This window comes from Mesoplodon mirus (genome assembly GCF_964341445.2).
Source record: "Mesoplodon mirus genome assembly, chromosome: 12".
NCBI lineage: Eukaryota > Metazoa > Chordata > Mammalia > Artiodactyla > Ziphiidae > Mesoplodon > Mesoplodon mirus.
In genome coordinates, this window is record NC_138988.1 from 92,919,062 (window position 1) to 93,207,419 (window position 288,358).

The following is a 288,358-nucleotide window of genomic DNA, read 5'->3' on the forward strand; positions in this document are numbered from 1 at the left end:
AGCCTTTACTTTCTCTCTGTGTTCCTACTCTTGAGAAGGAGTGAGCTTTCTAGGGGTGAAAAGTTGTGGGTCAATAAATGGAGCCTGGACCAGTTAAGTGGCAGGGAAGTCGCTGAAAGAACAAGACAACAACAGCGGGAAAGAACATTAACAGAGTCAAATAGGAAGAGAAGATTCAAAAAAAGGAAAACGTTTAAAATATAGCAGAAAAGTCAAGGAAAAGGAAGATGGAGAAAAGACCACGACATTGTCGAGGACATTGCTGACTTTGAGAGGATAGTTCCATGGTGCAGTGGCAGCCCAGTCATTTTGTTACAGTGGTTTTCAAAGTCTGGTTCCTGGACCAGCAAACAATAGCAACACCACCTGGGAACTTGTTAGAAATGCAAACTCTTGGGTCCCACATCAGACCTTCTGAATCAGAGACTCTGGGCCTGGACCCCACCAAGCTGTGTTTTAATAAGACCTCCAGTTGCACGCTAAAGTTTGTTGGTGGTGTGAATTGGTAAAATCTCGATATAGGAGAATTTAACAATATTGGTCATAATTAGAAATGCATATACCCTTTAACTCAGGATTTTCACTTATAGCAATGTACCCTACAGTTATTTGCATGCAGACAAAATGACATATACAAGGTTGTAGCATTATTGATTGGAAACTAAATGTCCATCCATGGGGACTGGTAAAATCTACAGTGATGCAGCTATTCTATACAATGCTATGTAGCTATAATAAAAATGAGGAAACTCTTCATGCACTGATGTCCCCCAGATAAATTATACCCATCTCTCCAGATTACGTTGCAAAAACGAGGTGCAAAATAGCATGTGTGGTGTGCTGTCATTTGTGTAAAATAAGAAAGGAACAACGTTATATATATATATATTGCAATGACTTTATGTATGTTGACAAAACCTGGAAGGACAAATAGGAAATAATATGGTTATCTACTGAGGGGGATGGAAACTAGGTTATAAGGAAAAGGGTGAGAGGGTGCTTGAACTGTGGGACTTTATCACTTAATCAAAAAACATTTATTTTGAAATTCTCCAATGAATTCATCTCTGTATTACTCTAAAGCAGGGTATCATCAATTTTATTTTTTTTGGCTGAGCCTCATAGAGTGTGGTGGGGTCTTAGTCCCCCCACCAGGGATAGAACCTGGCCCAGGCAGTGAAAGCACCGAGTCCTAACCACTGGACCGCCAGGGAATTCCCATCATCAATTTTAGTGTAGACGGTACAACACTGCCTACAATGGCCTCCCGGCCTCCAGGGTTCTCTAGTCTTGACCTGCTCCAATTCATTTCCTACACAGTTATAGGCAATGTTGTATCTGCCTCTAAATCCAGATAATCAGTCAAGAGAAAGACAGAATCTTTGATACCTTACCGGAGTCCAGCAAATCCTCTTCCCGAGGTGATCAATGCTGGAAAAGATGAATCCCCATCCAAGGTGACCAGGTCTCTGTATAGATCACACATGTGGAAACCTCAACAATATAACTGCAATAGAAGGCAGCACAGAGTTATACACATAAAGTATCAAGGGGGCCATTTTATTTCTTCTTCTGTAATTGTTATTAAATATTTTGAATTTCAGATCCAAACTAGAAAATTTTACTTTAAACACATTTGATATTTTTAGTTAATATGTAACAAGATCACAGAAAATAGGCTTTATATCTTTACCTAACCCTTCTTACTCTGACATCTGAGGTTTGGGAGCAGAGGGAGAGGAGAACAGCTAGTGTTTGGTTGTGTAGTGACAGCTTGTGTGTGTGTGCGTGTGTGTGTGTGTGTGAAGAACACTTAACGTGAGATCTACCCTCTGAACATCGTAAGTGTACAATACAATATTGTTAACTATAAGCCCGATGTTGTACAGCAAATCTCTAGAACTCTAGTCTTGCACAACTGTCTGTTCTACCTGCAAGAAGTGTGGATCCAGAGGGCTTTAAATAGGAGGTGATTTTGAGCTGAGTTGAGTCATAAAGTTATTTATTATAAGGACATCGTAGGGAAGGTTACTCCAGGGAGAGGGAGGAACAAGACTAAAATCGTGCAGAGAGCTAAGCTGATACTATGGTCTGGAGTAAGGGTAAATCTGGAAAAGTAGGGACGGGCTGGATTATGAAGGGTTTTTATCCCTTAGGAGGGAGTTTGGACTTTACCCTGTAGACAACAGAAGCTGTTGAAGACTTTTTTTTTTTTTTTTTTACAGTGAAATATGCAGGTCTTTATTATACGGTGCAGTGAGTTTGGGCAACTGTGTACACCAAAGTAATTACCACCCCAGTCAAAGTACAAAGCATGTCAACCCAGAAAAGTCTCCTGGGTCCAGTGGTGTGCAGGAGATAGCTCCCACACAGGCAATTCCAGACATCTCATCCCCATATCCTGCTGTTATGTTAAAGAGGGCCATGATGGGAAATCAGCAAATACTACAAACCAGAGATTCCCCCCTGTCCCCCGGCCCCCGAGAGCCAGTTTTCCAGCAAACTGCTGCTCATGCCCCTTCTCAGTCAATCCTCCATGCCCAGAGAGGCAAGTCAACATAGGTTTACTTTTGCTTGTTCTTGAACTTCACGCAAATGGAATTACATCTTGTATCTTGTTTTCTTCCATCAACATGATGTCTGTGAGATTCATCAGTGTTGTGATTTATTAGTAATTTGTTCCCTTTCTGTTGCTAAGCACCATTCCAATGTACAAATAAACTGTATTTTTTCTAATTTCTTGTTGAAGGACATTCATTTGTTTCCAATTTGGAACTATTAATTTTTATTTATTTTTTTCACCTTTATGGAGGAGTAATTGACAAATAAAATTTTTATACTTAAAGTGTATAACTTGATGATTTGATGTACATATGCATTATGAAATGATTACCAAATTCAAGTCAATTAACAGCCATCAGCTCACATAGTTAACTCTTTTTCATGTGTGTGCTGAGAACACATACAGTCTACTCTCAGCAAATTTCAAGTGCACAATTCCACATTATTAACTATAGTTACCATGCTGTACATTAGATCCTCAGAATGTATTTATCTTATAACTGAAAGTTTGTACCCAATTTTTAAAAAGCTCCTGTAGGGCTTCCCTGGTGGTGCAGTGGTTGAGAGTCCGCCTGCCGATGCAGGGAACACGGGTTCGTGCCCCGGTCCGGGAAGATCCCACATGCCACGGAGTGGCTGGGCCCGTGAGCTATGGCTGCTGAGCCTGCGCATCCGGAGCCTGTGCTCCGCAATGGGAGAGGCCACAAGAGTAAGAGGCCCGCGTACTGCAAAAAACAAACAAACAAAAAAAGCTCCTGTAGACATTCTTGTGCAAGTATTTTCATGATCATATGTTTTCATTTATCTTGGGCAAATATCCAGAAGTGGAATTTATGGGTCATAGAATAGGTTTATTTTTAACCTTGTAAGAAAGTGCCAGAAAATTTTCCAAAGGGGTAGTAGTGCACAAGCAATGTATGAAAGTTCTGGTGGCTCCAGATACTTGCCAGCATTTGATGTCACAATGTCTTTTTACATTTAACCATTCCAATGTGTATGAAGTAATATCACTTCATGGGATTTTGATCTGCATTTCCCTGAAGACTAATTATATCACAGATATTTTTGTGGGCTTGTTAGCTATTCCTTTATCTTCTTTGGTATTGTGTCTGATAGAATTTTGCAGAGTATTTGATAGAATTCATCAGCAAAATGATCTGGGCTTGGAGCGGTCTTTGGGGAAGGTTTTTGATAATGAATTAATATCTTCAGTAGATATTCAAGTTTTCTAATTCATTTTATTAGTTTTAGTAAGTTGTGTTTTTCAAGGAATTTGTCAATTTTTTTCTAAGTTGTTTAATTTATTAGCCTAATGCTTTACTTTTCATAATATTCCCTTATTATCCTTTTTTTAATTTTTGAATTTTATTTTATTTACTTTTTTATACAGTAGCTTCTTATTAGTCATCAATTTTATACACATCAGTGTATACAAGTCAATCCCAATCGCCCAATTCATCACACCACCATCCCCACCCCCCCACAGCTTTCCCCCCTTGGTGTCCACACGTTTATTCTCTACATCTGTGTCTCAACTTCTGCCCTGCAAACCGGTTCATCTGTACCATTTTTCTGGGTTCCATATAAATGCGTTAATATACGATATTTGTTTTTCTCTTTCTGACTTACTTCACTCTGTATGACAGTCTCTAGATCCATCCACATCTCAACAAATGACCCAATTTCATTCCTTTCTATGGCTGAGTAATATTCCATTGTATATATGTACCACAACTTCTTTATCGATTCATCTGTCTATGGGCATTTAGGTTGCTTCCATGACCTGGCTATTGTAAATAGTGCTGCAATGAACATTGGGGTACATGTGTTTTTTTGAATTATGGTTTTCTCTGGGTATATGCCCAGTAGTGGGATTGCTGGATCATATGGTAATTCTATTTTTAGTTTTTTAAGGAACCTCCATACTGTCCTCCATAGTGGCTGTATCAATTTACATTCCCACCAACAGTACAAGAGGGTTCCCTTTTCTCCACACCCTCTCCAGCATTTGTTGTTTGTAGATTTTCTGATGATGCCCATTCTAACCGGTGTGAGGTGATACCTCATTGTAGTTTTGATTTGCATTTCTCTAATAATTAGTGATGTTGAGCAGCTTTTCATTTGCTTCTTGGCCATCTATATGTCTTCTTTGGAGAAATGTCTATTTAGGTCTTCTGCCCGTTTTTGGATTGGGTTGTTTGTTTCTTTAATATTGAGCTGCATGAGCTGTTTATATATTTTGGAGATTAATCCTTTGTCAGTTGCTTCATTAGCAAATATTTTCTCCCATTCTGAGGGTTGTCTTTTCGTCTTGTTTATGGTTTCCTTTGCTGTGCAAAAGCTTTTAGGTTTTATCAGGTCCCATTTGTTTATTTTTGTTTTTATTTCCATTACTCTAGGAGGTGGATCAAAAAAGATCTTCCTGTGATTTATGTCAGAGTGTTCTTCCTATGTTTTCCTCTAAGAGTTTTATAGTGTCTGGTCTTACATTTAGGTCTCTAATCCATTTTGAGTTTATTTTTGTGAATGGTGTTAGGGAGTGTTCTAATTTCATTCTTTTACATGTAGCTGTCCAGTTTTCCCAGCACCACTTATTGAAGAGACAGTCTTTTCTCCATTGTATATCCTTGCCTCCTTTGTCATAGATTAGTTGACCATAGGTGTGTGGGTTTATCTCTGGGCTTTCTATCTTGTTCCATTGATCTATGTTTCTGTTTTTGTGCCAGTACCATATTGTCTTGATTACTGTAGCTTTGTAGTATAGTCTGAAGTCAGGGAGCCTGATTCCTCCAGCTCCGTTTTTTTCCCTCAAGACTGCTTTGGTTATTCGGGGTCTTTCGTGTCTCCATACAAATTTTAAGATTTTTGTTCTAGTTCCATAAAAACTGCCATTGGTAATTTGATAGGGATTGCATTGAATCTGTAGATTGCTTTGGGTAGTATAGTCATTTTCACAATATTGATTCTTCCAATCCAAGAACATGGAATAGCTCTCCATCTGTTGGTATCATCTTTAATTTCTTCCATCAGTGTCTTATACTTTTCTGCATACAGGTCTTTTGTCTCCCTAGGTATTCTATTCTTTTTGTTGCAGTGGTACATGGGAGTGTTTCCTTAATTTCTCTTTCAGATTTTTCATCATTAGTTTATAGGAAGGCAAGAGATTTCTGTGCATTAATTTTGTATCCTGCAACATTACCAAATTCATTGATTAGCTCTAGTAGTTTTCTGGTGGCATTTTTAGGATTCTCTATGTATAGTATCTTGTCATCTGCAAACAGTGACAGTTTTACTTCTTCTTTTCCAATTTGTATTCTTTTATTTCTTTTTCTTCTCTGATTGCTGTGGCTAGGACTTCCAAAACTATGTTGAATAATAGTGGTGAGAGTGGACATCCCTGTGTTGTTCCTGATCTTAGATGAAATGCTTTCAGTTTTTCACCATTGAGAATGATGTTTGCTGTGGGTTTGTCATATGTGGCCTTTATTATGTTGAGGTAGGCTCCCTCTATGCCCACTTTCTGGAGAGTTTTTATCATAAATGGGTGTTGAATTTTGTCAAAAGCTTTTTCTGCATCTAGTGAGATGATCATATGTTTTTATTCTTCAGTTTGTTAATATGGTGTATCACATTGATTGATTTGCATATATTGAAGAATCCTTATATCCCTGGGACAAATCCCACTTGATCATGGTGTATGATCCTTTTAATGTGTTGTTGGATTCTGTTTGCTAGTATTTTGTTGAGGATTTTTGCATCTATATTCATCAGTGATATTGGTCTGTAATTTTGTTTTTTTGTAGTATCTTTGTCTGGTTTTGGTATCAGGGTGATGGTGGCCTCATAGAATGAGTTTGGGAGTGTTTCTGCCTCTGCAATTTTTTGGAAGAGTTTGAGAAGGATGGGTGTTAGCTCTTCTCTAAATGTTTGGTGAAGCCATCTGGTCCTGGACTTTTGTCTGTTGGAAGATTTTTAATCACAGTTTCAATTTCATTACTTGTGATTGGTCTGTTCATATTTTCTATTTCTTCCTGGTTCAGTCTTGGAAGGTTATACCTTTCTAAGAATTTGTCCATTTCTTCCAGGTTGTCCATTTTATTGGCATAGAGTTGCTTGTAGTAGTCTCTTAGGATGCTTTGTATTTCTGCAGTGTCTGTTGTAACTTCTCCTTTTTCATTTCTAATATTATTGATTTGAGTCCTCTCCCTCTTTTTCTTGTTGAGTCTGGCTAACGGTTTACCAATTTTGTTTATCTTCTCAAAGAACCAGCTTTTAGTTTTATTGATCTTTGCTATTGTTGTCTTCATTTCTATTTCATTTATTTCTGCTCTGATCTTGATGATTTCTTTCCTTCTGCTAACTTTGGGTTTTGTTCTTCTTAGCTCCTTTAGGTGTAAGGTTAGGTTGTTTGAGATTTTTCTTGTTTCTTGAGGTAGGCTTGTATAGATATAAACTTCCCTCTTAGAACTGCTTTTGTTGCATCCCATAGGTTTTGGATCGTCGTGTTTTCATTGTCATTTATCTCTAGGTATTTTTTGATTTCCTCTTTGATTTCTTCAGTGATATCTTGGTTATTTCATAACGTATTGTTTAGCCTCCATGTGTTTGTATTTTTTATGTTTTTTTCCCTGTAATTCATTTCTAATCTCATAGTGTTGTGGTCAGAAAAGATGCTTGATATGATGTCAATTTTCTTAAATTTACTGAGGCTTGATTTGTGACCCTAGATGTGATCTCTCCTGGAGAATGTTCTGTGCGCACTTGAGAAGACAGTGTAATCTGCTATTTCTGGATGAAATGTCCTATAAACATCAATTAAATCTATCTGGTCTATTGTGTAATTTAAAGCTTCTGTTTCCTTATTTATTTTCATTTTGGATGATCTCTCCATTGGTGTAAGTGAGGTGTTAAAGTCCCCTACTATTATTGTGTTACTGTTGATTTCTTCTTTTATAGCTGTTAGCAGTCGCCTTATGTATTGAGGTGCTCCTATGTTGGGTGCATATATATTTATAATTGTCACATTTTCTTTCTGGATTGATCCCTTGATCATTATGTAGTGTCCTTCTTTGTCTCTTCTAACATTCTTTATTTTAATGTCTATTTTATCTGATACGAGTATTGCTACTCCAGCTTTCTTTTGATTTCCATTTGCTTGGAATATCTTTTTCCATCTCCTCACTTTCAGTCTGTATGTGTCCCTAGGTCTGAAGTGGGTCTCTTGTAGACAGCATATATATTAGTCTTGTTTTTGTATCCATTCAGCAAGCCTGTGTCTTTTGGTTGGAGCATTTAATCCATTCACGTTTAAGGTAATTATCGATATGTATGTTCCTATGACCATTTTCTTAACTGTTTTGGATTTGTTTTTGTAGGTCCTTTTCTTCTCTTGTGTTTCCCACTTAGAGAAGTTCCTTTAGCATTTTTTGTAGAGCTGGTTTGGTGGTGCTGAATTCTCCTAGCTTTTGCTTGTCTGTAAAGCTTTTGATTTCTCCATTGAATCTGAATGAGATCCTTTCCGGGTAGAGTAATCTTGGTTGTAGGTTCTTCCCTTTCATCACTTTAAGTGTATCATGCCACTCCCTTCTGGCTTGTAGAGTTTCTGCTGAGAAATCAGCTGTTAACCTTATGGGAGTTCCCTTGTATGGTATTTGTCGTTCTTCCCTTGATGCTTTCAATAATTTTTCTTTGTCTTTAATTTTTGCCAATTTGGTTACTATGTGTCTTGGCATTGTTTCTCCTTGGGTTTATCCTGTATGGGACTCGCTGTGCTTCCTGGACTTGGGTGGCGATTTCCTTTCCCATGTTAGGGAAGTTTTTGACTATAATCTCTTCAAATATTTTCTCTGGTCCTTTCTCTCTCTTTTCTCCTTCTGGGACCCCTATAATGCGAATGTTGTTGCGTTTAATGTTGTCCCAGAGGTCTCTTAGGCTGTCTTCATTTCTTTTCATTCTTTTTTCTTTATTCTGTTCCACAGCAGTGAATTCCACCATTCTGTCTTCCAGGTCACTTATCCGTTCTTCTGCCTCAGTTATTCTGCTATTGATTCCTTCTAGTGTAGTTTTCATTTCAGTTATTGTATTGTTCATCTCTGTTTGTTTGTTAATTCTTCTAGGTCTTTGTTAAACATTTCTTGCATTTTCTCGATCTTTGCCTCCATTCTTTTTCCAAGGTCCTGGATCATCTTCACTATCATTATTCTGAATTCTTTTTCTGGAAGGTTGCCTATCTCCACTTCATTTAGTTGTTTTTCTCGGGTTTTATCTTGTTCCTTCATCTGGTACATAGCCCTCTGCCTTTTCATGTTGTCTATCTTTCTGTGAATGTGGTTTTTGTTCCACAGGCTGCAGGATTGTAGTTCTTGCTTCTGCTGTCTGCCCTCTGGTGGATGAGGCTATCTAAGAGGCTTGTGTAAGTTTCCTGATGGGAGGGACTGGTGGTGGGTAGAGCTGACTGTTGCTCTGGTGTGCAGAGCTCAGTAAAACTTTAATCCTCTTGACTGCTGATGGGTGGGGCTGGGTTTCCTCCCTGTTGGTTGTTTGGCCTGAGGCAATGCAACACTGGAGCCTACCTGGGCTCTTTGGTGGGGCCAATGACAGACTGTGGGAGGGCTCACGCCAAGGAGCATCCCCAGAACCTCTGCTGCCAGTGTCCTCGTCCCCACGGTGAGCCACAGCCACCCCCTGCCTCTGCAGGTGACCCTCCAACACTAGCAGGTAGGTCTGGCTCAGTCTCCCCTGGGGTCACTGCTCCTTCCCCTGGGTCCCGATGCACACACTACTTTGTGTGTGCCCTCCAAGAGTGGAGTCTCTGTTTCCCCCAGTCCTGTGGAAGTCCTGCAATCAAATCCCACTAGCCTTCAAAGTCTGATTCTCTAGTAATTCCTCCTCCCATTGCTGGACCCCCGGTTTGGGAGGCCTGACATGGGACTTAGAACCTTCACTCCAGTGGGTGGACTTCTGTGGTATAAGTGTTCTCCTGTCTGTGAGTCACCCACCCAGCAGTTATGGGATTTGATTTTACTGTGATTGCGCCCCTCATACCGTCTCATTGTGGCTTCTCCTTTGCCTTTGGATGTGGGGTACCCTTTCTGGTGAGCTCCAGTGTCCACCTGTCGATGATTGTCCAGCAGCTAGCCGTGACTCTGGCGTTCTCACAAGAGGGAGTGAGAGCACGTCCTTCTACTCCGCCATCTTGGTTCTATGTGAGCTGTTGAAGACTTTTAATTAGGAAGATAAACCTGGTCATATTTGTGTTTTATAAATATCTCTCTGGTAGTCGTGTGGAAGATGGGGTGGAGAGGTGCCAAATTGGAGACTGGGACTCCAGTTGGGAGGCCATAGTCTAGATAAGATGAAGAGAACCTTGAACCAAGTCACTAGTGATGGGGCTGTAAAGGAAGGGGGGCATTGGAGTGAAATTAAGGAAGCCCAATTTGCTAAATTTGATGACTGAATGGATCTGGGGAGATAGAGAGAGAAGCATCACATAGTTTCTGACTTGGATGCCTGAGTGAATGGACTGTGATGCCCTTCATGGAAATGAGAGATGGCAGAAGGAAGTGCAAGGTGGAGGAAGAGAGGAGCAGTAAGGTGCCTGTGAGATAGCCAAGGGGTACTGGCTGTTGAATATATTGTCTGTAAAGATACAGATTTAGGAGTCATAACCATTTACAGGTGGTCCTTGGAATGACGACTAGATGGAAAACTCTATGAAATGACAAGAAAACCAAGGACAAAGACCAGGGAAATATTGAAGAAGAAGACAAAAAGACTGAGAAGAATAGCTAGTGAGGTGGAAAGGAAACTAGGATTGAATGCCAGGAAAGATTTTCCATAAAAAAGGACTCTACCGGGCTTCTCTGCTGGCGCAGTGGTTGAGAGTCCGCCTGCTGATGCAGGGGACATGGGTTCGTGCCCCGGTCCGGGAAGATCCCACATGCCGTGGAGCGGCTGGGCCTGTGAGCCATGGCCACTGAGCCTGCGCGTCCGGAGCCTGTGCTCCGCAACGGGAGAAGCTGCAACAGTGAGAGGCCCGCGTACTGCAAAAAAAAAAAAAAAGGACTCTACCTGGTGTCAAAACCATAAATAAATTAAGGAGGGTGAAAACTGTGGTGGGCATTTTTATTGACCGTCCTACCTCATTTTCCCTCTTTTGATAAGAGCACCCCAACTTCCTCTTACTGAATAACCCTTCTCTCAACATGTGCAGCTGTGGTAGAACTTTCAGGGCATTCTGCTCTGTCATTCTAAGCCATGGGATTGGTGTGTGACCCAAGCTCATCAAATTGGATGTGCTGACCTGGGACTTGGAAACTTGAACCAAGTGATCCAGGAGAGATCCCTGATAAGATGGTTGATTAGCTCTTCCTACCTACACATTTTTCTTTAATTTCAGAGACTGTGATATCCTTCCAGTAAGTTCCTCTGACGTGTAAGTTAGCAAGTGCTGGTTTATGATCCTTCTAACTAAAGAGCCTTAATAGGATTCAGCCATTAAGAGGTCACTGATGGCTTTACCTGAGTAGTTTCTTGAGGTGAAGGGTGAAAGCCTGATTGAAGAGGGAATGGAAGGTGAGGAAGTAGACATAGTAATTGTATACTAAACTTCTGGGAGTTTATTTTGGAAGAGAGGTGTTAGGGAAATAGCTAATAATTTTAAGCCATGTTTGAAGCTGCGTTTTGCTAAGATAACTGAAAAGAGAGTTCCTAAAAATCAGGCAGCTATGAATCTGTGGTTTTAGTGTTGATTTCTCTAATTTTTAGTGATATTTAACTTATCAACATATTTCAACTCTTCTTATTAGTAATACTGACAAACCCACACCTGATGGCAAATTGCTTTTTAAAGTGTACTTTAGAATAAAGGTTTGTCTGATCTGATACATTGATAGAAAACAATTTGAAAAAAAAAGTATAACCACTGCCATAGGTTTCATCTGAAAAGATGTCCAATGCACCAAATACAAGATTAAATTTTAAGATAATTTGATTTCTAACTTTTAGAAATACACATAAAATAAGGCATCTTTTCCATCTCTAGTCAAACTTGGAGTGAGTCGCTATGTTTTTCTGCCCGCCAGTGGTTGTCAAAGAGCATTAAGAAATTTATCATCTGTTTTAAAATATTGTATATCATAAGAATACATTTTCTTCAAAACAGACTTTTTTATTTTAGGAATTCAAAGTGACATATAAATGTGTCAGCATTCACTAGAGGCACATGCTATTCTTGAAAATGGGCGGACTCATAAAGCAACATCAATCTCAGCGTAAACTGACTTCAGACAACCAGTAGGTGGAGGAATTTCCAAAGCTAAGAACCACCGCACTCCCCAAACCCGCCTTCAGAATCTGAGAATCTTAAAAGTCATCCATCCAGTCTTCTCCGTTTTATCCTAACAGAAACCAAGGACTATTGACTAGCTTCACGTTATGTATGTTGACTAGCTTTGAGTTACATATACATATACATATACATATAGAGCCCAGGAAATTCCAGTAAAAGGAAAGACTATTTTAGGTTAGGATCAGATCTTACTTGTGAAATATGAGCATTGGGGGTGAGATGAAAGCTTTTTAGGTAGGTATAGCATGAGATAAAAAGCTGAAAAAAAGTAGGGTGTATGAAGAAAATGACTATGACATAAGGGAGGAAAGAGGCCAGAAAGAGAGAGCCCTGGTGAGATGTTGGAAAGTGTCAGGATTTGCAGAAAGGTCAAGGAAGGAGGCTGAGTTTGGCTTTGGTCCAGTCAGCAATGGAAAACTGTTAAGAAAGACAAAGAACAAATATTTTAAGCTATCGAGTGTTGGTACATCATAATGAATGTGAAAAAAGGATTGATTTGCCTCTGTCGGCTGCTCCTTTATTTAACAATACCGGAAGCAACCAATCCAGGGGGAAAAGCCACGGAACCTTTTGAGCACCCAGGTCAATCTAGTCCTCATCTTCCTAACTCAGATTCTCCCCTTGGAATTTCCTCCTTGACCTTGGCACATCCTACCACGCTTCTTCCTGAGCTCCTTCCAAGACCCCATTATTATTTATTTACATGATTTTTTCTTATTATTATGATAACGCAGGGTCCCCTGCCAGGCCAGTCTGGAGTTGTAACATGTAGGACATTAACTGAAACTTCAAATCAACTTCATCCAGTGCCCACTCTGTTCTTGGTCCCCCTCACTCTTGCAGTCAAAAGAATGAAAAATTCCACAATTCTGCTGGTTTCTTCTCCATTTTCTCTTATCATAGAGTTTTGTTGACCTGTATACTCTTTTCTAAATTTAATACCCTGGCTCAATTTATTCTCACTAGCTAACCATGATAACGTACCTGCTTTTTATACACTAGCCTGCCCCACTCCCACCCCATCAGTTCCGTGCATAAATAGGCCATATCATGTTTTAGCCTATTGGACTAGAAACATTAATAAGACTGATGGTACCCAGTGTTGATGAGGTATGGAGAAACAGGTTCACTCACAGTTTGTGGAAATGTAAGTCTGCACAACTTTTTAAAAGGACAATTTGGCAGCATCCATCAACATTAAAAAATATCAGACTTGTGACTCTTTAATCCCCCTTTTAGGAATCTACCTTATAGACATAAGAGCACTAGGGTAAAAAGATGCAAGTCAAGCATATTTCCTGTAGGATTATTTATAAGAGTAAAACAATAAAAAGAAATGAGCTAGTCATCAAAAATTAAAAGATTAGAAAGTAGAATGATAGTATAACTTGTCAACAAATCCAATAACTAGTTCTTTGAAGAAAAAACAATACATAACATTCTGGCAATGTTAATTAAGAAAAAAGAAGAAATTATAGCTATAGGACATTAAGAATGGGAAAGAACATATAATTTATAATACTGAAACAATTAAAAAAATAAACAGAATATGATGTTCAATTTCATTCCAACAAATTTGAAAACCCAGAAGAAATGGATTATTTCCTAGGAAAGATAGATTGCCAAAATTAACTCAAGAAGACAATATCCAGTAAGAGAACCTCAGTCTTACAACCTCAAGGAATTGAATTCTACTAATAACCTGAATGAACTTGGAAGAGGACCCCAAGCCTTAGATGAACACTAGATGAGAACAGACTGACTGGCATCTTGATTTGATTTCGGTCTGTGAGACCCTGACCAGAGCACTCAAATACATCATGCTCAGACTTCAGACTGCATAAACTAGAGATAGTAATGGCCATTAAGTTTGTAGTAATGTGTTATGCAGCAATAAAAACTAAAACATACACAGTTTTTCTGAGAGTTATATTTTCAGTGTTAATTACATCCTTCATTATAAAATAAACTTTATTGTTCTGTTTAATATATTTACTTTGAATTTTATTGTATTATATATATTATTAGTATTGTGACTCCTGCTTTCTTGTTTGCATTTAGTTAATAGCCCTTTGCCTATCCTTTTAGCTGTAATATTTTGAGATGCTTTGTTTTAGATCTGACTTTTAAAAACAGTGTAATTGTTGAATCAAGTTTTTCTATTCTCATGATATAATTTATCACATTTATACCTATTTTTATACTATCTTTGGTCTATTTTTTCTCTTGCTCTATCTTTACTATTTCATTCTTCCTTTTATTTTCTGTACTTTGTATATAATTATTTTTTTTGCTGCTCTGAGATGGCATTTATTGTCTCCCTATATAATTATTTTTTGTTTTCTCTTTTCTAGTGTTTTAGAAAGTATGCATTTATCTTTAAAATAATTTTTTAAATTTAAAATAATTAAATAATTAAATTTTAAAAAATTTAAAAATTTTTTAAGAAATTGAAAACATAAGTTTCTCTAAAGAATTCTTCAAACTATAATTTTGCTCAAAGCAGGGACCATGACTCTTGCCCCTTGTATCCTTAGTACCAATTACATAGAAGTACTTAAAAAATGTTTAATTTGCTGAATTGAAATCACTAGGTTCTAAACACTTCTGCTGTTAGATTTTACCACTCTTTCTGTAAAATAAACATTTAAAAATATCATTTGATTTTGCCATTCAGACTATGTTTTTCAAGTTGATTATAAAACATTTTCTTCATGTATACTCTTTTGAAATGAAAATCTATATCTGAATCAGATAAAATAAATTGATGAAAAGGTAATTCTCTTCTTTTGAATATATTTTTAAAATTATTGGATGTTTAGTAATCAGTAAGAATTATGAGAAATTTAATAACCAAATGCTCATGTTTACTCTGACAAATTCAAACAATAAGAAGAATCGAAAGTGGAAAGATTCTTTCCTCCAACCCCATACTCTGAATATAGCCTTTGTTGCCATTTTAGTGTGTATCTTTCTATATTTTTCTCTATGCTATAATGATGATGATATTAATAGTAACTAAAGCTTCTATGACCTGTACTGTGTGCTACGAGTATATTTATTTACTCCTTAAAACAACCCAACAGCTAAGTACTATTATTATCATAGCTATATTAAAGGTGAACAAACCAAAGTGTAAAGAAGTTAACTGATTTTTTTCCTCCCAAATCATACAGCCAGTAAGTGATAAAACTAGGATCCACGCTCTCAACCACTATACTAAACTGTCTCTCATCAAATATATATTTACATCTTTATATACAAATATAGTTCTTTTAATTACACTTTAATAAAAAATGTTTACAATGTTTTTCTGATACATGCTCATTTTACTTAATGTACTCTGCACATCTTTCAAATTTAAAAGTATTTCTAATGACTGAATCAGTAAATCAGGGGTTTCTGGATAGCATATTAGTTTTGGTAGACTAGCCTTCTCTGATAACTAAATCCAAATATGTAACAGTTTAATCACAAGGTAATTTTATTTCCCATGTAACTACCTAAAGCAGGTCAGGTCAGTGAGTGGCTGTCTTCCATATTGTAACTCAGGGACCCAGGCTCCTTCTAACTTGTTATTCTTGCATAACAAGAGCATATTGTCATCTGCATGATTGAGGCTGGTTGCCACATCCAGGATCTGGCTGGTGGAAGGGAAAGGGAACATGAGAAAATATGCTCTCTTAAAAGACTAAGTCCTGAAGTGGGATTTATGTTACTTAATACTTACATTCCCTCAAGGAGCATCTAGTCACATGGCCAACAGACTGCAGTGGAGACTGGGAAATGCAGCCTAGTAAGGAAAGAAGAATAGATCTTGGTGGACAACTAGTGACTCTGCCACAGGCAGTTTTGTTGTATATTTGTTTAATCATATTTGAAAAACATTTTAACACACTGATCTCATTTTAAAAGAATTACATGTCTTTAAAGGTGTCACAGGCATTTGTCAAATGGGCACATCTCTGGTTTGTGGCTGATCCAGAATGAAAACCATATCTTCTGATTCCCCACCAAAGTTCTTTCTGATTAATGCAAGACTTATTTTACTTTTTTGAAGAGTTAATGAAGTGTGAACTTTTTTCCCCTGGAGATAAATTCTACTGGAAATATGTCTGTCTGGTAGATGAAGAGAGACTTATTTCTGTAAACTAAAGAGTATGGAATTAATTTAACTTGAGAAAATAGTTGTCTAGCCAGTTGGTAGAAACAGCCTGCAGAATGTAGATGATATTGTTGGTGTAATTATTTTAGATGCTAACAAAGGAGAGAACATTTTGATAACTCTCTAGAGAACCAGATTTTAGTTGTTAATGATGGGACATCACTCCCTCAATTCCACATCCACTGAATGGGCTTATATTAAAATATTCTTTTTATTCAGACAATTACACATGACCTGTGAATGAGCATATAGTAAAACATTGACCACTTAATCAGGTAATTTGGATACCTTAGGTTTTCAAATACTATTTTTTTCAATAGGCATATACAATTAATGTCTTTTTGCCTAAGTTAGTTAGATAAATATAAAAATCTGTTTTGATTTGCCATTACAGTCAGAGCTAAAGAAGTGAGATTCATAATGGTGGAGGAAACTCCTGTTTTTTTTTTATCCAACTTTTCTCTATCCCTGGATATGGAGAATATATACAACTTACAACTCCTTTAAATATCTTATTGCCATAAACTTATATCATTTTCCTGAAGACACATACGACACATGGTTCTTGTACAATATTTCTCTGGACCTCTAAACAACTTTTAGTAATGCTACAGGATGATGTCTTTAAATATACATAAAGGATCACAGATTTTATCATGTTTGATTGCAGAAGACAATTGCTCCCCCGGAACTGACTGTCTGCATCTTCCTAACTCTGATATTTTCTCTATAGCTTTTAAGCTGAAGAGGAATACCTGAAGCACGGGGTGTCATAACATCAGCTGCACGCAGGGAAGGCTGCTGGGGAACATGTGTCATTAGCTCATCCCTGCTAGGAACGTGTACCATTCATTATATGTGGGCATGATTATGCCCTATAAGGACCATGAGCAGGAAAGTACAGCCTTCCCAAACAGATCTCATCTTACCAAACAAATCTACAGAACTGTTACGTTCATGGGAAGACTTCCTATTATAAGCTTATGAGTTGAAATGAGGCCATAGTTATTAAAAATAACAAAAAATTTTTAAACGTGTACCTTCTGATTAGTTTCTAAGATGAATTACTGACACCATGGAAAATTACTAATTGAATTTTAATGAAACAACCCTTGTGATATTGGTGAATGAAATTTAATAATTAGTATCATGGTTTACTAAGTGTGGTCAATGATGTATTTCTTTCATCTGGATCTTCATTTCAGCATGAAGTATCATTTCTTAACTATGATGATCCTAAAAAGCAAGATAATAAAATAAAAGTTGACTTAGAACTCAAATATTCAAATTTGTAGTTTTAAGCAAAAATTATCTTTAAATATAAGTACCTTGTACTGGAGGGAAACCTGAAAAAAATTCTCTACCAACAGGCAAACATTATCTTTCATTAGTTACATGTTCTTTGCCACGTTACTAGACAGTACAGGAACAAAAAAACATTTGGAGAAATATGGATGAATTACCAAAGGCTAATCTGAGTTGGTTTATTTTTCGCTTGTAGCAGAGATATAAGCTTCATCATATACAGAAACATTAAAATGGTTAAACTTGCAAAAGAAATCTGTGAAAGACTATAAAATCAGCTTTTCTCAGCTGAGGCAATTAAAGTCTTTAAAATTATATCTGTATCTCAAGTGATGCAGAAAGTGCCAATGGTTTAAAATAATTTTGAAATGAACATGTTTAATGAAAGTCATTTAAAAAATTTATACTTTTGAAATCATTCTTAAGGATTTGGTATCAGAAACAATGAAAAGACTCCAGACCCATATCCAACCACCTATTCTCCATTTCCAATTAAGTGTCACAAAGATGCCCTGAGCTAAACATGTTCAAGACATGGTTCCCTCCAGATCCTGGTTCTATTTCACTGTTTCCTATCACAGGAAAGAGTTGATTTTACATCTATGATGAAAGGTATGAGGAGGCTATGACTGAAACTAGAAATGTAGATGAGGAAAATATGGTATGTGTGGGCAATGTGCATTAATTTTAGCCACGTTGAATGAAGTTGGGACAGGCAGGTTGAAATACTCTGTGGACACTTGGAGTTAAGAATCTGGGAAGGGACTTCCCTGGTGGCGCAGTGGTTAAGAATCCACCTGCCAATGCAGGGGACACAGGTTTGAGCCCTGGTCCTGGAAGATTCCACATGCCACAGAGCGACTAAGCCCATGCACAACTACTGAGCCGCGTGCCACAACTACTGAAGCCCACGCACCTACAGTCCATGCTCCGCTAGAAGCCACTGCAACGAACAGTAGACCCTGCTCACCGAAACTAGAGAAAGCCCATGCGCAGCAACGAAGACCCAATGCAGCCCAAAATTAAAAAAAAAAAAAAAAGATTCCTGGGAGATGGATTTGAATTGGAGAGTCATCTACATAGAGGTGATACATGAAGTTAAAGGAGAGGAATGAGCATTTGAGACAGGGGGGAAGGTAGAAGGGACAAGAGTCAGAGAAGTCTATTGTGTATCACAAAATCAAAGGAAGTTTAATGAGAAACAAGAAGCATCAAGAATCTCAATGGATGAGGAATGAGATAAAGCCACTGGATTTAATGACCTTTGAGAGTTTCTGAAACTTGGTGAGACTAGAAGCCGCATTACAAGAGTGATAAAAAGGTGTGTGTGTGTGTGTGTGTGTGTGTGCATGCTCACGCACTCCACTCCTTGCTCTCTCTAACCAGCTGCTTGTCTTTACACAAGTTAATGTCACTGGACCTCAGCTTTTTATCTTTAAAATGAGGGGATTCCCTTGATAAACACGTCTAGATTCTAGGAAGTTGAGGTAGATATTTTCAATGAATGAAAGAGTAAATAAAACTAAGTGTATTTCCTACCAGTTCTAGAAATAATTTTCATAGATAAGGAGAAGTGGTTAGTACTGACTACTCACTTCAAGACATCTTGCTGTGAAAGCAAGTCTATCAGTAATAGATTAGCTAATGGAGACAGTATTATCAAGGAAAAGATTTTCAAGGCAGCAAGGACTCTTTTAGATTATTTCATCATTTTGATCATATAAAATGATACTTTGTATTATTACAAAGTAAAGAGAGATAGGAGACCCTTGGCATTTAATTTTTCTGACATATTTTTGTTTTGACTTTTTGTGAATGTGTACAACATGCAATTCTGCAAAGTATGTATTTCTTACTCCTTTGACAATATTTATTAGGTCATAGCATTGGTAACACTGGAATTCAACAAAGTACAAGAAAAAACATATTGGAAATGCAGTGTTGTCTTTGGTAATTGTTTTCCTATACATTGCCAAAGGTTTTGTTTTTTTTCCTCTTTTTCTTTTTCAATAAATCCAACCTACTCAAAAAGCCAGTAGGTGATTTAAAGCATCAAGGCTGGCAAAATAATTCTGTGAACCTCAAATGCAGATTTTCAATATCTTCAATGAAGTATTTTGAAAGGCTGATGCCAAGTCCAAAGCTGGTTCAGAGATTCCAAGAATTTTGAGTGAACTTATTTCTCATTATAAAATTATTACTACATAATAGGTATATAGCAGTTTTTAAAAGTCTTTTCTTGCCACTTAAATTTTTTTCCTCCAGAAATTTATAAATTTATTCTAAAAGTTATTTATATTATATATTTAATTATATAGTATATATAATACTCTATTACATTTATAAACATTTATTTTCTGGGATGTTTACATTAACAAAGATCAGTGAAGGGGATTTTCTCAGTGAAGAGGCCTTGAATTATAAAATTGGATTCTAACTGTCACTGTTTGCAGATGACATGATATTCTATGTAGAGAACCCTAAAGCCTCCACAAAAAAACTACTAGAATAAGTGAATTCAGCAAGGTAGTAGTATAGAAGATTAATAAGAAATCTGTTGCATTTCTTTACACTAATAATGAAATATCAGAAAGAGAAGGTTAAAAAAAAAATCCTGTCTAAAATCATGTAAAAAAAAAAGTACCTAGGAATAAACTTAACCAAGGAGGTGAAAGACCTATATGCTGAAAACTATAAAATACTGACAAAAGAAACTGAAGAAGATTCAAAGAAATGGAAAGATAATTTGTGCTTTTGGATTAAAAGAATTAATATTGTTAAAATGACAATACTACGCAAAGCAATCTACAGATTTAATGCAATCCCTATCAAAATACCCACAACATTTTCCACAAAACTAGAACAAATAATCTTAAAATTTATATGGAAGCCCCAAAGACCCAGAATTGCCAAAGCAATCCTGGGAAAAAAGAACAGAGTGGGAGGTATAACCTTTCCAGACTTCAGATTATACTACAAAGCTACAGTAATAAAAACAGCATGGTAGAAGAAATCTAATCATTAAATTTTCCATTTGTATTTTATTTTCTTTAATTTTTTTTTTTTTTTTTTTTTTTTTTTTTTGCCATACATGGGCCTCTCACTGTTGTGGCCTCTCCCATTGTGGAGCACAGGCTCCGGACATGCAGGGTCAGCGGCCATGGCTCACTGGCCCAGCCGCTCTGCGGCATGTGGGATCTTCCCGGACCGGGGCATGAACTCGTGTCCCCTGCATCAGCAGGCGGACTCTCAACCACTGCGCCACCAGGGAAGCCCTTGAATACTTTTTTTTCATAGCTGTCTAAGAAGATTTAAAACTCATTGCACTTTGGTCAAAAAAATAATAAATTTACCTTATAAAAAAACAGCATGGTATTGGCATAAAAACAGACATATAGGTCAACGGGATGGAACAGAGAGCCCAGAAATAAAAACCCATACACCTACCATCAATTAATCTATGACAAAGGAGACAGTCTCTATAACAAGTGGTGTTGGGAAAGCTGGACAGCTACATGTAAATCAATGAAATTAGAACATTCCCTCACATCATACACAAAAATAAACTCAAAATGGTTTAAAGACCTAAATATAAGACATGACACCATTAAACTCTTAGAAGAAAACATAGGCAAAACATTCTTTGACATAATTATGTAACAATATTTTCTTAGATCTCCCAAGGCAAAAGAAATAAAAGCAAAAATAAACATGTGGAACCTAATCAAACTTAAAAGCTTCTGCACAGCAAAGAAACCATCAACAAACAAAAAGACCTATGGAATGGCAGAAAATATTTGCAAATGATGCAAACTACAAGGAGTTAATATCCAAAATATACAAACAGCTCATACAACTCAATATCAAAAAAAAACCTCCAAACAACCCAATCAAAAAACGGGCAGAAGACCTAAATAGACATTTCTCCAAAGAAGACATACATATGGCCAGCAGAGATGTGAAAAAATGCTCAACATTTCTAACTATTAGAGAAATGCAAATCAAAACCAAAATGTGGTATCACCTCACACCAGTCAGAATGGCTATCATCAAAAAGTCTACAAACAGTAAATGCTGGAGAGGGTGAGGAGAAAAGGGAATCCTCCTACACTGTCGGTGGGAATGTAAATTGATGCAGCCACTATGGAGAACAGTATGGAGGTTCCTTAAAAAACTAAAAATAGAACTATCATATGATCCAGCAATCCCACTCCTGAGTATATAACTGGAAAAAAACAAAAACTCTAATTTGTAAAGATACATGCACCCCAATGTTCATAGCAGCACTATTTACAATAGCCAAGACATGGAAACAAACCAAGTGCCCATCAATAGATGATTGGCTTAAGAAGATGTGGTATATATATACAATGGAACACTACTCAGCCATAAAGAAATGAAATATTGCCATTTGCAGCAACATGGATAGACCTAGAGAATATTATGCTTAGTGAAATAAGTCAGAGAAAGACAAATACTATATATCACTTATATGTATACAAATAAAATGAATAAAACTTAAAATAAAAAATAATACAAATGAATCTAGTGATATATGCAAACCACAGATTCACAGACATAGAAAACTTACGGTTACCAAAGGCGAGAGTGCAGGGGAGGGATAAATTAGAAGTATGGGATTAACAGATACAAACTACTATATATAAAATAGATAAGCAACAAGGATTTATTGTATAGCACAGGGAATTATATTCAATATCTTGTAATAACCTATAATGGAATACAATCTGCAAAAAATATAACTGAATCACTATGCTGTACACCTCAAACTAATGCAATATTAAAAAAAACTTGATTCTAGACTTTTCTGACAGTTCTTCCAACTGAAAATGGCTTTATCTGATATTTATCTAGAAGAAGCTATTCTTCAGGGAAGCTGATGGCATGCTGGATAAATTCTCTAATTCAACTAGAAAAGCTCAGCTGAATTTCCTAAAGCTGACATACGAGCAAGGAGCAAATCAAAGAGGAAAAAAATTTTAACACCCTGAATTCATCACAGTATTTAAACAATTAGAATTTTACTTTATTTCAGAGTAAGTTTACAGTTGAAAAAAAGGTATTTACTAAAGCCACAACATTCTTCATATGGACAAAAACTTTTCTAGCAAAACTGTGGTACACAAGCATTAGTAATTTGAATACTATACGGTTATAGAAGATATTTAAAAAATGGAAATGATGTATTCCAAAGGCTGTACTAGGCACAATATATATGCTTGTATTGGGTCTGCAAGCATTATACTAGAATTCATTACATGTAATCCAAGAAGTTGCAGGTTTTCAGCACTATGTACTAAAAAGATAGAAAGGAATATCAGAGTTATACTCTTCCGTTGAAAAAGCATGTACTACCAACACTGCAAAACAGGAGCAGCAAGCCAAGCCAACGAACAATTCCTTAGGTTTTAGAAGTTGTAATATAACTATGGCTTTTTCATTTTCATTTTGGAGACTGGTTAGCGAGTCTGGCAAGTGGAAAAGAAGAAAGTCTATAATAAAACATTAAAGACATCACTTACAAGGCATCTGATATTTCACAGGTTCAAAATTGGAAAATAACAACTGAGCTTGTTCCTAGAGCAAAATTGTGAGGTATTATAGAGCAAAAAACACCCTGCTTTTTCCTATCAACCTTTTGGCATAAAAATCTCAGAAAAGTAAAAGTTTTCCAAGTGACATGGCAGAAAAGTATTTAAGATAAATCATTAGTTTACTTTTGGTTTTTGGTAACTGCAAGGAATAAAGATCTTTTCAAGGACCAAGAAACTGGATGTGGTTCTTAGTACGGAACTTATGTTTTTTTAAAAACATGTGTTGAAATATGTATTCAGGCTGACAGTGTATTCATGCTGATAAAGGTGGTAAAAAGAAGAAAACAAAAATCGTACACTTTTTAGAGCATACTACTACCAAATATATGGAAATTGTCTAAAAGATAAAAATGTACATCTTAGATTCTCAAAGGTTTTATTTTTCAACTAGCAATTAAACATAAGTGTAAAAGTGAGTCATGCAGTATTTTTACCTCTTAACTACTGTGATAATGATATGAGGGGAACAGAATTCTCTTTTTCTTCCTTCAAATGTATAATGCTCACAAGTCATCATGTGGAACTCAAATCACACACAAAGGCAAATCATGAAGAAACGTTAAATATTCCAAAATGCCCACGAAGGCGTGCCAGAAATTATGCTGTTTCTATAGCACAGAATTGTTGGAGGCCAAAGCTAAAGCAGTAGGTGCTACTGCAACTTCTAGGTCTTTAATGCTGCTTTTATTTGTTTGTTTTTTTGATGGGGGGGATTCAGGTCAGGGGGTTCGGTGGTCTCTCAGAAACCATAATTTCTGCAGGTTCAGTGACCAACTTGGATCCATCCCATGCTGTCTTGAACTGTTCAGGAACGGGAAATTCTCTCTGGAAAAAGGCCAGAAGAACAAAGTTATTTAAACCAAGGCTTTGCAAACAGATGGAAGGCTGATTAGTGTCATGTGATGGACAAAGACATTTTATGGAACCCAAACCTGCATCAGGGAGCGATGCATGGTCATGTGTCAGCTCTGTGACTGCCTGCCAGCATCCTCAATGATGCCAGCACTTACTAAGAACCAGGCATTCTGCTAAGCACCAGATATACGTGAACTTAGTTAATCTCTGCAAGAACTTTACGAGCTAGATATTATTGAGATGCCATCTACAGGAAACAGAGGCCTGAGAGGTCAAGCCTCTGAGCAGCCAAAGTTCAAACCTTAGACTTTTTACCCTTGACTCTGCACCAAACTCAAACATGCACTGGGGATCTTGCTGAAAGGCAGACTCTGATTCAGTAGATCTGGGAAAGAGGGTGACAATTTGCATTTCCCACAAGTTCCAAGGGGATGCCAAGGCTGCTGGCCCCCAGTCTGAATAAGGGCTTTATCCCGGCGTTATGTCTACCCTCTGATGAAATAAAAAAATGTGCTGCAAGTTATATATAAACTTGTTGCCCTTCATCCTGCTTTCCTACTCTTCCCATTGGGGAATACATGCCCCCCTTCCACCCACACCCCTACACACACACACACAAACACACACACACACACAAACACAAAGAAAAATGCAGAAGAGTCCAAATAAAATTAGTTTGGGCTCTCTCCTTTCCCCGGAGAGTGATTCCTCAGTCATTGCAGGAGAGGGCAGGAAAGGAAGCTGAGGAGTGGTCCCCTGAGCCCTGGACTTCTTGTACCACAGTGTGACAAGCTGGTGCCTGTGCTCATCTCTCGATGAGATGTGATGTTTCACATCTGCTGGAATACACACACTAACACGTTATCTTCCTAGATGTTGGGTCCAGCTGTTTCTTTTGGAAGAAGCTGTTTATTTAACTACTTTAAAGGGAAGGGCCTTTCTATCGTGAGTGGTGAATTCTCCTTGAGTGAAATCTGCAATAGTCTTAAGAGAAAGCAAGGAAGCCACAGTCTGAGAAACCTAGTGTGTGTGTGTGTGTGTGTGTGTGTGTGTGTGTGTGTGTGTGTCTAACATCCTTTCTGGGGCTCTTCTTGATGAATAAACCAGGCTTGATGTTCACTCTTAAGTACCAAGCCAGGTGGAGAATGCTCCAGAGTGGAGGCACCTCTTTGATGGTAACTGCACTACAGTTGTTCCCAGTCTTTCTTGGGAGTGACATGATAGTAATGTGATGACAGACCTTCTCTGGGAGACTGATTCCCTTCAGGATGAATCATCCCCACCATCTACTTCGAGATTACAATGCCCGTGGCAGGACCTCTGTATTGCTCCCTACTACCCCCAGTTGGAAAATGCATGAAGTGGGCCATGGACTGAAGGCACAAGATAATTCACCTATAGAGGGGAGACTTTACGTTTTCAGCATAAAAGCTCAGGTTCTGAGCTATACTCATCCTTTAGGTCAGTGGATCCCCATCTTGGCTCCACACTGGAATCACCCGGGAAGTTTTAACCAATATAGATGTCTGGATACCACATCCAGGGATTCTAGTTTAATTAGTCTGGAGTGCTTGTCCAAACCCCCATTGCTTTTCTTAGCAGTTCCAGCCAGTTTCCATGAAGCTGAGCCTTCTGCTTAAACAGCTGCAAAGGCCAGGAATCATCCTAATTTTTAGCTTTCCTCTTCTGAAGCTGTTCTGTATTGGTTTTAGCTCTTCAGTATTTTTTTTTTAGGTGGAGAGCCCAAGAGGAGATACTCCTCTAGCTCAGGGTTAGGCTGTCCAGATACCTAGTGAAGCATGGCCCAATGCTTGTGGAGTTTTGTTTTTTTAGACTTAAACAATGAATTCTGAACTGAAATATGTGGTGTGTGCCTGGGTAGTGCTCACTGGCAGGTGGGGAAAGAACATGGCAGCAATCTAGTTGTCTGCCTAAGGAGATTAACCTGAGTGCTGACTGCAGTGTAGACAGCTGGTGATTGACCCATAGGCTAATGGGGGGTCCTCTTTCATAGCTGTGCCTAAGTTACGTTTTCTCCCATCCTTCCCAGTTCACTGCTTCCTTGCAGTTAGAACCAGAGGGAATGATCTCTGGATTTACTTCTCTACTTTCAAGAAGCAACAACTAGGGACTTCCCTGGAGGTCCAGGCGTTAAGACTTCGCCTTCCAATGCAGGGGGTGTGGGTTTGATTCCTGGTTGGGGAGCTAAGATCCCATATGCCTCTCGGTGAAAAATCCAGAAGGTAAAACAGAAGCACTATTGTAACAAATTCAATAAAGACCTTAAAAAGGGTCCACATCAAAAAAAAAAAAAAAAAAAAGCAACAACTAATAGGAAGCAATAACTTGCTTTCAAATGGAAACAACCAGCAAGTCCATCACACTGCATGATGCAGAAAATGTATTTATTTATATTTCCTTTTCAATGTGTGAGAATATCTGCTTGCTTCTTTTAGAAACTGCTTTGCTGGGGAGAGGAGACAAAGAAAATACATGGTGGCTTAGGCTACCGTTTCTTAGAAGGGTCACTGGATGGACTGATAATACCAGAATCACCTGGGTATATTAAAACTACAGATTTCTGGGCCCCCTCCAAGCCTGCTGAATCTAACCTCTGGGTGTGAAGTTTGGGAGCTGGTATTTTCATCAAGCTTCCCAGCTGATTCTTACGCTGGGTTTGAGAACCACCGACATAAGAATACCTATACAAATAGGTCCACTTATTATTACCTCCTTTCCCTCCTTTTTTTCCCCCAAAGCATTTCTCCCTCTTTTCTGTTTGCCTCCACCACAGCAAAGGAAAATATTTAGTCCTAAATAATATGAACTCAGATGCCTGGTGTACTATTTGATAAGAGCTAGCCCATTAAGGTAATTATTAGGAAAATGCTTTGAGAATCACAAATCCAGGACGGGGCATAGTCAAGAAACTAACAGGGGAGCAGATAGGTGAAAAGCCACTCTCTGAATTCCTCTCCTGCCTGTGAATTATTCTACAAAGGAAACTCAAAGGTTGGGAGGTGATTAATCAGTCTCTAAGAATGTTAATAATGAAAAATTCTTTACAGTCTTTTAAAAGGTACTTACATAATCACCATCCCGAGGGATAAGTATATTCATTTCAGATGACTTGGCACTCACAATCTCACAGTCTAATGCATCTTCACTGAGGTATATGTGGCAGCCTTCTGTCTTATTAATGGAAATTGTTGGCACTTTCCCCATCACCTGAAATAGAAGAAAAAAAAATCTAGGGCCAAAGCAAATAAACAGAAATTCCAATGTCCCCAAATAAGTACAGTCCACAGGCCTAACCAAGCGTTAGGAATAGCTGGGTTAGGGCTGGAGAGGCCAGCTGAATGACAAAGTCTCCAGGGTGAATTAGTAGGTGTCATTTGGGGACAGAATGAAAGGACCACACAAGGGGATTCTCAAACCTCAGGGTCTCTTTCCTGACACAAAATAAAGGGACTAATTTGAAAACAGCAACTAAATGTTCAGAAAAAGTTTCACAACCCCGTTAGTGGATTTGAAACATATATTTGATTTCATGATAAAAGAAACAAGATGCATTTGCTTTCATGTGCTTAAAATTTTAGTTTTGACAAATCTCTAGGAAACTTGGATTGAAACACACACTAATACTGTCATCTAAGAGTAAATAAATTATCCTGTAATTGAGAAGATTTTTCCTGAATCTAAGTAAGAATAAATAAGAAACACTACAATTCTTTTCACATAAGTCCTTTGCTAGATAAAAATGTCACTGGCTGAATGTGAAGCTTAAATGAGATAATGAGTGTCTAGGTATTCTGAAATGTATTCATTTCAGGAGCCAAAACTGGAGACTTGGTTCAGGCTACTCACTGTATAGGTAAATAGTACCATACACAAGAGGAGGTGGTTCTTGATATTTACAAATATCAAGTGCTATAAACATTATGATCAGTTTTAAATTTCTTTTTTAAACAGTCAGTTTTCAGACATCCCCCCCACCCCAAATCTCTACAGGCACAGACTATTCCCCCAACGACCATATTACAACTACATAATTTTCCTTCTTGTAATGGTAATTGAAGTGATAACAACATCTCCTCTTTCACCCTGAAGAAAAGGCTGGGTTGCAAATTAAAGGAGCAACTCCTGTGATGGTGAAGGTGATGTAAAGAATTCCTTAGGGGAATCTAGCCAGGTCACCACACTTCTCTGTTTTCTCCTCTCCCCACAGAAACTGGACACCAAGTTGGAATTGAGCCCCAGTGCCAAAAGAAAAAAAAAAAAAAGGCAGAGGTAGTTTAAGGTCAGGTAAGCACAGGGCTTTGCCATAAATAAAATAAAATAATACTTATATGTATATATCAAGAATGTGTCAGCAGTAATGTTTTGGCAATTTCTAGGTTTATTTTATAATGATGAAGAGCATTTCCATAGCGACCAGAACTGTATGAATACCAGGCAAGCAAAGGGAAAGAAGTAAATTGTCAGTGTGTCTTAGGAGATCCACTTATGACAGAGTGGGGTCACATGAGGATAGCACATTTAGCACATAAAATGCTAAAATATCTATGTATCTGAAAATCTAAAAAGCAGTAGACTTTTTTTTTTTTTTTTCTTTTTGCGGTGTGCGGGCCTCTCACTGTTGTGGCCTCTCCCGTTGCGGAGCACAGGCTCCGGATGCGCAGGCCCAGCGGCCATGGCTCACGGGCCCAGCCGCTCCGCGGCATATGGGATCCTCCCAGACCGGGGCACGAACCCGTATCCCCTGCATCGGCAGGCGGACTCTCAACCACTGCGTCACCAGGGAGGCCCAGCAGTAGACTTTTTAAATAGCCCTGAGAGGATAAGAGTCGTCATTTCCACATCAATTTTAGTCAATGTTTCCTTAGAGTAAATTATATACAGTACATGCCTTTTTTCCCTGGTAGTCTGTAAACATTTTGAGAACAGAGATTGTTTCTTATCAGGAGAACTGGACTAAAAAGTAGCTCCTCTGTTGAGTGACAGGTGATATGTGACCTTGCCCAGGCCAATGCTCTAGCATTTAATACATGTACCTGTATTCTTTGTTTTTCTTAAATTTTTTCTCTATACGTTTAAAAAAATTTCCACATAATATCTTAGTCTCCTCTCTCTCATAATTTGTACTATTTTTCTAGCATAGTTTGCCAAAAAACAGAATTACTGAACTAAATCATATGAACTTTTCTCTGTGCCCTTTTCGTCCTTTCAATCTTTTTAACAGCATTATTGAAGTAAAATGTGAAAACATAAAATTCACCTGCCTTAAGTGTACAATTTAATGATATTTAGTGAATTTGTGCAATCATCACTTCAATTCAGTTTTAGAATATTTCCATCATCCCCCAAATATCCCTCACACCCACTTACAGCCAATCTCTGTCCTCATCCCCAGGCAGCCTGCACTAACCTGTGTTCTGTCTTTATTGTGTCCAGGCCCTTTTAAAATAGTTTATTAAATGTTTTAAATAGGTAATGACATTCACTTGGTTTGAACATCCAGAAGTTTGAAGTGTTCAGTAAAATGTCTCTCCCTTGTTTCTGAACCACGCTGCCAAGTTTCTATCCCTCTTGGACAGATAACCATGATTTATCCTTCCAGATTATTTTAAGGCCCATAGCCTTAAAAATGTATATTTCAAACACAGAAGCATACAAATAATAATATAACAAAAATGTAAATATATGTATGTCTGTTAAACAGCTTTATCAGAGTTTAACATTGTGGCTCATTTGCCTTTTTTTAGGACGATCATCCTACAATACAGTTGAAGCCCCCTCTCTACCATCCACCATCTCACTGTCCTCCTTCCTTCCCTCCACAGATGTAACTGCTCTTCTGAATTTTGTATTTACAATTCACAGCAGGTTTGTCTCTTGAGCAAGGTGAACTTGAGCCCTCGTAAGTATATTTAAAATGTGCGTATTGTTTTGCATGTTTTTGATCTTTATATAAAGGGACACATTATACAGTGCCTATTGTTCTATAATATGCCTTTGTCACTCAAGGCTGCTTTTGAGATTTTCCCATTTTTATACGTGTAAGTGTAGTTCATTCATTTATTTAACCTCTGTACAGTATTCTATTAGGTGGATTTATTTATTCATTTACCAGCTGGTGGACATTTAAATTGTTTTTGTTTTTACTGCCATTATGGATAATACTGCAATAAACATTTTTCCATGTCTCAACAACATTTGTACTAGAGCTTCTTTAGTGCACACACCCAAGAGTGAAATGGCTTGGTTACAGGCTATGACTGCCTTTAACTTTATTAGATGGTGCCAATTTGCTCTGCACAGTGAGTGTAACAGTTTACTCTCCCAACACTGACGCATCAGGGTTCTCATAACAACGCTTGTACCGTGAGGCTTTTTAATATACAGGCAGTCCTCAAGTTGCACAGTTCCGATATGCATGCGTTTCAGCTAACATGCCCCTTGCAAAGTAAGGACAGCCTGAATTCAAAACTGATGAGTGGAAGAAGATATAGTTAATTAATCTGCATTTCTTTTTCTATTAGGCAGGCTGTGCATATGTTCATATATTTATCAAATACTTCAGTTTTTCTTCTCTGAATTGCCCTGATATTCTTTGCCCATTTTTCTACTGAGTTGTTAGTCTTCCTCTTGATTTGTGTTAAGTTCTTTATAAATTCTGGTTATAAATCCTTTTTGATTATCTGCATTGCAAGTATCTTTCTTCAATCCATGCCTCATCTTTCAGCTTTGTATGTGATGTCTTCTGTTGAACACATAAGTTTTAATGTGGTTAGATTCACCTGTCCTTTTCTTTATAGTTTGTGCTTTTTGACCCTAATTGCTTTCCTACTCTGATTTTCTTTTGTATTTTATTCTCAAAGTTTAAAAGTATTTCTTTTTACAATTAAGACTTTACTTTTAAATATGGCATGTGGTAGAGATTAGATATTTTTTTCCCACACAGAGGGTCCTAAAATACATCTCCATGTATGTGCCAACTATTGAATGTACTACTAGTTAAAAGGGGCAGTGGTGAAAAGCCTAGTAAAACCAAAGAGAACAGTCTATAAAACTAGAAGCCAATTTTAACAAACATTATCAGGAAACATCAGATAATAAGGGGTGATTAACAATATGAAAACGGTGTAATCAAAGATAGTAGTTATAGCTGGCCAAAGTAAGAAGTCATTTAGCTTTTGGCATATTATAAAATCCCATTTGGCTAAATAAATATTGCTAAACAGTGCAGATTTTCTTCTGTTTTGCAGATTCAATTGCAATCCTGCTTTCCAAGTTGTTTTTCTGATAATCTCATTGACTCTTCAGAAAAAACTTTACCCAGAATCAATTTTTCCTGAGGGAAATAAATTCTCTTCGGCATGGTACTATTATGCTAGGAGAATCTCTTAATATTTTGGTTCACTCATTAGTTGATTCATTCCTATCACCCATTCATCAAACATTTACTGGACACCTACTATGTTCAGGTACTGTGCAAATTTCTGGAGCTGTACAGATTAATTGGCTGTTCTTGAAATAGAAATGGTAAACTAGTAATTGCTGTGCAAGATAGGATGTGTTATAAGAGGCTGAAAAGGGGGAATTAACACTGTCCAAGAAGTAAGAGAGGGCTTCAGAGAGGAGGTGAAGACAGAGCTGTGTCTAGAGGGAAAGAGAATAAGAGTTTTACAGGTGGACATGGAGGGCCCCTTGTAAACAGAGGGGACGTCTAGGCAAAGCCATAGGTAGTGGGGTCCAGGAATGGCTGAAAGGGTCAATTACCTGCATCTGAATGTCCTTGGAGTTGATCACTTCCACAATGCCCACCACATTGTCAAACACAAGGCCAAACTTCTTACAGTTGTCTAGGGAAAAAAAAAAAAACCAATCTACTAAATTCATACAGAATATTTATACAAAGAAGCTTATCATAGTAGGTACAGACCCATAATTCTGCCCTACCAATTGTAATGGAATTTATTTTCCCTTTTATCTGTAGAGTAGACTTGCTGCATTTGAAAATGTAAGCCACCTGTCTCAGTTCAGTCTCTGAAATCACAAGGTCATTCCTGTCCTCTTGGTATTCCTAAAATTAAAACATATGCAAATATTAAATATAAGGATGCATAAATTAAGTCCACCACATGCTGAAATTACTGTGGAGCATTCACCAGTTACAGCTTCTCAATATGTTCTTCCTTTAGGAACCATTTTCTTAACAGACCAAACCGCAGGTCTGACTTTGTCACCGTAATGTTGGGAATGAGAGGAACGGCTGCTTGGAAGGGGGGTCGGTGTCAATTTGTGAACAGTCAGGCATCAGGCACGCTGGCTAGTGGGCGGGGGCTGCAGCAGGGATGTGAGGGCTTTTGGTTGAGTCTGGCCGCTGAGTCTAGACTTGATGCTGCAGCGCTATCTGCAAGTAGGAGTCGGACAAATAGACTAGCAAGGGTCACAACAGTGGTCTAAGTCCCAGTGTACTTTCAGACCATGACAACCTTTCTGGGGACTCTGTTCCTCCATCTTTAGGGAAGGCCCCTGAACTGGCAGGGGGCACCAGCTTCCATCCACATTCAAAGCGTCTTTGTCCTGCTCCGACAACAGTGAAAGTGGTGGGTGACGCAGTAGGTTATATCAGCACCTCGGTCAGTGGAATAGGATGAAACATCCTACAGTAGATCAGAATGGGGCACAGATTAAAAGCTTCCAGAAAGAGGAGTCAAATTCATAGAGACAGAAAGTAGAAAGGTGGTTGCCCGGGGGTGACGTGAGGGGGGATGGGAATTACTGTTTAAGCGGTACAGTTTCAATTTTACCAGACGGAAAGAGTCCTGTGGATGGAAGGTGGGGATGGCTGCACGACACTGTGAATGTACCTAATGCCACTGAACTGTGCACTTAAATGTTAAGATGGTAAATTTCGTGTTATGTGTACTTTACCACAATTAAAAAAATAATTTTTAAAAAGTTGAAGAGGGCCTCCCTGGTGGCGCAGTGGTTGAGAGTCCGCCTGCCGATGCAGGGGATACGGGTTCGTGCCCCGGTCTGGGAGGATCCCATGTGCCGCGGAGCGGCTGGGCCCGTGGGCCATGGCCGCTGGGCCTGCGCGTCCGGAGCCTGTGCTCCGCGGCGGGAGAGGCCACAACAGTGAGAGGCCCGCGTACCGCAAAAAGAAAAAAAAAAAAAAAAAAAAAAAGTTGAAGAAAAAATGCATGAGAATAATGAAGACCAAGAAACATTTATGGAAGCATTCAGAAAGGCCCTGGTTTCTAGTCTAGCTAGTGACTTTTGCCTCTGTCATTGCATTGGGAAATCCTTAAGACACTGGCAAACAGTTTAGCCATTGTTCCTTTCATCGGAGTATGTCAGAAATAAAGTCAAAGGGCTTCACTCACCACTCTCCATTTCTTCCCTTCCAACTCTAACACAGGAGCATGTTTCTTAGGAGGATGAGACTGGGGAGACTTGGGGCCTGGAGTGTGGCTTTTGGTAGGAGATGGAGTTTGTCCTCCGTGAGCCCGGAGGCTGGGATTCTTGTATGTCTTCTGGTCATCTGTAACATGCCGGAGCCCTGGGAAGGTAACACAGACACATTTCCTACATTTTATGCAAAGGGAAATGTCCCTAACTTCTTGTATCAACATGAGGTAAACAGCACAGGTAACGCCATTTTCGTAACAGTAGGGTGTTTTCTCAAGGTCAGCATGCAGAGGCTGAGACCTACATAAGTTTAGAGTTAACAGAAGCCCTGTAAGTATTTTTTAATTTGAGGAACCTCTTTTTTTTTCTTCGTTTGGCTCCACCACACGGGCTGCAGGACTTTAGTTCCCTGACCAGGGATTGAACCCTTGCCCCCTGCAGTGGAAGCCTGGAGTCCTAACCACTGGACTGTCAGGAAGTTCCCCTTGAGGAACCTCTTCTTGAAGGAGACAAGCTAATAGATAAAAATTATGCAAAATGGAAACCCCCTCGCCAGAAAGGATTCCATGATTTACTTCTGTCATAGCTAAATCATTTCCTAGATACAGTCTAAAACGTTAGGGCATTTCAGTAAGCATAGGTCAGAGTATGGAATCGACTTAAGGGTTATGAGTCCATTCCCTTCCTTTGCGGATGAGGGGACAATGCAGCCAGTTGCAGCCAGAGAAGTAGTTAGAAATTTTGGTTCTTAGCTCCCAGCATGGCACACAAGGACACTAATACCATAATTCCTATTACCCATGCAAAGCAAAAATACATCTGCATAAAGTTTTTGGCAACATGAATTTATTAAGTATATGATTAAAAAAATTAACCATTCACAAAGGTAGTTCAATGATATAATTCTCTGACAAGCCCGTACACCTCTGAGGACAGAGGTTCTATTATTTCATTTTTATTTCACTTGTTCTTGATGCCTTGATTGTAGCTGGTGCTGAAGCATCAAGGGCTGAAGTGGTGATACAGTGCAGTGGTCCATTTAGAACCTAGAATCTCTGAGTTCTTTCTGATCCACCCAACAGCCCACTGAGCCCATCTACCTTGAGATGAAGAACACACAGATCTCCATGTAGTAGGGACTGGGATGGAATGATGTATCCATTACCGTGGGCTCTGAGGGATCTGTGTGCCTGAAGCCAGAGGGAGACAGCCTCAAGGTCTGGTTTTCTCACCTTTTGTAATTGCTTCCCCTTGGTTAAGTTGTGCAAATAAAGCTGAGCGTGAAGGAGAGGACTCCTCTCTTCTGCCCTCACTCTCAAAAAGTGGAGGTGGCCCTGGAGGAGGTGGTGGTGGAGGAAGGCCAGGCCCAAGGGAGAGGACAGACAACGCTGATGCAGTTGATGCTACTGGACCCTGTGGGAGAGAGAAGACGGAAAGCACTCTATTGAGATGATATCCTTGCTGAGAGCTGGGATTCTGCCAACATCACTTAGAACCTGTTGTCAATGAGGGAGTGGGGTTCGAGATTCACAAAGGGCACCCAGGGGTATACCTGTGCATCATGGGTCTGTTTGGGAAGACCTGGGACCAAGTGGGGGTTTGCCTTGGGAACACGGAGCATCACATAGCTGTACAGCCCTGTCAGTAGAAACTGCATGTGCCAGATTCACACTACCAATTCAGAGGCAAACAAAGCCATATTCACAGGTTCATGTCCAAAGCTCAGGATATGAATGAAACTGGGCTTTGGCCAATTGATAATCATAAGAAAAAAGAGGTCCAACTAGTAAGAGGATTCTTCTGGGGACACTGGGAATTACAACCACCAATGAGAGAGAGAGAGAGAGAGGAAAAATATTCAGTGGTTAGCTTTATGAGCAGCTAAAGAAAGAGATACTGAAACTCTCTGCAACTCATTTTTCAAGTATGCATGCCTCAAACCGAACGCCAAGTGAGGACCACATGTGACCTGGATGCTTGGCAAACATGAAGGTGATCAGGGTCCAGGATGCTTCTGATGGTTTGGTTCATCTAATGCTGACTGTTAGGAAACTAGAGAAAATTGTATTTTGCCTGAGCAAGACCTATGCTTATTCTCTCCTCTGCTATGTGAAGTGCGATCTTTGTTTTCAATATGACGTTCTAACACATTCAAATGTCAGTAAAAGGTGACAGACAATAGAGGGATTTGTTTCAATGTTTTGAGAGGACCCCATAGACGAAGCTGTCACAGAGCTTAAAACTAGTAGGATAGAAGCACATGTATACAATAACCTTGTGTTATGTACCATTTTACTTTTAAACCCTGAAGTAGAACTGTATGACTATGATAAAGAATGAGAAGTTAATTCAAGTAAAAAAATGGAAACTATAAAAATTGAGAGTGATGAAAATGTGCCTGAGGCTTATATATTTTCAATACCAAATACGATATGTAAAACATAAGTGCTAAATATTAACAAAGACAGCAGATCCTTATTTTCATAAACAACGCAGTATTACAAAGTGTCAATATCAGGAAGTTTTAATCTGTGGTAGTTTTGTTGAAAATAAAAAATCCACACTATTTTCAAAGTACTTATACAATCCCTATTAAGTGTACAATTACCCAGAAAATAAAAGGCTCTTCTCTTACTGAGAATGCACATCTTAAAAACTGAGTAGGCTGGAGGTCTCATCTCCTTGAAATGATCATTTGTGCAATTTTTTTTTGCTTATAAGGAAAAACAGCCTGACCCCATCAGGATTCTTGGGTCAAGTAGAAAATGACTACACAGTTCTTGAGACTGACCAATTTTTTTTTTTTAGCATTTTAAATACTTCCTATTATGTTACTGGGGTGAAATTTGAACATTTGCTCTGAGTCATAAAGTGTAAAATATAAGCTTTGCACATCAAACAATATTCCAGTTCCAGACACTCAGAGCCACGACATATTACTTTTACTCACAAGCACATAATAACTCAAATAGTCAGCGAAGGGCCAGGCTCCTCTCCCACATCTGAAACACTGCAGCTTTAAAGTTCTCCTATTTTGTGGAAAGGGGAGACGACACCGGTTCCCTAGCTCTCAGCACTCATTCTTTATTTATTTATTTATTTTTTTTCTTTTTGCGGTATGCGGGCCTCTCACTGTTGTGGCCTCTCCCGTTGCGGAGCACAGGCTCCGGATGCGCAGGCCCAGCGGCCATGGCTCACGGGCCCAGCCGCTCCGCGGCATATAGGATCCTCCCAGACCGGGGCACGAACCCGTATCCCCTGCATCAGCAGGCGGACTCTCAACCACTGCGCCACCAGGGAGGCCCATCAGCACTCATTCTTTAATGGCTCTCTCCAAGACAGAAACCAATAAGACACATTCAACTTCTTGGAACTCTGATACATTCAGATGGCTGACCCAGGAACACCGAACAAAGGATTTACTGCAACAAGTGTTGACTCTAAAAGCCAAAAAAAAAAGGAGAACTCAGGACCAGCTGAAACTCTGCCATTGGCTTATCCGTTGTGCGTTCTGGCTCATTCCTGCATCGGCCCCAGTGAGAGCACACGCCTGGGCTCTAGTTTCTGGGTGACTTGACAAGCAGTGCTCAGGGGCTTTACTGTACACAGTGTCCTTGAGAGCAAACTCAGAGAGTCCCTTACCAGGCGCTCATGGGCTGCGCCTTATGATGAACTTATCTTCGCCCCCTCTTCTCCTCCTGCAGGCAGGTGGGACCAGAGCTTTCTGCGTTCTCACGTGCCTGGTATGAGCGGCAGCCGCGTCGACTGGAATCACAGCCCGACACTGTCTTCACGTACTCCGGTGAAACAGAGGGGAGAGGGGAAGGGAAGGGAAGGGAGCCAAGAATTCTGGAGAAGCTCGTACACGCCAGGCACTGGTTGTTTCCACTCATCTAACAGATACTTAATGCTCGGTGTAGGACAGGCTCTATGCCAAGGGGTTCCCAAAGTTGTCCGAACATCAGAATCATCTGGGGATCTGTTAGAAGTTCCCAAGCCTAGGCCACATGGCAGGAACACCCGGGGGAGGCGGCACATGGGCATTTTCTGAAGCTCCCTATAGGTGATTCCAATGTGCACACAAGTTTGGGAACAACCACTGCACGCTCTGTGCTGAGATTCATCTTAGTCGTCACAACCACATTACTAGGATTGAAATCCCCCCTCACAGAAAAAAAAGCAGGAAGTCAGGAAGTATGACCCAATATTAAATGGCCAGTAAATGGCAGGGACATAATTCAAGCACATATCTGCTTGATTCTAAAGTCTTCTTCAGGGAAATCCTTTATGCTGTATTCAGACGTAAAAAAAAAAAAAAAAGTCACTAGTCAAATTAACCAGAGGTATGGGCGACCCTACACATACGTAGTGTTGCTCTTGGGCCTCTGGCTTAAATATACATGGAGTGTTGGGAGGCGGTGTAATAATTTAATTTTTATCTCCACTACTCCTTGCCCCCTCCCTCTAATGCCTTAGCAGCTGACTGGGCTCCTATGGCCAACTCTGGAGCCAGGCTCGATCCCATGGGGATATAAGTCTTGAGTACTGACATGCCATCTCAGCATCAAGTCACCCTCGATGCTAGTTTGTTCTGACTCTGTGCCCGTGTTCTAGCAACTGGACTCTTGCCTTATTCACTTTTCCTGAGTACCCACTGGTGCCAGTTATGGGGTACTTACACCCAAATCTCAGTTTCCTGCCTAGTGTCCAACTTGTTCTGGAATGGGGACTTGCCCCCCCCCCCTCCGGGGGGACTGGAGATTTAAGGGCATTGTCTCTGGGTGTGATTTATTCTTAGATAAAAATCTCATGGCAGAGGTAATGCACCAGGTTGTCTAGACTGAATGAGAAGTAGTGGGTCAGATCAAGCCTACAACCTCGGCTGCCTGTTGAGGGATCTGCTGCTTCTTATTCTCAATGGGATATGGGCCCTGTGGGAAGACTAGCTAAGAGGGGAAAGGAGCACTGGCAAGGGGGCAGATCTGGCCCAGCTCACACTGTGAGTTAAGGCCGTGTAGGGATACAGATGGAAACTTCCAGTGGGCAACTTTGTCTCTGAGCCTGCACCAGGAACCTGAGAGGGTCCTGGGAGAGTCACAGGGGATAACCTTTAATTAGGTTACAGGCTGCATTCATTTCCTGGAATACAGGCTATGGGGTCAGAACTACACATACAGAATAAAAGACACTTAATAAAAGACGCCGTTCCCTTACAAATTATCTGAGTATTTCCGGTCCTTCTAAAAGAACCCTTAATAAAACAATCTTTTTTTTTTTTTGGCGGTACGCGGGCCTTTCACTGTTGTGGCCTCTCCCGTTGCGGAGCACAGGCTCCGGACGCGCAGGCTCAGCGGCCATGGCTCATGGGCCCAGCTGCTCCGCGGCATGTGGGATCTTCCCGGACTGGGGCACGAATCCATGTCCCCTGCATCGGTAGGCAGACTCTCAACCACTGCGCCACCAGGGAAGCCCAATAAAACAATCTTTTATGGTGTGTTTTACCGTAACAATTTTACTTCTACAGTGTAGAATTACACTTCTAAAAACTCAGGACCTACAGAATTATGATATCCTGTGACTTGCACAAGGTCACACAGACTGGAAAGTAAAGGTGAGGTGAGGGCCGAAATGAAGGAAGTCGAAGGGGGAAAGGCTTAACCTGAGTGAAGGAGCAGCGATCCCCACACAGCTGCTTTTTAAAGACGCTACCTTATCCTGACGAAATGAGTCTGAAGTATCTTAGACCCCAAACTGGAAACAACTGAAAAACACATTTTATTAAAGCCACTGTAACAATGGTTTCCAACTTAAAAAAAAAAGAAGGCCATTTATGATTTTAAGTGGCCATATTTAGGGTGCAAGCGTTCACTTATGTTGTAAGAACACAGCACAAAACCTAAAAATGCTGCTTTTGAAAGCTCTATTAAGATTAATTTTGAGAGCAGATGTTTGATTATTTACTTTTTTTTTTTTTTGGAGTCGGGGTAGAGGCGGCACAAAGACTTTTTAAAACGTCTGCAAATCCCTTTCTCTAAATTAATTTCAACTGTCCTGGGAACAGCCGCTTCCTCTGCCTTTAAATATATGAACTGTAACTATGAAATAATGAAACCATTGTATGTGGCATGTGGAAAGCTCATAATGTTTTGGTTATATATACTATATATATAAAATTCTATAACTGTGTTACATGGAATATATTTATGTACTAATGTGCATCAGAATTTTTTCCATTAAATGTCACTTGAAATAATTACCTATCATTTTATAACTTTGGAATTTAGGTTTTATTCTGAAAGGGAAACTATTTCTAGTTCTTAAACAAATCTCCACATTGTTTTGACACATGTAATTAACAACCACTTCTATCTCCCACAGCCCATACCACTGTCTTAGTTATCCAGTTAATTCAGCTACAGTCTAGCTTTGGATCTAAATAATCTGCAAAAGGGACTCCAATTCTCCATTTTGTTGGGTCTGTTGAAAGTAAGACTAATAGACTACTTTTAGATGGAGGTTTTATGTCTTTGTGACAAAATTAAGCAAAAAAGTGAAACACAGCTGTTTAGGCAAAAAAAAAAAAAAAAATCAGCTACAAAGAAAAGTTTTCCATCTAAGATTTTCTGTTTAAGAGTTACATTTTTTGGGAATTTTCAACTTTCACCTTTTAAAGTCTAAGATTTTTCAAATTCAGCAATAGGGGTAGCAGATGATTTGGTCTAAATAGAACCTCTTTAATAGACTGAAAGTCAATTAGAATAAGTAGGCTCGTTTGTCCATTCCACATTTGCCTAGAGCTACCTTGCAAGGAACTGGGTATATGATGAATAAGTAGGCATATGTCTTGTTTGTTAAGAAACTCATAATCTAGTGGGAGTGTCGAGTGCACAAAATAGTAGTTGCAGATGCAGTTTGATATGTGTCGTGTGTCACGTGAACAGGAACGCTGGGAGCACAGAGGGTGTGGCCAGCTCTCCTCAGGACAGTGGGGTCGGGAGAGCCAGAGAATGACTTAGGCTGGGGCCACACCATCGAATGCTCTGTAGAGGACACAGGTCTTATAAGGAGAGACTGAGGGAGAAATGTATATACACATAACATTAATCTCCAACTTTAAGAACAGGCCTGGCAACCTGCGTCTTGGTGTGTGTTTTTCCCAATTTCTTAAAAGGCAGAGACCAAGAAAATCAAAATCACCCTTGTGACAGTCTCTTGGAACAGATGGATTCTGTCCCTCACAGCAGAGCTTTTGTTATGATGTTTCTTCTATAAAACTAGTTTAGTGATAGTAATATTTTGAGCCACCGTCTTTAAGTATTTGTGGAGATCATAGATAAAGCTACAAAATGAAACAGCTGACATGCAGTGGCACTGTTCATGGGTTTCCTGCCCACCCCCCATCCTTTCCCTATGGCCACCTCCTCAATTCCCCTTCACGCACACACACAGATGGCTGTCTTCAGTTTCTTGGTCAGGTTCTCTCTTTTGCTGTCCATCTCAGGGACACCCTGGTCCATTAAACACCTGGCTTACACTTAATGCTTTCTAGGTACATTACATGTGCCCAATTACACACTTTATAAGTGTTTAGGGACTTCCCTGGTGGGACAGTGGTTAAGAATCTGCCTGCCAATGCAGGGGACACGGGTTTGATCCCTAGTCCAGGAAGATCCCACATGCCGTGGAGCAACTAAGCCCGTGCACCGCAACTACTGAGCCTGCGCTCTAGAGCCTGCGAGCCACAACTACTGAAGCCCACACGCCTAGAGTCCATGCTCCGCAACAAGAGAAGCCACTGCACCGCAACAAAGAGTAGTCTCTGCTTGCCACAACTACAGAAAGCTTGCATGCAGCAAAAAAGACCCAACGCAGCCGAAGATAAATGAATGAATGAATGAATGAATGAATGAATGAATAAATAAATAAACAAATAAAGCGTTTAAAAATCACGAAGCCATTTCAGTCACAAATACACTTAGACTTATTACTTTAACCTGCTAAAACTATAGGACTTCACAGTGTTTTACAACTGAGCCTTTTGCCAATGCTGTTTATTAGTTTTTCTAAAGATGAAGAATCTCAAATGATCTTAATGTAACACGGCATATAAATAGGATAATGATAAACCTCTCACATACCACAAAAGAAGGGAGGGATTAAAAGGAACTACAGTTTCAGAACTAAAGACTAACTTTCTACATACATAAACTAGTTTTCATAGCAGTAAAAATACTTCACAAATTCATGGTTTAGGCTTTGTTTACATTTTAGATATCAAAACTAGTTTCTATTTTCTGAAAGGTGTACTTAGATCAAGAACTTGGTGAAATTGATACATTTCCAAATTTGTCAATTTCTGTAAGTACATACAAATTTTACATTCATATTTATATCACACTTTTATTGGCAGACAACCATTTTCAAGAAAAAAGATTGCACATAAACGAACAGATAATCATCCTGTACAACATGAGTATAAACCAAAGTGAATTTGTGACTTTAATCTCTGTTCTCTTATTTTTATCACTTCTTATAATTTTTAGATTTCTGCCAATGAAAACAAAGTTTCTGGGGGCCTTTCCAAGAAAACAGAATTGTTAAAAAATATTACAATGAAGAGCTATATAATATTTTAAGCATATGTTTATTAATAATTTTTAAAAAGTCAATTTAGGGAATATTTCCTATTTCATCTATGGTAACAGAATACTACTCAAATTTCAAGTTTCCATAAAAATACCAAGGGTACTTATATACCGTCAAAATAAAAAGATGGTCCCACAATTATGAAGGAAATGTAAGGCCCATTTTTTTTTGTTTGTTTGTTTGTTTTTGTAAGGCCCATTTTGATCACTTTTCTTCAGAGGCAAGACACCAAACTCCCTTAGCCCAAGATAGAGGTACAACAGGAAAGGTAATGAAAAACCCAAATCTCATGGTCTCGCCAATAACTTCTGATGGTTTCCTCATCCCCATTCTCCCCACCCTCCTGGGGTCTCTGTATGTTATTCCTTTGATAATCTGGAGATGTGAAATATGGCGGTAGATGAAGAAAGAACAAGAAACAAAGTCCCTTCAGAGAAGGAAAAACAGCTTTAAATTGGAAAACAGCCTGAGAATACTTTACACAGTCTATATCAGTTTGTGGAAACCAGTAACTTAGTGTTTTTATGCTTATTGTTTCCTAATTTATAGATCTGGATGTGGCCCTTCAAAAAACATAGGTGGTGATTCCTGTTTTACATGCCCAAAGCAGAGATGTCTGATAAAAGCAGACCAAGCCCTCAGAGCAGATTCCAGAGAATATGTTGAACACAATCTAATTTGCTCAAGTGACCCAGCTATTTTGCATAAATTGTCTTCATAAGTAGCTTTAATGATTGGTTTGGCCATTTTTTTGCTATTGCTCTGTGGACCAAACCTGGGATTCCCAGATTGTTTTTTCTTCTTGTCTGCCAGCATTGGCAGCTTGAAAATGTAATTTCTCATAAAAAAGGAAAGATAAAATTAAATTTTCCATGGGAAAAATTTCCAGAGTTAAAGATAGCAGAATATACCCATCAAAGGGACAAACTATAGATAGCCAACAGTTGTAAGACCAAGAGTGATGTGTGGCTTGAATTATCTGGACTGTGACTTCATTTGACCAGCAAAGCCTAGATCTGAACTATCACTGAATTAAAGTTTCTGTTTTGCTTTTGGATTTTAGGATCATAGAGAAAGAACTGTATTTCTTAAATTATCCATACTTGGTAAACGGCAGAGGTGGGGAGTGAGGCAAAATGATAGCTGTTATAAAGATGATTTACATTTGGCTCTGTATTATTTACATTATTTACTTAGGAAAAAATAAAAAAATAGAAGCATCAGCATCTCCTGAGGTTTATAGCTGAGGTGCACTAAAGACAAAGTAACTTTTGCCTCAATTTCAGTTCCAAATTTTGCAGGAAAGGTCTGGGAAAGCGTCTGTGATGAGCTCAGCGTGTATCAAGGGTGCAACCTGGACCAATGAATCTGGACGTAGCTCTATGTTATATTCTATGAAGGGTTTGTTTGACCTTTAGAAGACAATCTGCACCTTCTCTTCTTAAGAAAACCTTTTTACTTAATCTAATATTAGCTTGTATTTCCTGCGTTTATACCAAATGGGAATTAGGGGCATGCAGATGGCAAGGGACAAGTGCAGGGAAGGCATTTGCCATTGCCTGTAAGAAAATGCACTGTACATTTCCATTACCATCATTTGATATAAGAAATAAAGGAACAGTATTTACGTGGCTCTTAAACAATGAACACAATCTGTAGTTAGTGGAATAAGCCTCTGGAAATTCCACTGTGAAGAAACGCAATTACCAATTACTGTGTTCAATTTAGCAAAAGTGTTTGGACATTGTCTTTACTTAAGGCCCTGTACCAGTCACTGCTACAGATCCCATGCAGAATGAGAGAGAACCCTGCTTTCAACGAGCTCACAGCCTCAGAGGAGAGAAAAGACACTTCCATTCTCCCTGACAGCAGGCAACTGGCTCTTAGCCTTCATGTTTCTGCTCAGGTTGTGCCTTTGTTTTTGGAAGGCTCTTCCCCAATTTACTATCTGGAAAACTCTTACATACCCTTCAAGGCTCAACTCAAAGTCCTCTTCTTTTTGTAGGTTTTCTGGAACTCTCCTGAGAGGAAATTAGGAAATTTTCTGTTTCTCTATTGCAAGGGCTCATTAGGAACAACCTTATTATGATACTTCACATTATATCGTAATTATTTGTCTGTGAATTTGGGTTTGGTCACGTCTTGAGCCCGAGCTCTGAAGAGCCACTCATTCATCTTAATGTCACCAGTAATGCACCCAGTGCCTGAAACGTGGTAGGTGCTTCATAAATAGTTACCGAAATGAATAAGTAACTGCTTTATAAGCTAGAAAGTGCTAAGCATCATAAAAGAAGTACAGATTCTAAGAAGTACTACAGAGGTTCTGTGGAGGAAAAGGATAACTTCCAGCTTGGAAGGGCATGGTAATAAGCAAGGGAGGTCAGAGAGGCTTCTGGGAGAGAAGACCATTTGAAATAGACCTTGAAGGATGGATGAGTCAGATTTGACACAGGGAAGCAAGAGGAAGGGGATTCCAGGAGGAGGGTACATGAACATTGTCATTACAACAAATAAATGCAACTGAATTGTTAGCAATCACACAAGAACTTACAGATCCACGTAAGTACTGTCTTTCAAAGCATTAGCTTCTGATGCGACACACTTGTTTAATAAAAAAAACTACCAGTATTCAAAACTTTCTTTGAGGACTGCCTTCAGACCTGTTTACAAAAACACACATAGCAAGAAATCACTCATGCCTTTGTATTCTGCTCTTTTTGACTGAAAAGAGTATTACTTGAATTAATCCTTCTCCAAAGAGGGTCTCAATGGCTTTTGGCCATTTGAAAAGATAAAATTCACTTGTAAAGAAGGAAGACTTGCTATCATTTAGTATCCTAAAAAGGATGGGCCCAAAATTTCAATTGCCATTGCCTTGCTCACTGGAGGTGGGGAGGGACAAGGAGGTGGATAAAGCCATACAGCCCTGGCAGCAATTACTGGGAGGTCCAGCCTCAGGCAGTGGAGGCTTTGAGGCATTCCCCAGGGAGTTAAGAGGTTGGACCCAGAGGCGTGGCACCTCAGGGATGAATGAAAACTCGGGGTGGAGGGGTGGCGGTGGGGCATTGTGGCTCCCTCTGGGCTGGGACTGACCGCCGAGTTCAAAGTCTCCTCCTATCCAGGCACCCCAGCTCTGCTCTGGGGAGCACCTCTGCCTGCACCTTTAAACCACAGCCTCCTGACTTTCCTAAGAGGGGTTGGAAGAGAGAGTAGTTAACAGGACACCCCCAATTACACCACTGCCTTCAACACTACGCCTTAAAGAATTTTAAATGAACACACCTTAATTAAAATATTCTCAAGGTGATGGTTTAAATAAATTAGGAACATTTATTAACTTGCTGGCCTCCAGGTTTAGGGAGTTTGAGTTCTTTGTTATAAAAAAGTCCTAGTAAATAAAATAATCTTCATCATTAAATTAGGCAGTTTTAAAAGCCACTACTGTGTGATTTACAGAGAGAATACTCTAAAAACATTTATGTATTCTTATCAACTAGCAATAAAACTCAAAGCTATTTATGAGATAATAAAAATAGTCCTAAATAGGGCCTCCCTGGTGGCGCAGTGGTTGAGAGTCCGCCTGCCGGTGCAGGGGATGCGGGTTCGTGCCCCGGTCTGGGAGGATCCCACATGCTGCGGAGCGGCTGGGCCTGTGAGCCATGGCCGCTGAGCCTGCGCGTCCGGAGCCTGTGCTCCGCAACGGGAGAGGCCACAACAGTGGGAGGCCCGCGTACCGCAAAAAAAAAAAAAAAAAAAAAAAAAAAAAAAAAAAAAATAGTCCTAAATATAGAAAGCTTGCTTACAGCTTCATAGTACACCTAACTCTAAACTACTGTGTATGAAATTGTAGATATTTATTTCTGACCTACACTTACTCTACTGAAGATGTAGCAAAGGTAAAAATAAAACCCACAAATAACCCCCAAACTTCAAAAGGCAGAAATTGAAGCTATAAGCAATAATCCATCAAGTCAGACACCTGGTCCGTAAGTAATGAAGAGATCATTACACAAAATCTTTTTGTTCCATAATTCTGTAAAACTGCATCTACCTCCAGCCCTTCAGAAATTGCATTCTAAAGGTCAATAAGATAGATGTTGGCAGCCCTTTTCTAACCTCACCCTCCCCAGATCGTCACAGCTGATCAGCCAACCCAGTGTTTCTAGAGCTGTGAGACCCTCGGCTCTTACGTCCCCTCCTCTTTCTTGTCTTTGTCTCTTTGATTGATTTATTCCATTCTTAAGTAACAGTGTCCCCCCAGGTTTTAGCCTTCATCATATTCTCTTTTTTCTATCTTCTCTTCTGTTTAACTATCATCTCTAGGTCTCCCCCTTCAGTGAACTTCAGACCTGCATTTCACCTGCCTGCTCCACCGCCCCATCTAGATGGATATCTCACCTGTGCCTCACATGCAACATGGTGAAAACTCAGGTGAATATTTTTCTTGCTTCTCTACCAGCTCCTCCTGTTGATATCCCTATTTTTATTGATGTTACTATTATTCTCCCAGACTTCCAGATTGGAAACTTTGTTTAGATTTGATTTCTCTCTCTCTTTTTGTCCTCCAACTCAGTGTCCATTTCATCTCTTGCATTCCATTGCCATTGCCACACTCAAGGTCACATACTCATTATCTCATCCTTGGCATCCACTAAAGTCTCCTAACATGTATTAGGGCCTCTAGTCTCTTCCCTTTTCCATTTATCCTCAACAATTACTAGATCATTATTTATAGTGAGTAACTTTCTGCTTAAAAACCTATGGTGTACCCCTATGTTCAATGCACCATTATTTACAATAGCCAAGATATGGAAGCAACCTAAGTGTCCATCAACAGGTGAATGGGTAAAGAAGATGTGGTAAGAAGAAGATATCAAGTATATACGATGGAATATTACTTAGCCATAAAAAATGAAATCTTGGGACTTCCCTGGTGGTCCGGTGGGTAAGACTCCACACTCCCAAGGCAGGGGGTCCAGGTTCGATCCCTGGTCGGGGAACTAGATCCCACATGCATGCCACAACTAAGACCTGGCACAGCCAAAATAAATAATAAATAAATAAATATTTAAAAAATGAAATCTTGCCATTTGTGACAACATGGATGGATCTAGAGGGTATTATGCTAAGTGAAATAAGTTAGAGTAAGAAAAATACCATATGATCTCACTTATATGTGGAATCTAAAAAACCAACCAAACGAACATACAAAACAAAATGAAACAGACTTATAGATACAGAGAAAAAAACGGGTAGTTGCCAGAGGGGAGGGGGATAGTGGTAGGCAAAATAAGTGAAGAGGGTTAAGAGGTACAAACTTACTTATAAAATAAATAAGCCACAGGGATGTGATATGCAGCACAAGAAATATGGTTAATAATATTGTAATAACTTTAGGAAATGATAGTTACTAGACTTATTGTGGTGAACATTTCATAATGTATGCAAAGGTCAAATCACTATGTAATACACCTGAAATTACCATAATATTGTACATCAACTTTATTTCAATTAAAAAAAAAAAGCCTGTGGGGAAGGAAAAAACCCTGCACACCACATATGGACCCATCTTCTTAGGATAACACATAAGGATTCCACCATATGGCCCCAATTTGCCTTTCTGGCCTCATCTCTTGCCATGTTCAGCTCTGCAAAACTAACAGCTTTTCTCTCGAAGTACTTAGTTCATGTCCTTTGTGCCCAATTCTCTGCTGAATTCTCTGCTAAGAACTGCCCTTTCCTTTACTGTCTGCCTAGGGAACTCCTACTGTCCTTCAAGACCCAAATCAGTACACCTGAAACTAATATAATATTATAAATCGACCACACTTCAATAAAAACAAAACAAAACCAAAAACCATAACAAAACAAAACAAGACTCATATCAAGTGTAGCCCTTTGTTGCCCTTCCTGCCCACCCAGAAGTCTAATTAGCAAGGTTTATTTTCCAACATGGCCTTGTATTGTTATTTATTTTTTTTGCATTGTAATTAAAACCTGCTGCTTGATGGCAGAAACTGTAGCATTAATACAATGTCTGGTGTGTGCTTTGTACAAGGTGGGTATCCAATAAATGGTTATTAAGTAAATGAATTACTAAACAAATGAATGAGTAAAAACTAATGGTCTTCCTTGAGTCTCCCACAAATTGGACTCCTTTGGTCCTGCATGACTATACTAGAGCAGTGCTTTTCAAATTTTAATATGCATATAAATCACCTGGGGAAATCTTGTTAAAATGCAGGTTCTGATTCAGGAGGTCTGGGGTGATGTTTGAGATTCTGCGTTTCTAACAAGTTTCCAGATTGCTGCTGGCCCAAGAACCACACTCTACTACAGGATCGGGTATTCCTTCCATGTCTTCCTGGTCTATGTAAGCATCGTGCTTTTGCTTACCTCTAGCATGCTATTCACCCTATTCTATCACGTTGTATCCTTTTCATGTTCTTCAGCTAGAATGTAAGTTTCTGTGGACAGGAATTGTGTCTACTGTGTCACGTACCCATCTTTGTATTCTCAGCACCTTGCTGAGAAGCTGGTGCATAGAAGGTGGGCGCCTAAGCAACGTTTGTTTAATTTCTGTAGTCTCTTTCAGGCTGAACTCAGAGCTGTTTCCAACCTAACTTCATTATCTGTGTGTTTAGAGCTCCTTTGTTAGTCAACGACACCCCTAACTCCCTCTGAGCAGTCTGGATCTCTTCCAGAGGAGAACGAAAGGAACTGGCTACCCAAAGCCCCCAAAGGGAGCTAAAAACCCAGGAGTGATGACTAGACTGACCACCGATATGGCCAGGTAGACTGGAGAGACCCACTCTCCGTAGACCCATAGAGGTATTCAGTGAGCTTGTGGTCTAGACAAACAACACACCAGCTGAGGTTTCACCTATTCACCTTGATTAATAAACTTAAGGCACAGGTTTGGTACAAGTTCTAAATGAAAATTTTGATATAAAAGATTGAGGACAGTTTTTGCTTGTAAAAATCAAGAGGAAACCAGAGAGGCCAGAAGACTTGAAAACTTACGAGACATACATATTTAATCATGTGCTACAGAGTCTACATTATTTATGAGTCAGGATACCCTCTGGCTGTGTTTTAATTTGATCACCAGCAAACTGTTAAACTTTTGCTTTGTTAATGGACATTCGGCCTTTACATTGAGAAACAGGCTGAAAAGAAATATCTACCTGGAGGAAAAGGAGTGATCATAGTGTCCTGCTTTGAGAAAAATCAAACCCCGCCTTGTCTATAATTGTGACCACTCCCAGTGATTTCATTTACTGGAGGTTCAGGGGAGGTTAGGATGGATGACAACTGGTGTATATATTTTAAAAGTCCACATTATCAGTAGAAAGAATTACATCACCACAACATAAGACTTCATACACATCCATGTGTAGTTTTATTCTATTCTACAAATAATTATACCCTGGCTGTTCTCAAAAGTAATTTGGAAAGACACATAAAAGGACAAAAATATGTGAACAAATTTCACACCAGAAAGTTAAGAAAACAACCACACTGTATCCTATTCATAGAACTATCTTCATGACCTTTTCCTGGCCAGATCTACAGAGAACAGAATAAAAGTTGGAATGCTGATCTGGACAATTCATAAAAAGGATCAGTTATTGCGGTCATTGTAAGCGTAAAGATCAGGCCTCTGTCTTTCAGCTTAAGTTATCTGATTTGCAGGAACTGCCAACGAATATTACAAATCTGACCAACTGCGAGGGATGATAAATAATAGTGTCTCTATTGGGTTCCTGCCAAGAGATCAATTTATTCAACAAAGTGCACTTGAAACCCAGGGCTGAGGAAACTATGTAAATTAATATGGAAAAGGGTTCCGAATAATTAAACTAACTGAAAACTGCAAGTCATTTCTGGTACAGAGTCTTTCCAGTCCATGGTCATGTGAAAAAAAAGCTGACAGAATGAGAAGATTCCATTTACCACAGTAAATGTAACAAGAAATTCCAGATAGATTACTCCACAGCTGCTTCCTCCCCAAAAACGAACCCACCCCGACGCCAGCACACTTGTGCACACACACGGACCCTCTCTCCAATCACTGTCCTGAAAAATTGCTGGCCTCAAAGATGTACATTTTGTGGAACAACTGAAGGGCACAACAGTTGCCTGGCGCAGCTGCAGTCTGAACACAAAGGCTAGGAGGTGGGAACAGCAAGTTCAGTTCCAACAGTTAACTCAAGGGAAAGAGCATTGCTCAGAGCAACGCGAGCTTGGAAACTCAGTCTAGAGCGGCATGCTGTTGGTCACTAACACCCCATAGAGCTCAAATCTCAAAATCCAATTTGAAAATAGAAGAAAACAACAGTTACTCAAAATACTTGAGATGTTAAGTCGCCATAAGCTTTTTGACTTTGTCCATTGAGATGGAATGCATTTCTTAAAACTTCTGAATATTGTAGTGACAATGAATGCCAACACCCCGCCTTTCTGCATACGTTTTGCAGACTTGTGATAAGTGGGCAAATAAATGAAATGATTTTTATTTATTTTTTCCTCCCTAAAGCTATTTGATCAGATAATTCTAATAGCCTTTTCCGTCTTCTTTGCAGTAACGCTGTGATACTGGCTGTAATTGTTTATGAGTTGTTTTGCTGGTATGTCAACAGGCCATAGTAAATGAGAAGAAATCAGTTTGATTTATTCTGGGGATTATGTTTTGGAATCTTTCATATAGTTTTTACTAACTTAGATTTAAAATGAAAAACTAAAATTTTTATAATATACTTTGTAATAGTTTTTTTTAATCCCAGACTTTAGAAGATGATAAAAATATTAGGAAATATATTTCTATGCATATATCTTAAAGTTTGTCAAAAGATTTTGTATATATGATGTTATCACTGAGCCAACATTTTCTTACATAATCATTCCTCACTTTTAATATCTGGCCAAAACTTGATCATACTACTTTTCCATGAAAGAAGTGAAGTAGATGCTCTGCTGTATAACGATTACCATTTTAAATAGAATTTGCCCATATCCTAACATGTGCTCAATAAATAATAGCTGTCATTATTATCATGGCAATCCATACCTCCTAATGTATGCTGTGAGGATTATATTTTATATAAATAAATAAATATTTATATTTATATACATTTATGTTTTATAACATGTTTTTCAAAATGTGGGATGTGACCCATTAGTGGATCATGAAATCCATTTAGCAGGTCTCAGCCAGGATTTTATTAAAAAATGAAGTAAAACACAAAAGAAAATATCTGAATGCATTCCAGGTGGTGAAAGAAAGTATTGTTTTGTGAAACTTGTTTTAGTATTGTGAGAAGGGTGTGTGTGTGTGTAAAATATATTTCTTACTATGGGTTGCCTTTAGAAGTTTCAAACTCATTGTGACAAAGCATATATTTCTAACGAACGTGATGAAAAGACAGGTGTTAGAGCAAAGGAAAACAACTACATTTATCTGTAATAATCAATCCTTCTTTTTTATATTCAAAACATAATTACTCAGCTTTGTACATTGCATTAAAGGTATTCAAACCATTTAAAAAGTAATTTTCTATTCATTTTCCATGGGCACTATTGGAGACTTAATAGGCCAATGTCTGTTGACATGATTATTTTCCATAAATGGGTTCTCATTCCTTTTCCATTTATCTACCATGAAATAATAAGACATCCAAGGACTCTTGATGTTTAGTTTTTTTTTTTTTTTTTTTTTTTTTGCGGTGCGTGGGCCTCTCACTGTTGTGGCCTTTCCCGTTGTGGAGCACGGCTCCGGACGCACAGGCTCAGCAGCCATGGCTCACGGGCCCAGCCACTCCGCGGCATGTGGGATCTTCCCCGGACGGGGGCACGAACCCGTGTCCCCTGCATCGGCAGGCAGGTGGACTCTCAACCACTGCGCCACCAGGGAAGCCCCGATGTTTAGTTTTGTTTTCTCATGATGTCCTATCTCCATGGCAAACATGTGACAATTCTCCTTTATGACAAATTGATCTATAACAAAACAGCATCTCATTTGAAATGTATGAAAAATAATTCCAATTAGTCTACACAAAGACCCACCTACCTCCACACATACCCTTCCATATTAAAACCCTTCAAATGTTTATGAACTCTCTTTACAGAATCATAATGTTGTGGGCAGAAGAAAAATAATCAACTTACTGTATCTTGCATTTCTTATGGAGAAAACAGACAAAGTAGAAAATAAAAAGAAGCATCAGTCTTTAGAGGTCAGGGTTAACATATGTACCACAAGCGTTGGGGAACAAGTGTAGAAGTCCTACACTGCTTTGAAAAATCACAAACTCTGCCTTGGTATTAAGCCTATGCTACTGAAAGCAACGTTCTGCGTGAAGGTTAGCTGCTGGTTATGACTGTGGGGAGAGTGAGGGCTCTACCTTTAAACTGAGTTCACAAACATGCCACTTCATCTTCTCAACATTTACTCTGGTTAGACCATCCACTGTGATAACTGAAAGGTAACATTCATTTCTAATGGACTGAAGTTTCCACGGGAAGCCTTTTTATAGCAAGTGCAGAGATTTTAAAGAGCAGGGACGATCCTAAGAGTACCTTAATTCACGATTTAGTTCAAACTATTTACTGAGTACTTACTCCATGCCAGGCACTACACGAGGGGCTGGAGACAGAGATGAGTTTCCAATCCAGTGGGAGAGCTCCAAAAACACACAAAAAATTACAATTCTATATGTAAAGGGATATGACTAAGGTATACTGAAGATACGAAGGAGGCATAGAGGAGAGCCATCAAACCAGATGGGGCTCCAACGGAGATCAATGGAAGTTTCTTTCTTTTTTTTTCTTTTTTGGGCCAAGCTGTGTAGCTTGCAGGATCTTAGTTCCCTGACCAGGCATTGAACCCAAGCCCACGGCAGTGAAAGCACCAAGTCCTAACCAGTGGACCATCAGAGAACTGCCCTCAGTGGAAGTTTCTTAAAGAGGTGATGTTGGAACTGAGTCTTGGGGAAGAGGGTTCCCCAGGGAACTCAGGTCATACAGCACGATATATGTTCAGGACATCACAATAAAGGTTAAACAATATGAGACTTGCAAATTTTGAAACAATGACATTTTGGTTTGGTTCAGTCTAAGCACTGCATGTGTTCAGAATTCCACAAGTAGTTTGGTAGTGCTGGGCCAGTGAGACGGGGAAGACAGGAGAGACAAGGTGAAGAAGAGGGCAAGAGTCGTATTAGAATCTCATGTGGGAATTCAAGTCGGAACAGACACAGGTGGGATTTTATCCTAGGACTAGGATACCATTCAAAGCACTAGGATTACTGAAGTATTGAAACATATGACTTCGTAAATTTTAAAATGCCAAAAGGGAAATTTAAAACATTTAAAAAACATTCTATTCATAATTCTATCTTCTTAAAATTATAACTATTTTCAAATCTTCTTGTTTCCTTTGATTTTAGTCACACAGTTTCTTAATACATATGCCGTCTTAGTGCTCATAACATTTGCATTCTACTTTATCACACTGACTGGTAAATCATTTCCCATGTAACCACCGTATGTGATATTGCAATGACCCCAGAGTATTTCACTGGGTTCTTCTGACAACTCAACCATTTTCTTCTTCTGTGTCATATAGGCAGTTTCCAGACTTTCCTATGACAATGGCATTTTCATAAGCAGCTTCTGCATGTATATTTTATCTTATGCTTTCCTTGAGGTAAATTCTAAAATTGCCAGGCTACCAAGAATGAATAGTTTTATGACCTTTTGTTACTCAGGTGGAAGAGGGCTGGGTACTTACTGTTTTGCTCCAAGTAAGGCCTGTAGTGTGGTGTTCCTTGATGTAGGCTTGAAGCTCACTCCATATGTTCAAATACGACTTTACCCAATCCACATGGCGTAAATCACTTTGTCATAAAAGAGAGTGGAAGAGAGTGGATTTAGGATCTATTTAAAAACATTGGGGAGCACATGGCAATCCAGTAACTAAGGCTCCAGATGACTCTGGAACAACTGTCTTTCTAGACCAGTCAGTGTGGACTGATTCTGAAAAGAACCTTGAAAGGATGGTGGTCCTGGTCTCCCCTGAGAGGAGCTGAGTGCCCTGAGCTCCAGTGCGGAGCAGAGAAGCCCACAGAGAGAGCATCCACCAAACTCAGTCAGTTCATCCTCGTGTCATCTCTCACGGGGAGATGAACATGGAGGGGAGACCATTTCTCTCTGTACTGCTTCTGATGCAAAATGAAAAACAATGCACTTTCAGGCAGGAGAATGGTACAGAAAAGAAAACGTCTTTGGTTTGTTTTCTAATAATTTGTGGAATTATTTGGTTGAAAGTGTAACCAAATTGGAGAATTTTGGGCTGACAAGGGAAGTTGCTATAGTAAGAAAAATGACTTCCTACAAATGGGTAACACTCAATACTTCTAAAGGGACAGTCATTTAAATTACTTCAATTTGATACTCATAAGGACAAATGCAAGTCAGGCAGGGCATGACTGGTATTTTTATTCCAATTTTACTGAACCAAGAAGTGGTAAAATGTTAATCCAACTTTTAAAGCTGGATTAATATACAGGATTGGGAGAACTGTTAGAAATATTAAATTTATAGGTAGGCAAAAATAGTTGCATTTCCTTTGGATTATTTCCACTCACCCATTTTTTTCCTACTTTGAATAAAGTAGTGGTAAATGAGAAAATGATGAAATATCAGTTAACAAAAATTTAATCACAAACCTGGGCCATTAATCTGAAGACAATCATGGAAGGAAATCTCTATTATTCAAGCTCTTGTCAGTAATGACTTGTCTCTGGACATATTTTGTTTTCCTTGAAAAGCTCTAAGTACCACGAGCATGTTTAGAATCCCACTGTATTAAGTCATGCCATTTAAGAAAAGGGAAATGGGGAACTGAAGTCATAATTATCTGCCCCTCAAAGAGGAAAAACATGAGTGTGATTTTGTTCTACATCTTTAGATTTACTGACTATAATGATCAAATCTATGAAATATTTCATTGTCACTTTTTCACTCTTACAATCAAAGCCCAAACCCATATATTTATATATATGGTCATTTAATACATACATGTGCATATGTATGTACATACAACACACATGTCTGTAGGCATTCTAGAAAAAGCAGGCTGCACGTTCAGTACACTTCCATTAAAAAGTTTAACAAAGGATGAAGTCCAAACCTGCATAAGCAAATTCATTTTTAACTATTACAGTATGATTTTAACTTGAAGAAAGTTCTAGCAAAACTTGTAATAAGGCATAATAATATGGTGCCTTTTAACCTGAAGTCAGTTTCTAAGAGACAACAGATTGAGAAGGACTCAACTATACCTCCAGAGCTGCAAACCCAGCCTCAGTTCCACTTCCCTTGTAAGAAGCTATGGGAAGGATGTGTGACTCTTAATGATTATGACTCAGAGAGGTCTTACCTCTAGAAAGTCAAAATAATTCTGCTCTATTCATTTATTGAAAAAGAGCCAAGCAACCAGTCGAGCCAGTTGAAAAGGTTGCACAGATGCAGAGTCCACTGGCCACAGCCCTTCTGTGTAAACCACAAGGAAGCCTGCCTTTCACCTCCTCCACCCACGTGCCTGTCTGTCAGGTAGGCAGCAATAAGTCTGCCTCACTGGCGATGCCTCATCCATGAGTCTGCAACACCCCACAGCCCTCACTGAGTTCACACAGAAGGGAGACACAGCCAGCTTGGGTGCGCCCATAAATGGGTGTTGAGTGAGTGGTTGTGGAGTACTGTGCTTGCTTTGGGTTATCGGTCCTGGAAGCTCACCAGTGACTTGGGACTGGTCTGGCTACTTGTGGAAGTGAGCTGAATAAATCCACACCCGTGGCTGCATTTCCCCAGCATATTACACACTCTTCAGGTGGTCCATTAAGTTTAAGTGAATTGTCCTTGATGTTGTCAGAAGTACATTTTCTACTTAATAGCCGACATTGAGGAGCAAATACTATCTCTCTTTGTATATGTACAAAAAAGTGGAACTCCTAACCCTCTTGGCTATACTACCACCTGGGGAGAATCACTCACACCCATGGGCCCAAGATACACTCAAGTAGGGACTGGGAGGAGGACAGGAGCTGATGAACTGAGATAAAAACAAAAATGGCCTCCAAGGGTGATATGCAAAAAGGCAGAGACTTAGGTATCTTGAATAGGCACCTCTGTATATTCCAAGAAAAGACTAGGTAAAGAGGTCTTTTATGATGTTGAAGTCGTCATGGGCTGTTCATGCTGACATATTTTTGCAACTTAAGCTTGTTCTTTCCTGAACTGCTATTTTTATGTGAGCAGAGCAGATTGTCTTTCATTTCTTTTTCTTTTTAAAATTTTTTAATAGATCTTTATTGGAGTATAATTGCTTCACAATTCTGTGTTAGTTTCTGTTGTACAACAAAGTGAATCAGCCATGTGCATACATATATCCCCATATCCCCTCCCTCTTGCGTCTCCCTCCCACCCTCCCTAACCCAACTCTCTAGGTCATGGCAAAGCACCGAGCTGATCTCCCTGTGCTATGCTTCTGCTTCCCACTAGCTATCTATTTTACATTTGGTAGTGTGTATATATGTCAATGCTACTCTCACTTCACCCCAGCTTCCCCCTCCCCTGCCGTGTCCTCAAGTCCATTCTCTACGACTATGTTTTTATTCCTGCCCTGCCACTAGGTTCATCAGTATCGTTTTTTATGTTTTTATTTTTTATTTTTGATTCCATATATACATGCCAGCATACAGTGTTTGTTTTTCTCTTTCTGACTTACTTCACTCTGTATGACAGACTCTGGGTCCATCCATCTCACTACAAATAATTCCATTTCATTTCTTTTTATGGCTGAGTAATATTCCATTGTATATATGTGCCACATCTTCTTTATCCATGCATCTGTCCATGGACACTTAGGTTGCTTCCATGTCCTGGCTATTGTAAACAGTACTGCAATGAACACTGTTGTACATGTCTCTTTTTGAATTATGGTTTTCTCAGGGTATATACCCAGTAGTGGGATCACTGGGTCATATGGTAGTTCTAGTTTTAGTTTTTTAAGGAACCTCTATACTGTTCTCCATAGTGGTTGTATCAATTCACATTCCCACCAACAGTACAGGAGGGTTCTCTTTTCACCACACCCTTTCTAGCATTTATTCCTTCTAGATTTTTTGATAATGGCCATTCTGACTGGTGTGAAGTGATACCTCATTGTAGGTTTGATTTGAATTTCTCTAATAATTAGTGATGTTGAGCACCTTTTCATGTGCCTCTTGGCCATCTGTATGTCTTCTTTGGTGAAATGTCTATTTAGGTCTTCTGCCCATTTTTAAATTGAATTGTTTGTTTTTTTGACATTGAACTCCATGAGCTGGTTGTATTTTTGGAGATTAATCCTTTGTCTGTTGTCTCATTTGCAAATATTTTCTCCCATTCTGAGGGTTGTCTTTTTGTCTTGTTTACGGTTTCCTTTGCTGTGAAAAGCTTTTAAGTTTCATTAGGTCCCATTTGTTTATTTTTGTTTTCATTTTCATTACTCTAGGAGGTGGGTCAAAAAAGATCTTCCTGTGGTTTATGTCAAAGAGTGTTTTTCCTATGTTTTCTCCTAAGAGTTTTATAGTGTCTCTGGTCTTACATTTAGGTCTTTAATCCATTTTGAGTTTATTTTTGTGTATGGTGTTAGGGAGTGTTCTAATTTCATTCTTTTACATGTAGCTGTTCAGTTTTCCCAGCACCACTTATTGAAGGGGCTGTCTTTTCCCCACTGTATGTTCTTGCCTCCTTTGTCATAAATTAGGTGACCATAGGTGCGTGGGTTTATCTCTGGGCTTTCTATCCTGTACCATTGTTCTACATTTCTGTTTTTGTGCCAGTACCAGACTGTCTTGATTACTGTAGCTTTGCAGTATAATTTGAAGTCAGGGAGCCTGATTCCTCCAGCTCCATTTTTCTTTCTCAAGATTGCTTTGGCTATTTTGTGTCTTTTGTGTTTCCATACAAATTGTAAAATTTTTTGTTCTAATTCTGTGAAGAATGTCATTGGTAGTTTGATAGGGATTGCATTGAATCTGTAGATTGCTTTGGGTAGTATAGTCATTTTCACAATACTGATTCTTCAAATCCAAGAACATGGTATATTTCTCCATCTGTTTTTTTCATCTTTGATTTCTTTCATCAGTGTTTTATAGTTTTCTGAGTACAAGTCTTTCGTCTCCTTAGGTAGGTTTATTCCTAGGTATTTTATTCTTTTTGTTGCGATGGCAAATGGGACTGTTTCTTTAATTTCTCTTTCTGATTTTTCGTTGTTAGTGTATAGGAATGCCAGAGATTTCTGTGCATTAATTTTGTATCCTGCAACCTTACCAAATTCATTGATGAGTCCTAGTAGTTTTCTGGTGGCATCTTTAGGATTCTCTATGTATAGTATCATGTCATCTGCAAACAGTGACAGTTTTACTTCTTCTTTTCCAATTTGTATTCCTTTTTTCTTTTTCTTCCCTGACTGCTGTGGCTAAGACTTTCAAAACTATGCTGAATAAGAGTGGCAAGAGTGGACATCCTTGTCTTGTTCCTGATCTTAGTGGAAATGCTTTCAGTTTTTCACAATTTAGTATGATGTTTGCTGTGGGTTTGTCATATATGGCCTTTACTATGTTGAGGTAGGTTCCCTCTATGCCCATTTTGCCTCTTCTCATTCATACTGCACAGTTCTATAGTCTCCAACACAAAGTGGCAACATTTGGAGTTATATCATTGGGCACAGTTGCCTCAAACACGGTTCTCTGGGTGCAGGGAGTCTGTTACTGAGTATCAGTAATTTAACCAAAGTTTCCTTAGGGTGGGAGAGACCTCAGGAGGAAAAGAGGTGGAAGGAAGTCTGTCTCGAAAGCTGCGCTTCCTAAAAGCTCTAAGACCTGTTTTGCTAACATAGAATGACTAAACTCTATGAGGGGAGGGGAACACTGCGGCTGGTTTTTGTCTTATTTTGTTTAGTATAATTGCTCTATTGCAATATAATTCACATCCCAGGCAATTCATCCATTTAAGGTGTACAATTCAATAGTTTAGTTCAAATTGTGCAGTCATTAACACAGTGGTTTTAGAACATTTTCATCACCCCCAAAAGAAATCCTACACCCATTAGCAGTTACTCCACATTTCCACCCAACTTCCCCAGCCCTAGACAACTGCTAACCTATTTTCTGTCTCTATGGATTTGCCTATTTTGGAATTTCATATAAATGGAATCATACAATATGTGTTTTTTTGTGTCTGACTTCTTTCACTCAGCACAATGTTTTCAAGGCTCATCCATACTGCTACTTGTATATTTCATTTTTTTAAAAATGGCTGAATAATATACCATTGTATGGATATACAGTTTGTCTATTCATCAGTCGATGGACAAATACACTTCATTTGTCTATCCATCAGTAGCACATTTTGGCTACTATAAATAATGCTGCTATGAACATTCATGTACAAGCTTTTGTGTGGACATGTTTTCATTTCTTTTGGAAATACACCTAGGAGTGGGTTGCTGAGTGTGACTGTTATTTTTTAGTAAAAAAAAGAAAGTATTGGTACATATTTCTTAAAATGATTGTTGGATGTATGGGTATTTTTTGTATTGTAATTTTTATATCTTACATATATTTATAAATATTCTCCTGTATCTACTCAATGTTTATTAAAACCAAAAATAACCTATAGAAGAAATAGTTATGCAAGTTTTGAATATGTAATATTGGTCAATGACCTGGGACTACAGGAGGTATTTATTTACACATTCTGTGCAAGTTTTCTATATTCCATACAAAATTTGTCTTATAATGTTGTTTTCTTCTTTTCCTACTTAAAACCTGTTCTTCTGGCTGATATTTTTAGATCTATGTTAGTAATAGAAAGAAGTGAATTGAAGCAATTATCCAGACTATTCAGGTCCTCAAGTTTCCTTTCATCTGGACAGTCTGGGTCTGTGAGTGAAATGCAGGAACCCCTGCATTTGCTGACTGATGATCATTTCTATTCCCGTCACCTAAGGGCTCAGAGGGGGATTCACTCTGAGCTCAGTGCCCAGGGGGTGGAACTTTGTTGCTCTTATTTTCACCTCATTCCTTTCCTGCATGATGAAGCATCAGCCACATCACATCTTGCCAGCTATTGACAAGGCAGGCCATGACATCATCAGAGGTGAGGGATCTCATGACACCCCTTCAGCAGTTCAGAGATATCTTCCTGTCTATTCAGCTCTGGCCTCTCCCCATTTAGTCCCATTTCCAATTCTAGCCCCAGTTTGCGGCTCTCTAGGATCTATTATTTGTGCTGGAGAATGCAATGTCCTTTTAAGCTGGCTCTCCAGGCAAAACCTGTTGGTTCAGTCTCATCTGTACTTTCAGCAGCACTTTGAATGGCGGCTGTTCTTACAGATGTCTCTCTGTCCACCCAACTGTATTTCATCTTAACGCAATCTCTGGTTTCCCTCTCATTGGCCTGGTTTATTGTCTCATCTCATCTCTGTTCCTCATTTATACTTCATTTCCTAAGCCCCGTTTATTTTCTCTCCTCACCCACCAATTCTTTTTTTTTTTTTTAATTTTATTTATTTTTTGGCTGCCTTGGGTCTTCGTTGCTGCGCATGGGCTTTCTCTAGTTGCAGAGAGCAGGGGCTACTCTTCTTTGCTGTGCATGGGCTTCTCATTACGGTGGCTTCTCTTGCTGCAGAGCACAGGCTCTAGGGCACGTGGGCTTCAGTAGTTGTGATGCATGGGCTTAGTTGATCCGTGGCATGTGGGATCTTCCCAGACCAGGGATCAAACCCATGTCCCCTGTACTGGCAGGTGGACTCCTAACCACTGTGCCACCAGGGAACTCTCACCAATTCTATTTTGATCAGTGTAAAAGGTTTGTCTATTTAGGGCTGGTCCATCACAAACCATCACGGATCTCTCTCATTATTGTGGGGATACATAACAGAGTGACATGCATTCACATGGGGAGAGTTTATTCATTACCAGAGAACTGAGGCAGACTTTCTAAAACACACATATTATCTGGATCATTGATTTCACTTTCCACTTTGCTCTACCTGGGAAGATGGGATTTTTCCTTAATGTTTGTAGTAAACTAGACTTTGAAAGGAATCAGTAATGAACTACATTAAGCTTGGGGACAAATGTCTAACAAACAATCAATTGAAAATTTGGTCAATAAAAGAAGGTACGTACCTGTGTTTGTAGTCCTTTAAGACCCTGTTAGTGTAAAAGGTGGCTGCATCATTCATCTCCTTGACATAAGGACCGGGTTTGGGGGACTGAGAGAACAGGACCATCACCAAAGCATAGAAAGAAAAAAAAACAGGGTAAGAAAGAAAATGCCTTGAAGAAGAAGAGAAGCAGTGCAGATGTTGACTTGAAAGTTGGAGGCAAATCTTGCTCTGTAAAATCAGTGAAGCACTTTCCACATGTCAGAACACAAAGCCCTGAACTTCAAAAGGGTAAGAAAGGGCTGATGTATTCAGCCTGAAAGGAATCTTCCTTTCATGTAACAGGCGGAGGATGAAGGAGCCTGAAGGCAGCCATGAGTTCTCCCAAATACTCCACAAACCTGACAAGGTGCAGGGGCAACATTCCAGCCAGACTCACCACAGCTATCCACCCAAGGGCAGGGATGCTTTCGCTGACAGCCGAGAGATGATTAAACATTTTACTCCCCCGGTTTCTCTCTCTGAAAGTTTGGATCTCCTGAATCTTTTCCGATATTGGTTTCAGAAGTGCAGCCACATCGTTCTGGAAGCAAACATTGAGCACTGTTACTGAGGACAGAATGGAAGCACAGCACCTCCACCCACGCTGGCCTAAGCAGGGCTACTCAGCACTTGTCATTTGTCAGGGGCTTTCAGAATCCAGCAGACTTTTTTCTTATGGTCATACTGTATTTTCATTTTCTGAAGTATGAAAATTGTGCAGATTTCTTACATTATTAATGCTGTCTCCTGAGACATGGAAAAAATGCAGCAGTACAATACAGTCCCCGTTTTGGAGACCGCTGCATGGAACACAGTGAAACTGAGTGTAGATCAAGTTATATTTTCTAATGGAATGCACAGATCACAGCCTAGAATAACACGTGTCTAAAATCAGGAAAGGTAGAAGTTAGTAAAAGGATATCTTCCTATTCCTGTGGGAAAATGACGTGAGGAAGGGTCCTGGGTTTTTACCTTAATTACTAATCCATGTGAAAAAGTGGAAATCTTTCACTGAGGCTCTCTGTACGAAAATGTAACAGCTTATAATATTTATAGTAACCTTAGTCTGGTTTGGTTTTCAGCATTGTCCTCAGACAACTTGGCTGATGGCTACTCACCCCTCTCACTTCTTTTTTATTATTTAATTTTTATTTATTTATTTATTTATTTTTGGCTGCATTGGGTCTTAGTTGCTGTGCGCGGGCTTTCTCTAGTTGCGGTGAGCGGGGGCTACTCTTTGTTGCGGTGCATGGGCTTCTCATTGTGGTGACTTTTCTTGTTGCAGAGCGTGGGCTCTAGGTGTATGGGCTTCAGTAGCTGTGGCACACGGGCTCAGTAGCACAGGCTCAGTAGTTCTGGCACATGGTCTTAGTTGCTTCGTGGCACGTGGGATCTTCCCGGACCAGGGCTCGAACCCATGTCCCCTGCATTGGCAGGCATATTCTTAACCACTGTGCCACCAGGGAAGTCCCACCCCTCTCACTTCTGATTAATTGATTCAACAACTGACTTTTCTAGTCACATAAAAACACTTCTAAAATTATGTGAGCTGAGTTATGAAGTATCACAGAGATTGGTGCTTGTAGCATCTCCCCATAGCATTCTTGACTTTCTTTGGTTTGGAAGAGCAGATACAAGTTATCTGATTTTTTTTTTTTTCTCCAAAGAAATAGCAACAGTTTGTACTTCAGCTTTGTAAAAGCAGTTGAAGAGGTTTTGGCAGTATTTTACATAGTCTTTTAAAATAGAAAAGCCCCTTAAAGCTCCTTAATTTCTTTAACCAAGACTTCAGAGGTTCTTAACCGAACTTCAAGGTTCTCAACTTGGGCTACACATTGAAATCACCTGGGAGCTTTCAAAAACAGGCCTGGGGGGCTTCCCTGTGGCACAGTGGTTAAGAATCTGCCTGTTAATGCAGGGGACACGGGCTCGAGCCCTGGTCTGGGAAGATCCTACATGCCGCAGAGCAGCTAAGCCTGTGCGCCACAACTACTGAAGCCCGCGTGCCTAGAGCCCATGCTCTGCAACAAGAGAAGCCACTGCAAGGAGAGGCCCACAAACCGCAACAAAGAGTAGCCCTCGCTCGACGCAATTGAAGAAAGCCAGTGTGCATCAACGAAGACCCAACGCAGCAATAAATAAATTAAAAATAAAAACAAAAAACACACAAACCAGGCCTGGGCCCCACCCCCAGAGACTCTGATTTAACTGGTCTGGGGGTGGCCTGGGTTTCGGGGGCAATTGGAAAAGCTCCCAGGTGCAGATTTTAATCACTGCTACAATGGTAGTTTAACATCCTTTAGGACAGTGTTTCTGCCAGGGACAGCAAACCATTAGGGAAGAAATAATGCTCAGCTGCAGTAGCTTCCAGCCCTCACTTCTCCTTCTTGACCCTGTATATGCCCTCCCCTAAAAGAAATGTATAAAGGCTTTGGAATTATAATGACCTTGGTTCAAATCTTTGCTCTGACACTTTATGAGGCCTTGAGCAAACTACTTAACCAAAGCCTTGGTCTTCTCATCTGTAAATCAGAGATAATAATACTTACAGCTTATAGGCTACAGGAGAGGTGACGTCTTAAACCTCTGGCACATGGGATGGACACAATAAACGTTAATTGACTATCATTATTACTATTACTCAGTTAGCTCAGACTGGGGGTAAAAAATATGTTCTCTGTTAATACATAATATTCATTTGCCTCAAACAAACAGTCTGTGTATTTAAGATAAGAGAGGCTCCAAATAAACATCCATGTAGGCTAACAGGATTTTAGGGTTACAGGTGTCTAAATTAGGTCTTCTAGTTCAGGTTTTTGACAGACTCAGCTAAGTGGGTCACAATCAGTATTTTAAAAAAGTAACTGAAAAAGAATAGAAAATATCAGAGGGCATTTACATGTATACGGTTGGGTATTTTTTTTTTGTGGCCACACCGTGCCGCATGTGGGATCTTAGTTCCCCAGCAAGGGAGAGTAAAGGCTCAGGTCTGGATGAGACTGCTTGGGTTCAAGTCCTTGCAAGTCAGTGTACTAAGCTCTAGAACTTTAAACAACTGGCCAAACTTGTCTATGATTCCATGATCACATCTCCAAAATACTGTCGATAATGGCACTCACTTCACATGGCTGTTAGAAGGAGTAAATGAGAGAACATGTCTGTGCTTGGTAAGGAGTCAGGTACATTGTGAGTGCTGGACAAATAGCAGGAGACCTCAAAGATATCTGCCAGTTTAAAAATCTCTGATTGACAAGATTCACTGGCCAGCTCTTTCCTATCACTGACATGCAAAATCAGGAAAAACATTTTCTAACTGAGATCTGCAGATGGAGAAGGCATGTTTTTGTTTGGGAGAAACAAAAAGAAATACAGGGAAAGAAAGCAAAGCGTTCTTAAAGTTCTCAGTGGACTTTTTTTTCCTGTTTTATTGAGAAATAATTGACATACATCACTGTATAAGTTTAAGGTGTAAATATATACAAATCAAACCAGAATGATGGTTTGATTTACATATACTGTGAAATGATTACTACAATAGGTTTAGTTAATTAATATCCATCATCTGATATAGATACAATAAAAAGAAAAGGAAAAAAGAGTTTCCCCCTGTGATGAGAACTCTTAGGATCTACTCTTTTAACAACCTTCCTACATATCATATAGCAGTGTTAGCTATGGTCGTTACGCTGCACAGTACATCCCTAGTACTTATCTGTAACTGAAAGTTTATACCTTATGACCAGCTTCCTCTGATTCCCCCTTCCCCCCAGCCCCCAGTTCTGGTAACCACAAATCTCTTTTTCTGAGTTTGGTGGGGTTTTGTTTGTTTGTCTGTCTAGATTCCACATATAAGTGAGATCATACAGTATTTGTCTTTCTCTGACTTACTTCACTTAGCATAATGCCTTCAAAGTTAGTGGACTTTTAAAATTCTTCCATACTGAAGGCGGTGAAGAACAAAGAAAGGTTGCTGCAGAAGCTAGCCAGGTCTTGTGGAAAATTCATGAATACCTTCCCACCTTCTCATTTTCCCTCTGGCCATTACAAAGGAAAGGTCTCATAGGTGTGACAGGAAGACCCTAAATCAGGGTTGTTATGGGCTGAATGTGTCCTTCCCAAATTCAAATATTGAAGCCCTAACCCCCAGGACCTCAGAATGTGAGTGTACTTGGAGGCAGGGTCTTTAAAGAGGTGCTTCAGTTAAAATGACATCATGAGGGTGGACCCTAAACCAATATGACAGGTGTCCTTATAAGAGAGGAGGATGCACACACTCACAAGGGAAGACCATGTGAGGACACAGGGTGAAGACAGCCGTCTACAAGCCAAGGAGAGAGGCTTCAGAAGCAACCAACCCTACTGACACCTTGATCTCGGACTACCAATCTCCAGAATTGTGAGAATATACATTTCTGTTGTTTAAGCCACCCAGCCTGTGGTACTTTGTTCTGGCAACATTGGCAAACTAATATGAGGGTGTAATGACAGTACAGGAAAAGCAAACACCCCCAAACTCTCAACAAAGAAACAAAACCCCTCTAAACAGTCCCTGCCCCAAACACAGCTCTTCCATTTTCTTGGTGAATGACTGCTAAAGTCAGGTTTAAATGCCCTCCCTGGAATTTCACTCTTTAGAAGGGAAACACTTCCCTCTTCAAGGGATCCTTTTTAGCCCAAATTCAACATCCAATCAAAGGTGCGTTATATAGGTTTTCCCAGAAGGCAGCTGATAGCTGATTTTAATTATGGCAACACTAGTAAAAAGCATCCTAATTTTCTGCAGTGATTTGCTCAGCCATGATATTCTTTTCTTTTCTTTACATCTTTATTGGAGTATAATTGCTTTACAATGTTGTGTCAGTTTCTGCTGTATAACAAAGTGAATCAGCTATACATATACATGTATCCCCATATCCCCTCCCTCTTGCGCCTCCCTCCCTCCTCCCTATCCCACCCCTCTAGGTGGTCACAAAGCACTGAGGTGATCTCCCTGTGCTATGCGGCTGCTTCCCACTAGCTATCTATTTTACATTTGGTAGTGTATATATGTCCATGCCACTCTCTCACTTTGTCCCAGCTTCCCCTTCCCCCCTCTCCATGTCTTCAAGTCCATTCTCTACATCTGCGTCTTTATTCCTGTCCTTCCCCTAGGTTCATCAGAACCATTTTTTTTTAGATTTCATATATATGGTTAGCATATGGTATTTGTTTTCTCTTTCTGACTTACTTCATTCTGTAAGAGAGACTCTAGGTCCATCCACCTCACTACAAATAACTCAATTTCATTTCTTTTTAAGCCATGATATTCTTGATGTAATGACATTTTTGAGAAAGGCCAGAATATCTGAATTGTTAGTGATATCTGGCCTATTGCCCCAAGGGGAAAAAGAACCAGAAACTGTATATTTACAATGTTAGATAGATTTATTAAGGCCATCTTTGTTTATCTCTAACTTCCCAAGAACAAACTCTAAAGTCTGAGGAGACAGAGTATTCTGGAAGATATTTTATATTGGTTATCTGATGAAAGCACCAAAAAGATTGAGAAAGTTTCCTTCTGCCTTAGTTTGGCAATTGCGTGAAGAACTGTCCTCATTAAAAAAAAAAAAAAAGTAATGTTGAGAGGACTAAGTACAACAGCTTTTATTCTGTGCCAATAGATTTCTTGTGTACTTTAAAGGAGGCTTACATCCTCCAGCTCATCCTGAACTTTCACAGCTGCAATCAAAAACACAGAGAGAACATTCGAGTTGTGGTGTGATTTCCATCAAGGCTGGCCGTGTGGGATATCAGAGGAAAAGCGAATTGTGGGGTGGTGGGGGGCTATTAGAGGAACTTCCACCTGTTTAAGTATTAAGCATGTATTAAGCATACTCAATAAATACAGGTTGAATTGCACTGATGTCAATTAACGCTACAAAAGGGCTTTCCACTGATGGGAGATAAATTTCAGAGGCATCCTGGGTTTTTTTCAATGGTATGCATCGGTGGTAGCTTTTCAGACACAGCTAAAAGCTAGTGTGCTTTGGAATGACTTTAAATTGGCCAATTTTACATAGGCCTCACCCAGATTTATTTTTTAACTTATCACTCAGGTTTCTTTTATTCCGAGAGACTTTTCCCTGAAAGAAAATCATTTTTTAAGACTCATGTGAAGGTTAGCTGAAAAATCTCCCTTGCCCTTCCCCAGGTTTCTGTGGCTTTAACAGAAGGTCAAAATGGCCAAACTGGAGAAGATGCATGTGCAAACTGCACGTTTCCGCAAGTGTTTCCAAGCACTATCTTAGCTCAATGGGACTGTACTTTGGAGAGTATTTCAGGACTCCATGTCTTTATGACCCTGGTTTCTGCTTTAAAGCTGAAGAGTTGAGACCCATTATCAGCTTCATCTCAGTTTATCAGCAAGCTCTGTAGAAACTTTACCCAAAAAGGAAAACCAAGTTCCCACTCATGCTGTTTTGTAAGGGATGGAACAAATTCTGGGAGTTTGACCTCAAAGATGTGTCACTGAGTAAATTGAAATAAGCTTGTTATTTCTGGAATCCATGGTTCTTGTGTAGTTTCTACATCAGGTAGAAAATGGATCAATCTGATATTATTTCTTTTAAAATAATTTCTTTTTCTGATTACATGCTCTTTGTGAAACATTGGAAAATAAAGATGGAAAAACATAAGTAAACAATAAACGTCCTTAATTCTACCACACGGAGAAAACCACTGCTAAATGGCGATTTTTTTCTTGTAGATGTAATTATCAGAGATATCTTCAAAAATAACAATTACTTTAAAAATAATGGCTGTTAAGACCATAAGGAATAATCGTAAGAGTTGAATTTAAGCAGTTCAGTTAAAACAAGCAAGCACAAAAACAAATAAAAACCCATCAGTATACTGGCAAGTTCGCTGAAACTATCATTTTTAGAAAGGATGTTTTAAGTACAAATACTACAAAGACATTATTGTTACAACTCAGGCAAACTTAATAGCATTAAAGTAAAAACTGGACTTTTTAATATTTGACTCCCACCTTCATTAAAAAATTCTAAGAAAGCTTATGTCAAGCAGTACATCTTAGCTAACCATACTACCAAATATCAACCACTATTACTTTGGCTTAGTTGTTTTTGTACAAAGTTTTACCAGTTGATTCCATGTGAGTGCATATGAGTATATAGCACAGAAAACATATGGAAAGATACTCATCAAAGTTTTTATTTAACTGTATTGCCTTATCCACATATTTTAAATTTTCTAATATGTATATGCATTTCTTTTGTAATGAAGGGAAAAGTTTTAAAACATACTAACCAGTTTTGTACCTTCAATGGTAGAAAAAATTTCATATACGTGTTATTAAATTTATAGATATCAAATAATATTAAGACTTTCTCAGCATTAGGGAAGTAGCTCTAGGAAAACATGTTCAGAAATTATCAGAATAAATTATTCAGATGAAGAAGAATAGTTGACATTTTTTCAGGCAAAGGTTATCCACATCAGGAACAGTGTTTGCTTCTAAAAATATATCATTTGGGCACATTCTAATAAATGAAGCAATTATTTTCATCATTTTAAGTCAAAAGCAAACTTTTTTTTATCAGAAATGCTAATTTGCATTAACTTGCTTTGGTGCAATTGTAGATATTTCTCTAATTTCCCTTCATTGTTCCTCTAATATAAAAATTTTCCACTGTCCAGAAACATTTTGGAGGTTTCAGAATATCCTCACGATAACACTTTCAGAAACATCTGTACACTTAAGACAACTTGAAAATTTAAAACATTTGCAAAACTGTCACAGAAAATCAATCTAAATAAATAAAACTAACTGAGCTCCATGAATGTACGTGATGCTATGGTAGCTGCCATTGTACTGCATTATGACAAATCCCTTGGAAAGTATTTTTATATGTTCTTAAGGCTTTACATTCCACATATATGTCTTATTTTATGATTGTTAAACTCTCTTAAAAGTACACTCAAGGTGGGCTTCCCTGGTGGCGCAGTGGTTGAGAGTCCGCCTGTCGATGCAGGGGACGCGGGTTCGTGCCCCAGTCCGGGAAGATCCCACGTGCCGCGGAGCGGCTGGGCCCGTGAGCCATGGCTGCTGAGCCTGCGCGTCCGGAGCCTGTGCCCCGCAACGGGAGAGGCCACAACAGTGAGAGGCCCGCGTACCGCAAAAAAAAAAAAAAAAAAAGGACACTCAAGGGACTTCCTGGGCAGTCAAGTGGTTAAGACCCCACGTTCCCAATGCAGGGGTCACGGGTTTGATCCTTGGTCAGTGAACTAAGATCCCACATGCGGCACGGTGCAACCAAACAAACAAACCAGAAATACACTCAAGAATCCCAAAGGCTTTTTTTGCTTTTATTCCTTAAAAATCATTCTTAAAGAATTAAATTCTGCCATTTGCAACAACATGGATGGACCTGGAGATTATTATGCTTAAAGAAATAATTCAGACAGAGAAAGACAAATACTATATGTTTTCACTTATATATGGAATCTAAAAAATTTAAAAATGAATGAATATAATGAAACAGAAACAGACTCATAGATACAGAGAACAAACTAGTTACCAGAGGGGAGAAAGGGAGGAGGAGCAAGATGGGGAAGGGAATTACGAGGTAGAAACTATTACGTATAAAATAAATAAGATACAAGCATGTAATGTACAGTGCAGGGAATACAGCCAGTATTTTATAATAACTTTAAATGTAATATAATCTATAAAAACATCTAATCACTATATTGTACACTGAAAATAATATAACGTAAATCAACTAAACGTCAATTTAAAAAAAATCATTCTTGGGACTTCCCTGGTAGTGCAGTGGTTAAAAATCTGCCTGCCAATGCAGGGGACATGGGTTCAAGCCCTGGTCCAGGAGGATTCCCCATGCCGCGGAGCAACTAAGCCCATGCGCCACAACTACTGAGCCGCGCTCCAGAGCCCGCGAGCCACAACTACTGAAGCCCACGAGCCACAACTACTGAAGCCCGCATGCCTAGAACCCATGCTCCACAACAAGAGAAGCCACTGCAATGAGAAGCCCGTGCACAGCAACGAAGAGTAGCCCCCACTCACCACAGCTAGAGAAAGCCCACGCTCAGCAATGAAGACCCAACGCATCCAAAAATAAATAAAAAAATAAATCTTAAAAAAAAATCATTCTTAAAGAGTAAAAGGAATGAATTGCTTTCCATTATGAACTGCATTGTCTTGATACTTATGAGAGAACCTTCCAACATGCATAAACTCCTACTTAAATTTTTAATACAAATCTATCAACAACCCATTATACTCATCAGCACATTTTTTTCCCAGTAATAATATTTGAAAGACAAACTATTTCAGACATAACAGAAAAGCATACAAAGTAATGACAAGCACCCATATACGTGAAACATAATTTAATATTGCACTGGGGCCCAGGATCATCCCTATGATATCTCTTTACTGACATCTGCCAAAAAAACAGCTGGAAATGCAGAGGTCTGGAGCCTGGGACACAGAACTATTCAGATAGAACCTCAGGGGTAGCACTGAAGCTTGATGTCAAATTGTTGTATTTTTCTCATAAAGGTAGAACAGTTGCAAATTGGGCATTTTTAGTGTAGTCTTTTCTGCCAAAGGATTCAGCAAACCACAGGCTAAAGAGCCTTCTCCAAAGTCATTTTTAAAAACTATTCAGATAACAATTTACACTATTGCTTATCAATATATTTAAACCTCTCAGAATCATGCAAAGCCTTATTTAGGATTTTGGGGCCATTGACCCAATGAACAATGGACACTTCCTTGTCAGTTCCCACTTCCTGTTTTTTGTCTTTGCCACTGTTCACAAGTGTGAGCCCCACCTGTCATCATTTTTAGTTTTTGTGCGCAGTATCTGGGGAAGCCCTCACTCTAAAACCTAAAATTTATTCATCAGAACAAGAACACAGTTCTGCTGATGTGATACGTGGGCCACAATTTTCTCTAAGCTCTCAATGTTTGACTTGTCTCAGAATGGTAGGTATGTGATATAAAAAGTCAAGTTCAATGGATATCTACATGTATACACAGTAACCCAAATAGTTTGTATCCTTACAATATCTCATCTCCTGAATCTTACTGCAACAACAGGGGTCAGAAGACGATAGAAACGAACAAACTTAACATCAACTGCTCCTCAGAATGAGAGTTATAGTTTTCATTATAGTTGTTCTGATAGGAAGAGAATTTCACTGATAGTACAGGAAGATAATAGTCCAATCAGAGAAAATACATCTTTTCCACTCATTCACGTATTGGCTAACGACTGTATGTGGGACACATACAAAGCTGTAGTGTCTCTCTCCTGTATGACTGGACTGGACAAAATGGGTTCCTAGAAAATGCTGGGTTCATGGCAGGGACATGGGATTAGCTAGATTATTTGAGATCCGGGAAGGAAGCAGTGCGTCAATAATGGGCAATGACAAATAAAGACATACGAAATCATGGCAGAGAGAAACCAGAAGGGGAAATTAAGTTGAAAATCAAAAACTTAACCTGGTTATCCACAGTCAGCATAAGAGAATAGACTGGATGGTTGAGAAGAATCTCATCTTGTACTTTGTCATTGTTTCAACTTATTTTATGGACACAGCTGAAAAGACATCAACTTTCCCTCTCTTTGGGTAGGTACTATCTGGCTTCTGACAGTGATACATTTTATAATCACCTATAATTTTACTTTATGGGATTCTGAACATTAAAGCTGAACAGTAGATCTCACTGTGCTTTTACTTAAACGCACAGGGACTTCACTAACAATTTCTAAAGTTGGAGAGAATTGCCAAAACCATTCAAATTTACCAGCTTTATAAAATCTAATACAATATACTGTGATCAGAAATTAGTCCTCTGAGATAGAAAAGAAATCTGAACTGCTGTTAAGTTTTTAAAAATTGAAGTATAATTGATTTACAATGTTGTGTTGGTTCCTGGTGTACAGCAGTGATTCAGTTATACATATATTGATATATTATTTTTCATTTCTTGTCCATTGTTATTATAAGATATTGAATATAGTTCCCTGTACTATAGAGCAAGAACTTGTTGTTTACCTATTTTATATACAGTAGTTTATATCTGCTGATCCCAAACTCCTAATTTCTCTCTCCCCCTCCCCGAAGTGCTATACATTTTTGTCTACCAACGTTTGAGCATTAACTGCATGCCATTCACCATGTTGACTGGTTTTCCCCAGTTCTGTCCACTTTCTAATGATAAATCTCAGTTTAAACTACCAAAGTCATCACTTGAAGTATCCCTGTGCAGTCAACTGCATTTACGGGGTCATTGTCTTTCCCCTAGATAAGTGGCCCATGGTAGAGAGATGGCCAGATCTTCTCTTCGAGATTCATTTATGCAGAATATTGCTGAGATGACGTAAATCTACAGTTTCCAGTTCAACCTCAGAAGGTGCAAAAAATTTCAACAACTGCTCTGTAAGTCTTAAGACATCCCACAGGGCGGATTTGCCATTATTGTACCAAGCTACTGATACAGAGCTCCAATCGTCCTTAATCAGAAGTGAGCTTTCTCTTTTAAGGTTACCACAACCTTTTTCAGCTTCTACTGTCCGCTGTTCTCAAGAGCCCTGCTTCCCACAGTGCATCCGACAGAGCCCCGGCCCTGGTTTGGAGAACAGCTCAAGACAAACAGTGCTTCCTGATCCATGGAGTTTGAAGGAATTCTGCATATGACATCTCCCTTTTGGCAAGTCATGATCCACCTCAGAATACTAAAGGAGTTACTAAAGAAGTCCATTTATCTTGTTTACCCTGATGTCTCTAGGTTTCTTTGCCCACAGAACCTTTTATTCACACCTCCCTCCCGTCCCCCCACTGGTTTTCTGTGGAACAGACTCTGGGAAAGGTTGCCAGCCGAAGCCTGTGAAGTGGCTTCAGGAAGTCACAGGGGTCTGCTGGGCTGCTTACCGTGTGTTCATTTGTCCTCTTGCTCTCCAGTTATCCTTGCTCATTACCATGGAAACACTTTCAAGGGCATTTAATGGAGGCAAAGAAGTCTCTTCTCTCTCATTTCCAAAACACACACACACACACACACACACACACACACACACACGCAGAGCTGCTGTGTTCAGGAGCTATAATCATCTCTGACAGGATGGCTGGCACAACCCTCCCCCTCTGCACTGAGGTTCTATCTTCTGTTGGTGCCTCACAGTCAGTCTTTTTTTTGGCCAGCCCTGCCCCAACTCCTAATCACCACTGGCAAGTAGAATCTCCTTCCTCTCCTTTGTCCTTATCTTCTCTGTTTTCTCTTTCTCCTTGCACACATCTAACCTTGTGTTTGGAAAGGCAGACCATTTAGAAACAATGCCACAGTATTCCTTCTGCAGAGCAAACTGATGGCTAATGACATTTATTTGCCTTTAGTCTTCAAGTCTTGAGCTATCTTTTCTCTTTGTGCTGCCCCATGGCCATGGGATGCTTCTTTACTACCCAAGAGGGATTTCTGACTACTTCCAAGTCCAGAAGAGTCCCACAGCTTTTCCTGATGTAAGGCTCCCTTGTACCATAGATCACATGCACTCAAAGTCCGATCAGTGCCAGTAGGCTGCTGTGCTTGGTTTTTCACATTGACCCCAAAGGGAAAGCATGGCTAATAGCATGTGTGAAGCTAGCAAAAAACGTGATGTACATCCAGATTTCCTTTCTATGAGGCAGGTGCAGGAAGACCGTTCTTTGATCTTTGGCTCAGTCATTAGCTATGAAGCCTATAGCGCTTGACTATGTAATAAAATGGAGATGACTGTGTCACCATATCTCTAAAGATATATCTAAAGATTGCTACCTGTTGGTCCACTTGTTTCTTCATTTATTCAACAAATATATACTGAGTACCATCTACGCGCCAGGGCTGGTCAGAAGAGGTGGAGGAGAGCAGTGAACAATACAGGCAATTCCCAGCAGTGAACAACATAAGGACTCCTATGTCCCCACCCTCTTTTGTCCAAGTAGGGTGGGGAGTGTATTAGTCAGGGTTTTCCATAGAAACAGCACCAACAGGATGTGACTACATATATAGTTTTATAAGGAATTGGCTCATGTGATTATGGGGGCTGACAAGTCCCCAAGATTTGCAGAGTGGGTCAGCAAGCTGGAGACCCGGGAAACCTGAGAGTTTAAGTTTTCCCATCTGAAAGCCAGCAGGCTTGAGACCCAGAAAACTGATGTTCAGTTTGAGTCCAAACGCAGGAAAAAGCTGATGTCCCAGTTTGAAGGCAGTCAGGCAGGAGGAATTCTCCCTTACTCAGGGGAGGGTCAGCTTTTTTGTTCTATTCAGGCCTTCAACCCATCGGATGGGGCCCACACACGAGGGTGCTTTATCCAGTCTACTGATTTAAATGTTAATCTCATCCAAAAACATGCTCACAGAAACACCCAGAATAACGTTTGACCAAATATCTGGGCATCCCATGGCCCGGGCAAGTTGACATATAAGATGAATGATCACAGGAGGAGACAGACAGTAAACATAATGAATAACTAAATTAAATGGTATGTTAGTTGTTAAAAGCCATAAGGGGAAAAAAAAAAAAAGTCAAGTGAAGGGAATCAGAAATATATGTGGGGGATGAGTTTCAATTTAAAATAGGGCCAGACCAGACACTATAAAACTCTTAGAGGAAAACATAGGCAGAGTACTCTATGACATAAATCACAGCAAGAGCCTTTTTGACCCACTTCCTAGAGTAATGGAAATAAAAACAAAAATAAACAAATGGGACCTAATGAAACTTAAAAGTTTTTGCACAGCAAAGGAAAACATAAACAAGATGAAAAGACAACCCTCAGAATGGGAGAAAATATTTGCAAATGAAGCAACTGACAAAGGATTAATCTCCAAAATTTACAAGCAGCTCATGCAGCTCAGTATCAAAAAAACAAACAACCCAATCCAAAAATGGGCAGAAGACCTAAATAGGCATTTCTCCAAAGAAGATATACAGATTGCCAACAAACACGTGAAAGGATGCTCAACATCACTAATCGTTAGAGAAATACAAATCAAAACTACAATGAGGTATCACCTCACACCAGTCAGAATGGTCATCATCAAAACATCTACAAACAATAAATGCTGGAGAGGGTATGGAGAAAAGGGAACCCTCTTGCACTTTTGGTGGGAATGTAAATTGATACAGCCACTATGGAGAACAGTATGTAGGTTCCTTAAAAAACTAAAAATAGAACTACCATACAACCCAGCAATCCCACCACTGGGCATATACCCTGAGAAAATCGTAATTCAAAAAGAGTCATGTACCAAAATGTTCGTTACAGCTCTATTTACAATAGCCAGGACATGGAAGCAACCTAAGTGTCCATCGACAGATGATTGGATAAAGAAGGTGTGGCACATATATACAATGGAATATTACTCAGCCATAAAAAGAAACGAAATTGAGTTATTTGTAGTGAGGTGGATGGACCCAGAGTCTGTCATACAGAGTGAAGTAAGTCAGAAAGAAAAAAACAAATACGATATGCTAACACATATATATGGAATCTAAAAAAAAAGGTTCTGAAGAACCTAGGGGCAGGACAGGAATAAAGACGCAGATGTAGAGAATGGACTTGAGGACACGGGGACGTGGAAGGGTGAGCTGGGATGAAGTGAGAGAGTGGCATGGACATATATACACTACCAAATGTAACATAGATAGCTAGTAGGAAGCAGCCACATAGCACAGGGAGATCAGCTCAGTGCTTTGTGACCACCTAGAGGGGTGGGATAGGGAGGGTGGGAGGGAGACGCAAGAGAGAAGGGATATGGGGATATATGTATACGTATAGCTGATTCACTCTGTTAGACAGCAGAAACTGACACACCATTGTAAAGTAATTATACTCCAATAAAGATGTTTTTTTAAAAAATTAAAATAAAATAAAATAAAATAGGGCCAGAGTCAGTCTCATTGAGAAGGTGATATTTGAATAAATAGTTGGAGGAGGCATTAGCCATGTGGATATCTGGGGGAGGCAGATACAACCACTGCAAGAGGAAACAACTGTTGCAAAGGTCCTAAGGCTGGAATGTGTCTCCGGTGTTCAAGGACTGGCAAGCAGACCAGTGGAGCTGGATGAGTGAGGGGGAAGGTGGTGGGGTACGAGGTGGGAGAGGAAGCAGCAGGGAGCAGGGGCACAGACCATGAAGGCTGTTGAGAGGACTCTGGCTTTTGTCCTGAATGAAATGATAATCACCAGAGGGTTTTGAGCAGAAGAACGACATGATGTGATTTTCTTTTATGAGAATCACTCTGGCTGTAGTACTGAGACTAGATTGTCAGGGGGGCAAGGGGTAAGGTGGAAGCAGGGAGATCATATTTGAGACTTTGCAATGATTTGGATGAGAGATGAAGGTAGCTGCGACCAGAGTGACTGCAGTGGAGATTGTGAGAAGTAGATTATGGACTGGAGGTGGGCTACCGAGCAAAGGAGGAGTCCAGAACGACTCTTTGGTTTTTGACCTGAGAGAATAGAAGGATGGAGTTGCCATCACTTGAGAAGGAGACATTGCAGAAGGAACAGGATTTAGCAGGAAGGCTAGGAGCTCAGATTCAGACACACTGTTTAATCTATCCTTAAGCAACCTTTCCCAGGGGCCACAATTCACTACTGTATTACCTGCAATGTGGCTGTTGTCCTTAACATTTTCCCCCCAGCTGAGTCTTTTTCTGGTTTCCACTCTACAGTTTGCCTCTGCTTGGGAGCATCTTCTCACATTCTCAATTCAGTGCAACACAATGGATAAATGTACAATGGATAAATGTGCTGTTCCTCAGATACGAGGATGGTGCTTTTGGCCCCCAGTCAGCAAGGAGTGAGCTCTCTGCTGTTTCTCTCCTGGTGATGGTGTGTGCTGAGTCATCCACTCTGGCAAGCAGCAAACATTTGTGAAGACAGCTAGCATGGATTATGAGTTTATTCTGTGGTTGGTGGTAATTATTTTTGTTAACTTGCCAGGCTGATTGCTCATTCTATCCTGAAACTAGCTGGCCCACGGAGATATCAAATCTTTGGACCTGGCTTCATCTGTACCATATATTTTTTGTTTGTTTGTTTTTTGTTTTTTTTTTCCTGTACGTGGGCCTCTCACTGTTGTGGCCTCTCCCGTTGTGGAGCACAGGCTCCAGACATGCAGGCTCAGCGGCCATGGCTCACAGGCCCAGCCACTCTGCAGCATGTGGGATCTTCTCAGACCGGGGCACGAACCCGTGTCCCCTGCATCGGCAGGCGGACTCTCAACCACTGTACCACCAGGGAAGCCCTGTACCATATTTTAACTAATTGAGGTAATGGATGGAGACACACTGTTTAAGACAGTTGATTTGGAGTAGACCCAATCATCTTATATGACTGTATGTTGGTGATCTAGCTTGCATTTTGATGCCAAATACAATGCTTGTCACATAACAGGTGAGTGAATGAATAAACGAATTAATGTTGAAGTGATAAATAAAAATGAACCTTCTGAGAAATCAGATGTGATCTGTGTAGCAGAAATGAACTTATCTACCTAAGATGGCAATATTTTATCCTGTTTTGATGTGTATTTTTTTATTCATAAGTGAACAAAATTATGAGACATTTTCTTTTACATCCTCCTCTTCTGTTTTCCTTCATAAACTTTTTTTTTGGCTCGGTGTCCACTTACCCCGACCTCATCATGCTTTTTTTTTGTTCCTATAATCGGTTAAAATGTTTATTGAACACCTATTATATGCCAGGTATAATCCTAGGTATATGGAACATATCAGTGAGAAAAGAAAGACCTCTCCTGTAGGGTTTACAAGCAGGGAACAGAGAGCAAACAAATACACATAATCAATACATCATACTTGGAAAAAAGGAGCAGAACAGGAAAAAGGGATCAGGGTGCTGGGCAGTTTTTAATTAATGTAAAAAGGCTTAAGTAGAATTTTTGGCTGGCTGAAATATTTGACGGATTATTTGGTTCATTCTGTTTGATCCAGCCCATCTGTCACATGCTAGCAGCTGATCAGAGTGGAATATGGAGCATCCATGAGGGCAAAACAGGAACTAGAAGGGGATAAAAGTTGCTTTCCCCCCAGCTGTCTCACCTGAATTCAGCCACTCACAGGCTATATAGTTCACTTTCAATTCCAGATACTCTTGACCTTGGCACATGATAGAGGAAAATATGCTTGCTGCTGATTAGAATTACAGAATAAAAGCCACCAGCTGCAGTTTCAAGTCCCCATTTGATCACGTGATGTCTTACCAATCTTAGTTTTTTATTTTAGGCATCTTTTGTCAGCTCTGGGTCCTTCTGTTATCCAGCCCATAGAGTTACTTTATGAAATATCACCAGTTCCTTGTTTTTATATGGTGACCCCAAAACAAAAAAATTAAAATATGAATACACTGGCCAACATCTTAAGAGAAGTTGGTAAGTTTCAGAGAGGTAAAATATATAAACATTTTCCATAGTTTGGTTTTAGAAGATTTCTCTGAATATCTAAGCTGTACCTTTGAAGCATCACACATTAGCGTTGCAAAGTACAAAATATAATTCTGCAAAGGAGAGGCCAAAAGGCCAAACTCTCTCCTTCCTCCTGGTACACTGAACGTTCCTCCCAGAGGAAACATAGAGACAGGCTGGAGCTAAGCCAATGGGATTTGGTCCTCATCAGCAGGCCATGTTAGGAACCCCACAAAAGTCTGCATGAGCCCTTTGGGGTGAGTATCATCTGAGAATCAGTTTCAAGGGGAGGGAGGAAATGAATTACTGATTGGCTACTATATTATCAGACACTGTACTTTGTAGTCTATATGTTATTTAAACATCACAAAACCTTGGAAAGATTGGCATTGTTATTCCTGTTTTATGAATGAAGGAACAACGTCAAAAAATACTTAGTGACTTGATTAAGATCATCTGGCCAGAACTGGGATTTCCACCTAGGTATGTCTGACTCTCAAAGCTGATATTCTTGGGCATAATGAAAATATAGGCATAATTGACTTTGGAGTAGAACACACCTGGGTTTAAACCACATCTTTCATGTGCGTTGGGGCTAACGCCCCTCTCTGAGCCCCAGAGAGGATGCCTATGAAAGTGTCACCGGCAAAACCCATTAATAATTCCTGGGTAATAAAAATAGAATCTGGGTAATAAAGTCTAACCTTCTTTTTTTCCCTTTGTGCTTAGTCTAGCTTCACTTGCTCACAGGGTGCTGTGTGTAGACCTGAGTTCTTGGTGCCAGACGGTTGTGCAGACACCTCATCTCAGGGCCGCAAGCTGAGATGTTGCATCCGCATTGGGATCTGGAGCCACGAGCAGGGCGAACTCTATCCCCTTCCCACCGAGAACCCTAACACGTGTGTGCACCTCTCCACTCTTTGATCAAAGAGTAAAGCTTTCCTGGGCTTCCCTGGTGGCGCAGTGGTTGAGAGTCCACCTGCCGATGCAGGGGACACGGGTTCGTGCCCCGGTCCGGGAAGATCCCACATGCCGCGGAGCGGCTGGGCCCGTGAGCCATGGCCGCTGAGCCTGCACGTCCGGAGCCTGTGCTCCGCAACGGGAGAGGCCACAACAGTGAGAGGCCCGTGTACCGCCAAAAAAAAAAAAAAAGAGTAAAGCTTTCCTTTGCTTGTGAACCACACTCGGCCTCATTCTATTGGCATCAGTGACACCAGGCAGGAGGACCCTTGTTGGGGACTGGAGAGGGTTGGAGAAAAAAGGAGTAATACTCATCTGTGAGGTTATGATGACGGCCAAATAAAATCACATGTGCATAACATCTGACACAACAGAAGCCTAGAAATGGGAGCTTCTAATTATCTGAACATTTTACTGACCACAGATACCGAAGAAACGATATGCCGTTGATAGCCAACAAAATGGAATTACTGCTCAAACATCAAAATGGATAAAAGAACTGAGAGCAGAGTGCCCATGATACACAGTCAAAAGTGCGAGCCTACAATGGAAACTTTGGTCTCCTCTTCTTGAGAATCCCAGGCCATTTACCCACATGCTCCTGGTGTATACTAGATTAGCTGGAGCACAGAGGGGGAGCTCTGACAATCTCTGGGGCACCGAGGGACAGTCCTTGGGAGAGGCTGCCCCAAATCAACGTCAGGCACACCCGCATCACCTCTGAGGTGTGGACACCATGCTGGACTCCAAGAACTTTCACACTGTTGCCGGATGGCACCGGTACTGAATAGTAGATATTGTGTTGCTGATTTGTTTAAAGGCAGTTTCTCTTGTGGCTCATAGCGGCCATCAGTTTCATAAATTCTGGAATTATTATCAGTTTCTAGACTTTCTCTCTGTTTGTACGAGTGGGCCACAAGCAAAAGACGAGTCACCCTGTAGTAACAGAATGTCTTGATGGTGGGGGCACACCTGGGCACAGGGTCATTCCTGGGTTCTAGTCTTGATTCTGCTCCTTATTAACCGAGTGAATAATATCCACCTCACAGGTGTCAAGCAACAGGTGCTCCATAATCACTAATCCCCTTCCTCCCTACACTTCTGGAGGGTATAATTTGAGGTCAACTGTGGTAACTCAAAGTGCACACTTGAGTGACTCACACAAATTACTCTTCAGGGAGATGCCACGATATGACTGATACTATGGTTTCTACCACGATGGATGCTAATTCTTGCAATGACTTTGAAATGAAGTATTACTGTCTCCATTTTTCAGCAGAGGAAACTGAGGTTTAGGCGGGCTTAACAGTTTCTCTCCGGAATTAATGTTGGCTTGTAACATGAATTTTTTTAAATAACAGGGTGTAAAATTCATTGAACAATCACTATTACTTATCACAGTGACTACATTCCTGGCCCTGTGCTGCTCAAGATGTAGGAGACAGGCATGTGAACACATGGTTAGTGGCCAGCAGTGCTGTGTGACCGAGTCTCAGGAGGGTTGGGGGAGGGGCTGGTCTGAGGGGGCTGGGCATCAGGTGGGACAATCCAGAGGGGCCATGTTTGCTCATCTTTAAGGATGAGAAGAAATGTGAGGGGAACGGGCATTCTAGGCTGACAGAACGGCAGACAAAAATCTCTCCCCTCCCCCAAAAAGCACAGAGGCATAAAAAGTCAGGGTGTGCAGAAAACAACCAATTTTCTTGGATGCCGTGGAATACAGATCCTGTGCTGGTGTTCTGGGTGGGGAGGCTGTCAAGACAGACAGGAAAGGGCTCTTGGGGCCGCACCTGCAATGCTGAGGAATGTGGATTTCAGTAAAGAGCCCTGGCAGGACTGTAAGCAGAGGAGGTAAGACTAACTAGTCTGGGAGGAGAGGAGAGAGTCAGAGTGAGGTGCAGAGGGAAGCACCAAGCAGAGGCAGTAAGGCCAGTTAGGTAGGGGGCACTGATAGGGTGTGATGAGGGGCTGAGGCGGGCAGTGGCAAGGGCTACCGGGAGACAGGGATGCATCTAGAGGAACGCAGGACAAGCACGGACCTGTTTCTCCTCTGCTTCATCTCGAGCACCTGACACTTAGTAGGCACTCATCAACCAAGTGCTGAGCTGATGAAGGAGGGGAGTATGAAAAGTGCTGGCAGAGGGACACACGGAGGATGATTCCAAGGCTCCTTGTTTGGAGGATGCTATTTAAAATGGCAGCTGCCTTCTGCTAATGGAGTCAAGGAAAACCACGGGATTCCACAAGTAGAACAGAGATGGCCATGCCATCCACAGAGGCTCATCCTGGAAACCAGAGGCGACCATGAGAACACGCTACACAAGGACTTCCAGGTGTCCCGGCATTTATTTCCACAGGATGCAGAATGAGAATGCACGCACATCTTACCTGAACCTTCAGGGGAAGAGTGACTTCAGCTGGCCTTTGGGCTATGGTCACAGTCAGTAAGAGCAAATGTTTTCCAATCCCTAGGCTATAATGATCCCATGTGATGGTATTTGGGGCTCTTTTATAAGAAGCAATCCTATAGTCTTTTTATGATACCCTGGGCATGCTTAAATATTATAAGTTATGTATCTCGGTATTTTTCTCTTGAAAAATTTAAATTATCAACACTCACAAATTCCTGGAGTTTTACTTCCCATCATTTTGTAGGATTTTTCTATGATATTGGTTCTTAGAATATATTTGGCCACAAACATAGGAGTTTGCCAGATATAAGGGATGTTCAGGTTTTCAAGCGTTCACAGCATGCTGGCTCTGTGGATGGTGGGAACATACACGTCCTCCCTCCTCACCCTCAGAAGCCCCTGCACCGTGTGGAGGCCTGGCAGAGCCTGCATAGAAGTGTAGTTTCAAGGCAACTTCAAACAGCATTTGAAACAGGGAAAACGTGGTAAGGCTGGGAAGACCTGGCTGCCATTCAGATTTTCCTTTCAAAATGCATATACTTTTTGGAAAACTGTGACCTTATTAATAATTAACAACCCCTTTAGTTATCATTTGACCCTCTTCCAGAGTCAGTGGAAGTCAACCAAGAGCAATAAGGCACTGAACAAGGAAGAAGGAGGAGTGGATGGGAGGTAGGAGCTTGCCCTGCAGGAAGAGGGTGCTGAGAGGGTGAGGGCCAAACCCAGCATTCCCATGGTATCCCAGGGCTAGCCCTAGACCTGATTCTTAGAACCTGCACACTTGCTCTGTTGGGTCAGAGTATCATTGGTTACTGAGTCTGGCTGGGGAAAGCTGGGTGGCACTGGGAACCAGAGGCTTGTGCTCTGGGCTGGAAAGAGCCTAGCTGATCACTGCAGGTCTCTGGCAAGTTCTGTAACTGAACATCTGCGAGCTTTGATCTCTCCTTCTGTAGATGGAGTATAACATTATTACCCATGCGCTCTAGCGTGACATTGTGAAAATTAATAGGTGATCAAAGAATTCTGTGATCCTTAAATTAAAAGGTCCCTCATAAATATTCACACAGAATGTCATCAGTACTTGTGCCATTTATATTAGGATTGGGGGGGAAAACCCAGAACTGGGAAATCTATTTAATTATTTCTATATGCCAGTCTACTTATCTCAAATGATTTCCCCATTGAACGCCCCCAACTTCACAAAACAAGTACTGTCCCTTCTCTATTGGCACTATTATTGTGAGTAGAGAAATCGGAACCAGCATTTGTGCCTTGCATTTTGGATTCATTCAGAAGAATCTTCACAGTAGAAAATCATAAAGAATGATTTTTCAAAGCAGTGAAAGAAAACCACCTTTGGTTAAGAATAGCAACGGGATGTGGATCCCAAGACAATGACACACTCCATCCTTCATCTGTAACAGGGACAACTCCAGCTGTCCATAGGCAGCTGCTGAGTGGTCTCAAAACCATACTTCCTATGGGGTTTTCTTGCTCTAGACAATTCTATGGTGCCGCCACACCCACACCTCCCGGTCAGATGCATATGTGTTGCTTGCACGGGACCCAGTTCCATATAAAGTTACCCCCACACTTGACAAACACAACACACATGCTCAGTCCCATATGGCTCCAACTTGATTTTTCTATCTGTAAAACACCAGGGAAACATGTTAGATTGAGATGAAAAGCAAGGTGTTTACAAACTGGTAAAGAAATACGATATTTATCCTGTCAGCTGAAATGAACCCGGCAGATGTATTTTTGGTTAAAATTAAAATTGTGAGCCCTATCAGGTTACCCCCGGCGATGCCGCCAGATGCACAGCGTGTGTTTGACAAAGAGGCACCCCTTGGTCATTTGAGCCAGGCTGTGGGTACCAACAATTCACGACAGGGGAGCTCATTCCAAGGGCTTGCCTGAGGGGAGGAACATCCAAGTATTGAACACACAGAAGCAGACTCATGAAAGTGGTATAGAAATGATTCATTTCTACCTTTCTCTACCCATAAACATCCTCACTGTCAGGGAAGAGTTCTGGAAAGAAAACGAATGGAATCAATCATCTTTGATTTTGGTCTGCAAAAATGGTTCTCATCTCAGACTAGCAGACGACACACTCCCAAGGACACAGGCAAGGGAATGGATTCGTTTTTCCCACCATGCTTGCTGGGACCCCTCTTCCCATTGGACTTACATAACTCCAAACAGAAGTGACCTGCATGTGTCCAGAAGATATATAGGAGAGACACAACAGAGAACCTACAGGGCTATTTTCTAAGGCACGCTCCTCTGTTTTCTTTTCAGGGTCCTCTTGTACCTAGTTTATGAGGATGGTCTACTTTTCTTATCACTGAACAAGGGGCTGGTGGTTCTTGATGTGAAAATGACACTGCTGGCAATACCAGGGAAAGATCTCTCAACTGCCTTTAAGGCCAGCCTTCCTACGGGCTCTGTGGTCCCGTGGTGGGAGCTGGACATGTGAGAATGCTATTTTGAGGGGTCCTGGGGCTCCATGCAGGTTTGAATGTCCATCCTTTCACCCCTTCCCTTTATGGGCTAGTATTTGGTTCTCTGGCACATGTGCCTAAGCCCATCTCCATCCCACTGTAATAATGAATCCCAGTCAAACTGGATCCTTTGCCAGCACCTTATCCTCTCAGCACCCTGTAGGGCTAGTCAACTGCTGGTTATGTCTCCTTGGAGTGTGGCCACCTGCACACCAACAATGTCCTTCACATTGACATGTGTACACATGACATCTTAGGAAGTCACAAAGATTCTCACAGAACTGTCTATAAGAATTAGAAAAGAAATAATGGAGGGAAAGAAAGAATTAAAGAAAAGAGCTGTATGTTATGTACCTTGGACTCCTGAGAAGGAATTTGGGGGATGGTAACCCCCTTGCCAATAAAATGACCTGAAAAAGAGAAACAACGAGATACAACAAACACATATGATAAACTCCATAAACAATAAATAAGTCAAGCAAATAAAATCCCCAGTTAACAGCATGAGTCCTATGTAACGGTTTTGCAACTTAAAAGGGAATGAGCAAAGCCATGTGAACCTGGGACTATCCACGCAAACACATCTGAATGAGCTAATAACAACAGCTTCCAAAGAGAGACAGAAGAAATAGTTATGGCTACAGAGGAATATGGAGTGATATGAAGCTGAGCAAAACTTGCAAATATTATAAAGGAAGAAAAACCCAAAGAGGAGACTTGGTGAAGCACAGATGGTTAGTGTTACCATGATATGCTCAAACAACTGGCCCAAATTATGGCTGCATTACACAGATAATAACATTGGAAGAGTACTTGACACACCTAGTATTAACCACTGAATTATGTCTCCCCCAAATCCGTATGTTGAAAGTCCTAAGACCAAGCACCTCAGAATGTAACCTTATATGGAAAGAGGGGTGTTATAGATGTCATTAGGTAAGATTAGGTCATACTGGAGTAAGGTGGGTCCCTAATCCATTATGACTGGTGTCCTTATGAAAAGGGGATATTTGGACTCAGAGACACACACACCAGAAGAATGCCATGTGAACACAAAGACAGCAGTCAGGGTGATGTGTCGACAAGGGTACAGGAGATTGCGAGCAAATCACCAGAAGCTAGGAGAGAGGCCTGGAAAAGATCCTTCCATGGAGACTTCAGAAGGAGCGTGGACCTGTCAACACTTCAATTTTGGATTCCTAGCCTTTAAGACTGTGAGACGATACATTTCTGTTATTTAAGTCACTCAGTCTATGGTATTTTGTTACGGCAGCCCTAGCAAACAAATACACCTAGGAAATAGGATAAAGAATCTCAGGCTTTGAAGAGTAGGAATCCAATGGAGTCAGGAAAGGATTGTGATGAGCACAAAGTTAGGAACAGAGATAGCAGAAAATTTACTGAATAGAAATAGAACTTTGGCACAGACATCATGAGAACCCAGATAAATCTACTCAGTGGTGGATGATTTCCCATGTCTGAATTTCCCTTCACATTCTTTTCTACCACTTAAAAAAAAAAGACAAAGGCAAAGATTTAAAGCTATCACAAATAAGGGAAGTTGGAATTTAATGATGTAAGGATAATAATGCAATTAGATTTCCCTTAGACTTTGGAGAAGTGGGCTGGGTGGAGAAACTATGACAAAGCCAAGAGAAAGTACTTGACCAGGGTCACCTTACTCTTTGAAGGCAGAGGAGAATGTTCTAAGACTTAGAGGACTTGGAACTTCCCTGGTGGCGCAGTGGTTAAGAATCTGCCTGCCAATGCAGGGGACATGGGTTCGAGCCCTGGTCCGGGAAGATCCCACATGTAGTGGAGCAACTGAGCCCATGTCCCACAACTACTGAGCCTGCACTCCAGAGCCCGCGAGCCACAACTACCGAGCCCGCGTCTCAACTACTGAAGTCCACGAACCTAGAGCCTGTTCTCCGCAGCAAGAGAAGCCACCGCAATGAGAAGCCCGCGCACCGCAACGAAGAGTAGCCCCTGCTCACTGCAGCTAGAGAAAGGCCGTGCGCAGCACCAAAGACCCAATACAGCCAAAAAACCCAAAATAAATAAATAAATTTATTTTAAAAAATTAAAAAAAGGCTTAGGGGACTTAAAATAATCGGCCAATTAAAAATACAAACAGTGGGTCACAAAATCTCATACCCATTATGTCACTGTAGGAGATTTAAAGACCTCTTTGAGAAATGAATTAGAATATTAAGCAAGGATTAATTAATAATCCTTTCATTAATAATGAAAACAGTTGGCAAATTAGCAAATAAATTCTTATAACTATTGGGTATTAACAGAACCTCAAAAGGATCTCAGATAATAACTACACACAATGAATAGTAGAAGGGGAACAAAAGACTGCTTTTGTTTCCTGAAAGGGAATCGAACTTTATTTAGTTAATAATAGAAATAAATAGAAGCAATTAAAAATTTTTCTGAAATACATTAATGTTAAAATGTTAAGAAATAGGACACTTAAGGTTATCTTTTGGCCTAGTTCAAAAAGAAATAAAGAGTGTAAAATCCACCACAGAAAACACAGAAATGAAAAGAGAAATCAGTAAATGACTACACTAAAGATAAGTTTACTTGGGCTTAAGGACAAATAACGAATCAAAGAGTAAGTGTATACAGCCTAAACTTGCTTATTATTAAAACCAAAAAGTAACTGACTGAATTAAAAATTAAAATTCAATAATCTGTTGTTTAAAAAAATAAATATAGCACCACATCATTTTGATAGATAGGATAGGAGAGAACTGTCCAAGATTTAACCCACTTACATACAACAGCAGAGATACCTGGGCTTTTCCATTTGTTAGATGAAATTTCACACACTTGAATCTTACTTATCTTGCTAGACTTGGTTCAAGGGGTCCCTTCTCTGTGACTCTGTCTCCAACTTCTCCAACCTGCAGGCAGTGTTCAAGACTGCTACCTAGGAGCCCCCATCAGCTCAGCATTTATTACAATGTACCCCATTTAGATTTATCTTTGGCCCTCATTAGACCTTGAGCTCTTGAAGAAAGCAGCTCTTGGTGTTTCCAAGCATAGCTAATCAAATTATGGAATATGATATAACTATTAGAATGACAAAAGTATGGAGTAGGAAGAGAAGGATGGACATTTCAGGCCCATCATTCCTTTGCTCATGCATAGGCATGAAAGCATACATGTTCCCAGAACTTTGGTCCTCCAGCGTGACGGGGATACTGGATTTGTTGTCAGGGTGGAGTTCTGGGGAGAGGATTCAGATGCAGAAACAATACATTGCAAAGGGCCTTGAATGTAATCCTATGGAGTCTATAGAATTGATTGCACAGGCCATGGGAAACAATGGCAGGATTCCAGATTAATTTTGTTTTCTGTTCGTTCACTTTGTTTTGTAACAGTACCTATGATGAGGGAATGGGGAACAGATCGGAGGAGAGAGAGCTTTGAGGCAGAGAGACCAGTTGTAAGAGGCTAAACCTATAGTGTCTGTCAGTGAGTGGTGGGATTTTTCCTTCTTCTTATGTCTTTTCTTTATTTGTTTTTTTAAAAAGCATGCTTGTAATACCTTTACTTAAAAAATTTAAAAAGCAGGTGATCTTTGTCCATCTTCTCCCTTTCTTTCTCTCTTCTCTTCTTTCTGTCTCTCTCCTTCCTTCTTTTTCCCACCTTCTCTTTCATCCCTTCCTTCATTCTCCTCTCCTCCTTCCTCCCCTCTTCCTTCTTTCTTTTTTCCTTCCTTCCTTCCTTCTTCCTTTCTTCTCTCACCCTTTCCTTTTTTCTGCATTAGGGCCCTGGGAATGAAGCAAAGGTTTTAGATCCCATAGATTCCTGTGGTCAGGGTGCTGTCAGGACTCAGAGATTGGTTAGACGTGAGGGGTGAAGGACAAGGAGAAGTCAGAAAGACTTAAGAGTTTCTAGCTTAGGTGACGGGGTGGTTCGGGGTTCCAACAATTGAGAGAAAGAACCAGGAAGGAGAACAGAGTTTGGGTGAGATGTCTGTGTGTCTCCAAATAAAGTCCATTTGAGGCTCACTCAGGGTTAATCCAGACCCAGGGCTAAGGAGTAAGGCCTGGAATCTAGAGATGGACAGTTGGCACCATTAGCATAGGGGTGACTGATACCACCAGGGACACTGATGAAATGGACCAGGGAGAGACTATGTTTGAGAAAGTCCTCTTCGGCTGATAAAGAGTGAAATATTGAAGGAATATATACATTTAAACGGTAGAGGAAGGAAGAGAAGTCAGAGAAAGAAATTAAATGAAACAGAGAACTTAGAAAGAATAAAGTTCATTCCCAAGGGAAGGATAAACTTTGAGGAGAGTGACGGTCATTGATAAAAATTCTTCAAGGAAGCTGAATGGAATGAGGTCAATTAGGAAGATACCATGGCAATGGGAAAGTCTTTTCTGGTAAAACGATAAGGAGCGAAGACAGATGACAGGAGACTGAACAGTGACAGGGAAGTGACAGAGAGAGAGGACAGAGTCTTCTTAAGATGTGTGGCAGTAAAGGGGAGGAAAGAGATGGTGTAGGTGGTCAAGGAAGCCATTCTTGTTTGTTTGTTTTTTTAAAGGAGAGAGAAACTTGATTTGGTTTGCAGATTATTTTATTTTTTTTTTTATTTTATTTTTTTTTTGCGGTATGCGGGCCTCTCACTGTCGTGGCCTCTCCCGTTGCGGAGCACAGGCTCCGGACGCGCAGGCCCAGCGGCCATGGCTCACGGGCCCAGCCGCTCCGCGGCATATGGGATCCTCCCAGACCGGGGCACGAACCCGCATCCCCTGCATCGGCAGGCGGACTCCCAACCACTGCGCCACCAGGGAGGCCCCTGGTTTGCAGATTAAACAGAAGGGGTCAGTAGGGAGAAAGAAGGGAATGATTGATTAGATAAGTTTCCAAAGAAATTAGAAGGAGGTCAAACAAACAAGGATACTTATAATGCTATCAGATTAAAAAAAAGGCTCCTGAATAAAATGCAGTGAGGGATTGCAACTATCACAATTGCAACAGACACAATCGGATTGCTACAGACACACTCTATCTAAAACAGTAACTGTTTATGTCCCAAGCGACATAAAAAAATACATATGAGAAAAGTGAGGAAATTGCAAGAAGAAATAAAACTAGTAATTGCATAACAAACACTGTTCAAGACATGCCTGAACAAAGCGTAGAAATAAAGCTGAACAAAGAACAGAGACAAAAATGGAAATTGCAGTAGTTAAGGAGAAACTAACAGGTATATGAGAGAACCTAAATGGCAGAGTTGAAAATATTTTCTTTTCAATAAAAACAGGTCTTGCACCAAAATCTATCACATAAGGGAGACAGTCACATTGAATAAACATACACATATAATACAATATTCACAAATATTAGAAAAACAGTATTAACTGAATTCTATTTAAGCAATATCATACAGGTAAAAACTTTTTTTCTTATAAATAATATCAATAAAAGAGGCAAGCCATGGCCCAATCCCTGTACCTTAAATTTCTTTTAGAATTTCACCTCTTGAAACTATCCTTCCACCCCAGCTCTTCAGGATTTCTCCCTAAGCTTAGCCGAGGACATTGGAGGGTGGTTTGTTCTTTATAAAGACTGATTATTGTTTGATGCAACTCTCTACTCATTCTGCTTTATTAAGACAAATAATGTTTTACATGTACGGGTTAAAATATTTTGTAGAATAGAAAAATTAAGATATGGATCATAAGAATTTATGATTAACTAAAAGTAACTCAGAAATAGATGAATGCCCAATCAAATCATGTCATACATAATTATGGAATACAGTATGTCTATTAAAATTACAAATATATGGATTTTGTCGATATGAAAAAATGTGAATATTTAATTATGTTCTATGTTAAAAACAGAAAAAAATACTTTGACATAGAACTGAGGAGGGTGTGAAATAATATGTCATTCGAGCATAATGTTCCTTACGTTATTTCCTTTAGAATTTCTTAAACTCATTTTTTTAAAAACAAAACAAAAAAAAACCAGGGACAAAATGGAACAATGTTCATCCTCTTTGAAGAGTCAAGAAAATGAGCAAGTCATAGAAATTTCAGCAAAAGTACTCTTTTTAAATGAGCTAAATCCATCTTGAAGACCCATCATTAGTAAAGTAAGTGTTCCACACAGAAAAAACCAAACAAGATTAAAACTACACAAAACACTTCAGAGCAATAAAAAGCTCAGTGGTGAAATCTGTGGTGACACCCACAAATTGGGAGATCTTATAAGCCAGTTATCTTGATGTTCAGGTAGGAAGAACACAGTTTAATTAGCATTTTAAGAAAATAAAAAGGAACCAAAAAGCCAAATGAAAGAGAGATTGAGGTGATATATTCATAATCAGATTGGAAAACCTTGGCTTTCAATCTCTTTTGCTCTTATTAAGGGATACCAAATGAGTAATCTTTCTGTGCTTTATTCCTTATCTATGTGGGAATAATAATATATGTTTTTATAACCAACCCATAGGCCAGGAGGTAGTTATGCTAAGGTCTTCCTATGGTCTTGTTGAGTATGAATCTCCTTTCTGCCAGAGAACATTTATCCCATAAGTACGGAGAGAAGACTCTGCTCTTCCAGACTCCCTGAGATTCTCTCACTGTAAAAAGTGATTGGGGGTGACTTTCCATGTACTGTCTGTTTCCACAAACACAAAGGCAAGAGAAGGTTCCCAGATCTTCATTTAATAAGTGATCTGGGGAGAAGGGCTTAACCATCCTGCATGTCTGGGGTTCTGTCGGTTTTAGATGGTTAATTCACTCCGTCTCTTATTGAGCACCTACAATGGGCACTGGACACAGGGCTGGGTGTTCATCGCTCAGAAGTACTGAATAATCACATTCTATTATATTAATCCCTCCCTGGTACTGACTGGCAGTAATTGAAGGGATTACTCACAACCTAAGTCAACAAGCAAATTAATGCAGTGCCAGGGACAACCGAAGAGCTTAAGGAGTCCATCGATCCAGGGAAAACAACGAAGTTTAGGGTAACCTGACTCGAAATAAAGATATTAATAACAAGTCAAAGGAAATGAAAGCGGTTTGATGACGTGTTGTAACAGCACGGGCAGCCCTGTATTTCACAGCTTCACTCCTTTATTGCTGCCTTCTTACGAATTAACACCTACTTTCTAACGCTTTCCAGGCCTTGGGGGCTGCAAATGATGGACAAAGACTCGAAGAAGAAAACAAGAGCAGAGTGGATTTGAGAGGTCATGTGCTAGAAAGCCCCCAGGTGCACAGCCACATGCCTGGCTTAAAACCTCCTCCCTCCCTTCTAACTGATAAAAAAGGGGATATGGTTATCCTTCTTCGCCCTCCTTCCTCCCATTGCTCCTCTCTGACTCAGCAAAGGGGGATACCTCAATCCGTACCAAATATATCTTCAAATATCAACAAAGAAAAGTTGACTGGGACGATCAGAACAAAAAGTCCCATCCCAAACACACTCCTTGATAAGATCTCTGAATGCTGTGATTCTTTGGTTGCTATTTTTGAAAAGGATGATTCAATCTCAGGTACAGTATTAGAGAATTACAGAATGATTCTGAATGTCTCTGTCTAGACCAGAGAAATCTTGTCAAAAGAGGAAAAGAGGCAAGTGTTCTCATTTTCCCACAAAAAATATTTCAAAGATAATGGATCATCCAGTACACCTCTGCAAAAAGATCCTTCAAATTCTAAAAAAGACAAGTAAAATTACTATTGATGAATATTTACTAGAGCCATCGTCAGTTTCAGATTGGTCAGTTATAATATAGATTTTTTATGTGTGGCATATGCAGTTAAAATTCATTAGCGACTCATGATTAAAGTGAAGAGCATATTTATAACCACTTTACAGGACGTGGAGCCACATTTCCCCGTTTTAAATAATTATAATGTTTTAGTTGTATCTTGGTTTTTATGATGTGTAGTTTGCCCTGTCTGTGCTTCATTTGCTGTCGGGTTGGTAAAACATGAAGTTTCAAATTATATCCCTATTCCTGTGGGAAAACAGAATCCAATTTATGACTTTCCAGGAGGAATCCTGAACACATTCAACCACAGGATATCCAGCCAAAGAAAATGATGGTACTCCTGTTGTTTGAATCACTGAAATCTGATTTGGGTGATGTGCTGCCCATTATCCTGTATAGAGAACCCAAGTGGACAAAGGCGGAAGAAAGCCTGAAGTTCTTCTGCACCGCAGTCGCTGTGGCTCTAACTGTGAAATTACCAGCTTCAGAGGGCTGGTGTTGGACACTCACGACAATTTCACCACCCGAAGAAAGTACCATTCTTCACAATTTACATGAAAACTCCATATAGGGAAGAAACCATCTAATTGGAACATTTTTCAACAGCATTTAAATATCAGGCCAGCTGGATCTCCACAGCCCATGTGAATTTAGTCAGCACACTCTTCCCAGAACCTATATTCTAACATCATTGAATGCTTGAGCTACATCTGTCACCCAAATCTGGCTGTGATCATCTCTTGTCATTCGCTCCACACATTCAAAAATGAAACATTCTGTGGTAGCCTCAGAGGCACTCGTTTTGTGAAAGTGTGCATAAGAGAAACGGCATCCTTGAAATGAAATGCCTTACTAACCCCACACCACTTGTTCTTCCTCTGACCTTCCCTTTTCCAAATTTCCCCGTAAGGAATACATTTTCAAGACTAATTCTATGTGGCTGATCCGTGACTTACATTTTAGCAGTTATAACCTGAATTGATATCTCAATCTGTATCAAACATACCTCCAAATATCAAGTTCCTTTTTTTTTTTTTGTAAAAGATAACAGTATCACTAAATAAAAATGTCATTTCACCCTGTTCCTCTGTTCCCTTCCTGTGCCACTGGAATCTATTAACCCAGCTTTTATCCCTCAAACCAACCAAAAGTGTCAGGAGTCAGAGCTTGTCTTTTTATCAAACTTGACATCAAATAAAATATAGTTAAGACCACAGTGAAAAGCAAAGACACATCAACTATAAAGCTCCTGGAAGCTCTTAGAATCTTGTTGAGGGGATGGAAAACATGCACAAAAAATAACAGTGGAATGTTTCTAAAATAACACATAAACAAGTTACTTTTGTTTTGACAGAAACTACCATAAAGGTGCTGAGGACGTTCAAAGCTATAAAGAGACCATCAGAAGGCATACTGCATATGTTCCTTAAGAGAGGAGAGTGGGTGGGAAAGTTCAAATGGTGGTCGTGGTGGTAGCGTGAGGGCAGTAACAACGAAGATAAGTGCAGGAATATATGAATCATGACAAGTAACAACACCCAGACCCTATTTTTCCAAAGTATGTTCTCATACAAATGAGGTAATGATAGATGTAGAAATGCCAAATGCTGTGACTGCTATACAGGAGGGATCCAATAAATGTTTGGTTAAAAAAAAAAAAAAAGCCCCGAGAAATAAATTAATAGAGTTGAGGAAATTAAAGAAGGCTGGAGTATGTAAGGTGAACAGGGTTTAACAAAGATCTGAAGTCACTACTTAACAGGGAAATTTATCTAATAAGTGATTCCAGATATAGAAACACTAACGCTCACAGCAGTTAATCCACCAAAACCTGACATTCTTTTTTCCTGTTTAGTTTATGAAAAGAAGTAATCGTCCATTCTCTAGGTGTTTGCTGCTAGAAACCTAAATTTTCAGCTGCAGTGGGAAAAGCAATGTGGAAGGCAGAGGGGGGAAAAGGCACGCATGTGTTTTCTTCTCTCAATTAGTTTGGGAAATGTATCTTCATTAAAAGAAACTGCCATCAGTAGTAAGACACTCTCTTGTTCTACTTAGAGGAGGGGCTGGATGATGTAAAGTGGTGAGTATGGGTCTTTATTATTCTGGCGATGTTGACTTGTTCATGTTCAAAATTTACGTTTTAAAATCTCTGGAAGGCATAGTGCATTTCAATTAGTTAGGATATGCAGTAGTTTGTCTTCTCCTAAAAACAGTTATGTAAAATTTATTCTGGATTATTTGTAATTTTAGTACTTAGGGGAGTGTCTGCATTTTCAATTAAGAGCTAAGTATACAAATTAAAAGTGCTGCACAGTGAAGCTTAAATCCAGCCCTCACTAGTTGGTGCACATAAACACTAATATCAAATGATGCTTCTGTCATGTGATCTGACCCACAGCACATACAAATATAGAACATGACCATAAAAAGTAACGGACCATGCCCTCTGCTAAGTAATTTATGACAGCGGATCCAGACTGGAATGTCAGCTGGAATTACCTTCTCCCTGTCTGCTATTTTCACATATACAGCTTTGTACAGATGATAGAAGCTATGTCTTGCAAAGAGGACTCAGATTAAGGCTACTGAAATGATGAACAAGTACCAAATCCAAAGGCCAAAATATGTATGGCTTTTAAAAAGATTTGTTGAACGACGTCAATGACCACTATTAAAATTAATTTTTGAATCAGGCCACAAGACCAATTTTGAAATATCAGATTTATAGTGTCTAGCAAGCAAATATGAAGCTTCACAGTGGAGAATGAGAAAGAGTTGAAAGTCATTTTATTAAAAATACAAAGTGATCCCAACACTTGACTAAATGGAGTATGAAAAATTCCCTAGACATATACGTAGTTCTAACCTTTATGTAGAATTTGCCATCAAGGCAGTCTGGAATTATAACAAACTTAGTATGAAATAGTTGATAAAACAATGGATATTATCCTTCTTTATTAACCTTTACCCCCTCAGATAATCCCCCAAATCCCCTGTGTGTGATAACCACCTCGCTTCCTTTGGGAAGCCATTCATTATCTAATTCATGTCTTACACAAAGAGAAATGAGCTAATGTGCCTTATCAGATTAAAAAAAAAGTCACCATGAGTGATGTCCAACAGGACAGGGTCTTAACAAATCCATTCTGCCTCCACAGTCCTGGGTTTCTAAATACCTACAAAGCTACTAACCCATGGTCACAGCTCACGGGCTCATTCACAGCTTTATGTTGCTAAAGCAAACAGTCTGGCAGAAGAATGACAGAATTACCCTCTTTTCTGATTATCCTCCTCTCTGCATTCTGATAAACTAATGATTAGCTTTCCTGTTGGGATTCAGCTACCCTGACTGGGTAGCTTCAGGCTGTCAACTCAAGCAGACCCTGATGATATCATACAAACCTCTTCCTCTCCTTCCTTCCTGGGTGCTTTATTCTTCATTAACCAGCATCTACACCAGCCTTCACAAGGAGCCAGCGTGTAATTACCAAGGTAATGTTCTGGCCCTGGAAAGGCTCATATGAAAAGCAAAGGCTTCTTTTTGCCTCACTTCTCCAACTATAACATGAAATGCTACTCAGGAAGCTGCTGGTTACAAAAAATTCAATCCTGTAGGTTACCTGTATGTAACCAGCTTTTACCTGCTCTTCATAGATTGTATTTGAGCAGATGTTTCAGTTGGGTTTAAGCCTATCTCTTCTCTAGAAATTAAAAGCGTATATTGCCTTTGAGTGCTTTTGGGTTGGTAATGAAGAGAACCACCCATTTAGCAATATTAATGAGTCAAAACTTATACATATTTATGAAGTGAAAATATAGAGTTAATTTGGAAAAGGCCATAAAGTGAGTCACTGGTTAGATTGTAAAGTGCTACTCCTTTTTGAAATTCTGTCCACTGGGAAATACCACTGTTAAATGAAAACATAACTGAGCATGACACAAAAGATGAAAACCTGTTAATTTTTATTTTTCTTGCAGTTTTATTTTCCTGTTTTCCAGATAAATGTAGAATTACATATTTAAAAATCCATTAAAAATACTCGCTCAGCACATATAATTAATAGCAGTTACTCAAAAGAATATTTTCTTGATAGCGTATGAAGACAAAAAGCTTTAAGGCAATCTTTTAAAGTAGGTGTTTCATTTTACATTAGGGCCAGAGTTATTTTATTGCATTATGGTACCTGTCATATGTCCCCTAACAAGAGAACTTGGCAGCACTAATCACGGCCAAATCTTTCAAGAAGATTCAGCAATCCTGACTGAGCTACGCTGTGACATTTTCTGGGCACGGACTTAAGGAACACTTAGGAGTTTGGCTTTGTTCGTTCGTTTGCTATCCTTTACAATTTCCAGACGTGCCGCTAGCACAACCTAATTTACTCAAGGCATGCTCTGAGATCAAAGTCACATGACTACTTTGCTTGGCATTTTAAAATATGGGACAATAATTTTTCACCTTACGGTAAAACATTACAGAGGCAAAAAAGGATGAACTCATTCTAATTAAAAGAAACTCTGAGATACCTATATACATGCATCTATATCTCTATCTCTCTCTATATATCCCAAAACAATAAAAATAAATTCAACAGCTAGATTTGAAAGTTTTCTTGTCTTTCTCTGGATGGGAATTTGGGGATTAGCCTGGAAAACCCACTTGAGTGTTTAGAAAGGTATTTCCACTGAGAAAGACTTCATTTTAGTCAAGCCAAATTACCCACTCTGGCGGATTGGTGACATGCTCAACAAATCTGTGAATTCCTCCTTCCCAGCGTACAGGTTGATTAAATTTGCCACCTCCCTTGCAGCTAGGAATGTCCAAGAGACTGAATGAAAGTAGAGGTGACACATGCCACTTCCAGGTCTGACCCATAAAACCTTCCCAGGAATGATCCTGTGTTCTCTTTCCCAATTCAATAGCTGAGGACTTAGAGCCAGGTAGGGGCTGAAAGATAGAGGAAGCCTGGTTCCCTGAATGACCATATGGAAGACTGTCAACCAAAAACACCAGAGAAGACCTTAGGTGAGCAAGAAGATAAATGTCTACAATGTTCAGTCATTAAGAATTAGGGACTTTTTCCTAAAGCAGCTGGACCGCCCTAACACTGAATTCTCCTACTCAGTCACCTGACCCTTGCATGCTTTTTCTCATTCAATCCTCACAATAACTCTGTGAGAGAGGAACTATTATCCCTATTTAAAAATAAGGAGGGGGCTTCCCTGGTGGCGCAGTGGGTGAGAGTCCGCCTGCCGATGCAGGGGACACGGGTTCGTGCCCCGGTCCGGGAAGATCCCACATGCCGAGGGGCAGCTGGGCCCGTGAGCCATGGCTGCTGAGTCTGCGCGTCCGGAGCCTGTGCTCCACAACGGGAGAGGCCACCGCAGTGAGAGGCCCTCGTACCACAAAAAAAAAAAAAAAAAAAAAAAAAGGAGGGACTTCCCTGGCAGTTCAGTGGTTAAGGCTCTGTGCTTCCACTGCAGGGGGCATGGGTTCAACCCCTGGTTGGGGAACTAAGATCCTGCATGCTGAAGGAAGGAACGAAGGAAGGAAGGAAGGAAGGAAGGAAGGAAACATGGGCAAAGAGTGTTCAACTGCCTTCTCCTAAGTGAGTAACTTGACAAGCTGGTTAGGTTAGAGTGGCTCAGTGGGAATGTCTTGTGGACTTTACCAGATTAGTTTGTCAGTGGTCACCCAGAAAAAGAGAAAAGATTCTCAAATGTAGGAGACACCAATGAATTTGTTTTTCTTGCATTTGGATTAGCAGAGCTAATGAGCAGAAGATCTGGGACTCAGATCCAGGTAGGCCCAAGTCCAGAGTCTCTCCTCTTAACCACCCCCGCAAATTAATACGTTTTATGAAAATCTCAAACATATGGGCATAAACCCATGAGTAATCTGGATCTACCAGTGTACCGACGTAATTAGCTCAAGTCCTAAGGTTAACGGTACTAGGCTTTTTTTTTTTTTTAACTAGGCTTTCTTGCTTAGTTTAAGATCAATAAATTATCGACAAATTGGATGACGGCCCCACGCCTTAGAAAACCCTTACTGAGTGCTCTGAACAGAGCACCGTGTTGGGGCATGCGTATCACTAGATGGAGGAATGGACGGAAGGGGCCTCTCATCTTCCTTTCCCTTCTAATTTCTCCGACTGTTTAGACAATGAAAGGACAAAAAATGTTTTAGATTCTTGCTCCATGCACAGGAAGGCACTATTTCCTTTTAAAATGCAAGCCCAAATAAAGACAGAAAAGGAGAGGGAGGGGTAGTAGAAACTCTTTCTGTCACTTCTGGAGGAATAAAAAACTCAGACTTCCAGTTTGTTTTAATAGAATAAAATCTACAGACCAGTCAATGACCATAAATTATCTTCCCTTTAGTCGGAAACCAAACTTCCTTTTAGTCAGAAACCGGTACACATTAATTCCATGCAAACACACATACACACACACAATTTCATTGTCCGGTCTTAGCAGCGTAAGGCATGTTGGAGAAAATATGGAAAGTGTGCATAGGAAGGAACGCAATGCCTTCTGACTTACGGCACAACAGACATGGTTCTCCACCACACCGGTGCTTCCTACCTGTCCAAAATTAACCAGGGCTAGAGGTGGTGGGGCCCAGGTGGAAGACCTCCCAAAACCCCTGGCGATAGCCTTCCTTGGGGGTGATGCCCATCCAGGGCTTCAGAAGCACTGGTCCAGTAGAAGTTACATTTTCATCTCAGGCTAAACTTTGGGGGCCACTCATGGTAGAGATGATTAAAGATTATCTTTCACATCTCTCCCTGGTGATATGAGATGTCTCAATGCCAAGAGAAGTCATTTCCCCTCTCCCAATTAACTAAACACTTTCTACAGTTTTATTTGGCCATGTAACTCCTATAAATGACTGTGCAGTGCAGTTCTTTTTATGTGTAGTGTGAAAAGAACTTTGGATGGTGAGTAAAGTAATGGGTCCAGGTCTAGATCCCATGGCCAGGTCATTAATGTGTCACTGAACTTGACTTTACATGCTTGTGAATTAGAAATATCCTATTTTCCCTAGATCCAACTGGTATAAAAGTAAATGAAGAGTTGAGTGCGCCCGGGTCCCTTGAAAAATTCTGCACGTATACAAGAGGGATTTCTTGGCCATTTGCCATGTGAGACTCCTTCTATCAACTGGGAAAAGACAGGCTCTTGAAATTGTTGCTAAAATTCTTAACAACGATACTGTAAGGACTAGAACAATCTTTTGCCCAAAGATCATTTTTATAAATTACAACAGGGGGAGAGAAGAAAAGCATGTTCTGCACATGTTTTATAAGTTGATCTATATCATGAGTATTGTAATATGTCTGTAATATGAGAGGGGTGCTTTCAAAGTGCAAGATGTGATGACCCATTAGTACATCATGAAATCAATTCAGCGGGTCATGAACTGTCTTTAAAAAAAGAAGAAAAGAACAGAGCAATAGAATGGACTAGATGAAATATATCATAATGAACTGTACATGATAAGGATAACTGTTGTTTTGAGAAACTGGGTGATGAAATAAAATACATTTTTTCCTACGGGTCAAGGTTGAAAAATTTGAAACCCTTCATAATAGAGAATGTAAGAAACGTGCTTCTTAGTCCAAAATGAGAAAGGAAGTTTGAAATTGGATTGTCATCATTGTCAACCAGGGCTGCAGGCGAATCTCTTATCTTACTTCTTCCAGGATAAATGGAGGAGTGAAGGTGGAGGAATGGGGGTGGGGGACAGCGAAGGAGAAGCAAATGGTAGGGTGGCTTCACATTTTGGTCTGTGGCTCACGGCCTTATTTAAAAAACCAATTAACTGTTTTAGAGTCTGGCAAGGAGGAGGGAATCAAGGCAATCTGGATGAGTTCTCTATTGGTGCAAAATGAATTACCACAAACTTAGTGGCTTAAAACAATATACATTTACCATCTCACAGCTTCTGGGCAAGGTGAAGCTATATTCTCTGCTCAGAGTCTCACAGGGCTGAAATCAAGGTGTCGGCAAGGCTACATTTCTATCTGGAGCTTTGGGTCCCCTTCAAAGTGCACCCTGTCATTGGCAGAATTTGATTTCGTACACTTGTGGGACTGAAGTCTCTGTTTTACTGCTGGCTGTCAGCAGAGGGTCCCTCTCAGCTTCTAGAGGCTGCCCTCTTACAATGTGGTAGCTCATGTGTTCAAGGCCAGCAGGAGAATCTCTCTACAGCCACCATGACAGTCTTACGTGACATTCCATAATCACTGGAGTGACTATCCCATCACCTTGATCATAAACCTAATCAAAGGATCGATATCCCATAAATTCACAGCTCATTCTCTACACTCAAGGGGAGAGGATTATACTTGGCGTGTATGTACGTTAGGCTGTGGGGCTCTTGGAGGTGGTCTTAGAATCCCTGCTCATAGTTAGAATCTACTAAAAGCAACGACCATCAAGCATTTAGAACAACTTAAAAGAAATGTACACCAGCCTCCCACAGGACACGAACAGATGTCCCTCTACAAAAAGCCTCCATGGTCAAATAAGTCTGGGAAAATGTAGGTTTAAATAATATTTTACATGCTTCTTCAGTGAACAGAGTATGGGATTTTCCCAAACATATTTAATCCAGGAAACTATTTTTTTGAGTTTGTGCTAAGTAAATTCACCACTTTATTAATATTAGTGTAATTACATCAGAAGAACTTGCATTACTGCTCTTGGACTATCATTTTATCTCCTCCATGATGCCTTTCCTGATCACCCTTGTCTGCAAGATCCCTACTTCCCCGAATTTCGGTAGTACTAATGGTTTACCTTGCTTGATTGGCTGTTTGCTTATAATTGGTAAATATAAAATACTTTTACATTTTGATGGTGACCCTCTACAAAATTTAATCTCTTTGAAGGCTGACACTCTGGCTTAAAGCAACAGTGAAGAGCACTGGAGACAGCTGTGTAGTGGTGAAGCATGCTGGCTGAGAGTTCTGGGGGGCAATTCACCAGCTTTGGGACTAGTGAGCAAACCAGTTACCCTCTCTCTGAACCTCTTCTGATTCATCTTCAAATTGAGATTGCTGCAAGAGATGCCTTCTAAGGTCTCTTCCCATCTGATACTCTCTATGTGTTTTCCCAAGCCCTGCCCCATCTCCTAGAGGGCCTGGCCCATAATACGCACTTGATAAATATTTGTTGACTGATTAATTGCATGCTTGCATCACTGTGGATTCCAAGATGTTCTAGGAAGTTGTTAGCTTCCAGCTGGACAGGTGCTCAGGCCCAGTCTGGGCATCTAACACACACAACCCTCAGACCACAGGTGACTAATGTTGGTTTGGCCTTGCCTTATGCTTCCGCAGCATAAGTGGTCACCTTCATTAGCATGATGGGAGGTACCCCTTGGGAAGTCCTCTTACTTTAAAATATCTTCCCTTCCCAATGCCTGATATTCCTTTTAAAGATTCATTTTCTACCATTTTCTCTCAGAGTCCTATTATAACTCTAAGTAAATAACTGTATGAGTAATTGTTTAATAACATCCTCTAGAAAGTAAGTCACCTTACTTTCATACATAGGAATGTAGGGTGAGCAAGAGATAAACCTCTGCTCTTATAAGTCACTAAAATTTTGGAAACGTTTGTTAACGTAGCGTAACACAGTCTGCTTTGATATAGACATGCTAGGAGAAAAGAACATGAGTTTGCTATTTGACTATGAAGGGATTTTGTGCTGGTGGGGATTTCAGGTGGGGACGCCTGTCTCGCTGCTCAAAATGTAGCAACAGACCAGTAGCATCAGCATCACCCAGAGCTTGTTAAAACTGTAGACTCTTGGGCCCCATCCTAGATGTACTGACCCAGACGCTGCACTTTAACAAGATCTCCAGGTGATTCAGATGAAGATCAGAGTTTGAGAAGTAGTCATCTAGAGGCGGCTAGAGGCGTAACTTTGAGAGCCATCCACACACCAGAGGCTCTTAGGGTGTAGTCCCTGGCCTAGCAGCATCACCATCACATGGGAACTTTTCAGAAATGTAGATTCTTGGGCCTCACCCAGGACCTACTGAATCAGAGACTCTGTACGTGGGGCCCAGCAATCTGTGTCTTAACAACCCTGCAGGCGATTCTCATACACGCTAAAGTTTGGGGACCACTGTCATATATCAATGAGAGTTAAAATTACAGGAGTTAGTATTCTCCTGAAAGAAGAGGGGAAGGCATGGACAATTATAACATTGTTCCTATGAGAAGATACAATCTGCTTTATGATAATCTTCCTGATGTATCTTCTAGAATGCACACTGGGAATGTCTAGGCCTGGTGGACTGCTTTTCCATTGAGTGGAAGCAACTAGGACAGTGCTCTGGGTTAAGAGGGAGGGCACAGAAAGGGAGGTGGGCATCAAAACACTGCCTTCTATTTTGCCTACTGATCTTCTGGGGCTTATTACTCTTGCAGTACCGTGGTAAGTGCTAGAGGGAACATTTCCAACGAATGCCTTTCCTGGATAGGAGTCCCCGGAAACACCCATTCCTCTCCCTTTCATCAAGAATGCAGTAGAGTAAGAAGGGGCAACTCCAGATATTACACCCAAGAATCTGCATAGCCACATGCTAAGTCACACAGTATCCCTGACTATGGCTTATTTGGGGATGCCACAGTCCCAGGATATTCATTCATTTGTTCAGTCACTCACTTTATCATCCAATATTTAATGAGTGACTTTTATGTGCACGGCCAATGGCGAGGCCTCTTGTTCTGTGCTTAGAAAAGGGATTGAGTGGAGCACCGGCCAGGAAAGTAATGGTTCCTTCCTCCAACTGAGACTCAATGATGCAATGAAGCCACCTCTCCTCTCACTTCAATCACAGAAAAGGTAGGCTAAGGCTGTATCACATTGTGATTTCCTAGTTTCACTGTTCTCTTTTGCAAAGAGAAAGAAGTCAGGGATTGAGTCTCCAAGGAGGAGACTGCATCCACGATGGAAAACAGAGCATCTCCATCCCTACAAAGCTGCCTGCCTGGACTGTGTGCTAACTCCTCATTTCCCACGAGGGACAAGGTACATCCATCCAGGGTGGGGGTTGGCAGCTCTGGCTGCAAGTTATCTGGTTTTTGTTTTTTTGGCCGCACTGCACGGCATGTGGGATCTTAGTTCCCTAACCAGGGATGGAACCCGTGCCCCCTGCAATGGAAGTACGGAGTCTTAGCCATTGGACCGCCAGGGAAGTCCCTGGCTGCAAGTTAGAACCACCTGTGGAATCCATAAACCTCTTAAGGCCAAGACCACTCCTCAGACCAATTAAACCAGAACCTCTTGGAGCGAGATCTAGGCACTGGTATTTAGAAAAACTTTTCCAGGTGACTGCATTGCACAGGAGGGCCTGGGACCTACTGCTCCAGGGAGGGTAAGGTCCCAGGTCTTGGTTCTTTATGAAGCCGAGCTTCACCCTCTGAAAGTCAAATCCTAGCTTCCTAGGATTCTCAGCCCAACTTTTTCAACTTTAGGAGTTTGTTTTAGAATTTAAAGTGAGCTATTAAATTTAAGCTATTGTGTTCTATTTCAATTATCTTTTATATTTATATGGTTGTTACCAAACTTCAGATGCAGAATATTTAGTCAAAACAACAATTCTTATTTTTTCTTATTTAACAAGGTATGCTGGTAGTAGATCTACTGTTTAATGAATAATTTCATTCATTACACACTGAGCCTAACAATGCTATTTGTTAAATAGGAACTGATCAAATTCATACATAGAATTTACAGGTGAGGATAGATGTGAACAGTTTTTGAAAACAAAGCAGCGCAAAGTATGAACTAAAAATTAGTAGCAAATACTTCCTTGATTATAAAATGGCTGTGAGACTAGTAAAAAGAACAGGATACAGATGACATATTGACCTTTTAAACTGGTGATGTTGATTGTTGCAGTATGAATTTGGCCATAATAAGGTTATAAAGACATTAGAAAAGTTTCATACTACGATCTGGATTAGGGACAGAACTTGCAATGCTATACATCTCATTTTCGGGATGTCTCTCACAGTAACTGGTTCTGCTGCTTCCCTGTTTTCTACCTTGCACTGCCCATTCCCCAGGCAGCCCTGGCTCTCAGGATACACTCTTACCTCGTGGGGTTGCTGGTACTGAGAGGCCATCAGAAGGAAAGCTCGCTGGGCCTGGAAAGCACTATGCACCATCTCTGCCTGGGAACAAAAAGGAACAGGAAAGCTTAATTGTTTGAGCTCCTAAATGGAGCATTACCACATGATCCAGCAGTTCCCTCTCTAGGTATAGACCCAAGAGAAATGAAAACGCATGTCCACACAAAAACGTGTAAATAAGTGCTCATAGCAGCACTATTCATAATAGCCAGGAAGTAGAAAGAACCAGAATGTCCATCAACTGATGAATGGATAAACAAAATGTGGTATATCCATACAATGGAATATTATTCTGCATTCAAAAGAAATGAAGTGCTGATCCATGCTACAACATGGGGAACTTTAAAAACATTATGCTGAGTGAATGGAGCCAGTCACAAAAGACCACATTTGTACGATTCTGCTTACATGAAATGTCCAGAATAAGCTAATCTACAGAGACAGAAAGTAGAGTAGTGACTGCCAGGGGCTGGTGGGAGGCAGGAATGGGCAGTGACTGCTAGTGAGTATGGAGCTTCTTTTGGGGGTGATGAAAATGTTTCGGAATTAGACAGTGGTGATGGTTTCACAACTTGGTGAATATACTAAAGATCTCTGAATCATATACTTTAAAAGAGTGAATGTTATGATATGTGAATTATATCTCAACAAAGCTGTTAAAGAAAAGTTTGAGCCCCAAAGTGCAATTGTTTTCCAAAGGGTGTCTCTCCTGTCCTCTTTCATGCCCCAATCTGTTCCATACCTTCTAGTGGAAAGAAAATTGTCCCTTAAGCCATCCCCATAAAAGATATGCTCACCAAGGATATATGTATAAGTATAACTGATTCACTTTGCTGTACACCTGAAACTAACACAACATTGTAAATCAAATATACTCCAAAAAAATTTTAAAAATACAAAATTTTAAAAAGAAGGAAAAAAAAAAAAGACATGCTCACCGAGAGCTAGTGATTTCTACCACTGTTCAGTAAGACTGATCTGAAGGAGATTTCAGTGCTACCTGGACTCAACCCCGCCCCAGAAAGGACTTGAGCAGATAGGAATGTCTTTAAACACATGGTACCATATTCCCTCATCCTTACCCTCTACCCACGCTTAACTAATTAATTAATTCTTTAATTTTTTAAATTTAAAAAGTTACAGAAGAGTACCAAGAAGAAAATAATTCCAAATATTCATATCACACAATCAGTCAGTTTTGGCCTTTTTTCTAGTTTTTAGGAAAATTCACACAGTTGTTCTCATAAGACAAAGCATAATGATTTAGAATAATTTTTTAGTGCCATAAGGTACAAAGATTAAAGTTTTTAAAAAAACGCCTCACAACCTAGAAATAATCATTATTAATGAGAGATGAACATCATGGCAGCACCATTAAAGATCTATATGCAGAGGGACTTTGGTAAAATGGGACCACACCCTAGGTGCCATTTTTTAAAATAAAAAGTATAAATTTTAATTATAATTGAATACTAAAAATGAAAGAAAGAATTGATAAGCTTCAAGTGAAAGTTTCTGCACTGTAATAATTATTATGTCCTAAATGATGATTCTAAGTTAAAAAAATATAAAATATTAAGAAATTGGAATAATTATGTGTTTATACTATAAACTAATGCATGATATAATTTTAGACAATACTGATTGACTCCTTATTGGGAAAGATGAGAACATAAGGACTTCCCCACTTCTTTCTATCTCTGGTCCCCATTTTTCATATTTTTTAGTTATTATTTTTACTGTAACATTAATTCCCATAGCTATTGAGAATTAGTTCTACATTTAAACCTACCTAGTGGTTCTCACCAGTTGTTTTACCATGACTTCTCCATTTCTGAGTTATTTTGATTTTTTTTAACTGGCTGGACTCCCATTATCAAGTATGTTCTTCAAAAAGGTCTTAAAGTTGCTTAAGTTCTTCAGTCTCAAGCATGTCTCCCTGTCATCTATATATTTTAACAACATCTTGGTTCGATATAACATCCCTGGGTCTCTCTCTCTTTTACCGTATGCAGACAGCATAGCAGTGAATGTGGCAATGCAGAAATCTAAGCCACCTTGATTTTGTTTCTCCCTTGTGGGAAACTGACTTTTCTATTTTGACATCTGAAGAATTATTTCTTTATCCTTGGATTTTAATGGCTTTACTGAGTTATGTTTGCATTCTGAGCATTCTGTGTTATATTTCTTGGAATAGATTTGGTCCTTTCTTCATTTATGGGAAATTTTCTTATATTACTATATCTTTCAAAATATCTTTTGTTCCATTTGTTAGATTCTCTACTCAGGGACTCCAATTATTATCCTCATATTGTATAATATTTGAATGTTTTCATATCATTTAGATTCTCTCTCCCTCTCTCTGCCTTTAATCTCCTTGTCTGTCATCTGTATTTACTGTGACTGTATCAATAGTTTTCTCTATTGTTGGTAAACAGATTTTCAATAGGGTCTCATATACATGAACATTTCTAATTTATATTTCATTTCTGTATTAATGTTGTTTTTGGTTTTTATTTGTTAGACTTCAATTTCCCTTTGCACTTCATTCTTATTGTTCTATCACCTTACGCTATTTAAAAAATATGCTTATACTCTTATTAAGTTTTAAGTTACTTATTAGCCTAAGAGTCTAATAAGATTAAGCCATAGTGAGGAATCTGTTTCTGTTCATTGTTTTATTTTCTTTGAGGGCAAGCCCATGTCTTTCCTTTGCATGCTCTGTTCCTCTCTGACACACTATTTCTAGCCACCATGTGGGTGATTCCTTGAGTCTTTTGCCACCATATGAGAGATTGGTTTATTTTCCATTTCAAGCAAGAGTGTTCTTCCTAACCTTCTAAGGCCTGATGGAACAGGGGACAGGGAAAGGAAGTGCTCAACTTTTCTCATTATTTTTCATCCAAGGGTTTTTTTTCCTACTGACAAGAAAATGCTTGAAAGCAGACCAAGGTTTCTAGATCATTTACATTTAAAATCACAAATTCATCACCATCAACATAACAGATTAAGTCTTATGAATATTCAAATGAGGGTATATTTTCCATTTTGGAGTATACCATCTCCTCTTTGTCCTGGTAGCCTGATTGCTGGGATTATATTGCTCAAAATCTCAAATTCTGAATATTCCTTAGGGAGATAGTGGATTTTCACATTTTACTGTCCTGGAGGCTACAATGACCTTATGAACGTGAAGCTCTGAGCTACATGAATGTTTATCCATACATCAAAATGTGTATTTTCAGTGGATCAGAAGGACTTTTGTCAGTCTCTAATGACCACATTTCCAAAAGAAGATTATGAAATAAAACTCTCCACTGCTTGGATATAAATAAAAGAACTGCACTTCTCCCAACAACAATAATACAGAAGTATGGTCCTCGTCTACAACAAGCCTTGTGGAGTCAGCTGAATTATAGTTGCTGCGGGAACAGTAATTTGGGATTGCCTGACTTCTACAGTTAAAACTGCAGCTCAGAGGTGCATTAACAATAATTTTGTAGTTATCCCAAGATGAACACTATCATTGGCCTTTTTTACTTTCCCTAGAAACAACATTTAGCCTGTTGCTGACAGAACAATTTTCCAGCGGGTCTGATTAGCCAAGATGGCCAATTTCATTAATTAGTCTCTCCCCCCACATGGCCTTTCACTCAACAACAGGGATGGAGGTTGGAGCACAGAATGGTTGAATATCTAGCTATCTGCTTCAACTCTCCCTACCGCTTTGCTTATGTAGACAAATCTTTCTGAGGATTCAGCTGTGCACCTCTTTCAGCTCCCTAGAACTCTGGGCACGATTAGCAGACACTAAACCATGTTCATTTTTAACTTCATCAGTCCATGTTTCAAAGGATTTTCATTCCACCTTTGACATACTCTGACCTACCTGCTTCTTACTTCTGGAAAGTTCCATGAGTCCCCTCAACTGGGCAGCATCCTATTTAGGAGCAATTTCACTGAACCTGCTGAGTTCTGATAACTTGAAAGGGAGAATTTGGCTCACTCAGGCAGTTCAAAACATTGTGAAAGAAAAAGCCAAACGTAGGGATTTTCAGTAACAACAAATAATTGAGGGTTTTTGCTGAGTTTATCACACATGTGCCAGGCTCAGAGAGCCTCAGTGACCTTTGTGTGTATACATGCACATCTATCTGCTTGTGAGCACGTGTGTGCAGAGAGGAAGGGGACAGTTCGGGTAAGAGGCAAGGCTGTGCATTTTGTTTGAACTCTAGCAATTATCACTTAGGCAACTGGGGTTTTTAGATAGATAGATTGGTGGACCATCTTGTTCTGTGGTCCTAGACAGTAGGAGAATGAATTTCAGTAATCAGTTTAAAGCAAGCCTCTGGACAAGCAGACACCAGTTAGTATGACTTATTTCCATCTAATCCCCTTGGGAGAGAGCTGACTCACTGGGGAAGCTCAATTGATCTCTGAATATTCATCAAAGCTTTCCATTGTTTCATTGGGAAGCTACAGGCCACAAAGTACCATGTGGATGACAAAATGAACAGGTGCAACTGGGAGAAAGGGTACAGGAAATACTTAGAGGAAATGCAAAAAGCATCCAGCCAGGGTGCCTGTGCTGAAGGCATTTCCAGATCTTCTGAAACTGCATCAGCCCTCTTCTTGACAGCCAGACAGCCAAGGGAAGGGGATCCTCTTCCTCTGACTGAAGGTCAGGGGAATGGGCATCTGCTCATCAGGTGCAATTTTGGGACCCTGGGAAGGTCACTGTCAATGCCATCTTCACATTCCTCCCCAGTGAGTCTGCCAATGTCCCACATTTTACAATTAGAGATATTGTATTTTTAGATCTTATTCCTTAGGGCCCTCTAATCTACCCTAAAGGAGAAGTCCCTTGAGTTTCAGCCAATGAAGAGGTAAAAGGGGACCTGATAGATGAAAGCAAGACAGGAAAATGGGCTAAGAAAAAGAGGTGATAGGATGCCAAAGACAAGTTTCACCTACTTCACGATTTTGCTTAAAGCAAGATTGAAGATGCTTAATTTTGCAGACATAAACATAAGCACTGACCCTACAAAGTTGGATTATGAAGTCATCTGTGTTGACATATAAAGGGCCATGAAGAAGACTTACACCAGCAATTCTCAACCTTGAGTTTTCATTATAGTCACCTGGAGGGTTTGTTAAAAGATTGTCATGTCTCACCCCCAGGGTTTCAAATTCGGCAGGTTTGGGTGGGCCCAAGTATTTACATTTCTAACGAATTATCTAACAAATGCTGCTTGCTATAATCACTTAATCAGTTCCAGGAGTTTTTTCTCAATTCTTTTGAATTTTCTACATAGACAAAGATCATGTCATCTGTGATAAAAGACAGTTTTATATCTCCTTTCTTATCTATGTGCATTTTAATTCCTTTTCTTGCCTAACTGCATTAGCAAAGATTTCTAGGATTGGTGAGAGGGGACGTCCTTGCCTTGTACCTGATCCTAGTGGGAAAGCTTCAAGTTTCTCACAATTAAGTATGATATTAGCTGTCGATTTCTTGCAGATAGTCTTTATAAGTTGAGAAAGTTCCTCTCTAGTCCTAGTTTACTGAGTTTTTATCATGAATGGGTGTTGGATTTTTTTTTTAAGTTATACTTTCTTTCTTTTTTTCATTCATTCATTTATTGATTGATTGATTGGCTGTGTTGGGTCCTTGTTGCTGTGCGCGGGCTTCTTCTACTTGCTGCGAGCAGGGGCCACTCCTCTCCGCAGTGCAAGGGCCTCTCACTGCTGTGGCCCCTCCCACTGCAGAGCTCGGGCTCCAGGGCATGCGTGAGCAGTTGTGGCTCACGGGCTCCAGAGCGCAGGCTCAGCAGCCGCTGCATACGGACCTAGCTGCTCCATGGCATGTGGGATCTTCCTGGACCAGGGCTCGAACCCGTGTGCCCTGCACTGGCAGGCAGATTCTCAACCACTGCGCCCCCAGGGAAGCCCCTGGGTGTTGGATTTTGTCAAATATTTTTTCTGCATCTATTGATGCGCTCACATGACTTTTCTTTTTTAGTCTGCTGATGTGATAGATTACATTAACTGATTTTTGAATATTGAACTAATCTTGCATACCTGGGATAAACTCAATTTGATCATGGTGTATAATTCTTTTTATACGTTTTTGGATTTAATTAACTAATATTTTGTTGAAGATTTTTGCATCTATGTTCATGAGAGATACAGGTCTGTAGTTTTTTTTTAATGTATTTATTTTATTTTATTTATTTTTGGCTGCATTTGGTCCTCGTTGCTGCATGCGGGCTTTCTCTAGTTGTGGCAAATGTGGGCTACTCTTCATTGCGGTGCACAGGCTTCTCATTGCAGTGGCTTCTCTTGTTGCGGAGCATGGGCTTTAGGCATGAGGGCTTCAGTAGTTGTGGCACACAGGCTCAGTAGTTGTGGCTCATGGGCTCTAGAGTGCAGGCTCAGTAGTTGTGGCACACAGGCTTAGTTGCTCCCCAGCATGTGCCATCTTCCCGGACCAAGGCTCGAACCCGTGTCCCCTGCATTGGCAGGCAGATTCTTAACCACTGCGCCATCAGGGAAGTCCCAGGTCTGTAGTTTTCTTATGTCTTTGTTTTATTTTGGTATTAGGGTAATGCTAGCCTCACAGAATGACTTAGAAAGTATTCCCTCTGCTTCTATCCTCTGAAAGAGATTATAGAGAATTGGTATAATTTCTTCCCTAAATGTTTGATAAAAGTCACCAGTGAACAAATCTGGGCCTAGTGTTTTCTATTTTTGAAGGTTATTCATTATTAATCCAATTTTTTAAATAGATACAGGCCTATTCAGGTTGTTTGTTTCTTCTCGTATGAGTTTTGGCAGATTCGCCTTTCAAGGAATTAGTCTATTTCATCTAGCTTATCAAATTTGTGGGCATAGAATTGTTTATAGTATTCTTTTATTATCCTTTTAGTTTCCATGGTATCTGTAGTGATGTCGCCCTCTCCTTTTTTTGTTATTAGCCTGGCTAGAGGCTTATCAATTTTATTGATCTTTTCAAAGAACAAGCTTTTGATTTTGTTGATTTTTCTCTACTGATTTCCTGTTTTCAATTTCATTGATTTTTGCTCTAATTCTTCTTCTTTTCTTCTTTTTCTAGTTCCCTAAGGTGAGAACTTAGATTATTGATTTTAGATCTTTGTTTCTAATATATTCATTCAATACTATAAATTTCCCTTTCAACACCACTTTCACTGCATCCCCTAAATTTTCCCTTTTATTTAGTTCAAAATATATTTTTAATTGAGGTATAACTGACATGTAACACTGTATTAGTTTCAGATGTATGACATAATAATTCAATATTTGTATATAGTGTGAAATTATCACCACAATAAGTCTAATTAATACCTAAGTTCAAAATATTTTTAAAATTTCTTCTTTGACCTATGAGTCCTTTAGAAGTGTGTTGCTTAATCTCCACATATCTGGGGATTTTCCAGTTACCTTTCTGTTATTGATATTCAGTTTATTCCACTGTGGTCTGAGGGCAGATATTATATGATTTCTATTCTTTTAAATTTGTTAAGGTGTGTTTTATGTCACAGAATGTGATTTATCTTGGTGAATGTTGCATGTGAGCTTGAGAAAAATGTGATTTACTGTAATTTGAAAGTGATATGCTGAGGTATAGTTTGGCATTTATGCTGCTTGGTGTTCTCTAAGCTTCCTGGATCTGTGGTTTGGTGTCTGACAGTAATTTGGGGGAAAATTCTCAGTTATTGTTTCAGTATCTTCTGTTCCTCTCTCCCTTTCTTTTCCTCTAGTATTCCCATTATACAGATGTTACACCCTTTGTAGTTGTCCCCCAGTCCTTCCCCAGTCTTTGTTCTCTTTGTTTTTTGGTTTATGAAGATCCTATTAATATATCCTCTAATTCAGAGGTTCTTTCCTCAGCTGTGTCCAGTCTACTAATAAGCCTATCCAAGCCATCCTTCATTTCTGTTACAGTGTTGTTGTTGTTTCATTTTGGCCAGTGTAATTTTATTTTATTTATTTATTTTTATTTTTAACATCTTCATTGGAGTATAATTGCTTTACAATGGTTAGTTTCTGCTTTATAACAAAGTGAATCAGCTATACAGTAAAAAAGCATGCATGAACAGATGAGCAATATAAGCAGAGGGATACAAATTCTAAGAAAGTACCAGAGAAATGCTAGCGATAAAAAACACTGTCCAGGGCTTCCCTGGTGGCGCAGTGGTTGAGAGTCCGCCTGCCAATGCAGGAGACACGGGTTCGTGCCCCGGTCTGGGAAGATCCCACATGCCGCGGAGCGGCTGGGCCCGTGAGCCATGGCCGCTGAGACTGCGCGTCTGGAGCCTGTGCTCCGCAACGGGAGAGGCCACAGCAGTGAGAGGCCCGCGTACCACAAAAAAAAAAAACCACACTGTCCAAAGCTCTTGTTCTGTCCGGGTCACCTTTTAGAGAAGTCCATCTCTGTTTGCCAGAGAACTCTGATTGCCATGTGTGATGTGGCATTCGTAATCGTGCAGTCAAACATGCAATCCTGGATGGGTGTCCCTGACGGCACAGTCCAACTCAAAATACATGGATTTCCTTTGCCACAGTGGTACTCAAATGGTGCCCTGAGAAGGTCCCCTCACAAGGACTTGAGTGGGGACAGAAAAGGAAGATGGGCACAGGCCACCTGCTGTCTGCACCCAGCCCCCAGTCCTCTCTCTACCATCCCCCCTTCAATCAGAGCTTGTTACAGTGTTTTTTATCTCTAGCATTTCTCTAGTTCTTTCTTAGAATTTGCATCTCTCTGCTTATATTGTTCATCTGTTCATGCATGCTTTTTACTTTATCCATTATTGCCCTTAGAATATAAATCATAGTTGTTTCAAATTTCCAGTCTGATAATTCTAACATCCCTGCCAGTTCTGGTTCTGATGTTTGCTTTGTGTCTCCAAATTGTGTCTTTTTCCTTTTGGTACTTTTCTTGATAGCTGGACATGATGTACTGGGTAAAAGAAACTGCTGTAAATAGGACTTTCGTAATGTGGTGTTGAGGTATGAGGGGAGGGAAAGCATACTTTAATCCTATGACTGGGTCTCAGTATTTCAGTAAGTCTATGTCTCTGGAGTGTGAACTTTACAAGTGTTACTCACTTTCTTTCTTCCCCCTTTTATGGGACAGGATGGCTAAAGTGGGCCAGACATGGGTATTTCCCTTTCCCATGTGAAAGACTGGAGCCAGGTGGGACTGAGCATTTCCCTTTTCCAGGTCAGTTAGGCCCTGACAATAACCTGCGAGGTTAGGCTCTGGTTAGTCAGTTTCCCCTGGGGTCAGGCCTTACTAAGAGCACAGTACTCTGGCTTATTTCAAAATGCTTCCTTTCACCTTCCCCCTGCCAGAAGCCCAAGGAGATTTTTCTCCAGTATTTACTGTGGGAACCTGGTTGAGTTTCTAGACGTAAATCTCACAGTATGGTGGTGGTGGGGGGGCCCTGTGACTGGGTCCCCCTGGAGTTCTTAACTCTTAAGAGTTGTCTGCACTGAACTTCCAATAATTTGTCAACTAGAGTTCAGGTTTCCCTACCCCAGCACTGGTTCCCTTGACAGTTTCACTCATGAGTCTCTGCTCCGTTAAGCCAAAACTCCGTGTATTCACCTGTTTCTCTGATCTTGGGGGACAGCAGTTGTCCCCGTGTCCTCCCTTATGTACCCAAGAACAGTTGCTTTCTCAGAGTTCAGCTTTTTCCTTGTTGTTAGGATGGAGTGGTGACTTCCAGGCTCCGTACATGCAGAACCAGAAACTGGAAGCCCTTTCTCCATTTTTTTTTTTTAAATGAGAAAAAACTTATTCTGTTTCCATTTTCAGACATTTTGGAACTTCCATCCCAGCTTCATCCTTTTGGTAACAGAGCAGTTCCCCATTACCTGCCTTTTGATATGTGTATGTAGGATTGTGGATAAGGTGTGTGGCGGGGAGGTGTTATGAACACCTATGTGAGAGGGTCTTAAGGGCTTATCTGGTGGAAAGGATGCTGGGACTGTGATGACAGGGGGTCACTAAGAGACTCTATGAGAAACATTCTATTTTTACTTGGATTGTTTCTGTTTGTTAAAAATAGCAAAGTTCTCTAAAGGTGCTTTTATCTTCAGTGCATGAGACTTTATTCTCTGTTCTTATTACTGTTATTTTTATCATATTTATCTGGAGATGCTTGGAGGGGACTAAAACAACACCCAAACTGGCCCATCACTGCCAAGAATAAAACATACAAGTACACAATGTCTCTTCACTATGACATCTTTAGTTCCCATGGACTTTTGCCTATTTTGCATAAGTTTGGGAAACGGCTCTCTCTTCCCTATATGCCAATAGGAAAAGGCACAAAGAAGCAAGCCAGGATTACCATCAACAAAGAAAATTGTACATCTGCTTGTGCTAAAACTTGTTCTGAGGGCAAAATCTGTTTTGTCAGTAATGTAGTCTAAAGATAGAAGTTAAGAAATGAGAAATCAGATTGACTGCTACTTGTTGTTGACCCTGGAATTGCCACAGTGACACTGGAAAAGGGCCAAGTTTTGCTTGGACTACAACTGTCCCCTTAATTTCAATTAGCATCTTAATATCTCCCTTGGACTACCTGTACCCTTCTTGGCATGTGTCACTTGTCCTTATACATATGACCTGCACAGATCAGTGTTGATTCTATCTTATCAAGGAGGAAACAGGACTTTGAACAATGTCCTGATGAAATAAATATGTCATGATATCAATGGTGGTTAACTCTGAGTAGTGGGATTATGAGTGGTTTCTATTTTCTTCTTCAAACATTCATTTGTCAAATATTCTACATCAAATATTTAAATTTTATTATCAGAAAAAAATTATTTAAAAGATATGACTGATATGACTGAATACAATAGAAGATTATTATTTAATTTCATAAACAGAAAGTAATTTCTGAGTACCTACTATGTTGCTAGGTGCTACGAGGTATAAATCAGGGGAAACAAGTCATGAACCCAGAGAACGACTAGTGACTGTGAGCAACAAGGTACCCGTTGTGTGGAACAGACAACATACATCTGATTTTGAAAGGAATGGATTGCTGATAACCATGATCGAAAAGGTAAGTTTTCCCATTTAGTTAGCTTGACAAAACACAAGAAGTACTCTCATAAAAAAAGGAAAAGTTTTTTTTTTTAAAGAAATGATTTCCTTCTCTCTAGAACCCAGGAAGCACAATATACCCAGACATTTCTAACCATCGTTCCTCTTAACATGTCTCTCTGGCTCTTCAAGACAACAGCGTTCCCTAAAGCCTACAATTCAACCACAGCTTTTTTTTTTTTTAAAGTATCCAGTGTGCACACAATAAAATGGAGTCTAAATTTACAGTCTGACCAGGAGAAGGAAGTAGTCATGTCACACTCCACTTACTTATAAATATGTTGGCAGTACTCCATTAAATCATAAAGACATGTTAATTTAAAGACTCTGGTCTGCTCAGATACCAACCAAGTCCCTGTCAATTTCAGGCTCTACCTTAGCCAAAGCATATATCAAAAGGGCAATAATTTTATATTAGGTAACTGTTATAAATTAGAATTTTTATTGCCCTTACAGTTGCCTATTTTTTTTTTCAGTGATTCCACTTTCATTGGCAGAGAAAGGATGCATGCTTATTGAATAGAGCTAAATAGTTTTGCAGCCTAGAAAGGAAAGATGAGTAGGTAGATTGAAAATGTCAATGTGAGACTACTAGGCACATTTTATAAAAAAAAAAAAAAATCATCCAGGCACTGATAATAAAAGAGGTTCATTCTTCATTAATAGGACTGTTGCCTTGACAACTTCCAGCTCACATAAGTATTTACAGCAGCCATGGTGCACAGTTCTGACACTAAGGAACAGCTCCAACGTGTCCTTTCCATATCCATGCCTGAAATCGTCTATTATACAGCTCAGCTGCATTATCAGTTCCCATTAAAGTAACACCCAACCAACCCCATCCAGAACATGTCACATCCAGCCCCAAAGAAGCAATTTAAACAATTTTCCTGGCATGTCAAATAGATAAAAGGTAGAACTGATAAATGGTCTTCTTTTGCAAAAAGAGTGTTTTATAGGAGGACATATAGCTTTGTTTTTATCTTCTTGTTTGTGCAATGGAGGGCAAAGTATTTTTAAAAAATTGATTCCATGAATAATAATGTGCATTCAAATCATGCACTGTGTCCCTAAAATTCTTATTTTCCTAGTTTGTAATTATCACCAAACAGCCTAAAGCACTTTTAGACACTGAGGGTATGAATCAGTACAATGTGTGTGGTGGGGAGGAAGGGCAGGGGGGACGATAAATATCAGGGAGCATTTACCATTGACCTATCACTTCCAATGCTTGGAATTTTCCTTGAGAGTAATTGTACAATTATAAAATAGTATTTGTGCAAGGACATGCACTGTAATTTCATTTCTAATGGGGAAAAACTGAAAATAAGTCAAACATCACTAATTTTTAAAATGATTATAAATACCGCTAGATGACCATCCTTGCAGGGAAGGGGCCAGGTGAGGCTGGTGGGGAGCCCAGGTGTGCGCCCTCTCAGAGTCACACCCTAGGACCTCACTCATCTCACCCACGTTTGGGCTCTGCATTCTTGTACGTATAATTTCCCCTACATACAATTTTGGTTGTTTACATCAATTATGGTGTAACCATACAATGAAATACTATGTAGTCACTAAAAAGTGATAGTATAGAACTCAACTTACTGACATGGAAAGAGGCCCAGAGCACATGGTCTAAGTTAAACAAGCAGGCCACAAAAATAGAATGTGTAGAAAGTTGTCAAAATCTATAATATAAAACCAATCACTGTAATTTAAAAAACCCAACATAGAACTTTTCTAAATAATTAATTGTAAATTATATTTTAAAAAATGAAATATTTGAAATAATTAAAACCAGTGAGTATTTCTTGGGACTTCCCTGGTGGTCCAGTGGTGAAGAATCCCCCTTCCAATGCAGGGGATGCAGGTTCGATCCCTGGTTGGGGAACTAAGATCCCACATGCTGCAGGGCAACTAAGTCCGCGTGCCACAACTACTGAGCCTGGGTGCCTCAACTAGAGAGGCTGTGTGCCGCAAACTACAGAGCCCACACGCCACACCTAGAGAGAGAAAACCCACATGCCATAATTAGAGAGAAGCCCGCATGCCGCAACGAAGACCAGATGCAGGCAAATAAATAAATAAATAAATAAAACGGTGAGTATTTCTTAAGGCATCGGACTAGAAAAAAAAAAAAGAAAACACTATTGTATATTTAAATCTGTTTGCTTTTCTGACAGGTAGAATATTGTTACAAGTCTGTAATCTGAACAAAACTATTCTCTGAAATAAACTTCATCTTCAAATTCAACCACTGGGTAGCTACAAAACACTTGGTAGATTGGCCCTTCTTTGAATTCTCTAACTTGCTTTTCTAACACTTAAGGAATCTAAAGCATTTTATCAACATGTTTAAACTAAATCTTTTGACTCAGGAAGCCAGAACTGCTTCATGGTTGATGAATTTTGGGTCTATACAAGTAAAGGATACTTGGCTGCTCTAATGAATCAGAAAAATTAGAGGCAACAAGTACTCCTTATTCTAGAATGCACTGTAATGCTAAGCATTGTCCTTTCATTCTGTATTATTTAAGCCATACTCTTATTTAACTTTCATGCATATGTATATGCCTTGGGTCTCCAAGTAGGTAATAGGCTCTTGAAGACTAGGCCACTGGGTGCCCATGTAGAAGGGCCTTTATTACACCAGAAGCTCAGTAACTACCACTAAATAATGAATGACTGAAAGTACTGGAAAGCAGTGTGGTATAGCAGAGAAACTGTGAGCTTAAATCTTCAGATAGGCCTTAGACAGAATCCAATGCTGCTCATTTCTAAATGCATGGCTATAAGCAAGTTACCCAACCTTACTGAGACTGGGCTTCTTTGTCTCGAATTTATGTACCTTAACAGGTTCTCCTAGTGATACAAGTAAAGCAATGTTTGTTGGCAGCTGCACGAAGTGCCTAACGTAGCAGGTCCTCAATAAATGCTCGTTCTCCTTCCCCTTCTTTACAACTGCCTCTGTCACTAATATAGAAAATTTAAATAAGGCAGGGAAATGAAGTCGATCTCTAGTGACTATAAAATTTAGCTACAAACCAGACTTTGTTCATTTGTCAACCATACAGACCCAACATCAATCCATCCACACTAAGATCTCACTATGAACACTCAACCTAGGAAAGTCCTTGCTGAACGCTGGTTCCCAGAATCCCTATGGATTCCCAGGCATCTTGGACTCCTGACCACGAGGTCACCCTGCAGCCAAGCTGTGTGGGATCAACACCACTTGGTGCCCACATTTTCTCACTTGTCTTTTGCTGCTCAGTGAAATCCCTTCCAGGCAATACCTCGATTCCAAGATTTTTTCTTAAAATACCAAATATTCCTTTCCCCTTCTGATGATGATAACAGTTTATACATGCTTGTTATAAAAAGTTCAAAAGACATGGATGTTTAGGAAGTAAAAGCTTTTGGTAAGTTTACCCCCTAAAAATTCAATAAGTATCCTTCCAGACTTTATTTTCAATAAGGCAAATCTTTCTTAAGTGTATATATCACCTCTTTACCCTTTCCTTTCAATTCCTGCTCCATTATCCTTAGAAAATCTCTTTTCCTGCCTTTTTTGGGTCCCATTTGTCAATTCCAAAGTTATTCTTATAATCAAAGGAGAGTAATTATACACTCATATAAAGAAAAAGAAAAATCCTGTGCTTGGTAGAGAAAGAAAAAAGGAATCAGGCCCAACATCAGCTGAAAGTATGCATCATCTGCATAGAAATCCCTATCTAGTTCTAAGTCCTTCTCTAATTAAATTCACACTCGCCTAGGTATCAGCATTCATAATAAATGACTGTTTTTCATTTAATGTTATTGTTTTCCTGCTTCATTTAACTAAAAGCAAAGTGGAAGAGTTTTTCCTAACATTTTGCATTACATAGTGCTACTCAAAAAACCTTCGGTGAAGATTTTCTTTTTAATTTCTCATCTATCACAGACTGATAGTTTTGTAAAATAAATAAAAGAGCCTTACTAGAAAAATGAATAAAAACCAGACACACAAAGCATAAGTCCAAGTTTTTTAAACTACCAGACTTAGCAGCCTTAAAATTACTCCGTTGGATTGTTATAAAAGTTTTCAGGGCTTCCCTGGTGGCGCAGTGGTTGAGAGTCCGCCTGCCGATGCAGGGGACACGGGTTCGTGCCCCGGTCCGGGAAAATCCCACGTGCCGCGGAGCGGCTGGGCTCGTGAGCCATGGCTGCTGGGCCTGCGCGTCCGGAGCCTGTGCTCCGCAACGGGAGAGGCCACCACAACAGTGAGAGGTCCGCGTACCACAAAAAAAAAAAAAAAAAAAAAAAAAAGTTTTCAACGTCTTACTCACCATTTTTGTACTCATCTCATAGCAGACCATTAGCACAATTTGCGGATGGTGGTGGTCTGTGTACTACACATGGAGTAATACTCTTCTGCATCTTTGCATAGAAAATGAACCACCTATCCCTTACATTAAGTCTGTGGGCAAGTGTCTTCCAAGTTTCTAAGAACTAACTTGCAGATGAACTTTGGGGTGGGAGTCCCCATTTAAAATTTGGGACTGTCTGAACTGGACATATTGAGACAATCTACTGAATTTTTCACTTTTCACCCAGATATTTAAAATTATATAAATAAAACTAAAGACTCTTGAAACCAGGGAGAGCTGGTTATTGGAAATATGCCATGAAGTCCTGGACAAAAATTCAATTTCCCAACAGGTCCTTTTAGACTCCAATGGCTATCAATTTAATGTTAATGATTGAAGGGGAAAGCAACATGCCAAAACCCAATGCAAACAGAAAAACCAAACAAAATCCTATTTCTTTTCTAAATCTGACCTTCAGTTTAAAATACTTACAGTAAGGTTCACAAAAATATCCTGTCACACATAGCACTCATGAGATTTCTATTGGGCTACAAGTCAATATACTGATGGATTTTCCTATTACTTATGAATTCTTATCTAGCTTTCTTAAGGTGCCTTAGAGCTCTAGTCTTTCAATGGCTCACTTTCCTCAACTATAAAAGAGGAATGAGAATAAAGGGAATGAGGGGGGTACTACATACGTTGTCAGGGCTACGACAAAACCAGGACGTCTGTGTGTGTGTGTGTGTGTGTGTGTGTGCGCGCGCACACATGATAAAAATCTATAGAATCTATGTTTCTCCAATATTTCACTTGCTAATTCAGGACATAAAACCTGGCCTTGATTGTCTTTTAACTCCTCATCTAGGATATTGCTTGATCCAAATTGTCAGCCACAGTACATTCATCTATTCATTGATTCAATAATTTGTTCAGGATTTGATTCATTTTCAATCATTCATTTAGTAAAAATTTATTAACCACCTACTATGCTAGACGCTGAGAGGGCAAGAGGAAAACAGCATATTTCTGGAACCTTGAAATAGATCCCAACACGCAACAGGTGGGCTCAAAGGGATAAATCAGACCACCTATTCTGTATATTAAGCTGTTTAACCAAAGCAATTGCAAGTCAACTATCAGCATTCCAAGTACCTTGACATTTAAAACATTTATTTTGCAAAGTGTTTTTTGAAAAGGAAAGGATTTCTACTGCAAACACATATAAGTGATAAATTATTAATTCATTGAATACCCTTTTTTTTTTTACATCAGCACAACATCGTATGCTTGATATATTAAAAAGAATTGGCTGGTAATGAGTTATAAAATGTATAAACTGTTATATTTTAAAACTTACCATGTTAAACCATAATCTAAATACAACTGGAAAGGGAAAAACATACTAATGGTAAAAAAGCATATTTTGTACTTGCCTCATGCACACTAAGAAATCTGAAAACACATATCCTACAGTTAGAGTGACTCTTGGGTCAGAACACCCATATATTTGACCAAGACTGTTTTTTCTTATGTGTAGTTAATACAGCATTATAACGAATTCTTAGGTGAACAGTGGATATACATGTGTGTGTGGGCATGTCTGTGTGTGTTCTGTGGGGATGGTTGCTTGAACAGAAATAACAAGATAATCTAAATGAAATCAGGTCATTACTTTTAGACAAAGTATTAATTTTTAGATGCTGAAGCAGCCTCCAGGCAAACAATTCAATTATCCTGAAGTCTAGAAAGAAAACAACAGCAAATGTTCCCATTATTGGCATAGTTTTAGAAAGAAGGAAATATAGGGGAAGAAAAAGAAAAAGGCAAAAAAAAGGAAAAGGGCCTCTATCTTGCAGTACTAGGTAACATGATTAAATTCTGATGTGGGAAACAATCTTCTGAATGGGTATTTCTGAGGGGAAAAATGTTTGGAGAACAATTGCTGGTCACCCTCAGGAACTCCTGACACAGACTAAGTTGCAGATTCTTGCTATGCTTTTACGTAGAGCAACACCATTCTCGTGAGACTCAATCACCTAATTTTCCCCAGGTGTAGGCCCAGAGGGGCCAGATGGTGGGTGACATAGCTCACCCTCAACCACAGCAGCCTGAGCACGCTCAGAACACATCCCTGCATATTTCGGCTCTTCCGAAGTTTTGCTAATGCCAGTGAACATAGAACAGAAGAGGATAATCAGGACAGGCATTCCATAGGCTTTCTTAGAAGGTTTCCTTTAAGAAGCAGAAAGAAAAGCATAGATCTCATCTTAACCCGAGAGACTCATGGAACCTAATTCATTGTTTCAGCAAAATACTCTGGTAACTTATTTTTGGTGGAGTAAACAGGGAGATCCTGGAGGTTAGTGATGCCTGTGGCCCTTCAAGAGATGCTTAGATTCCAAGTCCAGTTCCTTATTTAGAGCCTCTCCAAGGCTCTGAATGTGCTACGAAACTAGAATTTTCAAGGAAAGAGACAGGGATCAGATGTTCTAAAAGCAAACATCCTTAAGTTAAAAAGCAGTTACAGGGATGTCTGACTAAGGCTGGTGACTTAACAGGAATAGGCTGCGAGTCACCGCCTATGTAGGATAGCAAAATACGTGTTCAATGCTGAGAATAAAAATTCCCCACCTTCTTGGGAAGAAATGATAACAGAGCTGGATCTATCTGTGACCTTTATGAATTCTGCAAATTTGGTGTCAACAGCACAGTGAGTGATGACCAGGCTGAGACAAGGCTAGTGTGATGGGGGAGAAGCGAAGACCCACAAGGGACACAGTTCATCCATCCTGGAGGTCACTGTTCTCCCTGTCACCTCACTCAGTGCTACTCTGAGGAGACACATGAAAGACAGGAGTCACACTGATGTTCCACCCTCTCCTCACCCGTTGTGCCTGAGCCCACCTTCGTCATGACCTTTCCATATATTGTGGAAATTTGGTAGGGCAAACTGCAATAGCTGTAGAGTGCAGAGGGCAGGAAGAGGTGGCAGATAAATGCCACTGCTTCTCACTAGCAATCCAGTTGCCCACAAAGGCAGTGGAAGACAGCAGCCCAGGGGGTCTAAGCTTGGCATCTCCCAAACCATGGATGGAGACTTTGGAGACCAGATTTCTGGCTCTGCCATAGGGTCATGGTGCTGCATTCGACACATCATCTACATCTCCTACCTAAGTTGTAGTTTCCTTCTCTGAAGAAAGAAAGAGAAAAAGAAGAAAGAAAGAGAAAAAGAGAAACAGGGTTTCCCTGGTGGCACAGTGGTTGAGAGTCCACCTGCCGATGCAGGGGACACGGGTTTGTGCCCCGGTCCGGGAAGATCCCACATATCACGGAGTGGCTGGGCCCGTGAGCCATGGCCGCTGAGACTGCGCGTCCGGAGCCTGTGCTCCGCAACGGGAGAGGCCACAACAGTGAGAGGCCCGCGTACCGCAAAAAAAAAAAAAAAAAAAAAAAAAAAAAAAAGAAGAAACGAAGAAAAGAAGGTAGGGAAGGAAGGAAGGAGGATGAGAGGGAGGGAGGGAGAGAGTAAGGAAGGCAGAACAACAAAGAAAGAAAAAGAGGGGCTTCCCTGGTGGCACAGTGGTTAACTATCGCCTGCCAATGCAAGGGACACAGGTTCGAGCCCTGGTCCAGGAAGATCCCACATGCTGCGGAGCAACTAAGCCCACGCGCTTCTGAGCCCGCATGCCCAGGGCCTGTGCTCCGCAACCAGAGAAGCCACCACAATGAGAAGCCCGCGCACCGCAATGAAGAGTAGCTCCTGCTCGCCACAACTAGAGAAAGCCCACCCGCAGAAACGAAGACTGAATGCAGCCAAAAATAATAATAAATTCTAAAAAAAGAAGAAAATGAGGATGTATATTGGAATGGATGATTTATAAGGTATTTCCTTCTCTAATAATTCTAACATAACTGGCCAAGACTATAAGATGCAAGATCCCTGATATAAAGCCTATTTCATGCAATCTAGATGCAGAATTCTTCGTACGAGTCATTTTTTTTTGTCTCTGCCATTTGGAGAATGTGAAAGATGTACAGATCCTCTGGACTTGAGACTGTCAAAGTATTCATGTCTAATTATAATAAAAATAAATGTTCAGATTAAAGCTATTAGCAAGAAACTCGTTAATGGGAGGACCAACTTGGCCACAGGCAAGCAGGACAGTGAGGAGGATCTGTACGGAATGGGCTGTTTCATTGAGTCAACTCCAAACTTGTGCTTCTGATCATTTTTTTGTTTTTTTGGTGGGGACAGGAGGGTTTCTATATAGACCCAGATTATAAAGCACCAAAAATGCAAATGGTCATTTTTTAAGTGAGTACAAATTACCCATAAAAGTTTTCTAAAATCAAGGAAGAATATGGATACAAATAGTAAAATAAATATGTAGACATTGCTGCATTATTTATTCTAGAGATAGGTCCACGTAAAGGAAGAAGTGACAACCTGTAAGACCAAGAAGGACAGACTCATGGAGGCCGCAAGGTCTCTTTAAACGAAGGAGTCTGATTTTTTTCTGTGTCATCATAAAGCAGGATGATATGCTGCCCTTAGTGTTCTGTGTACCCTTTTTCTGACATGTTTCCTTCGGCTTGTTTTGCAAGTTCAGATGATTGAGGTACTTTCCCTGGCATGGCTCAGGATTTTTTTTTTTTAATGGTGATGCTGCTGCTCTATCTCAAGCTCTTCATCTGGCAACTGAGTAACTCCCTCATGCTTTTTACATGAGACAACGGATGAGTCACTCAAAGGGGCTCTGAGAGCCCTTGGAAATGATGTCGTCCAGTCTCATTACTGAGAAGGGTAAGGGACTAGTTTAAGGTCATTCTATAAAAAGTAAGAGCCAGCTCTAAAGTCCAAATACAAACAAGAAGAGATCATTCTTACTTTCCCACCCTTTGGACATGTCACCCAACCAGCATGGCATAAAATGAACAAGATATTTTGTAGATGATTTAAGTATATAACAAATCCTAGGAACATCTAGAAGAGTAATCACGACCCATCAAAAGTACAGCTATAATAATTGTCTAAATAGGTTCATCCTTTATAAAGTCCAGGAACTCAAGGACATAATATTGTGCAGTGCGATTTAACCCTACCATGTGTAGCGTGTTATACTTTTTCATTGAATTTTATTGCCCTTTTGTTAAAAATGTGATTCTCTCATTTTTATTGAACAATTAATAAAAGAATATTAATTTTTATCAATTTTAATCATGATAAGAAATACACGTTCCAGACATTTACAAACATTAAAATGTAAATTCTATAAATCTCCAAAAAGGGCTTGAGTTAGGAAGAGCTATATGATTTGCAGATGTTTCACGATTGTCAAATCATTTAGAAATAGACCCAAGATTAGTTCCATATACCATGGATAGCAAAAGGACAGCTTTGTAAAAAAAAAATCACAGTCATCCATTTAAGGGTAAATGACAGCTGACCAAGGGCTTAGAATTCTGTAGGCCCAGTTTCTAGGGGATCCTTTCCTTTGACATTGAGGACTATATTTACCCTAAACATCTATTATAAAAGTATGCATTGTTTATTATTTCTTAAAAAGGGCGCAAGCTGTGTCAGTGTTCCTGGGTTGGAGGGTAATTTAAATAAGCCTTTCGGTTTATGTTGCATATGAGAAGGCTTTACAAGATCTAATCTTTTCTAAACCTGTTATGTTCTTCGGTTCAGCAGAGCTTCCTAATCGTAGCTATTAGTTCCCCTTTTTTGTGGTCTGTTCTGTCAATAGACTACTGAGTGTTCAGTAAATTAAGCCCAACCAGCAGCCAACACATCAAGACAGACGTTAAATCATAGCTCGGCTACCCTTATTCATTATTAGTATCTGTGAAATAGCTTTTAAGCAGAGGGACAGGATTTAACATGATGCACATTTGTGTCATTCTCAAATTTCCATACTGTACAATCAGGTATGTGGGGGTTTTTTTCCCTAGGCAACAGGTGTGTTCTTGGAACAAAGTTCAACCCTCACTTCTGGCTTATGTGAGAGGTAGCAGCTGCAAGCTTAATGTCAGTGACACATGGTTCTATAAGAGAGAAAAATAAACTACTTGTTTAATGTATTAAAGTAATGGGCAGATGGATGATAGCTGCCTGTACTTTTCTTTGTGTTGTAGAACCAGAGTCTACATTTTCGGATGACAAGTGTTTTTCTCTCTTTCTCTTCTCTTTCTTTCCTTCCTTCCTTCCTTCTTTCTTTCCCCACCTTCCTTCCTTCCTGTTTAAAAAAGTAATTAGTGAAAAACATAAATTTCTTTGAGTGTTACATATTCATTATTGAGAATATTCCTTCTTTTGAGTCGTACTGTTCTCAGGCTAATAAGTGGAGAGAAGAAAAAACTTAATATAAAGCAAGCTACATTTATTTATAACTCACTTTGTTCTAAAAGGAATTTAAAGGAACCGTTTACTATGTAACTTGAAGAGACTTACTTAGTATGCAAATCCTGTAATTTTTTAAATGCAAAGTTAAATATACATATTTACAGGCTTCATTATTCCCCAGTAAAAAAAAATTACATAGAAATATGTGAGCTATTACTAATAAGAATTATAATGTACTGTGTACCTCAGAAGCATAATGTCAATATTAATGGTAATAATAGTGATATAATAATTACTGTAATAGTGTTCAAGAGAGTAAACTGTTCTTTAATCATTCAAGAATCTCATTTAGTGTATTGGGGGTAATACTCCATTTTATATGTTAGCTTTCAGGTACTATCATGACTCAGTATAAGAAGCTCAGCCACTACCTTACGACAGACCAGGTTTCTGTAAACAAAAACATCAAGCTCAAGAACAGACCAGAGCAATTCTAGAGCTTTGTGATACATTAGAAGTGAATGTGTCTTACTACACAGACTTTTCTAGAACTCTTGTACATCAGCGCTTCCTCTCTTTTGCCAATGAGTATTTCAGCAGGTATGTTTAATAAAAATGGAGGCCATGAGAAGAATCTTCATTTTTCTTAGATGTGGTGAACAAACACATTGCAAATGTGATGAGATAAGCACCTATTTAATTACAAATCTGGAACCAATGGTATAACCTGAGTCACCAGACCCCCTGGAAGACTGGCGTTGAGGGTTGCATATAAAGTCTAACTGGGGAAGGAGAATCCCTTTATATGCTTTTGTTGTTGTTGCTGTTTGCTTGTTTGTTTTTAACCAGAAACCACAACTTTATTCAAGAATCAGATTTCCCGTGAGTCTATACTAAAAATGATTTTGCCGGGACTCTCTCGTTGCCGAGAAATCTACAAGCAGATGGATGTGGAATTCAATCCTTTGCAAGAAACAAAGGTAAATAAATAATAAAAACCTGGTCATAAATCTCTTTTAGGTTTTTAATTGGTTTGGCTTTTACTTCAGATTTTCATAAAATGCATGCAAATAACAACTAGCCTCAGGGAGGATGCTAAACATTTTAAAATGCATAAAAGGTGTTTAAAACTGGGAGGCTGGCCTAGATATCATTAAAAGTCTCTACCAATCCAGAGATTATTGAATTCTATGACTTTGCTTTTCCTCTGGCTGCATTTTTTTTTTAATTGTGGTAAAATACACACAACATAAAATGTACCATATTAACCGTTTTTAAGTGTACAGTTCAGTGGTGTTAGGTATATTCACATTGTTGTGCATCAGATCCGCAGAATTCTTTCTGGAGTTTAGTTTGCATCGAAAAACTAAAACTCTGTACCTGTTAAACAAGTTCCCATTTTTCTCCCTCTCCCTAGGCCCTGGCAACCACCCTTCTACTTTCTGTTTCTATGAGTTTGACTGCTCTAGATACCTCAGATAAATGAAATCATACAGCATCTTTTTCTGACTGGCTTATTTTTACTTAGCATAATGTCCTCAAGGTTCATCCATGTTTTCCTATGTGTCAGAATTTCCTTTTTTACGGCTGAATAATATTCCTTTGTATGTACAAACCACATTTTGTTTATCCATTCATCTGTCAACAGAAACTTGAGTGGCTTCCACCTTTCAGCTATTGTGAATAATGCTACTATGAACATGGGTATACAAATATCTCTTTGAGATCTTGCTTTCAATTCTTTTGGGTATATATATCTAGAAGTAAAATTGATGGACCATATGATAGTTCCATTTTTAATTTTTTACAGAATCGCCATATTCTCTTCCATGCTGGCTGCACCTTCTACATTCCCACCAGCAGTGCACAAGGGTCCCAATCTCTCCATTCCCTCACCAACCCTTGTTATGATCATTATTTTAAAAAAATTTTAATAGCAATCATCTTTTCCACAGAGAACGAGGGAGGAAAGTACTCACGTGAGTCTCAACGTCACCAGCCAGGATCCTACTCTTCTTTAAAAACTCAGCCACCATGCTGTTCATCAGCTTATCAAAGGCCTCCACCGAGGGTGCCATACCTTTGGAAAAAGAACATTCTGTCATTCCCTGGTAGTTTAGTGAAAAGCTGGTACTGCTTTGCCATAAGTAGTATGGAAGTTTAATGCCATTCATATCGTTCTCTTCCTATTCACTAAGTCATTCATTCACCCAATATGTACTTATTAAACACTTCTCAACGGCTCAAGAAAACAGTGTTTTCCTATTTTTCATCCTTCAGAGTAAGCACTTTCACCTACATCATTTCATTTGATTCTCCCCCAAACCTATGAGGTAGCACTGTCGCACTTTGACTGATGAGGAAATGAAGACGCAAACAGAACACATGACTTGTTAAAAGCTCTATACCAAATAAGTGGCAGATCCAAAAACTGAACACGCCTTATGAGTCCAAAGCCAGTGTACGTTCTTCTATACCGACCTGTCCAGGTGCTATAATCACCTTGCAAATAGTTACCAAGATTATTCAGGACAATTAGAAGGTAATAACGAAGTCTGGGCAAGTAGGAAAAGCAAGCTGATTTCACACATTTTGTTCCTTCTTCACTTCCCAAGGGGAGGACAGACAGCAAAGGTGGGCATAAAAATGCCTGGTGAGCTAATCCATAGTGAATGTTGATCTGCCAAATTACTATAAAAGCTGAATTGACAATGGCCCAACCTGGTGTGCTCTGCATTTCTTTCCCTGCTTTTTAATTAACAAAAAAATTTTTGTCTAAGTTCCTGATTGCATATCCCTAATATTGAGAAAGATAATATTGAGAAATTCAGCAGTACAGGCTATTAAAATCCAAACCCAAACTTAGGAGTCCCTTTCTTATACTGGACAGGAACATCCATGCTCATAAATGCGTAGGATAAAGCTTCCTTCTTCTTCCCTGGTTCCCACTTGCCCATTTCCACAGGTGAGTTTGACTCAACACTTCCAAAAGAGTGACAGAAACAGCTGTTTACAGTTCTCTGCACCTACGGTCTAACTTCTAAGCAGGATATTGAAGCTGACTTATCCAAATGAAGCTGACTTATTCAAAATGCAGTACGTACCAACTCCTATAACATAAAAGGGGTGTAAACCCAAAGATTCCTTATGGATCCATTTGGAAACAGATAAACCTGCTTGTTGCCATGGGAGAGGGCTGAGAGGTCTCTGCTGGGTGTTTAAAGGGGGAGAAAGCTCTTCAAACGTGATGGAGGCCTCTACATAGCAGAATGGACAATGATAAAAGGGAATATCAATTGCCTTTCATCACTCAGCTCTGCTCACACCTCCTCCGGGCAGCCTTTAATGACTTGTCTTTCTCCCCAGCCTGCATCCTTTGGGCAACTCTTAGTCAAAGCACTTGAGGCCCTGAATAGTAATGCATCGAGACCAAAGATGCTGGAGGATTAGGACTGTGTATAATTCATCTTAGATTCCCCTGCACCTGTCATAGTGCTTGTCAACTGGCAGGCATGAAAATATTTCTTCAACTGTTGAGTCAAACTCACCTGATTGTCAGGGTGGGGGAAAAACACATTATAAAACACATCATAACAACAGTCTCATAAGGCAGTTCTTTGATCTGTGCATACTATGGATTTGTAATGGATTGGGTTCCTTCTAAAAGTTTCTTTTTAAATTAAAAAAAAATTAACTTTAGTTACAACATCATTGTAATGGTGATGTTTACATTTAAGGTGAGAGGTTGTCCTTAAGGATTTGTTAAAAATAGAATTTAGGAAATCACCAAAACTGACTAATTAAGAAGAAACGGGAAGTGATGTTTAGGATAAGTAAAAGGTTTTAGGATGAATATCATTCAGACATTTTACTAATTATCCTTCTTCATTTCATATTATCAAGAGGATAATAAATTGCTGGCTAAGTTGTTTTAAGATAACTTACTTTAATAACTGGTTTGGAATGATTTGTTATATTAGAAAATATATGTTTAAATACTTAAGTAATTTAATTATATGCCTTCCAATTTTGCTGAGTTTATTAATTTTCTTTTTTTTTTGAAGAAAGTACAAAGTGTCTTTACCTCTTTATGTAAGTGAGGTTCAAATTATTGGAGTTTTTTTTTTCTCCTTTTACTCAGGAACACTACACAGTCTCCTGGGAGTTGGATTTTAACTTTATGTATTCACAGGCTTTATATTTGTGGGCAGCAATCTCAGAGAAATGTCTTTTGATCACCTGATGCCAAAGGCATAAGGAAACAAAGTTACTAAAGAGAACATGAAAATATTTTCTTACAAATAAAGTCTACTGAATCTCCTATACCAACTCCATAGTTAACAAAAAGAGGCTTAAAATGAAATCATAGATATGTCTCATTTGATGTGGAAAAAATTTACAGGCCCCTGGCAGCTTTCCTTTAAACAACACCCCCTTTCAATTCATTCAAAGCATTATGTTCAGAGTCGGGGGAGAAAAAAAACCAGCCTGTGCATTTGTGCTCACACAGTAATTTTTGTCCCAGGGCACGTAATACAAGGCACAGCTCCAAATACGCCTGAAATTCTAGAAGCACCAATGTGGCTCTTGCCTGGTGAAAGCCTTTTTGAAGCCCCCTCTTCCCCAAGGCTTTTCTCAAGCCCCAAAAGCCTGACAAAATTCAAAATGGGTCAGATAAGGAGGAAATGTGTGTGAGACAAGAATAGAGTTGCCAAATTAAATACAGATTGCCCAGTTAACTTTAAATTTCAAATAAATAGTGAATAAATTTTTGAATAAGTGTGTATCATGCAGTATATCCCACGCAGTATTCGGAACACACTTCTAATCAAAAAGAAAAAAAAGAATGTAGTTTATCTGAAATGCAAATTTAACTGGATATCCTGTATTTTTGTTTGCTAAATCTGCAACCTTAGAGAAGAAGAAGTTGGAAAAATTACTGTAGATAACTTAGAGAGCTGGCCATGCATGGTATTTTTTTTTAAAGAAGTAGTTAACTTTTTATATGTTTGATCACATAATTTTAAAAATCTTTTTAAAAAAGTGTGGTATTAGCATATAATCTAAAAAACGTGTTTGGTAAGGAATAGGCAAAAGTAAAACAATGTGCTGTGGTCATGTTACATCGAAGTAATATTTGGCTTCACATCAGACTCTCTTCCTTTAAAACTGCAGTCCTTAAATTTAATGACTTGTTCTCTTTAAAATTAAAATGTGCAGAATGATAATTCCTTCCAATTTACATTCTAATAAGGAACATTAGTTTCTTTTTGGTAATTACTTAGATAATATATTTGGTCACTGAGTGTGGAAGAGCAGCATAAACATTAAAACAAAAGAATAATGACATTTGGCTCATGGATTATGCTCTTAACATGCTCAGATACAGGAAATTTTTGTGGCTTGTGGGTTGAGACTTTTTTCCTTTTCTCTTTCTCTTTTTCAGGGATCGCTTGCATCTGGTTAATGTCACGGTCACATATAAAGGAAGTAGTAGGGGAGTTAAAGTTGATAGAAATATTTCATGAGAACTAAATGATGGGGACAAAATTAAGTGACCCACATAGAGATCAGTAATGACAACAGTTTGTGGCCCTACCTCCGCTGACACCATTAATTTCCCCACAGTCCCCAGGAGGCCGGTGTAACCCTGCAGACAGCAACTCCAGTCGACCAACAGCCTGCTCCAGTCTTTCCATAAGCCCCTGCATCTCTGCCATCCTAGGAAAACACCGGCACAAATGGAGGCCATGTGAGCATCAGGAAGGATTAGCAAGCTGACACCATTAAACTTAACATCAGCAAGAAGGAAAACAGAAATTATTCAGAATGGCTATGGCTTTAATTACCTAGAGAGTACTTCTACATGTCAGGAAAATAGGTGAAATTCAAAACAAAAACCCATAAAACTTGGGGCAGAAAAAAATAACAGATTATATTGAGCTTACTTTCTATTCAATTCAGCGATGTTTACAAGCCTCATATTGCAATACACAAATATTCATTCTCTTTACACCATGATCAAGCGTCTCCTTGGATGCTTCTTTGTTCTATGATACAATTTATACACAGTATTTACTTAAAAGCCTCTGAACATATATCACCAACGTTTCTGCTGAACGGTGACAGCATATTTTAACTATTTCCAGTAATTCTTTCTGTTAAAGTATAATTCTCCAGGGGACACTAAACCCACTGATAATCCTTGTTTACTCAATTACCTTACACCAAAGAGCCTAGCACAGAAGTATGAGTTTCTCAAACTGCATCATTTAGCAGGCAAGAGAGACCAGCCCCTCCAAGAGCTGTCTTCTACTTATTATAATTATAATTTGTTCCAGCATTTTTGTTGATGAATTAAATTACAGTTATTCTGAATGGTGGAAGTTTTAATTTAAAATAATTTAAATTTTGCTGCTAGTTATTTCTAGAAAAAATTTAGTCTTAGGTGGGGTTGTTTTTGGACACAGGGATCTTCATTTACCCAGCACTCTTGGCTGGGATAAATGGGTTTTGAAGGTAAGGGACTGAGAATAAAAGTGGGGCTGGGTATCTATCCTTCCTGCTTCCAAACAGATTTTATTATAGATAGCTACACTGAGTAGCTAGAGGACAAGTACTTTAAAATTATTGGCTCTCGACTGTAATGTTACTAAGGCCACCTCTGATGAATGGAACCCAATCTAATTTGGCCAGGTTCATGAGATCCAGTGTACAGGTATCATAACTCTGACCATACCAACCTATGACTGGTTTGGGCCAAATCAGGCTGCTGCTCCAGAGAGAGGGAAACATGCCTCATCTTAATCAGTGTCCAGAGTCCTTTTCACTCTTATAAACTTTCCTAGTATATTCTGAGCCAAAGAGGACTAGCATGCTCCTGCACCAGAGACAACACTGCCCCAGAGTATGGAGAAATTTTATTGCTCTAAGATGTGTAAATATTTTCTATTGCTGCTGGGAACAAGGTAATGCATTTCTCTTTTGTATTTTGTATTCCGCTAGTTTTGAGCTTAAGCATAATAATGACTTGCCATTGCCATTTTTAAAAGCAAGGTTATACATATCAAAACATGTGGATGGCCCTGTAATTCTGTGTCCAAATGTCAGATAGTCACCAGATACGGATGGGGGAGTTCACTGTCTATTTTGGAAAGTCATCTCCTCTCAAACTGCCAGCAGCTATTCTTTCAAAATATGGGGCAGTGTTCTCTGCGCAGCTGAAATCAGCATCTAATCCCAGGGGGATTCAAAATTAGAAGTTTCTCATCTATTCTTTTCCTCTTAACGTCAGAGCTTCTGCTTCCATCGCAATTGAAAAAAAAAAAAAAAAGGAAGAAGAAATTTAATTGAATTCTTTACGTAATCTTACAAGGGAACTGGGTATCCTGTAGGTAGGTGAAGGCCAATTGAGAAATGATAAAAGCCCCTCAAATCTTTTAATAGTTGCCCATCTGTTCACAGTTATCTATGTTCCCTGTTACTCAACGTGCCAAATGTTACCACCACAGACCTAGCCCGTGATAGAAAAAAATGTGTTTGCTTTGTTAGCAAGCTCCCTGTCCCCCAACAGAGAAGCACCAGCCACCTCCAGCCACTCCCAGAGCTGTTCAGCAAGGCCTGGTACATCTCACACATAGGACTGCTGTCCCTGACTGTGGCTTAATCAGCCTCCCTGACAAGACTCAAACTCACACTATCTAATAGTGCTCCATATGTTGAAAGACAGCAGGAGTGAGCCCATAAACTGCAGGGCTGGGCAGATTGGGGTGGAATGCAGTCTAAAAGCGAATCAGATGTCACTTCATGTAAAATCACCAGGAGCTAAAGTCTGGCAACAGCCTCTTAAGAGGTCAAAATACAGCTCATGCAAGTTGGAAAGATGCCTCTGGGTTTTAAATTTTAGAACAGTTTCTAAGCGACACGGAAGAACAAATAAAAGAAAGCCTATACCAGGATATCAAAAATACACATTAGCATTCCCAGGGAAAATGACACAGTCCAAGGCAGCTGTGCCCTCTTCTCTCAACACACACACACACACACACTTCCCCCCACATGTGCCCTCAGCTGCCAGCCAGGCTCTCAAGAATGAAGAAAGGACAGAGCTGTGGATTCTCCAAATTCTTCCCAGGCGGTTCCATTCGCCTTGGTTTTCCAAAGTGGATTTAGCCAAGTTTGGATGAGGAGGTGGGAGCCAGGAATGAAGAATTAGGCTGAGGAAATGGATAGGGCAGTCAAAGCAAATGTAGGCAGCAAGGTCAGGCTAAGGAATGAGTCAGGGCCAGGTGGACAGACAGATGAGCTTGGATCAGGAAGCCAACAGAGGAGGGGGATATGGCAGGATGGCTGGATGTAAGAAATTCTAAGAATCTGAGAAGAAGCAAAGAGAAGCCAGATACACAGCTGGAGAATCAAGAGACTGGGTTAGATCATGCAGCTCAAACTTGGCCTCCAGATTTCCTAGTCGTCCTATTCAAGTAGAAGGCAACCCCAAGCTGAGGTTCCCCTATAACCTACAGCTAATCGAGAATAAACACAAACATTTGACCAGAGTGTGAGGATGGGTGGAAAGAAAAAGGGAGAGGAACATAGAATTTCATGACCTTCTCTTTTTAATGTTTTAGGAAATTATATTTGAGATTAATCTTAATTCCTTGTTTTGTATTAATTTTTGAGTATTTTGAGTTTCTTTCTAATGGGAAGTGTAACTCATCCTTGTCATTTTTTTATTTGAATTTCCCCCTTTCATTTTTTAAGTTTTTTTTTAAATCAAAGAATGCACAGAATTTACAGAGTCAATAGTTCTACAAGGCTTATCACAAAAACACAACAGTCCCCTGACTGCCTCCTTTCATTCTTTGTCTGAGAGTCAACGATGTTCAATTATTTTAGCTGTTTCTTTTAGTAATTACCTCCTTAACTCTAAATAGCATGGTTCTATCTCTGTCTTGCTTATTTTCTTCAGTTTTAGGCATTATCCATTGAGTTCCCACCAAAAACATGAGGGTATACTTTTCTATTGCCCAATCGCCACCAGCACATTAATGCATATTTCCTCTTGTCCCCTCCTCCCAATAGCGTTATATCACAATTTTTGTGTGACCGATCATCAGTGTTAACATAATTATGATTATTCACAGCTGAGTCATGAGGTGTGCTACGATTGTCTTCCACGTTTTGCACAACCTGTTTTCCTAGAGCCATGTCGTTCAGCTTCTCAGTTTTCTTTGTACTTAAATAATTACTCATCTCCAAGTTCTTCCCCCAGTTGTATAAGTCTCCTTTCCAAAGGGCCAAACACGTTTGGCATTCTCTTAGCTTTTTCTTCTCAGAGGCATCTCTCCCGGAGAATCACTCTAACTGCAAGACTGCTCTGCAGGCCTGCTGCATGCCTGTCACCTGGGCTCTGCCTCCACCTGCCCTCCCTCCTGTGTGGGATCACCTGTTTCTTGGATTCTATATCATCCTCTTTCTTGGGGCACTTTAACCAGGAAGAGTATTATCCTCTGAAAAAAGGTACATGAAAGGTCAATTGTTTTGAGACCTTATAAGTCTGGAAATATCTATATTTTGACTGCTGGTTTGGCTGAGTGTAGAATTCTAGGCTGGATATTTTCCTCAGAATTTAAAAGGCTTCACTCCAGGGCTTCCCTGGTGGCGCAGTGGTTGAGAGTCTGCCTGCTGATGCAGGGGACACAGGTTCGTGCCCCGGTCTGGGAGGATCCCACATGCCACGGAGCAGCTGGGCCCGTGAGCCATGGCCGATGGGCCTGTGCGTCCGGAGCCTGTGCACCACAACGGGAGAGGCCACGACAGTGAGAGGCCTGCGTACCGCAAAAAAAAATAAAATAAAAAAATAAATAAAATAAATAAACGGCTTCACTCCATTTTCTTCTAGCTTTCTAGGCAACTGTTGAGAAGTTCAAAGCCATTCTGATTCTTCAACCTTTAGATGTAACCTGTGTTTTCCTCTCTGGGAGGATCTTCTCTTTATCCCCAGTTTTGGGGATCTTCTCTTTATCCCCAGTGTTTTGAACTTTCAAGGTAGTATGTTTTGTTGTTGATCAAATATTTTCTTATAAGTGATTTTCAAGAGTGTAGAAAAGATTGGAGAATGGGCAATTACATATTGTTTGTCTGTGGGTGAGTTTATAAAACAAGTTTGTTTTTTTCAAATAAAGAAGTTAGCATTCTAAATATTTAGAATTCAAACTTCTCTCACATCAACTGCATACATTTACAAAAACTTCATACACTTCAATAAGAATATAGCCAATCAATATTTTCTCATATACTGTCTTGTAATAATAAGGTGTTCTAGAAACAAGGAAAAAAGGTAGCTGTCATTGTTTAAAAAAAATTTTTTTCTTTTTGCTTCACTGGTCATCTTATAAAACCCATTGTTAAATTACAGATATTTTAGTCCCTAACGTTGTCCAATTTTATGTCCAATGTCCAATGACTACACTTAAAGCATTTAGAGAAACAGTATTTCTATCCTTTTTCACAGCAGTTTTCAGAAAGGGAGAGTTCCCCACACTTTCAAGCCTTTTTTATAAGGTCTCAATTGCTTTGCTTATATTTAACTGGGGTAGTATAGAGGGGCCCTGGCTTTGGAATTACTAGCTAGGGGAAAAGAGCTTAATTTTGTTTTGCTTTGTACTACCTATACATAGGATTGCTATAAATATGCATGTAAAAACATTAAAAATCTGGCACGTGGTCAGTGACAAACATGTTAGCCACTGTCCTGAAGATATCCCATCTTGCATTGCTCTTATGGGAATAGTTAGGTCTACATACCACTACATCAAGTTTTCGTGTACTTGAAACGTTAAGCAGTCATCTAGATCTGGCCAATGGAAATGACTAGCTGAAAACTTCAGGTCAGTACACCCTTATTATTTTTTTTTCAACATTTCACTTTCCTCTTCCATGTACTTATTCCTCCAACATTTCTAAAAGAGTTTTCTCAAGTCTGTGTGTAATGTTTACTATAAAATAAAAATTTTGCTAGGTAAATAGTAATTTTGCAGTCACGAAGTTCCCCCCCCCCCCCGAACATTTTTATAATGACTCTTTTGCTTTTAAATAGTCCTCTGAGAAGGACACAAGCATAATCTCTGCGGAGCCATTTTTGGAAAAAAAACACTCCTTCATCCTTCATACTTTCTCAACCAAACCATCTTATGCTCAGTGATAAGGGGTCTGCTAAGGCCCTAACTCCTCAGTCTAACCAGTTATAAAAGCAGCTTTCATAGCTGCTTTTGAACAGTTGGCACACCATGGCACAGAGTAAATGGTGATAAGCCCAGAATGACAGCCTATTTGTATTACACACTTAGTATCTACCAGACTGCCCAGTTAAAATACTGCCTCGTGCCATCTTTTCTGCTAGCACATGCACACCTTGCCTCCCAAGAAGACCAGTCCTAGCTTTTCATGGGCTGAGGCTGTATCTTACTTTCTTTGTATCTCCCATTGAGTCTGCATGCTGCCGCACACATGGTGAATTCTATAAATATTTTTTGATTGACTAATTAATTGGCTACCACTCACTGCCTTTCCCTCACCTGCCCACTCACCGGCATAATCCTAGATTAGGCGGAAAGCCAGATTTTCGCAGGAGAAATTTCCATTTAAAAGGAGATACTAGGGCTTCCGTGATGGCGCAGTGGTTAAGAATCCGCCTGCCAATGCAGGGGACACGGATTCAAGCCCTGGCCCAGGAAGATCCCACATGCCGCGGAGCAACTAAGCCCGTGCGCCACAACTACTGAGCCTGCGCTCTACAGCCCATGCTCTGCAACAAGAGAAGCCAGGACAATGAGAAGCCCACACACCGCAACGAAGAGTAGCCCCCGCTCACTGCAACTAGAGAAAGCCCATGCGCAGCAACGAAGACCCAACACAGCCAAAAATAAAAACAAATAAATAAATAAATTTATTTAAAAATTTAAAAATAAAAAAAATAAAAGGAGATACTAGATTAGTTTTTCCCACTGAAACCCTCAGTGGTTTCCTCCTGTGATTTGAAAGAGCACCCTTGCTCCCCCTAATGTGAACATCTGGGCTTTCCATAGCTCCTTTTTCTTTAGGATTTCAAAATTTTAAAAACTCCACATTGTCCAAAGAGCTTTGTAAATTTCCCATGGCAAATTCATAAAACTGGTAAATGCTCCTTTGGTAACATTTTCAGGTTAATAAAAGAGCTAAGTCTTCCAGGTTGCTGGTTTCAAGTTCTCACTAGGCCAAAGGTGCAGAAATAATTGTGGTGAGTTTCTCCCCTGGTTCTGTAAGGGAAACCCAGATCCAAGCGATTCCAAAAATCACAAGCCTAAGATTACATAGAAAATAGACCTGAAGGACAGGAAATTGAAGAATGTCTCATGGTAAGGCGGGGCAGCTGGCTTATATGTGAGCTCTCTGCACAGTATAATCACAATGGACGACTTTCTCTATAAGTCCACCCACATTCAAAAATATTTGTTAAACTACCATCACACCAGACTTTCCTAGTTTGTTATTTGTCTTTATTGAGACTATATCAATTACCTTCTTTCTTTTCTCTGGAAACTACCAATCACTGGTGGGAGTGATCCTGTGATTCACTGTTACTAATGAGGGTAATATTATACAGTATAGAAGAAACAAACCATGGTATTTATTCATTCGTTCATTGACTGGCTCATTGAATATGCCTGTTTTATTCATTAAGTTAGTCCTCACTATCTGCTAAGCAAATGCTCAAAATCTAGAAAATCAAAAGTGATTAAAATACATATTCTGCCCAGCTGTAGTGGGAGGGGGCTGGAAGCAGGTCCTGCTCAGTCAAGCCAGGGAGTTATTTCACTAAGGGACACATTCACATCACCAAGGTACCCGCCTTCATATCTTTCCCTTAGTTTCCTATAGGAATTTCTAGTGCCCGCTTCTCACAAACAGCAAAAAAAGCCACCATTTTCTTTTTTCCTGCAAAGAAGTTTCAAGAGTCTCTGAGCTTTGAAACAGTGTAATCAGAATAGGAGAGAGCAGAGAGTTATACAAGTAAAAGAATACTTTCAATTTTTCACAGAACTGGAGAAAATATATATGAGATCCTGATTAGACAACTGATTCCTAAAAAGCGTCTATGTTCCACTGCGGAGAAAAAAGCAAACTTCATCTTGATTTTCAAAGGCCCTCACCCCAGCTCTACACCTCACGAGGTTCCTAAGAGCCCGTCACAGAGACAACTCACCCCTTCCCAAATGGAAGGCCCCCAATCCCTCTTCTCTGCCACAGTTGTGCCATTTCCACTTCTTCCAGGGCCCTTCTAGGCACTGCTGCACCCATTCTCCGAATCCCAACCCTCCAAGAGGTCATCCCTTGTCTCACAAATCAGAGATAACCTCCCTTGAGGTATTTACTTCCTGTCATGTCCATCAAACCAAGAGCAGAGTACAGAAGGGTAACATAAACAAACCACATATAGAAATCACCTCCTCATCCCATCTGCCCTCTCCATGCTGCTGGCATCACTCCTCAGAACCATCCCTGGTCAGTCTTGTAGTGTAAATATTTCTCCTCTAAGTTAGAATCTCTGAAGATAAGAGGCTGCGACTCATAGCTTGATGTGGTGGAAAAAGCATTTTTGGCATCAGAGAATCTTAATTTGAGACCCAATCCCTTAACTGACAACCCGTGTGACTCTGGGCAGATCACTTAACCTGTCTGAGTATCAGTTTTCTCACTTCCAATACATGAACTCATTCCTTCTTCTTCATTCACTGACTTAAGACAATTGTATGCAAATATGTTTTGAGCCATGTTCTGTGCTGGCTGCTGGAGCTACACACGTGGATGAGACACAGACTCTATTCTCAAGGACCGTGATTTCCTTGAGGAGCAGACAGTTTGGCTGTTGGGGACAGCCAGCCCTATAGGATACCAGGACACAGGGGGCTGGGCTATTTCAGCAGAAGAGAGTCCAGTGGAATCTGAGACCACAGGGAACATCTAAGTATATCTCGAAGGCTGGTGCTGTGCCCTGACTTGGGGTGGTGAGGCTGGGTAAGGACAAAGACATAAAATTGTAGACTCTGAATGCTGACTGGGACCCGGACAGACCCCTGTCACATTCCCATCATGAAGTGGGAACTCCCTTAGCTAAATGTGAGGTAAGATCCCTTTACTGAAAAGGAGCTCCGTCCCTTCCCACTTCTGACCACCTTTCTACACTCCTATGCTACTGGGGACTCTTTCTGTTCCGGTGCTCCCACACTGCCCTTTTGCTCTTGCTTAGGCCGTGGAGGAGGCAGAGGTCAAAGAGATGCTTCCAGGAGTTCCTCAAGGGCCACATCCTGGCACTGGAAAAAGAAGAACCATGGAGTCCCTGCTGGCCAGGCTACCACAGCCTGAGCAGGGTTTCCATGGACCTTTTGTCCCTCCATAAAGTAAAAGTATTGCTCACCTTGTATCTAGAATACGTCAAGAACACTTAACACTCAATAAGAAGAAAAGTACTCCAATTTAAAAATGGGTAAAATATTTGAATAGATATTTTTCCAAAGAACATATGCAAATAGCCAACACTGCCAGTAAAGATGCTCAACATCAAGTCATCAGGGAAATGCAAATCAAAACCACGATGAGATGCCCACTAGGTTACCTGTTCTCTTTGTAACCAACAGGTCATACACTCACTAGGTGAAGGGAGGATACCCACCAGAATGGCTGCAACCAAAAGTACAGATAATAACAAGTGCTGGTAAGGATGTAAAGAAACTGGAACCTTTCTACATTGCTGGTGGGAATGTAAAATGGTGCAACTGCTGTGGAAAAAGGTTGGAAGTTCCTTAAAAAGTTAACCACAGATTTACCATGCTGTCCAGCCATTCCACTTGTAGTTACCTACTCAATAGGAATAAAAGCATATTTCCACACACACAAAGACTTGTACACAAATGTTCATGGCAGCATCGTTCACAATAGCCACACCCACACCCACACCCACACCCACACAATGGGAACAACCCAAATGTCCATCAACTGATGAATGAATAAACAAAATGTGGTCTCTATCCATACAGTGGAATATTATTCATCAATAAAAAGGAATGAAGCACAGACACATGCTACCACATGGACGAACCTCAAGAACACTATGCTAAGTGAAAGAACCAGACCAGAAGACCATGTATTCTATGATTCCATTTATATGACTATTTAGAAAAAGCACAGAGACAGAAAGTAGATTAGTGGTTGCCTAGGGCTGGGGAGAAGCATGGAGAGTTACTGCAGATGGGCACAAAATTTCTATTTGAAGAGATGGAAATGATCTAAAATAGGATTGTGGTGGCAGTTGCAGTATGTACTAATAATTATTGAATTGTGCACTGAAAATGGGCAAATTTTATGGTATGCAAAATTGTACCTTAATAAGTTATGAAAAACAAACAAAAATAAGTACTGTTCCTCTTTATAAAGATATGGTTGAAAATCGGTTAAGTCTGAGGGACTTAGCCAGTCTTATCTCCCAACAAAGTCACAGGTGGTAATTAAACTTAACCAGCGGTTGCTCTGAATGGCCGCACCCCTCGCTCCCGGAGCCAGATGTACAGGCCAAGACAGGGGACAGAACAGAGCACAGTTCTCACTGCTCCTCTCTCTTCTGTGCATCAGAATCACTGGGGAGAAATGGAGCCTCCTAAATGCAGATTCCTGGGCTCCACTCCCAGCAATACTAATTCAGTGGTTCTGGGTATTCCCAGGAATACACATTTTTAAGAAGCACACTTCAGAGTACAAGGACCCATGCTTTGGGAAACCATACAATAGAGTTGCACAGGAACGTTACAGGTGCACCTGGGAATGTGTGCAGGGGGTCAAGAAGGGTGTGTACTCACTGAGCCCTGGGAAGTAGGGAGGCTAAACGAAATCTCAAAGGATGAGGAGGTGGTGTTCAGAAGAAAGGTAAGGAAGGCATTCCTGAGCCCACGCCCAGCACGTGCAAAGATATGGAGGCATTACAGCCAGAAAGTACTTATTGAGATTTCACTATGTGCCAGAAGCTACCTAAGAAAGCACAAGGAACAAGGGATTGATGAGTAGTTAGAACGAGTGGTAGATAAAGCTGGGAAGAGACTTGGGAATTCACCGCGAACGTGACAGTGGACTGAAGAAGATCTGAGGTATAGACTAGGCAAGATCTGAGAAAGGATTAAATGGGGTTGAGAGAGAAAGGGAGAAGGTAGGATGTCTTAGATGTCTTGCTTCGGGATAGGGTGGTACCAATAAAAATGGAGATAGGGAGTGAAGGCAGCTAATGAAGATGGCAGCTCAGTTCTCGACAGCTGAGTTTGAAATGCAGACAGTGATATGAGATGACAGCTGGCAGCTGCAAGTAGGGACCTGAAGCTCTACCTAATAATAATGACACCTTCCTCAGGATGCCTGGGAAGATTAAAGGAGGTGATAAAGTGAACTTTGTGAATTACAAAGTGATGCCCAGGTAGCATTCTTATAATTTATCTCTGAAAGCTCCACAGCATTTATCACTGTGATCTGTACCCAGGAAGTGCTCGACCCGTGAACTGTTACTGCATGTGTTACCACCTCTCCTGTCCCCCAAACACAATGAGGGTAACATCTCAAACATTATACTTCTAAGACCATGCCATAGAGCAAATAGACTGCAGAAACACTATTGATTGAAAGCATAAAAGGGGATATCATTTCATATAGTCAGTTGTTTCTCGTAACATGACTAGAAATGTTTTACTTTATTAAACTGTCATTTCTGCATTAAGAATGCCATGTCTCTCTGGAATAATGAAGGCACTAGGTTTGCTGAAATTCCTTCTAAACTCAAAATTCTAGCATTCATTGTAGGATTTACATACAACTGAATAACAGACCCAGTAACTCTCTGAGAATCAGTTCTTAGGTGCTGGGCCCATTTTATACCTGGATATTTTCAACAGATGCAAGTGGGATCATTTGATTTCAAAGAGCCAGGTGATGAATTTGGCCCAAGAGCTCTCCTTCAACACTTTTTTTTTTTTTTTTTTTTTGCTATTTCATGTGTCTCCAGCCTCCTGGGTCTACTTCCATACTTGACTTTGATTTATTACTTGTGACAAAATCAGAGTTTTCAACTAGAGCTGTGGACCACCAAAAGACTAGAAGTTCTTCTTTTTTGCTCTTTGGACCTGGGAGCCCAAAGTAAAGAGGAAAGAGAGAAAAAAGGCAAAGAAGAAAGGAAAGAATGGTGGGGTGCAGGGAAAACAGAGGGGAAAGGGAATAAGGAAGGAGGAGGGGCTACCAGTGACAGTCCAGAAGTAGTAAGCTCACTATCACCTACCTCTAAACTGTGTTCAAAAGGCAAGAAGAAACTCCTGGCTCTGAAGAATAAACAGCAGCAGGAGGATTGAGGAAGGCAATCAAAACTTGAAAAAGGAACCCATCTGGGAGTGCATTTCTGGGCTTTCTCCTCTTTTCTCTTCAGAGTTGACTTGAGGTTGGAACTGCACAGGGGGTGCAAGCAACAAAACTCCAAGAAGACTAGTGACTCAGCCAGAAGACTTGGAAAGGGGGTCCCTATAAGTGGAAGAATGTGAAGGGAAGTCTGGGTTGTTTGTTTTCTTGTTTTTGTTTTTTGTTTTTTCCATTTTTCTTTTCCAAGAGTGGCTGCAGTCACAGAACGCAGGGTAGAAGAGCAAAGCAGCAGCACAGACAGCTACAATTTCTCCAAGGAAAACCTGGTCTTATTGCCAGAGGAGCAGGGAAAAGGGACCTTGGTGATCCAAAGAGTGTAGGCAGAATCCCTGTCAGTTTTCCCTCTTACTTTTCTCTCAGTGCTTTGCTCTGAGAATGGCCCCCATCTTGGGGAAACCATACTGCAGCAGCGTGAGCAGCTAAAACCTCAGAAGAAACCCAGTCTTTCTGGCCAGAAGACCAGGAAAAACAGGCTCACGGGGCAGGAGAGTGTGGGAAGAACTCCAGAGAGGAGAGAGCTAAAGAAGGGGGTCCCTTGATGCTGTGCATGAACCAGTGCAAACCCCAGTCTCGCCCCTGAGCTGTGCATGTGTGGGACAGATTCAAAGGCTTTGAGAACTGAACTACAATGTAAGTTCTGCTCAAGCCCCACTGCTCAAGTCCCATGCTAACCCCTAAATAGTGCTTCCATGGGACCCAAGGCAGCAGAGCAAAGACTTTGAAAAATGAAATGATGTTGGAACCACTGCCCACAGAATGCAAGACAGAACTGGGTTGATTGAGTGGTAAAATAAAAAACTGTGCATTTCATAAGGACCTGATTCTCACAGCATAATACTCAAAATGTCCAGAATTCAATAAAAAATACCTAACATGCAAGAGACCAGGGAAAGGTAGTCAATCCTCAAAGGAAAAGACAATTAACACATGCCAACCCCAAGATGACACAGGTGTTGGAACTATCCGATAGATTTATAGGACCTGTTTTAACTATGCTCCAGGAAATAACGGTAACCATTCTTGAAATGAATGGAAAGACAGAAGTTCTCAGCAGAGACAGAAAACCTATAAAAGAGAAACAAGTGAATGTTTTAGAACTGAAAAATACAATAAACAGTAAAAAAATGCATGGGATGGGCTCAATAGCAGAACAGAGATGACAAAGGAAAATGTCAATAAAGTTATGTAGGTATTATCCAGTCTAAAGAACAGAGGGAAAAAAGGTTGAAGGAAAAAGTGAACAGAGCCTAAAAAGCCTGTGGGACAACGTTAAAAGGTTTAATATTAATGTCACTGGAATTCCAAGAGAGGACAAAGAGACTGAGGTAGGAAACATACTCGAAGAAAAAATGGCCAAAAACTTCCCAAACTTGGTGAAAACTATACATTTACAGATCCAAAGAGTGCTATCTGTCTGGTTATTATACACATAAACACGTAATGTATTACAGTGAGTTGCCTCCAAGGGAAGAACTAGAAAGATGAGTAAAGATATAACTGCCTAAAAAGAAATAAATAAAATGTGATGGGCTATCATTCTCTTTGGAGAGCTGTCACAAGTATTAAGAACTTTAGTTCTTTTCTTTTTTTTAAAATAAATTTACTTCTTTATTTTTGGCTGCATTGGGTCTTCGTTGCTGCACGCGGGCTTTCTCTAGTTGTGGCGAGCGGGGGCTACTCTTCCTTGCAGTGCGTGGGCTTACTTCAGTGACTTCTCTTGTTGTGGAGCATGGGCTCTAGGTGCACAGGCTTCAGTAGTTGTGGCACACAGGCTCAGTAGTTGTGGCTCACAGGCTCTAGAGCGTAGGCTCAGTAGTTGTAGCGCATGGGCTTAGCTGGTCCGCAGCATGTGGGATTTTCCTGAACCAGGGCTTGAACTGGTGTCCCCTGCATTGGCAGGCGGATTCTTAACCACTCCGGCACTAGGGAAGCCCCGAACTTTAGTTCTTAAATGTCTTTTCTAAATCCAGTAGAACAAGGATTCACTGTATCCATCAATGAACTGGTTCATTTATCAACACTAAACTTGCAGAAATGGTTTGTCACATCAGACTCTTATTTTTGGTCAGAAAATAGAGGCAGTATGAGCCTCAAAAGGATTTTCAAATTCTTACTTGTATATAACCTAAAAGAAATCTGTAAATCCCTCTTGCACATTTTTAGGTTGACATGTAAAAACTTTCACCAAAATGTTTATTATTGTGAAAAATGTAATTTCCAGTACTCTGTAAATATTGACATGTAAAAGTAAAACTATTTTATCACTTGCTGAAATACATCCATTGAAATTCATCATCATTCCTTTTAAAAGAATACATAAACAGGCTGCTCTCTGACAGTCAAAAATTTTTGCATGATTATATTTCTCCTTTAATTTACATTTCCATTCTTTTTGCCTTATAAGAGTTTATCCTAGTTTTACATATTTAATGTCTTTTATTCATTACCCTATCATACTTTTCTGCATCAAAAGCATATATATATTTATTTATTTATATTCAATGGTAAAAATAGTGCTCTTCTAATTGTTACCACTGCGACTCTTATTAGAATGAACTTATCAAAACAACACAAATATTACAAATGTTGACAAATATTTAGTAGATGTAGATAAAAAGCTTTTTTTTAATTGGAAACCTCTCTCTTTTGAGCTCTTTTATTTTTCAGTTATCTCATGCATATGTGGATGAGTATACTTATTGCTAGAATGAGTCAAGCTTGAACATCGATTCTCAATTTTGGTTTTTATCAATGTAAATTCTGGAACTGTTCACATAATGAGATGCAAATGGATGAAATTTTGTAATAGAAATATCATTCAATTTTCTGAACTCCTTGAGTTATATTCTAAACATCACATGGTGATGAAATATCAAAATCATTTAAATCACCAGTGTAAGAAAAAATTGGGGAAGACTGAAACTTAGTGAGTATGCGAACTACTCATCCGAGTTATTTCAGCCATTTGTTGTCCATGACCAGGCTGTTTTACAACTCTGTAGAGATCAAAGTTAACTTGTAGGGACTTCCCTGGTGGTCCAGTGGTTGGGAATCTGCCTTCCAATGCAGGGGATGTTGGGTTCGATCCCTGGTGAGGGAACTAAGATCCCATATGCCATGGGGCAACTAAGCCTGCGTGCCGCAACTACTGAGCCTGCGTGCCACAACTAGTGAGCCCATGTGCCACAACTACAGAGCCCATGTGCTCTGGAGCCCGTGTGCCACAACTAGAGAGAAGCCCGCATGCCACAATGAAAGATCCTGCATGCTGCAACTAAGACCTGACACAGCCAAAAACAAATAAGTAAATAAATTCTTAAAAAGTTAACTTGTAGGGCTTCCCTGGTGGCGCAGTGGTTGAGAGTCCGCCTGCCGATGCAGGGGACACGGGTTCGTGCCCCGGTCCGGGAGGATCCCACATGCTGCGGAGCGGCTGGGCGTGTGAGCCATGGCCGCTGAGCTTGCGCGTCTGGAGCCTGTGCTCCGCAACGGGAGAGGCCACAGCAGTGAGAGGCCCGCATACCGCAAAAAAAAAAAAAAAAAAAAAAAAAAGTTAACTTGTAGAAAACTGACAGTAAAGCAAGTAATAACTGTCTATAGGCATGCAAATAAATTTATCCTGTGGAACTTCATTGGACTTCCCTCTCCCACTGTGGAAGAAGCTTGTTTACATCTATTAAGCAAATTTATTTTAGCATTCCCATCAATGGTCTCCTTTCAATTGATTGTAAGACCTTTCTCGCTCTCTCATTTTTTAAGATTTTTTTTAAATGTTAATTTTTTTATATGTATGAGAATCATGACTTCATTGTCTTTTAAAATTTATCCTTTAACATCAGTTTACAATTTGATTAGATTGAACTTTCAGTTGGTTAGTTTTGTTTGTTTGTTTTGTTTTAACAAAGATTTAGAAAACACAGATCTGTAAAAGAAAAGGAGGCGTGAAAGGGAAACTGCATCTCCGTTACAAACCCACTCTCTAGAAGATCAGTCTTAGGTAAAAAGCACTTATGAAAGATGAAGATTTGTGAATTTATTTTCTTTAAACACTCATGTGCATGGACCTTAGGGAAGTCTTTGCATATAGTAAATGCACCCAGTTTGAAGACTCTCAGCCTAAAGTAAGAAGCATAAAAATGAGCCTCACCGGGCTTTCCTGGTGGCGCAGTGGTTGAGAGTCTGCCTGCCGATGCAGGGGACATGGGTTCGTGCCCTGGTCTGGGAAGATCCCACATGCCACGGAGCAGCTGGGCCCGTGAGCCATGCCCGCTGAGCCTGCACGTCCGGAGCCTGTGCTCCGCAACGGGAAAGGCCACAGTGGTGAGAGGCCCGCGCACCGCAAAAAAAAAAAAAAAAAAAAAAAAAATGAGCCTCACCCCTAATTCTGTATACGTAGAGACTCATTTGCATTAACAAACTTCTTTTTTAAAGTTTCAGTTACTGAAGAACTTTATTTAGATAATCATACACCTTCCATTCATAAGAGACACTGAGAAGGAGGAGTCCTAATGAAGAGAGAGGCCGTTGGAAGCAGGGCGGAAGGAGAGGGAATAGAGGGCTGTCAGTGGGAATTCTGAACAGTCAGAGGGCACCATGAGAGTACTAAGAAACAAATAAGAAACGAAAACAGAGGGAGGATCAATACTCAAACTCTAAAAATTTTGCCTAAATATTTGTGAACCTGCACTGTACCCCCGAAAATCTCTCGCCACTGCTTCTCTCATGCTAGAAGATGATGCCAGGGGAAAGACTTCTGCACTGAGTCTACCTAATGCCAAGCAACTAATTAAATGGACATTTCCATCAACCTACCCACTATGCCAGATATCTGAGCTTTCTGCCCCTGGACAGAGGTGAGCAGAAGCACCTAGCTCCTCCGGGACCATCCTCCTCTCCAATACTACCAGTTAGACCACCACACTTCTGCTTTCAGTCTCCCACTCTCCTGCTCTTTAATACCCTTCTTACAAAACAAGAATTATTTTAGATTAGACTTTTATATTGCAGAATGGCCTTTCAATTTTGGGAAGCTGGAAGCCATCAGGAACCTCAAAGGTTACCTAATTCATCCATTCATCACATAGGTGTAAAATTTTTTAAATTAGGGACTATTACACCTTCTCCTTTTGGCTAAGTGGTCAATGAGAAGCGAGGATTATTAGATGTCTAATTAAGTAGACAAGGAAGATGAAGGTCACATCCGTAACAACTGAAAGTTCTTCTTCTTGTTTTAGACAGCTTCCTATGTCCCTTCCTATATAGGGCTGTATAATGAAAGGGAAATAATATAAATTTTTACATAATTTCTCAGTAAAAGAAAATTTGTTTTCCATAAGTGGGAAAAGGGTATACTTTAGAAAAACAAAACAAGATGGAATTCCCCTGGATATAAAAGCTCAGGCAAAAGAACAAATACTGCATGATTTCACTTATATGAGGCACCTAGAATAGGCAAATTCATAAAGACAGATAGTAGAATGGAGGTTGCCAGGGGCTGGAGGAAGAGGGGAGCGGGGAGTTATCGTTAATGGTAACAGAGTTTCAGTTTGGGATGATGAAAAAGTTCTGGAGATGAATGGTGCTGATGGTTGTACAACTTTGTGAATGTACCTAATGCCACTGAATTAATTGTATATGTTAAAATGGTTAAAACGGTAACTTTTTATGTTATGTATATTTTACCACAGTAAAAAAAAAAAAACACTTTAAAACTCTTTTACAATGGCCTGTTCTGACCTTAGAGTGCTTGCCCAATTCCAGGTACAAGTAGAAATCTCCTGAATGAACAGCAAAAGCTCATAGCCTGAATCAGGGCAGACCTAGAAAGAGCCCAAGACTAAAACACCGCATTTCCAATTGGTTTATTTTTACCAGGATAACAAAACTAAATCATGTTAGAAACACTAGACCAGGGACTTCCCTGGTGGTCCAGTGGTAAAGAATCCACCTTACAATGCAGGGGATGAGGGTCTGATCCCTGGTCAGGGAACTAAGATCCCACATGCCATGGGGCAATTAAGCCTGTGTGCCACAACGACTGAGCTCGTGCGCCTCAACTAGAGAGCCCGCATGCCGCAAACTACAAAGCCCACATGCTCTGGAACCCGCACGCCGTAACTACAGAGCCCAGGCACCCTGGAGCCTGCGCCACAACTAGAGAAGAGAAAACCTGCATGCCACAACTAGAGAAAAGCCCACATGCTGCAATGAAAGATCCTGCATGCCTCAGTGAAGATCCCGCGTGCCCGCAACTAAGACGCAAAGCAGCCAAAAATAAATAAAATAATAAATAAATCTTTTTTTTAAAAAAGAAAAGGAACACTAGAGCACCCAGTACTATACACATACAAAGAAAAATGTTAGTGAAATTTAGTAACCACTTATGTACCTTGCTTAAAATAATATCCCTTGGATTTAATAAAGGTGTCCTCTGTCCTATCCTAAATCCAGGTGACATAAGAGGATGAAGATGCCTGTAAGTGACTGGGTTAAGTGAGGCTGCTGTGAAATTCAGTTGTAAAATTTTAGAATAGTATTTTTCCACACCTCTGAGGACATGAGAAAATAGATATTACAACTAGAATTTAAATGGGATGAGAAGTCAGGATGCCAGTTCTAATCACTTGGTGGTTTGGGGGGAATGAATAAGCTGGGGATATACCATTAATGTATAAGTCAGAAGGAGAATCAACTTTTTTTTGGGTCATTAAAATACATGGTATATTCACATTCACACAGAAGAACTTGCACATGTGTCAAGACACATGGAAAAAAAGTCTCCAAAGCAGCAAAACATGGGAACCAACCCTAATGCTCAACAATAAGAGAATGGATAAATAAATTGTGGAATATGTGCCAACAAATAACATATAGTTGCATACAACAATATGGATAATTCTTTAAAACTTAATTTTGAGTTTTTTAAAAGTGAGGTTATATATACCCTTTTTATAAATCAAAAAAAAACAAGCAAAGGTAAACAAAATTATGTACGAATACTTACATATGTCATAAAACTATTTTACAATAAAATTGGGTAATGGTTAACACAAAATCCAGGGTTGGGAGGGGCACAAGGAATGGCATAGGAGAAGGGCATAAAGAAAGATACAACAGTATAGGTAACAATCTAGTTCTTTTTTTCTAGCCTTCTGTTTATTTTCCTTAACGGTTTTATTGACATACAACTCACATATGATACAATTCACCCATTTGAAGTGTACAATATGACGATGTTCAAAACCATCACCAGTTAATTTTAGTACATTTTGTCAGCTCAAAAAGAAATGCTATACCCTTTAACTATCACCACCCACCCCTCACATCAACCCCCATCCCTAAGAAACCACTAGTCTACTTTCTGTCTCTATTCATTGCCCTGGTCTGAATATTTCCATATGAACAGAAAATCATACAGTGTGTGGTCTTTTGTGACTAACTTCTTTTTTTTTTTTTTTTTTTTTTGCGGTACGCGGGCCTCTCACCGTTGTGGCCTCTCCCGCCGCGGAGCACAGGCTCCGGACGCGCAGGCTCAGCGGCCATGGCTCACGGGCCCAGCCGCTCCATGGCATGTGGGATCTTCCCAGACCGGGGCACGAACCCGTGTCCCCTGCATCGGCAGGCGGACTCTCAACCACTGCGCCACCAGGGAAGCCCTGTGACTAACTTCTTTTACTTAGAATAATGTTTTCAAGGTACACACTTGTTGTAGCATGTATCAGTACTTCATTCTTTTTATGGCTAAATAATATCCCATTGTATGGATATACCATATTATATTTATCCATTCATCAGTTGATGAATATTTGGGTTGTTTCTACCTTTTGGTTGTTATGAATGTTGTCAGTATAAACATTTGTGTATAGTTTTTGTGTGGACAAATGCTTTCATTTCTCTTGGATATATATATTTAGAGTGAAACTGCTGTATCATATGGTAACTCTGTTTAACTTTAGAGGAACTGCCAAATTGTTTTCCAAAGCAGCTGCACCAGATGATATTCCCACCAGCAACGTATAAGGGTTCCAATTCCTTCACATCTTCACCAACACATATTAACTGGCTTTTTGATTCTAGCCATCCTAGTGGGTGTGAAGTGGTATCTCACTGCAGTTTTGATTTGCATTTCTCTGATGAATAATGATATTGAACATCTTTTCATATGCTTATTGGCCATGTGTATATATTCTTGGGAGAAATAGCCATTCAGATATCTTGACCATTTTTATATTGGGTTAATTATCTTTTTATTGTTGAGTTGTAAGAACTCTTCATATATTTTGGATACAAGTTCCTTACCAGATATAGGATTTTTAAATATTTTCTCCCATTCTGTGGGTTACCTTTTCACAATTATCTAGTTCTTATGCCCTAGTTTTTAAAGCTGTGACAGGGTTACAGGTGGTCATTGAATATAATGTTATTAGCTTACATAAACTTTGCAAATTATTATTATGTATATTACATAATTAATGAATTAAAAATAAAACCTCGTGCTGCCAGTGTCCTTGTCTTCACGGTGAGCCTCAACCGCCCCCCACCTCGGCAGGAGACCCTCCAACGCTAGCAGGGTTTCTGAAGAGAATTCTTATCCTGTTCCTTTGTAGGTCATTACAGAGTACTGAGTAGAGTTCCCTGTGCTACACATCTGAGCCGTGTGTAGGACACACTCTTGGTGCTCCAGCCAGGCATCAGGGCTGTGCCACTGAGGTGGGAGAGCCAAATTCAGGACACTGGTCCACAAGAGACCTCCCAGCTCCACATAATATCAAACGGCGAAAATCTCCCAGAGATCTCCATCTCAACACCAAGACCCAGCTTCACTCAACGACCAGCAAGCTACAGTGCTGGACACCCTATGCCAAACAACTAGCAAGACAGGAACACAACCCCACTCATTAGCAGAGAGGCTGCCTAAAATCATAATAAGGCCACAGACAACCCAAAACACACCACCAGACATGGACCTGCCCACCAGAAAGACAAGATCCAGCCTGATCCACCAGAACACAGGCACCAGTCGCCTCCACCAGGGAACCTACACAACCCACTGAACCAACCTTAGCCACTGGGGACAGACACCAAAATCAACGGGAACCACAAACCTGCAGCCTGTGAAAAGGAGACCCCAAACACAGTAAGATAAGCAAAATGAAACCCACCAGACCTAACAAATGAAGAGGAAATAGGCAGTCTACCTGAAAAAGAATTCAGAATAATGATAGTAAAGATGATCCAAAATCTTGGAAATAGAATAGAGGAAATGCAAGAAACGTTTAACAAGGACCTAGAAGAACTAAAGAGCAAACAAACAATGATGAACAACAAAATAAGTGAAATTAAACATTCTCTAGGAGGAACCAGTAGCAGAATAACTGAGGCAGAAGAACGGATAAGTGACCTGGAAGATAAAATAGTGGAAATGACTACTGCAGAGCAGAATACAGAAAAAGAATGAAAAGAACTGAGGACAGTCTCAGAGACCTCTGGGACAACATTAAACGCACCAACATTCGAATTATAGGGGTTCCAGAAGAAGAAGAGAAAAAGAAAGGGACTGAGAAAATATTTGAAGAGATTATAGTTGAAAACTTCCCTAATATGGGAAAGGAAATAGTTAATCAAGTCCAGGAAGCACAGAGAGTCCCATACAGGATAAATCCAAGGAGAAACATGCCAAGACACATATTAATCAAACTGTCAAAAATTAAATACAAAGAAAACATATTAAAAGCAGCAAGGGAAAAACAACAAATAACACAAAAGGGAATCCCCATAAGGTTAACAGCTGATCTTTCAGTAGAAACTCTGCAGTCCAGAAGGGACTGTCAGGACATATTTAAAGTGATGAAGGAGAAAAACCTACAACCAAGATTACTCTACCCAGCAAGGATCTCATTCAGATTTGATGGAGAAATTAAAAACCTTACAGACAAGCAAAAGCTGAGAGAGTTCAGCACCACCAAACCAGCTTTACAACAAATGCTAAAGGATCTTCTCTAGGCAAGAAACACAAGAGAAGGAAAAGACCTACAATAACAAACCCAAAACAATTAAGAAAATGGGAATAGGAATATACATATCGATAATTACCTTAAATATAAATGGATTAAATGCTCCCACCAAAAGACACAGACTGGCTGAATGGATACAAAAACAAGACCCATATATATGCTGTCTACAAGAGACCCACTTCAGAACTAGAGACACATACAGACTGAAAGTGAGGGGATGGAAAAAGATATTCCATGCAAATGGAAACCAAAAGAAAGCTGGAGTAGCAATTCTCATATCACACAAAACAGACTTTAAAATAAAGACTATTAGAAGAGACAAAGAAGGACACTACATAATGAAGGGATCCATCAAAGAAGAAGATATAACAATTGTAAATATTTATGCACCCAACATAGGAGCACCTCAATACATAAGGCAAATGCTAACAGCTATAAAAGGGGAAATCGACAGTAACACAATCATAGTAGGGGACTTTAACACCCCACTTAAACCAATGGACAGATCATCCAAAATGAAAATAAATAAGGAAACACAAGCTTTAAATGATACATTAAACAAGATGGACTTAATTGATATTTATAGGACATTCCATCCAAAAACAACAGAATACACATTTTTCTCAAGTGCTCATGGAACATTCTCCAGGATAGATCATATCTTGGGTCACAAATCAAGCCTTGGTAAATTTAAGAAAACTGAAATTGTATCAAGTATCTTTTCTGACAACAACGCTATGAGACTAGATATCAATTACAGGAAAAGAGCTGTAAAAACTACAAACACATGGAGGCTAAACAATACACTACTTAATAACAAAGTGATCACTGAAGAAATCAAAGAGGAAATCAAAAAATACCTAGAAACAAATGACAATAGAGACACGACGACCCAAAACCTATGGGATGCAGCAAAAGCAGTTCTAAGAGGGAAGTTTATAGCAATACAATCCTACCTCAAGAAACAGGAAACATCTCAAATAAAAAACCTAACCTTGCACCTAAAGCAATTAGAGAAAGAAGAACAAAAAAAACCCCCCAAAGTTAGCAGAAGGAAAGAAATCATAAAGATCAGATCAGAAATAAATGAAAAAGAAATGAAGGCAATGATAGCAAAGATCAATAAAACTAAAAGCTGGTTCATTGAGAAGACTAAAAAAATTGATAAACCATTAGCCAGACTCATCAAGAAAAAAAGGGAGAAGACTCAAATCAATAGAATTAGAAATGAAAAAGGAGAAGTAACAACTGACACTGCAGAAATAGAAAAGATCATGAGAGATTACTACACGCAACTCTATGCAAATAAAATGGACAACCTGGAAGAAATGGACAAATTCTTAGAAATGCACAACCTGCCAAGACTGAACCAGGAAGAAACAGAAAATATGAACAGACTAATCACAAGCATTGAAATTGAAACTGTGATTAAAAGTCTTCCAACAAACAAAAGCTCAGGACCAGATGGCTTCACAGGCGAATTCTATCAAACATTTAGAGAAGAGCTAACACCTATCCTTCTCAAACTCTTCAGGAATACAGCAGAGGGAGGAACACTCCCAAACTCATTCTACGAGGCCACCATCACCCTGATACCAAAACCAGACAAGGATGTCACAAAGAAAGAAAACTACAGGCCAATATCACTGATGAACATAAATGCAAAAATCCTCAACAAAATACTAGCAAACAGAATCCAACAGCACATTAAAAGGATCATACACTATGATCAAGTGGGGTTTATTCCAGGAATGCAAGGATTCTTCAATATACGCAAATCAATCAATGTGATACATCATATTAACAAACTGAAGGAGAAAAACCATATGGTCATCTCAATAGATGCAGAGAAAGCTTCCAACAAAATTCAACACCCGTTTATGATAAAAACCCTCCAGAAAGTAGGCATGGAGGGAACTTTCCTCAATATAATAAAGGCCATGCATGACAAACTCACAGCCAACATCATCCTCAATAGTGGAAAACTGAAACCATTTCCACTAGGATCAGGAACAAGACAAGGTTGCCCACTCTCACCACTCTTATTCAATATAGTTTTGGAAGTTTTAGCCACAGCAATCAGAGAAGAAAAGGAAATAAAAGGAATCCAAATTGGAAAAGAAGAAGTAAAGCTGTCACTGTTTGCAGATGACATGATACTATACATAGAGAATCCTAAAGATGTTACCAGAAAACTACTAGAGCTAATCAATGAATTTGGTAAAGTAGCAGGATACAAAATTAATGCACAGAAATCTCTGGCATTCCTGTACACTAATGATAAAAAATCTGAAAGTGAAATCAAGAAAACACTCGCATTTACCACTGCAACAAAAAGAATAAAATATCTAGGAATAAACCTACCTAAGGAGACAAAAGACCTCTATGCAGAAAATTATAACACACTGATGAAAAAAATTAAAGATGATACAAATAAATGGAGAGATATACCATGTTCTTGGATTGGAAGAATCAACATTGTGAAAATGACTCTACTACCCATAGCAATCTACAGATTCAACGCAATCCCTATCAAACTACCACTGGCATTTTTCACAGAACTAGAACAAACAATTTCACAATTTGTATGGAAACACAAAAGACCCCGAATAGCCAAAGCAATCTTGAGAATGAAAAATGGAGCTGGAGGAATCAGGCTCCCTGACTTCAGACTGTACTACAAAGGTACAGTAATCAAGACAGTATGGTACTGGCACAAAAACAGAAATACAGATCAATGGAACAGGATAGAAAGCTCAGAGATAAACCCACGCACATATGGTCACCTTATATGTGATAAAGGAGGCAAGAATATAAAGTGGAGAAAAGACAGCCTCTTCAATAAGTGATGCTGGGAAAACTGGACAGGTACATGTAAAAGTATGAAATTAGAACACTCCCTAACACCATACACAAAAATAAACTCAAAATGGATTAAAGACCTAAATGTAAGGCCAGATACTATCAAACTCTTAGAGGAAAACATAGGCAGAACACTCTCTGACATAAATCACAGCAAAATCCTTTTTGATCCACCTCCTAGAGAAATGGAAATAAAATCAAAAATAAACAAATGGGACCTATGAAACTTAAAAGCTTTTGCACAGCAAAGGAAACCATAAACAAGACCAAAAGACAACCCTCAGAATGGGAGAATATATTTGCAAATGAAGCAACTGACAAAGGATTAACCTCCAAAATTTATAAGCAGCTCATGCAGCTCAATAACAAAAAAACAAACAACCCAATCCAAAAATGGGCAGAAGACCTAAATAGACATTTCTCCAAAGAAGATATACAGATTGCCAACAAACACATGAAAGAATGCTCAATATCATTAATCATTAGAGAAATGCAAATCAAAACTACAATGAGATACCATCTCACACCGGTCAGAATGGCCATCATCAAAAAATCTAGAAACAATAAATGCTGGAGAGGGTGTGGAGAAAAGGGAACCCTCTTGCACTTTTGGTGGGAATGTAAATTGATACAGCCACTATGGAGAACAGTAGGGAGGTTCCTTAAAAAACTAAAAATAGAACTACCATACGACCCAGCAATCCAACTACTGGGCACATACCCTGAGAAAACCATAATTCAAAAAGAGACATGTACCAAAATGTTCATTGCAGCTCTATTTACAATAGCCAGGACATGGAAGCAACCTAAGTGTCCATCAACAGATGAATGGATAAAGAAGATGTGGCACATATATACAATGGAATATTACTCAGCCATAAAAAGAAAAGCAGTGGAGTTATTTGTGGTGAGGTGGATGGACCTAGAGTCTGTCATACAGAGTGAAGTAAGTCAGAAAGAGAAAAACAAATACCGTACGCTAACACATATATATGGAATCTAAGAAAAAAAAAAAGGTCATGAAGAACCTAGGGGTAAGACGGGAATAAAGACAAAGACCTACTAGAGCATGGACTTGGGATATGGGGAGGGGGAGGCTGTGACAAGGTGAGAGAGTGGCATGGACATATATACACTACCTAGCGTAAAGTGGATAGCTAGTAGGAAGCAGCCGTGTAGCAGAGGGAGATCAGCTAGGTGGTTTGTGACCGCCTAGAGGGGTAGGATAGGGAGGCTGGGAGGGAGGGAGACACAGGAGGGAAGAGAAATGGGAACATGTGTATATCTATAACTGATTCACTTTGTTATAAAACAGAAACTAACACACCATTGTAAAGCAATTATACTCCAATAAAGATGTTAATAAATAAATAAATAAATAAAACCTCATGAATAAAGATGTCTGTTAGGAAATATTTAACACAAAACAAAATGCTGTGGTGCCCAAAATAAGTTAATGCTACTCTTGAAGGCATTAACTTAATGCCTGGGTATGACTTAGGCACCTGGAGAACCTGGCCCATTAATTCTTTCAAAACGTTCCTCTCCATATTCTACCACATGGTAGCGGGGAGTAGCAAACTACTAACAACAGGACAAACCTGCCCCCTCTCCCCTCCTGTTTTTGTGTCTCCTCGTCCTCTCCCAAGCTAAAAATGAATTTTACATTTTTAATGCCTGAAAAAAAAGAAGACTACTTCATTGCTGTTGAAAATTATACAAACTTCAAATTTCAGTGTCCATGAATAAAGTGAAATACAGCCACACCATTCCTTTAGGTATTGTCTGTGGCTGCTTTTAAGCTACAACAGCACAGATGAGAAGTTACTAAGGAGACCACATAGCCAAGAAAACCTACAAGTTTACTATCCAGTCTTTTACTCAAAAAGTTTGCCAAACCTTACTATATCAACAAGTTAAATTACTTCTCACTTCTACAATGAGTAGCAAAAACCCTATTTCCTACTAGCCAAGACCACCTTGACAGTCACCCTCTTGATTTCTCAGTCAATTTTTTCTCTTTAATAAATATTTATACAGTACTGCGATTCTAATTTTATTAAGGATTTTTACATTTGGGGATCATAGAGTAGTCTTTCCTTGTAAAATAAGGTGGTATCTTCAAAAAGTCATGATCCAGCCACACTCAAACTATTGGGTTAATCATTTTAACAAACTTTTATTGCCTGCTTATTACATGCTGTGAGTCAAATACTTCTTGGTGCAGTAAAAACTACCCCAAACCCCATCCTTGCCCTCAAGAGGCTTACAGTCTAATTAGACTCTAGTAACTATAAGAACAATTTCCCCAAAGATCACTTCACAGTTGAATCTTACATTAAGTGGTCTTAGATATTTTACCAAGAATTCTAAGCTATGTTCCTTAAAAAAAAAAGAAGTCTTATATAAGCAGCAAAGAAATAGTACTCTGCAAACAATTCAGATAAACTTTGGTGGTTTAAGTCCCGTAACTTCTGCATTCCCATGACCATGTAATCAAAGCTTCTTGATCTTTTTTGCTGTGTTCATCTCCGCTTTGGCTGTTTGGACCTAATCCTAGTTCAATATACTAAATGTAGTCACCCATATTCACTCATTTTAGAGAACGCACCAATTCAAATATCGCTGAAACTTGCAAACCTATCTGTGTTGCCAGATACCACTCTGATGGCAATGAAGGCAAGGCCGTTTGCATATGTGATTATTAGTCCCCAAAGTGATGACAACGAGGCTACTTCCACAAACAACCCTCTACCCAAAGGAGACAGAGACCTAGCTGTGAGGTGACCTCTTCGGAGCTGTCCCTCAATGCCTCAGTGGCCTTCGCATTTTTTTAAAGTGACTCATGGCCTCAAGTCAGTTTCTGCAGAGAAGCCAGGTCCGTCCCTTTCCAGCACTTCCTGGCTAGGGTCAAATTCAGTCCAATGACAGCCCTCCCCCCAACGACCCTGCACCCCTCTGAGGCTCAGAGCCAAACTGGCGAGAAGCCCCAAAGTTAGATCAGCCTGGAGCGTGGCCGCAAGGCCTTGGCCGTCCGTCCAGCCCCAAGCCCGCTCCGCGCCCGCACCGCCTTCCGGGCAGGCCAGCGCGCGCCGGGGCAGGCGGCGGGGGCAGGGAGCGCCGCTGCGCTGACCCAGATGGGGCGCCCGCCCGCCCGCGCCCGGGTCCCCGGCACCCAGGCCCCGCGTTCGCCCGCGTCCCCGGCATCCTGGGCCCTCAGGCACCAGCCCGGTCTTTATTCCTCGTGCGCCGCCCGCCCCGGCCCCTCTGCACCCCACCCACTGAGCGCAACTTCCGAGCGCGGCCGCGGAGCGCCCCCCGCACCTGCCCGCCGGCCCCTCCCGGCCCGGCTGCTCCGGATTACCTGCTTGGGGGTCCTGCGGTCTGGTGCTGGGCGATGCCGGTCCGTTGCTCGGCCCCTCGCGCCCTCCTCCCGCCTGCCCTCCTCCCCTCCTCCTCCCCCCTGAGTAGGAGTCGGTGTCAGTCACGCCGCTCCTGGGGAGAGTGGCCGGCGGCTTCCGGGAGCTCCAAATACAGACAAGTCGAGGGGGAGAGAGAGGGAGAGGGAGGAAGGGAGGAGAGCCAAGCTCCGCGGGTGGGGAGTGGAAATAAAGGGGAGCGGAGAGGAGAGGGGGATGGAGGAAAGGAGGGGCAGCTGGGCCGTGGGAGAAAAGAGAGGGAGATGAGGAAGGCAGAGGGCGGCAGGCTCTGAAAGAAATGAATTCCTGCATCAGGCAGCATTGCAAAGAAGTCTGGAAAGATCCGGGAGGCTCCTGGCTGAAGGAGCCACAGATTGGATCCTCAAACACTTGTGCAGAGAAATGATGGGTCCTTAAGAAGCAAGAGACGGGCCTGTGTGTTCCCCAACCCCAGGATAGGGATAAAGGTCCTGGCTGGAGAGGGAGGTGGACAAGCAACACTTTAGCTAGATATCAAGTTGAGATGCACTCATATTTTGTAACGACATTTTTTAAATGTATTTTTAAATGCATTTTACATACATCTTTTTAAAAAATTACCTGATTGTTTAAAAATAAATGTACCCTAAACCAATTAATTTACTTTTATTGTACGTATTTGTGGCCATTCCTATTTATATGTTGATTGTAATTACAAAGTTGGAGATTTTTACTTTTTTGTTAACACTGTTAGAAGGAAAACACTGATTTTCAACTTTCATTAGTTTATTTCCATCTGAAAAAGTAGACTTGAAGCTCTTCATTGAATGAATGCTAGGAAAATAATTACAGAGAAGAGAGAAGGGGGGGTGTAATCGATACTTCTTAAAGCAATATTTCCAAACAAACACTAGGATGAGTATCTAAAAAGCCAATATTCTCTGTCAGTGTTTAAATTGCATGTAATTTGGTTCTGTGCATTACAAGGCTTATTCTAACCCCACAGGTCACAACTTAAATGAAGGTTTTTCCTATCACACATTGCTCTTGTCCTACAGTGGTGATGAAGAGTGCCTCTTTGCTCCCCTTTGTCTGGAAAAAAGGGAAACAAAATGACATTGCTTATGTCATTGATAACACTGCTAAATGAATGCATACACTGCAAATATCCAGGGCCAGTGCTGTCCCTATCATGCACATGCCTTGCATTTGGTAGGTAATTAATACATTTATACTGAAGAATGAATGAATGAAATTATATATATACATTTATGTTCCAGGGATGCAAAAAATAATATATCCTTAAGAACCAATTTTTACAGGTTCAAAGGAAACTTCCAAGCATCCAGTCTAACATGACTTATTTTTCTCTAGCATTAGCTTCAGCAATCATTAATAGAGCATTTCTTTCAGCTAAGTATATTTTGCACTGGAGTATAAAGTATTATGGAGTATAAAGGTGAATGAGGCACAAATCCTCCCCTTAGGTTTATAAGATAGTAAGAAGATGAAGAGAGTATAAAAATAACTACAGTGTAAGAAAGACTATAAAACATGTCCTAAGAGAAATATGAACAAAGTTTGTGGATGTGCAGAAGAGGGAGGTTGCTTCTAGTGCTGGGGACCAGAGAGTGCATCCTGGTGGAAGTAAGAGTTGAGTCTTCAAGCAGAAATGACAATAAGAATGAGCAGTGGGGGAAGGGCACTCAAGATGAAAGGACAGCAGGGATAAAGATGGAGAGGTGATAAAGGATGGGACATGTATGAAGGACAGTGGGTGAGCTTTGCTGGAATGGAGAGCTGTGGGACCCAGATCTGGGAAGAAAGGATAGGTCCCAGCAGATGGAGGCCTTCAATCTTAGCCTAAGTTGTTAGAACCCTAAGGGGCAGGCACTGGGGGATTGTTGACAGTTTTGGAGCAGAATCATGATAACAGTTAATTTGGTGATGTTCTCTAGGATTGGAAAAAGATAGGAGACAGGGAAATTCTCTAAGAAATAATTCACTAGTTTGGAGGGGAAAGTAATGAGTCTTAAGCCGGTGCCTGAATTCTTCCCTTAACTAATTCCATCTCACACAGCATCCGTCTGCTATGTGACGGATGCCCAATGGGGCTTACTCCCCAGTGAACTCTTCTTTCTCACAACTCTCTAGCATTTATCGTCCATATTTTCCAACTAGACCTGAAAGTTCCAAGAAAGCAAAGATAATTCTGTTTAAAGGTTCAAGGCTATTTTCTGGAGGCTGACACAGAGAAGAGTCATTAAGTACATATTTATTGATATTTTTCTTCTACAGGATTAGTTCTGAAGGTGGTGGAGTTGGAAAGAAGAGGACAGATGCTGGGCTCTTCTAAATCTTTTCAGACCTTGAGATTCCCACACAAACCCTTGCCTTTCTCCTTAACAGACGATCTCATTATCTGCTGTACAAGGAGGCTGGTGCCATGTTAACTTCTATACCTTTTCCTTACACTTAATTTGAACTAATGTCCCCTTTGTTGCCAAAGCTAACAGTATTCTTGTCTTATTCCACCTTGGTCCTCTACATTGCATCTGAGACTCCTCCTCCCCATTGATTTTGTCCCTCTGGATAACATTCCAGTTGCCACCAGCCAGGCTGTACCAGAAAGCTGGTAACACAGTAGACACATGGGGGAGGTGGGGGGCCATCTTTGGAATGGTTGTGCTGTTCTACCTTTCTTAATAGTGTAAAACTATAGTGTAAAACTTTTAAATTGACAATTTTATATGAAGGGGCTTTGCTAGGATCTCAACACAGAGTAGGTGACTCAGGACCTTGAAATTCACAGTCTATAAAGCTTCTACAAGAATCAAGTGAAATGCAGACTTCCGTGATCCTCTCCCAGAATCTGCTCCTCAGCTTTACGCACACCTGTGGAGCAGTCTGACATGCAGGAGGCCAACCATCTCTGAGCTGGCTTGCTGAAGAATTCTCCCCCAAAGGGATGTATTGGATGGAAACAAACGAACCCAAATATACCCTCTTCCTAAGCAGTGTTCATGCTTCTCAAAGAGGTGCAAGAAGAGAGAATGGGTCCCTGGATTCTCAGTTGTGCCCTAAATGAAGTTATGCTAGGGGCCCAGGTCTCTGTGAAGCCTATTCCACCCTCATGACTGCTGAGATACTGAGACCAGATTATAGTCCCCTTGCTGTTTTACCTGAATCCCCTTTCACCTTTTCCAGTAAGAGACCATACCAGCAACAGCCAATGAACACAGTGTCCTTTTTTTGGAGCTTCTCCCAGCCAATGAGGAGGAAAGGAGAATGATGACATGCCTCCACAAACATGCCTTCTCAGGAGTTAAAGTTTTGAAGAACACGTTACCAATGTCCCATGAGAGTTGGCATTTCATTTCAATAATTCCCAAGTGGAAAGTTATCAATGGTAATTTTATCAGCAGCTGATACACACATTGTGGGTGCTGAGAATGCCACACTCTCAGCAAACAGAGCATGATAATCATAGATAAAACTGACTGAGCACTTACCACGTGAATGAGTCCTTTATATTCTTTCTTCTTAAAGAGGGAACCGGGGTAGCTCAGCTCTTGCATCCTGACCCTCCTCCTCTTCATTGGAAGCTTGTGCTCGAGAAGTCAAAGGCTCTAAAAACAAATTTAAAATATTCCAAACTTTTGCCATGTGAAGGTCCTTAGTAAAGATTTCTATCTGATTTACTTCCGTATGTCCTGACCCAGCATCTGTAAGAGAGAGGATTCCTTGATGGCTACACTATGTGGTCTGATTTTCCCTGACGTGGAGGAATTATACTGAGCTTTCACTGGATGGGACAGCTACAAAGTATGGCAGAGCTGGCCATATCATATGACCTTTGCAACACCACCCCCATTGCCCACTTCTCCTCCACCACCGCACATGGCCCCAGCCTCCTTTGGCTACACCTTGCTCTTGGTTACATAGCTCTGGCACATGGAAACAAACTGGAGATAGCGGCACACAGCCCTCTGTTTCCCAAGGTGAGGATTCTCAGTCATTATTTTGATAATTCTGTCCACCCACAAATGGGGGTGGGAGGGGGGGTGGGAAAGATGAGCACGGAAGGTGAGTGGATGAACTGTAGAGGGAAGAAAGCAAAGGTGAGCAATGCCAGTTTCCCTAGCACTGCAGACACTAAAAATGACACTTTTTATTTGTTCAGTGAATTCTTAACCTGAGATCCCTAGACAGGCTTCAGGAGTCGGTGAGCTCCATGAATCGTGTGTTATGTTTTAGGTTTTGTGCATTTATCTGAGGAGATGATCCACAGCTTTTATCATATTTTTTTGGAGTCATCTATGTCGAAATATTGACCGAGATATCAATGATTTTATGGAAGTGCAAAACAGAGAACTGACTCCTTCCTGCTTTTTCTTTCCAAGTCCCTCCGCAAAGACAGAATCTCAGGCTCAGGTGAACAGAGGCTTTGGTTCTTCAGAACAGAGGTGCGATCAGCCTTGCTGAACAGAATTATACAGGCAGATCATGTTTGGTATGTTCAATCTTTTGGGAATATCTTCTCTTTTTAAAGGGCATCTTGTGATGGTCATACTTTAACTCAAAGGGATAATTCACTAATCCCAGGCACCAAGCCGGGGAATGGGGTAAGGTTCAGAGGTATTTGAGAAGATGACAAGGACTAGTGGACACCACTCAGGCCACTGGGCATGTCTCTAATAATCCACTTTGTGGATAAAACTGTCCCTGCATGAAAATTTTATGTCATTAGAAATAGATAAGACTGCTGGTCTTAAACCTAAGGATTCTTTTTATATTCCACTGATTTGTTGGAGCTATACCTAAATACTCCAGTCCACATTCATCTCTTCTGTCACTGAATCCCTTGGAATTTGAATAAATTTACTGTTTATTCATTAAAATATCAATATAAAGAAATTACTCTTAAATTTTTCCCCCGTTTTCTGTTTTCCAAGTCTCCCCTGTCTATATTTAAATGCCTCATGGCAGGACCATAGTCCAAATTTACTTTATGTCATTACGTAATGCTAAAGAAAGTGCTGCCCATAGTCTTTTTTTTTATTCAAACAGAAAGTCACAAAAATTATTATCATCCTCATCAGTTCACTCAGTCCCATGTAATTAATTTTTTTTAATCTTGATTTTTTGTTAGCACTTTTATGAACTCATCAGTTTCCATAGTCTCTTCCTCTTGGCATATGTTGACAAAGAGCCTCCATTCACCTGTTGGCCAGGTGCCCTTGTGCTGTACACAGTGGCCCTAACCAAGGAGAACATGACATGCAATCAATGGTCAGTAAGTAGTTTCCATTGGTTTGCTTACTGAAACAAATCCAGATTTAAAGTCAGAGCTCAGAGAAAGAGACAAGTGTGTCTGAAATAGTACAGAAAATAAAACCATTGCCCATGGTGTTTAATATATGTTTTAAAAATTCTAATTACTGGGAAGAAATAAGATGACTTTGAAAACAAAATTAATATGAGAAGTAACAGGATTAATTATAATTAGTTAAAATTAACCAATAATTGTAATAATCAGCCATATTAATAAAAACAGAATTAATAACAGCCAGATTCAAAGTCTGGAGACAGTCTAAGGGAGAAAGATTATCCCAGAGAATTTAAGAGACCTAGTGGTATCAATATGAATCCAGAAAGAGTATAGAGAAAGGGGCCAACACGTTATTTAATTCTTCTGAGAGTAAAGAAGGCCTGAGAAGGTGAGTTGCCTGAGACCAATGGTTAGACAAGGGTTTATTAGTAATAAGGCAAACTTATTTATTTTTCATTTGAATGGAGTATCTTAAAACTAATGAAAATAGGGAATTCCCTGGTGGTCCAGTGGTTAAAACTCGGTGCTTTCACTGCCGTGGGCCCAGGCTTGATCCCTGCTCAGGGATCTAAGATCCCACAAGCCGCGCGGTGCAGGCAAAACAAACAAACAAACAAAAAACAATGAAAATATAGAACAAAAATAATCATTTCATCCTAACATGACACACTAGTATTTGTATGTTCTTTCATTTCTTTTCATGTTTTCTATGTGATATACTTTGTCGCTATAAGTTAAAAGCAAAGTCAATATGTATAGCTAAAATAGAGGATTAGATTTCAGTTTAAAAACTAAGATTATGTTTATTAAGGGGAACACACTTGCCTCTCTCATTTGATCACAGCAAAAGTAATACTTATATAGTATTACTGTAAGATGAAACAGCTAACGATGGGGAAGAAAGAAAGACTGAAGGATGTGGAGAAGTCTACCTAGAACTTACCCAGAATTAACAACGCTCTTTTAAGTGATGGAAATGCCACAATATCCATCCACCACCCACCTGGCACACAGAAGGCTCTCAACTGATATTGGTTGAACTGAATGTTTGACACATAACATTCAGTTAGAGAACCACCTAGAAAATATGCATTGTCTAGAAGAAACTTTCATTGTTCAAAATAATTTTAAACAGTAAATATAACAATCAGTGGTCTATTAAAGAATTTAATGTTGTACATATGTATTATATACTTAGCATGTATTAAATACAGAGTATGTTTAATACTGAAATAAAAAGTGGGTTGACCTGCAATTTCATGGAATCACTAAGACAGCAAGTGGAAAATTCCAAAACAATAACTCCGTCTAATCAGGTATATTCCTAGTCAGGGCACCTAAAAACATTTTACAATGGACAACTCTAGTTATCCAAGTTTCTGCCTGTTTTAGGTCAAGAGTCATCAACAAAACAGGAAGGATTAACTTCAAATAATTTTCCCGGCTAGATCTCACACTTGGAAAATAGTATTCTATTGAGTTTTGTGGATTCCTCCGTTTTTTTGGAAACAACACAATCCAGATTAAGTATTTTGTAATGATCCAAAATAAGAAAAGAAAAGAAAAGAAAAAGAGGCTGATTTAAAACCTTGATCCTTCTTTATGACACCTCAAGAGTTTTGCTGATGTGATCCGGTTGCTTCTCAGCAAATGTAAGGGGTAGACTCAGGAGTTATTTAGGAGTCTGATCTACATGAAAGGAAGATCTATGAGCCTTCTTACCAATTCTGGTCAGACGAGCCAGCATTTGTCTCCTCCTTCTCTCCCCCACACTTCCCACCCTAGATTATCTCCATCATCTTGTGACCAAAGTAGAAAATAACTCCCCAGCTGTCAGTGGCTTTCTCAGCTGCCAACACAAGAACTTGATCACGCAGAGGGAAACTCCTGACTTAAGGAAAGACAGTCAACATGCACACTTTTGTTTATACCATCCGGGCTTCTGGTGATGGTCATGGGTTGTACCTCTGCCTGCATCCACCAGTGCTCCCTGAAGCTACAGTAAAGACTCAGCTCTTTGTTGTTGTTGTTATTCTTTTAGCTTTTGCATAACTGGCCTTGCCTTTTGAATATCTCACATGGACCACTGGCCACCAGGTTTTATATGATATAGAGAGAATATAACTTTGTTCACTTTCTGCCATTTTAGAAATTCTCTGGGTCCTGTTGAACCTGTTAATAGTGAATAGTGGACCAGTGGTGGGAGGAAGGGAGGAGGCTCTGACTGAGGAGCTGTGGCCTTGCTCAGTGTTGGCTCTTTGTCCATGCTTCTACTTTTCAAGAATCAACAGGGTTGGAAGCTGGAGACACTGGAGGTGTGTGACAGAGAGGAGAAAGGCGAAGATACTCGTAGATCCATCTGGCAGTGCATGCATGGAGGATGGAGGGAGGCCTGGAAGCGGTAGCAGGAAAGGCATGGGGCTCTGTACAGGGCAGAGAGAACGGACAAAGCCGGAGCTAGGACCAGCCCGTGGTGCCAGGGTGGGCTGGCTGGCTGGGCTGTGGGTGTCTTGGGGACGTGGAACCAATGCCTGGGATAAAAAGCTCCACGTCCACCACCCATGACCATGTGGCAGGTCTCCCTGAAAGTAGTCCTGAATTTAAATGGAAAGAGTCTAGAAGGGCTATATTTTCGATTTTTTAAGGATAATAAAAGCATTAATGGGTGAAATTCTGCATTTTTGACTAAGTATCTATAATTTTGTGAATTTCTCCCAGTGGTGATGAAATAATAGTGGATGAAGTAAAATCAATGTAACCTCTGCAAATACCTGTGGGGAGAGGGTGACAGACAGGAAGGGGGAGGATTCTACAGCACAGAATGGAGTATAGTTTATAGTTCCAGTTTCTGACATGATGAGGAGGAAGGAGAAGATGCGGGGCTTAACTCTAAGTTGACTTCAGAGAAAAAAGTGATGAATTTCTTACTTCTCACAGATGTAGCAATGAAAATTCATTCTTCATTCAACAAAACGTGATCTTCAGACAAGTCTCGAATGATTTACTACAACGTCATAAAAAGTGTCAGAGAGATCTGTAAAAGAAGACCAATCTGCTCACATGTTTATAAAGAAGTCACTACCGAAAAGTCTGAATAATTGTGTGGTGCCATTCAAACATGTTTGATAAGCCTTCTACAATCATTAGTATGCACTTGAACTTTTCTTGTTTTATGTATTTTCTTGTATTTAGATGTTTCAACTACATGATCAAACTCTTTTATTTTTTTTCTCTTTTATTTATTTATTTTTTTTTGCGGTACGCGGGCCTCTCACTGTTGTGGCCTCTCCCTCTGCAGAGCACAGGCTCCGGACGTGCAGGCTCAGCGGCCATGGCGCACGGGCCCAGCTGCACCGCGGCATGTGGGATCTTCTCGGACTGGGGCACGAACCCGTGTCCCCTGCATCGGCAGGCAGACTCTCAACCACTGCACCACCAGGGAAGCCCGATCAAACTCTTTTAGTGTCATGAAAACTCATTTTAAAATCGAATAACTGTATTTTTCTTTAGTCTAACTACTATAACTCAGAAAAGATTCTAGTGTCTGATTTTTCCTGTATTCGGGAATCCTTCTTGAAGTCTGATGTGGTCATTAAAAAAGACTGCAAAGAAAAGTAACTATAATCATAACCCTCTTGTAATCTAAAAACAACTGATGTCAGGAAGTAGCTGTGCAGCTGAAATGTTTAGTCAACACCTCCTTGATCATGTCTAACCAGAACCTGAATAAGACTTACTAAAAACACCAGCGTCATAAGCTTTTCATTTATTTTGCTCTGATTTCAGATATCCATTGAGAGATTTTTGCCCTCCCACCCACCCAAAGACAGAGAGCTGGTGGCAAATTGGAGCAAATGCTGACATAGATTTGCATTTTCCAGGGTTCTTTAAAGCACAAGTAAGAGCACCACAGCCTCCCACTGAGTAGCAAAAAATAGCCAATTTTCCATGGTCCACTGGAAAATTGGCATTTACCAGTGAGGGAAGCTTATTCATTATGTAAGAGTACATTCTGTAGATAGTTTTTCAACTATCCACATAAAATCCAGCCCGAGTGCCAAGGTCCCAGATCTCATCTTTCCCTGGTGTCTGGAGCAATGATGACCAGGCTGTGTTTTGACCCTGCTTGAGGATGGCTGATTCATTGTAGCATTTGCTCTGTGTATTTTAAGACAGGCAGCCAGTACAGTTCAATAACTCCTCCAGTTCCTGGCTTTGGAAGTAAGCAGACAGCAAATTTCATTTTGCACGTTAGTTCAAACCTGTCATGTTCAAACAACTTCAGCAACCCTCTAGAGAGCAGTGCCGCCCAGAAGAACTTTCTCTGATGATGGAGGTGTTCATCTAAGTGTGATTTTAAAAGTTCAGGTGTGCTCCCCTCCCCCTCCCCACCCACTTCAACTCCCAGAGCAGAAGTCTCCACTACCACTTCCAGGAATCATCTTTATCAGTCACCCTTCAGTGAGGGCTGAAAAACTAAAATAGCAATAAGACAGGGAAAGAATGAAGATGAAACAGATTTCTAGCAACAAGTGTTCTAGAGTTGTTCTGTCTAATATAGTAGCCACTAGACACACAGGTGGCTATTATAATTTTTACTAATCACTAAAGTGATTAATAGATCCCTTTTAATTATGCACTGTCAAAGGTAAGATTAACAGGGGGTAGAATTCAACCTATAGAAAGTCATGGAAAGTGAATTGTCAGAAAATGGTGACAGGAGGTAAAAAGAAAAGAGAAAAATAGAATGGTAAATTGAGAGGCTAAACATGGCAATATCTTAGCTCAGAATCAGAACTCCTTTCCAGAACAGCTATGCCTTTCCCACTGTGAGTAATTTCAGAGATTTGGCTCATAACGTGTCTTATTCAGGGAGCAGACTTTGCAGCAATGGAAGCCACAGAGATGAAGGCTAAAACTCAGACTGCTGAGGTCAACAGAAACATAGGTATCTATGTCAAGTGAATGGATTCTGTCACTCAGGACTATTTAAATTTTAATGTCCATCTGAGCTTTATCTTACTGTCAATAAACATGGATTGAATCATTGATTGGTGACCCTAAATTGATAATCAGATTGTTAAGTTCAGCTCCAATGTGAAGTTCTATTTTTCTTAAAAAAATAAAAGCAATATAACTAGGATGCAGTGAAATGACTATCACATAAGTGGTGATGATGTTAATATCATCTCATATAGTGTTTTATGGTTTTAAAAGTTTTTTAAAATTTGCTTTCAAATGAAAAGTAACAAAAGTAACACTTTTAGAAAAGAGTCATCACACTTTAAGATTCAAGAAATTTAATCTAGAAAGAAATTTCCATTTGAGAAAACCTCCATGTCTAAGGAATGTACATTTGTCATCTTAGTACTGAGGAGGTTTGGATGCTATTTTAGGAATTTGAGGAGTAAATCTAGAACTAAATATGTGAAATGTGGGTTTCTAATTCAAACACTTGACATTGGTTAACTGATTCTGTAGCATAATAAAAAATGAAATGAATGCCAGTGGCAATGGCAGAGTAGGACCTTCAAAAATCCTTTCCTCCATAAAAGCAATGTGAACACTTGAAAATTTTTCAGAATAAAATATTTCAGAACTCTGAAAATTAAGTTTAATTTCTGGTGGTTTCAATGATTAATTTTATCAAATAGTTTAAATACAGATAAATACAAATACAAATAACACAAATTCTTCACAAACTCTTTTAGAAAATAGGGTGGGGAGAGAATATTTCTCAGCTCATTCTATGAAGTCAGTATTAACCTGACACCAACAGCAGACAAAGAAAGCCCCCAAACAAGAAATCTACAGACCCATATCCCTTGTGAATATAGATTAAACAATCCCCAACAACAACAAAAAAATAGTAAATTGTATCTAACAGCTTACATAACCTTGGATGATTTATCCCAGGAATGCAAGCTTGGTTCAACATAAGAAAATCAATGTAATACACCATATAAAGAGAACAAAGGACAAAAAGCACATGATCCTCCCCATAGATGCCGGAAAAGCATTAGACTAAATCCAACTCCCCTTATAATAAAAACATACAACAAACTAGGAATAGAAGGGAACTTCCTCAACTTGATAAAGTGCATCTACAAGAAACCACAGCTCCCATTATACTTAATGGGGAAAGACTGAAAGCTTTCTCTCTAAGATCAGAAAGAGACAAAGATGTCTGTTCTGACCATTTCTGTTCAACATTATTATAATGAAGGTTATAATCAGAGCAATAATGCAATTTTAAAAACCTAGATTGAAAAGGAAGTAGTAAAACTATCTCCATTTGAAGATGACATGATTATGTATATAAAACATCCTGAGAAATACACACACATAAATGATTAGAGCTAATAAATGAGTTCAACAAGGTTGAAGGATACAGTATTAATATACAAAAATATCTATTTTATTTCTAGCAATGAAATTAAGGAAACAATTCTATTTATAATAGCATCAAAAACAATAAAATATTTAGAAGTAAATTTAGCAAAAGAAGTATAAGATTTGTATACTGAAAACTATAAAACATTATTGAAAGAAATTACAGAGTATCTAAGTAAATGAAACGATATTCCATATTCATGGATTTAAAAACTTAATATTGTTAAGATGGCAATTTCCCCAATTAAATCTATGGATTCAACATAATCCCTATCAGAATCCCAACTGTCTAGTTTTTAGAGATTGAAAAGCTGATACTAAAATTCTTGCGGAACTGCAACTCAGAATAGCTAAAACAATCTTACAAACCACAGAGTTGGAGTTTGCACACTTCTTGATTTCAATACTTACTAAAAAGTGGCAGAAATAAAGATAACATGGTACTGGCATAAGGCTAGATATATAGACCAATGATAGAATAGAAAGTCCACAAAAAATTTTACATTTACGATTCATTGATTTGTGACAAGAGTGACAGCACAATTCAACAGAGAAAGAATGGTCTTTTCAACAAACTTGAAACTGGATACTACTAGGAAACTGGATAAACATATGCAAAAGGATGAATTTAGACCTCCACTTCACACAATATACAAGAATCAACTCAAAATAGATCAAAAACCTAAATATAATATATAAAGCTATAAAACTATTAGAAGAAATCATAAGCATAAATCTTTAAGACTTCAGATTAGGCAATGTTTTCTTAGGTATGACGCCAAAAGCACAAGCAACCAAAAAAAAAAATTAAACTTCATCAAAATCCAAATGTTTTGTGCTTCAAAGAATGCTATTGAGAAATGAAAAGACAACTCAGAGAATAGAATATATTTGCAACTCATATATCTGATAAAGGTCTAGTATCTAGATATATAAAGACGTCTGAAGTCTACAAATAATAAATGCTGAAGAGGGTGTGGAGAAACAGGAACCCACCTACACTGTAGGTGGGAATGTAAGTTAGGTAGCCACTATAGAAAACAGTATGGAGGTTCCTCAAAAACCTAAAAATAGAGTTGCCATATGATCCAGCAATCCCACTCCTGGGCATATATTTGGACAAAACTCTAATTCAAAAAGATACATGCACCCCTATGTTCATAGCAGCACTATTCATAATAGCCAAGACATGGAAACAATCTAAATGTCCATTGACAGATGAATGGTTAAAGAAGATGTGGTACATATATACAATGGAATACTACTCAGCCATAAATAAAGAGTGAAATAATGTCATTTGCAGCAACATGGATGGGCCTAGAAATTATCATACTAAGTGAAGTCACAAAGAGAAAGACAAATACCATATGATATCACGTACATGTGGAATCTAAAATATGCCACAAATGAACCTGCCTACAAAACAGAAACAGACTCACAAACATAGAGAATAGACATGTGGTTGCATAGGGAGAGGGGGATGGGGGAGGGAGGGATTGGGAGTTAGCAGATGCTAACTGGTATATATAGAATGGATAAACAACAAGTCCTACTGTATAGCACAGGGAACTATATTCAATATCCTGTAATAAACCATAATGGAATAGAATATAAAAAAGAATGTATATATATGTATAAATGAATCACTTTGCCGTGCAGCAGAAATTAACACAACATTGTAAATCAACTATACTTCGATAAAAAAGTAAGTCTGACAACTCAACAATAAAAAGACAACCCAAATAAAAATAACCAAATTGAGTAGATATTTCTCTAAATAAGATATACAAATGGCCAATTTCTCTAAATAAGATAAACAAATGGCCAATACATGAAAAGATGTTCAGTGACACTACTGTATAGGGAAATGCAAATTAAATCACAAAAAATTACCACTTCACACTCACAAGGATGGCTAAAATAAAAAAGACAGACAATAACAAGTGGTGGTAAAGATGTGTGGAAGTTGGAACTTTCATACATTTCTACTGGGACTGTAAAATCATGCAGTCACTTTGGAAAACATGGTAGTTCCACAGAATGCTAAACATAGATTCTTCATATGATCCAGCCACTCCACTCCTAGAGAAATGAAAACATAGTTTCATAAAAACTTGTTTGCTAATTTTCTTAGCAACATTATTCATAATATCCAGAAGGTGGAAACAGCCTAAATATCTATCAAAGGATGAATGGATAAACAAAATGTGGTATATCCATACAACATAATATTCAGAGATGAAGTACTGACACAAAATACAGTGTGGATGAACCTTGAAAATATTATGCTAATGAAAGAAGCCAGACACAAAAGCCCAGATATTGTATAATTTCACTTATATGAAATGTCCAGAATAGGAATCCACAGAGGCAGAAAGTTGATTGGCGGTTACCAGGGGGAGAGCAAAATGGGGAATGATTGTTAATGGGTATGAGGTTTCTTTTGGGGGTTGATGAAAATATTCTAGAATTAGCAAGCTTTGAGTTAATCTTTGTATATGGAGTAATGCAAAAGTTTAACAGCATTTTTTGTTTCATGTGGCTATACAGTTTCCCAGCATCATTTTTGAAAAAAACTGTTCTTTCCCCATTGAATGGTCTTGGTACTCTTGTTGAAAATCATTTGACCATATGTGTGAGGGTTTATTTCTGGGCTCTCAGCTCTATTCTACTAGTATCTATGTCTGTCTTTATGCCAGTACCACATTGTTTTAATTATTGTATCTTTGCTGTAGTAAGTTTTGAAACCAGGAAGTGTGAAACTTCCAACACTGTGTTTCTCAAGATTTTTTTTTAACTGTTCTAGGTTTCTTGAGATTCCAGATGAAGTTTAGGATGAATTTTTCTATTCCTGGAAAAAGATATCATTGGGAATTTGATAGGGATTACATTGAATCTGTAGATCGATTCAGGTAGTATTGACATCTCAATATTAATTTTTCCAATTCATGAACATGGGATGTCTATTTATTGTTGTCTTCTCTAATTTCTTTCAGCAATATTTTGTAGTTTTTAGTGTACAAGTCTTTCACCTCCTTGGTTAAGTTTATAACTGAGTATTTTATTATTATCGATGCTATAGCAAATGAAATTATTTTTGTAATTATCTTTCTAGATTGTTCATTGTTGGTGTATAGAAATGCAACTGATTTTTGAGTGTTGATTTTGTATCCTACAACTTTGCTGAAATTATTAATTCTAACAGTTGTGTGTGCGTGTGTGTGTGATCTTTAGGGTTTTCTACATATGAGATCATGTCATCTGTGAACAGAGATCATTTTACTTCTTCCTTTTCAATTTGGATGTCTTTATTTCTTTTTCTTACCTAATTGCTCTGTCTAGAGCTTCCAGTACTTTGTTGAAATGAAGTGGCAAAAGTGGGTATCCTTGCTTGTTCCTGAGCTTAGATGAAACACTTTCAGTCTTTTATCCTTGACTATGATGTTGGCTGTTAGTTTTCACATATGGCCTTCATGTTGCTGAGGTAGTTTCCTTCTATTCCTAGTTTGTTGAGTGTTTTCATCATGAAAGTGTGCTGAATTTTTTCAAATGCTTTTTCTGCATCAATTGAGATAATCATATAATTTTTCTTTCATTCAGTTAATGTGCTGTATTACACCAATTGATTTTCACGTGTTGAACCATCCCGCATAAGTTTTGAGCTGTAGACTGGCTGATACTGAAGGATGAGCCAGTACAATATTTACCTAAATAAATAATTTTGACTATTGAAGAACTGAGTAATTTCTTTTGTATGTGTTTTTTTCTTGCTTATAGCTTTTTCCTTATAACATTAATTTTAAAGATTATGGAAGTCCATCATTCTCATTTTATGGAAATGAAGATATTTTAGAGAGGCATAATTAAAAAAACGAGAATGAACTATTTGGAGAAACTACTTATTACTTTAAAGAAAATTCTTGAGACGATTTCAATCTTGTGAAACAATGTGATTATATAACACTTCAATGGATCTATTCAATTGTAGTGATAGATATGTAATTTTCTCATTCTGGGAGTTTTTTAGCTCTTGATATTTTGAAATTTAACTTTCTCTTTTAAAGTGATAAAACTGGCATAGGTATGCCAAGTTATAGCCTCAGCAGTCCTACAAACTGGAGGAGCAAGCAAAGTGTGCTTTTAGAGCAGCACTATCCTATAGAAATTTAAGTTGAAACACGTGTAATTTTAATTTTTCTAGTAGTCACATTTTAAATGATAGAAAAGGCAAAACTGGTTTTAATATAATTTATTTAACCCAATATATTCTAAATATTATTTCAACATATATTCAAATTAATTTTTTATTAAAAAGTTGAGATTATTTGTACTAAATCTTTGAAATACTGTATGTATTTTATACCTATAGCATACCTCAATTTGTAGTTGCCACATTTCAAGTGCCCAATCGACATACGTGGCTTGGGCTATAGCGCAACCTTAGAGCTCTACACTTCCTGAATTTATAATAGCATGCTTTTGCACACATGAAATCACATTATGCAATACCTAGCTACATCTCAGCAAAATATTTGTAGAGGCCCTCGAAGAGGGGAGAGACTGAGGGTTGATGAGAAATGGTTATCTCACTACTTGCTCAGTGTTTGGGGCTTATTGCCAGCCCTCAAGAGTTCTTGGATAGACTGTTATATTCATAATCATTGTCAGTTCCTGATGTTTTTCCTTTTTTATCAGAAAGTTAGGCTTCTGGCAGTATTCAGTGCTCAATGTCATTGCCACTCATTTCTAATTTGTAACATTTGGCCTCAATTAAAATGTTTTAATTTTTAATAGGTATATAAATGTCCAAATAATAAAAAGGCATACAGTGGAAATATTCTCTCATACCTGCACCCTATTTTTCTCAGTTCCCAAATCTCCAGTGCCTAATAACTATTATTTTTTTCTCATTTATCCTTCTATCTAATAAAGCTTAAGCTTCACAACACTCTATTTGCCTAGGTCCCTTCCAAAGCCCTGGGTGGGGTCCCAGCAATGTGTTCACAAAGAAATCTATTTTTGTAAATAAAAATTTATTTTTATTTACAAATTTATTGTTATAAATGTTGCAAAAATAAGATATTTTCAACTCAGTAAGTTAAGACCATTGTCTCTTTCCACTCAACTTTCCCTCCATTGTATCTTCCCTCATTTGAGTGGTGACAGAATTGATTGCATCCAATTTTGGAATCTAGCCAAAGAGAAGTTGAGTTAGAGCTACATTTAATTTAGGCTTAGAAGGGCATAATTATGTGGTTTATAGTCACTTGCAGGTATAGTCAATTTATTGGTAACTGTTCTGATATAAGAAGAGATTCTAGGAATATCCCTACTCTCCACTGTGCTGAATCTCCCACTTCATGATACATAGATGCAGGACCAGAGACTGTATCACTACATGGACATGAATTAGTTCATACAACACTGGAAGAACATGTATGGTGGAAGAGAAACAAAATTTGAAATGTAGAGAGTTGAAAATAGCCTGTGGAAAATTCTTCCAAACATCAAACATGTAAAATTATAAACTGAAGATGTGATTCTCATTGACATCTGACCAAAACTAATGTTCTCTTCTGTCATGAATATACTCAATAACACAGTGTATATAATTATAAATGTACCATGCATGTTTTTCTGATGAGAATTGTGTAAAATAACATTTATAGAAAATGTACTCACTTATAGAACACAAACCTACCCCTGTCTACGTCAGGTGTCAAATTTTATGTATTCCAATATATTGGATTGTTTTAGCATATCTCACATAGTTTACCCTGACAAAGTCTGGTGCTTTCTGAGGAAAAAGCACCCCAAATTGTTACTAATTCAGCAAATGATCAACATGTTAAAGGAAAGACTAAATAATATATCTATTGTCTCCATATAAAATAGTAATGTGACTTGTTATTATGCAAAGAGGCCATAAAAGAGTAAGCAGCCCCAAAAGTTTGGGGAAAAAAGCACTATGGTGATGTGTCACAAATTAATAAAAGTAGTATGCTTTTTTTCTGGATTTTGTGATGTTTGGTATATTTTCTCATATATGCCAATGACCTAGTGAAATTCTCCATCTTTTCACCTTTAAAAAAAAAAAAAATTCTTGCCTGAATAAAATTCCTGACTGGTAACTCCAGTATCTGGAACACATCCAGTTTTGTTATTACCATCTGCATTTTTTCCTAGTTTTTAGTTGTTTATGTCTATTGCTTGGAATGGCTAGTAATTTTTTTTGAATGCCAGATATTATGTATGAAAAATTCTAGAGGCTCTGGGGATGTTATCTTCTTCCAAAGAGGGTAAATCTTTAATTTGCTAGGCAGATATCAGATGTTAATTTGCTGGGTTTGGAAACTTTTTGTAAGGAACCAAATAGTATTGCAGTCTAAGAGACAAAATCAAAGATATTGTGTACGTATGTATATAACAAGAAAAAAATTCAAACATTTTTATTGATGAAATTCAACATATAATTACAATAATTGAGAACTTTTTTGTAATACGGTCTAGCAATAAGAATGTGGGGATTTTCTTTTGGGGGGATGCCATTTTGTTTGAGGTTTAAATTTAGTGTTTCCTATCATAACAGTAAATTGCAAATATTTACCTGTTAATACTGACCTGCAATGAGATTTTCTGTATTTCATCTTTGAAAATGTCCTTTTAAACAGATAGGTACTACCAAATGTTGATATCAGACTATAATCATATGATTTTAATAGAATATATTCATCCCTTAGAAGGCATTTATAGAATTCTATTAGATTCTTCTCTTACAGTTTAAGATCAGAAAATAGATACACTGAAAATTGGCTTGTGGGATCCTCTTTCTTGTTTTAACTTTTGCCAGAAGGAGGTCAACAAAACATTTTGACTTTACTTGTAATTTAAACAACATTAGTTGTTATCAAACAACTTCACTCCAGTATAAGTTTTGTATGTAAGTAATTTTAAATTGAATTCCTTAAAGAACACCATCAAATCTACAGCAGTGTTAATTTCAGAAAAGAAATTTCTCAAATCTATAACCTAAACTTCCAACGCAAGAAACTACAAAAAGAAAACTAAACCTACAGCAAGCAAAAGGAAGGGAATAATAAAGATTAGAATGAAAATCACAGAAATAGAAATAAAAAATAAAGAAAATAGATTAAACCAAAAGTTCAATAAAACGAACAAACAAATAGACTGACCAAGAAAATAAGAGAGAAGACACAAATTACCAAAATCAGGAACAAAAGAGGGGATATCACTACTGACCCTATCAAAGTTTAAAGGATTATAAGGACTATTATAAACAATATTAGAGCTACAAATTAGACAACCTGGATGAAACAGAAAAATATCGTAGAGAGACACAAATTATGAAAACAGACTCAGGAAGAAATAGAAAATTTGAATATACCTACAACAAGAAGAGAAACTGAATTGGTAATTAGAAATATCTTACAAAGAAAAGCTCAGGTCTAGCTGGTTTCATTGGTGAATTTAAGTATTTAAAAATGATACCAGTTTTTCACCAACTTTTAGAAAACAGAGGAGGAAACACCTCTCAACTCATTCTATGAGACAGTATTACCCTGATAACAAAACAGACAGAAACCTCACAAGAAAAGAAAACTAGCCAATATCATGAACATACATGCAAAAAGCATTAATAAAATATTAGAAAAGTTAACTCAGGAATGTATAACAATTTATATACCACCTCCTAGTGTGGTGTGTTCCAGTAATGCAATGTTGGTTTGACAACTGAAGATGGATTAATATAGACTACTATATTAGTAGAATAGTAAGGAACCAAAATTACATGATTATCTCAATTGTTTCAGAAAAAGCATATGAAAAAATTCAACATCCATTTATTATTTTAAAAATTTAAACTAGGAATAGAAGGGAATTTCCACAACCTGATGAAGGACATCTATGAAAAACCTATAACTACAACCATACTTAATGGTTAAAGACTGAAAGCTTTCCCCCAAGTATCAGGGAAAAAAGCCACAATGTCCACTCTCAACATGCTTATTCAACATCAGATTGAAGGTTCTAGTCACTGTAACAAGTTTAAAAAAAAAAAAAAAAAAAGCATCCAGTCCAGGTTTGGAAGAAGGAAATAAAATTGTTTATTTGCATATATCATGAGCCTGTATGTAGAAAATCCTTAAAAAATCCATAAAACATATGAGAAGCAATAAACTATTTTAGCTAGTTCACAGAATACAAAATCAATATGCAAAAATCAATTGTATATCTATACAATTGTCACAATAGGGACAATTAAAAAATCTGAAAATGAAATTAAGTTTTATTTATAATAGCATCACAAATAATAAAATACTTAGAAATACATTTAACAAAAAGAAATCAAACACACGTACACTGAAAAGTAAAAAGCACTGTTGAGAAAAATTAAAGATCTAATGAATGTAAAGATGCCATCTTCACAGATCGGAAGACTTAATACTGTCAAGATGGTTGTTCTCCCCAGACTGATCTATAGATTCAACACAACGCTTATCAAAATCTTGCATGCTACTTTTCAGAAACTGATGAGCTGATCCTAAAATTTATATGGAAATGCAAAGTGCCTAGTATAGGCAATACAATTTTGATTAAGAAGAACAAAGTTGGAGGATTCACACTACCTGATTTCAAGACTTATTATAAAGCTACAGTGATCAAGAATATCGTACTGACAGAGAGATAAACATATAGATCAGGAGTTAGCAAATAATCTTTATAAAGTGCCATATAGTAAATATTTGAGACTTTTTGGTTTCTGTTGCAAATGACGGCACTCTGCCATCATACTAAAAAAGTAGCTCAAACAAGATGTAAACACGTGGGAATGGCTGTGTTCAATACAACGTTAACAACAGAAAAAAGGTAGTGAGCTGGATTTGGCCCACAGACCATATTTTGCCACCTCTGTTACAGATCATTGGTATAGAATTGAGAGTCTAAACATAAATCCTTACATTTGTAGTAAACTGATTTTCAACAAACATGCCAAGACAATTAGAGAAAGGATAGTCTTTTCAACAAATAGTGATGAGGCCATTGGATATTCAGATGCAAAAAAGAAATATATTGAGTAAGTAAGTGATATAACCAACATAGAATCTCACCTCACACTATACTCAAAAATTAGCTCCAAAGGAACCTGAGTGCTAAAAGAACTAAAATGCTTAACCTCAATAAAAGCGGATAAGAGTAAATCTTCATGCCCCTGGGTTAGCAAAGAATTCAGGGCTTCCCTGATAGCACAGTGGTTAAGAATCCGCCTGCCAATGCAGGGGACATGGGTTCTAGCCCTGGTCCGGGAAGATCCCACATGCCGCAGAGCAACTACTGGGCATGTGCTCTGGAGTCCGCAAGCCACAACTACTGAGCCCACGTGCCACAACTACTGAAACCCACGCACCTAGAGCCCGTGCTCGGCAACAAGAGAAGCCACCATAATGAAAAGCCCGCACACCGCAACGAAGAGTGGCCCCCATTTGCTGCAACTAGAGAAAGCCCACGTGTAGCAATGAAGACCCAACGCAACCAATAAATAAATAAATAAATAATAAATAAATTCTTTAAATCAGACATGACACTAAGAGCACAAACTATAAAAGAAAAAATTGATAAATTGGACCTCATTAAAATTAAAAACTTGTCCTTCAAAAGACAAGATTAAGAAAGTGAAAAGATAAGCCACAGACTCAGAGAAATACATGTAAATTGTATATCTGGTAAAGGACATGTACCTAGAATCTGCAAAGAGATCCTACAATTGTATAATGAGAAGACAAACAACCCAATTAAAAATGGACAAGGGCTCCCCTGGTGGCGCAGTGGTTGAGAGTCCACCTACCGATGCAGGGTGCACGGGTTCGTGCCCCGGTCCGGGAAGATCCCACATGCTGCGGAGCGGCTGGGCCCGTGAGCCATGGCCGCTGAGCCTGTGCTCCGCAACGGGAGAGGCCGCAGTGGTGAGAGGCCCGCGTACCGCAAAAAAAAAAAAAAAAAAAAAAAAATTATTGTAAATGCAAGAAGCCAGATGCAAAAGACTACATATTGCATGATCCTATTTATATGAAATGTCTAGAAAAGGTAAGTTTATAGTCAGAAAGCTGGTCAGTGTTTGCCAAGGACCAATGGGGAATGATTGAAAGTGAGCTTGGGGGGAAATGGATTATTATGGTTACACAATTCCACTAATTTACTAAAACTCATTGAACTGTATACTTATGGCAGGTGAATTTTATGGTATGTAAATTATGCTTCCATGAAGCTATAAAAAGATAGGGCTGCTTTCTCATATAACAAGACATCTAGAGGTATATACTCCAGGTCTAGTCAATGGTTTGACCATGTTGTGAAAATTCATCTAATCTCTTTCCGTTGCCAATTTGCCATCCTTATGATGGTAGCTTTCATCCTCATGCTAGTTGCCTCATAATATAGCCTGCCATTGAGGCATTTAATTCATATTAAACTCAGAAAGAAGTGGGGGGAGGCAAGAGGATGCTGAAAGTTGTATCCATGCCTTTTTTCCCATAAGCTCTAAGTAGGCTTCAAGTTACATCCTATTAGACAGACCTGTTAAACATGAAATTTTCTAGCTTAGCTACAAGGATATCTGGGTAAGAGTTCATTTTAGTTTTCAGGAAGAGAAGGAAAAGGGATTGGGAATGGGTATTAGGATATCCAGCCAAGAATTTCTGGCACTATTTTCTTTTTCATCAAAGAATATCAACCTTAATAATAGATTTCATTATATTGAATGAGATCAAACTATTTACGTATATATTTTATGCAAGAATGGGTATCCCTGGTATATGAATCACTCTAAAGATATATGTTTCTTCTTATAACCACATAGTTTTAATTGTTATTAAAGTTTCTTCTTTGATATGAAAATACAGATTAAACTTCACAATGATGGGAAGGACCTCAAGATAAATATTAGAATAGCTGCAGTTCTCATTATTAAAATACTTTTTAGTAAGAAAGCAAATTTAAACAGCTGATCAAAATAGTTGGAAAAGGACAGGAAAAAGAAATAAATACGGCTTTAATGTGCCAGGCCTAAACCAACCTAAAATACCTCTGTAAAATCTTTTATGAGGAAGGATTCAATATAGGTGTCAAATGTTATAGGCATTTTTTTTTTACTCCAAATATCCAAATAAATTTTTTCCCCCACTTCCAATTCAAGAGACTTGCTTGACTCAGAGCCTATTAGCCTATCTCTTTCCAACCCCAAGTTCAGTGAGGTCTATTTTGGAAGACTGAAATCAACCATGATGGGAGTATTTACACCATAGAAACTGGCAAATGCTATATATAAATCAGTGTTTTCTTTGTCTTCATGGAGAGCAGTTAATCAACTATGAGCATACTTCTGCCCACTTGCATCAATTTTTAGCATGACATTACACACAGAGAAACAAATTCCTCTTCTCTCATATACAACATGAGTCCCCAAAATGGGTCAGTTTGTTTTTTCCTTTGAAGGTTTATTTTCTTCCCTAACTTGACATCAGCATGCCCACTGATGCCAACACAAACACCAAGGCAGCCAATAGCAATTTTATGGCCAACAAAAATAAAGCCATGAAAATACTGAGGTAATTTAATTTTTGGTTGGGGGGGATGGTTAAAAAATAAATTCACGGCACAGTAGTTTTGTGTAAGGGAAACACGGAAGTCTTCTGGCCAGAAAGCTCACATTAGTGCCTAGGAGTGAGGACTTTTATTTCCTAAATATCACCAAAACCCACTGTCAGAGGGTATAAATATGGTAGGGCAATTGCTGCACCACGACTACCAGTATCTCAAATGGTAAGCAGCCATCCTTGACACGAGGTGCCCTTGCATGACTGCAGCCAGGAGAGAGGATGAAGGAATGCAAAGGAGCTCTACTCACCCTCACCCTCACCCTCACTGGGGTGAGACTGAATTTGAGCACAAAGGATTCTATATGCTTCAGGCACACAATTCTATTTCATCTTCAATGAGATTGTTCTAGACTAGATGTTCATCATCTCTTTCAGGTTGAGATGAGACTGAATTTGAGGTGAGACTGAATTTGAGCACAAAGGATTCTATATGCTTCAGGCACACAATTCTATTTCATCTTCAATGAGATTGTTCTAGACTAGATGTTCATCATCTCTTTCAGGTTGAGATGAGACTGAATTTGAGGTGAGACTGAATTTGAGCACAAAGGATTCTATATGCTTCAGGCACACAATTCTATTTCATCTTCAATGAGATTGTTCTAGACTAGATGTTCATCATCTCTTTCAGGTTGAGAATTTACGGAGGTACCCTTAGTAAAGAATTGTGCGCCATATTCAGTGAGACAGAAAACCCTTGGAACACCAATTGTACTTACTATGCCGATTATAAGACTATCATTTTTGATAGAATTGATCAAATAAGAATATTTAAGATACGATACCACATCTTGTTTTTAAACGTTAAAAATCACAAGTCAATTGTTAATTCATGTCATAAAATTATACATTTTTAGAGTTCTATAATTGGTCTTAAAGGTTGGCTATCTGATGATTTTCTACTTCATCTAGAGCAAGAGGTAGCTTGGTCTCTGCCGGAACATCTCCAAGGATGGAGAATACAAGTCTCACAAAACAATCCATTTTACTGTTAGACAGGCTAAAGATTTTCCTTATATTGACCTGAGATTTATCTTGTTGAAAGTTTCCCTCTTTGGTTCTAATTTGGATCTTGAAGAACCTTCTTGCAACAATGTAATCAAATGTCTGTGGCAGCCAAATTATATTCTTAGATCAGTTGGAGGGTCAATCAGCAAAAATTCCTGTCTTCTTAAATGAGATTTTATTAAACCATGTTTCCTCCATTTTTAACTTGTGTTGTTGGATTTTTAAATTTAAGGGTAGGACATTATGTTTATCCCAAATCAATTTCATTTTCTTAGATTTGATCATTTCCAGATAGTCAAGTTATTTTTGAATTCCTAGTTTTATCACCAAAAGAATTAGCTATTTTTCTAGCCTCACATCATTTGAAAAATTGATAAAGTGTTTTTTCCTTTTCCTATGAAGGTCATAGGTACATATACTTTTTAAGATTTTTTTTTTGATGTGGACCATTTTTTTTTAAGTCTTCATTGAATTTGTTACAATATTGCTTCTGTTTTATGTTTTGTTTTTTTTGGCTGTGAGGCATGTGGGATCTTATCTCCCCGACCAGAGATCGAACCCCCTGCACTGGAAGGTGAAGTCTTAACCACTGGACCGCCAGGGAAGTCCCTACGTATATTTTTAAAACAGGAGCCGAGAGAGAGTTCTGGAACACACCACAAGAGACCTCTCTCGATGGTGATTGGGATCTGGATTTGGTTGTTTCTAACGATTACAAATCTACTTCATAGTCCTTGGATCCCATTCATTGATGACGACATTGTGATGTAATAAAAAAGATATATTTGGTCTTTGTCCCCAGTTCTTGGCACAGAGCTCCTAAAACTCTTGTATTGATAACTTCCTAATAGAGCAGTAGGAGTATCTTTTGTTTTAATATTTGGGGTTTGTCTCTAGTTCCTGAAATCAGCTCCAAAGCAATAAAGGGAAGAGTGTCTTTTATTATTCATAACAAGCCCTGGTCAATTTGTGAGGATTGGGGCTGGTTGCAGGGGAACCAACCAGGTGACTAGAGTTGGCAATTTCTGACCTCCAGGGAGGGGAGAGGGGCTGGAGTTGATCGTTAATGGCCAATGATTTAATCAATTATTCCTACGTAATAAAGCCCCCGTAAAAGATCTTAACTGAAGGGGTTCAGAGAGTTTCTGGGTTGGTGAACTCATCAAGGTGCTGGGTGATGTACCCAGGGTGATCATGGAATCTCTGCACCCCTTCCCCATATCTTGCACTATGCATCTTTGCATCTGCCTGTTCCTGAGTTGTATCCTTTGTAATAAACCAGTAACAGTAAGTAAACTGCTTTCCTTAGTTCTATGAGCTGTCCTAGCAAATTACCAAACCTGAGGAGAGGGTCTTGGGCCCCTTGAGTTAAAGTCAGAAATACTGGAGGCCTGGACTTGCAATTGGCATCTGAAGTGGGGGAAAGTGTCTTGCTGAGCCTGTAACCCGTGGGGTCTGTGCTAGCTCCAGGCAGTTAATGCCTGACTTGCTTGGTGTGGAAAACCCACACATCTGATGTAAGAGGCGGGGTGAGGAGTAGGAGCAGTGGAGGAAAACAGAAGCTTTCTTTCAAGACTTCATTCATGAACATATCCCTGATGAGCCTGTGGCAACTTCCACGGGCCACCTCTTGCTTTTCTGTTAAAAACAGTCACACGGTTGTAAATGCTTCTCTTTGTTAAAGTGTATAAAATATAGAAGGAAAAAGACTGAAAACTGAAAGTTTCCTTTGCAATCCCCTATTCTAGTACCATGCCTTTACTCAGAGGAAACCACTGTGAAACTGACATTGATCCTTTCAGATACTTTCTTATATATTTTCATGTATATGTACTGATACACATATTTCTTTCTTAAAAATATATATAGGATTGTGCTCTATGTTATCTCATTTAATAAACTGAGGATCTTCCATGACAGTACACACTCTCTTTAATGGCTTCAAAATAGTCCTCAATTTACCACAACTTACTGTACTACTCTCCTTTTGTTGGACCTTTAGGTTGTTGCCAAATTTTTGCTTTTATACACAATGCTGCTATGAACATCCTTTTATCTTCAAACAAATGAGAAAGAATTCATTAGTACAGAGTCCCAGAAATGGAATTGCTATATTAAAAGACATGCACATTTTTTTAAACATCTTTACTGGAGTATAATTGCTTTACAATGTTGTGTTAGTTTCTGCTGTATAATAAAGTGAATCAGCTATATGTATACATATATCTCCATACCCCTCCCTCTTGCGTCTCCCTCCCACCCTCCCTATCCCACCCCTCTAGGTGGTCACAGAGCACTGAGCAGACCTCCCTGTGCTATGCGGCTGCTTCCCACTAGCTATCTGTTTTACATTTGGTAGTGTATATATGTCCATGCCACTATCTCACTTCATCCCAGCTTACCCTTCCCCTTCCCCATGTCCTCAAGTCCATTCTCTACGTCTGCATCTTTATTTAAAAATCCTAATGAATACTACAAACATTTTTTTCCAATTTATATTTCTTTCAGTAGTATGTGATAGTACTCCACAGGCTAGCTATGCCAAGCGTGGTCCTATGACAAGTAGAACTGGCATCTTCTGGGAGCCTGTTAAAAATGTAGACTCTCGGGACTTCCCTGGTGGCACAGAGGTTAAGAATCCGTCTGCCAGTGTAGGGGACACGGGTTCAAGCCCTGGTCCGGGAAGATCCCACATGCCGCAGAGCAACTAAGCCCGGGCACCACAACTACTGAGCCTGCGCTCTAGAGCCTGCATGCCACAACTACTGAAGCCCGCGCACCTAGAGCCCATGTTCCACAACAAGAGAAGCCACTACAATAAGAAGCCTGCACACGGCAACAAAGAGTAGTCCCCGCTTGCCACAACTAGAGAAACCCCCCACCCAGCAGCAAACACCCAACGCAGCCAAAAACAAATAAATTAATTTTTTGAAAATGTAGACTCTCAGGCCCAGTTACAACCACTCAATCAGAATTTGCCAGCAAGATTCCCAGGTGATTCACATGGTCATTAAAGTTTGATAAGAACTGCTCTATATCTTCTTTTCCTCCCTAAAATATCATCAATCTTTAAAATGTTTGCCCTTTCTCCTTTACTCCCAAGTACTTAAAAACTATTTAATAACATTCCCTAGAATTTTGTCTGGGATCCCTACTAAAGGCATAAATTGATAATTCACAGAATCCATCCATTATAAATACAAAGATAATATTTCCCCTTCTCTAATCTTTTGGCATGTCTTTCATGCTCCAAGATTTTTTACGAACAACTGATAATTATTTAACAAATACATCTGCTGGTTGCCTCCGTTTTCTGAGCGCAGTTTACCTGGGTTGACAGACCTGAATTTATTTAGAGCAGTGAGGTTCTCTCTTAAAGTCTTCTCACTTGTGTTTAAATCTAGGAGGACGTTCACAGACCACCTGGAGGATATTGACGCGCCATGAGAGAAATATGTGAGCCGCTGTGAAAACTACAGCCTCAGAGGATCCTTTAACAAGTGCTCTGGGTGCAGGGGTGGCTGCCCCCTCCGTCTTCCACCCCCCACCAAATCTCAAAGCGGAGAGCTCCTTTCTGCAGTCCTGTTAATTGGAGTGGATTGTTCCTGGATGATCGCCTTTGTCGACACCAGTTTATGAGTCAATCTTTGACCTTTATTCTGCTAACGTTTATTGAGTGCCTACTGCAGCCCAGATGCCATGCTTTACACACATCAATTTTCTTAATCCTTGAAGCAGCCCTCTAATACAGACACGATTATTAGTCATTTTCCAAAATAGGGACTGAAATAAATGATTAAGTAAATGGTGGGATCTGGCTTGACTCTTAAATACCACTCTATACTTCCTACAGGTGGGGAGCAGAACTATTCGGAGGACCAGAAAGGGACTCAGCAGAACTGAGGACTCTTTATGCAAAGCATCACTTTGCTGTTAAGTAAACAGTATTATAGACAGTGCTGTCATTTATAGCATTAGTAAATATAAAACTAAAACTAAATTGCTTTATCTATAAACATAAGTAGCATTCTTGGGTCTATTTATTCCCATGAATACTGTTTCCTGGGGAGCCTAAGGATCAGAGTTGACAACAGTTCCTATTTCTGGATTTTTTTTAAAGAGTAAGTTAAAGAAAAAAATAAACATGATTCTCAACCCTTGCAGAGACTGCTGTGGATGCTAGGAGCACCGTGGTTCACTATTAGGGTTAACTAACCCAACCTTCCTAGTCCGCCTTGAGTCTCTCCCTTCTATGACCCTTTAGCTGTAGATTCCATAAGAACAGTTTTAAGTTGTTAATAAAATTCTATCACTACCAACTGCTGGTTTGTCTGTTCCTGATACAGGAGCAGGAAAAATTTCCACTTATTTCAAAGATATATTGATTGCAATTTTAAAGGAAGTCTCAAACTGAAATCAAGTTCAATGAAAAATATATATTTCCTTTTCAGTACTTTGGGAATGAGTGCATATGTGTGTGTGGTTATCGTAATATATAAGACCTTAGTAATTATTGCTGAAAGAACTGTGATACTCATTCATTAAAAGATTTCCTGGAAGCTACAGATTTTATTTTCTCAAATATTCAATACTCTCAGCATTAGTTTACGCACCAGGAGAATCTGAACAAATTATGCAACACCTATATAACTTAAAGACCTCCTTGGGGGCATTTCTTGAATTTGGGTCCCGTCACAAACATACTTTCTACATAAATATTAGTTAGTTGCACTCCATTGGCTCAGTTGGCTTAGACATTGTAAAATAAAGAGATAAAGAAGGATAGCACTGATATAAAAAGTATGTATTAAAAAGTACCAAAAACAACAAAAGGGGGGGAAAAAAAAGGAAACCTATTCCACTAACAGAATAGCTATAATGTCTCTTTGATGAGTTTTCCTATATTAAGGCCCGGAGAAAGTTGATGAATGAAACATTTATAAGGGAAACAAAAGATCTTATGAAATTATGGGGAAAAACTGACTTGTAAGATAAGGATGATGAGCAGAGCTGGGGGGAATAGCCATATTTCCATATTCTCTTCTTCGGAAATGGAACCTAGAGGTTCTCTTGCAAAATGAAGTGATGGCTTGACTAATTTTAAAAGTTAATTAAATTGGAATATATAGCAGTTTGTTAAATCGTTAAAAATATTCTCATAAAAGAGAAAATCATGACTTTTATATAGTACATCTAAAATGAACAAATACCAAAGAATTTAACTCATTAATTAATAAGGGAACCAATAAGATGTTACAGCTGGTTTCAAGGAGAATTTAAGAGGTGGAGACATAGGAAAATCATGAAATAAATCTGCAAACAGAGGCAAAAATTGGCTATGTCTGCAGGATAAGGGAGAGAAAGCAATTGTCTCTCCACCAGCCGAAATTTATTTGCAGGACTACTGCCCAAAAATATTTGCATTGGATTCATTATCTACAAATTACAGTTGTAAAATAGCACAAAGGCAATGAAGGACATGAGCCCCATAGAACCAGATAATCCAAAAGAGTGTGCTCTAAACTGAACATAGTTTTCCACTGAAAACCCCCAGTAACCTTTCAGTACATTTCAAAGGCTTTCACAATTTTTCCTACATAGATGATATGAAATTAAACATAATTATTCCTATGGCTACCTAAAGTTCTTAGTACTTCTGACGTAGATATAGCCTTCTCAGGTTTGATTTCATTCCAAATACATACAGCAATGGTTTACATCTATTTTTTGGATGGTGAAGATTCATCTTTTACTTGCATAAGTGTCATTAGCAAAGCCCATTAACAATTCCTGGGAAATAAAAACAGAATTTGGGTAATAAAGTCTAACCTTTTTTTTTCTTAGTCGTTTCACTTACAGGGTGCTGCGCACAGAGGCCTTCCACACGGCACTTCGGGCCAAATTTCCTAGTGCGAAATGGCCGTGTTTTCCACAGCTCAGCTGGCCGTGTGTAAACACGACGCCTGGAATCAAGATGGCAGCGGCGGGCCGTGCGCACAGACGCTGCAGCGCACTGCGGTCTGGAGCGTGAGCCGCGCAGCTGCGCCCATCCATCCCCGCGAGAACTCTGCCCCTCTCCCGGCAGACGAGATCCCTATAAAGCAGCCCCGCCCACGGCCTGTGGGGAGAGCATGCGCTCTAGAGCGTGAGCGCGCACCTCTCCGGTTTTTTTTGTTTTTTGTTTTTTTGCCGTAAGCGGGCCTCTCACTGCTGTGGCCTCTCCCGCCGCGGCGCACAGGCTCCGGACGCGCAGGCCCAGCGGACATGGCCCATGGGCCTAGCCGCTCCGCGGCATGTGGGATCCCCCCTGACCGGGGCACGAAGCCGTGTCCCCTGCATCGGCAGGCGGACTCTCAACCACTGCGCCACCAGGGAAGCCCACCTCTCCGTTTTTTGATAGAGAATAAAGCTTTCCTTTGCTCCTGAACCAAACTCGGTCTCATTCTATTGGCTCCAAGGACATGGGGCAGATGGACCCTTGTTGGGGACTGACTCAGGAGGGTCGGTAACAGAAGCAGAAGATTAAAATGGCCATTGAGGGTTCACGGTTCCCTTCTGTAAGGAGACCACGCCAAATGGGAGATACCAGATATGGGGGCACATCAGAACTGGGAGCTGGAAGTTGGGGGGACAGCAGACTTTGAATCTTCGGTGGGTCTGGCCTCTGGGGTTGTCAAAGGAAATACCAAGAAGCATTGCAAAGATTTTGAGTATTTCTGGAAATGTATTTGTTAATTCTTCTAAATCTTGGGAAATGTTATGTTTTTTCTTTTATCAGAACACCAAATTAATTCATATCTCCCAGATGAGCCATTCATTTTCTGAATTTTTCTCTTTTGATTACCAAGAGTTGCACATACTTTGCATGAGCTCCCTCTCTTCATTTACTCTCTATAATTTTTTTCATCCTTAAGTTCAAATTGCATTACGAGCGCCATTAACAACAACACAGAACTTGTCCAGACGTAACTCTTGTGTCCGATCAAAGCTATTTCTCTCAAGGTGATTCATATTCCCAAACTTTCAAAGATGTGCAAACGTTTATGTCGTTACTAATATACCAGCAGAGCTTCAGCTGTACCAAAGACCAGAAGTAGAATTAGAGCAGTGAACTAATTAACATTGTATGTGCTAAAAGAAACTGGCAGTTATTTTTTTGTATTTACCACTTGAGAATGGGAGGGTGGAGTTTGTCAAGTTTAAAACCCAAAGCGTTGACAAGGTTCCCCTCAAGACTTATAATCGTGACTCAAATAGTATTACTACTGGCAGCATGCAACGTCATCTTTAAGGAACTTAAAAACTGGCACCAGAGAACCAATTGCATTGCATCTGGGAAAAAGAATTGAGTGCATTTTGGCTTTTGAGCTTTTCAGAACAACAGAATTACTTCTCTTCTGACTGAGAAGCTATAACTGTAGCTCTGATAAAAAAAAAAAAAAAAAAAAAGATCTCTTGAGACAAATTCTTCTTTTAAAAAATCTAAATTACACTGTTTACCCTTAACTTAAAATTGTGCACTCCAATGAAGGTTTATGCAAGATTGTGTTAGTGTCTGTACTGTTTTCTACAGGATTTAAAACCTAATGATCTGGGGCTTCCCTGGTGGCGCAGTGGTTGAGAATCTGTCTGCTAATGCAGGGGACACGGGTTCGAGCCCTGGTCTGGGAGGATCCCACATGTCGCGGAGCAACTAGGCCCGTGAGCCACATCTACGGAGCCTGTGCGTCTGGAGCCTGTGCTCCGCAACGAGAAAGGCCGCGATAGTTAGAGGCCTGCGCACCACAATGAAGAGTGGCCCCCGCTTGCCACAACTAGAGAAAGCCCTTGCACAGAAAAGAAGACCCAACACAGCAAAAATTAATTAATTAATTAATAAACTCCTACCCCCAACATCTTCAAAAAAAAAAAATGATCTTTGGACTGTCACTTCCACTTCTTCAATGTCTGGTTGAAATGACTTCATACTTGTAGGGGAACTTATCACTTGGGAGGGCTTGGTCTGTCTGCCTTTCAAAATGCTTTGCAGAAATTGTTGGGAATAAGCCTGGTAGAGTGGAATGGAAGTGGCTCTTGATGTATTTTGTCATCTATTTTTTCTCTTCTCAGTTTTTTTTTTTTTCACATGCTAATGCTGGCTACTAAAAGCATCTTTCATTCCTTCTGCCTAGCAACCGATCTACTTCAGGAAGAGACAATTGTGTTGCAGCAATGGAGAGGAATCAAGGCCTATCAAAGATTAAGATGGATTCTTAGCCAGAACAGCCTGGGTTTGAATTCCAGCTCTGGCTTTTACAGCTGTGTGACCTGGGACAAGTCACTTCATTGCTCTATTCTGTTTTTGCATCTGTAAAACAGGGATGATAGTATCAGTGCCTACCTCAATGGATTATTTTAGAGATTAAATGAGCTCACTTTTGTAAAGTGCTTGGAACACAGCTTGGCACTTGGTACATGTTATATATTTTGAATTAATTAAGTTAAAATAATTGCTCTCAACTGTGAAGGGTAGAAAGAAGACAAATGTCCATCAACAGGAGGCTGCTTAAATCAGATATAGTACATCTGCAGAACTATACAATGTAAGCATTAAAAAGAATGTGGTGGGCTTCCCTGGTGGCGCAGTGGTTGGGAGTCCGCCTGCCGATGCAGGGGACACGGGTTCGTGCCCCGGTCCAGGAAGATCCCACATGCCGCGGAGCGGCTGGGCCCGTGAGCCATGGCCTCTGAGCCCGCGTGTCCGGAGCCTGTGCTCCGCAACAGGAGAGGCCACAACAGCGAGAGGCCCGTGTACCGCAAAAAAAAAAAAAAAAAAAAAAAAAGAATTTAGCAAGTTCCTCTGTCTTACATGGGAAGAGCTTCAACACAAAAGCGCTATCTATGTATCTATCTATCTATATATTTATATATACTGTACCATAGCCCCAAGTAATGCCTTGGAAAAGAGGATGAGGGTTGAGGGTGTTCAGTGCTAACTCTCAGTTCCCGAAGAGAACACTAATGTTGTATTTAATGCAAAAGACACCAGCAACGTAGTTCAGAATCTCTTATATGTGTCTTTATTCTTTTAGGTAACAAATTTAAGTTCATGTCCTTAATCTTTCACAATTATCCTTTTCCCCCCTACTAAAACCATAATGAATCAGACTTTTATTAAAAAAATAATAACTGAAACTGGATTAATTTTTTAGTAGAAAAAAAGGGTATATGATAATAAAAAAAAAGAAGCCTCCCAAACTCCCAAGTCTCTGTGCCACTCAGAAAAAACTGTTGATTGTAGTTACCTCTGTGTTCTTCCACACCTCATTTTCTATGTGTGTGTGTGTATAAATGGTGGGAATTATATGTTCACTTTGGGAGTTAGTTTCCTACTCTGCAAAATGAGGATAATACTTGTATGTATGGGAATACAAATGTTTTGCTGTGTAACCCCAGAGCCTAGAACTTCAAATGTTATTCGTATCAATCAGGTCATGCAATTTTCTTTTTTTTTTTTTTTTTTTGCTTATCAAATTGGAAACTTGTTTTTATTTTTAAATTTTATTTTATTATTTTTTTCTTTTTTCATCTTTATTGGAGTAGAATTGCTTTACAATGTTGTGTTAGTTTCTGCTGTACAACAAAATGAATCAGTTTTATGTATACATATATCCCCATATCCCCTCCCTCTTGAGCCTCCCTCCCACCCTACCTATCCCACTGAGGGTAGCTGTACACAAAGACTCTTAAAAAGACAGGGCAAAAATCCCTTGGAAAAACAAAATTAGGTCATGCAATTTTGAGTTGCCTTACTGGAAGCATGGTATCAACTAAGCATGGCATCAAGTCAAGTTAAGGCATGGTCCCAGTTTACCCCGTGACTCCTGGAAGTCTGTGTTCTACTCTCAGAGCCCCAGTTTAAAAACAACATATGAAAACGAGTTTGAATTTAGAGACGAGTGATCAAGCTCATGAAGGACTTGGCACTATGTGTGTGAGGTTTGATCAAAGAAAAGGAGAATTTAGCCTGGAGGAAAGAGGTACATGGGGACAAAATGTTGCTAGGTTGTCATATGGGATAGAAATTAGATTTGATCTATAAGGCACCAACAGGTAAACTATCTTTTGGGGGTTTTTTTGGGTTTTTTTGCGGTACGCGGGCCTCTCACTGCCGTGGCCTCTCCCGTTGCAGAGCACAGGCTCCAGACGCGCAGGCTCAGCGGCCGTGGCTCACGGGCCCAGCCGCTCCACAGCATGTGGGATCTTCCCGGACCGGGGCACGAACCCGTGTCCCCTGCATCGGCAGGCGGACTCTCAACCACTGAGCCACCAGGGAAGCCCAGGTAAACTATCTTTAATGGGGAGAATTAAGAGAGAGATTTTTGTCTCAGTCTATGAACGAATTTTTATGGGTAAAAACTGTCCAAAGATGGTATAAACAATAATGGTTTTCTTCATTGTAAAAAGAATGCATGTCCTTTTAAGAAAATCAGAGAACAAAAAATGTTGAAATATAAACATTGTTATTATTTGGAAATCTCGCCATCTGTTTAAACTCAAGCATGTTAATGCATTGTTGAAAAAAGTTTTGAGTTTAATAGTTCACTGAATTTGGCAGATGTGCATGCAGCACTTGGTCCAGAGCTCAGCAGTGAAGTTACAGACAGGATGGCACTTAGATTAAATAACATTTTGGGCCCCTTTCAAATCTGGGAGCCTATTATCTTATAAATGCCAGAAGCATTGATTCTATTGAGTGCATAGCTCAGGCTGGCCTTAGTTCTAGGCCTCCTGTGAATATGTGAGTGTTAGCTCAATCCTTGCACTGTAACAGCTCCATCCACAGCTGGAAATGGAAACAACTAGAATGGAAAGCTGATGCAGTTGCCAAGCAACTCAGATTTGGATAAATATGGCTCTCTTTTCTGGTGTACCAGATAAGTAGATCAACAAACATTCTTTTGAATATGACTCAATCTTATCCTATGAGTACAGTTATAAAATTAAAGAACTAAGGCAGATATTTAGGTAATTCAGGGCAAAATTTTCTATGAATAATCTAAAAATTAAAAAACCCAAATGGCTTGACCCATGTGAAGAATGTCCTCCATCCTACATTTTAATGTGTGAGTAGGACAGAGTCTCAGCAACACACTTCTCCTTGAGTAGGCAGTAGATGGGGTAGCACCAGAGACAGAAAAAGAAGAGAAAGAGAACTGAAATGTGCAACTGTATTTCTTCTATAACTTGGAGTTGATTTGCGAGTTGGGATGTCTTTTTTTAGAATCTTGGACCACAGTCAGTAGCTGCTAGCAAGACAATGAGGTCAGTTTCTGGCAGCAATGAAATGGTTGTTTCCCCAGCTAGACTCTGAGCTCTTTGAGGGCATTTAGTTTTGTATTTCACAATGTCCAGAAAGCATAGAGTATTAGGTATTAATTTACTACAATTACAGATCAAAGATTCCTTGATATATGTATATTCACTTATGTTTCCCAAATTTATGGGCACAAAATATACATATTATACTAAATATACCCAATAATATACATACCAATCAAGATACCTGAAATGATGCAAATGAATTCTCTGAATATATTTATTATTATTGTGACACTTTAAAGCTTAAGCTAAGAAAAGCATTTTTCCTGCAACAGTGGTGAAATATTGAAATTCACACATCAAATCCTTTTTCAACAATCCACTGCCATGCTTGTGTTTAGAAGATGGTCAAGTTTCAAAATATTAAGTGTTTATATTTCAATAGTTTTCTTTTTCTGATGTTTAGAAATGACTTGTATTCTTTTTACAAGAAAGAAAACCATCATTATTTTATAATAATTTTTTTAAAAACCTAGGAAGATTCCAACTATTCCCAGTGTAGAGGATGACATTTGCCTAAATCATGCTAAACTAGCTCCTCTAGGTACCCATATGGCAGGGGGTGAGAAATGAGTATGGAGTGGAAATCCTGAACATTGGGGCTGAAGGCTCTATATTCAATCGGCTGCTCTAGAGTTGGCTTGGATTGAAGGTCTGGCAGCCACACTTCAATCATGGCTAAGGAGTCTGCAGTGGCTGCTGCTACAAGTCTCTTCCCATCTCCCCATTCCACACATCCTACTCAGCTGTCCCCACCCCCACCCCTAACCCACAGTCACTCTTGTAAATTTCTAGGGGCTTTGCATTGCCAACAGTTTTGGGAGTCACCAGATCCAAGAGGCATAAAAGGAAGGGTACTGAGGAAAGTTTTCTTGTAGCCTCAAAGGGCAAATTGTTTGAAGGAGGAAAAATGGGGCTGGATAAATATAGGAGGAAAATCAGATTCTCTGAAGGCCACCTGGTGTATAGTAAGTTCTCCCCTTAATGCACACATTAGAGGTTCTGTGTTATTATTGTCACAAGTCTAGGGATTAAGCATTGTCATCATCCTTATTTATAAAGACATTGAGATGCGAAAAGGTAAAAGGCTGAGCCAAGATTTGTTTTCTCATTCTGCTGGACACAAAGCCATTAACTGACCTTTTGAGAAAGATTTTTTAGAGCAGACAGAATCAGTAAGAGAATAGGCTTCATTTAATTTAAATCACTACCACCACTGCTGTTCCCTCTCTTATGTGGGCAGAGATGACTCTATTTAAATCAGGGTGTTCCCATTTTTCTCATTCCTCTCAAAGATGTTAAAGATTATGAGCTCTTTAAGGGCAAGATCATGTCTCAATCCCTTTTGCATCCATAGCACCTAGTACAGTGGCTGACACCCAGCATGGAGGTGTGGAATGAAGCTGATGGGGAGAAGACCATTGGCATATTATCTCCATAAAAAGGTGTGAAGGAGTTTCAAGCTTATGAAGACCTGGGATTTTGTTTTACCTCTGCCACTAGCTTACAGTCCTGGGAAACTGACTTACCTAATCTGTGCTTTGATTCTCTATGAATAACATTAAGTAGGTTGACTCATGTGTTCTTGCCTTTTGCCCCTAAGCTTCCATGTCTACAGGAAGGCTTATGTTTCCATAGAGAATGGAAACATTCTGCTGGAATATTTAGTTCATATCATCAGTGGCACCTGCCAGCTCTTACATAGCTCAAATTCAAGGCGCATAGTTTACCACTTTAGAGGAACCTTGTGCTCACAAGAAATTAAGAAAAGCAAACAGTCAACAAGCCCAGGCATTGTTGAAAAATAATCATGGCAACTCTGGAATCAACTTTTACATAATAGCAGCTATTTACTATAATTTGGTGGAAGCCAGTCTGGAGACCTACTGAGATATAATATGACTCCATTCTGTATAGTAAGTAGCTTTCCTTTAGGAAAAAGATTCTCTGTTATGTTGAAAGGACTCTACTTACTTATGGAGATGTGAAAATGTTAACTTCCAGAATCTAAAGAATATAGTCTCCTCTCAGGAAGATGTTGTGCAAAGGCAAAATGAGAAGCACAATACCAATATGTTTGTGTGCGCATGGAGGGGAGTTTTTAAAAATTCAATTAATTCTTAATTCAAGACGTTGTCTTAGTAACTACTATTTCAAGATGCTCAGTGCCTGCAACGTAATTCATAGCTTCACCAAGGCAGGAGAAAAATAGAAAAAGACAGAACCTTAAAATACCCTTGCCAATTAAATCCTGAATTATTTTTGACTCTGAGAATAGTCAGTCATTTTATTTAAGCTGTTAAGGATGATAAAGAACGCATTGATTCTTCATGTTTCCACTTACATTTTCATTGCTTCACAATCTTCAGTGTGTTTTGGGGGTTTCATCTAATCTCCTCTACCTCCAAATCCAAGGTGTTAAAAATAAAGACCAGCTTAATATTTGAACTTTACCTTGAAGGCTAATGACAAAATAATGGAGTTCATGACGCAAGTCACCAAATCCCCATCATCCCAGGGCAATCTCAAGAAATGCAGAAGGTGTGGCATGGTGGAGCCACAGACCACACACCAAAGCCAGCCAGTACTTTCTTGTTTACTCTTTAGAATGAGAAGTTCATTGTTTTAGGGCACAGAAATCAAGACGACTGCATAGATTCATAGCAAACCTCGAAGGTTCATTTAAAATTTCAATAACTGTCCATTAGTAAGCTTCTCATATGGTAGGTTCCTGTGGAAGGTCTTGTTCCTTGGCTGCTGAAAAGCTATTCCCCTCTCCCTTTCTCCTGACATCCCTTCTACAGATGCTTAAAAGCCAAGCAGTTGCTTTTGTAGCTTTTTGTCTAACAAGGGATGGTGATATGATAGCATTGAGATAATCAGAATTCTGCTGGGTGTTTCTAGGTGAGCTTGCTGTCCCCATAACAAGGGATAAACGTCCAGCAGGACCTTTCTCCTTTCCCCCTCATTCCTGTCTTGAATGCAGGCATGATGTCAGGATCTTTAACACTTATGTGGCCACCAGGAGGCCACAAACATAAAGAAAAGGCCAAGAAACTTTCAGGGATGCACCTCCACTGGATTAAGGCCAGCAAATTCCTCTGTCTAGACTTTTAATATACATTTAAAATATATATTTAAAAACCTTTTATTTGTTTAAGATGTAGATTGGGTTTTACGTTGCTTGCAAAGCATCCGTAGCTGATCGAGTGTTTCACATACATCATTTATAATTCCCACAACACTCCGGAAGGTGGCCATTATTATCCCTATTTTATAAATGAGGAAATGGAGGCACAGAGTCTAAATTACTTGTCTGAGGCTACACAACGGTCTCATCACTTTACTAGCATTTCCAATTTTTAAAATAGGTGTCATTTACTGGCTAAATATGAAAGTTTCCTGCACTTACAGCATTCTCCCACTCTGTGTGTGTGTGTGTGTGTGTGTGTGTGTGTGTGTGTGGTATTCTTCCCACTAGGAAAGTTTGGCTCTAGTCTGATTCTACTACAACCTGCTTTCCAGACTGCTCCTCATTCAGTTTCCTGTCCTGTAAAATGATGGGTTGGATTACAGTGCAAAAATCTCTTCCAGCTCTAAAGTTCTATGAGGCCATCATGTCCTCATAAGATTGTGAGCTTCACAACACTACGGATTCTGTCTTTTGTTTGTTTGTATTCAAGCCCATATTGCTTTGCCTGTGGCAGATATGCAGTAATTATATTATGTATGGTTTAATTAAATTCCAATCTAAGGATGTATAAAAGAAGCCTCAAGTACCTTGGGGAAATATTAATTCAAGCTCATAAAACAGACATTGGAAATGATATTCCTTAGAAGAAATATACCATACAAGTGCAAGATTCATTAATCTACTCAAGGAATGTTTGTTACATATCTCTTATGTGTCTGGTCTCTTTTTTTAAAAATTATTTAATTTATTTATTTTTGGCTGTGTTGGGTCTTCGTTGCTGTCGTGCACAGCTTTCTTTAGTTGAGGAGAGCGGGGGCTACTTTTCCTTGTGGTGCGTGGGCTTCTCATTGCAGTGGCTTCTCTTGTTGCAGAGCATGGGCTCTAGGCATGCAGGCTTCAGTAGTTGTGGCATGCAGGCTCAGTAGTTGTGGCTCACAGGCTGTAGAGCACAGGCTCAGTAGTTGTGGCACACGGGCTTAGTTGCTCCGCAGCATGTGGGATCTTCCTGGACCAGGGCTCGAACCCATGTCCCCTGAATTAGCAGGAAGACTATTAACCACTGCACCATCAGGGAAATCCTATGTCTGGTCTCTTATGAACATGGGGCTGGTTGTGATTTTATGAGAAGTTGGCATTACAGTTGGGGGATGTACATGAGGAGTTACAGTACAGCACAGCAAGTGTGATGATTCAAGGACATGTAGGAGAAGATTTCAGGCCCAGGCAATCCAGCCTGGTGAAATGCGGAAAAGCTCCATGGTGGGACCAATTGGCTGAGCTAAGTTTTGGAGGATGATGATAGATATCAACAGCAAATAAGAGGAGGTGGGGCGGGAATGACTCTGGCTGAGGAAACATATCCAAATCCATTCAGACGCATAAGAACATGTCTTGAGAACTGCAGACTTGGTCTGTATGGCTGGAGTATAGGACATGGATGGAGTTGGGGAAGAGGCTAAAGAACTAAGATGGGGCCTGGTAACACAGGGCAGTATAACCATGCCGAGGGGGATGGATTTATTTTGGCAGGCAATGTGGTGCCAGGGATGTGATCAGATTTGAAACGTTAGAAAGATGGTCGTGTAATGTGAATTTGTAATATGGTCAATGTCATGCACAGTAGCCTCTTTTTTATTCCATATCCATAATATGATTGATATTCATATAGTCTATGAATAAGAGTGATAGAAGGGTGGCAAGAAGACCCAAAAGTAGAATGTTTCAAGGTTCCACGGGTAAGATGATGAGCATTTAAACTAAGGCAAGGAAATGGGGATGGAAAAGAATAGATAGTCATTAGTTATGTCAAGGAGGTAGAAAGATAATACTTTTGATGAATTAAATGATGGTGGGGCTGGGGGCATGGTGGCCAAGAGTGTAGCACTCAGGAACCAAGCACAGGGAGGAAGTTTTGTGAAGCCAGATGATGATATTTGCTTTGGACACGTCTAGAATGCCATGCAGTGTCTAAGGACAAGATGTTCAGTAGAATACTGGACAAATATGGGTCTGGTGCTTAGACTCTAGGGAATCATGAGCTCGTAGCACCGTGATTCTCAACCCTTTGAAAACCCACATCTTCTTTATAGAACATATAATAATACCCCTGCAATTCATAGATAATACGCACATATAGCAAATTGTTTAAGAATCCAAGTAACACTAGGTAAAGGAGAAATAAAAGGAAAGTAGTTTATTCTTTAAATGGAAATTTAATATTTACATACTTAGGCATGGCTACGTTTACAGTAAATAGTTAAAGGTTAGACCCTGCAGACCAGTTCATTTGTTCATTTAACTATTCTTCACTAAGTGCTTCTAGGTTATCAGTACAATTTCAGGCACTGGGAGAACAGCAGTGAAACAAAAGAGATACAGTCTCTGCTCTCATGGAATTTACATTCTCTAACGGGGCAAGACAGACGACAAACAAATAAATAAGGAAATAATAATGCAATTTCTTATAGTGATAAGAGCTATGAGAAAATAACATAAGATTGTTGGGATAAAGAGTGATTTGTAGTGAGGGAGGCTACTTCAGATGGTAAAGTCAGGAAAAGTCTCTCTGAGATATTAAAGATATGAAAGAGGTAGCCAGGTGGAGGAATTAGCAATATCCTAAGATGGAGAAAAGTTGTCTGTGTCTGAGGACCAGAAAGAAGGCCAATGTAGCAGGAGTGTACTGTTTTAAGATGAAATCACAGGAGTAAGCACAGGTCATGTAACCTAGGGCCTTGAAGGTCAACCTAGGAAGTTGAAGTTTTGTTCTAAGTGCCATACAAAACCATTGGAAAATTTTAATCAGAAATGTAACGTGATCCGCTTTACATTTTTTAAAGCACATTCTGGAGACTTCCAATTATGACAGCATGGCAGACTAGATGTCCTAAATGAAATCTAATCTGATTAAAATGCGAAATGAATCCCTCCTATTAAAAACAACTAAAAATTCTGGATAATTTTATATGTTTAACACTTTCAGGATCTTGCAAATAAGTAAGGAATTTGCAGATGCCAAAATGAAATGATACCAGGAATCCTACTTGGTACATGCCTGAAACTGGCTTTTATCCTAAGGGTGTTTGCAACTTTGGTGAACTTTAATCTCTGTTTTGATCGATGCTCAGGGCACAGAGAAGGAGATGAAGTCTAGGGTCCACCCAAGCTGGGAGTGTTATAGGGAACCCCTAGATAAAGCTCAGATCCCAAAAGGCTGGATCTTAAAGAGTGAACAAGAAATAAAACCACAGTGCAGAAGGAGAAAGCAGGCACTCCCATACATTGTTACTGAGAGTATAACAATTTTGGAAGATGGTCTGGCTGTTTCTTATAAAACCTAGTTTAATCCTACCCTATAACCCAGCAATTCTACTCCTGAGGTTTTTACCCAACAGAAATGAAAATATACGTCCAAAAATTGACTTGTATGTAAATGTTCATAGAAGCTTTAGCCCCAAACTCGAAATAGCCCAAGTGTTCGTTAACCCAAGAATGGATGAACAAATTGTGGTGTATGTATACAATAGAATACTAACTAGCAATAAAATGGAACAGACTGGGCTTCCCTGGTGGCGCAGTGGTTGAGAGTCCGCCCGCCGATGCAGGGGACACGGGTTCGTGTCCCGGTCCGGGAAGATCCCACAGGCCGCGGAGCAGCTGGGCCCGTGAGCCATGGCTGCTGAGCCTGCGCGTCTGGAGCCTGTGCTCTGCAACGGGAGAGGCCACAACAGTGAGAGGCCTGTGTACCACAAAAAAAAAAAAAAAAAAAAGGAACAGACTAATGATACATTTAACAACATGAATAAATCTCAAGAACATTATGCTAAGTGAAAGAAGATTCACACAAAAGAACACAGTTGATTCTATTTATATGAAATTCTGGAACAAGCTAAACTTACCTAAGGAGGAAAAAATCTGAACAATTGATACTGCTAGAGTTGGAGATAGGGGACATGGACTGACTTTAAAGAGGCATGAGAAAACATTCCAGCATTATGTTAATGTTCTATATCTTATAGGATTAAAGCTCATAAAACAGAAAAATTAAAATTTGTGCATTTCATTTCATTTAAATTTTATGGATGTATATACACACATACACATATATATACACATATAAATATATATTTCTGTTTGATAATAAAAACAACAACAGATCATTCTTGCTATTTTGTGGTGAATGTGAATGGACCAAAAGGGTCAAGGGAAACCAGCTAGGAGGCTATTGCAGTGAATCAAGTGAAGCATGATGAGAGCTTAGCCTAGAGTAACAGCAATGGAGGTCAGGGAAAGTGGTTGAATTCATGATTTATTTTGGAGCTGGAGCCAATGTGAAATTGGATACAACAGTTGAAGAAAAGATAGGAATAAGAATGACTGCTAATATTTTAGTCTGTATTATTAGGTGGATAGAGGTGTCATTAATTGAGAAGAGGAAGATTAGGAAAGGAAAAATTTGATGGGGGAACACAAAAATTCTCTTTTCTGACCATTTCAGTTTTGATAGCTATTTGATATTAAAAGTGAAGATACCAAGTAGATAGATAGTATAATAATCTGGAGGAGAGGTCAGGGCTTGAGATATAAATTAGAGAGTCTGAGCATATAGGTGATATATTTCATCATTTGTAATATTAAAATATATGAAATGTTTAAATGCATGTAACAGCTAGCTAGTTATATAAACAGTGGTATTCATAGTAGAATATCATGTAGCCTAACAAGGGTGTAGGTTCACATAGGCTGATACTAAAGATGTTCAGGATATATTGTTAAATCTATTTATTTATTTATTTATTTGTTTGCTATTGAAGTATAGTTGATTTACAATATTGTGTTAATTTCTGTTGTACATATTCTTAAATTTTAAAAGCAAATGACATATCATATAATTTGTATTAAAAAATCACATATAAATGTTTGTGCATGAATAGAAAATTTCTGGAAGATACATAAGCAAGTGTCAACAGTGGTTACTTGTCTGGAGATGAAGTAGAGGCATGATATGGGGATGGTGGATTTTGCTTATCCCTTTTTAAAATTTCAAATTTTACCTTGAATATGTATTTTATAAATAAATATCAAGTAAATACCTAGGTGGTGATTGTGGTGGTATTGTTTTTTCCAAAGGGGCTTCTGGTTATGATAGAAAGAGAACCAATTTAGGAAAATGAAAGCCTAGTTTCTTCACTGACTCTTATGATGTCATGGGACCAGTCATCTCTTCTACGTAGGCTTTAATTTTCTCATCAGTAAAGCATTATCATTAAGCAAACAGCTCTCTGCATTCAAAGTCCCATCTAAGCTAATTTTGCCTTATGCTACATTCAATTCAGGCTTAATTATTTACACCACACACCAACACATGGACTCAAATACTCTGCTTTATATCAATCTGATCCAATCTATCCAAATCTATTCAATTCATCCAGTCTTAACCAATCCATCCAGTACTATTGATATTTAATTCAACAGGGCATCTACTCTGTCCCAGGCACTGTGTAAGTGACAAGACAGTAACAGACAGTCCTAATCTTGACAAAGAGTCCCTGGTCTAGTCAAGGGACTAGAGCCATGTAAACAGTTATAACACCCTCTGTAATAATAGAAGCATAAAGAAATTCTGGAGGTGAAACAGAAGAAGCAGTGATGAACTCTATCTGGGAAGACTGGGGGAGGTTCCTTTGGTAGATTGTATTACAGTTTACCAACATCTGTTTGCCCTTCCTGAGAGAAGATTCTACTTTCCCAAGCCACTGAAGTCATGCTTGGCCAAGAGACTTGCTCTGCCAATGGAGTATGAGAAGTGATATGTATCTCATTCATTCAAAAGTTTAAGAAGAGTTTGTGCTTTGCTGTAATCTTTTCCCTCTGTCACCAGCCACATTCCAGATAGTCTCTGCCAGGGTATCCTGGGTCCTGGAGTGAAGATGACATGAAACAGCATGGCAGCCGAACACAGTGGACGTGTGGCTTGACTGAGATTCAAACTCTGTTATCATAAGCCACTGAGATTTGGGGATCTGTTCACAACGTGCACCTTTCAGGGCTGATCAATGACTTTGGGCTGAGTCTTCCATACAAAGAAATTCAAGGCAATAATTTACTAAAATATCAGGGGTCAGGAGCACCAAAACCATATCATTCATGAGCAAAGCAACCCAAGATAGGTCCTAGGAAGGAGAGCACATTACCTTGATGTAGTTCACCTTTGTTTCAGAGACGAAACACATTTCTCTCTCAGCAAGTGATGATGAAACAATTTCTGTCATATTATCCTTTTACTTTAGTTGCCACAATTGCAAAACTACACTTATGCATAAATCAGACATATTATAAACAAACACTGTCCCTGACTTCAAGGTGGCTCTATCCTAAAAGGGTTAAGTCAAACACTCAACTTTATACAGAGATCCGATAAGCTATAAGTAAAGGCAGTTTTTTTCCCTATTGTTCAGCCTTTTTTAGTGAGAGCGGAAGAATCTGTTCCTTGGTCCAGAGAGCTCTTTTGAACTTTCTAAAAAGATAGCCTTAGTGTCTAACAGGAGGTAGATGATGTGGAAGTGGAATGGTATTTTGGGAGCAAAGACTTTAGCTAAGATATCAGGTTTTGGGGCTCTTGGAACACTTTGCAGCAGCGTCACTTGAATGACAACCAAAACATTTCATTAGGAATCTCATGACTTTTTCTTTTTTTCTTACCTCTCCTTCTTGCTCATGAAGCTGAATATTTTTTTCCAGATAGAAAATGATATATTTTTGAATATTGGCCTATTTTTGAAAAGATACAGTGCTTTAAATTCATGGGCATTAACCTTAGTAGGCCTTGAGAGCTGCTTGTTAGTCCTACTCTGTTTCTCACCATAATCTCACTCTCCTAGACTTTTATCTTAGACCTTCACCTCCCTCCTCAAGACACAGAGTTTTGGTGCTTGTGCTGCTTAAATTCTGGGGGCATGGAAGACCAAAAATAAACAAGCAAGCAAATATACTTATAGGTGATAAAGGTAATAACAAAGAATAAAGAAGGAAAAGGGTTAGAGCAGGATAGATATAGCTAGAAAGTGGGGTGGTAGTTTTTTTTTTTGTTTTTTTTTTTTGGCCTCACCACATGGCACACAGGATCTTAGTTCTCCCACCCGAGATGGAACCTCCACTCCCTGCAGTGGAAGTTTAGAGTCTTAACCACTGTACCGCCATGGAGGTACTGGGTGGTGTTTTTGATTGGCAAGTCTGGGAAACTTCTCTGATAAGATGACATTTAAACAGAGAACAAGAGTAAGGGAAGTAAGCCATGTGGGCATTTGTAGGAAGATCATTCTGGGCACAGGGAACCACATGTGCAAAGGCCCTGGGGCAGGAGTGTGCTTGGTGTGTTCAAGGAAGACAGTGCAGCCAGAGTGGAGAATGTGAGGGGGAGAGTGGCAGGAGAGGAGGTCAGGGAGGTGGCAGGGAGCAACCAGAACACACAGAACCTTTCAGACCATTCTTACCTTCGCTGTCCTCACTCTTAGCAAATGACGTTACCTTTTTTTTAAAATATTTATTTTCTTTATTTTTTTTGGCTGCATTGGGTCTTAGTTGTGACACGCTGGATCTCTCGTTGCGGCACACATGGGCTCTTCATTGTGGCGTGCGGGATTCTCTCAAGTTATGGTGTGCAGGTTTTTCTCTTTCTCGTTGAGGTGCACCGGCCCAGTAGTTGTGACGCACGGACGGGCTTAGTTGCCCCGCAGCATGTGGGATCTTGGTTCCCCAACGAGGGATCAAACCTGTGTCCCCTGCATTGGAAGGCAGATTCTTTACCACTGGACCGCCCGGGAAGTCCTGACGTTACTTCTTATTGCATTGAAAAAATCGAACCCATCAAAAGAGAACTTTTACCTCATCATCCCACCTACCTCCCTATCTGCATCTGTACCCTTACAGTTTGCCTTCTCTCCTCTGATCGTGGAGGACTGCTCACACTCCAGCCTCATCATTTGAACGCTAGATCACCCCCTCTGCCTGTCAGTGACATTGCTCCTGCAGTGGTCCACTCTCCTGCGTCATTAATATTTTCTCTCTACTGGAGAAATTGTTTCATTGCTATAATCTTCTACCTTAAAACATCCTCCTTTGATCCCTGCTCATTTTGTTTCTCTTTAACAGGAAAATGTTCTCCGTCTTTCTTTTTTTTTTTTTTTTTTTTTTTTTTGCGGTACGCGGGCCTCTTACTGTTGTGGCCTCTCCCATTGCGGAGCCAGGTTCCGGACGCGCAGGCTCAGCGGCCATGGCTCACGCGCCCAGCCGCTCCGCGGCATGTGGAATCTTCCAGGACTGGGGCACGAACCCGTGTCCCCTGCATCGGCAGGCGGACTCTCAACCACTGCGCCACCAGGGAAGCCCTCTCCATCTTTCTTTTCTGTACTTACCATCTCGATTCCTTTTATCTCGTTCATTCCTGAACCCAGTACCAACCAACTTTTGCTCCCAACCCTTCTCAAAATCTTTCTTAACAAGCTCATCAGTAACTTCCATGTTGCCAGATCCATTGTTCATCCATTGCTCATTTCCAAATTCTCATCTTTCTTAGCCGATCCACAGCACTTAACACAGTCGATTACTTCCTCCTTAAGGCATTTCCTCCACGCGATCTCTTAATTGTCTTTAGCAGCTGCTCCTCTATTGTCCTTTCCTGGAACTTCCTTTTCTTCCTCACCTCTAAGTGTTGGGACAGGACCACAGGGCTCAGCCCTCAGCCCACTCCTCATCACCATCAAAACGCATGCCATAGGTGATCTTATCCAGGTCCATGATTTAAATACATTTTTATCTTTATGACTGATGCATAATTGTTAGAATAGCTAGATTTTTCTGCAAAATACCCTCAAATCTCAGTGCTGTAGGAAAATAAAGATTTGCTTCTCTTTCACTCTAAGTGTCCATCATGAGTCAGCAGGGATATCTGTTAATTGTGGTCACTCAGAGACCCAGGCTGACACATACGTCCACAATCACGTAGGCAGGAAAAGCAGACATGGTGAACTCTCAAAGCCTCTGCCTGAAGTGACAGAATCATTTCTGTTCTCATTTCATTGGCTGTATCAAGTCACATGGCTATGCCTAACTTTAAGGGGGCAGGAAATACAGGAAATACATCGTGGACCTAGAAGAAGCAAACCAGAAATATTGGTCAATAGCTCTGATGCTGACAACAATTCTCACAGTTTTATCTCAGACCCTGTCATCTCTGCTAAACTCTAGATTAGTGTATCAAACTGCCTGCTTGACATCTTGGCTACTTAATAGACAACTCAAACTTAGTATATCCAAATCAAAATTCTTGATTTGTTTCTTGCCTTCACCTCATATTACCAAATTTGTCCTTGCTTTGACTCTGCCTTCTTGGTAAGTAGTCGTTCCATCCTACCTGCTACTCAGGCCAAAACCTTGGAGTCATCTTTGACTACTTTCTGTTTCCCAAACCTCACACTGTTTCTATCTGCAAATACTATTGACTCTTAACTGAAATATATACAGCATTTGACCTCTTCTCACCTTACTATGACCATCTAGTGCAAACTGCTATCATCTCTTGTGTGGACAACTGTGATAGTCTGCTAACTGGTCTCCCTGGTTCCCTGTTTGCCCCCCCAGTAGTCTATCCTTCATACAGAAGGTAGAGTAATCCTCCTGAAACTTCGCTATATTTGACCTTCCCGGGCTCAGAACCTGTCAGTGGCTCCCTATCTCACCCGCAGTAAAATCCAAAGTCATCATGGTCTATAAAGTTGTACAATGTTCTGGCTGCTCCCCGCCACCTTCCTGACCTCCTCTCCTGCCACTCTCCCCCTTGCTTTCTCCACTCTAGCTGCACTGTCTTCCTTGAACACACCAAGCACACTCCTGCCCCAGGGCCTTTGCACATGCACTTCCCTGTACCTTGAATGATCTTCCTACAAATGCCCACATGGCTTACTCCCTTACATCCTCTTGTTCCTGGTTTAAATGTTATCTTATCAGAGAAACTGATAAGATGTCACTAACCCCCTTCCCACCTCTATTGTTCTCAGTCCCTTTTCCTTTTTTCTCCTTTGTCATTACTTTTTCACCTACTGGAAGAGCGTATTTACTTGTTTGTTTAGTTTTGGTCTCCCTTCCTCCCAGAATGTAAGTTCCACGAGTACCAAAGCTGTATGTTTTTCTACTTTCATGTCCCCAGTGCCTAAAACAATGCCTAGCACATATTAAACAATAAATATTTGTCAAATGAATAATTGAGAAAAGCAATTAAAATGTCTAACCTTTATTGAATGCTTACTCCTTGCCTTTCTCAATGCTTTACATTATTGTACTTTATGAGGCATCATCCCCCTCTTACAGAGGAGGAAATAGAGACTTAGAGAGGGTATGTAACTTGCCTAAGGTCACTCAGCTGGCACATGGTGGAGCCCAGTCTCAGGCCCAGCTCAGTCGGCCTCCAAATCTGAGCTCCTGATGACCTTGTCCTGCCATGATTTTGGCAAACTCCCTAGTGAGCAATCTATTAATGCACTCTTAAATTAGAACCTAAAAGTAAGGAAGGATTAATAATTAAATGTTACCATAAAGAAGAACTAGACATATCTAGAAGATTATGAGCTCTAAATGGAATGAAAAATAGATTTGGAAATTCTGTTGATTCTCAGTCTTCCATATTGGGTCTAAAACCAGGCAGATAACATTTTTATACTTAAACAGTGACCTGATATAAAGCCTAAGGCCCCAAAATAACTCGGTTCCCTTGGCCAGTCTTGAAGGGACAAACAAGCAAACCTCTGGTCAAGTTTCTCTCCTCCCTCCCTCCCTCCCTTTCTTCGTTCCTTCCTTTCTCTCTCTTTCTCTCTTTCATTCTTTTTCTCTTTCTATTGCAGTATAATTGACACATTGGTCAAATATGTTTCTGACCAGCTTTTGACCCTAACAAATTAAGCTGGCAGAAATGACTGCTGTATGCTGAATCCATCTTCTAAAATTGCTTCTGATCTAAGCTATCTGTTGGTGTCACTGGAAAGTTCAGAGAGCGCTGCGTCACTCTGAGCATATTCGGTTTCCCTGGAAGGAGGGCATCATTGGCTCTGTCTTTTACAAACAGCAACATTTCTTATTAATAGGGTTCTTTCTCTACAGGGCCATGGATTATTGATGGATCTCACTGTTAGGCGAGGCCCCCGTTGCCCCAGACAAATAGGACACAGCTTTTCAGCCTCACTTCAGCAGGCCCAGACGTCCCCTCCAGCAGCCCACGTGTGCACCTGCCCCCAGGCAATGTGAGGGTGGCTCTTGTTCAAGCTACATCTCAGAGGAAGAGCAGCTTTCTCCTGGCTAAGTGAATAGAGAGAGGAGAGGGGAGGGATGTTAGTGTTGTCATCTCCCTGGACAGACACTACTCCTGGGTGCCTCTCAAGTTGACCAGAAAGCTCTCACTGGACCCTGAATCGTTTTTGTTTTTTCAATTTTTATATACTTAACCTGCTATTTTATTTTATTTTTTAAATTGAAGTAAAGGGACCCATAATCTTAATTGTAACCTATCGGCACCAAATACCTTCTCTTCAAGCTCTTTCTCATGTCTTTCTTCTCTTAGTGTAGGCATTTTAATACATGTAAAAATGCACTGAAACATGCAAAGGGCTAGAAGCTCTATTGTAAGATAAAGTAGTCACCAAAGGAATGCTTTTAAAATTATTTTTCCTATCTCCTTTTCATACATGCTTTAAGAGCTGCTCTGGTAGAGGGACCTGAACTAAAATCATAGTGTCACCGTAACTGGAAGAAAGGAACTCCTGAAGTTACCTAACCAAACTCTTTACAGATGAGGAAACAGAAGACAAAGAAGTAAGGGACTTACCTAAGCACATAATGGTGATAACTGATGGGACATGGATTAAGCCCTTGACCTCCCACTCCATAGTCCTTCTAAGTGTATAGGCTGCTGGCTTCCTCTGGATGTAGGTTCCTGGCATTTAGTGTCATGGTTCACTCTGTGCTCTCTAGATCTGGCTGTTTTTCCTCCAGTACATATCCCAACTCTAGGAATTTGGACTCACATCCTAACATCTGGCTAGTTGGTTATCAGATTTAGAAAAAGAGTCAGTCTCCTAAAAAGTTGGGTGATAAATTATGTCTAATAACTATTTAACATACCCTACTGACATCTGAATTTCTATTTTGTTATTAAAACTAGTAACCTCTTACACAGCTATACCCTAGGGCTCTACCACTCGTAACACAGCACACTAATTCCTACATTTCAAACATGAGCAACTATAGCCACAGAAAGAAGAGAACTTATTACTTACAAATTAGGTATTAGGATGAAAAAGGCATTAAAGGCAAATGAATTTACATTGAAAAAACCGTTATTAATATGGCGGCTTTCAAGACAGCACCAAGTGCTTTTTATTCCTCCCATCAAGGGGTGGGGTCTAAGTCCCCTGCCACTGGGTCTAGGTTGGCCGTAGTGACTCACGTAGAATCCACAGAATGTAGAACAAGCACTGCTGTGTAACTTGTTGGGCTGCAGGACAAGAAAGGTCATGCAGCTTTCACCTTGTTCACTGGAGTTCTGAGCTGTTGTGTAGAAAACCAGACAGCCCTGAGACTGCCATGCTGGAGCTGCCATCTTGGAAGTGATCCTCCAGGGCCCAGCTGCTGGGGCCACTAGGCATTCCAGACACCTTGGCCATTCTAATCATGCCTGCTGATGGAGTGCAGACGCTGTATAGCAGAGAAGGGCTGTCCCCTCTGTGCTCTTTCTGAATTTCTGACCACAGGACAGCAAACATGAACAAATAGCTGTTTTTGATTTTGCATCCCTAGGTTTTGGGGTGGTCTGTTATACTGCAGTAGACACTGGAACAGTTAAACAGTTCAATGTTTCTCTTTGTTCAGTTACAATTCTTCACCCTATGGTGACATTATTTTTATTTTCCCACCCTTAGAGAATACTTTGCATCATTCTTTGATGCACTTGCATGTTCCCATAGTCTTTTTACAGCTTTTATGCTTGGATTCATGTCTGAGTTAACTGACATCTCCTCTGTGTCTGAAGAATCTATACACACCTACTAGCTATATCTAACTTAACATAACTGAAACCATGAAAATGATTACAATTCTATGGTAACCATTGCAAATAATTCCTCTGGAATAAATATAAGAAAGATAACTGATCTATAAAACAGTAAACATTTTAATTTTAAGAAACCAGTTCCCACCATTTTAGTTACTCCTTCTTTATTCTATCAAAGATTTTTAAAAAGTCATTTATTCAAAGATCACATAAAAATTAATAATGTCAAGGGAATGTTAGCTGCCATATATTGGCTATTACACGAAGAAAAATTCCAGAAAGATGTAGTATATTTAACATGCCTTATACATAGAAAATGCCCAGTGATGTCCAATATAGATTAAAATTTTAGTGTTGATATCACTGTAACAGAAAAGGAAAATGGACAAAAAAAAAAGAATAAGAATGACTCTGGAAATGAAAAATAATTACAACTTTAGTTTTTAAATTGTAATTTGTAGAATCCACTGGCTATATCACTTGTCTGCCCCAGGGCTATGAAATGCTGAGCTGATGAGGTTTGGAACTGCAGGATCTCAAATATGACACCAATTCATTGTTTAGAGTGATAGAGCTTCTACCCTTCTAGCACAAACTATTTCTATCAGGATCCAAACTTTTATCTAATTAGCAATAGCTGGAAAGAGTTTGCCCTTTGCAACTGGGAGATGTGCACGTGTGCATGTGTGTGTGTGTGTGTGTGTGTCTGTGTGTGTGTTCAACTATTCTTTCTGGCAGATTATAATCAATGCAGGTTTTTATAAAATACATTCAGAGATGACAACTGATCTGATTGAGAAGACAGTCAAAATGAGTAAATCCAGTTCGAATGGACCTTGCTTGTTGATTTTCCCCTCATCTCAAGAACCTGTACTTAATTAGGTCTACAAAAAGTTCCCATTTACTTCAAAGCATAGTGGGTATGTATTTCTGTACAAGCAAGAGATTTACCTTCGATATTGGTTGATATCATTCTTTGGAATAATACTCTTAATAGCATACTAGCAACACAAAGATAGTTTAACAGATTTGTTCAAATTTCCGAGGCTAATATAGAAGAGAGCAATGTTGGCCAACCCCACAGAGAACCAGGGGATTACCCAGGACATCTTACTTTTGGAGCATTTCTTGAGTGGGAATGAATGAGTGCCAGCTGCTGAGCCAGAAGCTCCCAGCTGTGCCTAGCAGTGTGGCATCCCCAAAGTTTTCAGAGGTCCTCAAGCCCTTATTACATAATTTATTTTAAAAGACCCTCAAACTAAAATTGTATTTTTTTTCTCTTAATCACTCAGAATCCATCATGTTAAGAAAATCTGGTAACCCCACAGAACCACTAAAATTCTCTCAAAAGAATTACCCTGAGGCATGACAATCACATTGATTACAAAAGCTTAGAATCAACTACAGGTATTGGTGATAGGCAAGTGAAACCAAAGAGTTTCCAATGCGAAGTGAAAGTTGTCACCAGCTTGTAGCATTTACCTTTCTGTACACAGTGGGGATGCCAGTAAACACTTTATCCAACCGAGAGGGTGTTACATAAGCTTGGTGAGTCTGCTGCCGCAGAGAATGTGCATTTCTAAGGGGAGAAATCTCTTGTTTTGAACAATTAAGTGCCCTGTGGTTCTCTCTGGCATTTCCTGTGCAAGCCTCTTAAGTGTCTCATCCTTGCAGAAATGCATGAGTTGATTCATGCAGTGCGCAGGTCCTAGGAATGCTGAGATGATTTTTTTCTGCATAGATTTCAGGGCTGAGTTTGCAAATGCATTTTTAGAATATGGTTATGTTTCCTCCCCACATCGGCGTGCTGCAGTGTCTCCCTCTGAGAGAACCGAGAGACAACTACTGTGCCAGAAGTGGCAGCTGGGAAAGATTAAAAAAATATCAGATAAAGAAAGCAGGGCCTCCCTGGTGGCGCAGTGGTTGAGAGTCCGCCTGCCGATGCAGGGGATACGGGTTCGTGCCCCGGTCCGGGAGGATCCCGTATGCTGCGGAGCGGCTGGGCCCGTGAGCCATGGCCGCTGAGCCTGCGCGTCCGGAGCCTGTGCTCCACAACGGGAGAGGCCACAACAGTGAGAGGCCCGCGTACCGCAAAAAAAAAAAAAAAGAAAAAGAAAAAAAAAGAAAGCAAGGGCTGAAAGGTAAGACGGACAGCTGGGAGATTTAAGGGACACGGCTTCTAAGCAGCTGAAAGAGACAACAGTCCAGAGCGAGAATGTTTGCAAGATAAGAGGTTTCGTGCAAATCTGAAGAAATACGCCAAAGATGATACGAAATGCAGCTGTTATGAAAGTGTGAATTATCAGCATTCCCGCTATGCCCAGGACGTAAAGCCATTCCACATGTGTGCTTGAGGGGCAAGCACAGGACTTCTTTCACTGGTCAGCCTCACTCCTCAGACTCCAAGTGAAGACCCTGTGTGTACCTCCCATTCCGCCCTTCCCAAGCTGCTATGGCTCCTGTTTCCGGTGCTATTTCTTCTTCAAGTTCTCCTTTCCTCCTTAATCTTTTCTTAACTGGCATTGAGACAGTCAAGCTCCCTACTCAAGCTCATTCATGGCAGATGACTTGAATCATACACTTTTAATAACTATACCCTACATTTAAATCCCATGTTATTATTATTGATTGGCATTATTAAAAGTTTATAATTATTTGGCACTCTTTGACATATACTCATTCAATTTTATATTTTATGACAATAATAAATCACAGTATAACACTTTTCCCAAAAAAACACAAGTGGATGGAGGTCAAGATGACTAAATAGTCATTATAACCCTTAGTACTGTGACTACATAAATGTTGACAACAGAAATTAAATTCAGAAAATGAGCACAGAGGCATTTGTGCTATGCTATCTTTCTGTATATCTTTATATTTTTTTAAGCATTTTATTCATGTAAATAACTTGCCTTGGAGTCCTTAAATTTGGTTTTGAAGGGTCTATAGAATTGAAGTCATGTTTGTTAAACTTGCCTTAGAAGTTCTTTTTTTTTTTTTTTGTGGTACGCGGGCCTCTCACTGTTGTGGCCTCTCCCGTTGCGGGGCACAGGCTCCGGACGCACAGGCTCAGCGGCCATGGCTCACGGGCCCAGCCGCTCCGCGGCATGTGGGATCTTCCCGGACGGGGGCACGAACCCGTGTCCCCTGCATCGGCAGGCGGACTCTCAACCACTGCGCCACCAGGGAGGCCCTTGCCTTAGAATTTCTGAGACAATTCCTAGTGACACAGAAAGAGACTGCTAAAATAATCCAGTGGCAGTTAGTCTTTGGCATCATTCAGACTTGGGTTTCAACTTACAGTTCTACCACCTTCAGTTATGACTTTAGGCAAACTACATTAGCCTCCACGTCAGGTGAAGATAATAATGCCAAGTCTATAGTGAGGCTGTGAGGATTTAAGATAATGTATGCAGTTACTTACAATTGCCAAGATATGGGAAGCAACTTAAGTGGCCATCAACAGAGGACTGGATAAAGAAGATGTATATATATACAATGGAAAGCTACTCAGCCATAAAAAAGAATGAAATAATGCCAACATGGATGGACTTGGAGGGCATTATGCTAAGTGAAATAAATCAGACAGAGAAAGACAAATACTGTGTGATATCACTTATACCTGGGATCTAAAAAAAAATACAACAAACTAGTGAGTAAAACAAAAAAGAAGCAGTTACATAGATAAGAGAACAAACTGGTGGGTACCAGTGGGGAGAGGGAAGAGGGGAAAGGCAAGATAGGGGTAGGCGAATAAGAGGTACAAACTATTCTGTATAAAATCAGCTACAAGGGTTTATTGTACAACATGGGGAATAAAGCCAATATTTTATAATAGCTATAAATGGAGTAAAACCTTTAAAAATTGTGAATCATTATATTGTACATCTGTAACATATAATATTGTATGGCAACTATACTTCAATTAAAAAAAGAAAAGAAAAAAATAATGTATGCAGTGTCTGGCATAAATGGATGCCCAGTAAATGGTAGCCAAAAATCTAGACATTTAAAGTAGTGTACGATGGTAATAATCAGAAAAGTGTTCAATCTGATGTTGACTATTATCAGTATTTCTTTTCTGACACAGAATGACTCTTTGAAAGTGACAGCAGGGGCTGCAGGGAAAGCACCAATCAAAGGATCTGTGAGGTAAGATTTTGTGTGTGCGTGTGTGTACGTGTGTTAGTTTCTGCTGTATAACAAAGTGAATCAGCTATAAGAATACATATATCCCCATATCTCCTCCCTCTTGCTTCTCCCTCCCACCCTCCCTATCCCACCCCTCTAGGTGGTCACAAAGCACCGAGCTGATCTCCCTGTGCTATGAGGCTGCTTCCCACTAGCTATCTGTTTTACATTTGGTAGTGTATATATGTCCATGCCACTCTCTCACTTCGTCCCAGCTTACCCTATCCCCTCCCTGTGTCCTCATGTCCATTCTCTACATCTGCATCTTTATTCCTGTCCTGCCCCTACATTCATCGGAACCTTTTTTTTTTTTAGATTCCATATATATGTGTTAGCATACGGTATTTGTTTTTCTCTTTCTGACTTACTTCACTCTGTATGACAGACTCTAGGTCCATCCACCTCACTACAAATAACTCATTTTCATTTCTTTTTATGGCTGAGTAATATTCCATTGCATATATGTGCCACATCTTCTTTATCCATTCATCTGTTGATGGACACTTAGGTTGCTTCCATGTCCTGGCTATTGTAAATAGTGCTGCAATGAACATTGTGGTAGATAACTCTATTTGAATTATGATTTTCTCAGGGTATATGCCCAGTATTGGGATTGCTGGGTCGTATGGTAGTTCTAGTTTTAGCTTTTCAAGGAACCTCCCTACTGTTCTCCATAGTGGCTTTATCAATTTACATTCCCACCAACAGTGCAAGAGGGTTCCCTTTTCTCCACACCCTCTCCAGCATTTATTGTTTCTAGATTTTTTGATGATGGCCATTCTGACTGGTGTGAGGTGATACCTATTTGTGGTTTTGATTTGCATTTCTCTAACGATTAGTGATGTTGAGCATCCTTTCATGTGTTTGTTGACAATCTGTATATCTTCTTTGGAGAAATGTCTATTTAGGTCTTCTGCCCATTTTTGGATTGGGTTCTTTGTTTTTTTGATATTGAGCTGCATGAGCTGCTTGTAAATTTTGGAGATTAATCCTTTGTCAGTTGCTTCATTTGCAAATATCTTCTCCCATTCTGAGGGTTGTCTTTTCGTCGTTTATGGTTTCCTTTGCTGTGCAAAAGCTTTTAAGTTTCACTAAGTCCCATCTGTTTATTTTTGTTTTTATTTCCATTTCTCTAGGAGGTGGGTCAAAAAGGATCTCGCTGTGATTTGTGTCATAGAGTGTCTCCCTATGTTTTCCTCTAAGAGTTTGGTAGTGTCTGGCCTTACATTTAGGTCTTTAATCCATTTTGAGTTTATTTTTGTGTATGGTGTTAGGGAGTGTTCTAATTTCATTCTTTTACATGTAGCTGTCCAGTTTTCCCAGCACCGCTTGTTGAAGAGCCTGTCTTGAGGTAAGATTTTATACTTAAAATCCCCCTCTGAGTTGTGCTGGGAATTCAGACACTTGCTTCAACTTCCCGCTTGGCCAGTTACACTCTCCCAGTGTATTACCTTTCCATGGGGCAATGGTTTATGCCAAGCACATTGCTGATAATGATCAATGATAAGCATATGGAGTGTTTTTATTTAATTAATTGAGGTATAGTTGATTGCAATATTATATGTTTCAGGTGTATAACACAGTATTTCACAATTTTAAAAGATTCTATTCCATTTATAGTTACTATAAAATATTGGCTGTATTTCCTGTGCTGGGCAATATATCCTGTAGCTTATTTATTTTTTTAAATTTTTATTTATTTATTTTTTTGCAGTACGCGGGCCTCTCACTATTGTGGCCTCTCCCGTTGTGGAGCACAGGCTGAGGAGCACAGGCTCCGGACCCACAGGCTCAGTGGCCGTGGCTCACGGGCCCAGCCACTCCGCAGCATGTGGGATCTGCCCAGACCGGGGCACGAACCCGTGTCCCCTGCATTGGCAGGCAGACCCTCAACCACTGCGCCACCCGGGAAGCCCAGCTTATTTATTTATTTATTTATTTTTATTTTTTATTTTTTTGCAGTACGTGGGCCTCTCACTGTTGTGGCCTCTCCCGTTGCGGAGCACAGGCTCCGGACGCGCAGGCCCAGCGGCCATGGCTCACGGGCCCAGCCGCTCCGCGGCATGTGGGATCTGCCCAGACCGGGGCACGAACCCACGTCCCCTGCATCAGCAGGCAAACTCTCAACCACTGCGCCACCAGGGAAGCCCCCAGCTTATTTATTTTATACATAGTAGTTTATACCTCTTAAACGATTATTCCTATGTTGCCCCTCCCCCTTCCCCTCTCCCCATTGGTAATAACCACTAGTTTGTTCTCTATGTGGAGTGTTTTAAAAATATTATTGATGAAGTAGCAATAGTGCAGAAAATCGGCATTAAATTTTTTAATATGGTTCCCTACCGATAAGCAGGTCCAGAAAGTACAGTTAGATGTCAGGCTAAAGGTCAAAAGAGTGGATTCAGTTGTAATTGGGAATGAATCAAACATGTTCAGAGCAACACTGAAAGCTTCCTCAGCCCCCTGGAATCTTCTACCCCCATTCTTCTCAGAATTCATACCTACGTGCAGGAAATTTGCCTCCACGAATTCAGTGGTCACTTGCTCATATGTCACAGGAGATTGAGGACAGGTGCTAAGGAACCCAGGGGAAGCACATAGGGTTCGCTAGAAAGAACAGGGTCAGGAAGCAGTGTGTTGAGGTGGTGGGTACAGAGGATGTGCTTTCAGGCCACCCCAACTTGAAATCCAGTTCTCCACCATGCTGAATTTGTGGCTTTGGGCAGGCTGCTTCCTGCTCAGTGGGGATACCATCGCTTACCTTATGTTTAATGAGGATTACGTACAAGCACCTGGTACACGGTGTGTGGTTAGTGGTGCAGGCCACTTCCCTCGCATCCCTTTGCAAACTTTCTGTTATTTCTCCAAAGGCCCATCAATAGGAGCGACCAGCATCGCATCGAGGAAGCAGCAGCAAAGCATGTGCAAACACCGACGTGAAGAGCTCACCTTTCTCAGCCACAAACGACCTTTTCATACGTAGAAGGAAAGCATACTGGTTAGCAAGGTAAGTACATTTTCTTTAATCTTCCTCCTCTCTTTTCTGACTCGCTTGTCTGCTTAAAATGGAACGTGAGGATAGATCAAAGAATTCCACTGTTCCTTATCCCTGGAAGCCCAAGGGCCCTGATGAAGCTCTATCTGATCCTACCAAAGGCACCATAATTGTCTGTTTCTACCAGCTTTCAGTTACAAAAAAAATATACTCCTTTTTCTTAAACATCTAAACCTTGCAAGCATAGTTCAAAAATTCAGCTGTTGTCCTTTTATTTAACTAGAAAACTAGATATCTAATTCATGTCCTTTAAATGACCCCCCACCCTCTCACCCCCAGATGAAGTCTCCTGCCACCCAGCCAGCCCCTCTCCCGCTTTTGCCCACAGCAGCCCCCTTAGCGGCAAGTCCTCACCTCGTGCGATCTGGCCCACGTGACCCCCACTCTTTCATCTCGTCCCCTTTCACTTGTTTTTCAGGGAAGCTTTTTTCTTTTCTTCGTTATTTTCTTCTACTTCCTTTGCACATCACTCTTTTCTCAAATTTCAAAATGTACACAAGCAAATGCAGGATGGAAGGGCGTACTCTAAGACTCTCCAAAGGCATCTTCTCTATCTCCTTCGCCTCACCTGAGGCATCTACGGCACAGGTGGCACAGCTAAGAGTCAGAGTATTCAGAAAGTAAACAAGTTCATACCTGGTTGGGACTGTCAGATGAACATAGTTTAAAAATAGAGCTAAACCACAACTTTCTACTTGGCAAAACTATGTTTTTGTATTTCACGCTCATTTTGAAAGTCAGTCTGAGATATTTGTCCTTTTAGGAACACATTATCTGAGCTTTTAAATGAAAAGAAATAATGATTGCTACTCAATCCCTGTAATGATGTAATCAGAATGACCTCTAAGTGTGGAAAAATGGAAAACAATGCACAGCTTCCAACTCACTTAAACTATATTGATAGTTTAGTGGTCGCATCTTGAATTTAAAAAATTATTGCGTTCATCTTCTGGGATACAAGTGACTGGAAAGAGGGGTACTTTCTGAATAAGTTGGTCAAGAATGACCAAAATACTGTGCAATTTTGAGACAGAACTAATTTATGATATCAAAGCTAAAAAAATCCTTTTTCTTATCTAAAATCTCTAAAGTGCTTATACATGCATGTACTGTCTGATTTCCTTCTCATTTTGATTTACGATTGAGATTTCAAAGTCTGGAATGTAAATGACTTAGCTAAAATCATTATTGAACTTCTAAAATTCAACTCAGAACAGATATCCCAAATGAAACCTCTTCTGTATGAAGTGCTTAAGCAAAACAAAGTTAAAATTTCCATGGAAACAGCCTGGAACTCTTGAAGGAAAAGAGAGGACAAAAGTAAGCATGAAAATGCATTTATTTATTTTTTGGTTCCTTGTACCTCCGCCCCTGCAAACTTCAGGCTGTCATCCTAATGAATGCTTTCAAGCCTCAGAGGGAATTAAGAAGAACAATATTTGACAGGAGTGAGGAAGGAGCTAAATATAGTTCCCGTGAGAGAAATATATTCCCTAACCTTCTCCTCTCCCCTTTCTTCCCCTGAGCCATCTCTCCATCTTTCAATGTGATTTTTGTGGTGCCCTTGCTGTACAGCAAGTTCAGCTGTGACTTGGTTGGGACAAAAGGAAGGTAACATCATGAGATACTTTTGTCCTCTTTTGGGAGGGTCATTTCATATCAGACAACTGCTGAGGTCCATTTCCAAATGAATATTGTATATATTCCCACAGTATAATTTCCATCTGCCTAATAGTTCAGAATTTCTAAAATGCTCTCATATCAGTTAACTCATTTGATCAGTACAATCTGAGAGGTAAACAAATCAACTATGTTGGGTACGATCAGCTTACACGTTACCAGGATAGAAGGGTTCAAGATCACCCTGCTGGTAAGTAAAGAAACCAGAACTTGGCCAGCAATTTGGATCTCAGGCCATTGCTTTCTCCGACTATACAAATACAACTAACCTCCTGACCAAGGCAGACATTGTGTCATGGGTATTCTCCCCTCTTTATTAGAAGTTAAGAACTTTTATTTATTTTAAAAATACATGCTTTAGCATTATAAAGTAAAAATCTTGCCCTCTCTATAACTGCTAATGTTGATCGGTAAATACCTCCAAGAAAGGTATAGTCAGGGATACATGGACTTTTGACTTCCCTGAGTATGGCTATTTTTGACAAGCTTTTCCCAGAACCTATTTTTAATTGATAAATCAAATAATGTTTCATTTTAAAGCTCAGCAATCAATACATGACTTACAGAGGACAAAAGTGACCTTTTGTAAATCTGAAACATTAAATGTTGAACTTGTCTTTTGGAATAATCATTGATGCATTGGCTGAATTAAGTAACTTAGAAAATTATTTTACTGATCCAAGATAATACCTTGGGGTGCAATAAAATCTCTCCCTAGGGATATGGTGGTATCTATTTTCTTTGGAAAATTAATGGCAGTTAAGGTTGGAGATTACGATGGCTCTAAATAGGATGATAGTTATCATCAAGTACAAAGTCTGGGACCTCCCTGGTGGTCCAGCGGTTTTGATTCCGTGCTTCCAATGCAGTGGACACCAGTTCCATCCCTGGTCAGGGAACTAAGATCCCACATGCCATGCGGCCAAAAAAAAAAAAAAAAAAAAAAAATAGAAAGCATGATGGAATCTGTTATTATAACTTTCTGCTGCTTATAATTTTCGAAAACTAATGGAATTCAATAAAAGATATCATATCATGCATTTGGGAAATATTAAGACCAAGGAACCAACAGACAATCCATTCCATAATTAACATAACATGTATACTTTAAGACAATATGACAGTCATTCATTTGATGTTCTAAGACACACATTATTAGATATGGCCACATCATTGTGGACAAAAATTAAAAAATAGAAACATTCCAAGAGGTGACTTCCTCTTTGGTTAGCTTTCACTATAGGACATTACAACAAGTGCTACCAGTAATCATTTATCTAGATAAATAGTAATATATTTGACTGTGCCAAGTAGTTGATATACTTTAATACTTAAATAACCATGTAAGATAGGTAGTACCGTCCAACATTATAGGCAAGAAATTAATAAAAACCTCACCCCAAAAGTGAACTACAAAAAGCAATGTGTTCCATTCACATTGCTAGTACCTGGTACAGGCTAGCACCAAACGTCAGTTTACCTGATCCCAGCATCACTGTGCTACTCCAGCTTCGAGCTGACTGTTCCCCTCTACAGCCCACTCCTTCCAAGCAACCTTCAGGTAACCAAGTATCACTGCCATGAATCGTCCTTTAGGGTTCACTATAGGGGGAGGACCTATATCATTTGCTAAATGTAAGGCAGATACTGAGTTAATGAAATTTACTTAAAAGGTATAAAAGCAGGGCATCTGGGAAGCTTTCTGCTCACTGAAAATGTTACCTGTAAATCACAGCCATTACTTCTAGTTAAAGGGAGAAATCATTCCACTTTTACAACAAAATTAGAAACAACCAATGCAACAAAAGTTTTTAAAAATTATATTTAATACAAGTGAATAGATTAGAAGATCTGAAATGTTATAAAGCAATATACACAATGAATAAATAATTTGCACAGGAGAGTCATGTCTACATTACATAACACTGTCTAGTATGGGAATACTTAAAGTAAATCCAGTGATAATGGAGAAAGTCCATAAAAATGCTAACCTGTCTTCCCTTGTATGAAATTGTTCAAGTATAAAAATCCAATACAGTGTAAAATAGTATTCAATTTACTTTAAGAATAAAAATTGCAAGTATTGCAGTTTTAGAAGAAAAATGTAAAGCAGCATTTAAAAACTACATAAACTACATAAGAAGAGTGTTAAACTAATGAAGTACCAATAAATGAGAGCTACACGAGCAAAAATCAGAGAAGGAAGCATGAAACTAGCAATAGGTCCTGTTAAAAAAAAAAACCCTAAAAACTAAAATAAACTAAAATGTGTTAATGTAAGAGTACTCTCTTATACAGTGCACATATGAACTTAAATAAATCCAAGTCAACATCTTTAGTTGAATAGGTTAATATTTAATATGCTACATCTAGACCTACTAAATAATTTATGCCATGAGATGAATACATAATTTTACAGTGTCACATCTAAAGTTCCTTTCTTTAGAGTGCAGCATAGTAAAACTTAAAAATAAATATCTTAAATAGCATTACTATTAAGGCACAGTATAAACCACATTATCATTAATTGTTGAAGAATTGTAATCTCAGTAACCTTGTTGTCTCATGTACTGTATTCACTAATAAATAGTTTTAAATATGACTCTGAAATAGATACTAAAAAGTGTAAAATTATTTAAAAAGGGAAAAAAATAAATGTCCTTAAGACAGTTCTTAAGGGTTTAGAGTCTGCAAACTTTGCCCGCCTTTAATCATAAGCCACGAGTCGACACAATAAATAGAAAGAGAAGGCTGTTGTAGTAAAAGCCTGATCCTATTTCAGAATCAGAATTGCTGACACCAGCAGATACAAGTTTCCCAAAATTGAAACAGGATGGGGAGAGGGATTAGAATGTGACAAGCTCATCAAACAAGCACAAGTGATGTGTTCTTTCCAGAACTGTGTGTGTAATTGATTGTCTGTACAGCTGTTGCACCCATTCATTCCACATCACTTGTTTCACAGTCCCACTCATCCACTGGGTAGATGAGAAAATAGCTTTGGTGCCTGTCCACCATTTCACCCACTGCCATGCTCCTAGATTGATTGTTCGATGCCCATTTTTGAGAGTAAGAACATTACCTTCTTGAAAAAGTTCTCTAGGCCATAGTGACTGCTAAAACTGACAATCAGTGCTTTCACCATTTTTTTTTAAAATCTGCTTTTAAATGTAATTCAAGCTACATATTGCTCACTCTGTATTCCCTGGTTCAACTAGATTCAAATAGCATTTTCTAACTGGTAAAAGGCAGTTTGCTTCCCTGATACTATAAAAAGAGCAAAAGTAAAAATCCCGTTATAAAAGTGAAGTTCCATTGTACCTCCTGCCACCGTTTCGTCGCGGCCTTTTACTTACTCAGGCTCTTTGGGATTGATTTCCAAAACTGTGCCCACTCCCCCCCTCATTCTCATCTCTTTCACGTCTAGAACTACTACTGGAGTATTAAAAATAATAATCATCATAATTCTGCTTCACAATAGCATAGTTTTTTTTTTTTTTAAAGCTGTTAAGTCAATGTTAACTCTTATTAGCTACTGAAAATTGGGAAATCGGGAGGGAAAGAGGAAACAACTCGACTTTGATCAGGTTCTGGCCTATTGCATCCGGTCTGTTTGCAGCTGCTGAGGCTGATACTGGCCAAAGGCAGCGGCGGCGGCAGCTGCGGCGGCGGCCGCGGCCGCGGTCCCAGGTGCGGCGGCGGTGATTGGCTGCTGCACCGCGTAGCCGTAGCCCCCGGCCGTGACGTAGCCCGCGGCAGCCGGGGAGGCTGCGTACGGGTACTGGTCGTAGGCGGCGGCGGCGGCGGCAGCGGCGGCGGCCGCCGAGTACTGTGCGTACGCGGCTCCCGTGTAGTCAATGTAAGGTGCGGTGGAGGCGGCCGCTGCGGTCGGCTGGACGTGCGGGATGACCACTCCAGGCTGCACAAAAGCCTGGGGATAGACATAGTGGGCAGGTATCCTGTCGAGAAACGGAAAACAGAGTCAGGCAGGAGTTGCCTCCTGTCTGGAGCATGGCTTCTTCCGAGATCAGACCAAACTCAAATTTAGTGGTTATTATGAGCATAGGGTTGCCACAATATCGACTTGCCAGTCACCTGTGAAAGTACTCTGGCGGGAGCCCAAATCATGGAGTGCCCCAGAAGGAATTCAACAACGAAAACAGGATACCTTCCCTGCCAGAATTTTGATTCGGGATCATTTTGGAACCAAGAAATGGCATGGAGCCAAAGTTTGGAAAAATAAATCAAGTTTCAGGAGGGCCTCGCACAGAGGAGGTATTTAATAAATGCTGAATTGAGTTAAGACTTGAGAAAATTTTGTGGTGAGTTCGTTCAACAGAAACGGTTTAGACAATAGAAAGATTCTTAACCGTGAAACCAGGAATCCAGAGGGAATCTGTGATCGTTCAATTCCATAAGGGTGATGGCCGGTTTCTCAAAAACTACAGTAAATTTCAACAAAAGCCGTATGTTTATTATCATGGCAACCCTACTGGAAATTGCTATGCAGACTCAGCACACATTAATCTCTCTGCAACCTCAGTCACCCTTATTAAAGATAATAATAATGAAAAGAGAAGCAGGCGCCAAAATAAAAAAGGAGTTTAAAAGATCACAAGTGTGGTAAACACAGCAGAATCACACTTCTCAAACGAACTGTAGTGCAGCTCACTCTATCACAAGAGGCTGTTGTGGGAAGCTACAGAAATGCTATTAACATTCATGGCAGTGATTCCCAAAGAGATGTGCAGCACGCTTTTGGTCTTTCTTTCTTTCTTTTTCTCCATTAAATTCATAAAGACACAAGGGTCAATCAAACCTGTTTGACTATCAGGCAACTGAAGGTCAGCCAGCTTGTTTATCTCTATGCAAGACAGACAGAAGGGGTTTTGGGGAAATGATGAGGTTGAGGGAAAAGGTAGGGTCAGGGAAACACAACTAAATATTTCTAAAATTAATATCAACTTAAAAGGATTACATAATAAGAGTAAGGAAACTTTTTTTTTGAGAATCTACTAAGTCTTGTTTTATCCTCTAACTCAACAGAAATAGATTTATTAGCATATCTGTTTTAAATCTTCCTTACTGGTGGATATTTTATACAAATCAATTCTATTATGGTGTATTATCCTGCAAAAGTTCTAGAAAGTGAAACAAAATTGCATACCTTTTAAAATGATACATTCAGAGGTCACATACAAGACACACTCCAGGGCCTCCCTGGTGGCGCAGTGGTTGAGAGTCCGCCTGCCGATGCAGGGGATACGGGTTCATGCCCCGGTCTGGGAGGATCCCATATGCCGCGGAGCGGCTGGGCCCGTGAGCCATGGCCGCTAGGCCTGCGCGTCCGGAGCCTGTGCTCCGCAGCGGGAGAGGCCACAACAGTGAGAGGCCCGCATACCGCAAAAAGAAAAAAAAAAAAAAAAAAAAAAAAAAGACACACTCCAATGGCCTTACTTAAAAGTTAATTTTGTTAAAAAAAAAAAAAGAAATCACAAGAGGTATTTTAAAAAACCATGCATCTCAGTTCTCACTCTTGCGATTCATAACTGCCCAGTTAAAACGCTACCTTGAATATCTGATTTATTTTCATCCTTCTTTAGAATAATCTCCATCAAAACCCCCTATGTTTCTAAAAATATGACACCATAATGCCATCTGGTTGTTGCCAAAAGCAGCTTACAAGAAGTACAAGCACAAGTAACAATCTTCGAATTTTAAAGAACTCAAAACAGAAAACTTCATATTTAGATTATGAAAACATAAATTTTGCTTTGCCTTTTCAGAGTTTTACTGAAAGCACTCATTAACCAACATCCATGGAAAAGATGAATTTATCACAGAGGGTAGTGAACTTTGACCCCAATGATAAAAATACACTCAATTTTACTAGACTTGTAGATCTTTCCCAGTGCCAGGAGAAACGACGTCATCAAGTGTTTCTGAGGACACTTAGAGATGTTCTTAATTGCTTGTCAGAAACCAGACGCGTGGTCATGCACACACTCAGAACTTCTCTGCAGGTCAGGTGACTGGCTCGTTCAGAGCGACAGGTGTGGCTTTATGAAACACCGTCCCTGGAGGCCGCCGTGTCCACGATGTGCAGACACGGATAAGAAAGCCTTACTCATGCCAGTTTACATGTGGTGATGGACAGCAGGGGCTGCAGCCGGGCTATTTTTGATCCTGTCATGCGACAAGGGTTTCCAGCGGGTAAAATGTCTTTATAAGGCCAAAGTAAAACATCTATCAGCTCCAAAGGCCAGCCAGTATGAATCTCACTGATACTGAAACATTAACCCCTGTGCTCCCAAAGTTCCAAGGACAACACGATAGTTGCTAGGCTTGTATCTCTAAATAAAGGTGGTAACTGAAAATAAGTTTAGCCTACGAAAAGGCAGGATAAAAGTGTGTGTGTGTGTGTGTGTGAAGAATGCTTTAAATGATACACAGGCAGCGTTGCTTACAGGACTCTTGTCTCTGCGTTTATTTTACATTAATAATTTTCACTTGAAAATGCCAACCAATGAGTACAAAGTTTCTTAGAATATCAGAAAACTACATGAAGTCTGGCAAGGGTTAGGAAGCTATCTAGCAGGCAAATGAAACCCTAGAGTTTTTAAGGCTTAGGGAAAGGAGAATCCAGAAGAGCACGGAGAGACTAAAATAGTTCAGAAGGCAGGCAGAATCGGACTAAAGGGTGAGGTGGCACTTCTGAAGCAATTCCTGTATTAGGAGCTCTTTTAATAGCCTGCAGAACCCATTAAGGCAATTTGGGAATCTCCCTCCTGCTAGAGAGCTACCAACATCCTTTCCCTCAGTGAATCATAGAATGTAAATGCCTAGCAGAAATAAAAGCACAAGAGCAAAGCTGACACTTCGGACAACTTTCAAAGAAAATTTACTATGTTTTCCTTTTCTTCCTATCTCTTCAGTTCCCTCTGGCATCTCTCTGTGACTTTTGACATCCTAAAGAGTTTCCTCTTTCAACCTATCACATAAACTGCTGACACAGGCTGCATTTCATTCACTTGTTTAAAGTAACCTAGGTCCCTAACATCCTACCAAACTAAGTGCAAACTTCTTAAACTTCAGCATGCCAGGCCTTTTATACTTCTGGCTCCAAAATACTTTTTCCAGTATTTCTTCTCACCTTTCCTTGAACCCAGGTCAGCTGGGCTCCTCAATGTTTCCTGGACACACCACACACACCCAGAGCTTCACCTTCGCTCGCCACATCCCTCTGTCAGGGATGCCAATCCTCACTCCATCTCTACCTGTTGAAATCGCAAGCCTATCTACCCTAGCTCTACCACTCGCCACGTGTAAAGCCTTCAGGAATTGGCTTCACCTTTTTAGTCTCATATATTTCTCATAAGTGAAATGAACCTAATATTTCCAATCCTAGTATTTCCAACCCTGAATTGCTGTGCATTAAATAAAATTATCTATGTGAAGAGCCAACAGTGAGGAATGTATTCATTGCAAGAGTTCCCTATCCTCCATCATAGCTTAAAATCTAGGTCAACTTCTACCTCTTTCATGAAGACTTCCTGGATCCCACCAACTTCATGTCTCTCTGCCTTATCTGAAGCCATATAGACAGCCCTTCTGGGCGCTTCTCAGTTTTCTTACTAGATTATAAGAGAGAGCCGAGTTGTGTCTTTCAGACTACAGCTTGACACAGAGGAAAGAACATGGCTTTGGAGGCCATGATTTGGAACCTAGAACCAGACTCTATCACTTAGTAGTCCCTGAGGGAAGTTAGTTAACCTCTCTGCATCTCAATTTTTCACCCACGGAAAGGACATTAACAGTGCCTTCATCAAATAATTACTGTGATAATTAAATTATATAATTTATGTAAATCCCTTATCAGTACCAGGCAAGTAGCAGGTGTACAGTTAACGTTAATTACTGTCCCTTCTGCTCCACTTAGTGGACAGTATAATACTTATTATGCGTTAACACAACTAGAGTAAAACTTAGCACTTAAAGGAGTACTAAGTGCTAAGTTTAGCACTTAAAGGAGTACTCCTTTAAACTTAGCACTTAAAGGAGTACTAAGTGCTAAGTACTAAGTGCTAAGTGCTAAATATTTACTAAGTAAATATTTAAGTGTATTTCAACATGATCAAAACTAGCCCAGAGTTTTCTACTCACAGATCCATAGGCTCTCCTCTCCAACGTTTCAATAAGAAAATGATTCTTTCAAATATAAAATATTTATAAGATATTGTTTATCAAATCCACAAATTTCTGTACATCTGCCCACTGTGTTACATCAGAAATTCCTTCAGGCCAAGGTTTTTCTCTTTAAAGGCCCAGAGTAATCTGGGGGCCATTTAAAGACCATATAAAAAAATAGTTCCTAGAATTTCAAACAAGTCAAGTAAGATTAAAAATTCTCAAGCTTCTTTCCAGGCCTAAAAATAAGAACATGTGGCATTCAAATAGAATTTAGGATGACCAGGTGTGATTTGTTAGGTACAGACTCCGGGAATTAGAGCAGTGTTAAGAATCCCTTAAAAAAGAAAGAGAAGCCTTGCTTGGTCTATTTGGAATGCTATCTATTTCTAATAAGAATCTCAAGTTCAAACAATTTATGCAAACAGTAATAATCACCATCCTTTATAAAGACAGCTAATATTAGAAGGGATGAAAAACCAAAGGTTACTATCAAAATATGCTTCATTTAAAATTTCCATATGACACATCTTATTCTGGTTGTTATTGCCCTTGTACTACTTTCTTTCTCAAGAATCTGTAAGGACTACCACAGCCAGTCCAAATTTCTATTCTAGCTCTCAAGACCCTCCATAAGAGTCTGGTTTCTCCATGCACTGAGTCTTTCCTCCTCTTTGCCTTTGCCGATGCTCCCCTCATCTTACACCCTTTAGACATGTCCCGTCTTCCTTTTACCTGTCCAGGACCTACCCACTGGTCCAAGTCTAGTTCCAGTCCTCACAAAGCCTTGTCCAACTCCTCCAACTCACCTATTTTCTTACTCTTCTGAATTCCTTTTGTACTTAAAATAATACCAAGTAATTTAGCAATTAATAGTTCCTGATTCGTTTGTGTTAGTTTGGCTCCCCAAACTAAAGTGCAATCTCCGTATTTTGTACCATCCATTAGCACAGAGAAAAATACTCATATGCTTATACTGGTTGATCAATTTAGCTGTATTAACAACTGTCTCAAGATTATTAATGTGAGATCATGACTAAGTTCACCATCACTTCTTAAGATGTATGTTCTCATCCCCAATTCTACCTTAAGCATAGTCTAGACCAATGAGAGGGGGAGCTGAACCCATCAACCCACAGTTTATCATCAGTATCCCTAATGGTTTGGATGGGGCATTGATAGATTGTTATGGGTAAACGAAGGCCCTTTCTAATCATATTGGACAGAAGACTCTTCTACGGTTTAAAAAAAAGTAAGGGTTGTCAGTAAGTGAGATCTCGATATGGTAAAGGGAAGGTTATAAAGAAGGTGTTTGTGGAAAATATAACTTGACTCTTCCAAGTCAAATTATTATTACTTTTTTGGATCTATTCTTGGAGACACATAAGGTAGACATCTATCTTTGTAGGTAGACTCCAACCTTCCAGGTTACACATGTAGATGTACAGGTGCTAAGCTAGAGAAGAAACTATTGTTGAGGATGAAACACTTCTAAACAGTTAGAATGTTTAAAAAGAGAGTGTAAATCTTTGGCATTAGAGTTACAACCATGTTGATCAGGTAGAAAACAGCCAAAACAGACCCTAGGTATTCGGAATAAATTGAGGTAGGTGGGGATCTCCCACTCATATCGTGTCTGAATGGAAGGGAAATGGGGGAGCTTGGATGAGGAAAGCTGGTAATCACAGAACCCACAGAACACAAATATAAGCAGGCTGTTCACCTGAGTCAGGTCTGAAAGGTGAAAGTTAGTGCTACTCTACTCAAAAAACTGGCCAGTGTTAATGAAATCTGATGAGAGTTGTTGAACCTTTACATTAGAAGGCCTAGAAGTGGATATACATTGCCAAAGAAAGAACCCCATTCCCAGAAAAACACCCCAGTAAAACAGAAACTTAGGACATGCAAGCGATGAATCTGTATTCTTACAGAGGGAAATCACACCATTTAGCACTCACTACAAAAATGTGGTTAAATGGAAGTCACAGGCTACAGCTTAAAAGCAAGGAATAAAAGGGCCCTTTGCTTCCCATGGCAAAGTCAAAAGTCAACACCCGTCAACACCACCACCAAAACCAAAAACACAAAGAGCCCCTTCCCCGAGGAAAAGAAAACACTTTCACTACAGCTCTTTTCAATTAAGTAAAGAAGCACACAGTTTAGCTATCAACACCACTTCATTACTGTAATAAATAAAATAAAGCACACGGAGGTCTATTGACTATTGTGAAAAATAAAACAACAACAGCAACATCCATGCATCGTTAATCACCATCTGAGCTTGTGTGTCTGAGTCTACTGGTTACAGAGTTTAATTCCAAACAGAACTATTCCACCTCTTATCATCGTATCCTTCTGATCAGTTAGCTTAACTGTATACGAGCCCTGTCAGGTTAGAAAGAGATAAATACAATTGAGTCAAGTTGAACAGTAGTAATGGTGTTGGGACACAATCGTCTGGTACACAAGTCATACCTGGTATTTTTGTTTTGTTTTGTTTTGTTAATCATGAGCTCAAATGTGTCTGTTTTGGAGGCTGCATACTTGGTCAGATAACTTGACTCATCTAAAAATATTTATTTTATCAGCATTCAAAATACACAAACATATATAAATATGTATAACCGGGAACAATCTGTGACACGGTGGTCTTATCTGGATATAAAAAAGAGGCAGGTTAACAAATGATATCCATATTGAAACTTAGGAGGGCCTGATTAATTGACTTACCCAAAAGGTCTTTGTATAAGGGCAGGATGAAGCTGTTGAACACCAAAGGCAAAACCTAACAATAAAACATACCACATTCTCTATTTGTGCATGGTTAGGCATTTATTACTTCTACATATAAAATGCAATCACACCTTTCACTTAGAAGAGGTAATCATTCTTTTAATACTTTAGAGAAAATATAATACATATTTTGAAAGTCATTTTATTAATGTTATTGTTGATCTAAATAAAAATTTTAGTAAGCTACAAGTGGAAACTAAAAATGATCTGCAAAGTTTAGTTGACAGACACCGAATAAGACCTTAGAAAATCAGACATAGAGAAAGTTCTTGTGGAATGAAACCAAGAACAATAGGACTTGATAATGAAGTTACATGTCACAAATCTTCCTACAATTCTGAATCATGATCTATAAAAAAGCCTTTTTAATTTGGAACATTCTGGAATGCTTTGGACAATGCTTTGTAAGATTCTGGATTTTACAGATTATAGTATTAAAAATTCACAAAACAAACTCTTCTTTCTTTTCTGGATAGCGTACACACACACACACACACACACACACTGTATTAGACAAATACATGTTTTTTAATGCTCACAAATATTTGCACATGCACTCCCTTTCTTGACAACCTAGTTTCCTAGTAAATCTGTTTGCATTGAAGTGTCCACCTGTTTCCAAAATTTCAGATGCACAGACTTAAGAATGAAGAGCACACGACTTAATCAAAGTTGCATGCCCAAGAAAAAGATTACATTTGTTCAAGAGTCGATTCACAATTATTTGTGCTCGTGCAAAGGGCAGTGTTGTAAACCATTCAAGAGGTCATGTTTTCACATAAACAAAATTCTCTCCCTTTTGGTAACAAATAGCTATGTGACTTTGGAGTAAACCCTTTCTCATCTCTGCATCAGTTTCTTCATCTGTGACAAAAGAGTCCTGGAGTGCATGAAATCTCTTCATCCTCTTTCATTTCTAATATATTCTGGGACTTTATTTTGAACATTTACCAGCCAGGCACCACCACCCCTATGCTTCTCTTGGCTCAGTGTTCCAGTTGAATTGCCCGCTCTGAACACAGGGCAACGGGTGGCAAAAGGAGAGACAACACTAAGAAGTATAACCAGCTGGAGTTGACACATTTGGCCCATAGCATCCACATGTGAATGATCTACAAGTGGCTAAAAACCAGAAAGTGGAGAGTGAACTATGATTGTATATAGGAAACAGATGAGTCAAGCTCAAGCCTGGGTGTGTGCAAACTGAACTGACCCCCAAGATCTATTTTTTGCCCATAGGTACATTTCAATTCAGGAAAGGAGTGTTTACAACTCTCATCTACCTTTAATGCCTTGGTAGAATAACCAACCACAGCTCACCTTTACTAAACATCTACAGATTCTCAGGGAACTAGTGTCTTCCCAATCAGGGATTCATTCTATTCAGAAGTAGCGGGGGTCTCTAGTTGGGGGTGGGGCGTCGAGGGACATTGCTCACCTGGTTGCATGATCCTTGGTTTTGCTCCCAAGTATGCCAGATTCACATTGGCCTTCCTGCCATCAATGATGGGGTTGGGATCCTTGCAGGCTCTTTCGGCAGCAGCCCGGTCAGCCATGGTGACCTTAGCAACATACACACACAGACATACACACAAAGCTCTAAATCAACCCCTGAAGAAACCAACAATCGCACTGGAGAAGTCATTCGTGTTAATAAAACTGAGGGGCGGGGGGTCTTAAACTTTTTCTTTCTTTTTTTGGGGGAGGGGGCTGGAACTTATCCCTTGATCCTCCACCCAAAACAAAACAAAACAAAACAAAAGAAGAAAACAGAAAGGAGGAAAGAAAGAAACACGGCCCTCTCACCCCCCAAAGTTCTAAGGGTGCTAGTAGGGCCTAGCAGAGATTTGGAAGCCTGAATTCTGTCTTAGAACTCCGCCAGATTCCCCCTCCGCCGACCATTCCCCAGGTCCCTACCCGGTCTGAGAGGCACTGTTTGCTTTAAAGAAAGACTAGCCTCACATCCGGCCGGTGTTCCCAACCCCGCAAACACTCCCCAGCGACAATAGCTATTGTCCTACCCTGGGGCTCCCGGCTTCTCAGCAGCTGAATTTGCTCGCTGAAATCTCCAGGAAGGTTACTATGCTCTCTTTCATTTCGGCAAAGAAAGAGCCAGAGGTTCATCTTTTAAAAGAACTAATCTTTGCAATTAAAAAAGGGGTGGGGAGGGGTGGCATAAGAAGAAAAGCCCTAGACCTCCTGGGGTGTCCCCTCCCTGCCCCAGCCGGAATGCCAGGAAGACACACGCATTTTTACAAAGCAACAGCGCGCTTAACGACCGGCCTCCAACCCGGGAGTGCAATTCGAAGGGGCTACGGCCCCTCCCTCCCAGACCTCCGCACCCCCAAATCCGGCAGTCATCACAGTTCTCTCCCTCCACCCCTGCTCCGCCTGTCCCCCGACACCGCAGAGCTCTCGGTCCCCTCGGAACCCCGCGAGGCAGGCGCCGGCCCTCCCTCCCCAGCTCCACCGCGCGCAAACTTTCAGTTCAGCCGGGAGCGAAGAGGCAGCGCCGGTCACGTCCGCTGGGGTCCTCGCGCGGCCACGCCGAGCCCCTCACTCCCAACTCCGACCCCTCGGGCCAAGCGCCACTCTGTCCCTCCCCGACCCCGTGGTCCTCTGTTTCCCCGCCGAGCTCTTTATCGCCCCCTCCACCACCATCCCCATCCGCGCAACTTACAAATCCATAGCCCCGGGACTTGCCCGTCTGCCGGTCGGTGATGACCACCGCCTCCTCGATCTCGCCGAAGACCTCGAAGTACTTGCGCAGGCTGGCGTCCGTGGTGTGGTAGGGCAGCCCCCCGACGAAGATCTTGGTGTACGTCGTGTCCTTCTGGGTCGTGTGCATCTTCGCGCCCGCCCCGCGGCTCGGGCTCCGGCTGCGGCTGCGGCTGCGGCTGGGGCAGCGGCTGCGCCTCCTCCTCCGGCTCCGCGTCTCCCGCACTCTTGCGCGGCCGCCGGGGGCTGCGGGCGAGCCCGGGGGCGAGGGTGGTGGCGAGGCGGGGGCGAGCGGCCGGGGTCGGCCGAGGGCGCGAGGCGCGCGGCTGCCGAAGTCGCCAGCAGCCCCGGAGACCTGACTTCGCTCTCTCCTCCCGCCCCCCCTGCCGGTCACGGTACAAATTCTCCGGATCGTCTGGGTTAGGCTCCGGTTCTGTAGGATGTGCAAACGGTTTCCACTCACCCGGCGGGGAGGCCAAAGCTGAAAAGGGAGGGTGGTCCTCAAGCGAAGAACTGGGTGCGTTTAGAGGTAGATTTTTCTTCCCTAGAAATTAGGTAGGTGTCTCGGGTGCGGCGCGGGGAGGGTCGGCGGTGAGAGCGTCCGGGCGCGGAGGTGGGCGGGCGGGGGGCGCGGCGGCGGGCCCAGGGCGGGGGACTCCGCGCGCTTCGGCTCGGGTTCCGTCCCTCCCGCCGCGGAAGCTGGAAGACAAGTGGCGAGGACGGCTCTCCCCCTCTCTGCTCCCTTCCCCCGCTGGCCGGGGGTCGGCGCCTGGCTGGGGAGGGGGCGGGCCGGACGCCTGCGATTGGCCGCGGCCGCACCTGGGGCGCCCTGCCTCGCCGCCCCCCAGCTGTTGGGAACAGCTGCTTCTCTCCCAGCGCGGCGCGGCGCTGGGCCGCCGGCCTCGGGCACTGGAGCCGGCGCTGGGGTAGGGCTGGGGAGGGCTGGAGGCGGCTTAGCTCTCGGCGTCGCCTGCCCTAACCCGTCAAAGTCCTAGGGACTCGGCGCGGCCCTAGCCGGGAGCCGGGTTGCGGGGACTGCGCCCAAACTGGGAGCTGTGTCGCTTTCCAAAACGGCAACGCGAGGTCTTTGCGCTCGGCCTCGGCGACAGGGCCGGCGACCCGAACGGACGAGCTGGGGGGTGGCCCGGATGCCTGGGGCGGTTCGCTGGGAGGCCAGTTCCCTCCCGGGCGCGGGGGCCCAAGAGCTCCGCCAACGATACCGGAATTGGATGCTCCCGGGTCTGGAGAGTGAGAAGGAGGGCCCCCAACCTTCCTTGACCCCAAAGAGCCGGTGCTGGGGAGAACCAGCGAGGCAGAGCCAGGAGGGAAAAAAAGCTTTGGCCCTCGGGTGCGCTGCGGAGAACCACTAGCTTTCGTTGCTCACCGCCCAGCCAAGCTAAGTAAGCGTAGACACCTGTCTATCAGACACCGCTTTCTATTTCAAAGGACCATAAATTAGTACTTCACCTCACGGTCACCAAATTTGTGTTACCTCCTTAACTTATTCCTCCCTAACTATTCGGGAAGACTGGTACAGATTTCTCATCATAAATCTTTTTCTTTTTTCCCCTAAGCAGAGAGTTAATCCATTTCCTTCTATTTGAATTGTAAGGATGTTTAGTGACTTGATCTCAACTGTCTTATCAGGATGTACAGTAATTGTAAGAGGTGTAATTTTTGAAATCGACTTGTTACATAATCACTGGTTTCTACCATCAAATCTTTAAAGCATTTGTAGAAATACAGACTTCAGTGCAGCCCATATATATTTATTTTTTATATCAGCTTTTGGCAACTTCTTTTTATCAAGAGTACCTTCAACTAAGCTGTAAGATCATGGTCGTAGTTGAGGTTTGGATGAAGATATTTAATGTGAGCAGAATGTCCCCCCCCCCACTGTTGGCACACAATTTGCTTTTAAGTCTTTTCCACCAGGAGCTTCCGCTGAAGTCCACCCAGTAATTGCCCCTGGGCTGCAACATTTATTCTCTTTAAAGCAGTTCAGTATGTTAACCTATTAGAGAGGCACATACTTCTGTTCTTCTTTCCAGGGCACCTCTGCAGTCAGCCCAAGAGGATGAGATATATTGCATTTGCAAAAGCTAATGGGAATGCAAATATTCTTGTGCAAAAGTTTGAATTCTGTTCTTCATCTTGCTGACATCTGCATGAGGTTGACCTTTTGAGGTCATCAGTTTCTTTAAGTTTGAACCCCCAGCGGGAGATAGAAAGAAAGAAATCTAAAGTTTCTTGTGAAAATGTTTTTAAAATCCAGTTGAAGAAAAATATTTTACAGACATATGAGAGCCAGAAAGTGAAATTGTAAACACCCTCTCCTCATTGCTTAAGTAAAATACAGGTTTAAAAGGAACTCTGTGTACTGGTACAATGAAAGATGATTTTTTTTAAATTAGAAAAAGCAGGCCATGAAACAGAAGAGGCGTGTTTTTTTTAATATTCAACATCCATCTTGCGGTGTCACTTAAGAATTACTGTACTTAGATGAGGCTCAGGCAAAACATCTTTGTGAGGGGAAACTAGTTACAGAGAAGAGTGACTTTGGCTGTCTCACTTCTCTTCCTACCGGGACAGGAGCCCACCCCAGAGGGACTGTGATAAAGGGAAGGAGAGTGTCTAGGAGGGTAGCCAGAAGCTCCAATGTTCACTAGGTAAAGTGGTGAGATCTACAAGGAAATTCTGATCCTATGCTGGGATACCTGTGTTGTAGAACTCGGCTTCTGGAAATAAGATGCTTCCCTGCCATAGTCCTAGAGAAAATAATGCAGCCACCCTACCCCTACCCCGTGTAACTCCTGCCTGGTGTGCTTTTATACCGTCAATCCAACAGTAAATTTATAGCTTCACTTGAAACTTCTCTCATTTTGTATTAAATGATACCTGGATATCCCTGATTTTGAATTCCAGAGATAATTAAAGCATTATCAATAATCGGGTGTTATGTGATTCACTGAAAACAAAGGTTAAGAGGAATGGAGCTTCCTTATTTTCCAAACCAATTTAAACAGAAGCCATAATTCATACCCGGTTCTGCTTGACAAACCATTGAGTGCCCCCCCAAAGGCAGGCACTGGGCTAGGGCCAGGCGTTACTGACGCTGGGTTTGTGTGACATCTGCACAAAGGTGGGTACAGTTATTATAGCCAGATACATCCTCAGTGGATTTATGAACCTGAGCCATCAGACCATGTAGCCTTGGGGGCATAAAATCTTTCTGAATTCAAAGTTTCAAGGTTATTAAGTACCAAATATTTCTGTATAATTACCCATTACAAATTCAGGTTTGAAAAACAATACTGGGGTAATCCTTTTGCTTGCTCAGCTGCTTTTGGCAGAGAAGAACGCTTGTATATTCACAGACCTCATGCAATATGATGTGTGCCTCTTTGGAAAGAAAGAGCCATAAAGTACTTTAAAAGTTATAAATAGGTTCCACGTTTGTCATATCCAAATGACTACATATGGATAGCCCTGAATCCTTGGTTCCTACTCCATGGCAAGATCCATATGACTTTATTACTTACAGTAAATTATTGTCCACTTGGTTCAAAATCTTTATCTGACTATTAAAAGCCAAAACCAAAGTTACAAGTTTCACATTCATTTATATATTTTCTTCCCCCCACACTCCCTTCCTCTTAAATTAATCATGGAAATGAACTCCAGGCCCAAGGCTTATAAAGAAAGTTGAGAAAAGAGGGTAATAGCATTTCATGAACGGAGAGAAGTACTATCCCCACTTAAGGAGGTGCCTGTTCCAGAGGTAGTACATTGCTCTGGGCAGCAAGTCTCCTCCAGGCAGGGTTGGCCTCTTAGATGTTATTGGATCTCCCGTAGGTCAGTTAAGTCCTCCACAGGGTTCTATACACATGAACACTGAAGAAATATCTACTGAAGAGAATTGCTGTCTTAAAGATATCTACTTGCATGCTTGATGAGAGAAAATACATTCTTAGCTAGAACTAACCACTTGTAAAGTATTTAGGCCAGGCACTTTTTTTTTTTTAATTTGGGACACAAAAAAATGGCTTCCACGGAGTCTTTTGTTTTGGTTGTTTGGAAACGTTTACTTATTTTGAGAGTCTGTGTGAGCACTCTGGTGTAAAACTAACAGGTTTTCTGCCCTTTGGAGAGGTCCCATGATCAGATGTATTTCTGTTTCTCTGGGTGGGTGGGTAATTTTCTCTTAGTAACAGATAACAAATGTGTGTAATAGGTTATGCTGCTATTTTAGTGTGCAGAAGAGTTGGCAGTCAGAAACCTAGTCAGTTCAGCTCAGATCCACCTCTGGGAGAATTCTAGTCATGCTGCATTAAACCACATCTAAGCTGGTTAGTAAAGTGAAATGGAAATTTGTAACTGTAATTCAATCATGAAAATCATAATGCCTCTTTCACATCAAGCATCCAGAAAATAGAAAGCGGAATAGGGTCACTTTGGAGGACAAAGGAAGGGCAAAAATGAAAGCGGGGGCACAGGGGGGTAGTAGTGGAGGGGGACAAAAATGCCCCCTGCCAACCTCGCCCTTGGGACAGTTTCACTCTGCCCGTGTAGAAGTGGCTTTTAGCGTATGCACACTTTACATTCTAGTATATAAATCTGAAAGGGAAGGAGGAGAATGCAAGCATTTTAAATCCACCGTGTGTTTCTTCACATTTTTAATTCAGGGTGTACTTTGGTTCTAAATCTTTAAACAGTGAGCCTTGGAGCTGCCAAGTTATTTTAAGGAGCTGATGATCTCTCCAAATGTACTGAATGACTGTCTCTTGATGACAGATTCATTCTAATGCTGTTGCTGGGAGGCAGAGGACACTGTGTGGTGGAAATAGCCATGGATCCCAAAACAGGAGACCTAGGGCCTAGTCCAAGCAGTCATTAACCAGCTCCAAGACCTTGTTTGGTTTACTCCATTAAAAAGTACAAATGTGGTTAGAAAAACCTGTGACAGTCCTCCCTGAGCAAATACGCCCTAGAATGGAGGATGCTAGTCTGACCCTTTATTTACAGATGTTTAGAGGGTCACCTTGGAATCATGAGACAGCCCAATGTTGGCACTCAAGTGTTAATTTATTTACTTTTAAAATATAAACTATGGGCTTCCCTGGTGGCGCAGTGGTTGAGAGTCCGCCTGCCGATGCAGGGGACACAGGTTCGTGCCCCGGTCCAGGAGGATCCCACATGCCGCAGAGTGGCTGGGCCCGTGAGCCATGGCCACTGAGCCTGTGCGTCTGGAGCCTGTGCTCCGCAATGGGAGAGGCCACAGCAGTGAGAGGACCACGTACCACAAAAAAAAAAAAAAAAAAAAAAAAAAAAAAAATATATATATATATATATATATATAAACTACTTGAGGTTATGTTGTAAGATGGATATTTTCCCTGCTAACAAAGGAAAGGCATATTTATGACAGAAAATTATGAAAAAGCATAAGATGTACAAAGAAGATCAAAATCACCCACAGTTCTACTCAGAATAACAATATTTTACAGTGTCTAATATCAGGTGTTTCTTGTACATAAATATATGCTTACACGTGTCTGTTATGAGTTACGCTACATTCTGTTTTACTATCAGCTTTTTTCACCTAATAGTATATGGTGAATAGTTTTGTCTATTATTAAATAGTTGCTACAGTTCATTAAAATGCCTAAATAGCAATTTATCATGTCAATGCCCCCAAATTTATTTAAGCAATCCCCTTTTGCTGGGCATTTTTATTGTTTCCAATTGTTCCCTATTATAAAGAGCTCTGAAATTAACATCCTTGTCGATAAATCTTTTTACACATCCTTGGTTATTTCCTAAGGCTGGTTCCATAAGGGACTTTTTGTCTGTGGCTGAACCCCCAACTCCTAGTTTAGTGTTTGGCACATAAGAAGTGCTTAAATACTTGTTGAATGAATGAATGAGTTCTTACAAGTTTATATATTAGGTTGCAGGGTATGCCCATATTTAGATCTTTTGCTATGTATTGCCAAATCACCCTTCAAAAGGTAATGCAGATTTTACTTCTACCAGGAGCATATTAAGGTCAGTTTTCTAGAATCCTCATTGACGTTGCTATAAAAAATAGAATAATTTTGTTTGCAAGTGAGAAAAATCCTAACTCACACTGGTTCAAGTAATAAAAAGGAATTTTTTGTCTCCTATAATTGAAAAGTCCAGAGGCAGGGCAGGCTTTAGGTGTGGTTTGACCCCAAGGGGCATGTTGTCACCAAGATGATGAGAGCATTTGCTGCAATCCTCCTGTCTTCACCCTCCTCTGCTGGTTGGCTTTGTTCCTTAGCTGACTCCTTCAAAGTAGCAAGTTGGCTGCCGGCAGCTCTCAGAGCCATGAGCCTCCTTGGTCACATGCAGGGAAAAACTGAATTTCTTTTGCCCAATTATCAAACCAAAGTCCCATCTTCCTTTCGATTGTATCATCTTAGGTCACAAGCTTGCCTTTGAACCAAACTTAGAAGCCAAGGAATGTAATTGTTGATTTTCTTAGGCCTGGGTTCCATTCTGTTTTCCCATCATGGGACACATCCCTAAGACACAGGGATGAGATGACATTGATTTGCTCAGACCCATGATGGCCCGGAACTGAGGAACACTACTGAACCCCACGGTTGTGAGATTCTGGGTTCTTTTGGGAAGAAGACATAATAGAGTGAACGCTTTAGAAGAAATTTAAAAAACACACTAAATATTAGCATTTAATTTTTAAAACACATGTATTTTCTGGGGTAAAAAGGTGTTCTCGTTGCTTAATTGTTTTTCCATACATCTGTGGGCCATTTGTTTTTGAGAACTTTTTTTTTTTAAATAGTGTTTTTGTCTTTTCCTTCAATTTTTAAGAACACTTTATTTATTTATTTATTTATTGATGGATGGATGGATGGATGGATGGCAGCACTGCGTGGCATGTGGGATCTTACTTCCCCTACCAGGGATCGAACCCAGGCCCCCTGCAGTGGAAGCGCAGAGTCCTAACCACTGAACTGCCAGGGAATTCCCCGATTTTTAAGAACACTTTAAAGAGCTGTTTTGATGGCCTCATTTGATGTAATTCGGATCATCGAGCCCAATCCTTATTTTGGAGTTGAGAAAGCTGAGGCCTGGAGAGAAATGGCTTCTAATAGGTCACATATCTAGCAAAGGATGCAACTGGGATTCAAATAAACCCTATTTTACATTTGAAAAAAATTTTTGTTAAATTTACATGTAACTTAGACATACTCAATTGCACAAATCTAAATGTACATGTGCATATACCCATGTAACCGGTACCCAGATCAAGATGTAAGCTGTTGGCATCTGAAGTGGAGGCAATGCTGTAGGACTGAGCCCTTGACCTGTGGGGTCTGTGCTGACTCTGGGTAGTTAGTGTCAGAATTAAATTGAGTTGTTGGACATTTAGCTGGTGTTGGAAAAGACACCACTCTTTTGGTATCAGAGAAAAGCAGACGGAGACGAACCACCTCACAAGGGTCATTGATTTAAAGTATACACTATGTCCTGGAGGATGATGCCTCAATCTTGCAAGGTCTCACCTCTGAGAGAGCACTCCGTGTTTTGAACAGAACATTCCATCCTTCTGTTGGGCCATCAGCTTTTGTGTAGTGAGGCATGTGTTACAACCAATGGATTCCGTGATCATGTGCCCAGTCTTATGCCCCTTTATTGTAAAGAGGACATTTCGGCCTATTGCAATATTATGTGGAAGCCTACACTAGTGGGTCAAACGCTGATCCTTGTGAACAGAAAGGGCAAACGCATACCCAGAATATATACTCACACATATCAAAATCTCTGCTCCTTCCCGGGTAGGAGGAGTCCAATGTGGCCAACTTGCTGCCAAGGGGCTGGTTGGTCTCATAGAAAGATAGGGAAGTATCATGGAACAAGCGCTAATCTCTGCTGCTGGCAGGTTAGACATCCAATGAGCCTCGGGAAGAGCTGTAGGGTTTGTGCACAGCCTCCATCCCTGCCACCTTGGCCACTCTGTTCCTGTATCCATTGTGCCTGCCCTCGGTGGCTGATGACAGAAGCTAGCGGATATCTACTGGTCAAGCCACTTTGTCTACTTGATGTGGTGATACATTTTGTGGTGGTTACATTCTGACGGGCATTAACGTATGCTACAGAGGTCTTCACACTTGGTGCCCACTGCCCTGTAGCGATCCACATGCCTCTTTCTCCTAAGACTTCTGGGTCCCCGATCTTCCAACATTTCTCCTTCCAGGAGTCTGAGCAGATGGCCACATAACATGCTGCCCCCCATCTGTATTGATTCTAACCTCCGACCACTTCTTTTCCGACATAAAGGTGGATGAACTGGTATTGTGCCTAAATTGTATCCAAAGGGAGGATTTCCTTTCACCACTGTCTTTCAAGGCCACCTTTGAATGGGGCTGTACCACAGTTACCATTCAGTTTTGGCTCGTATCCCACATAACAGACGGATTATTACCAGCTACTTTATCATGGCCTGAACCAGAATTCCTTTAAATCAATTATACGGATATTTTTGGTGAAAACTCCTTTACACTAAAAATATTAACATATCTCTTTATTTTTAAAACTCATCAAACAAACATGTCTTGAGGCTTGTTTTGTAGCAGTGAGTGTACTTATGTTGGATTTCCAGCAAACTTTTACCAAAAATGCAGGAGATTTCTCTTTGTCTGTTTTTATGGTACATATTCATACAGAAAAATCTACCAGAGTAAATAAATATCTTTGGTACGCGGGCCTCTCACTGCTGTGGCCTCTCCCGTTGCGGAGCACAGGCTCTGGACGCGCAGGCTCAGCGGCCATGGCTCACGGGCCCAGCCGCTCCTCAGCATGTGGGATCTTCCCGGACCGGGGCACGAACCCGTGTCCCCTGCATCGGCAGGTGGACTCTCAACCACTGTGCCACCAGGGAAGCCCCATAAATTTCTTCACACTAATTTTTTGCCTTAACCAAAAGACGAAGAAATGATCAGTTTTAATGATCAGATTTTGAAATACAGAAGCAAAAAAAAAATTATGGGTCCATCAAAGTCAGCTTCCCAGATTGGCATCCTTATCCCTCAATTTCTGGGTAAACTGTATAAAATTAATTATAATATCTCAAAGTTTAGCCTAGAACATAATTGTGTTAATGACAATGCTCAGAAGCAGTGTAAATGAACTAAAACCAACATAAAGAGTCAAAATTACAATGCAAATATGTCTTTTAAGAGAGCCATAAGCTTGAAGTGTGAATCTTCACTGCCTTAGAATTCTTTCTCCTTTCTTCATACATATATAGGTTTGTTTTCTGCAAATGTAGTTCTTGAGCACAGAAATTTTATGCTCATTGATATAAGCATTTGCAACCGTTGCCTCAGCATACATGGGTGAGTTTTTTAAAAGAACATGGTCAAGGAGGAACCAGAAGTGTTTGGAAAGGCTGTGTACAGCCCCCTGTTCTGGATGGAGAAGGGACATGAAAATGGGGACATATCTGTTCCTAGTGTGTGGTTTTTTCAGCGGATCATAGTGCTTTACAATGGCTTGTCTTTCTCTTTCTCTTGGAAACTTTCTGGGCCTGAAAACATCGTTCCAGATGTTTTCTCTGACATCTGAATATTGATCTTTCCCTACCCGGCAATATTCCTATATAACCACAGGTCTATGTCCTTGTTGTGAGAGGCAACTCCAGAAATTTGGAGCCTAGATGGGAGAAATAGAAGAAACAGCAGAATGACCAGTTGATGGAGTATAGGAGTGTCAACTAAGGAAAGCAAGAAGTCTATCTATACTTATATCAGGCTCTGCCAAAGAGACAAGTAACAATAAATTAGCCAAAAAACATACTGAAGAGTCAAACACAATCAGGGTTTCTGTCAGATTCTGGCAGTGATTCTGAGGGGATCTTGTGCAAATAAAGAAACCTTTCTGTACTGTGTTTTAAATCACATAAACTGAAAATAAAGATATAAAGATTAATATGCATGTGTATACGTATAACTGTGGTTGCGATATATCTTTCTGTTTACAAAGCAAAGCAATTCAGCTAATTATATCCACCAAAACACAGTGAAACAACCCAAACATTTTATGAAAATAATTTATTTTGGCTTATCTATTCTGTTTCTATTTATATTACACTGCATGACAGTACTTGGCCCTTCTTTGTATATGGAAAAAATGTCATTTTCAACTTGTACTGAGAATCCCTGTCAATATAGGCTATCACAATTAAAGCAGTTTTCTTTTAATTTAAAAGGACAACTCAAGAGATGAATTGCTGATATAAAAGTTATTTAACTTAAGTAACTAACTGCACAGTTGGTTATTTTTCTAATCCTATGACGATGTTTATAAAATATTTTCCCTCACAGCTTTAAAAACAGATTTTTTTTCTAATTGTATTTTTCTTCCAATTTCCATTTACCTTTTCTTTTTCTTGCACACTTATGGGTGTAAAACTGTCATTGTTTTTTTCTTAGGAAAAGAAGACCAACAAGCAATTTTACATGAAAAAAGCAAACAAACATTTTCTCAGGATGTCTTGTACTTTATAAGAAATATCATAGTACTATGTATCAAAATAGATTAGCTTAGGTCCAAATATTGTGTATATATATGCCCATTAAATATTTACCTTTTCTTGAAAATATGTTTCTTAGTGAATATATATATATATATATATTTTTTCCTCCTGTTCATGTTGAGATGTCATCATCTCAGTCATATTAGTAAGTTTAGGAAGAATAAAATATTTATGACTGGTAAATAGTGCAGGTTTGGAGATTTTTTTAAATGTTAGAAAACCCAAATCTACCTCTATTTTCCTGGAACCATCCTGGACACTTCTATCACAAAACTCTCTAAATGCCAAAATGCATTGGTTAAGGATTTCCAGAATTCTCCTCAGATCATTCAGATCCATAGACAAGATGGGTTAAAAAGATGAATTGCTCTATTTTATTTCTTATTGGTGTAAGGCAGAGAAAAACTTTTCTGAAAAGTGTTTGGTGTGTATCATGTTTGTCAGTATCCTGATTTCTCTGCCACTCTTTTATTAATTTAATTAGGCTATACTTGTGTTATTTTATATCTTAGCTCAGCAAAACATTGTTAAACTATTATAACCAGGAGGAAGAGGCAAGAATATGAAGATTTCAGAAGAAATAAAATTTTAATCAACTCTAAATAGCAGGTAAAAAGTAGGAAAAAAAGACTGCTTTTTCCTCACTTGGAAATCAATGAGCTGCTCAGTATTATCCAAAGCCAAAGGATGGGTCCCACATAAAAAGATTCCATTTGGAGAAGTTGCCTGTGATAGTAAAAAACTCTAAAAAGTTGCAATATATTAAAAAAGAGTAGACAGAACTTTCAAAATTTGATCTATTTTTCTTGGTCAAGAGGAATCAAAGGGTCTAAACAAGTAGTTTAAGAATATATTGAAAGAGGAGAAACTCTTCAGGAATGGTGGAATAAGGACCTCTGGAAATTTGTTCTCACATAAAAGCAATGAGAGCATCAGCCCCCAACATTGTCAAAATCAGTGTTTTCAGAATTCTGGAAAGTAATCAAACACTTGCAAAACTTTGAGTCACATTTATTGAAGAAAAACAGGTGACTCTTGATAAGAACAGTGAGCTTTGTGGCATTTTATCTTCCCCAATTTCCATCTCCTTCTCTCTAGTTTCATAGGAGTCTTGAAAACCAATACCCTTGCGATCACAGTGGGTGTGAAAAACGGGAGTCTAGCAGCCACTGGAGGGAGTAAAGTGGTGCTGGAGCATCCCCCCCAAATGCGCCATTTCCTGAGAACTGTCGTTATTTGACCTGTCCGACAGCTTCCTGAAAATCTCCACTCACAGAGCTTGTCTTTATTTGACCTCATGAAGAACTCAGTGCAAATGGCCTTTTTCCTGGGGCACTTGTCAAAAAATTTTCAGTGGTAGTTGTTTAACATTGTAGCTGCCTGAGGTCATGATAACCAGTGATGAATAAGAAACTTAAAAGATAAAGCCGGGGAATGAGATGTCCATAGGGAGCTTTGAAAAACTCTGCCATATTCTTGAGAATCTAGGAGGCCACATGCATTTGCAAGACTGTGCACGTTCATGGGAAAGACCTGAGAAGACCCTAATCTCTCACCTTTGGCTGACCTTGAGGTCCTGTGAAAGCAGGAAGTAAAGGCTAAACAGTTTTAAACCATCAGAGCATTGAATGTGTATCCCAACATGGATACAAAGCTTCTTGAGAAACGCTGGGAGACTTATTTGTTCGAGGCATTTGGGAAATTGATGTCCAATTGTTAGATGATAACTAAGCTAACCAGGCAGAGACTTTAGTGGTTAGATCCAACAAAGAATACACACTTTAAAGAATTACTTCATCAAGTTACTAAGCAAAGAAGCAACAACAACAATAATAAACAGCTATAAGCACCAAGGAGAGGGGGAATTTGAACTCCAGAGTTGCCACATTATAATATTTTTAAAGTCCAGTTTTAACAAATTTATTACAAAAAATAAGAGTCATACAAAGAAACAGAAAAGCCCATGCACAGGGCAGTCAAAAGAAACTCTCCCTGGGCTTCCCTGGTGGCGCAGTGGTTGGAAGACCGCCTGCCGATGCAGGGGACACGGGTTCGTGCCCCGGTCCGGGAAGATCCCACATGCCGCGGAGCGGCTGGGCCCGTGAGCCATGGCTGCTTAGCCTGTGCGTCCGGAGCCTGTGCGCCGCAACGGGAGAGGCCACAACAGTGAGAGGCCCACATATCGCCAAAAACAAAAAAAAACAAAAAAAACCAAACAAACAAAAAAAGAAACTCTCCCTGAGAAAGCCCATAAGTTGGACTTACTAGACAAAGACTTCAAATCAGGAATTATAAATACTTTCAAAGAACTAAAAGAAGCCATATCTAAATAAATAATGAAGGAAAGTATGAGAATGATGCCCGACCAAATAGAGATTACCAATAAAAAGATAGAAATTATACAAAAAAATATCAATTAGAAATTCTGGAGTTGAAAAGTATAACTGAATGAAAAATTTGCTAAGGGGCTCGACAGCAGATCTGAGCTGGCAGAAGAAAGGATAACCCTGAACTTGGGGATAGAATTGAGATTATCCAGTTTGGGAAACTGAGCAGGAATAGTGAAAGAAGGAAAATGAACAGAGACTCAGAGACCTACGGACAACACAGGTGTACAAATATATTTATAATGGGAGTCAAAGAAGGAAGAGAGAAAGAAAAAAATAGGAAGATATTTCAAGAAATTATGGCTGAAGCTTCCCAAATTTGATGAAAAACATTAATCTACACATCACGGCAGCTCAATAAACTCCAAGTAGGAAAACTCAATTAGGCATACACCTATAAACATTTCATGTCAAACTGTCAAAAGCAAAAGCCGAATGAATACATTACAAATACAATACAAAATCATTTGTGTTTCTATACACTTGCAATGAACAATGCAAAAATAAAATTAAAAAGCAATTCCATTTATAACAGTATCAAGATAAAATACTTATGAGTAAATTTAACAAAACAAAAGCAAGAGTTGAACATTGAAAACTGCAAAGCATCACTGAAGGAAATTAAAGGAGACCTACACAAATGGGAAGACATCCTATGTTCATGAATTGGAAGACAACATTAAGATGGCAACTTTCCAAACTGATCTAAAGATTCAGTGCAATCTGTTTCAAAATTGCAGCTGCTTTTTTTTTTTTTACAGAAATTGGCAAGCTGATCCTAAAATTCACATGGAATTACAAAAGACCCAGAATAGCCAAAACAATCTTGAAAAAGAAAATAAAGTAGGAGGGCTCATACTTCCTGATTTCAAAAATTATGACAAAGCTGTAGTAATCAAGACAGTGAGGCACTGGCATAAAGCTACACATATAGATGAGCAGAATAAAAAAATTCAGCGTCCAGAAGTAAGCCCATATATTTATAGTCAACTGAGTTTTGACAAGTGTGCCAAGAAAATCAAATGGGAAAGAATGATCTTTTCAACAAATGTACTGAGACAGTTGAATATCCACATACAAACAAAGTTGGATTTTTATCCTACACCATATGCGAAGATTAACTCAAAATGGATCAGTCTTAAGTACAGAGGTAAAAATATGAAACTCTTAGAAGAAAATGTAAATCTTTATAACCTTGTATTAGTCTGTAGTAGATCAATCTCAGTCCACAAACTGTGGCGTGCAAGAAGTGTAACTTTAATTAAAGTATAGCATAGATGTTAAGGTCTCAGATGGTGCTGCCAGACTGCCTGGGATCAAGTCCTAGCTCTGTGTCTCACTGAGATTAAAACATTTGTTAATAATTCTTAAATATTACCCTGCTAAAAGGAAAATCCAAAATACAAATGCCAAGAATATTTTGATCGTTGGTAGCATTATTGGGATAAGTGAATAGCTTATTAGGTGATTACATTGATTATTTGTTATCATATATAACTTCTAGTATGTTTGTAAAAATAGTCTCTTTACTTTCTGGTCATATTTTTCTATAGAATCACAGATTTTAGAGATAGAATGGATCTTACATATCTTTGTATAAAGGTGAGACATCTAACACTGTCATCCCTTGACTCTCCCAACGTCATGTAAGTAGTTAGTGACAACAGTTAATTGAAAAAGACAACTAGAGGTCCGCTATGTGGGTAATCTGGGTCACGTTCTCGTCCTTTAAAGACCTTCTTCAACAATAGACTACACTTGACCTCAAGCTCTAGCTCTCCACTTAATATGATTTCCCCAACATATTTTTCAGCTTTGGGTTTTGGGACTTTCCATTTTCCTTTTTGCCCAATATTACAAAGCCTAATGCTTAAAGCTGAGTTACTGTATCTCTGCTCTATTGAACTGTGATTGGTATACTTAGGTTGTTTCAGCTGAGTGTTTTTGTTTTTGACAATACGCTTTTCCTAAAAGTATTTATAATGATGACATAAAACCCTTCAGGTGATAGTCCAGGGTATCTTCAGTTAGCTCAAAACACCATTAAAATTTCAAATTAATTTTCATTAAAAAATATACCATATGTAATGTTTCTGTGATGACGATGTCAGGCATTGTTCTAGCTTAGGTTTGCCACATTTAGTAAATTGAAATATAGCATATCCAGGTAAATTTGAATTTCAGATAAACAACAAGTAAACCAACTGTTGCCCAGGACATACCTATATTAAAACAAATTATTCACTCTTTGTCTGAAATTAAAATAGTACTAGATAGCTTTTATTTTACCTGGTAATACTAACTTAGGTGCATAAGGTACATCATGAATAGAAGATTCATGCTGTCATAGAACTTATATTTTTAGAGGGGAGAGATGGACAATACAATGAACATAATTAATAAGTAAACTATATAGTATGTTAGAAGATAAATGCTTTAGAATAAAAGAAGAGAGCAGGATCCCTTAACCTAGGTGTGAGGGCAGGTTCTCATTTTCAATAGGGTTGTTGGTGAGATAAGCCTCATTGAGAGGCAAGATTTGAACAAGGACTTGGAGCATTTTTCCAGAATTTAGGGCAAGAGTATTCCAGGCTGAGGGACAGTGTTTAAAATACTGAGGAACAGCAAGGAACCAGCTGGCTAGAGTAAAGTGAGTGGTAGGAGAGAAAATGGGGGCCCAGACCACAGGGTCTGGGAAGTCATTGTAACGACTTCGGAGCCATTGCAGGATTTTGTGCAGAGGTGTGATATGACCTGACTTATCTTTTTAAAGATCACTCTAGATGATAGAGTGATAAGGCTAAAAGCAGGGAGACTATTAAGAGGTGATCATAATCATCAAGGTAAGAGGTGAAGGGGCGCAGACTATGGTGGTGGCAGTAGAAGTTGGGGGAAATGGTGAGATTCCAGAGATATATTGAAGGTTGAACCAACGGGATTTCCTAAAGATTGAATATGAGATGTGACAGAAAGAAGAACTTACGGGTGATAGCAAAGATTTTACCCTAAGCATATGCCATGAAAAGCCCTAACCTTCAGACTGGGGATATTTTTAAGGAGCTATGCATTGAAAGCTCTAAGGACTAATTGTGATTACCTCGAAGTGTCATTTAAATAATATATTAACATACATCTATGGACACAAATTAGAACATGACCTACTGCTTCTTTGGGGAAGCTGAAGGCAACTGGACTGTCGTATACTATAAATAGATTTTTGTGGAGATATTTTATTTTATTCCACCTGTCAGGTTAAACAGCGGGTCAGACAGCTTTCCAGCTTACCAAATGTTACCAAGCCCTGAATGCTTCAGCCTCAACATAATTATATCCTTTTTATTTATTGATAAACACCATATGCCCGTCATGTCAGAGATCAGAGAATGTCAAGGAGTCATTCATTAGACTTTGCTACAAAGCCTCCCTCATTATTCTCCACTTCGTTCATTCTTGCTAAGCCTTCATGTCTGAGGACCTCTGTCCCTAGGGGATTCACAACAGGGTATTCAACTCAAAGCATGTTTTGATAGTTGAGCCATTGGTTTTATCACTAATCTGCAACTCCCTTCTTTCAATTATTTGCCCTGATGTAGAGGAGCCATGATTCAGATGATTCAAAGAAAGAGAGAGAGAAGATAATAAAAATTATTTATAATTAGTTTAGAAATATATAAATTGCCCTTGAAACACTTCACTCTTCCTAATTCTGGTTGACACAGACTAAATTTAAAGTTGATTTGCATCCTCTGAGCCTATGTGAGCTAGAGAGGAGGGAGTTTTGTTTAGTATGACAGATGGCAGGGTGATACTGTTTTGGGATTTAAAAGAAAATATATTGTAGCATTTCCATTTAAAAAGGGCTCTGCTTTTGTTATAAACACATGGGAATGCATGAGATGATAATGGTGGTGATGATCATAAGAAAAATAGCAAGAATAATAGCTAATAACTTATTTAACTTTTAATATGTGCCACATACTGCTCTAGGCACTCCACTTATGTTAATCCTCTTAATCCTCATATGAGGTCTGTATTATTATTCCTCATATTTTACAAATGAGGGAACTGATGTTCAAAGAACATAGGTAACTTGCCCAAGGTCACATAGTCAATATGTGGCAGAGCTGGGATTTGAATCCAGATGGTCTGATTTCACACTTTTAACTTCTATATGATGTCAAATCATATGAAAATATCAACAATAAAATATAATACATTATTTCGCTTGATAGAATGGGAAATGCCTAGGTGTCATAACAGAGAAGAAACTCAAAATTGGAGTCATGACAAAAAATGAAGCAGTAAAGCCCCAGGGACTACCAGACCCAAATACAGACACTAAGAACTAGGTAGGATTTTACTGTCCACATGGGGAACAGGACACATAAACTTGAACCTACGCAGGGAGGGGAGCTTGGAATGAAGCTCTTTATTACATCTGGGAATATTTGAGTCTTGCCTTGTATGTTGGGCAGAAAAATTTTGCCCAGCAACCCAGAAAGCTGAAAAGAATTTTGTTGTCTTCTTAGAGCAATGATGGGCAAAGATATTTGTAAATTTGTGAGCAAACCTAAATAAGGGAAAAAACAAAATTCCAAACCTGTGTTCCATGTGGATATGAAGTCCACATTTTTATTACCCACAGTGTAAAGAAACATGAAGCTTAGAAATAAACATAAAAATTAGTCCACATTCAGTAGTATGTCTGGGGCTTTGACAGAAGGAAATGCAAAAGGATTTGTAGGGACAGTTCCACCTCTCAGGATTAAGTGGTGCCCTTGGGGGTGGGAGGGAAACAATGTGAATTACCAGTAAAAAAATTATGGACAACACAAAGAAATGAGTCCCTGTGAGGATGAGACGATAAAAAAAAAAAAGGTAGTATGCCAGGTATCAGACATAAGAGATAACTGGGAAAATGCTATAAGTATATTTTAAATTGTTAAAGAGACAAAAGAAAGAACAAAGAATGCATTGCAAAATAGGATACTGTGACTTAAAAAGAACCAAAGAGAACTTCAGGAAATGAAAAAATTAAAATAAAAACTCAATCAATAAGTAAACAAGAGATTTGATACAGATGAATGGTGAAGTAATGTGCCCGTGGTAGAGCTGAGGAATTCATCCAAAGAGAACAAGATATGGGAGGAGGGGGGAATTATTATAAAGAGACAGAAAATGAGAGATTAAGAAACATAGAAGACTGAATCAGAAGGCGTAACATATGCCTAATAGGAGATCCACACTGAAGAAACAGTATTTGAAGAGAGGCAATATTTAAAGAGATAATAGATGGCTGTTTCTCAAATCAAAGAAAAACATGCAGATGCAAACCAAACTATGAACAGAATAAATAAAAATAAATCCCCACCTAAATACATTGGAGTAAAACTACAGCACACCAAAGAAAAACAGAAAAATTTGGAAAGAGACGAATAGAAAATATATGTAATAAAGTGCTATATTGGGACTCTTTCTGTCTCAATTTCTGCAGAGGCCACTTAAGATCAACAACAAAATAAGGAGCAAATACTCCCTGATTACAAAGAGAGGTACTAAACTCCCTATGCAGGATGTGGAAAGGGAGTAATGAGTAAAAACTAAGTGACTTTCCCCCTTCATCTTGATGTAGACTATTTAGAAACACTTCCTTTGTAGCCTGGAATATTGATTTTCTTTTTGCAAATCTCAATGTGTGTTTGCAATGAATATGTATTGTCTTTTACATTAATTTTTATTGGAGTATAGTTGCTTTACAATGTTGTGTTAGTTTCTACTGTACAGAAAAGTAAATCAGCTATACATATACACATATCCCCTCTTTTTTGGATTTCCTTCCTATTTATTTATTTATTCATTTAACATCTTTATTGGAGTATAAGTGCTTTACAATGTTGTTGGTTTCTGCTGTATAAAAAAGTGAATCAGCTGTATGTATACATATATCCCCATATGCCCTCCCTCTTGCGTCTCCCTCCAACCTCCCTATCCCACCCCTCTAGGTGGACACAAAGCACCGAGCTGATCTCCCTGTGCTATGCAGCTGCTTCCCACTAGCTGTCTATTTTACATTTGGTAGTGTATATATGTCCATGCCACTCTCTCACTTCATCCCAGCTTACCCTTCCCCCTCCCCGTGTCCTCAAGTCCATTCTCTATGTCTGGGTCTTTGTTCCTGTCCTGCCTCTAGGTTCATCAGAACCATTTTTTTTTTTTAGATTCCATATATATGTGTTAGCATACAGTATTTGTTTTTCTCTTTCTGACTTACTTCACTCTGTATGACAGACTCTGGGTCCATCCACCTCACTACAAATAACTCAATTTTGTTTCTTTTTATGGCTGAGTAATATTCCATTGTATATATGTGCCACATCTTCTTTATCCATTCATCCAATGATGGACACTTAGGTTGCTTCCATGTCCTGGCTATTGTAAATAGAGCTGCAGTGGACATTGTGGTACATGACTCTTTGAATTATGGTTTCCTCAGGGTATATGCCCAGTAGTAGGATTGCTGGGTCATAGGGTAGTTCTAGTTTTAGTTTTTCAAGGAACCTCCATACTGTTCTCCATAGTGGCTGTATCAATTTACATTCCCACCAACAGTGCAAGAGGCTTCCCTTTTCTCCACACCCTCGCTGGCATTTATTGTTTGTAGGTTTTTTGATGATGGCCATTCTGACTGGTGTGAGGTGATACCTCATTGTGGTTTTGATTTGCATTTCTCTAATAATTAGTGATGTTGAGCATCCTTTCATGTGTTTGTTGGCAATCTGTATATCTTCTTTGGAGAAATGTCTGTTTAGGTCTTCTGCCCATTTTTTGATTGGGTTGCTTGTTTTTTTGATATTGAGCTGCATGAGCTGCTTGTATATTTTGGAGATTAATCCTTTGTCAGTTGCTTCATTTGCAAACATTTTCTCCCATTCTGAGGGTTGTCTTTTCATCTTGTTTATGGTTTCCTTTGCTGGGCAAAAGCTTTTAAGTTTCATTAGGTCCCATTTGTTTTTGTTTTTATTTCCATTTCTCTAGGAGGTGGGTCAAAAAGGATCTTGCTGTGATCTATGTCAGAGTGTTTCTTCTGAGTTGTATAGTGTCTGGCTTTACATTTAGGTCTTTAATCCACTTTGAGTTTAAAAATATGGAACACTTCATGAATTTGTGTGTCATCCTTGTGCAGTGGCCATGCCAATCTTCTCTGTATCGTTCCAATTTTAGTATATGTGCTGCCGAAGCGAGCACTTCCTTCCCATTTAGGTCACCACAGAGCACTGAGTAGAGTTCCCTGAGCTATACAGTAGGTTCTCATTAGTTATTTATTTTATACATAGTGTCAATAGTGTATATATGTCAACCCCAATCTCCCAACTCATCCCCCCTTCCCCCCCTTGCTGTCCATAGTCCATACGTTTGTTCTCTATGTCTGTGTCTCTATTTCTGCTTTGCCAATAAGATCATCTATACCATTTTTCTAGATTCCACATATATGCGTTAATATATGATATTTGTTTTTCCTTTCTGACTTACTTCACTCTGTATGACAGTCTCTAGGTCCATCCATATCTCTACAAATGACCCAATTTCATTCCTTTCTATGGTGGAGTAATATTCCATTTTATATATATATACCACATCTTCTTTATCCATTACTCTGTTGATAGACATTTAGATGGCTTCCATGTCCTGGCTATTGTAAATAGTGCTGCAGTGAAAAGCAGTGCGTGTTACACCAGCCCATGATGTGCCCTGAGCAGTGACAACACATTCCTTCTGAGAGTCTATGCTTGGCTGCCCCAAGCATAAACTTCCTTTGAGATTTGGGTTCTCCCTCTTTTCTACAAAATAAATACATGCTTGTTTTTTGTAATAAAAAGTTGTTTTAACTTACTTATCTTAAAGTAATATTTAAGATTTAAAAGAAGTAACATAGTTATGCTACAGCTTTGGGTATTTCCTGGCATGTGAAGTTGTGTCCCCAAGATTTGGTCATTCTGTTTAAGAATCTGAGGTTATAGTGTTGGCTTGGGGGTCAGGAGGACTAGATTTTACTCTTGTCTTTACTCCCAGTTCATGCTCGTGTCGTAGAAGTTATTTGAACTGCCTAGACCTCAGTTTTCATGCCTGTAGGGGATTGGACTAGACCACCTCTACAATTCTTTCTGGTTCTGAGCCTCGATGGATCTCTTCCAGGTCCTTAGCTTACTAAGTTCAACTTTGGCATTTGCCTATGAGCAGACATTCTCTTGAGCTCCTCTACCATCACTCAGGCATGTCGGGGGCTCCTTTTCATGATCCATCCTAGAGGAGGAGAGCCAATTTTCCTTTACAAGCTGATCACACTGATTGGTGGAGTCCAATTTATATACAGCCAGGCATGGTTTCTCCTTGTAAGACAGCACTGATGCAACAAACAAAGACAGGATAGGAAGGTATGTGCCCTAAACAATCAAACTAGAGACAATGCCAATAGAATTTTTTTCTTTAGTATTCCAAAGTAACATACTTTTCATGGGGAGATTGATGGACTTTGGCCTACTAACAGATGCAGGGGTTTGGTTTGGGTTTTTGTTTTTCTTCCGACTCCATCAGCTTTGAAACTGAGAATGGAAATGAGACACCTGCATTAATAAAACAACAAGGTGGCGTTTGGACACTTAAACTAAACAAAAGAAATTGAACCTGGGAGTGAATTACTTATTTATGACCTCTCCTGTCAAGTTAACTATCCTCTTGTGAGGCCTGGGATACTCTCTTTATTGGTCCTTAAGGCAAGTGGGAAGGGTTCTGTGATGGTCTGTGGTTTAGGTCAATAGGGAGCTGGTTATGGGGGGTCGTTTGGTCCAAAACTTCCTTATGAGGAAACGTACACCCTCCCCTCGATTCTTGAAGACATTCTGAAGGGACTTGTGATAAGCAGGATATATGGCTCAGGAATTTCACTGTATATCCAGGAGGCAATGACAAGATTAAACCAGAGTGGAACAAGGCCAGAGGTCTTAATCAACTCTGCAAAGGAGAAACTCCTGAGGAGCTGGTGACAACCTGATTTCTTGCATCTGTTATAACCGACCTGGGAGAAGCATAAGTGAACACGGGGCATTGGGTAAAGCTTCTCTGCCAAGGATCTTGAGGTGCTGAATCACCTAAATGGTCTCATCTATCTCTGGTTTCTACTATTGTCCCCCAAAAAGACTATAGCAGTTCTCATGTAACCTTGTTTAATGTCATTTAAATAAAGATCACCTTGACTCAGATGTCATCTCATAGAACAGACATATTTCACAATCTCTAATGAATCCTTAATAGGATTTTTACATACATGCATATATGCATATGAAACGTAAGTCTTGTTATTGTCCCAAGTTTACTTAAACATAGCTCATTGTGGTTGCACATGGGTACATCCCATGTGGAAAGCGTTTATATGTACATACATGCATTTTGTCTTGGTATAAAATCAATTCTGCCATAGAGCATTTTCTCCTTTTCTTGTCAGTAGGAAGAAAAGGTCAGGTTTTAAGAGGGATAGAAGATAATCCCACAGAGGAAAGACTAATCTTCCCAGCCACACTTTACCAAGAAGTCATGCATTCCCACTCCGATCTACAAAGGTATGACGGGTCACCTTTTCACGGTGCTGACAACAGAGAATATTGGAACCCAAGATGAAGGAGAGATCAAAGGAGCTGAGAATTAGAGGGTATCAGGTCAGACACAAGGCCTGACAGGTAAGGTGGCTGCTGGCTTCTTAGGCAGGAGGGCCAGCAAGACCAGAAAGATTTGAACCCTAAGATCATTGCTTATTGATAAGGTCCAAGATAAAATTACTGATAGGAGAAGAGGTGGGGCCCTTCACCTCACTTCAGCAGCCCCGATACCGCTGCTACACCAAAGCTTTTCACTTCCATGAACCTCTTCTTATCCTGGTTCCTTCTAGTTATGCTGGTTGACCAGCCCCACGCCTGGCTGCACCTTCCTCCTTAGCTGTCCTACCTTCAAGGTCAATTACTTTAAGAAACCTCTCATTGAGTAGCAAGCACTCTAAAAATGTACTAGCTTTAAACAACAACCGATTATTACTTCTTACCTGTCCTTGGTTTGTGTGGACATTTCTGCTGATCTGGACTGGGCTCCATTGAGCTCAGCTGGGCTTGCTCACGTGTCTACACTCAAACCGAAAGTTGGTCGGGGGCTGGCTGATCTAGGATGGCCCCAGCTGGGATGATACAGGACCCAGGACCTCTCCATGTGCTCTCTCCTCCTCCAGCGGGCAGTTAGCCTGAGCCTGTTCTCATGGCATGGCAGGGCTCCAAGACTAAGCAGGACTAATCCTGCAGGAGAGCAAGCCCCATTGCATAGCACTTTGCAAGCCTCTGATTGCATCCCATTGCTCAAAGCCCAGAGTCAGATGGAAGAGGATTATAAATTCTAGACCAAAGGGCTTGGATACTGGAAGGCCATTAATTGGGGCCATTCATGCAAGCACTCTACCACACCACCCTAGGCCAAGTCATAGTATGTCTTGACTCTATGGCTCCATAGCCACCATTATATACCTGTTACCCCTCTTCTACCCTTGATCTGTACAATCCGTTCCCCATCTATTAGTCAAGATCATCTCTTAAAAACATTCATTGGATTGTGTCACTCCCCTGCTCAGAAGCCTTCAATGACTCCCCAGTGCATTTAGACTAAAATGCAGATGCCTTACCATGGCTACCGGTCGTAAAGGATCTGCCAGCCCCTGCCTATCTCTGTGCCCTCATGCTTTAACCGCTCTCCCCCTTGCCCACTCCACTTGGCTACTCTTATCCTGGCTCCTTCTAGTTATGCTGGTTGACCAGCCCCACGCCTGGCTGCACCTTCCTCCTTAGCTGTCCTGCCTTCAAGGTCAATTACTTTAAGAAAGTAATTTCTTAAAGTTCTTCTGTCTGTTCCTCCAGCCTCAAGGGGTCTTGTTTTTGGTGCTCCCTCTGTCAGGGATGCTTTGCCACAGGTGTCTGGATGACTGATGGCTTCTTATCTGTCAGCTCCAGCATCCTATCCTCACAGAGGCCTTTCCTGGTCACCTAAGGGAAAAGAGCTGAGCCCCTTCCCCATATGCCACAAACTCTATCTTAATATCTTTTTTTTTTTTTTTTTTAGCAATGTAGCATCTGAAACTATTCTGCTTTTTCATCTTTTCATTTCCCTTCTCCTTCTGTCTACAGTGTGAGTTCCATGGGAATCGGAACCTTGTCTGTCTTGAACATTACTTTCTTCCCTCCAGCAGTAATGCTTATAGACACAGGCAGACATTCAGTCAAGAGTCACTGAACAAATAAGTAATTGAAAATCCAGGCATATTGGCCTATCATACAAATACATATATTCCACTGTACTGATTTAGGGTACACAATATGGCCTTTTGTTTTTGGTCTTGTCATTATATTTTATTTTAGCCATTCTAATAGGTAGGTGGTGGTATCTCCATGTGTTTTGTTTTGTTTTCTTTAAACGTCTTTATTGGAGTATAATTGCTTTACAATGGTGTGTTAGTTTCTGCTTTATAACAAAGTGAATCAGCTATACGTATACATATATCCCCATATCCCCTCCCTCTTGCATCTCCCTCCCTCCCACCCTCCCTACCCCACCCCTCTAGGTGGTCACAAAGCACCGAGCTGATCTCCCTGTGCGATGCGGCTGCTTCCCACTAGCTATCTATTTTACGTTTGGTAGTGTATATATGTACATGCCACTCTCTCACTTTGTCCCAGCTTACCCTTCCCCCTCCCCATGTCCTCAAGTCCATTCTCTAGTAGGTCTGCATCTTTATTCCCGTCCTGCCCCTAGGTTCCTCATGACCTTTTTTTTTTTTTTTAGATTCCATATATATGAGTTAGCATACGGTATTTGTTTTTCCCTTTCTGACTTACTTCACTCTGTATGACAGACTCTAGGTCCATCCACCTCACTACAAATAATTCAATTTCGTTTCTTTTTATGGCTGAGTAATATTCCATTGTATATATATGCCACATCTTCTTTATCCATTCATCTGTCGATGGACCCTTAGGTTGCTTCCATGTCCTGGCTATTGTAAATAGAGCTGCAGTGAACATTGTGGTACATGACTCTTTTTGAATTATGGTTTTCTCAGGGTATATGCCCAGTAGTGGGATTGCTGGGTCATATGGTAGCCATATTTATTTTGATATTCAAAGTCATATGATTCTAGGCCCTTGTTTCCCTCTCTTACTCATTACAAGGCCTTTTCAGCCAGATATTCTGGTTCATTCTTTCCTCTTTTTAATGGGTCCATCTCTTATTTCTTACCACTTTTCCCTGTGTAACTGAGTGATCCATAGCTAGCCTCGTTTCTCTTCTGTTCATTGTCCTGTAGTCCTCAGGAGACAATGCAATGGTCCACCAGACAAGCTGGGATATGCTGGGTGACAGCTGGGAGACCTCAGGGGGTGCAGAACGGCCTGGCTGCTGGAGCGGAATTTCTCTCTGGTATCTGTCATTTGCATCTTGACTTCTGAGGACAAGACAGCTTGTTGATTTAAAATTCCAGTTGGAGTAAGTGTCCCGAAAGAACTGTCAGCAACAGTTTTTGTACACTCTCCCTGTGGCTGAGGCCAGGTAGATTCAACATAAGAGCATTTTAACCCAATGGTCTGTAGTTTAGACCCACAGACTGCCTTAAACAGCATATTTTTGGAAGATACAACTTCTCTCGTCTCCTCTCTGGGCTCTTCAAACGGTCAGTTCTGCCTCTGGCTGAGGTCCATGTGCTTCTCTTTGGGCCTCTGCAAATAACTAAGGGTACTCATTCAAACTAGTCTTTTATTTATTTTCTATTTAAAACATTTTTTTAAAACATGAACAATTTTTTTTAATCCTTATTTCTTTTTTAAAAATTATTTATTTATTTATTTATTTTTGGCTGTGTTGGGTCTTTGTTGCTACGTGCAGGCTTTCTCTAGTTGCGGTAAGCGGGGGGCTACTCTTCGCTGCAGTGCGCGGGCTTCTCATTGCGGTGGCTTCTCTTGTTGCGGAGCATGGGCTCTAGGCACTCGGGCTTCAGTAGCTGTGGCACGTGGGCTTCAGCAGTTGTGGCTCACAGGCTCAGTAGTTGTGGTTTGCGGGCTCTACAGTGCAGGCTCAGAGGTTGTGGCGCACAGGCTTAGGTGCTCCGCGGCATGTAGGATCTTCCCTGACCAGGGCTTGAACCCGTGTCCCCTGCATTGGCAGGCAGATTCTTAACCATTGCACCACCAGGAAAGTACCATAAACAATTTCTTTACTTAAGAATTGAATGAAATAATTCTCTGGAAAACATTGAAATAGTAGATATTATAATTGCTCAATTTTTCAAAGAGAATCAAATGCAGATTTGTTCTTAGTAATATGAAGAATGGAAGTTCAAAGTTTTCTAAACTGTCTATATATATTTATTTTAACCATTCAAAATTAATTTTTAAAGGTTATACTCCATTTATAATTATAAAATATTGGCTATATTCCCCATGTTGTACAATATATCCTTGTAGCTTATTTTATACATAATAGTTTGTACCTCTTACCCCCCTACCCCTGTATTGCCCCCTCTTCCCTCTCTCTGCTGGTAACTGCTAGTTTGTTCTCTATATCTGTGAGTCTGCTTCTTTTTTTGCCATATTCACTAGTTTGTTGTATTTTTTAGATTCCGCATATAAGTGATATCATACAGTATTTGTCTTTCTCTGTCTGACTTATTTCACTTAGCATAATGCCTTCCAAGTCCATCCATGTTGCTGCAAATGGCAACATTCCATTTTTTTATGGCTGACTAGTAGTCCATAGTGTGTGTGTATATATACATGGATATATACCACATCTTCTTTATCCCTTCATCTGTTGATGGACACTTAAGTTGCCTCTATATCTCGGCAATTGTAAGTAACACTGCTATGAAATTTGGGGTGCATGTGTCTTTTCAAATTAGCCAAACTAATCTTTTAAAATGCTTTCATTTAGTCTCTCTCCTGCCCAAAGCCTTTCACTCTTAGCTCTTCCTCTGCCTGCCCTTCAAGGTCCTCCAGAGATGGATTTCATAAGCTTATTGACTAGGACTCGGTTCATATCTGAGGAGTTGTCCCAGGATCCCATCAAGGGCTGTACCTCTTCCAAGACCTTGCTCATGTTCTTTTTCACTTCGCCCTAAAGCAGAAAGAACTGAAAGCATTTCCATGGAGGTAATGAAATTTAGCTTCAGGGAGCCTCACTTGCACAGTCCTAAGGCCTTGGGAGGAACCCCAGCAATGTATTCACATGGTCATTACAAAATTAGCAGAAATAAGATATTCTAATTTCAGCTGACAACTCTCTCTTTCCCCTAGTGTTGGGTGGTGATGGGTGGCCATGGGCATTTTGGGGATCCAGCTTAGAGGAAGTTAACTTGGAAAAACATTCAGTTTAGATTTAGTAGAATATACTTATGTGGTAGGCAGTTACTCGCATATATTGTTAGGTTTTTGCTGGCCATTCTGGTTTAGGAATGGCTCCTAGAAATCCTCCTATTGACCATTCTGTCAACTCCCTGGGCAAGGCTGCGGATCAATTAGGGCATGTATGTCTCCTCGGGTACCTGGCACCAGAAATAGTGGAAGAAAAGCTAGGTTTAAACTGCATGGAGCTGGAAGGTGATCTGTGAAAAATTCTTCCAATCACCAAATGTAGAAAAATGTACGCCAAGTATTCCATTCTCATGGATGCCTAGTCAAAACAGAAGCTCTCTGGAATATACCCTATGATGCTGCATATACAATTATACACACACTATATTTTTATCCTATTTTCCTTTAATTTTCTTCCTATTTTATGGCAATCATATGACGTAAAATTGATCAGAATTCCTGTGTTTGTAAGACATAAGCCTGTAGCAGTAGAGTAAACAGCAAGTATATCCAATGTGAAGTCACATGTTTTATGTATCCCAAGTATCAGTAACAAAAAGCAAATTTCAATGAACCCTGTTGGAAGAATGACTGAGTTATCTTTGTATCTGCTTTGTAGAATGCGTTACAAAAACAATGGCATATGAAGAGGCAATCAAGGAGTATATAGTCAGAAAGTGTAGGAAGAAATATTACAGACATGTGTCAGGCAACTAAATAATAAAATATATTATTTGGGGGGGTTTTGTCTGCTTATTTTGCATTTGTAGTTCTTCCTTATACTTGATTTTATATTCATAAGTTTTTATTATGTTTTCAAAACAGGACCTAAAAATTGTATAAGCTCCCCTCCCCCATAAAACCTGGATCTTCTCATGGCAAAAACAAAACACAATTTATTACCTCAATAAATTAGCCCAACACAAAAGTAATAACTCTTATTACTTGGGGGCTTGCTATGGGTCTGACATTGTTTTAGGCAGTTTATATAATTCTGTTATTTAATCCTTAAGACAACCCTGTGGCTGATATGCTTCTCATTTCAGAGGGTTACAGAAAAATGAAGTAATTTACTCAAGGCCATACTAGGGTCAAACCAGTTCTGTCTCATTCTGCAGCCTGTGCTCCAGCCAGCATGCTTTGCTTCTGTTACCCTCTGTTACCTGGTATCACACTTAACTACATTTTTCTTGTGTTGTCTGTCTGCTGCTTTATATCTGTGGTCCTTGATTCAGCTGTAAGTTCCTTGAAGGTAAAAAATAGAACCCAAATTTCTTCCATATCACTCTCAACATATGGCCGAGAGTCGAGGTGGAATCTTTTTAAGTCTTGACAATCAAAATTGAGTAGAAGTCACATATGTCTGGAAAATGCCCCAAGAGAAGTACAGAATAAATTATTATTCTCAGGAATAAATTAAAAAAATAGTTTTTTCGACTTCAATACAGTACGCTGTCACATGGCACTGGTGGAGGAAATAACTGATTTTCAATTAAAAATGTAAAAGGAGCAGATATGCAGTCTGAAGCTACAGGTAGGCTTTGGGTTTTGTTCTGAGCCATCACTGCTGGCTGGTGAGTACATGTGTGAAATGCTAGTTACCATAGCAACCAGCACAGCAAGATTTCCCCCCCTCTTTGGTTTATGAATCCAAATCAATAAATGTTTATAAATAACTCTCCAGTTGGCCAAAAGAAGTAAAAGCACAAACCAGAACAATCCTTCTGTCCTGTGAATGTGAGTCATAGATATGTTAGCCACATTATGGGGACAGAAAAAGGCTGTCCATAAAATAAACAATTGGCCACATCATTTGCTTTACAAGAGTGCTTAGGAAAAACCCGCTGAGTGAAAATCGATTTCACATGCTAACTGACAACAAGAATACAAAGGGTGCACATCCAAGGGGCATGAAGGTGAAATTACAGAATCACAGATGCTGGGTCTGAAAGGGAACATTGGTGTAATTGGACCTCAATGATTATACTGAAGTTCAAATGGAATAGGTAGAGACATTATCCTGCCTTCGTGGATGATGTGTTCTCTGCGAAATGCAAGTGGAATCATACAAAAGTGGAATTTGCTATCAAGAGTCCCAGAAAAATCAAATCAGGCCACCAACTATTGTAAGGTTTCTTTCTATAGCATTCCAAGCAGATGGTCAAACAGCCTCTCCCGGGATATTTTTAGTGAAAGGGAAAGTCATTTTCATGTAATCTCTATCTAGTAGCTGCTAAATTTTCTTCCCTGAGCCAAAATCACTTCCCACTCTCATCCTTAACATGGATCCACTGGTCTTGGTTTGCTCTTTGGCATAACAAGAACCTAACCCATCTGGTTCCCTGTCGGTGACAGCCCTTCAAACCTTTGAAGGCAGCCATTGAGTCTTTCTTTAACCTTCTTTTGTTACTGGTGCGGTTCCAACCTCTCCACTCTCCCGGTTTCTTTCCTCAGAATGCTCTTAACTTGCCAGCATTCTTCTCAAAATGTGGTCTCTCCGAATGAGCTGTACAAATCCCCAGATGTGGGTTACAATTTCAGTGAAACTACTTCTTATGTTTTATCTATGGACGACGTGGCTAAGTTTGCGTTCAAGTGTGTGTCTGTGTGCACACGTACGCGTGTGTGCGTCTGTCTATAGCCACACTGCACTGTTGGCACATAGTAAGCTTCTGGTAGGCTAAAACACACAGGGCACCCCATCTCAGAATAGGAGTGAATTATATAAATATTTCCTCCAGGAAGAACCAACTAGGGCAGGGATTCCTTGGCAAACCACTAGCCTGAGAAACAGAAAGGAACAGCCCTTCATGGTTTTGGCAAATATTTTAGCGGGCTGACGTAAAGTAGAGAAGGAGTAATCGTTCACAAAGTGTGGTTTGGAGGGTCTTAGAGAAGAGTCTCCTGCCCCCAAATGCCTCATTCATCCAAGTGTCCAACTGGCTGGAATTTCACCATGTGGAAGTGCTAAGCATTTTCCGGCTATTTTTTTTCCCCCAAAAGGCACATTAAATCACTAACAATTTAGTGTGAATGAGATGATCCCATTTCTTTCAGAAAAGAGGAGAACCTGAAGCAACAGGAAAGCACTAACTTGTGGATTTGGAGGTTGGGAAGAGGCATTTAATAGGGGGAAATAGTTTAGAAAGAAGTGATACGATGCTCTGGAGCTTTGCAGATTCGCCTGGGGCCCAGCCCTGCCCCACGGGTAATGCTCTCTATGGCGGGGGGGGGGGGAGCAGTCACACACTCAAACGTACACCCGGGAAAGAAACAGGAGGGTAGAAGAAAGACTACAGCGCTGGCGTAATAACGAGTGAACCCGAGACAAGGGAATGGTTGGAACATGGCACCTGTGGGTCTCACTAAAGGGACGACCACAGCTTAGCTCCAGCCAAATCTTGCAAAGGAGGAACGCAGGCCCTTTATTGGCAGATCTTTCAAATTTTCAGAATCTGGAGGTTTATGTAAAATCTTCTGGTTTGGGAATGCTGAGCATGATGCCAAGACTCAAACAAAATATTTCTTGTGAAATCGCAAAAGACAAATTCAGAGAAACAGAGAGTAGAGTGGTGGTCACCAGGAGGTGAAGAGGTGGGGGAAATGGGGAGACAATTGCTCAAAGGGTGTAAACCTGAAGTTAGAAGATTAACAAGTTTGGGGATCTAATGGACAGCATGGTGATTATAGGTAATAATTCTGTATCATATACTTGCAGTGTTGCTGAGAGTACATCTTAAATATTCTCAGCACAAAAAAGAAATGTAACTCTATGATGGGATGGAGGTGGTAGGTAACATTATTGTGGCCATAATCTTGCAATTTATAAATGTATCAAATCAACATGTTGTACATCTTAAACTTACACAATATTATGTGTCTACTTCTCTCAATAAAGCTGGGAAAAATTTTTTGAACAAAACAAAATAAGAACAAAAATATCCAAATATCTCTGCTGCCAGACATGGCCGAGGCTACCAATTTGTGGTCTCTAACATTAGAGTCTATGCAATAAGATCTATAGCTACATCTATTTCAATGAAGCAAGCGGCAGAGGCTCCAGAAGTAGCAGCTTAAATAAGATACAAGATTCTGCCTTACCACTCCTTAAACCTGAGAGGGGCTTCAAGGAGTCTACTTGGAGAGCTTGAAGTGCGTCTCCTGGAGTTGGAGGGGAAAGAAAGCATGATGCCCGATGATTCATATTTGAACAATCTAAGGGGCAGGAAGCTGTGACCGTCTGCCCACAATGATGGATCAGAGAGAAAGGGAATTCCATGGGAAGCAAATCGCACTTTGCAGTTCTGTGTGTGCTTGTGTGTTACCGAGCGAGTTTGAAAAAGCTACAGAAACTGTCTGAGGCAGAACTAGATGACAGAGTGTGTTTGTACAGGTGGTGAAGATGGAAAAAATACTCAGGTATGTCTTCAGCCCATTCAATAAAACACACACACGCACAGAGACACAAATCTATGTGGTTTTTCTTTTCTGAAACTTCTTATCAAGTTAAAGTATATTGGAGATTTCTCCGCATCAGTATCAGCCTTATTCTTTTCCTCATTTGTATATTCAACGTATGGATTTTGTCTGGATTGTATGGATTTCTCCCATCTGCAAATTCAATTGTATCCATTGCTCCTATTGTAGGATTACTAAAGTGGACTTGCTGAAAGCCTGTGCACTTATTATTTTGAAGGGTGTTACCAAATTGCCCTCCAGACAGGTAATGTAAATGTACACGCCCACCAGCAATGCATGCTACACAGGGTGTGGTCAGTGGGCCCGGTGCAGGCATCAGCAGGGAGCTTGTTAGGAATGCAAATTCTCAGGCCCCACTCTAGACTTTATTCATGAGATCCTGCAAGTCAGTCACATCTCCAGGTGGTGTCTATGTGTATAAGATTCAAGAAGTCCTGTTGACAGCTGTCATTCTGACTGTGTCTTTTTACGGTTTTATTTTGTATTTCATCTAGTATGAGTAAGGTTGAGAATATTTTTATGTACTTTAAGAGCCATTTGTAAGGCTTTATATAGTAAGGAAATTATCTCCATGTCTGTGATATGGGTTGCTGTTACTTTTCTAGGTGATGGTTGTCTTGAATTTTTGTTTTTTCTTTGTTGTGCAGAATTTTAAATTTTCACATGGTTAAATTTATCTTTTTTATAGTTTCTGTGTTCTGAGTCATAGAAAGTTCTCGCCACTCCATAATTATTTAAAAATTTTTTGTTTTCTTCAATACTCTATGGTTTTATTTATATTTAACTATGTTTTCTACCTGGCATTTATTTTGGCTCAAGGAATGAGATGTGGATTTATTTAATTTTTTCCAGGTGGCTACTTCCTTGTCCTAGTACCATTTATTGAATAATTGAAATTTCCCCATTTATTTGAAATATCACCTTTAATACACACTAAATTTCCCTATGTGAACTCTCCATCAATTACTTATTGTATCATGCTGCCTTTTGATTAACCAAGATTCTCTACTGAAATGCTGAATATGTCCTCCCAGGGCTGTGCTTCTAGCCTCCAGATAATAATTAAAAGGATCAAAAGTTATTGCCTTGTACCCCATCCCATCAGAATTCCTAGAGGTGACAATTCATCTGATAAAGAAATGCAGGATAAAGGCTTCCCAGCATTTACAGGTGTGTTTTTTTTCTTCCATTTTGTTTTGTTTGGTTTTGTTTTAAATAATGCCTCTAAACAAAGAAGTAACTGAAAGGGATAAGAAATTCTAGAATAGGTCAGGTTTTTAGAATTGATTATTTTATATCACAGAAGCAGTGGCTTATTGTGCTTTCCCAGTCCTAGTTCTAAATTAGAAAACTAGACTTAAATTCTCCCCCCTCAATTTTCCTAAGTTTTCAGAGCTGTTCGTTGACCATCTAGCACTCTTTCTATTGCTGTCATCATCTTTATCACCTTCTTGCCTCTGATCCATTCCTTTTTCTTTTCTGTGAATCAAAACTTTAAAGTACTTAAGTTTCTTGACATTCTTTTTAGCATCTCTCTCTTTAAAGAAATTTGTGCAGCAACGCTGATAAGGGAAAACAAGAATTGGACCTCAGCTATTATCACTTAAAAATAGGAATATCGGTTTTTGCTGTATGTTTTTGTCATATTCCTTCTAAATATGATGGAGTTATTTTCTCTGATGATGTAAAATGAGGACATTATGACCAGAACAAGGCTGGTTCCTTGTGGGTCTCAAGATATTCCTACAAACACACTTGTGCGAATGTTAGCAGATGACTTTATGTGAAATGCAGGCAGTTTTTCACTAAGAAATGAAATTCTGGGAATTCAACTGAAGATTCCTTCTTAGGGGCACCACACATTTTAATCACAGTTTAGTTTGGAAGAAGAAACTCCATTAAACTCAATAATAAGAGGGATATGTTAAATTTCCTCATCTCTTATCATGATAATTTTCCTCTCACCCATTTTGGAACAATTTTAAGTGCCCTCCTTTTGTCAGACTCGCTTGAATTTTGCAAGCCTGTAATCTGGGGACACTTGGTTGTTACCGATACCATTAGCAACAAGCACATGGTAGCATAATGTACAGTGGATTGAAATTCATTTTCCCCTTTAAGAGCTCTGTGTGGTAACATTGTCACAGAGCCTTGGCTAAACTCCATGGAAGGCTTATGCCATCCTGCTCTTGTGGTCACCCCCACTGTCTTAGCCTGGAAACACATAGCCAGAGACTAGGATTGGTGCCTTGTCTCAGACTAGAGCAGCCAGTATACTTAGGGATTTGAGCCCAAGAAACAGAAGGAGGGGGCACTGGGGAGAGTGAAACAGAGAAAGAAGGAAAGCCAATTCAAGGAGGCATGATTGAACTTGTTACACCTGTAATCAATGGGGATCTAGCCCACTGTGGCCCCTCTGAGAAACTTTCTAGCATGTACTTTGGGACTATCCAAAGAGAGGGAGCATGGGAGTATTTACTCCTTGTCTCGACTTCTCTTGCTCAAGGATTATTCTGAAAGTGTTGACTCCCTTCTCTCCCAGAACTGCATACAATGTGGGAGTATGTGTGGCTCAGTGGTCTCTGCAGACATCCCAGGTGGAGAGCTCCCGGCAGCCAGCAAGAGAAAAGCCACTCCACCTGAGGGCGCCTGGCGACCTCGGCAATGGGCAAAACAAAAAGAGGTGCTGAGAGGTACAAAACAGGCATTAAAGATGCCCCCCATCCCATACACCAGGAAACCTATTCCTAAACGTAACTGGGCTTCTGACTACACGTCATCACCTGCTCCTGGCACCGGGGGTAGATGTGGACATGACATTTTAACACCAGCAGGATGGTGAGTGACAGAGCAGTGCTCCTTGTGGCTTCCATCCACAGTTCTCAGGGCCTGGGGCAGCATTTGCAGAGTCCCACAGAGGGCAGGCCACCCAACCAGCACCTACCACCTTGTCCACTTGGGAAGTGTCCTTGGGCTTCTGTAATACCACAGACCATTTCTACCTACTTACACCTGCCAGGCCTCAGTGCTAATAAAAGAAATCACATCACAGGGAAATAAGTTCTGAGGTTCTGTGGTTACCTGCTAGTGCCAGGAACACGGCTAATGCTGCAGGGGGCACTGCACAACCCACCCAGATTCAGCCAACTGGGGCTAAAGCCACACACATGTCATAAAGCTATTTTTATGGGCATCAGGTACGTACTAGCCCAGCCTTTGGCAAATGATGGGCACCAGTTCACAAAACTTTCTCCAGTGGCCTCAGATCATTTCTGGAATAAAATAGAAACTCCATCCTTACGTCTATATAGGTAAGCATAGCTATAAACATATACATGCCAAGACCAGTCCTAGCGTGAAGACAGACAACTGTCTATAAAAATCCTCTCGGGTTGTCTCTGAAGATCCAAGTCAAAGAGATGTCTGATGAAGGAACAAAAGGATATGTGGCCTTTCAGGAAGAGAGAAATTTTATTTTTCTGGGAGAACCAAGAGCAGGACCCAGCCTGATCCTGATACTCCAAGAGACGGCAGATTCAGGGAGCAGTCAGGTGTGGATGTGCATGCCTGCTCAGCAACGTGGGATGCGGGGCGGAATTCTGACCTGGCTGGACAGCTCACTTTACACCCAGGCTCCCTGCCCCTCTTTGTTGTGTGTTAGCTGACCATCTCAGCCCCTGCATCTTCACAACTTGTTTGAAAGCACTTAAGAACACACATTATATGTCAAGCATTAATCTAAGAACCTCACAAGCACGGACTCACTTAGCTCTCATAAAAATAGTATGAAGTGCGTAGTATTACCACCCCCATTTTACAGATGAGGAAGCAGAGGCAGGAGAGGCTACGGAATTCAATGCAACGGTGAGGGAGGGGAGAACTGGGACATAGGGTGCTTTCTGTGCCCTTATTTTGTCTGCCACTGAAGATGGATTCACCACTTCCCCCCTTTTCCACAGTGTTTATAGTTGTGGTGTTTGATTCTAGTCTGACCTATATGATTCTCAACTGTTTTGCATGTTTGTCTTGTTTCCACAACTAGATTGTGAGACACCCACAGGTAACATGCAGAAGCTTACCAAGTCACTGAAATTGTCAAACAGAGTCTGAAGGGTATGACCTTTCAGAGTCCCCAAATTGTCATTGGGGGCTTATTAACTCCACTGATAATCTTAGCTAGCTTAGGTGTCTTATTTCATGTAAAGAACAGACCATCAGCAGAAAATCAGAAGTGGGGAGGTTGGAAGAGGCAAACACACCAATGGCAGGGGGCACAGTGGAGAGTGACCGAGAGTGTGGCAGCAAAAGAGAAGCAGACACTGCCTTGTGGCTGCATCAGACATGTCAACCTTGTCCCTCAAGGAAAACTCAAATGATGTTCTATCTTTTTTTTAAGAGATGAGAGGAGATCCACTCTATCACGAGGCAGTCAAGATGCAGTAATAGACTAGGGAAATTAACTGCCTTTTACAGAAAGAGGGGAAAGCAGTGTTTAATAACTAAGCATACGAGTGCAATTACTCAGCTCTGTTGAGAAGCCAGGTTAAAGCACTTACTATAAGCCAGGCATTGAGTGTTATTCCCAATCCTCCCTACAGCCATTGGAGGTGGGTATTATTATCCCTAATTTTATGATAAGAAAAGAAAATACAGGGACATTAAGTCACTCGCTCTAGGTCCCAACCCTAACAAGTTGCTAACACAGGAGTCTAGCCTTGAACATCTGATCAAGTTCAAACCCTCTCTCACGGCCGCACTGTATAATAGAATGTGGATAGGTGAAAGGCAGGCAGAGAGATGGAAGGATGAAATGATCCAGGGCAAGGCTGTGAGGCGGCATTTGGCTAGAGAAAATGCCAAGAGTAACCAAGAGCTGTTCTCTTGGAGGGAGAGCTGAGATTCCTTGATGGATAGTAACACTGGACTGTACTTGTCCTGCCTCTGTATTTTTGGGGGGGAAATTGGGAAGGCGCAAGACGCAGGTGTCAAAAATTCAGCAGGAGTAAGTGTGTTGTGAAAGGTTGTTGTGTGATAGGAGCTCTCCCTGCTGCTCCAGTGGAAACCTAATTGAGGCTGTGCTTCGAAATGTAGCCAGGGAGTGTCCTGGTAGCAGAGGGGAAGGGGGAGGTTTAAAGGAGAATAGACATTTCTCCAAAGAAGATATACAGACTGCCAACAAACACATGAAAGAATGCTCAACATCATTAATCATTAGAGAAATGCAAATCAAAACTACAATGAGATATCATCTCACACCAGTCAGAATGGCCATCATCAAAAAATCTAGAAACAGTAAATGCTGGAGAGGGCGTGGAGAAAAGGGAACCCTCTTGCACTGTTGGTGGGAATGTAAATTGATACAGCCACTATGGAGAACAGTATGGAGGTTCCTTAAAAAACTCCAAATAGAACTACCATATGACCCAGCAATCCCACTACTGGGCATATACCCTGAGAAAACCATAATTCAAAAAGAGTCATGTACCAAAATGTTCACTGCAGCTCTATTTACAATAGCCAGGACATGGAAGCAACCTAAGTGTCCATCATTGGATGAATGGATAAAGAAGATGTGGCACATATATACAATGGAATATTACTCAGCCATAAAAGGAAACGAAATTGAGCTATTTGTAATGAGGTGGATGGACCAAGAGTCTGTCCTACAGAGTGAAGTAAGTCAGAAAGAGAAAGACAAAGACCATATATTAACACATATATATGGAATTTAAGAAAAAAAATGTCATGAAGAACCTAGGGGTAAGACAGGAATAAAGACACAGACCTACTAGAGAATGGACTTGAGGATATGGGGAGGGGGAAGGGTAAGCTGTGACAAAGCGAGAGAGTGGCATGGACATATATACACTACCAAACATAAGGTAGATAGATAGTGGGAAGCAGCCGCATAGCACAGGGAGATCAGCTCGGTGGTTTGTGACCACCTAGAGGGGTGGGATAGGGAGGGTGGGAGGGAGGGAGACGCAAGAGGGAAGAGATATGGGAACATATGTATATGTATAACTGATTCACTTTGTTATAAAGCAGAAACTAACACACCATTGTAAAGCAATTATACTCCAATAAAGATGTAAAAAAAAAAAAAAAAGGAGAAGAGCCAGGAGAAGAGAGAAGGGATATTGCATTCGGCCTTGGCTGAGAAATCAAACAAGTATTTGGATGCAAACATGTATGACAGTTTATTCGCTCAGCTGCTTGGTCTTTCTGGTCCATTTCAGCTGAGCCACCAAGCAAATCACTAAGAGGCGAACTCTCTAGGTGCTGGAAAACGGGGACTAGAAGAGCTTCAGCTCCTTAAAAACAAACATACCAATCCCTGACTCCAAGTCTTTTGAAAAGAAAATCTAGACCTTAGAAAATAAGCAGCCATTGATAAACTCGGGGTAAATCTTGTCTAACTGGCAAGGAACACAGTGGCCTCCTGGCTGGGGTGGGGGAAGGCAGTGGCTGAGTGTGTTTGGACCATGTTCCTCCTTTTAAAGGCCCCTTGGCCAGCTGGAGGCTTTACAAGGGCCCCTACTCAGGCCAGCCAGCAGGGAGTTAAAGTAATCTAATTTTAATTATGTGACAAAAGCATGAAGAATCATTTAAAGGTCTGTCGAAGGGAAAAATGGCTCCAGTCTGCCAGGACTCCTTAGATGGTAATAAAGAAACCTATGGGCTAAAAGCTGGGTTTTGGTGCTTAAAAAATAAAACTCACATAATAACCAGATTGTACACTATTGAAACAGAGACAGGCAGTGAGGAGACAGCCACAGCTCTATCAGATAAAGACAAAGGCGGCTATGAGGCAGCCGGCTGCATGACGGTAATTCTAAATTGTTATTGGGGTTAAATAGTCATAAAAATAAGGTTAGTATTCTCCATTTCTCTAAAGCCAAGGAAGAGAGCATTTCTCTGGATAGTAGCAAAAAAAAAAAAAAAAAAAGTTCAAAAAGCACTTCCAAGTACCTTATCCAATTGGGGCTTCAAAAATATTAGCTCATCAGTCCTTTAAGGAAAGTTCTTAGCTTTAAGTAAAAAGGGTTGATTTTGAGATCTCATCTGTTTTAATTTACCACTGGCTATTATTTATGTAACAATGAAATGTCCTTTCGACTAAATGCTATATTCTGTAGCACTACTTTGAAATTTTGAGAGCCTAGAGCCAAGAGGTCAGTTTTTCTTTGGAGCACCTGGCCTTGACAAAAAGATTCTGGAGGGGCTTCCCTGGTGGCGCAGTGGTTGAGAGTCCGCCTGCCATGCAGGGGACACAGGTTCGTGCCCCGGTCCGGGAAGATCCCACATGCCGCGGAGTGGCTAGGCCCATGAGCCATGGCCACTGAGCCTGCGCGTCCAGAGCCTGTGCTCCACAACGGGAGACGCCACAACAGTGAGAGGCCCGCGTACCGCAAAAAAAAAAAAAAAAAAAGATTCTGGAAAATTGGAGGCAGCCTAGTGCTATAGAAAGTCTTCAACATCGGTTGAATAAATGAGAAGGCAGCGTTGAAATCATTAAGCATATTAAGACCAGTGGCTTCTTCAAAGGTGTTGCCACATCTTTTTCCAAGTCAGCACAGAATTCTGTCCAGGCTCGACTCCAGGTAAATGCAGTAAGGTTTACTGAAAAGTTGGTCACAAAAGGCATTAGTCAGGAGATCAGTGGGGACCTCAGAGAACTAGGCAAATAGATACAAAATTATCTTGCCTCACAATGTTCGTATCTCATCTGTCTTTGTGGCTCCCATCAAGTGGGAAGGTAGCCTTCCTGAGTTGATTTCTAAAGTAGTGGCCATAGTCTTTCCTCCCTTACATATTTTTCCAGTAAGAAGAAGAGCAGAATCTTTTCCCCATTTTCCTCAGAGACCATGTGAGTCAGAGTAAAGCTAGGTTATGCTTCAATAACAAATAAAGCTCAAGTAATTCTCAGGGGCTTAATGTAACAAAACTGTATTCGTGCTTGTAACAGGCTAATGCAGGCTTCCCTTGGTAGCTCTCATCCAAGCAGAGATTTTGGAGTCTGGGCTTCCATCTTACTGCTGTGCCATCTGCATCATACAACTTCCAGTCACTGTGCAGAGGGGAAGGGAGAGGAAGCACTTTAGCTTTGAAATGTCCAGGCTTGGAAGTGGCAAACGTCACTTCTACTTGAAGTTCATTGTCCAGATCTAGTCATTAGGCCCCTAACCCAGCTGTAAGGAGTTGTGGGCAATGCAGGGAAGCCCACCCATATTTGGGGGATATTAACCATCTCTGTCCCTGAGGACTCTGTTCAGCACCATTTCCCACTACACCCTTGTCCAGTTATTGTGAACCAAAAAGGAAGCTCTTTCACATGAGAGATCGGGTTTATACAAGAAAATGGTGGTCTGTGTTACTACTGACCAGAACAAATTTTTTCCTTGCTTCTCTCATATGACTATCTACAAACTATTTTAAATTTTAGATTCCATCTGCCATAGAGTACAGGCATACCTTGGAGATATAGTGGGTTCAGTTCCAGACCACCCCAATAAAGATAATACTGCAATAAAGTGAGTCACATGAATTTTTTGGTTTCCCAGTGCATATAAAAGTAATGTTTGCACTACACCATAGTCTATAAAGTGTGCAATAGCATTACGTCTAAAAAAATCCAGTTTACATATATTAATTTAAAATTACTTTATGGCTAAAAATGTTAGCCATCACCTGAGCCTTCAGCTAGTTGTAGTAGTAACATCAAAGATAACTAATGAAAAAGTTTGAATATTTCAAGAATTACCAAAATGTGACACAAAGACACGAAGTGAGCAAATGCTGTTGGAAAAAATGGCGATGATAGACTTGTTTGATGCAGGGTTGCCATAAACCTTCAATTTGTAAAAAATGCAGTAAAACGTGTAAAAAACACAATGAGAACATGTTTTGTTTTGCTTTTCTCTCGTGATGCTGAAAAATCAACTAGTCATGGTAACTGCTTGTTAATAAAAGTAGATATAAATGCTGAAAAGGTGGAGTGCTGTCCCAAGGACCTTGCATCTAATGTACAAGGGGAGCAGAAAGTCTCTGGGGCAGCACTGCAGCTCCCAAAACTATGTTCCTATTTACCTGATATTTGCATATCTGGAACCAGCCTCAGAGTTGGGGGGGTGCATCCATGGAGCAAGGGAAAGTACTTAAAAAAGCAGCTCCACCCCCTTATTTGTGTTTCTCAGAGAATGTCAAAAGGATCCCTTTCATAATCCACAGTAACACTTTTTCTCTCCCACCTAATTCTCTCACACCCCAAAGCTGGTCCAGAACAAAATTCTCTCAACAAACAGCCAATGCAGTTTTCTGGTATTTCTCCATCTTCCAACTTCTGCCATCTAGATTCCCTTCCATCTGGGGGGCGGCGGGGGAGGAAGAGAGTTGAAGTTAAGTGGACAATCCAAAATTCTCTTCAGCAGTGGGGAAAGGGCAATGCCATGAACACTTAGGAGCTCATAACTCGTGCCCCATCACGGTGGCCTGCACTGCGATCCACAAAGCATCTTGCACAGTCCTGGTTCTTATCACCTCTCCCCACAGTCTCCCCTAGCATTCACGTTACCACTCAAAATCAGAGGCCCAAATATGGATCGTGCTCACGAACGCCTTTGAAGTAGCAAAAGAAAAACAAAAACTTTTAACGTGGGGCTAGAAAAAGACATTTGAAAGGGAAATTAAAATCAGAATCCCTCTCAGCAGAAAAATATCTATTTTCTACTCAACTGTGAAGAAAATCTTTAGTTGGTGCTAGGGTACCTTCATTTTCCATTAGTCCAAAGTTATAGAAATAGAGTTTTCCTTTCACATTCTTCCAGGTTCCACCCTGTATTGTCACGTAGTCTTACAAAGAGTCCCTCCTGCTCTCTTCCTAGTGAGACATCCTCACAGACGGACTTCACGGTGGACTCTGCCAGCTTCCAGTCTCTGTAGCCCTCCTTCCTCACATATCTGGTGCCAGTGACTCCTTTGTAGCTCATGTTGCAGACTCTCAGATCCTAACTCTCCTGCTCCAGAGTTCTTAATCCTGGGTGCATGTTGGAATCATCTGGAAAGTTTTGACAAATCCCAGTGCCCAGGTGCACCTCAAACTGCTTAAATCAGCAGCTCTGGGGGTGAGACCCAGGCACCAGTATTTTGTAGAGTTCCCTAGCTGATTACAGTGTGGAGCCAAGGTTGAGAACGACTGCTCTAACCCAATGTCTCTCTCTTTTCTTTTAAAATTAATTTATTTTATTTTTGGCTGCATTGGGTCTTCATTGTTGCTTGGGCTTTTTCCAGTTGCGGTGTGCGGGGGCTACTCTTCATTGAGGTGCACGGGCTTCTCATTGCTGTGTCTTTTGTTGTGGAGCACGGGCTCTAGGCTCGCAGGCTTCAGTGGTTGCAGCACGTGGGCTCAGTAGCTGTGGTGCACGGGCTTAGTTGCTACACGGCATGTGGGATCTTCCCGGACCAGGATTCGAACCCATGTCCCCTGCATTGACAGGCATATTCTTAACCACTGTGCCACCAGGGAAGTCCCTTGACTTTTAAAATAACGATTTTAAATGGTTTTACACTCTGTCATTATCCTGTCACAAAGCCCAGTATCTTCACTCTACTTGAGCCCTGTGTTATCTCCTCCAAGGTCTCAACCCCTTGAGCAGTGTGGTGTACACAGTGGGTACTCCATAAATGCTAATGATTTCTTATGATTACAGATGTGTATAGACAACACACACATATCCTCCATCACTCTTGAGATTGTCACAATTTATTAATTACAATCCATGAATTGAGTGACTATTACATGTGTAGGACTGCATTAGATAACCCCTGAAGATAAAGTCACATATACATGCTACTGCTGCTCAAGGGTTCCAATAAAAAAAATCTATAGTCATTTTAAAATATATTAAGTGGAATGATTGGTACCTTTTAAAATGTACTGTTGCAAATTCAGAAAGAGATTATATCATTCTATAAGAGTTTTTATCAGTAATCCCTTTTTTCTTAAACATTTTCTTCTTTATTTCAGGCTTTCACTTTAGGGAGTCAAAATAATTTCCCCTAAAACAGCCTCTTCCGTCATGCCCCATGCCGGCCCCTTTGTTATTTTTATAATATAGACTCAAAGAAACATAGCCTTGTAGAGCTGGAAGGAAGGCTGGATACATATCCCTTTCCAATTTTCTCTTTGAAATGTGTGTCATGTTACTTTCCACTCCGTTATATATATTGTGCAGCTGTTCAAGTTCTGAACATGGGGAAGGTCACTGGTATAAATAGGACACCTCACCAAGTGAAGGATGTGCTCCCAGGACCTTTGGAAGTGAGGGAGCTCAACACCGTCACCATCACTAAGATGGAGATTTACTGTTCCCCTTGCTCCTTAGTCACTGCAGATGGGAGAGGTAAAAGGGATTATGGAAGCTGAGCAGAAGCTGGGAGAGGACTATGAGAAGTGATTTCCTCTGCCAAGCTGTGGCCTCAAATTAGTTTGGTGTTTCCAAGGTTCAGGTCCTTGGAAATGGCTTGGGAAAAAGTCCTCAATAAGTAAATTTGTGTAATGCCCTTGGTGGTATTCAGGCCCATCTCCCAGTATGATTAACTGACTTTAGGAGGGAAGAAAAACATAATCCAAGGTGTTAAATCACCCAGAATGAGGTCTTTAACCATAGAGTGTCTTAAGAGGCCTGGCATGTCGTCAGGTTGGCTAAATAAAGTTAAGGTCTGTATTAATTTCACCTGTATTTATAACTACCATATATTTTAGAAATACTGATTAATTTTTCTTCCGAATGTATCTTACATTTAACATATGAATGATAGGAATAACTTTCTTAACTTTGGAGCCTGCCAACAGGAGAATTCACAGTGGAAAAGAGGAGCGTATTTGACCACATAATTATAAAGAACATTCATTTATTTATTTATTCAACAAATATTTAATGAACTCTCATTTTGTGACCAACTCTGTGCTCAGGGCTCGGGGCCCTGCTAAACTTGATCATTCCATCTCTGTATGTTGAAAAATAAAAACTAAACACAAATATAGTAGGAAAATATTTCCATGAAACTGGAGAATTGCTCTTCTATTTACTATATAAAGTTCAGTAGAATATAATTTGTGATACTGATACTATGCCAGGCTAGGTTATTAAAACATGAAAAAGCTGACAAGATAATAAGAAATTAACAGGTTAAAATCTAAATGGAAATGGGAACCAAGAGGACTAAATGGGAACCCAAGTTCTTAAAACTCTTGTGCCCTGAGGGCATTTGTTCAGCCAGGTAAATGTAGGCTTACATTTTGACAAGGTCCCTGATGCGAAGGGAACAGATGCCAAAGGCAGCTTCCCCCTAAGGTAGGGAGCCTCCTAGGAGCTTCTCACTGTTATGGCTAAATATTGCACCCCCTTCCCAAACTCTTGCATTGAAGCCCTAAACCCCAGGATCTCAGAATGTAACCCTTTTGGAGACAGGGCTTTTAAAGAGATAATTAAGTTAAAATGAGGCCCTTAGGGTGGATACTGATGCAATCTGACTGGTGTCCTTTTAAGAGAAGATTGAACTAAAGGTTCAAACTAAAGACAATACATTTTAGGCAGTATAACTTATTCATTTAATCCCCAAATTTTGTAGACAGATAGATAGACAGACAGAAATGTAAGTAAAAAGACAAATCCACAGTCATAACAGATTTCAACATACACCTTTCAGTAACTGATAAATTTAGCACATAAGAATTAGATAGGGTACAGAAGATTTTAATAGCATTATTAACAAACTTGATCTAATGAACACAGATGTAAAACTGAACCCACTAACTGCAGGATTCAGTTTTCCCTGGCACACATAGAGTATTTATAGCAAAGGACCAAATACAAGGTCATGAGGCACGTCATAATAAATTTCAAAAAACTGAAATTTTACACAGCTTGGTTCCAATTGCAATGTAATTAAGCTGAAAATCAATAATTAAAATGAGTAGAAAAGCTTACATTTTTATAAATTAAATATGTAACTCCATGTAACATACAAGTCAAAGAAGGCACCATAATAGATATTACATAATATTCTGAACTGATTATAAAACTAGTATATGTTTAGCTGCTTATGGAATGCCGCTAACATGCCTTATAAAGGAAAATATATATTAGATAAGAAGAGTGGCTGAAAATTAATGAACTAAGCAGCAGAAAATACCCACTGTGCCCCCCCAGAGTAGAAGAAAGGAAATAAAGTGCAGAAATAAATTAAATGAACATCAAATGAAGAAATCATATACAGAATCAATCATGGGAAAGGCAGTTCTCTGAAAAATATATATACTGAAAAATGTCCAGTGAGATTGTTTAAGAACAAAAAAAGAAGGCACAAATAACCAATAACAAGAATGAAACCAAGTTTCCACTACCGATGTTCTGGTAATTTTACAAATAAGAGGATAATATGAACAACTTTATTCTAAAATTAACATCTAACAACTAAGATGATGACCTCATTTCTAACTACCATGAGAAACTGGAAATAGAAGAGAACTTCCACAGACCTCGACCACCCAACACAAGCACCCACATATTTCTTATTAACATAATGAACTTACCCATGCTCCTAACCCTTCCTTTGTGCCCTAGATCCCATCCCTCTCTCCTACTTAAGGATACTGCTTTATCAATTCTCCCCTCTTCTTGTTCCCTATTCAATTTTTTGCTCATTACTGGGTTATTTCCACCAGTGCGCAAACATGCTTATTTCTCCATCCTAGGGAGAAAAACTCCTCTCTTGGCCCCAAATCTCCCTCCATCTACCCATTTTTCTGCTTCTGTTTGTTTTTCTGCTTCTGTTTCTGCTTACCTTTCCTGTCCTCCCATTCTTTCTCCACTCACTCATGTCTTTTCTCCTACCACTTTACCAAAACAGCTCTTGTCAAGGACAACAAATGACCCTGCTAAATATAATGGCCAAACTCTGCTCTCAACTTAAGTTACCAATCAACAGCATTTGACAGAGTAGGAGTGCCCTTATTCTTTCTTCTTGAAGTACCTTTTCCTTTGGCTTCCATGACAGCACAGTCACCTGGTTCTTCACCTCCCTCACTCTCTATTCATCCCCTCTCTCTTTTGTGGATTCCTCCTCTTCTCCTCAAAGTCTTAATGTTAGGGTTCATCAGGGTGAACCCCTGAATCCCCTCTTCTTATTTTTATGTACATACACTTCCTTGGTAACCTCATCCAGACTATTAACTTCAAGTATCATCCATATGCTGAGAACTCCTAAATTTATATTACCAGCCTGAATTTCTCTCCCAATTTCAAGATCCAGCTACCTAGTTGACAAAACCACTTGGCTGTCTAACAGAAACCTCAAACCCAACACATACCAAAATGACCTTGAGATTTTATCTGCCAAACACTCATAACCATTCTTCCAGCCACACATGTGAAAAAAATTTGGAGCTTGTTTTAATTCCTCTTTTTTCCCCCTCACTCTCCACATCTAATCGGTCAGGAAATCCCGTGGTCTCAGCCTTCAGAGCATATCCAGAATCTAACCACCGTTCACCAGCTCCACTGTTATCACCCTTCCTTGAACCACCACCACCTCACGCTTGGATTATTTTAATAGTCTTCCCTGTTTCCAAGCTTGCCGTCTTATAGTCTATTCCCAACACAGCTGCCAGAGTGGTCCCTTTAAGGTGCAAGTCAGATCATGTCATGCCTCTGCTCAAAACCCTCAGTGCCTCTCCATTTCACCCAGAGAATCCCAAATCTATCAATAGTCTACAGAACCCTACATGATCTAGCCCTTTAACTTTCTGACTACCTCACCTACTGGTCTTCCCATTGTGACTCCAGTTCAGCCACACAGACCTCTTTGCACTTACTCTTGCTCTTCCCTACTCCTAGAACACTATTCATCAGATATCCACATGGCTAGTGCCCCTTATCTAGTTTAACTCTTTTCTTAGCTGTTATCTTTTCAACAAGCCATATTCTTATCATCTTATTCCACTGCACCCTCCCATCCTATCCCTGAATCTCTGTATCCTCCAGCCCCTGCTCCATTTTTCTTTATTCCATAGAACTTTTCATCTTCTAATACACTGAATAGTACTTATCAATTATGCTTAGTTATTCTTTTCTGTCTCTCCCTGCTAAAATTTATGTTCCATGAAGGTAAACATCCTGGTTTGTTTTGTGGATGTGGAACTGTGCCTGGCACATTGTATGTGCTCAATAAATATTTGCTAAAAGAATGAATGAATGAAATATATAAATTTCCACAAAAATCAAATCCATCAATATTCTAAAAGGGCAATATATTATGACCAAGTTATGTTTGTCCTAGGAATACAAGGTGATTTAACATTAGAAAAGTCAACTGCAGGGCTTCCCTGGTGGTGCAGTGGTTGAGAGTCTGCCTGCCAGTGCAGGGGACATGGGTTCGAGCCCTGGTCTGGGAAGATCCCACATGCCGCGGAGCAGCTAGCCCCGTGAGCCACAATTACTGAGCCTGCGCGTCTGGAGCCTGTGCTCCGCAACAAGAGAGGCCGCGATAATGAGAGGCCCGCGCACCGTGATGAGGAGTGGCCCCCACTTGCCGCAACTAGAGGAAGCCCTCACACAGAAATGAAGACCCAACACAGCCACAGCCATAAATAAATAAATAAATTTAAAAAAAAATTGTTAAAAAAAAAAAAAAAGAAAAGTCAACTGCAGTAATCCACCACATGAAATTCTTACAGAAGATTCATCCTGACTTCCGGGTAAGATGGCGGAAGAGTAAGACGCGGAGATCACCTTCCTCCCCACGGATACACCAGAAATACAGCTACACGTGGAACAACTCCTACAGAACACCTACTGAACGCTGGCAGAAGACTCCAGACCTCCCAAAAGGCAAGAAACTCCCCACATACCTGGGTAGGGCAAAGCGGAGAGATCCGCACACAGAGGATCGGTGCCGAGCGGCACTCACCAGCCCGAAAGGCTTGTCTGCTCGCCCGCCGGGGCGTGCAGCGCTGGAAGCTGAGGCTCGGGCTTCGGTCAGAGCGCAGGGAGAGGACTGGGGCTGGCGGCGAGAACTCAGCCTGAAGGGGGCTAATGTGCCACAGCTGGCCGGGAGGGAGTCCGGGAAAACTCTGGAGCTGCCGAAGAGGCAAGAGACTTTTTCTTCCCTCTTGGTTTCCTGGTGCGCTAGGAGAGGGGATTAAGAGCGCTGCTTAAAGGGGCTCCACGGACGGGCGCGAGTCGCGACTGAAAGCGCGGAGCCCAGTGACAGGCGTGGGACGCTGGGCCTGCTGCTGCCGCCGCCAAGAAGCCTGTGTGCGAGCGCAGGTCACTGCCCACACCGCCCTTCCGGGAGCCTGTGCAGCCCGCCACTGCCGGGGTCCCGGGATCCAGGGGCGGCTTCCCTGGGAGAACGCACGGCGCGCCTCGGGCTGGTGCAACGTCACGCCGACCTCTGCCGCTGCAGGCTTGCCCCGCACTCCGCGCCCCTCCCTCCCTCCCGGCCTGAGTGAGCCAGAGTCCCCGAAGAGGCTGCTCCTTTAACCCTGTCCTATCTGAGCGAAGAACAGACGCCCTCCGGCGACCTACACGCAGAGGCGGGGCCAAATCCAAAGCTGAGACCCAGGAGCTGTGAGAACAAAGAAGAGAAAGGGAAACCTCTCCCAGCAGCCTCAGAAGCAGCGGATTAAAGCTCCACAATCAACTTGATGTACCCTGCATCTGCGGAATACATGAATAGACAACACATCATCCCAAATTGAGGAGCCAGGAGTCAGTGCTGTGCCTCTGAGGTGGGAGAGCCAACTTCAGGACACTGGTCCACAAGAGACCTCCCAGCTCCACATAATATCAAACGGCGAAAATCTTCCAGAGATCTCCATCTCAACACCAGCACCCAGCTTCACTCAACGACCAGCAGGCTACAGTGCTGGACACCCTAAGCCAAACAACTAGCAAGACAGGAACACAACGCCACCCATTAGCAGAGAGGTGGCCTAAAATCATAAAAAGTCCACAGACACCCCAAAACACACCACCAGACGTGGACCTGCCCACCAGAAAGACAAGATCCAGCCTCATCCACCAGAACACAGGCACTAGTCCCCTCCACCAGGAAGCCTACACAACCCACTAAACCAACCTTAGCCACTGGGGACAGACACCAAAAACAACAGGAACTACGAACCTGCAGCCTGCAAAAAGGAGACCCCAAACACAGTAACATAAGCAAAATGAGAAGACAGAAAAACACACAGCAGGAGAAGGAGCAAGATAAAAACCCACCAGACCTAACAAATGAAGAGGTAATAGGCAGTCTACCTGAAAAAGAATTCAGAATAATGATGGTAAAGATGATCCAAGATTCTATTTCCCAGATCCAAAATCTTGGAAATAGAATAGACAAAATGCAAGAAACAGTTAACAAGGACCTAGAAGAACTAAAGATGAATCAAGCATCGATTAAAAACACAATACATGAAATAAAAAATACTCTAGATGGGATCAATAGCAGAATAACTGAGGCAGAAGAACAGATAAGTGAGGTGGAAGATAAAATAGTGGAAATAACTGCTGCAGAGCAAAATAAAGAAAAAAGAATGAAAAGAACAGAGGACAGTCTCAGAGACCTCTGGGACAACATTAAACGCACCAACATTCGAATTATAGGGGTTCCAGAAGAAGAAGAGAAAAAGAAAGGGACTGAGAAAATATTTGAAGAGATTATAGTTGAAAACTTCCCTAATATGGGAAAGGAAATAGTTAATCAAGTCCAGGAGGCACAGAGAGTCCCATACAGAATAAATCCAAGGAGAAATACGCCAAGACACATATTAATCAAACTGTCAAAAATTAAACACAAAGAAATCATATTAAAAGCAGCAAGGCAAAAACAACAAATAACACACAAGGGAATCCCCATCAGGATAACAGCTGATCTCTCAGCAGAAACTCTACAAGCCAGAAGGGAGTGGCAGGACATACTTAAAGTGATGAAGGAGAAAAACCTGCAACCAAGATTACTCTACCCAGCAAGGATCTCATTCAGATTTGATGGAGAAATTAAAACGTTTACAGACAAGCAAAAGCTGAGAGAGTTCAGCACCACCAAACCAGCTTTACAACAAATGCTAAAGGAACTTCTCTAGGCAAGAAACACAACAGAAGTAAAAGACCTACAATAATGAACCCAAAACAATTAAGAAAATGGGAATAGGAACATACATATCGATAATTACCTTAAATGTAAATGGACTAAATGCTCCCACCAAAAGTCACAGAGTGGCTGAATGGATACAAAAACAAGACCCATCTATATGCTGTCTACAAGAGACCCACTTCAGACCTAGAGACACATACAGACTGAAAGTAAGGGGATGGAAAAAGATATTCCATGCAAATGGAAACCAAAAGAAAGCTGGAGTAGCAATTCTCATATCAGACAAAATAGACTTTAAAATAAGGACTACTAGAAGAGACAAAGAAGGACACTACATAATGATCAAGGGATCGATCCAAGAAGAAGATATAACAATTGTAAATATTTATGCACCAAACATAGGAGCACCTCAATACATAAGGCAAATACTAACAGCCATAAAAGGAGAAATCGACAGTAACACAATCATAGTAGGGGACTTTAACACCCCACTTTCACCAATGGACAGATCATCCAAAATGAAAATAAATAAGGAAACACAAGCTTTAAATGATACATTAAACAAGATGGACTTAATTGATATTTATAGGACATTCCATCCAAAAACAACAGAATACACATTTTTCTCAAGTGCTCATGGAACATTCTCCAGGATAGATCATATCTTGGGTCACAAATCAAGCCTTGGTAAATTTAAGAAAATTGAAATTGTATCAAGTATCTTTTCCGACCACAATGCTATGAGACTAGATATCAATTACAGGAAAAGAGCTGTAAAAAATACAAACACATGGAGGCTAAACAATACACTACTTAATAACGAAGTGATCACTGAAGAAATCAAAGAGGAAATTAAAAAATACCTAGAAACAAATGACAATGGAGACACGACGACCCAAAACCTATGGGATGCAGCAAAAGCAGTTCTAAGAGGGAAGTTTATAGCAATACAATCCCACCTTAAGAAACAGGAAACATCTCGAATAAACAACCTAACCTTGCACCTAAAGCAATTAGAGAAAGAAGAACAAAAACATCCCAAAGTTAGCAGAAGGAAAGAAATCATAAAAATCAGATCAGAAATAAATGAAAAAGAAATGAAGGAAACGATAGCAAAGATCAATAAAACTAAAAGCTGGTTCTTTGAGAAGATAAACAAAATTGATAAACCATTAGCCAGACTCATCAAGAAAAAAAGGGAGAAGACTCAAATCAATAGAATTAGAAATGAAAAAGGAGAAGTAACAACTGACACTACAGAAATACAAAAGATCATGAGAGATTACTATAAGCAACTCTATGCCAATAAAATGGACAACCTGGAAGAAATGGACAAATTCTTAGAAATGCACAACCAGCCAAGACTGAATCAGGAAGAAATAGAAAATATGAACAGACCAATCACAAGCACTGAAATTGAAACTGTGATAAAAAATCTTCCAACAAACAAAAGCCCAGGACCAGATGGCTTCACAGGCGAATTCTATCAAGCATTTAGAGAAGAGCTAACACCTATCCTTCTGAAACTCTTCCAAAATATAGCAGAGGGAGGAACACTCCCAAACTCATTCTACGAGGCCACCATCACCTTGATACCAAAACCAGGCAAGGATGTCACAAAGAAAGAAAACTACAGGCCAATATCACTGATGAACATAGATGCAAAAATCCTCAACAAAATACTAGCAAACAGAATCCAACAGCACATTAAAAGGATCATACACCATGATCAAGTGGGGTTTATTCCAGGAATGCAAGGATTCTTCAATATACGCAAATCAATCAACGTGATACACCATATTAACAAATTGAAGGAGAAAAACCATATGATCATCTCAATAGATGCAGAGAAAGCTTTCGACAAAATTCAACACCCATTTATGATAAAAACCCTGCAGAAAGTAGGCATAGAGGGAACTTTCCTCAACATAATAAAGGCCATATATGACAAACCCACAGCCAGCATCGTCCTCAATGGTGAAAAACTGAAACCATTTCCACTAAGATCAGGAACTAGACAAGGTTGCCCACTTTCACCACTCTTATTCAACCTAGTTTTGGAAGTTTTAGCCACAGCAATCAGAGAAGAAAAGGAAATAAAAGGAATCCAAATTGGAAAAGAAGAAGTAAAGCTGTCACTGTTTGCAGATGACATGATACTATACATAGAGAATCCTAAAGATGCTACCAGAAAACTACTAGAGTTAATCAATGAATTTGGTAAAGTTGCAGGATACAAAATTAATGCACAGAAATCTCTGGCATTCCTATATACTGATGATGAAAAATCTGAAAGTGAAATCAAGGAAACACTCCCATTTACCATTGCAACAAAAAGAATAAAATATCTAGGAATAAACCTACCTAAGGAGACAAAAGACCTGTATGCAGAAAATTATAAGACACTGATGAAAGAAATTAAAGATGATACAAATAGATGGAGAGATATACCATGTTCTTGGATTGGAAGAATCAACATTGTGAAAATGACTCTACTACCCAAAGCAATCTACAGGTTCAATGCAATCCCTATCAAACTACCACTGGCATTTTTCACAGAACTAGAACAAAAAATTTCACAATTTGTATGGAAACACAAAAGACCCCGAATAGCCAAAGCAATCTTGAGAACGAAAAATGGAGCTGGAGGAATCAGGCTCCCTGACTTCAGACTATACTACAAAGCTACAGTAATCAAGACAGTATGGTACTGGCACAAAAACAGAAAGATAGATCAATGGAACAGGATAGAAAGCCCAGAGTTAAACCCACGGACATATGGTCACCTTATCTTTGATAAAGGAGGCAGGAATGTACAGTGGAGAAGGGACAGTCTCTTCAATAAGTGGTGCTGGGAAAACTGGATAGGGACATGTAAAAGTATGAGATTAGATCACTCCCTAACACCATACACAAAAATAAGCTCAAAATGGATTAAAGACCTAAATGTAAGGCCAGACACTATCAAACTCTTAGAGGAACACATAGGCAGAACACTCTATGACATAAATCACAGCAAGATCCTTTTTGACCCACCTCCTAGAGAAATGGAAATAAAGACAAAAATAAACACATGGGACCTAATGAAACTTAAAAGCTTCTGCACAGCAAAGGAAACCATAAACAAGACCAAAAGACAACCCTCAGAATGGGAGAAAATATTTGCAAATGAAGCAACTGACAAAGGATTAATCTCCAAAATTTATAAGCAGCTCATGCAGCTCAATAACAAAAAAACAAAGAACCCAATCCAAAAATGGGCAGAAGACCTAAATAGACATTTCTCCACAGAAGATATACAGACTGCCAACAAACACATGAAAGGATGCTCAACATCTTTACTCATTAGAGAAATGCAAATCAAAACTACAATGAGATATCATCTCACACCAGTCAGAATGGCCATCATCAAAAAATCTAGAAACAATAAATGCTGGAGAGGGTGTGGAAAAAAGGGAACACTCTTGCACTGCTGGTGGGAATGTGAATTGGTACAGCCGCTATGGAGAACGGTATGGAGGTTCCTTAAAAAACTACAAATAGAACTA

The 288,358-nt window shown here is 40.0% G+C and overlaps 2 protein-coding genes across 4 annotated transcripts; both read right to left on the reverse strand.

Moving 5' to 3' along the window:
- Positions 1-22,406: 22,406 nt before the first annotated feature.
- On the reverse strand, positions 22,407-160,440 carry CAP2 (cyclase associated actin cytoskeleton regulatory protein 2). Of its 2 annotated transcripts, XM_082638460.1 has the most exons (13): positions 160,053-160,135; positions 131,932-132,053; positions 128,312-128,412; positions 104,456-104,533; positions 61,576-61,719; positions 61,159-61,244; positions 53,709-53,814; positions 34,504-34,684; positions 33,247-33,422; positions 31,814-31,937; positions 31,634-31,716; positions 26,939-27,079; positions 22,407-23,821 (listed from the first exon to the last, which is right to left on the reverse strand). In XM_082638460.1, the coding sequence occupies exons 2-13, from the start codon at positions 132,050-132,052 to the stop codon at positions 23,711-23,713; spliced, it is 1,452 nt and encodes a 483-aa protein (XP_082494586.1). In that variant the 5' UTR covers position 132,053; positions 160,053-160,135; the 3' UTR covers positions 22,407-23,710. The 2 variants fall into 2 exon arrangements, with proteins under 2 accessions (XP_082494586.1, XP_082494585.1); XM_082638459.1 differs by lacking the exon at positions 131,932-132,053 and having other exon boundaries at positions 160,053-160,440.
- Positions 160,441-222,913: 62,473 nt separating this feature from the next.
- Positions 222,914-235,476, reverse strand: RBM24 (RNA binding motif protein 24). 2 transcript variants are annotated; one of them, XM_082638462.1, is made up of 4 exons: positions 234,734-235,476; positions 233,492-233,615; positions 231,991-232,045; positions 222,914-225,032 (listed from the first exon to the last, which is right to left on the reverse strand). In XM_082638462.1, the coding sequence occupies exons 1-4, from the start codon at positions 234,899-234,901 to the stop codon at positions 224,669-224,671; spliced, it is 711 nt and encodes a 236-aa protein (XP_082494588.1). In that variant the 5' UTR covers positions 234,902-235,476; the 3' UTR covers positions 222,914-224,668. The 2 variants fall into 2 exon arrangements, with proteins under 2 accessions (XP_082494588.1, XP_082494589.1); XM_082638463.1 differs by lacking the exon at positions 234,734-235,476 and adding an exon at positions 234,075-234,550.
- Positions 235,477-288,358: the final 52,882 nt, after the last annotated feature.

Bases quoted from the DNA above. Each gene is read 5' to 3' on its own strand.
- CAP2 (XM_082638459.1), bottom strand. From the start codon at position 160,419: ATGCAGGAATTCATTTCTTTCAGAGCCTGCCGCCCTCTGCCTTCCTCA. The intron at 128,413-160,052 runs GTAATCCGGAGC...CTTTTTCCAAAG, and splicing joins ACCGCAGGACCCCCAAGCAG to GTATGGCACCCTCGGTGGAG. The intron at 23,822-26,938 runs GTAAGTACCTTT...GCCTTTTTCCAG, and splicing joins TCCCTCGGGATGGTGATTAT to AGAGAATTTCCCGTTCCTGA.
- RBM24 (XM_082638462.1), bottom strand. From the start codon at position 234,901: ATGCACACGACCCAGAAGGACACGACGTACACCAAGATCTTCGTCGGG. The intron at 232,046-233,491 runs GTGAGCAATGTC...TTTTATTGTTAG, and splicing joins ACCAAGGATCATGCAACCAG to GTTTTGCCTTTGGTGTTCAA. The intron at 225,033-231,990 runs GTAAGTCAATTA...GTTTCTCGACAG, and splicing joins CTTATACAAAGACCTTTTGG to GATACCTGCCCACTATGTCT.